The 248,419-nt window shown below is 39.9% G+C and overlaps 1 protein-coding gene across 2 annotated transcripts; it reads right to left on the minus strand.

The window, feature by feature from the left end:
• Window positions 1–8,842: 8,842 nt before the first annotated feature.
• On the minus strand, window positions 8,843–221,445 carry STXBP5L (syntaxin binding protein 5L; the record flags this gene model as incomplete). 2 transcript variants are annotated; one of them, XM_082013862.1, is made up of 27 exons in its annotated part: window positions 220,038–221,445; window positions 202,583–202,680; window positions 145,366–145,447; window positions 142,055–142,155; window positions 121,149–121,283; window positions 108,157–108,220; window positions 99,220–99,303; window positions 90,759–90,882; window positions 89,089–89,167; window positions 88,759–88,913; window positions 87,072–87,144; window positions 85,591–85,738; window positions 83,916–83,983; window positions 82,616–82,656; window positions 79,163–79,380; window positions 75,019–75,191; window positions 71,099–71,224; window positions 65,071–65,222; window positions 63,302–63,373; window positions 56,313–56,378; window positions 34,910–35,080; window positions 15,612–15,857; window positions 14,334–14,688; window positions 13,203–13,368; window positions 10,546–10,657; window positions 9,940–10,160; window positions 8,843–8,884 (listed from the first exon to the last, which is right to left on the minus strand). In XM_082013862.1, exons 1-27 carry the CDS (start codon window positions 220,227–220,229, stop codon window positions 8,843–8,845), a joined length of 3,564 nt encoding a protein of 1,187 aa, XP_081869988.1. In that variant the 5' UTR covers window positions 220,230–221,445. The 2 variants fall into 2 exon arrangements, with proteins under 2 accessions (XP_081869988.1, XP_081869989.1); XM_082013863.1 differs by lacking the exon at window positions 63,302–63,373.
• Between the last annotated feature and the right edge of the window lie 26,974 nt (window positions 221,446–248,419).

A 248,419-nucleotide genomic window follows, 5' to 3' on the forward strand; every position in this document is an offset into this window, starting at 1 on the left:
CCTCAGCCGCTCCTTGTAAGACTTGTGCTCCAGACTCCTCATCAGCTTTGTTGCCCTTCTTTGGACAAAGTGAGGGCCCTTCTTGTAGTGAGGGGCCCAAAACTGAACACCGTATTCAAGGTGCAGCCTCGCCAGTGCCGCGTACAGGGGTACAATCACTTCCCTGGTCCTGCTGGCCACACTATTTCTGATACAGGCCAGGATGCTGTTGGCCGCCTTGGCCACCTGGGCACACTGCCGGCTCATATTCAGCCGGCTGTCAACCAGCACCCCCAGGTCCCTTTCCGCCAGGCAGCTCTCCAGCCACTCCTCCCCAAGCCTGTAGCATTGCATGGGGTTGTTGCAACTGAAGGGCAGAACCTAGCACTTGGCCTTATTAAACCTTATACAGATGATCTTGGCCCATCGATCCATCCTGTCCAGATCCCTCTGCAGAGCCCTCCTACCCTCCAGCAGATCAACACTCCCACCCAACTTGGTGTTGTCCGCAAACTTACTGAGGGAGCACTCGATCCCCTCATCCAGGTCATCAATAAAGACATTGAACAAGACCGGCCCCAGAACCGAGCCCTGGGGAACACCGCTTGTGACCGGCCACCAGCTGGATTTAATGCCATTCACCACGACTCTCTGGGCTCAGCTGTCCAGCCGGTGCTGTACCCAGCAAAAAGTACACCTGTCTAAGCCATTTATAGGGATATTGTTTGGAGTGTCCCATAGTTAACACAAGATTATCAAAAACATTCCTTTTTAAAGAATGAAACTCCATTTATTGTTTAAAAACGTAACAGCAATTTGTAATTTTGTGAAGGGAAAAAAAACTTACCTCAGCCTGGCCAGCCCAAGTGACAGCCTTGCTGGTGTCTGAGGTCTGGTGTGTTAGAGGGACGTCACTGCATGGTGGTGGGTGATCTTCATTCAGAGACCCGTCTCCTAGGGAAGCCTCATACCCTGCCTGTTGGTAGCCTCATGAAAAACTGCTCAGATTTCCCCTGCGCTTTGCCTCAGTGTCTTTTGACTCCATCCTTGTGGTAGATAAGAAGTTTTTTCTGGGAGTTTGGGCTTGTCAAGCTGAGCTGGTCCTGAGACTGGCTCAGGAGAGCTGCCATGATCAGATGCTTCAAAAGAGGGGGCAGGGAAGGAGCTCACAGGGAATTAATCTGCCACTGTTTGGCATTACTCTCCTCACTAATACCTTCTGATCTGGCTAAACCTCGCATCACAGGGTTTAGTTTCCTTTCCAGATGGTCATACAAGGTCAGCTGGTTTTGTTAACGTCATACAATGCCTGAACTTGAATTCTGTTATTTTCACCATGTAGCCCCTGTATGTTACAAGAAAGGGAGGACAGGTGCCTCCTGTCATCTTCTTTATGCCTCGAATTATTTTATCAGGTCTTTCTTCTGCAGTTCCTCCCTCATGTAAGCACTCTCCATCTTCCCATTTGTGCCTCCTGCACGAAGTCTTCAAGACCCTAATTATTCTTTCATTTCTGAACTTCTCCAGATCCTTTTTAAGAAGTGTGCATTTGAAGTTGCCTTTGTGGCCTGATCTGAGGGGATGCATACTTGGCTTTCAACAGCCTAACAGTGTGCTTGAGCTTGTTAACTTCAGATGCGGTGCTTTTGGCCCAGCCAGTTACCCTGACATCAGAAGTACTTGGCACTGAGGTTTCAAGACCATGGTGAGTTTTAAAAGATGTTAATGGGGCCTGTGTACAAAAGGCCACATCCTGGACTCTGACCCACCACCTGCAGCAAAATGGACAGGCGGTATGGAGTCAAAGCCCCGGGCGAGGATTCCTTGAACTGCCCTTCTCAGCACCAACTTGGCCTTCTTTCCTGTTCTGTATTCCACTTTACGTTCAGATTTTTTTTGTTTCCTTTCAGCCTACTCTATGCCATGGTTTTCTGCCACATCTGTCACCTGATGGCTGAGCTCTTTATCCACAGCATTCGGCTGATAGACAGTTATTTCTTTTCTTAGCTTATTAAAGCTTTTGTTATTAACAGATCTGAGCCTCGGCACCCTGGTGTCTGACCATTTGTGTGCTCTGCCTGTGACGATGCTGGGTTGGACTCATTACCGGTTCACATGGCCTGAGGATTTCCTGTCCCCGGGTGTCATGCGGTGACACACCTGTGCTGTATTTCAGGCCTCAGCAGAGCCACTGTAACTTGCAGCAAATGAGGAGATAAAAGGTGGCCACTGCTCTGTGAGAGAGGCGTCTGCGGTGTTTGAGTCACGATACTAGGGCTGGCTCTGAGGTATTGCCGGATTGCTGCTATTTACATCCCTTAATTCTGGTTAGACTTTAACTATTAGTGAGACTGAGGAGGGGAAGCAGAAGAGGGCTTAGATCAGGTGAGCAGACGCACTGCTTACAACTGTGCAGAAGAGGATATCTCTTGTTTGCTGAAGTTGGGAGAAGGAGGTTGGCTGCTTGCATTACTTATTATTACTTACTTATTTTACCTGTGGGCAAAAATATTTCGTCTCTATCCCCCCGCTGCGGATGGGCTGAGGCCGGTGTTTAGTTGGAAACTGGACTTTTTTCTAGTTCAGGACCCGATAACCAGAGTGCAGGTTATTCTTGTCTTGTAGACAGGACGGGATCCATCTGATTGTGTTTACTCTCTGTTCCTCAGCTGGTTTGTGCATCTCTCTCTTTGCAGCCCACTCCTGCCTCCTATTATTTGGGGCTGCACAGCAGGTGCAGTAACACATGTGGTCCAGCAGCCCAAGAAGAAGACGGATGAAGGGTTTGGAGTTACTTTTGTTTACGGCAGCCTTGTCACTCGGTGAACTTGGAATTGCTACTGCAGCCTAGTCCTGCCTCGTGTCCTGTGCTGCCCTTGCCAGACTGCAAGGTGGGTTGTCTGTCTGCCAAAAGAAATTGGGTTGGGATCCAGTCCTGACAAATAGCTGTGGTCGCCAGGAACGCCTTGTCTTCACATCACATGAGTCTTTTGTGACCCAGCTCCTCGCAGAGAGAGCCTGGCACCCTTGTTCCATTCAGTTCATATCTGCTTTCTTGTCAAAATGACTCAAATTTCAATTCAGCCTACTGCTGGTATTGGGCAGAACTTCCCTGGACTTGGTAGCAGGAACTGACATTGATGTTAGATACAGCTGCTTGGTCCTTTTCCTCCCATGCAAACCACAAGCTTGTTTTGCCTTGGTCTTTCTGCTGCAGCTTTCCTTCTATCCCTGCCTACCAAAAGTGCTCTGTGCGCTCTCCTGTAGCTGGGCAGTGGTGGGAGAGAGGCAGGTGACAAAAGACAACACACACACGATCTGGTTTGGTCCTTTTGCCTTTCTCTCATGCTATTTGCATTTCATCAAGAAGAGAGTTGTAGAGTTTTTCCTGCTGTTTTTTCCTATGAAGCCATAGCTTAAAAGCAGAGATGGAGGCTCAGTAGCTTTGGCTGACGTTTTTGAGCCTCTCCTGGCAGAGCAACTCAATGGTGCTGTTGGTAAGTGCCCTTAAATGAGCTCGCTTCTGCCCTGCTGAGATTTCAGCTTATATGTGACTGCTTTTAACCTGATGTGGGAGTGATATGAAGGGTGTGCTCACTCAGCTGAGAAGTCCAGGTAACAAGGCTAAGTCCAGGTAACAAGTTCTTGGGGACTGGTATTGCGATGATGAGCACCATGTGAGCTCCCTGCAGTAAAGTGTAAGGAATGGTAGCTGGGGTCCAGTTTTTGTACCTGTGTGAGCTGCTGGAGGAGGGGAGGTGGCCATCCCCACCTCATCAACAGCCCTGTTGAATTTTCCCTATTCCTGAGTGAGCAAGGAGTGTGAACTCCATCCAAAGGTTTTACATAAACTGCGTACCTTTGAAATACTACAGAGAATGTAGGAGTAGAGAAAAAAAAAAAGGAGAGATCTACAGCAAATAATATCAATTCTTTCCTTTATTTTTTTTCCCCTCTTTTTTTTTTTGGTTGTTACTGGGGGCTCAAAACAGCCTCAGTTAAAGATGCCTTAGTTTTCCTTTTGTGACACTGATTTAGGCTACCTGTGGAAACAGGACACGGTTAGCACAGGAGTGTGGTTCACCCCAGATTAGCCTTCATTCTGAGATATAGGTAACGACTCGTTAACAAACCCCGTGTATTCTTGTCCACATTTCCTTGACACTGAATCTGAATATTGGTTGCTATTTAAAAAAGTACAATGTTTGATTTGTTGATTTAATCACAAAACAAAACACATGAATGGAAACACTCATTTACGTGACTGTTGCTTATACACCTAAGATGAAGAGTTGACTACAAATGGCCACATATGGTTCCTTAATGAGAGGGAGTGTGTTCTTACTAAGACCATACCAAGGCAAAAAAACCCATCCAGGACTGAAATAGACTGTGCTTGAATTCACCTTTAGGTTATGGGAAAGGATGTATGGGGGGCAGGGTATTGAAGGGGCATAATTAACTGAAATCTGGCTTTTTGCCAGATACACACACAGTTTATAAATAGAGGAGTCCTGAGGTTGAATGCAGCTCTTATTTAAGCTGCAGTGCTTTTTTCACTTCTTAAATTGTATACTGAAAAAAATATTTTCAGTATTTTTCAGAACATATTCAATATTAATGCATCTCTTCATTACAATGTGCCCATTGTGGTGTGAAAGGAATATGTAAACTGTTTTAGAGAATTTCTATCTGCGATAATTTTATACAATATGTGTAGTAAATAGAGTATTTCTGTTAAGTATTTGTGTAAGAAGCTATATTCTGGTAGTATAGGGAATGTCTAATTGATGTACATAGTTGAGCTATAGAACTGTAAAAAAAATAATTAGAAAATGGGTCATTATACAAAACAAAACCTGATTCTCAAATTTTCCTTTATCTTGTCTTTTAATTCAAGATTTGAAGCTTAAGTTAAAACTCTAGGAATGGATTTTTTTTTTAATAAAATAGCTTGTACTTCATTGAAGACTCACCAACTCTGAAAACATATAAATAATCTAATTTAATGTATTTTATTTTTTCTGTATACTGTGTCTATCTACAGCTCTATGGGTAAGATTAAACACATCTGGTCAAACCCAGAGTGGGGGCGTGTGTGTGTGGGGGTGTGCTGTTGGAAGGTCTATGTGTCTGGTTTTGGATGCGGCTGTGATGATAGAGAGCTCCTGTAAAGAAGAATGTGAGGGAACAGGCTATCCAAATAAACAAAAAGCATTTTAAATAATTGAACAAATATTTCAAGCCAATCTGGTCTATTGTAACTGAGGACTGCAATGTTGAAGGTAGATCTAAGTTTAGGATTTTGCTTGAGGTGGTGCTGTCTTAGTGGGAAAGGTGAAAGCACATGATTTCAACATCCAGTGACAGCTAGTGTCCTCAACTTTCTTGCAGCAAGTCAGGTCAGAAGGCTGTGCTCATTGCTCGGAGTGCTGCATCTTTATGCCTTTCACTAACAGCCTTTAGTAGCGTTCAGGTCAGGCCTTTCACAAATCCCACACTCCCCCTCATTTCACAATAAATCAACCAGACAAGAGTTCTTCCTCCCTCACTGAAGGTTTTAAGTGAAGTTTTTTTTTCCACATACATGGTAAATCTTGATAGAAAGCATTTAACAGTGTGCACTAACAAACTTATACAACATATACATTACATATATATATTTTTATATATAGAATGTTCTATATACAAACATATACAACGTTTTAGATCTCTACAGACTACAAGAAAATTGATAATTATAGTCACAAGTGGTGAACTTAACAGAAATAGTAGTTTGTAACTGTCTGGAAAGATGTAAAATATGTAAGAGTGGAAAGCAAGATACAGCTGTGACCTGATGGGGAGTGCTAGAGAAAAGTTGCTTAAAAGTTGAGTATTAAAAATCGTAAGTTTGAGGGATGCTAGATTCTCATTTCTCTGTTGCATAAAAATGCAAATGGGAATCTACTGGCAGGTTTTTTCCCCCGTGTTGTTAAGCTAGAGACTGTCAGTCGGGCATTGTGTAAATGACTGGCTGAAGACACTTTTCTCTCTGGGCGCGGTGTAGTGATTAGCAATTAAAAGCTGCTCTTAAATTTTCACATGTGGCTCTCAAAACGAGCGAGCGGGTTCTAGCTCCAGCCTGAAGACATTTCCACTGAAGTCAGGGTGATCTTTGCAACATTAGCCACCCACGTGAGGCACAGCCGAAAACCCAGGTGGAACTGGTAAACGTCCTTTGTCATCAAACTGAATCAATGGCCGCCTGAGCACCACGCGCCGCCGCTCACCCGGGCTGCGTTCTTAACGGCTGGCTGCGTTACACCAGGCCATAGTGGAAACTGGCCCTGTAGCCTGTGGGTCTACACGTGCCACACTGGAACTGGTAATGGCCTCTGCGTCTGCACCGGCTCAGTGCCACGGCAAGCGTAGAGCTGGGCACAGAGCAAGCGCTGGTGGGGCAGCCTTGGCTTGCTATTAATGAAGACTGCTTAGCTCCTCTGTAAAAGCAGAGAAGGCAGGAAGAATAAGGTCCATAAAGTTGGCTGGAGGGTCTGAATGCTGCCCCACGTGATTTTGTCGCCCAGAGAGTGGTGGTTCTGGCGTATAGGCCAGAGCACAGGCAGAGTGAACGCACATTTAAAAGGGAGATAGGGTTGCGATAATGTTGCGCTGGTTTATTCTCATTCTAGGTGCCTGCTTACAGTGGTGCTTCCTCACACGTGCGAGCGGCCAGTTCTGTGACCTGGCTGCTGGAAGGAGTGCCCCAGCCCAGTTCCTGTTGGCATCAGAGAGGTGAGTTTGCCATTTCCTCACACACACACACAGAGACATCCTCTCGGCTCACGGACAACTCCAATTCCTTAACTCTCAGCAGAAACCTAGGCATTGCTTGGGCTTTGACCTTTTCCCCAAAAAGTTTCTACAGTTCTTGCAAATGTAGAGCAGTTTCTCCTGTGATGGAGGGGAACTTGTTGAGTCTCATTCCCAGTTGAGCTAGACCTGTCAGGGCCATCATTTTGATTTTGCCCACAGAGAAATGTAAAAATCCTATAAAGCATGACATTCCTGCTGTGCCACAAATTTAAGACTTAAAACACCTCAGATCTTTTCCAGCCCTCTAACTTGTGCAGCTGGGCTGATAGTGAAGCCAGACTTCTGGACTGTACACTTTCCTGGGCTCCATGTTGTTGTAAGAAAAGGAAGGATATGGGGAAGGCATCTTTGAGAGAGAGCATCTGAACACCAGGAAGATAGAAACACCAGTGAAATGAAGACTCTGTATCAGTGTCCATCAGGACTCCTGGAAGGGACAGAGGATGTCACCCTTCTCATATAGACAATTTTTAAATGCTGCTTTTCCACCTTTTCCTCACTTGCCTTTTCTAATTTGAAACTATGTCCAGGCACATGAAAACAAGCCTTTGGTGCCTTGTTTCCAAGATACTCTTGGAAAAATTTCTAACTTAACAGTTGACCTGTGTGGCAGTGAGGCTCTTGTAGGCTACCATGGCCGCAGCACACTCATGGACTAGGAGTCTATTCACGTTAGACAGGTAATAGATTCTACTTACTGTTCTCTTCTGCAGTGTTCATTGCAGAAACCAAAGAAGTCACTTACTTTGAAGCAGAAACAAATGACTTTTAGCAGTGTGAGCCAAAAATCAATTGCCACTCATCCATGGTGTCATTTTATATACGTGCCAGTTCAGGGTTGTATATTGACAATTGTTTTTCATGCTCCTCTCCTCCCATCATTTAGTCTTGCTGCTCTGATCTCTCTCCCCCAGCTTTAGGGGAGTTATTGCACAGTTTCCTCAGCATAATTTCAACTGTCCAGTTAAGAAAAATTGCAGCTCTGCAAGCTGCTAGGCAGCTTCTGTGAGCAGAACTTGACAGGACTCTCTGACTTGTAGCCCTGTGATTTCCCATCCTGCCTTTTCTAACTTGAAGCAGCGATTTCCTAAGCTGGTTTTCTCTTCCTGCTACTGAGAAATAAGGCAACCAAGTGATGCAAGACACCACGGGGATGAAAAGTGCCACAGCCCCCTTCAAGGACAACAGGGATGAGTCTAGAGCACATTTGAAAAAGTACAGATAGGGATGACAGGTCATGTGCTCTGAATTGCAAATAAACCATCTATGCTCATGCTTTAATGACATTTCAGATAGTGCCTGTCTAGCTACTTGAAAAATCTATAAATTCTGGGCATAGGATTTTTTAAGTTATTTATTCTTCTGGTGGGAGTTAAACAGCACTGATTTCAAGCCAGGTTTTTCAAAGGAAATGAATAGCAGATAAGAAAACGCAGCTCAACCCATTTTTATGTTGAGAACAGTAGCAAACATGCTTGAAATGTGCTGGCTTTTTGTAATGTCACTTTTAAAAAATAAAGATTTTTGCCACTTAAGTGTTTTTTTTTGCTCAGAATAGAAATAAATCCCATTTTTCTTCGGTCACAACATGCTTTCTTTTTCTCTTTTTTTAAAGATGTCAATTATTCATGCAAAGTTTTATAAGTGCATTAACATTCGAGTTTGTACAGAATATTTTTAACCAGACGCACTCCCCACAGTTCATACCTACAGCTTCTGAAAAACTACATGCCACAGTGATGGTTGAGTTCCTTTTGGAAAAAAATTGGCTACCGCACGAGCCAGCTGTTGGAGTTAAGACCCACATGATCCTATCTTCTATCTTCCGTCTCATAGTCTGTAAAATTTCTCCTTGACTCCCGCTGTGATGAATCCAATAATAGTAACAGGAAAGCATCTTCTAGGAGAAGAAACTGTCTCTGGCCAGTGACTGATAGATTTGGGAATGAATGCTGCTTCCCTGAACAGCGTTCTTAATAAAGCCACAAGCAGCTTCTTTGAAAGTCTAAAACTGGTACCACTTTTTGTCCTTGTATTTCAGCATCACCTACAGAAATGGGAAACAAATGAATGGATATAAAACACTGCTCTGCATACAGGGTATCACCCATTAACTGTCACAAACTTCATAAGCAGAAAAGGAAGAACAATGCAGTACTTCGCTAGCAGCGTCATCAGGTCTTGATTCCATTGAGTCCTCGTATTTAATTTCATAATCGCTACATTAAAAAAAAAAGTTACCTGCTATTGCTGTTCATTACAAGATTTTCCTGAGGACCTTAACTACTTTTCTTCTGCAAAAAGTACAGAGCTATGGGAATAACCAGGAACTTGCTTTTTACTCCTATAGAAAGAAGCTTATCTATGGAGCATAGCAGATATGTCCTGAATATATAAACTTTTTGCATTTCGGGGTATGTTCTTTCTGCGTATTTTTGCCTCACACTTACAAAAGCCAATAAAAACGTAAAGGCCTTGTCCACAGATGTGATGCATTTTAAATGGAAAACATGCATTTTGGGAAGTATTCTTTAATGTTGCTTTATCTTCAAAGAAAATCACTTCAGTTGATTCCCAGCCTTAGCAGGATGGGATGGAAGAGCTTTCCATTTCCAGCTCCAAGCACAGAAGCCGTCTGTTCCAGGCAAGCCCTATTCTATATGACGGTACCACAGTGTTGTGCTAGGAATGTTCTCCTCTTCTTCCCAATACAATCTGTAAAGGTTCCTGTATACACATCCACCTGCCTGTTTTCTGCCCTACTGCATAGATGTGCTGCACTAAGCGGCTTAAAAAAAAAATCATAATGAATTTGTGAGAAGGGCAAGAGGTCAGAAATGCCATGCTCTAAATTCAGAGGCTAACAACGGATGCTCGTTTATGAAAACATGAAAGGAAGGGGTGTGCAATGGAAGCTTATTTTTGGTGTTCTCATTGTTTGGGAGCAGGAAAAAAATGGCATGTCAGTTAAGATAAGTGCACCTAAACCAACATGACTGGGTGAATGGGGAGAACCGTACTTGACTTTCCCAAAGGGAAGCAAAGGCTGTATTGCAGGGTTGGCGGTTCCTAGTTGTGTGTGTGTGGTGCCGGGGACCCTACCTCGTGTGCATGTTTGGAAAATGCCTCTGCGCTGGCCATCATGCTCGCAGTCCTTTCGTCCAGCTCTCCCAGTTTCTGTCCTCTCTCATCAAGTGCAATGCGTGCACGAGTCAAGTCCCCAATGACTCCTCCTGCGGCTCCTCTCACGCCTTCAATTCCACCTGATCCAGGGATGTGCTGGGCAAGACTGCGAGAGGCTTTTCCTGCCGTGGCCTCACCAACTGCAAAGGAGAAATGGACAAATGGACAGGAATGAGTTCCTGGCCGTGGCTCTGTCAGTGCTTCTCGTCCTCAAGCTGCAGCCTCGCAGCTGTGATGCCGCTTGATGTGCAGATGGCACGTGCGGAAGACTTTGCCCTGTGCACTGGCACATCTACAGAGCAGTTGTGGGCTTCCCCCCACCGCCAGTTGCTCAAACGGAGCTGCCAAGGTGAAGGAATCGTGGGAAGGCAACGGAGGACCCTCCCCTTTCTTCATGATGTCATCTTTATTTTTTCATCAATGATCTAAGTCTTGTGTACCACTACATTCCTAGATGACAAGGGCAGGGTATCCCATGAATTAATTTCTGGAAAAAAACCAAAACAAACCCAATAAATTACTTACAAAGCTCCTCTCTGTCAAAAGCTTGTCCACTTCCTCCAAAAAGTCCTTTGAGAAAGCCTCTGGTTTGGGCTTCTGGTGTTTCCACAGGAGTAAACAAATCCCCAAGCATGTCCTAGAAAAGTTAGACAAAACTCCATGTGAAAAATTAGTCAGGTGAAAGCACTTCTAAGTGTTTTCTTTATTTGCATTAACGAGCCACATGCATTGGATCTAATCAACTGGTTTTAAAAGTCTATTGTGTGAACGGTATTGAATACTTCACATTTGTGTTTCATGACAGGCAAATACTTGGGCCAACTAGATTCACTTGTGCTTCCAAAGGGACTTAGTTTGTCACTGCCCAATCTCATGTTCATTACCACAGAGAAAAAAATTCATAAGCAGTACAGAGTGAAAATACCAGTGATAAGATCACATTTTGCTTAGAAACAGCAGAGGCGACACTGTAATTGAATAAACAATTTCTTGTGAATTATGTGTTTTGCTTTAGTGAATATCCAGGCAAGCAGGGCAGGCGCACTGTCTGGTTTCTCTTTATAGCATACCGGAGTTCAGTGCTTGCTAGCAGGTGGTTTGTCGTTTGTCTCTTTTTCTGGTGTGTGCTTTTTTTTTTTGTTGAACAAAGTCCCACCACCTTTAATACAACCTCTCCCCCCGGCCCCTGCACTGTTGCTGTGCATTTTGGCAGTGCTGTCAGTAACACTAAATAAGCATGTCTGAAGCCACTGTCGTGGTGCCAGACCTTGGCGCAGTCGACCTGAACAAACCTCGGGTTCAGATTTATTTTCAAGCGGTACTAGGAAAAAGGGGCTCTCCAGCACAAAACTGATAAAGCGCACGTGCCGGTCCCACTAGTGTTTCAAGCCAGTGGGGCTGCGCAACGAGAACAGTCGCTGCCCTGTCGCTCAGCTCTCTGTCGGCTCGTCCAAGCCTGAGCAGGCAGAGGATGCTGCTGTTGTGCTGCACAAAGCGCTCGGCTCCGGGGAGGCCAAGCGCTCGGCAGGGCTGTGACTCTCACTTGCTGCTCCTCTGCACCGTCACCTGCCGCTCTGGGGAGAAAAATTACCGCAGCCCTTTGTGCCTAAGCGGAGGCTCTCATGCAGCCTGGCTTGTTTTCCTAGGTGGCAGGTGATACTGGGTCACCTGCTTTTTGTACATGTCATGACTCTGCAAGCCTTTTACTGTCCTCCTTGCATACAAGCCAAGATAAAAGCAGCCGCAGTCTGGCGGTACAGAGAACCAACCTTTTGGCTGGTTGTCGTATGAAGCTGTTAAGGTTAATTAAAAAAAAAAAGCTAGCTTGTAACAGCCTCTCACTATGGGTCCATAGTCTAAGATGATACACAGATCACACTTTTTCATCATTTTAAAATTGGTTCCCTGCAAAATAATCTCTTCTCTGATGCACAAAAGCGTGTGTGCAGTGCTCACTCCTCACGGTGCTTTTTCAGACTCGAGACAGAAAGTGCTGTGATGTGCAGCTCAGCACATGGTACTCCCTAGGGCATAATGAGTGCTGGCAGGACCATTTCTTTTGTATTTCTATCCTAGTTCACTGCTAATTATATAACCTAGAACTTATTCCCCCTCTTTTTTTCCCTTTTATTACTCATGTTTCTCCCTGTAACCTCTCACAATTCCTTCTCTTCAGTAAATGACATTTGAATTTGCATTTTCATTGTAAAAAAACCCACTGCAATCCAAATCTAACATTTGTAAAGGCCTTTTGCTCAAAATAAATAAATTACTTTAATTAGACCCTTTCTCTATCTACTGTATTTTAACGCACAATGGGAGATGCTTTCCTCATGTGGAGGAAGGGGAGTACCAATTATTGGAGTAAAAACAATGGTAAATAATTAAAACACATATATTAAAACAGAGCATGTTTTTTGATACTAACCACACTGGTTTGTCTCATGCTCCCTACCTATCTACTGAAAGCTGCAGGTACTAAGGTATTTTTAGAGTTAAAACAAAAAGTGATAAAAATACGGGAAGGAATTCATATTTTCACTTGAGGCAGTTGCTGTGTGGTTGGACACATGCTGGTACCAACTGCTGTAGCTGCTCTCCGTTCGTAGCCTCCCCTTCTTTCCCTTCAGTCATTTTTAAGAGTCGGTCTTGCGCACGGTCGGACGGGGAGGGAAGCAGGCTGTGAAGAGCCCCATTTGGGCACAACTCTGCCCCTGTACAGAGCCAGCAGAGATTGCGATTACGTGCGGGCAGGCTGTAGGCTCGGGCCAGCCGTCAGGGCACAGGAGCAAGGTGACGGTGTCAGGAAAAAGTCCAGTGACATTGCTGTGGACCTCTCTGCTGCTTCGGCGTCGTTCAGCCAGGGCAGGTGCAGGGAAACACGCCTCTCCTGCTCCCGCAGCATAGCCTTCACTCGAAATACTAAAAATCACTAAATACTGAAATACTCTCCCCCCGCCCCATGCTTGCTATTTGGCAACAGCTCATCATCTCTGGTAATGCCAGTGTCACTTATTTACCTGTCTAAAACTTCGTCTTTTGAATAGAAACCATAGGCTGGTGTGACACGTTCTTTCGAGCCACCCAGCAGTAAAGGCATGGCAATTTAGGTCTGACGCGTCAGGCCGCCGGCCTTTCCACCCGAGCACGAAGGCAACAAGAGCGAAGGGTTGGAGCCCCACCTGCAGATTGTCACACATCTCCTGGCTGTACGTCAGGCGCTGGATCTCTGTGGGAGAGCTGAGGTACAAAGCTTGCCCTTCGTTGGTGAAACAGAAGGTCCGCGCTATCCTCATGTCTGTTACAGGCAAATAGTTGATGTCCAGCAGCGGGCGAAGGCTGGGCAAGCTGCAGAGAAGCAGACATCTTGGTTAGTCACTGGTTGCCGCACGTGGTACACCCTGCTCTGTGGCTGCATTTTAAACCAACATTTAAGTTTACGCCTTTCATAACTGGAATAAAGTGCAGCTCTGAGCTGACAAATTCTGCCAGAAGCACGCTGCCTTCCCGTCATACTTTGTTTCCTTGCACGGAGAGGTTTCAGCTGCCTCGCCTCAGTGACCCTTGGGCTTCTGCTACTGCCTGGATTTGGGATGGGCCAGCGACACGGACTGGCTTGTGCCCCGCGGCGGGGCGGTTTGCAGGGTAAGGCCTGCGCGCAGCTATCGCCTGGGCAGCTGCGGGAAATGGCACGGCAGGGCCCTGCCCGCGCCCTGCGGACAAAGGCTCCAGCATCGCCTTTGCTGTCCTCCAGCTTCTCCTGGTTCACCATTGCGGATGGCACTTCCCAAAATTTACATGGCCTGGCTGGGGGAAGGGGGTGCGGCGAGCCGAGGGCATGACGCCAGGGCTATGGCGCAGTCAGCCCGTTGGTGGAGAGGGGAAACCCGGTGCTCCGAGCAGAAAATCTTCCCAAACGGCAGGAGTGGGACTTGCTACTTCACACTGGATAAACAGTTCCCTTTCTATGCCTGGCTTTTTCTATACTCCTCTATAGCTGACTTACCACTTATAGCTGAGCAAAATCATCGGGGTTTTCTTTTATGATAGTTAAAAATCATCAGCCATCAGTTGTCATGGGTGGGGGATTACTATGAAAAAAAGGAGTTTGCTTTGCTGGGGGGCTGCCTGAACTCCCCATGTGGAGACAGGCCACGGAGCAGGTACGGCAGCGGGCAAGGCAGGGCATTAACTGCACCCACTAGGGAGTTAATGAAGAGCATCAGACACTCTGGGGCAAACACGAGTGGAACGTGACCGGCACTGTGCCACCTCTTTGCTTAGTTTTGCCACAAGATTAGTTAGATAAGTACCTCAGTGTCATGATGTGCCCATTGGCACAAAAGCACGCCAGACAGACGCTGTTACAGAGGGTGACCACATCTGCTCGCAATAAAAAGGACGTTTCGGTGATGTTGTGGACATAAAGACATGTTTGGGAAGGCAATGAGAAGACTTTGGCTTGTTTTTCTGAACAAATGACTGCAAATTGATGATCACCCATATCCTGGGAGGAGGAAGGGGAATGCATGACAAGTTTCCTTTTCCTTGTTTTTTCACCATCATCAGCACTGTGTGGGTCCCTCCATACTTCATACGGTGGATGTGTCAACGTCCCCATGCAGTCCAAGCACGCGAAGGTCAGCACGGCTCCTTTCAGTGTCAGAACTGTGCCTGCAAAATACAATTTCCTCTCACTGGCACTGGCACCACGATTAAACTGGTTGTCAGTACTGTGAACGCATGTGGCATAGCTGACATTCAGGTTTTGTAAATAGAGGAAACAAGTTAATTTAGCTAAGGTGACAGGTCTTCCTTGCTCGGTTCTTCGGGACCACACAAGAAGGTGAACGAACAGGCTGCCAGTACTGAAGAGGTCTCAGGCAGCCTATAATCTATATAATACATGTTATTGAATGCCATAAAGATAGGCTGTTGTTTATCTCTATGTTACACTAATAGGACAATTATTCCCCAGCAGTAAAATCACTCTTCTTAGTCTGGTGACCTTCCAGCATTGTTTTTCTAAACAAACCAGGGATGGGAAATGTCTATTCCTGTGCGTTCTCTGATTGTTCTCATTATTGTACTTCAAACATACTAAGTGCATACTGCCTCTCCTCAGACCTGACCTCTCTCAGCCCTCTGTTCTCTCTGCTATACCATCTGTCACTCACTCAGCCAAGGATATCTGCTGGTACATCAACCTGCCAACATTGTTCTTTCTTATCCTGAACTCCTTTCTGCTTCTCTGCAGCTTTCTGATAGTAAGACAGCCAAACCGTTCACAGGCATCCCAGACAGGGTTGCATCAGAGCTGTACACAGGACTAATTTCACAATATGAAGGAACTCTGCTAATTTCCTTATCCTCACAAGAAATGTGTAACTTTGGCCACAACACAAGGTAATCTCAGTTCATGAAGCTGCAGGTCTGTGGCGAGCATCTTCCTTTACCCCTGTCCTCTGTGTAGCGAGTGACCATTGCTCCATACACCTATTGAGAAATCTCTGTCCAAAAGGCCATACAAAATCATGCAGTTATTCCCCTAGTTGTACCAAGACAGATAATAAACAGGAGAAGAGCTGCACTCTTACCACTTGGCGACACCATCACTGGCTCTGATTGCCGTAAGTCGTCACTAGCAGGCAGATTAAGGGAGAGGATTAAGACCATACCGAGGCCCGTTCCGACCCAGAGACAGGGCGAGACAGTGGAGTCGTTCTTTCGGGCAAAGGACTCCATGAAGTACAAAGCAGTAATTGCCTCCTTTGAGTCCCTGTCGATACTGGACACGCTGGAGCTTCGGGAACGGCTGAAGGAGTTTTCCCTATTTTCTGCATAAATGAATACGAGCAAACAGGCATAAATTGGCAATCCTAGAACAGGCACAAGCCTGCAGCAAATACAAACTCCCTGTAGAATACAGAAAATATAGAGTTTTTGTAACTTGAGCAAACATTCTGATACCAGCATGATACCAGCTTGCTGCCAGTGTATAAATACGTGTGGAAAACACTGTCAGACCTCATCAGTTAGATCTGCATTAGAAATAGCTGCTTATTATGGAGATTTACATAGACTAATTAGAATTTACAACCGCCTTAGCTCAAAGGACTTGTTCTAAATAGCATGAAATAATTTTAGACCCATATGTCACCAATGCATTTAAAATGAATCCATGTATCTCACTGCTGCAGGACATGAAGGGAGACGCCATTACCAACTTCAGAGTATGTGTCCTTTGCTCTGCTCTCGATTGCATCGCTAATACATTCTAGTTGATTGTCAAGCTATTAATAACTGCTGTCTGGGGAAAAGACACCCATTGCTAAACTGATCCCAGGATCCAAAATATCTCAGGGTACAAACCAACTCGGGCTTCCTAGGGAGTGAAGCGAGAAACCTGTCCTGCGCCCTTGGCAGCACCTGCACAGTGAGCCAGCACTGGCTGGTTCCCCTTTACACCTGAGCTTCAGCAGGCCACCGCGAGAGCCAGCTGGAGGCAGAGCCGTATTGTCCTCACCACGAATACGCAGGTACCGAGACACTCTCTGAACGTTTCAGAGAGAAATAACAACGAACGGGGTCTGAGTGCTGTAGGGTTCAAGGATCTCTTTGCTTTGCTGTAGGGCTCAAAGGATCTCTTTGGTTTGTTGTAGGGCTCAAGGATCTCTTTGCTTTGCTGTAGGGCTCAAAGGACCTCTTTGCTTTGCTGTAGGGCTAAAGGACCTCTTTGCTTTGCCTCGTGCCAGGCAGGAAGCACAAAGCTGTGCAAGGGAGCTCCTGTGATTAGCAGGATCCGTCAGCGACAACATGTTGGAGGCTGTAGAGCACACGGAGGCTACAGAGCTATCGAAGAGTAAAGGAGCCAGAGGGAAGAAGAGAATAGGGCTGGCTGCTAGCACAGTCTTTGCAAAAGACTTTGCAAAAATTTGTGCCAGCACTGCTGTCTACCAACCTGTAGTCAAAAGTAGGGCTAGATCATTGGAAACCTCACGTTCCCTCCTGCAACAATAACAACTAGAGGACCAGGAGGTTCTGAAGATGGAGAAATAGTTGAAGCTATTGGACCTGAGAACCTATCATTATGAAATAGGTCTGTGTCTGGTATGAAATCACCCTTCTTATAGTTCAGAAGAGAGAGCTGTCTCTTCAGAGACAATAGAAGTGTCTAAAAAGAGGAATACTTTCTGCCATGGTTGAAGAATAAAATTAGAAAAGGACTTTCTCACGTACTCCAACCGAAATCTGGGCCAAGCCTCATATTGTGTGTGTGGTTCCTGCTCTCCACCAGAAGCAGCAGATTAGCTGGTGAATCTCTTCCTCAGGCAATGCATTGCAGCATTATATTCCCCTACCCAGATGACTCAGTGTAAAATGCTGAAATTATCCTTTTCAAAGCAACTACCTAGCAAAGACTGGAGAGAACCACGGCAAAGCACTACTGGAACCGCAGCAAGCGTTACTACATATGCTACCCCCTTACCCTCACAGGGTGGGGGCAGATTCTTACACTGCTCTTTCACACTTGGCCCAGCTTCTGTCTTTGAGAGTATCTGCAACTTTTCAAACTTTGTGTTCGGTTTTGGGCCCCTCACTACAAGAAGGATGCTGAGGTGCTGGAGTGTGCCCAAAGAAGGGCAACGAAGCTGGTGAGGGGTCTGGAGCACAAGTCTTATGAGGAGCAGCTGAGGGAACTGGGGTTGTTTAGTCTGGAGAAGAGGAGGCTGAGGAGAGACCTTATCGCTCTCTACAACTACCTGAAAGGGGGTTGTAGCGACAAGGGTGTTGGTCTCTTCTCCCAAGTAACCAGCGATAGGGTGAGAGGAAATGGCCTCAAGTTGCACCAGGGGAGGTTTAGATTGGATATTAGAAAAAACTTCTTCACTGAGAGAGTGGTCAAACATTGGAACAGGCTGCCCAGGGAGGTGGTGGAGTCACCATCTCTGGAAGCATTCAAAAAACGTGTGGATGTGGCGCTTCGGGACATGGTTTAGGGGGCCTGGTGGTGTTGGGTGAATGGTTGGACTTGGTGATCTTGAAGGTCCTTTCCAACTTAGTGATTCTGTGATTCTGTGAAACTGGAGATTTACAGGATAGCCATCCCCGGTACATCAGTCCCACTCTCGTGGAAGAGAAACTGATGTCTACCTGAACTTCTAAGCACTGCCTGCACCCTATTTCACCTTCTGTTGTAGTTCTCTAGTTCTGGCTCAGTACTGCTGAATGTATCTGTGTAAAACTGGGATTATTCATTCATGTGCAAACAGAGCTGCTAATGCCTTGAGAATTAATGTCTCCCATAACCCCAAGCACCTTGTACTTCTCTTGCAGTGGACTGCTTGGCCCAGCTCCTTCCTAAGTACAGTGACAGCTGCCAGGTAAAGAAGGGGAAGACAGCAATTTCAAGGCAGAAATGATCAGGGTTCCACATATATATATATATTCCCCCCCAAGGTTACCTAATTTTAAAAATATGTTATTATATAATTAATTTTCTTGTTAACAGGTGTATTAATACTACAGTCACATAAAATTCAAATATGGTGGTGCTCAAACTGAAAAAGATGTTGAAAGGACAAACGCAGTTAGGGTAGGCAACATACACGGAACTTAAAATATATGATGTGCCATTTGCATGTGTCATCAAGCTTTCTCCTTCCCTGAATTAACAAGAAATGTTCCTCACTCCTTTGCAGTACAGTTAACTAATACATCTTCGCAGAACTGACACTAACAGATATAATCTTTGGGACACTTTTGGGAACATACTGTGCCATTTTCTATTAAATACACTACTCAGACTGAAATTCTAAAGACCAGCACGACACATGTCAAAATTTGATGTCATTAAACATCATTAAACCAAAACCTATGAAAGGCTGCAATCAGTTTATTGGCTAGCTCTAAAGCAAGGTAGAAATCTCTCCTCTTCCTGGATTTGGGGAAAAAAATTAGCTCAGGCCTATTCCCTGGGACTCCTTTCTTAAAGAGATTATACCCCAAATTTTCTATTTAGAAATCACTCCATTGCATCTTAGAGAAACATAAAAGCACTTTCTTCAGGGAATTTAAAAAACTTTCCATATCTTTTCCTAGCATGATTGCTCTGTTTTAAAATGATATCCCATCTTCTAAAAGTTGTCCTGTATGAACACTGCCAATCTGTAGTAGTCCTTAACCCAACCACCATATTCTGGGTTTTCTCTTACATTTTCCTTTTCTCTCACTGCATGATGGTGTAGCAAGAATGTCAGCTACAACTCCTTTCTGCATGAGTCTGAACCAGGAGCACTTCCAGGTACTCCCTTGTAACCTGGGTCAAACAAAGTTTATTTGGACTCCTGGCTTCAGTAAGGGGACAGGACAGTCATACGTGAAAGGCTTTTCTGCTCCTCGGTTCTCTTTCCCTCATCTCGTCCTCTGTAGAACATATGACACTTTCTCATAAATGTGCTCCTGCCTCGAAATTGCCTCCTGCTTTGACAGAGACCAAAGCCTTTTCTCCGAGAGGCACGTACCCAAACCTGAGGATCGCCCTGCTCCCACCCAGCCGTCTCTCTCAGATGACCGTGTCCTTTTTCCTCCTCTCCCTCTTGCAGACCTGGATTTCTTGTCTCTTCTTTTTGTTCCAGATAGGTCTCCAGGCTGTTCCTGCAGCTAGCAGCAGAAGAGCCGAGAGCACCGCCAGAGGGGTCCCGTGTCCCCCGAGAGCTAACGAGCGACTGTCATTAGGGAGATGCTGCTATTCAGGCTGTGGGACCATGAGCAGCTCTGGGCAAAAGAGTTATTACCTGCAGTCAGTGCGTTTCAGAAAGCTGCATTCCGTGGGATAAGACCACTCCACACAAATACCGCTACTCCCCTAGCACTAGTCCTGCTTTCTTCAAGCCGTCTTCATTCAGCCCCGTCCTATGCGTAGCCTGGGTTAGTCAGATGCAGATGGAAACTCAGGGACCAATTTCCTTCATAACTCTGGGACCGATGGCTAAATCCCAGCTATGAGCAGCAGCATGCAACCAGAAGGCTTCTGATCTAAAAGCAACTGCAAAACTTAACTACCCGCCTCGCTGACAGAAACACACAGGACACTTCAACTCACATGCTGGGATAAAAATGGAGCCTGTGTTCTCTGAGTCTTACCTCCGTTCACCCACGTGTGAGCAGTACAGTGACGTTCGTCGTGCGAGAATGTACTGATTCTGTGTAATTGCTGAAGCGTTGCCCGTCTGGAAATGCAGCCTACTGCCAGAAATCGCATGCATTGCAAAAGGACAAGAGCGACCAAGCCAAGCGTCATCATGACATTTACACGAAAGCAGCCCTGAGCAGTTACTGCCCTCGCTCTCTTCTTGCACGACAGAGCTGCCCCGCTGCAGCGCATTGGCGTCTAGAGGAAGGTTTAATTTAGGGTTTAGGGGTTTTCTGAGAATTTAAAAGATAATTTGAGTAGAGATTTTTTTTTTTTCCCTCCCAACTTCCTTTGGGTCAGTGGAAATAAAACTGGAATTTCCTTACTTTCCCATGGAATTAAAAAAAAAAAAAGAAGGGAGGATACTAATGAAAATATTTATGCCACTGACTTGTGCGTCTTCAGGGGAATGTTCCGAATTCTCTATTCTCAGCTGCAGCAAAGGCTTTGTAAGGGGAACACATCCTCACACCTTTTCCAAGAAATCGTCATTGTGATTATTCTGAAGTAAAGTAATGGATTTATGCAGAAGCATAAAGTCATTTTCTTCTTGAAGTTAGGAATCATGAAAGTAAAAGTATCAGCTGTTACTAGGAATGAAAGAAAACTACCAGTGACAAAGATCAACATTTTCACAGCAAATGTTTACTTTCATTACTGAACGGTTTTGCAATCGACTGTCAGTGTCTTGGATGCTATTCATAGGTCCTTTCCTGGTTTTAACATACCGAGTAATTGATCTGCTTATAAAACATACACAAAAATCGACCTTTTGTGATATGGAAATCAATATGTTCTCGAAACAAAGTTAAATGGTTTATATTCTCCTCACCTGGAGATTTCTAAAAGTTTTAATCCCAAATATTAGACCTAACTATTAAAACATTTGCCATCATCTTAAAATTTTAAGAGAAATCTGTCACTCTTAAAATTATACAGTCAGGAAAGCATGCAAAGCTCTGAATGCCAGCATAAACGTACAGTAAGGGAATTATACTTCAAACATGAATTCGCACGCAGCAACGTGACAGAGACCGAGCCACATTACCGACGGCAATGCTTCAGCAACAGAGAGCAGGAAGGGGCAGGAAGTAACGCCGCAGGGTTTTCACACATTTAAGAGCACTGCACATTTACTTGGCTAAAAACACCTTCAAATACATTTTAATAGCACCACTCTACAGCTGCATTCCACATAAAGCAATTCACTAGGGAGCCGCAGAAGTTGACTTAAGCACAAACGATGCAATAATAATTTGGAATTTTACTGCGAACAATTTCCTACTGGCTCAATTCAAATAATTTTCCTTGAAACTGTGTTGGAAAGCCTGTGAGTATATGGCTTGCAGAACAGTCGAACCAGGGTGGCTATGTCTGTGCTCACGCGGAGCTCACGCCTGTGGGATGCCTGACCCTCCCTGGAAAATGTTCTGAAATAGCTTGTCCTGACGTTGCTACAGTTACAGCAGTGTAACCTGGATGGCTTCATAGAATTGTACTGATGTAAGACTGACGGCAACTAAAGGCCTGAAAGAGGAAATAGATTCAAGTCACCAGATTTGGATCTTTATTTTAGTATTTCCAGAATACGGAAAAGTTCAGGCTTAGGTTTTAGTTCAGCATGGTTTAAAAACAGAAGGGAACTGTTAGGGCAGAACCGTTCTTCAATATTGAAAATGAAGTAGAAATAAGTATTTTTATAGAAAGATAAAAATGCGAGAGATCTTTACAGTAAGTAATCTATCAACCTTCCATATTCAATTGTATGAATCACTTCCCTTTACTTACACATGCAAACTGTCTTCATATTCAGATCGCTAAGAGCTCAATTTGGATAGAGGTTATAAGTTTGGACATATGTTTTTTAATCAAAGACATCACAATTCTCTAGAACTTAAATCCCAACCTAAAATACCTGCTGAAGCTCTTTCATAACACTGATGGTTTGGGAAAGAACAATAGGTTGTGTAACTTTCATAAGTGGAAGTACCCAAGAATAAGGAGGAGAAAAAAGGCATTATTGACAAAAAACCTTGGGTTCATTCAATAACAGTCAAAATAGTTAATGTTATTACAAAGCCAGTGAAAGCATTTTAAAGCACTCCTTCCCTACCCCCCGACAGATACCCTGCTTGTGTAACTGAAGTGTAGTTAGAAAAGCTTTGCTTTAAAACACCCTTCTGGAACAGCTATTATCACATAAATTGAACAATCTCAGAATATTCCTACACTCTTCCCTAGTACTCTATACACAACAGCCCACCACCTGTTCCATTCTGCCACAGAACTACCAGGAACCACCCAATGGTGTGTTCCACTTCCAAAAATGTTTCAAAAATTATTTCATATGTAGAAAAACAGTTTATGTTGATCTGAAGTAATTGCTAGCAAGCAGAAAAATGCTGAAGTTGAGTATGCAGCGCAAAACACACCCTCCCAACTCGGCACGCCTAGAGTAAAGCGTGAAATTAGCTTAACTTGGAACGAAATCATCATTTAAATTAAAACTGACTAGGCATTCAGTGAATGTGAGAAGAACAAAACTTTCATTTAGTTGGTTGTTTTAAAAACAAGAAAAATTTCCAGATTCCTGTAAGAAAACAAGTGGATCCTAATATCCTACTAGAACCTGACAGAAGATGTACTCCAAGAAAAAAACAAGCATGAAGTCTACCTAGCCCAACAGAGTTGGCATTTAGGCACCGGCAGCTCACATGCATCCATGCAGGGCTCTTCTCTATTTCTTCCCAGGCCCTTCCTGGCAATAAGACATGCTCTTCTACAAGGCACCTCTGTCTTTAGACAACTTCCCCCCATTGCAAGCTCTGTTGTGATCGGATTTAGGCAGACACACACTTAAACTCCACTTAAACCTCTGAGGGAAACCAGTGCTTAGAGCCGATAAAGATTACGATTCAGTCTAAACGACGACAGCTCCGCTGGATTTTTTGCAGTCTAGTGATTGTAGCACTCGGCAGAGAGCTGTCTAGCTAGTCTAAGAGGACCGACTCCATCCATCCATGCCATCTGTGGTCACAAGGTATAATGGAGGAACAGCATTCTTCATGTCTCCCCTGGAAGCTGAGCCCCTCATGGCTATGATGTTCAGCTGAGAGGCTGGGTCTAAGGTTTCTGCCCCTTCTGGTCCTATTTTTTATTTACTGAGGAACTAATATAAAATATGAACATGTTCTGGGGAACTTGAACACCACTGCTAGGGCCTTAGAAACTGGGGTCCCTCTTGCCTTAACAACCTACTATTTATGCACGTCCTCTACTGGACTTCGTGGGCAAGCGGCATACCCCGTCTTTTGGCTAGGACACCCACCCTCAGCCGCACTCTCTCTCGGGCTGCGTCCTGGCGGGACGGATTGTAGTAGGTAGGCTGAATTGTCCCCTTACTCCCAGGACCAGTTGCCATTCTTTTTGATGTGTCCGTTTCACAGGCAGACGGGGCTTTGCCCCTTGCTCACCTTTAAAATCTCTCACACCTCCTTTCTAAGAGGAAGCAGGAAAAGAGCGGGGTTTTATTTTATTTTATCTACTGTAGAAAACAAGCACATTCATTCTTATCTCCACCATAACTGAAAAAGACCTTAACACTATGGACAACACACTTCTGGAAACAATTATATTCCCCCAAGAATAGTCTATGGATCTCCTAGTTCAGTGTTGAAACTGAATAGTTTGAAACAGATATGAAAACCTTATAAAAGATGCTGGCATATCCTTCCTTGGAACACTTGTTTTATTACAGCCACACAGAATTTGCCATTCAGAAGTCTTTGCGTTTGCAGTGAGCATTAGACCAGAAGTGCTGTGATTTTTCTAAATACAGGAAAAAGTAATTCAAACTTCCTCATAACTTCTTTTTTATTTGAATTAAGCTTTCTGCAGTAAGAAACAGACTTTCTAGATATAGAACAGGTCCTTTAAGCAACAGTTTTATCTGCTTCTTTGCACAGGCAAGAAATGTGGTGACAAACTGAGCAGTTAGTGGAGGCTGCAGCTTACCGTAGTGTCTCTAAATTATTTCTTATTATACTATTCTTACTGTTACCGGTTACAACGATGTAAAGTAACTGCAAATGCTAACAAAATTGAAATGATTTACAAGCAGAACCAACACCATAATCCTCTCACTGAGAAATAAAAAAAAAAAAAAAAAAAAAAAAAAAATCAAGCCAAGGGCTTTTCCTCGCTGTGAAAAGCCATGGCACTTCGGGGCCCTGTGAAGTGCGGCCACACGACTGCTGTAACAAGCCCAGTGGATCAGGTAGGTGTCAGTTTGGCTGGCTGCTTGGGCGAGGAATTTTGCCGGAAATCATCCGTTCTGCAATACATAGAGGCATGGCAAAGGGAACGCAGTGGCGAGCATGAGCTTTCTGAAAACCTGCCAGAGGTGCAATAACCTCCTCAAGAGAATCCATTTCTGCGGTTAACCACCCTTGTGATCAAAACGAATCCCCTACTGTCTCCCTGAAGTCGTGTCCCTGCCTTAGTAATTTACGTCCATGACATCCTGTCCTTTTCTCAGCAGACGCGGACAGCAGATTATTTCCTTCCTCTCTGCAGTACCCTGCCATGCATTTGAATAATTTTGTGCTTTTTCTTCAGTATTTTTCTAGACCAAGCAACCAGATTGTTCCTCCCTTTCCTTGGAGGCTTAGGAGCCACCACCTTTGAAAACTGCAGTGATCGTCTTCTAGGGCATCACCACTTAGTCCACATCCACATGTGGACTTCAGATCCAATAGACCCAAGAAAAAAGGAGCCAGTGATAAAACCAGAAATCTCCCTCTTCTCCCCCACACCTCACCATATGGGAAGGAAACCTGATGGTCACATTCACTCATCCAGTCCAAAAAATTCCAATGTGCCATAGCTGCTGCAGACAGCGTAACTGTATAGCCATAACTGCCAGGAGAAAAAAATGATATAAATTGTATAGAAGTTACATAGGAAATACTGCAATACACAGGACGACATCAGCTGAGCCTGGTTGCTCAGGCTGCGGGCTTTTTTTATAAGATAACGACGTGGTATCGTATTTCCAGGACCCTGACTAGACCATGCTGGACTTACGAAAGCAAATGTCGGCCCTTCTCTACGGCTTCACACACATGTTTACAGGCAAACACTGACTAAGGTACAGACAGATCCTAAGACTTTGGAAGGCTTGTTATAGAAACAACAGGCCAAAGTGACAAGTTGACACACAGACATAGAAGATCGTTGTAAAATTTCCTGAAACTAAAAACCAAACCAAAAGCCTTAAAAAACTCAGTAGCCTATAACCCCCAAACCTAAACCAAAATCCAGGAGGAAAAAAATCCAGAAGCCTCTGCCAGGCTGTCTACAAAGCTTCTTATGGTGATCCTCACAAATACTTTTGAATAATAAAAGAAGTTTAAAGTGTATAGTACATGCCAAATACTGCCCATTTCCAAAACAAATCAAACAAAATCATGCAAGAGATAAGACAACTCATCCCCCAAACAGTCATTACATATGCAGATGCAAAAGAAAATCTTCAAGTATAAAAGTACACTGGATCTATTAAAAAGGAAATTGTATTGTACTCACCATAGAATTTTTGGTAAGGTTATTAAAGATAATGACTAAATATTCTTGAGTGGTTCATTTTACCAGTTCACAGTGACATTTCAACTCAAGTGCTCTATATCAAATTTTAACTGCATATAATCAAAAGAGTTAATCCAAAAGCTGAGATAATTGCTGAAACTGAATTATTTTAAAGAAAAGCTAAAGCAAATTCAAAGACTCTGCTCTTAGCATCCCTAGAAAACTACAATGCACAGCAAATCCTTGTTAGGATTTCTTGTTCAGAGGCAAGTTGGTAGCACTAGGATCTAAATGGCCCTTCTAGTCAAGGGTGATTAAACTGGACTAGTTAAAAACTACATAATAGGAAATAAAAATAATTTTAAAAAATGGCAGACAGTTTTCTATCACTGCTGGCAGGAGAAAATAGATTTCCAAACACAACATTTCAAAGGAAAAACTCCACTCTGCCTTTACTTTCTTCCTAAGATGTATGATATAACCACATATGGACATACATATACAGAATGCTCTAATTTCTTTGTGAATGCAGGCAAGGAGGACAAAACTGGCAGAGTCTGCCAGCACAAGTTCTTGATGGCAACTAGCAAGTCATGGCAGAGAGAAACTTTTGGAGAACATGAAGTGGCTGAAAAAAGCAGAATGCTTGAAAAAAGCAATAATCAAGAAGTATCAAATCTGAGAGACTTCTCAGAGTTGGTTATAATTTATGAAAGCAAAGAGGACTGTGTGTCAGCATATGTATCTGAGCATACGTTCATATACCCACCAGCTATACATGCATAACCAGACTGACTTCCCTCCCACAGCAATTTTATTTTTATTCTTTAACGTCACTGTTTTCTGTAGCTCAGCTTTTTCTTTAACCTAAAATTACAATTAAAAATTGGATTGAAATACAGATTTTTGTTTTCCTATGTAGAGCCAATGTTTTGGGACTATTCATCTACAGTGAAATTCTTGATCAGACTGCGATCTCCACTGTTCTAGATGGAAAGGGGGCTTTAACAACTATGCAGTACTAGCTCTTAGACTGAGAGGGACTGTTTTGGATTGGTGCGACAGGACTGAAGACAAGACAGGCAGAGGTACACATTTACACCAAGGAAGCTAAACACAAGGTTAATGTAATCCCTATTTCAATATTTCGATGAGGACACCGGCAGACAAAATAGGGTGCTAGTCAGGGCCCAGAGCTGGAACAGATGGAGACATGATCAGTGCAAAAGGCTACAGCCTGCAAGGAAATCCACTAAGCTCGGAGACAAAACACATTCCCTTTCTACAGGGTGTTATCATGGGACAGAACCTCTGTAAGGATTTTCTTGATTAAGAATAATTTGCATTGATCTATATTTTTTATTGCTGTTGATATTTAAAAGCACAATATTAACTTGATAATAAAAAATGTAGTTGTATACCCTGTGCAAGAAAGCCTTATCAAAAAATGTGATCAGTAACTCCTAAAATCTCAAAAAACTCTGGTCAAAAAGGACTAGAAAAAGTTCTCTCATCCTGCTGGGGGGACTTCAGCCACCCCAACAGCTGCTGGGAAAGTAGCACAGCGAGCTGTAGGCAATCCAGGAGACTCCTGGAGTGCACTGAGGATAGCATCTTAAGCCAGGTAATAGACAGCCCTACCAGAGGGGATGCGATACTGAACCTGTTGGTCACCTATGCAAGTGAGCTAATTGGTGACATCGAGTTTGGAGGCAGCCTGGGCTGCAGTGATCATGCGCTGGTGGAGTTTGCAGTCCTGAGGGATATGGGGCAGGCGAAGAGTAAAGTCAGGACCCCGAATTCTAGGAAAGCAAACTTCCAGAGCGTTAGGCAATAGGACCCCCTGGGAAAGTGCCCTCAGGAACAAGGGAGCAGAACAGAGCTGGCAGATCTTTAAGGATGCTTTCCATAAAGTGCAAGAGCTCTCGATCCCCAGGTGTAAGAAGTCAGGAAAGGAAGGCAAGAGACCAGCGTGGCTGAGTGGAGACCTGCTGGGCAAACTAAAGGGCAAGAAGGAAATACACAGGCAGTGGAAGCAGGGGCAGGTATCCTGGGATGAGTATAGGAACGCTGCCTGATTGTGTAGGGATGGGGTCAGGAAGGCCAAGGCGCAGCTGGAGCTGAACTTGGCAAGGGATGCAAAGAATAATAAGAAGGGCTTCTACAGGTATGTCAGCCAGAAAAGGAAAGTCAAAGCAAGCGTACCCCCTGTGATGAACAAGACTGGCAGACTGGTAACAATGCATGAGGAGAAGGCTGAGGTACTCAATGACTTCTTTGCTTCAGTCTTCACTGGCAATCTCTTTTCCCATACATCTCAAGGGGATGGACTGGAAGACAAGGACTGGAGGAGAAAAGACCCTCCCACGGTAAGAGAAGATCAGGTTTGAGACCACCTGAGGAACCTGAAATGCACAGGTCTATGGGACCTGATGAGATGTATTCCAGGGTCCTGAGGGAATTGGCTGATGTAGTTGCCAAGCCACTCTCCATGGTATTTGAAAAGTCACAGCAGTCAGGTGAAGTCCCTGGTGACTGGAAAAAGGGAAACATTGCACCCACTTTTAAAAAGGGTAGCAAGGAGGACCCTGGGAACTACCGACATAGTGGGATCGAGTGCACCCTCAGAAAGTTTGTGGATGACACCAAGCTGAGTGGTGTGGTTGACACACTTGAGGGATGGGATGCCATCCAGAGGGACCTGGACAAGCTCGAGGGACCTGGACAAGCTCGATGGACCTGGACAAGCTCGAGGTATAGGCCATGTGAACCTCATAAGGTTCAACAAGGCCAAGTGCAGGGTCCTACACCTGGGTTGGCGAAACCCCCGGTATCAATACATCCTGGGGGATGAAGGGATTGAGAGCAGCCCTGCCGAGAAGCACTTGGGGGTACTGGTGGAGGAAAAGCTGGACATGAGCTGGCAATGTGCACTTGCAGCCCAGAAGGCCAACTGTATCCTGGGCCGCATCCAAAGAAGCATGGCCAGCAGGTCAAGGGAGGGGATTCTGCCCCTCTACTCCATGCTGAGACCCCACCTCTGGAGTACCACATCGAGCTCTGGAGCCCTCAGCACAGGAAAGACATGGACCTGTTGGAGCAGGTCCAGAGGAGGCCACAAAAATAAGAGGGCTGGAACACCTCTCCTGTGAGGACAGGTTGAGAGAGTTGGGGTTGTTGAGCCTGGAGAAGAGAAGGCTCCAGGGAGACCTTATTGCAGCCTTTCAGTACTTAAAGGGGGCTTATAAGAAAGATGGGGACAGACTTTTTAGCAGGGCCTGTAGTGATAGGACAAGGGGTAATGGTTTTAAACTAAAAGAGGGCAGATTTAGTCTAGATCTAAGGAAGAAATGTTTCACTCTGAGGGTGGTGAAGCCCTGGCACAGGTTGCCCAGAGAGGTGGTAGATGCCCCGTCCCTGGAAACATTCCAGGTCAGGTTGGATGGGGCTCTGAGCAACCTGATGTAGTTGAAGATGTCCCTGGTCATTGGGAGGGGCTTGGACTAGATGGCCATTAAAGGTCCTTCTGACCTAAACTGTTCTATGATTCTATAAGTTTAGAATTTAGATGTTCAACAATGGAATTTGCTATATTTGTAGATTTTTTTTTTTTACAATGCAAATAAATTCTTATATTATTTCAAGGAAGAAACAGCTTATTGTATAGAATTAATAATATTTTACTAAGAACTTGTAAAATTCTAATTTCTTGCTAAAATTAGTAGTGTGTGTGTATATATATCAGTATATCTGTGAGAATTCTGCATTTATGAAACCAGAAGATACTACAGAACAATATGTAACATTTTAAATAGCATAAATGTTATTTGAGAAGTGCTGTATTAAATGTATGGCTAATTATTGACAAAACTATAACCATAACAAGCTATTTGATCTAGATACAAGTGTTTTGGGGAGAAAAAAAATACAGGCTTTGAGGCTGAAATAGCAGTAATCTTTAGCTTGGAATAAAATCCATTTGAGATTAAAAAGCTTTAGAGCTTTTCAAGTTTTTCCATGTCAGATGAGGATACTGGGAAAGACATAAGTTTAAGCAGTAACAGTAACCATGCAAACATAGTCACCACTTCTCTGCTCTTTTTCCTTGGCTTTTGAATTATGCTTCTATGAGCGTGGAAGAAATATCAGCACTGTATGAAACTGAACAGTTTGCAATATTTTGACCAGCAGAAACCAAGACACACCCCTTCCCCCCCCTTCTTCCTATGATTCATCATTGCAAAGACATTCTTCAGAGATACTTTTCTCTATCAGGAATCCTTCTGCACATATAAAGACGTAAGAGTCAGCAAAATCTTGACAATCAGCTAACAGGAATGAGGTCAGAAGAATTTATTGTGTGAAAGTTGCTTGAAAAGGCACTTGATGAAAACGCTGGAAATACAGTTTGTATTGTACCAAAAGATCAGATTTAAATAAGTAGATTGTGAGGGGGGAAGACTGATTTGTTATTCTAATAACTATCTTATGATTAGTCACGACAATGTATTATCTTTTTAACCAAATCAATTAGAAGAGGTTGTAAAGAGCGGGAACTGGAAGCAATATTAAAAAAAATCTCCAAGCGTTATCAGTGCCTCAGAAACAGGCTTAAGAAAAGGTAAGAACCATCTATCCACACACAAAGGCTTTTTTTTTTTAAATATATCTAAAAAGTGCTTAACACTACCGAGATAGCAATCTCTAATCAAAATTCTACTCAGGTAGAATAATAAAACCCTACCAAATACTATCCTGAAATAATGACCTCCCTGAGAGGATATAAAATATATATCTTAATTCACCACATGAGAATATATAAAAAAAAATTCTTGCGAATACATCTATTGTTTATTACAGCATATAGTCCTAAGTAGAGGATTTTTTAATTTTATTTTGGAACAGCCCACCCAGAAGATTTTTGATCAAAGCCAGCTCCACATTTTGGCAAGAACGCTTATTCTCAGTGTATTCTCTCTCAAGCCTTTTAACTTCTCATCTTCCTACTCCCTCACCCTCCTCTTTAACCCCAGCCTAAGAATCTTTCAAGGATCATACCACCTTCCACCATATTATTTAGTACAAAAACCTTCAGAAATAAATCAAACCACTTGCTAAAACAGTATGTCTAGAAATTCAAGATGCGTGAGTGATGGTGGAATGTCACTCATTCCAGACAGATCAGTTAGTAGAGACAGAAGTCAAAAGACTAATACCACAGGCATCTAAAAAAAGGTTTAGACAAATTGGACAGATGTCTTTGTTTTACTGAGAGAATATAAATAATCAGAAAATTATTTTTGTTTATATACTCGCTTAGTCTGTAGAAAAGGTGACAAACCCACACACTAAAGGACGAACCAAAAGCATGCTCCATTATATTATATGTTCATATTATATGTTCATATAAATTACTCTAAAGACTGCCTGTCTCCTTCTTGTAGCACTCATTTCACTGACCCTACTGAGAGTTGTAATACCAACCCAGTGACACCACTGATTCTTTTAAATAGGGATTTTTTTATGTCACTTACTTGAATTTACTCCATGACCCTGAAAGGAAGCTAGATGACTATCTCTAGAAAGAGATATATTTCAATATTAGACTTGATAGGTATTATAATTACTGATGAACTACAGAAGCTGAATCTTTCATGATACAGATACACAGAAAGCAACATCATTCCATCAGAAGTATCACTGCATAACTAAATACTTGTACACAAGGGTCAGTGGCACCTTGGGGCACTGTAGGTTGTGCTTGTCAGTGACCCTGCTTGCTCTGGAAGGATGTGAGGGGAAAAAAAAGAAGCAGCATAAAAGAATTAGGTGGCCTGGTTATGTGTAAGTAGTGCTGATACTGCAGCAGTGTCTGCATACAAGAATTCTGGAAGAGTTTGGTACTACATAGGATGAAGAAAAACACCCGGCAATAGAAACCACCGTGGCAGTGATATATTTTCTACCATGACCTATTACATGGCAATGGCACTTATCATATTTCTGTGGTGCATAAGGAGAGGTAGATGAAAGGGTTATGTTAGGATCATCATCAATAACTAATGTGGAGGAAAAAATGGTGATTATGCAGATGAAAACTGCCTGCATGCAGAGGAATTTATACACACCTCAGAGCTCTGTAAAACTGCCTTACTACAATGTTCACACAGGAGCCATAAATTAATTCAGGTTAAAATTGAAATTTATAGTAGGTTTAGTGTTTAAACAGGATTACTTCTTATAACTGATTGCTGAGGATTACACTTTGTCATACGTTACGTGAAGCCCACAATGCGATTTAACATTTTTGCTGTTCAGCCTATGACTGAATCTTTGAAGAGTCCATGATATTGTAACGTTCTCTTCAAGGACAGATGGTTGGGTGGCCACTGAAGAAACAGCAGTGTCAGTTGACATGTCACTACTCCCAACTTTTTGACTCTGTTCCTCTTGCAGAAGGTTAATACTTGTCTAGTAAAGCGAGAAAAACAGATCATGTGGGCACTTCTCATTTGCTTTACTGCAAAAGGAGGTGGGTAATATAACCCAATACAGAGAGCTGTTTAAGCTAAATGTTTACAACTCTTCCACCAGTATCTGTTCTGGTGTGATAGCCTCTGGCGATGGGAGGTGACTTCTACCAGGCATCTTAAATGACATAGCTGGAAGATAGCTACACCTTCAATGAGTGCAGCCCTTTTGCTCAGAGCCTCTGGCCATGCTTTGCTCTGCCTCCAATGGATGAACATAGGTAAACGCCCTTTTTAAATCAAATGGAAGGAGCTGCTTAGAGAGCACTGCAACAGGCTTCGGGATATCAGCTCCATTCCGGTCAAGAACATAATCTCAGAACCCTCTGTGCCAAATTAGGATGTTTTCTTATAGGGTCTCACACTTGTAGACACTATTTTTCTGTTGTGTGATCCCCACAGTAAGAAGAAAAGCTGAGAAAGAATTTGCTATTTTATGTTATTGTAACCAAAGTGATGGGGGAATCAAACGATAATTAGAAAATAGGTTAGTAATAAAAGACGTAACTATAGGAATAGGTTACGCACCAGTGTTATGCACCAGCAATGCTGCTCAAGAACCCGCCTAACCCTTCCCATCTTGATTTAATTATCAAGGAATTAAGTGTAACATTGTGATCATGGTACTATGTTTTGTTTTAATAGTGAGCAGTCAGAAAGAAGGAACACCTTGGTCAGTTCTACGGTCCGGTGGGTAGGTAATTATTCATTCTATAGTCTTGTCTTAAAACAAAGGACTGTGGGGTGAATGATTGCATATTGGACCGACAGCCCGTGAAGGTGTTGCCAAGCTTACGTGAACTTTGTAGGAAAGGTAATTCCGGCAGGGGGAGATCGTGACCACCGACTCAGAGACCACCCACTCAAGAAACCCTCCGACTCAAAAGATTAAGGAAGGAAAATCTCAAGAAATTATAGTGAGCATGCGTGGTCATTTACATGGTAGGCGAGGAATATTTAACCAATCATTGTACGGAAACTTGATGAATATGTATTAATCTTGTAATCATATGCCTATGAATGTTTGATTTTTGAACTGATCGACGAACATGATTTTGGAGGAACTATCCCCCGTGTTCCCAGCACTGAAAATAAAGAATGCCTGTCTTTTAACACTACATTGGTGTTACGAGGTTTATTCCAGATTTCGGTGACATTATCATAAAGAAAAAAAATAAAATAAAATATTCTAGAGATTTGCCATTAGTGACAAAGGTATTTGCATTAATTTGCATTCAAAAATACAAAATGAGACAATCTGAGTGATATAATTCCCCTTGCTCTGTCTCCATTTAACGATCAGCAAAATTAGGGAGTACTGGTTCCAGCTGTAAAGAACTTCTGTGGTGCAGACACCTTTGCAGGTGGGCAGGTTAGGATACAAATGCTCCTTGCAAGACAGAGGGCTAGGGACATGGTGTTGTCCATCGCCTATCACTTATAGCATCAGAGGGGGTTCAGGCCATGCTACAGCGCAGACAATAGTCATAGGAGATCGTTATCTCTTAGGCACTTAGGAAACAGTGCTGCAACTTGATTAAAATTAAAACCTGGGTTTTTAAAAATAGTTAATTGTTCAAATTAATTATTATTAAAATATCAAACCCTACAATTTCTGTTGTTTAAATATTATTAAATTTTTCCTTATTACTAAAATTGAATACAATCAACACTACAGTCCTACACCATTTATTCTGATGCTGTGCTTTTTCGGTGTTTGATAGACTGAAGCTTTTCTGCACAGACAATGCATTGTGCTATTGCAGGAATGCGGTGGGGCTGGAAGCTTGGGAGACAAGGGCCAAGGACACCAAGAGCAGAGTGGGAACACTGTTAAGATTGAAGGAAAACACATCAGCTGAATGCTTCTGCTTAAACGATCTGCAGTGAAACAGCTGGCACTGCTGAAATTAAAATGGGCTTATTCTAAGTTTGAAGCACAACCAATTGCCATGAGTGGTCCACTTTGTGTATCTCAGTCTCATCAAAACTCTGCACTCGGGTAGATCAAGATTTGAAGACTTTTTTCAAGCATTAAAGCAAGAAACTTATTATAAATAGAAAAAAAAAAAAAAGAAGATTGGATTAAGGAATTTAATTTTACCGTAAATGGTGGCCAGGGATTGTGGAGTTTTATTGGTCTTCGGTACCAATAAATAAATAAATATACATGTGCAAAGCCTGAACTCACATTCTTAAAATCTCTTACTTGTTTTCAGGCTTGGAAAGTAGAGACAAGGAGAGTTTAAAGCAGCAGTGCTACGAGCTGTCACAAGAGCCGTACGTAAGCTGCCACGAACAACTGCTTTCCCGGAACCGAGCACCCGACCCGTACAGGCGAGGGGACGGCTGTAAGAGTTCGGCGAGGCTCAGCGTACACCTCCCCGGGCGGCAGAGAGCTCAGGAGCAGGCTTGTTAGTAAGGACACTAACACACAGGCGCTTGTTCTAATTCCGAGCAGTCAGATGAAGACAGCAGGTCAGGGCGATGATGGGGACACGCATCACGCTAAACTTACTTGCTTTCCCGCCCGGTGAGAAATTCACGAATACCTAGCAAAATATTCATTGCCACCCACCTTCTGTGGTGACTGGGAGAGAAATCTCCATGCAGGCTGCAGACTGTGCTTTCCTGAAGGGGGGCCTCCCAGGCCCTCGCCGGTTTGCTTTCGAGACGTCCGCGCTGGAAAGTCGTTTTCCGGAACTGCAGCTCTGGGACGTCGGACTCGTACAGTGACCGTTCACGTGATCTGGAAAGTCAATGCAAAAAGTGCTAGGTGAAGCGCCAGCTCCCCAAATTCAGGATGGAGGACAGATGTACCTTCTGATATTTAAGAATGGGTTTAAAAAAAAAAAGAAATCTACTGCGCATAATTACTTATTTGTTTTAGCAGCCCAGCATGTATGCGTAAGAATAACTCACCATATCTTAAGGTATACTTTGAAAAAACAAGGGACATAGAACTGGTGCATGTTCTTACAGCTCCAGATCCCACAGCATTTGTTGACCTATGCGAACAGGCGATTTATCAAGATACTGCTGGTAACACTGTCAGCCCTGAGGTTGTGTCTCCTAATAGATACCAAATAAATTCGAAAACTATTTTTCCTTTTTGCTCTCATATAGAACCACAAGTGTAATTTACTACAAGTTAAAGCTAGACATCTTCCCTATCTGACTTAAAGCTGCATGAAACAGGCATCTAACTGCCACTACTTGGGATAATTATAAAACTAGCCATAATATTGCTAAGTATTTTATTCTTTATATACCACATATTTTATTGCTAAGGAAATGGACTGCTGAACAACCGCTCTGTCTGCTGCAGATCTAAAGATATGAGGCTAAGTCCCTGGACCCCTGCTAGAGGCCACGGTCAATCAGCACATGCTGCCGTCTGATGGGGTGAGAAATAAAACGTGGCTGCTTTAAACTCTGCCTACATTCATCTGTTCTTCGTTATGGGCAACAGGTCTTTAAACCATAGCTATCCACTGATCAAGGCTTAGATCAGAGTGGACTAGACTGGACTACAAAACATTCATCTGATATTTTTCTTCCTCTCATATTGGGTAAGGCAACATGAGAAGAATCGCTGAACACAATTTTCCCCTCAACATATGAAAGGATACGCACCCAGGTATAATTGAACTATTTTTGGTGAGCAGGTAATTCATGCTTACTAATTTAAGTAAACAGCAGGTAATAAGCATAACACCATACTGAATATTTCTATTCAAAATGATGGAAGCTCAATACTATAGGTGAGGACAAGATTGACGTTTCTGCCTTCATTTTAAATGTCAGGTTATTTATATCTGGAGAATTAGATTAGTCTTTAAGATTCTGTATATAAGAGAGAGATATATATATATAATCATATTCGGTTAACTCCCTCTGATTTGCATTGTATCCAAGGGAAAGATGAATGTTAATACAGGAAGATAAATTTTTTTCTTGGTTACCATGCCATGATAGCGCCACTGTACGTATGAAAAGCTATTTCTGTATGCAGACGATAAAACAGATTCTATACTGAATACAGCATATAGTGTGCTATTAGATGTAGTCTTCCAACGTGTAAGTCATGCCCTTTCCAAGTGAAAGCAGTTCAGTCTTAATGAACAAAATTGGAAAGAATTGTTCAGAATTATAGTTTAGAAAGCAATTTAGTATCTGTACTGCATAATGAGACGGGTCTGTAGGAGACACAACTTTCATGATTCTTACCATGTTTCTTAATACATGGCTATTAACTGAGCTAACAGCAGATATAAAACTGATATGGATGATTCATTCAACTTATAGTTAGGGAACTTTCCCAAATATGCTGGAACTATTCATATATTTCAGTAGAAAGTCCTTTGAGATTGGGGGCTTTGTTCTAGGGTACAGGCTGACTGTTCAACCTCAGCAACAAACACATCCTCATCCAGCTGCTTCCTTTCTTCAAAATTCAGTTTGTGTGAAGGAGTTTCGGCATGGTATCTAATTATCTCCAGGGGGTCCTAGGAAGTGGTGAGGAACATGACAGAGTAAAAGAGAATCATACTCTATAGAAACATCAACAACGTTTGTGAGTCCCTTTCCCCGAATGTTGTACGGAATGGGCACAATCCATCTAAACCCCTATTTGCTATGCCAAATTTTAAGACAAATGCTGCTATGTTTCTCTTAGTATGCTTGTTTGTCTCAGTTACCTTCGAAGGCCCAAATTAAACAAAGAGAATCAGTAGGACCTGGGCATCTAAATCCCTTTAGTTGTTTTGACAATGCCTTTCTGAATAAACAAAGCCAGTTCCTGTGCAGAAAAAAAATCAGACCTCATCCTAGAAGCTGCAGAAAACTGTTCTCTTCTTCTGATTAGATTTGATTATTTTTTTAAATATATGCAACAAGGAGCAGTGTGGCTCTTCAAACCTCAGTAAAAAAACAAAAAGACATTGTACAAAGAGTAATATAATTATGGGAAGTATGGCTGCAACATTTTTGCTGAGAAGCTGATAAGAATGAAGCGGATAAAGACCACCCAAATCTATGAGACAATCCTATGTGTGTATTTAAAAATTAGTTTCTCACTTTTTTAATGGTATAAGCTCAGTGAAACAAAACTTTTCTAAAGAAAGGTTATGTACTATTTAAGACAGGGTTCCTTACAGCATTGTCTGAAAAAGAGTAATGAAGCCTGCAAGAAAAGTGTTAAGAAAAAAAATTATGTTTCCTACAGTGTACTTTCTAAGGGAGACTGCGAGTATGCTCAATGCGATCACCCTTTGCCAAAATGGCTGCAATGATTTATCGGCCTTCTGAGAACCCAGTCACCTGATCCTCCTTTGCCATGACAGATATCTTCCAACCACCTTAAAGAACAGAGAGAGGAGGCTTGTACAAACCCGCCTTTTTTTTTTCCAGCTTTGTTTGGTTTGTAAGGAAGGACAACAATTTAACTTTTTCCTGCTGGCTTACTGCTTTTGTCATATGGTCGCTGGGGCTTTTCTCACCGCAGAAACACCCGCGGAGACCGAGCACCCGTTGATGCGGGAGACATCACGCTCGGTACCGAAGCCGCGGTGCAGGGACCGCTCTGCGCTGCGGGCGCGATCGTGGCACAGCCCTCAGCGCCCTCTTCTTCTGGGGAGGGCAGAGAAAAGTCGCCCGGGGAGAAAGCGCTGCGCAGGAAGCCCCCTTCCCTTCCCCACCCTTCTCCACCGCTGCGTGTGCCGTCGCCTCCTGTCCCTTCCCGTGGGTGCTGCTGCCCACGAGGTGGAGGGAACTTGCACCGCCCTCCCCGGTGCTCCCGGAGTCCGGCAGCGAGTACCGGCGTCCCCGATGCCCGGCGTGTGGGCGCCCCGGCCCCGCGGAGCTTATCCCAGAAGCAGTCTGCGGACTGTGCAGCAGCCGACCCACGCCGCCGGGCCAGCAGCCTGTTCTCCTGCTTGCGGACGATGAACCAAAGAGCCGGGGCTCAGTTTGTAGCGATTCTGCTCGTTAATTTAAAAATGTATAAGGCACATGCGAGCCCTTGGAAGCAACCACAGCAGATTAACCCATGCATTTAGTCCACTTTATACTGATTTTACTCCACTGATTTAACAAAGCCGCTAATAACACCTTGTATCTAAGATGTACTAAAATATATAAAAGTGAAATTCACGCATAAAATTCTCTAATGTTCTCCACGTGCTGCTTCCACAGTACAGGTCCTGGTTGTTTGCCTTCGTCTGGGCTATGGCGTTACCCAAACGAATTAAAAATGCTTTAGCTACCCCTGTTACCAAACAGTAGCACCATTCAGTGCAGTGTGCACCCCGAAAACTGCTTAAAAAACCCAGAAACAGAGCTGTGCGGGATGGCAGGCCAGTGTGTCACACAAAATACCAGTGAGATGATGAGATTAAGAGGAACCGAAGAAGTCACATTGGTTGCTATGAACTCAGTGGAGCTACTGAGCGGTGCCTTATGAGAGATGCAATGTGCAACAGGTCAGCAGCAAGCCCGCTGGAGAGCCTCAAATTAATCTAATTTTTTTGAGGAGTATTACACAGACAGGAAGCATATTCTGTAGACATGCTGATTTTAGTTTACACACAGTAAGGTGTGTATGTTACACAACCTGCCTTGTCATACAACTGTTTTAAATTTACCAGTGAAAAGCAGAAGCCTTATTAAAACCAAATGTATTAAAAATGTCAGTAAGAAAGGAGAAACATACAGTTGCTGCCTAGAAAGTTGTGTTACCCTAGACATAACAAATAAAAAAAAAATAAGAACCAAACATTTCTTTCAGTTCTAGCAAAGGGATAAATTCAGACAGAAAAACTAGCGGAAAACCAATTCTCACTAATGATCTGAGAGAGGCTGAGAACAAAGGAATTTAAATACGACTATTATAATATCATCCTAAGTTGTAAGGAAGTAATCAATAAAAGAGCAGGCAAGAGGATCGGAGAAAGACACTTTCATATGGAGCAGAAAGAACATGAAGAATGAGTCCCAGAGAATCTCCTTAACAAATATTAAGGAACACAACCTCTGCTGTTAAAGGGAGGAAAAGTCTCTCTCTTTCCACTGGGGGATTTTTGTGTATTATCAATAAATCAGATTTTGGATAATAATTATGGGCATGACTAACCTTTTTTCTTTACACAGCAGAGATACACATTTACATCAAGAAAAAAAGAGATCTCATAACTGTACAAATGGCCCAAAGGTCAGTCTCAAGTTTTCGTTTAAAACAACCAAAATTTGTGTAAAAATAGTGAGATCATTCATTGGTGAGAATACAGCCTGACACCTTAAACTTTTAACAAATTATTCTTAAAATAAAATCCCTTACAAAGTCAGGATCACAATTTTCTCTTGGTGCAGTTCTGTCAACCAGGCACGACAGGAGGTGCGAGCCTTACCAGAAGAGGTTAGTAGAGATGCCAGCAAATGTGCATATTTACCTTCACGCCTTCTTCAGTTTGAGGAGGAAGAATGAATTGCCCTATTTGACATACTGCTAGTATGTTTAAGTCCATGCTAAGAGTGTAACATCCTGTCATTACAATATACTGCCTGTGTAGTAGAGCGGTATTCCTTTCATGATAACGAACTCCTAAGATGCGCTTGATCCTAGACATAATTTTCCTGAAAGCAGGGCAAACATTTATTTTTCAGAGAAAGAAAATACTGTGAAGTGGTTGAAAATGTTAAGGGTTTTGTCACTGACAGAGCCCCTTGTAAAACTAGTATTTTTGCCTGCAATTATGAACAATGAAACCAAAATACAAAATAAACACTATCCAAATGAAGAACACTAATAATATATTAATATATGTCATAACATCACCTTTACATGATCATATCTGAAAAAGCAAACCTGGCAGTGCAAATCTAAAAATACATCTAGCTTTATTCCCTGAGAACAGTGGGAAAATTTTGGACTATTTGTATCTAACTCTGCTCCTCAGATTCCTCTGATGAATTTCTGAGCCGTCATATAAGACCATAATACTGAGCTGCCTCAAAGAGCACACAGCACTCAGTGTGCCTCAACAGAATAACGTAACATAAATTGTTACTATGCTTTGTGCAATAAACAGGAAAACACAGAGAGAAAACTTGATTTAATTCTGAAACATAAGCATGAAACATGATAAATCCTGAGCTGCACAGAAGACAACACTGAAACATGCAAGTAGCGTGGATGAACCACATGACCACCTAGGATATTCATAACTAGTCCCAAGCTCCCTTATCAGTAGCATTGCACCTGCATTTTCCAGATGGGGAAAAAAAAATCTATATTTTATTTTATATATATATATATTTTTTTTTTTTAATGAAAAATTCTTCAAAGATGTTGGACTGGAAATATTTTTTCAATTTGAGCATGACAAAAATAAAGCAAGACACATGAGCTGGAGACTTCCTAAACCTTTCCATCCAAAATGAATGAAAAAAATGTAAGATAATGACAACAAAAGTGTTTGTAGTCTATTCTAACCAGATTCTTCCAGAGATTCTTTCCCCTGATCTTTCAAAAAAATCTTGTTTTTGACTAGAGGTAAGAACATCCGAAATAATTGAGCTAGCACCACTCCATAGATGTTAACATATAAATAATTTTCTTGCAAATACTCAACAGAAAAAGACACAGACGTGGTCAAATAAGGTATTCCAATTATAATTAAACTTACACGTAATTTTTATGCAGCAATCAAACAATTCTAAAAAACCACGAGTTTTTCCAAACTTGTTAACATTATGCATTGTAGATTTTTGACAGATTTCATACCAGGTTATTGTAATAACTAAACTAGTACAAATGTGCATTCTTATTTTAATGCTGCAAAACCAGATTTTATAGTTGATAACTTCTGATTTAGAGTTCTTATTTACCCTTCTTTTGTTATCGCTTTGTCGTCAAAATAATGATACATGGAAAATAATAGTTTTCTAAATACTAATCCGCTTGTGCACACAGGTCAGTTACTAGGACTTTGGATGTTGCTTTAAGTCCCAACAAGGTGATAGGACCATCCGTCTGACACCTGAATCGCTCCCTACAGGTGAGTGCTCAATCCCAATCCACGTTAGTTACTATAGAGGACCTCTGGGTCCAGGCAGGTCTGGTAAGTCTACGTGTAGCCCCAGGTTTTGACTGCTGGAGAGCATTACAACCCGAGACGTGTACCGAGACCACAGAACGGGAGAATGTGTTTGCATTGCTTGAAAGGAGTTGGAAAACGACTTACCTTTCAGAGTCCTCAGTGAGGAACTCTTCTTTAAGTAAAAATAGAGAACTTAGAAACAGTGAATATCTGTTACACTGTGAGCCTGACCGTTGCGTATCATTTTGTTATTATCAGCTCTCAAGTGTATGACGATCTTTACTGCTTGCTTTGTTGTTTCAGCCAACAAATCTTATTGCCTTTCCTTCATGGCTACATTTAACTGCACCAGTTACAGACGTTGTAGTTACAGCATAATTTGGATAATTTTAAGCACTTACCTTTCTTTTAAGCTACTTGCTTGTTGGATCTCCCATAGAGATAATTTTTTTTGTTTGTTTTCTTTTGATTTTTTTTTAAATCTGGAAGTATTAGAAGTCAGAACATAGCCCCTTCCTGCATTTGAAATATAACCACACACCACAGGCCTGTTCTGCTGTAGTAGTCAACAGAGTTAACCTGCTGATCAGCTCTTGTGCTTTTTTTTAATGTCAGTAATTTGGGCAGGCAGAGTGCGACTATATGTGTTAATATAGGTTCTCTTTTAAAAGTGTTTGATCACAAACCTTATTTCATTTAATTAAGAAAGAAACTGGTGCCATCATACACCTGACCTTCAGCAGAGGAAGGAGACTTTGTCTAGCAGGGTCCTAGCTACAGAATATCAAAATCCAAACTTGAAAATGTGAAATTGCAGTGAGGCCTGAAGTTTAAAACCATTTCTGTAAAAGTGAAAGCCTTTGGTCCAACCCACAATGTTTTTCATCTTAATAACGATCAAACGTGCAGCAAAAAAGGCAAAGCCGCACCCTCCACTCAATCAGCAAGAGCACAGCCAGCAGCTTGAGGGATGTCACCCTTCCCCTCCATTTGGCACTTGTCAGACTTCGTCTTAAGTCCTGTGCCCAGTGTTGGGCTCCCTGTTACAAGTAAGATATTGACATACAGGCATGAGTTCAGGAGGGGTCCACCAAGCTGGTAAGGGAGCTGGCACACAGCCAGAACGGGGCGGGGGGTTTCAGCCTTCAGAAGAGAAGACTGAGGGGCGACCTTACTGCTGTTTGCAACTACCTCATAGAAGTATATGGAGAAGGTAGAGACAGACACTTGTCCGAGGTGCACAGTGATCAGATGAGGCAAAGGACACAACTTGGAACCTGGGAAATTCTGGTTAGATGTTAGGAAAAACTTTTTTCTTGTGTGGATGATCAAATACTGGAAGAGGACACCCAGAGAGGTTGTGGACCCCCTGTCCTTGGAGGCATTCGAGACTCAACTGGACATTGCCCTGATCTACCTTGTCTAACTAGACTTGCTTTGAGCAGGGTGATGGCCTAGCCAACCTCTAGAGGTCCCTTCCAACCTTAATTATGTTATGATTCTAACTATAAGCAGAGTTCGGATGATTCCTCAATTCAGCTGGTATTTTTAGACTGAAAAGTGAACAGAAGTTACCTTTCTGGAAGGAGACACACACTAGACAGTCCATAAAGTTCCTTGCACGTAAAAACGCATATAATTTTCAATGTATATTGCCAAGTAATTCAAGAAAAGCATTGTTACAGCTGGATGTCTGAATTGCCTTTTCTAAAAATGACAGACCAGGGAGGAAAGCATCTAATACAATTTCAAAATGTCTGAAATATTATTTGGCATGGTAAACAGAATTACAGCTCCAGAGCCAGAAAAATTAGTACAGAACGCTCCACTTAAAATCTACTGGTTTGTTCAATGCAGCAGGAAGAAAAAAACAGATTAAAAGCTTCAAAATTTTGCCAGTGCCTAATGTCTGCTGTAAAATACTTTGAAAGTGTAAAGGAAGAATTGCTGTAACTCCACTGCTCATCCTTGAAATAAAAATGAGGTCTTCTTTACGATATCCGGGTACTGTTTCATAGGCTTGGGAGCACCTAGGAAGTGACACTTCCTTGCAATGGAATGCAAAGGCATCAAATTGTAGATGTTTTAACATTATAATTCTATTATAATATGCATAAATCTTTATGGAAAGAAAAATAATAATCTCATACAAAATGGACAACATGGAATACAGTTATAACCAAAGTGCCTTTTTCTGACTCCTGCAATTCTGTTTTATGAAGCCAACTTTCAGAATTAAAGTTTTTGGTCCTCTGCATCAGAAGACATTTCTCAAATCCTTGAAAAAAATTGAGCTTATTTGGTACTTTGTCTAGTTTTTCACTGCTGTATAAAATGGGAGACATTAACTCTGACCTGGTGAAGAATTCATTCACTGCTTATAAATCTCTGCTGAAAGCACAGGAAATTATATTAAACTTTTGAAAATCACAGCTTAGCAAGAGGAAACAAAAGATGTCTGTCTGCATTTACTTTTGTTCTTTGGCTAATAAAGTCTAGGTGATAGCATAAATTCTTACAGTGAAACCATCTGTTCATAGGAATTAAATAAAAATTAGCAGTTACTGAGTATCTCCATTGTTAGTTAGGACTTCTGTCTAGCTCCCTGTGACCACCTGGAAATTTTGAAAGTTTTTAATGAGATGAGCAGAAATACTTCCTAAAAGAAAAATAGGAGCTGATGCTCAAAATGTCTGGTGAAGCAAAGTTAGAAAACTCTCATATAAAAGCAGCTGTGTATATGCTATATCCCAGATTCTCCACTTGATTAAATTAGACTAGGATTATCCCCATAATTCATTTCACTGCAACAGTGCGTGGAAATGTAGATGATCTTTTCAGAAAACTTTGGGAAACAGTATTAGGTTCAAAAATAAAGATACTATCATTCAGAGCTGGCTCTGAAGGATAATAGGGAAACTGTACAGTATATGTAACAGCAATGTCACATATTCCTTCTGGCCAACTCAAATAAACATTGGGTTACTGTGATCTGCAGTAGTTAAAACGATCAAGAAGTTTCAACGTATCCCTACATATGGCATATTCTCACATTTCTGTGTGGAGATATGGCATCTACAGGTGACAAGTCCTTCTGCAAGGGTAGATAATAATGACTACATCAAAATAAAAAGATGCTGAAGTCAACTTTATCAGTCATGTAAAGGTCAAAATGGAGTCCCAAAGTGCCTTTAAGTCATGAAAATCCTGAGAAGGTTTAACTAGACCATCCTCAGTCATCAGATCACACATTATTCCCTTAAATGCTAGCAACCTACTCCCCAGGCACTTCTCAGTACCAGCAGCACCTCCACCTGAAACAGATTTAACTTACACTTAACCTCTACTATTACAATTCAAAGCAAAGTGAGAGCAAGGACATTACATGAGCCAGATGCTAAGAAGGGAGCAAAACTGTAAGCTGCCAAATGCTAATGTATTTCCCAATTAGCTGCAGTCGGCGCTGAGAATAGGCAATGTATCAGCACTCTGTAAAAAGCTATGAGCCAGAGCCGATGGGATGGATGGACAATATCTCTTCATCTGGGAGTGGTGACCTGAATATCTTTACAAGACGTGTGGGCCAGAGAGTATTGTTATCCCCTGAATATTCAGACTATGGGTACAATCTCAGGCAACAGCCAAACAGTGGATAAATAATCTCTACGAGCTCTGCCAGCGGAGCCAGGACATTTTGGAGCAGAAGTAAATGAAATGCAGTCATTATTCATCACCTTTTCCAGGAACTGCCATTTAAATTTAGCTCCTTACATTGAGAAAAAGATGCTTTTTCCAGCCTGTTGTAAACTAAGCTATCTATAATTCAGCATAGTTTTAATGGCTAGAATAACTAACAGGAATCTTCTGCCCTTTTAAGATAGTCACGAAGGAGAACTGAAACAAGTTTTTTTGGTTTGTTTCAGGTTGTTTTTTTTTTTTTTTAAAACCTTCCTCTGCAGTTGATTAGCTATGAGTAACTGCCAGCTTATACATTGAATGCTGCTTCCACATGTTTTATCCTTAGCCATTCACCAAGCTTCCTGGTAATATGAGTGCAGAGTATCCAATAGCTGTGGCAGTAACAACAAACAGAATGCTTAGGTGGCAATTTGATAATACCTTTTGGTCTGCATGAAGCTTTTGAAATTAATGAAGTTCTACTAGTTTCAGCAGGATGTTGAAATAGACCTTCTTGGAACAGGCTGCCCAGGGAGGTGGTGGAGTCACCATCACTAGAAGTGTTCAAAAAACATGTAGACGTGGCACTTCAGGACATGGTTTAATGGGCATGGTGGTGTTGGGTTGATGGTTGGACTTGATGATTTTAAAGGTCTTTTCCAACCTTAATGATTCTGTGATTCTTAGACTTATTTTTAGTTCATACCTAACTTGTTCTACATTATTAAAAAATAATGAGTACAGGTAAATAGAGGAATGGTAGAAACATGACTCTTTTGAAATCAAAATCAGACAGGATTATGCATTCCATTAATCTTCAAACTTCCCTACATATGTCATATGATTAAGATCGATCATCATGCCTCCTATGCTCTTAGGTCGAATTTGTTTAACTTCTACAGCTTTCCTTTTGTACATAATTGTCCTGCTCCCTGATCCTTGGGGTTTTGTGGGTGGTTTTTTATTGGTTTTGTTTTGTTTTATTTTAAAAGCATAAATCTGCCTTCAATTTGTCAATGTATTCTAGGCAACACTTACAATATTGTCCAGCTCCCAGCATGATTACAGGAAAGCTGATGGTAGGGCAGGTTTTTCACTGATAGGTGACTTTAAAAGTGGTCTGTCTCAAGATGCTGAACAGAATCAAATCTTAATACTGATTCCTATATTATACAGTAAAGCCCTCACCACTTCTAGTTACCTTGATTTGTTTCTTGCTTTTCTAAAAAAGCTATAAATCCAGACTTTTACACATCAGATGTACATTTTTCTTGTGTTATGATTCGGGTTTTAAATCTATTTCATGCTATGTGTCTGTCAAGTTATAGATTTCTAATAATACTACCAAAAAGTTCTGTAGACTATGGTTTAGCCTTAGGTTCTACCCTATGGCTATTTTGATGCTCTAAGTATTCACCTTCCCTCTTATTAGCTAGCCTGTTCGTTTAGTGGTAAACATTAATTTTACAGGTCTATAGCTGCCTACATCATTCCTGTTATCTTTTTGGAGTATTATCAGTATTACTATTTTCCACTCCAAGTTTTTTTGGGGTATATGCCTACATTCCTAGTTTCTCAAACATCACTGTTAACATGGAGTAAATTATTTAAACTAAATCACTCTGTACACTGAAACCTGCACAATCTGGATTGGATTTACCAATGATTTTTCAACATTTATTTACTTAATCTTTATCAGGAGCTATTAAGAGTTTTCTAAGTAAGTTCTTCAGTCATTTATAATGTGGAAGACATATTTATTCCCCTGACTTTTGCCTTGGGGAACAGTGCTATATTGGTTAATACATGCACATGATTCCCATTGACAGAAACTAAATTCAGCTGCATTATGCAAGGATGTGATCCAACTTTAATTTATATCTTGAAAAAGACACTCAAAGTAATGAGGTATGGCTACACAGCTTTTTCAGTGATCTTATATGAGAAATTTCCCATGAGAGCAAAACTAGAAAGGATTCCTTGAGACTGAGAACATTTAAAGACAATTATAAAAATCTTTGTGTGAACCACACATTCCAACCCAAATGCCAGGAGCAATCCCCTTTACGTGGATATTTAAGAGGGCATGATCTGCCCCAAACATTTTTAGGTTATGCAAGATGTTGAATTTTAATTTTAGGCTTTTTTGAGGTGAAATTTCTGCTCTCACTTACCATGCATTTCCACTGAAATATTAACGAAGAATTGAGAAAAAAGTTACAGCAAACAGTGTAATTAACAGTTGGCTTAGGTAAGTCTCAAGGAGAGGACTGAGACACAAATGACTGGTTTCTGATCTGACTTCTCAGAAGTTCAAAGACACCATAAAATATACATGTTCAACCATCGTATCACTGTTGTGGCACAGAACCTGTGCCTCAAATAAAGAAAATAGACTAATGCATGCATTGGGTGTTATAGGCAGAGATAAACATCACTGACAACCGGTTATAGTGGCTCAAGTGTGTGAAAAGTTCTGGAGCCTTTTCATAATAAAATATTACACACACAGTGTGTAATGACTGGCAAAATGTGTCTACATGAAGTAAATGAATATTAAACAGGCAAAATGCTGAGAGCTGCCAACAGAACTGTATGGGTTAATAGGTGGTTTTTAGAAAGCCTTTTCAGACGAAGCCTCCAAGGTTATTGTGTTATCTCATGAATCTGTTGGAAAAACGTTTTGCCAATGAATGTAAGGAAGTTTAAAGCTGTTGGCTTTCGCCTACCGTACCAAGATCAGTCTTAAGATCTGTTGGCAGACTTAACTTTCTTGATCCTTTAACTGAAACAACAGAAAAAGGAGAAAGGCAGTTGTTAATAAGTAAGAAAGAAAAAGGAAAGAGGGAAAACAACATGCCATCTTCTGGTTATACCATGTTGCAAATTTGTAGCGCTTTTTTTTTTTTTTAAATGAGCATATAAAGGCAGAATTATGATTTAAATATCTTCATCTACACCATTCAGCAAAAATAAATGTAACTGAACAAAGAAGCACTGGAAGAAACATTACTCCAGCTCTCAAGAAGTGAATGGTGCTCTACACAGATTTGGCTGTATGCTGCAATATCTTACCTTGTGATGACAGGAATGATTAAAAAAACAACACAAATGAGATTAAGGCAAATATTGCAAATGCTGGTTATGCAGCATATCACAAATATTTAAAAACCTGGAAACCAATTTAATAAGAGGTTGCCATGAAATTATGAATTCTGATGACATCATACCTCAAGATACCATTTGAAAAAGAGAGGGCATATTGTACAGGTAATGGAGACAGAACACACTATTGTAACATGACGGAAAGGAAGACAGATTGCACAGAAACGAAATACAGCAGCTTCAGGATATAATGTGGTGTTATCTAGACATCAAAATATTGCACTAAATTTAATGAAGATTTAATTATCTGTTGTGTTCCAATTATGCAACAAAACTATGATTTTGCTTCTGTTCAAAAATGTTTTCATTTCCTTACACATGAGCACAGTTTTAAACAATGAACACCAGAGAACCGAAATGAAGCATGTCTTGTAGCAGTCAGAACGGCATTAAATTTATTAAAAGAATGCCTTAAGAAATCTTTTATTAATCATTCAGAAGACTTAATTTCCAAAATGATTCTTTCATTTTGAATTCACTCAGTATTTTTTCACATTGTTTTCTACCTTTTACCCTTTACCCATACTGTTTGTTAGTAGAAATGAACAATTAATTATTTGTCAGCTAACTACTATACTTCTAAAGAAAGTCTCACATGGTAAGTATCACAGTGACAGGAACACTGGGACATATGAATATAAGAAACAAGTCCTTTGTCATTCCTGTTGAATAAGCTTTTAGGTCAGAAGGATGCCCCGAAGAGCCACTTACCATTTCAAGTCACAGAACCCCTAAAAAGAAATTCTGCTGCATTCCTTTGCAAAGTGTCATAAACTACAAAGTCTGCAATGAGGCAAAAGAAAATATCAGCTGGCACCTATGCTAGATGTCTGTCTGTCTGTCTGTCTGTCTGTCTTTCGGGAAGTGTAGGGGAGCCCTTCAGGCTCTTCAGCAACATTTTGCTATCAGTAGAACCAGCATAGCCCTCCCAGTAACCCATTTCTAGCTGTCACTTTAACTGGATACTTTGGGACAAGGCAAAGAGATCTTTTCAGATCAACCCAACATCAAAATACACATCGCTAACGCTACTCCATGAAAATTCTTTAATTTGGATACCAAGTGTTAGGCTCCTACATCCATTTTGAGCATTCACACAAAGGGCAGCTTGATTTTCAGAACAGCCTTTTAAAAACATTCCATTTATCTGAGCAGTTGTCATACACTCTTTCAGACTGCAAATGGAGGGTACCATTCCAGAAAATCAATGCTTTGCTATAGAGGAAGGAGAATCACTTGTGGTATCATCTCCTTTAAAGGAAAGGACAACATCTGGCCCAACCAGCCCTCTGAAGAAGGATTACCGATTGCTAAGGAAGGCTGTGGGACACTTTACTAACAGGCCAGGATCTCGAGCAGGCTATTTCAGAGCTCTAAAACCTAACTGCGTCCAACACTAAGGAGCCGCTTTCGTGCCGTCATGGTGGAGGCTTTGAGCTTTGCAAAGTGGTTGTTTAACCGCGTCTGTTTCTGTGTGACTGGTGTTTCAGTATAACAGGGATTACATGTCTCGCGTTATACGCCACCACTGCTCCCGAATCGCGGTACGCATGCCTGAACTGCGAGGATGCAGAAGTAGCTCCCAAGCGCTCGTGCGCGGGCTCACACGTGACATGCGAAGCGCTCACGTCCCGATTCCCCTGAAGGGCTCTACACCGAGTTCAGAGCTTAGCTGCCACAGCTGCCCGCGAATAGAACAGGCATGCTGTACTGAAGGCTGCGATCTAACACGGGCAGTTGCAGGATGCTGAAGAGAAAGAGGACCAGGAAGAGGAGGAGTGTGCAGCTGATGAGCTGGTCCGTGTGTACCGGGCTAGAGAGCAGGGGACATGGCGAGTTGGGGGCCAAAAGGCAAAGGAGACGCGGAGCGTGAGGAAATGAAGGAAGTGCAGTTGAGGAAGCCGGAGGGTTACTCCTACCACCATCTACACCACCAAATTTGGAAATTTTTGGCATAGGACATGATAGTGCTAGGACTCAGCGTGAACCACTGTGAACAGACCACGTCTTTGAGGGTAAAAGCAAAAGAAGGAGCTGGTTGCTTTCATGCTTTACTGTGATTAAAGCTGTACATATTACTTTGTTCTGGGTAAAACCAAGATTTTATGGTTAAACAGACCAGAATGTGGATATTGTTATGTAACCTATTTTTAGTACCTAAATCATGTATATTTTATTATCTCTACATTTATTATAAAGGAGGATCATTCAGGTAAGCCTATCTTGCTGAAAAAGAGCTTTTGAAAACCAGTCGAATTTAAGAATGGAGTGTAAAGGTTCAAGAGACCAGAGGAGTTGTTTGTTACCATTACTTGTTTATCAATCAGAAATTGTGATGTCGGCAGCGCAAAGCAAGATGGCCCCTGCCCAAAAGAGCTTAACGTGTAAACATCACGTTATCCAAGCGTGGGACGAGAAAGAGGTGCAGACAGAGTTCATAGGTACGGTCGGCAGCTCAGCTCAGCTCGCTAAGCTGAGCACCCAGGTCTCCCGAACCAGATAACATCTTATCCTGTAGCCATATGGTTCCCATCAGGCTTCCAAGGAAAACACCAAGGCACAACCTATGAGACGCAGCGGCGCACTTCCCTTGGCTGCTACAGCAGGACTGCAGTCAGAGAAGTCAGGCTTATTCAAAATGAAGCTGCCTTCATATGTCTCTCTTCCTAGCGGGCAGCTTCTGCCCCCGCAACGCTTTGGAATATCAGTCACGGTCTCCTTCTGCTAAAGCACAGATTTAAGAGCTTAGTATCTCGATACCCACTCGGACAAGGTACTCGGCAAGGTCCTGGAGGGCTGGCTGCTGGGGCTCAGGGCCAATGTAGAGACAGCCCTCTCCCTTTGGCGGCCTCAGACAGGGCACCCCGGGCAGGCCTCTCCCCACGGGAGCCGCTGTGAGGCTGAACCTAACCCTCACCCCTCCGGCGAGCTGCCGCTCCTGCTGCGCTGCTGCCGCGGCCCTGCTTGAGCCGGACCTGGGCTCGCGGGCAGAGAGGTTCCCCCGCCCCGGACCCGCCTGGCGACCCCCAGGCTGCGTTTGGCCCCGCTCCCACCTTCCTGCTCCGTAGGAGCCTCTGGCCCTCGTTGGCAAGCTCAGGCCCCCTCGAGCCCCGAGCCACGCACCATGGGCTGCACGGGGGTACCCCCATCGCTCCCCCCGAGCCAAACACCATGGCCCAAACCCAGGTCCCCACTTCCCCTCCTCTGCCAGCTCATGCTGCTCCCTGTTCCTTGCTAGTCCCTACGTACACCTCCTTTCTCAAGACCTTGAGCAAGCATGAACCCGCCTGATCAGAACCTCCCCCACATATCGGAAGAAGTGGTAAAATGTACCTTCTATTCACAGTGCAGGAGCTAACCTCTCTTTAATGATTAATTTTTAAAAATTAATTAAAATTAATTTAACATTAATTTTTAAAAACATTCTTTTTATCTTGATATAAATAAGCAGAAATAGTTATGCTGGCAGGACTATCAGTAATCAAGTTTCAAAATAAATTACGTTCTGTGTTTTCCACACACACAAAATGTTTTGAAGCATTTACTTTCTGGCTTGTTTTCTGTAAGAATGTAATTTTCAAGATGAGTCAAATCTCTTGAACTACTTTGCAGTTACCCACAAGTTAAAAAAAGAGCAATTGTTAGAAACTTAATAATTTTCTTCTTGAAACAAAGCTATTAAGAAATACTTCATGTAGGAAAGTAGGAGCTTGGCATGGCATAGCCCTAATCCCAGCAGATTTAGCTGATGGAATGAATCAGGACAGCAGCACTTGGAAATCACAATACATACAAAAACTCATAATCTTGCCATCAGGGACCTGTTCCAAAGCTCCTGGGAATCAATTGTGGAAATTTTTATGTAGCCTTCTCTAAGCTCTATAGTCTTAAAAGCGTTTTAGATGCAAACTCCCAACATGAAGGTGATTTCTTAAGAAAAAAAACACAAATGCACTTTCATTTTAGAACACACATTTGAGAAGTCACTCTCCTATACACGGACTGATGAAATTCTTTCCTTCTGGTCTTTGAAAGAAGTCTAAACTGGCCACTGCATCTCACACAACAAAGTTAAATGACCTCTCCAAGATGCATTTTCTTGTGCTCACAGTGTATTCTCAACTACGTGCTTCAATATGAAGCTGCATATAAATGGCTGAAGCAGCAAGGGACATATATATTATATTCCTAAGAGCCCTGAATAAATTTTTCTAATGAGATGATAAAAACAAAGGTAAACTTTACTGTAATGAGTACTGTTCTGTAATACATTATCTAGTAATTAACTCCAGCACTGGATGTAGCACCATTTACATGATGAGTGCATACAAGGCCTCAGAGTTTTTTATTTTGTTTTAGAGCTACTGAGCTCTGACATGCCATTGCAAAGTGAATGTAGTACAAAATCCTAACATTTACCTCCAAATCACAAAAAACAATCAAAATGCAGTTTGTCTTTCTCCATGAAAAGAGCATGGCATGCATGAGTAAGAATAAGATGTTCTGACAGTATGGAAAAATCCTTATCTCAACTGTTCTTTATATGATCTGAGGGTTTGGTGGTTTTGGTTTTTTTTTTTTTTTAAGCCAATCACCATTATATGGCATGCCATGCTGCATCACTGTTCTCATGAAACATGCTTTATATAGATAAATGTTTCGGGGGTTTTTTTATTTTTAAAATTTTTTGTTCCACAATTTTTACCAGTGTTATTCCATATATATATTTCTATATCTTGAATGTATTTTATTTACAGTGGAAACTGCCACAGGTCAGATATTCACAAATAAGCAGAATCTTTCCAATGGCTTTATTAACTTTTTGTCTTCATGTAAAGCACTGGAAATGCATCACTATGGTATTTAAATACTAATTTAATTAAAACAAGATACCAGTGGTTAAGGAAGAGTCTTCCTCTCCTCTGCCTGCTACTCTTAAAATGCAAGGTTGGTATTTCTTCACTTGCTGCTACCCTCTGTGTGGCAGTGTGAATTTCAGAGAAATTTTCATCGAAGGGTTTCCTTTCATCTTCTGGTCTGAAAGATGTTCAGAATGGGAATCTGATTTTTCAGTTACACTGTCTGCAAAGCCATGCTTTAGTACATAGTACAGGAGGAGCATCTGAAAAGTCAGTCTTGTGAAACAAGCTTAAAATTTTGCTTAATGAAGAAGTTGGATTTGTACTGAATTAGAAACGAGCCATGCATGTAAAATAAGGAGTATTCTTCAGCATCAAGTCTCTTGCTCAGTGCTCCAACACTCATATCAGTGATAGAACACAAATGCCTAATTTTGATTTGAGGCAGAGAAGAGAAACAACAAAGCTGAATTACTGAGTTGACCTAGTCTGGTTCCACAGAAGCTTAGCCAGAAGTTATAACATTGACAAGCAGTAGGACATCACAGGCAAAATACATTTTTTGGGGAAACTGAGATGCTTCAGGCAGGCTAAGCAATGTTCAGGATCAGACCAAGAGGTGAGGAGGCAGAAGATTTTTCAAATTCTCCAAGAAGCCTTTATCAACACTGTTCTTACAGGCCTGGTTGGAACTGAAATCTGACTAAGTTACTAATGGCTCTCTTAGAGGTAAAACTGTTTGTGTCTACATTGGCAATCAGTGTAGTGGAGGTGTCCTTCCTAGGCATTGTCTTGGAGACTCAAAGTATGTGCGTGAGCATAAGTGTTGTTCCTCAAGTCATTCCCCTTCTGATGGAAGGAACCGAGGATGAACTTGCTCACCACCATGCCATAATGTGTGTAGCGTTTGTCACGTAGACTAGTGTTGTCCAGCAGTTTGCAATTTGTGTATGCATTGTGCATACCCAGGGCCAGTAACTGGCATGAACTTCACTGCCAGGGTGAAGAACTGATGGTGATGTGGTCTGGCAACCATCATGAATCTGCAACAAATCAAACTCTGTTCCTTCCATCTTTGCAACCTCATCAGTTGGTGATGTAGTCATACCAGTAGGATCTTTGCTGGGCAGCAACTCGAATCACTTGACTCAGCAGTCAAGTGTTCTGTCTGCTAAATTTCTGAAGGATTAAGTCTTGGCCTATCTTCAGCAGAGGTATGTGGTCACTGGTTTTACAAACACAGCTACCCTGGGACTCCACAGAGGAGAGCACACTTCCATTATGGAGCTTGTTTGCCATGAAGTTTAAATAGACCAAAGGCAAGACTGGAAGTAGAAGGATCCTTCCTGATGAATCCGTAACTACGCAGATCAATCAGCAGTGTTTTATGAGGAAGAAATGTTACCCAGTGCAAAGGCCGTGATGGGAGGCCGTGCTGATAAGCACGAGGTAGTTCTGCTCCCAAGTTCTTGGAGGTCACAATTTTGAGGTCAGTTACTCCAGATGATTAGACCGGATTTTGCCCAGTTTTAGAGTGGGTATACCAAAGCAAAATTATTTTAATTTTGCATTAATTAAAAATTAATTAATACAAGTCAAAGTAATTTCTATTTTAAACAGCAGTTACTTCTAATAATATTTTCTGCCTACAAAATTGCACCTGGTTCCACATTTTAAAGATTCAACTATAGCTTGGAAAATAACATGGAAGGGCTAAAATAGGAAACATAAATAAATGTGCCATGTTTTCCCTGATGAATGATCTCCAAAACAGAAAAGCAGAATAAATTTTGGAGCAAATTATCTTAAATTTATCTAAAATAGATATTTTTGATCAATAGCAGAATGAAAAATTGAAGTTAACTGCAGAAAAAAGTAAGGTGCTATAGGAGTTGCTCATCATTATAAAACTAAGAACATATGTTTACCAAGTCAGTGATCTCTTAGTTTTCACTAAAAAGAGAAAGAGCGTTTGCAGCTCGTTTCTGGAGAGAAGATTGAAAAGATGAATCCCAGTGAGCCACACAATAAATTATACTGTGTTATCAAATGTTTTATTTTAAAGCTCATATCATGCATTTCTGAGGCACAGCTCAAGAGTTTGAGCTCCTAGTGTTATACCAATATTATTAGAGCCTATTTCACTTTCATATTCCCATGTCTACAGAACTTGGGTTGCAAATAGTACAAGGACATACATACTTCAAAACAGCTATTTTGTTTTAGTTCTTGATGCATCAGGGAAACAGTTTTTAGTTTCAAATTTTTGTAAATTACTAATTAGTGGCTTCCATTCAAGATTAATGTGTCCTGTTATAATAAAGTAAAATATATGAAATAAGAAGAGAGGAATTGAATAACATATTTGTGGGAATTTTTTACCACAACTAAGGCAAAAAGAAAGAAAAGTATCTATCAATACTTACCAAACTACAAGGAAAAGAAGTGTGATATGCATTCCACAAGTAAAATGAGTGTATCACAGCTACACCTGCTTGTTTTCCATCACATTTAAAGTCAGCTACTAGAAAACAGCTCTAAGCAATGATCTTTAAGACAGTGAGCTCACATTAAAGAGCTCAATGCAGACTAGGCACTTTCAGGAAAAGTCTCTAGGAAGGAGATGAACTCCACCTTCTGACGGACTATGGGTAGAATGGGAAACATTTATAAATTTTTAAGTGGCCAAGATTTCACTGCTGGATCAAAGTGGTTGATAAGTGAATATTTTTATTTGAGGTTATGCTTCCATTGCAAGTGACATAACTCAGGCACTGGTGGGTTCTAGTCGTTAAAATTTACCATCTGCATACATTATCAAATATTTTCTCTCTATATATAAAATTATAAGGACTCCCTACAGAAAAAAAAAAGTCAGAAAGCCTCTTAAGAAAATGGAAAAACAAGCCTCTAATAGGAGGATATAGGAATATACCTGCACAGTGTCGTTAATTCAAACGTTTTCAGACTCTTCACCTCAAGATGCGCCATGTACATTTATTTTTTATTTAAGTAAACAGACTTAGGATTTTATTGTGCTTTGTAATAAGCACTTCTCCAGTAACAACTTCTCCTTGGAACTGTAACTATGCACTTCGTTTCTTAGGGGTTAATGACACACAGCGATGCACGACAGGAATGGCTTACACAGACTGCAGGAAGAGAAGCCAATCACCTTTACCTGAAGTGGGAGACTTGCAACGCTCTAGCTCCAGGGAAACTGGACTGTCACTGAGTTCAGTCAGGCCTGAAAAAACGGAGTTAAAAAGTTAAGTTACAATCTAACAGGGCATGCTTCAACTTTCTTGGCTGATGATGTTCTGCACTTTAAAGTCAGTTTGGAGAAAGGGGTGGTGTGAAATGCGAGGGAAATCTCTATTTCAGATAACTGCAGTTATCAGGCTGTCACTGCAGAAATTTAGGTCCGCTTTAAAAATCACACCGCTTGTTAACTCAGATTTGTTTTCCGAGTGCCTCAGGGTAGACAAAGAGTGACTGTACCTAACAAGAGAAAACACGTAAACATACTTTAAAATTTAAATGTCTGTGATATGAATCGAACTCGTTCATCCCTGTCAAGCTGATGTGGAAACAACTCTATGCTTTCAACTGCTGCAGAATGCAGGGAAGAAACCTTAAAACAGGGGGAGAAGAGAAAAAACAACCAACAAAACAGTACTGGTGAAAGAAGAAAGTGAATACAAAGATATCACTACTACTATGCAATATTAGGAACTTTATATGAATTCACACAAGACAGCTCATTTTAAAGAGCACAGAGGCAACGATAATGCTCTGAATATAAGAGCATTATATCTACATATGCTGAATATAGGACAGAATTTTTGCACAAGACACCTTATATATTGTTTACAAATATTTGTGAGGAACTCATTTGTAGCAGTCCACCATGGAAGACAGCAACAAGTAAGGAAATCTTAGTTTATACTGCTTAAGCTCGGGCTTGTTTCTGTGATCAAACTAAGATCCATCTTTGGCACAGGTTGCATATATATGTTTATATATATATACACACAAGTTTAAACATGCCTTTTGGCATGCTTGTGAGAGAAAGCCCGAGCTCATGCTATCCTTTACCGTGGGCTAACTGCTGAGAAGGTGGACTGGGCATGGCCGTACCCATTCACACCTAGCCGGTGCGTGCACCCCGTGCCGCCCCATGGCCTACACCGAGCAGGTCACGCTTGTCAGAAGGAGCTCTGACACTTCATGCCGTAGGCTGCCTGGGACCGGCAGACAGCCCAGCACCCGACATCCGTCTGCTAGCAACGGGGACTCACCAGCGCTCAGGTTGCAGAGCCTAGTGAACATCAGCCCACATCCAGACGTGCGTTACTACCGTACTGACACGGTGTTTACACGCACCCTGCCTATGTTGTATCCTGGAAGTCAAACACCCGATCACAACCTTTCAATACGCTTTAATCTGGCACCATGCCTCCTGCAACACGACGTGTTTTAATTTTTACGGCTTCTGGACCCTCAGGCTCAGAGACCCTCATCTCCAAAATTCAAATAGATTCTTATTTTAAAAAAATTCCGCTACCACTCGGTCACCAGTGCTGTTCTCTTTGTATTAAAAAGTGGGATCTTAATGTAGCTACTGATATTTTTATTACAATGTAGTTTTGAATGGCTCTGAGAAATGAGGAGAATCCAGAGCCCCAACAAGAAGAATAAAAAGCTCCTACCGCTAACAAAGCGGCGTGAGTGCTAGCACAACTTTGAGAGCGCTTTGGAAAAACAGCAGTATTGATTTGGCCTGTTAAGTAGTAATGACATATTTGCTCCTGACTTTTAAAACAAAAGATCACAATCCAGACACTAACGTTGAAAACCAAAGATTATTTTGAGAAATGTACCTGAATCTTTCTTTGATTCAACTTAGAATGTGTGAGAGAATTTTATATTCCAATCAACTGAGTCCAGTCACTTCTTGAAGTTATGATAGAATGGAGGAACTGCAACCATTTAGGGACCCTCTCTATGTATAGCTTTCTTACAGCAAATCGTACTTCTGCCTGACTCTGGTGTTTCAGTATGTACCTACAGATTGGGGACATAACTGATTTTTGCTGCAGAAATGTCTGCAAGGTACCGTGGGAGCGAGTTTGCCACATTCACATAACATCAGAGGCCTTAGATAAATAATATTAAATGTTAAACTGTTTCTTTTGCAAATGCAGTATTGGAGATATCAAAATTTTAATGCTAAGGTTATGATGTTGTGATTGAAGAAATTCTTTTAAACCTTGCACTAGTGATAGTTAACAATGTCAAATTCCAAGCGAGATTTTGCTTCTAAATAGAGGGGTTTTTTTGTGGGTTTTTTTTGCTTTTTTTTTTGTGAGTTCACAGAAACAATATTACAGCTCAATATGAATTATGGTGCCACTGACCTAAGTAGAAAATGTACCAAATTGCAGCACTGTTCTGAAAACCCAAGAGCAACCACCGTGAGAGTACCACAAGCTCTTTTTGTCTGGCAACAGTTTTACAACTTACAACAGTAAAGATACAGTTCACTATATGGTATTTAAAAATGGTAAACATGTGAACTGCTCTAGAAATCTAGACTTGTTGTCAAGCCACTGTCACCTCTAACAATGACCATCAACAGAAGCTTTTTACAAAGAGGGCAAATGCCCACGTCAAGCATAGGTGGTACCATGTGCCCTGCACAAGGGCACTGTCTCAATGTCAGACTCTTAGATTTGCTTAAGCACTGCCACTTTCTCCTGCCATAAATCTTTCTTGCTTAGAAATATTATAATGAGTTCTTCTCATTATAATATTATTATAATTATCCATTATATATCCAAAGTATCTCTTAGTCTTATTAAATTCTGAATCCCAAAGATGTTATAGGACAATGAATTGTACAATCAACAAAAGAAATGAATTGTCAATTTTTTATGTTACTTTTGATTCCATTAAATGTTCTCTTTTGTTTCCCTTTGAGATAAGAAAGAGCTCTCAAGCTTTTCTTTGTACTACTGCTTATTTTCTATTGTCATTTCCTTTTTAAGGAAACCAAGCTAAATCTTTTAAATAATTTATCATGTATAAGTATTTCCATGTAACTCTGCTTCCCTTGAATCTCTGAGAGATTACAATAGCTACTGAAGTTAGATTACAAAAATATTTTAACTTTTCATCCTGGAATATTTTAGCTATTTTTAACAACAACAACAAAAAAACCCCAAAAAACCTCACACCAGCAAATTAAGTCCAGGTAGAGCAGAAGAATATAGTGGCAAAATTAAAAGCAAATAACTGAGATTGGCAATGTAAACAACCACCTGCGAGAAGATGTACCCGATGACATAAGGAAATTGGCTTTGATTTGAACACATTATAAACATGTGAAAATAGTGCAAGATGCAAATATATCACGTAAGGCATTAGAGCACTTTTAAAGATACGTGACATGGATATTTTTCAAAGTTTACTGTGGTTCCCATTTCTTCTTTATTAAAGGACCCAGAAATGTACTGTCTAGTATGGAGTAACAAATTTTATGAACTCCTAATTTAAAATTGTTTTTTAAATATTAAATTTCTACCTCCATGATTAAATGATTCAGACTGATCACTTACTTAAAAGAACCCAAAGCCATCACATCTTTGCTTAAAAATAAATGAATTATCAGAAATATTCACAAGACCATAAGTAAGCACAGCGTTATCTTAATCCATCATCTTCACACTGAATTACCGTATTATGTTTCCTTCATGTTTAAATATGATGCATTCTTTGGAAGTGACAGTTGAGAATGTAGCTATCAACCTAAAACTCAACCTATATTAGCTTCTACTGTGTTGTCAGGTGTGATTTAAAGTGTCAATTACTGTTATGTAATGACTCATAACACACAGTTTTCTGTGTCCTCCTGTCAGAGCAAGGTTACTTTTGCTCACATTCCCTCAAGGGACCGGCCTGAAGGATAGTAAGGCGTTCCCACTGATGAGTCTGCAGTCTGAAAACTATTCTCCAATGGATCAACATCTTTTGAACTTGCCAACTTTTTGGATGCTTGATAAAGGCTATTTATTTTCTTGTTTTACCAGCAGATGGTATGAGTTTCTATTAGGAGATGCAAACTGCTTTTGGAAGTTGGTATTTCTATATTCTGCTGCAAACACTCTCTCTCTAGATGCAGTAAATGTACTTGTTTTAGTGTTTGAATATATGTTATCTACCACTAGGTAATAACATATACAACTTGATTTCAGTTGAAGAAACTAAACAAAACAAAAAACGAAACACCACAGTTCTGCACTAGAGAGTTCACTTTACTTGGCTTGGCACTTATTCTTGCTACAAAGGCAGGCGGCTGCCAGCAGCTGTTACAGCAAATGGGACAGGTCATCAACACCAGAAAGCTACCTCCAGCTCTGTACTTACCCTCACCTTAGCCTCTTATTTTCCTCAAATTACTTCTCCTGATAGGACAATCATGTTTCAGTCTCTCCCATTATGTATGCCTACAACTGATTACATTTCTCCTTTTAATTTCTTCCCTTCTTGCCTCTCCCTTCTCACTCTCACCTGTCAAACCAGAGACTGTGCTGTCTTAATGCCCTAAGTCCGCTCTAGACACTTTTGAGCCTAGCCTACACATGTACACATCACTCTTATCAAACTCTTAATAGATTTATTGGCTAAAATTCAAAACAATTATTCCACCACTGTGCTTTGCATATCGGATGCCCTTGACATTGCTGGTTATGTCTTTCCTTTGGAAAACCTCTCTTCTCCAACATATTGCTTCTTTTCCCTGCTTGATGTTTGTTCCCCCCTCCCTTTCCCTCTTCAGTTGCAAGGCACCCCAGACTGAAACATCAATATTTCCTTTATCTCTCTGTCCCAGTATTTGAGGAGAGTCTCTCCTCTAAACAGGGCAATAAATATATTTTTTTACTCTAGTGATTCATAAATACACATCTTTAATTTGGATTCCTTCCATCCAAGTTAGAATAGTAATCCTGCCTTTCTAAATTTTACTTAAAAGTGTTCAGACATGAACTTAACATTGCCAAGATGAACTCAATTTTTTTTTTTTTGTGCTGAAGTCTTTTCTTTGCTACTTCAACACAGCTAACAGCACCACTGTCTTCCCTAATAATCTAATCCATAATATTGGTTTCATCCCTGGAATGTCACACTAACACTCAGATTCAGGCTGGATACTAAACTAGACTGCTGCTTCCTGCAAACCACCTCCAAAATGACCGACAAAAGTCTAAGTATCTTGCTGATTGATAACCTCTTCTTTGGCTTTAATGCCTGCAAGTCTTATTCTCTCAAGCTGATCCTCATTAAATTATCTTTCTGGTTCATTACTAAATTGAATCAACTCCTGATATTTCTTCCCATTAACTTCCATTCTCATTTATATAAGCCTCAGAACTTTAGACCTAATGCTTATGTTATCACATGGCTGCTACTGCTTTTGCATTAATAGTATCAGCTTCAACTGCACAATTTCCAAAAATAAGTTATTTTTCTTTTCCCATCATCCCTTATGAGAAGAGATAAACTTGTAAGCAAAGTCCTAAATCCATTCTCAATACTCCTCCTAAAAACTCGTACCTCACATAAGACATGTAACAAAGCATAATTTGAGAATGACTCGGCAAGATATTTTTCAGTCTATGACACATTCTTGCCCCATTCTTTATATTATTGCCCAGTGCGTCTTTCAGATCGTGCAGTACATACTCCTGTGTAAGTATTGAATGGCAAAAGCAATAACCAAATAATTTTTCAGGAAAGAAATGAAGCTGTTAATGATCTTGCACAACAGTCAGACTCATACTCTTCAGTTATGACATATACAGAAAGATTTTGCAGACTTTTCTGATTTCAGGAGGACGGAAACAAGATAATACATTTTCAGCTCTGTGGTCTGTTTGTCATTTGGAATGAAAACATTGGCCATTTTTGATCTTAGAATTTATTAATTTTTTTAGTGGGGGGAAACCCCCAAACTTTGACTGCTGTCTGTCCCTCAGGTTCTCCGTTACAGACTTGAAATTAGCAAGACCAGACCAATAAACTTCAAGATACTGTACGCCAAATGCTTTTATGGACTGCTGGATTTGTAATTGGACTAGTCTTTTAAGTAGAGGCGCCACGATTTGTGACGTATTCTGAAATAAAATCATAGAAATCAGTTGTTGAGTAATCAATCTAGAGAGATGGAATAGAATTTTTTGTGCAAATGTTCAAATTATTTCAATAGCTACACATCTCTGTATTTATGTAAGATGATAAAACAACTAACACTCCTTTATCTTGCCTATACCGAGGCATATATGTAAAATTGCCTATCCAGTTGTTCTGTGAAAACTACTTTAAAAAGAGATGAATAAGAGGCATCCTGGAGACCTAATTACGTATAACCACTGCAGTTAATTAAGGTACATACAACTCATCTGTTGAACAGTCATTTTTGCAAAATTAATTATAGCTTTGTTCATTGCATTCTGCAGTGATGAATACTAATATTTAAATTGCATATCACTGTAATTCAAAAATTAAGGATATAAAACCCACTAATTTTCATAGCTCTCTTTGATGTATGTATTTTTATACCCACTTTACATTCTCCATTAAAGATCAGAGGCATGAGATGGTTCCCCAAAGCCAAATATTCAAGTACCAAACCAAGATTAAAATTTTAAATTTCACAGCACCCAATCCAATTGTTACTCTTTTAAGCCACATTGCTCTTCTGAAAACAGGGAAAAATTAATTAAGAGCTACAACCAGGCAGTGCCATTGCAAAACAAGAAATGCTTCATATAAGTAGGTGTACACTGAAATGAACATAAAACCAAAGAAAGATACTGTCATCAAGAACGTAACATTGTCGAAAAAACATTTCTAAGGCCCAATCTGCCCCATATAAGTCACTGAGGTTTTCTCATTGACTCTTTTAGAAGAGGAAAAACAGATCTGAAATATCTGTATAATAAAGATATCATCAAAAATTAAGCATGGTTGACATCACAAAATGGAGTAAGTTTGCATGCATGCTGAATGTGTTTAAAAAAAACACATTACAAAGCACAAACACATGGGTTTAAGTCAGGCATAGTCCAATCATGATAAAGCTATTTGCCTAACCTTTATAGAACTTACTCTGATAGGAAGTACGGATCCGTTTCGTTAAATCTGGATAAAAGTTAGACAGGCCACGCATGCAAAAGTTGTCTTTGGAACATGCCAGTACACCAGCATCAGCAGCAGGCAGAGGAAAGAGAGAAAAAACAGTCTAAAGTGAAAGGAAGTGATATCATAACCAGCATCTAGAACAGCCAAGGTGAAGAAATTTCAGCAGATGCTTACCTTCCAATTGGGAGATACAACAGGAAAAAATAAATTAAAAAGTAAAGGCCGCGGGATGGATGGTGAGGAAGCAGCTGAGGCTTTTCCCAGGCGCATAGTTTCGACGAGCGACCTAGAGGCGCGTACTCCTTCCTAGCAGTCACCTAACCTCAGCGGGCGCCATTCCAGCCGCACCGCGTGGCGGGAGCATCGCCTGACGGGGCTGGCCGAGGCTGTCGCTGGCACGGAGAAGCCCTACGTGGTAGAGTGTTGACAAGAGCTGTTTCTACACCAGCTGCCCTCACACTGCTCGTGCCGGGCTCTGCAGCGCGCGGCCCGTGGCTAGCTGCCCGTGGCTAGCTGCTCGCGTGGCGTTGGGAGCTGCCCTGGGGCTGGCTGAACCAGGCTGAGAAGATGAAGGTGGCCTAAAGCTGCCTATCTCTTCTCTCCTCAGCCGTGCCAAATTTACATCTTTGACGCTTGGCACAGATGAGAACTAAGCTTGCCATGGTTAAATGCCTAGAAAGTGAGATCAATGGTCTTCCAGGAACAGAAGTAGGCCCGAAGGCTTACGTTTTATTCTCTAAATTTTACTTTCTGTTTGGAGTACAAGCGTATTCCCAATTAAAAAAAGTTTCCATTGACTCTATGGGGGAGTAGGATTTGATGATTTAGTGCAGGGTCTGCTGATGAAAATGCTGATGTCGTAAACCCACTATAACCTGTTGCTTTTATAGTTTTATGGTTAGATTTAAAATTAATCATTTCAAACAGGTTTTTAAATCTAATTCTGAAACTTCACAGCTGTGTAAAACACATTTCATAATTTTGTCTGACTCTAGTATGTTACTATGGAATACGTAGAGTTAAAAGACTTGAAACAGAAGATCTTCTGACTTTTTTCTCATCCAAGTAAATTTTTTAGACAACCAAAAATTTATGTTAAAATTTAGCTGCATTGATGGACTAGTATTTCTAACACACGATGCATAGTAATAGCTATGACTTACAAATGTAATCCTCTTGGCATCAAATTTTAAAATGGGGTGCAGCTGGCTTTAGCAAGTTTATATCAAGAGCTTCAATTCACTTACAAAGTGGCTAATTTGAGCTACCTGCGCTACCTACATACTGTGTCTCTCAGGTGTTACACTGCTCCCAACACAACTGCCTATTCAAATACCAATGAATAGCACTTGGCCGAAGATACAATTAAATTTGAATTGAAGTCTTACCTATTGGTATGAACTTACTGAAACCAGAAAGAAAATAGCACTACAAAAAGCCTACACTTCAAGTGACTGCCAGAGAAACAGTTTACTGCTCTGCTCATTACAGTTTTTTTTAGAGACTCAGCTAAGGGAATTACTTGCTGACCTCCATCCCAAAAGAATAAACTTCTTAAAATATTTTGTTTCTGAGAAAGTGTCAGTACCTCAAACATGTCAGGTTTCTTTTGTCAAGTTACAGAAACTTCATTGGCCGGCAAATAGTCATGCATTTCAAAAGCACTATAAAAAAAGCCACAGGCAAAAAACCCAAAGAACATATCAGGCTCGTAACCATGACGATTTATTTCCTACCTGCAGCAAACTGCTTGCTTTTGCGAGGCGAACGAGGCTGACGCTGGTACGGATCACTTGATCCATATAGGTCAAGGGTGCCCATGCTCAGCAGTACTGTCTTCTGCATAAAGTCCACAACGGCCAAACCATTGCAGTTTCCAAATGCCACTCTGAGAAAATAAATGTTCCTCAAAGATATTAGTAATAATTAAGTGGTGCAAACACTGATTATTATTTATTATTAGGAATTCTGCATAAACATTTTCTTCAGAAACTTCTCAAAGCTTACTTTTTATAGTTCTTTTAGATTTGTAATCTTGAATTTATAAAATTATGTCCTGAAACACAGTAATTGGCATTCCAGAAAGCAGACTGCCCACTTGATTTGATTTTCTGTGCCAAATGCATTGCAGTAATGTCTAGATGTAATTCTAGTAATATTGATGTAAATTAAGACTACAAATCTGGACATAGACCATAAAAAGTGGTTATACACATATATAAAATACAAATATAAATACAAATAAATTTACAATTTAAAAAAATGTGAATATAAGTGATGAATTGAAAATATTAAGCTGTATTGTGGAGATACCCAAATCTAAAAGATATTTATAAAAATTCTTTCCAAGTATGTCAGCTTTGCTACATTATAGATTCCTACTAAATCAGCCTCTACCTCTCTGAAGTGCTCCCATAACTGACATTTTGATGGTGCTTTGAAACATGGGCAAGAACGCTCAACTGGTATGAGACTGCCTAAGATCTGGACTGCAGTCTTGTTATAAGGAAAAAGAGGTGGAACAATTTATTTCTTTTGCTGCCTAGAAACTCCCTTTAGAAGCATTCTGCCTTGATTCTGCTCTGTTACTACTACTGATTCCCTCTGACACCAGTTTCAGAAAGAGAGAAGAAGTTGTACTGGACCAGCAGCACTCTCTCTTCTCCCAGAAAAATGCTTTCTGCTCATGGCTTTTCCCCAACTTGTAAGGGGTGGATGTTAACGGGGGTGGGGGAATTAGGCAATACGTCAATCTAAGAAAAAGGAAGAAAACAAAAAGACACTAAACATATCTATATGTAAGACCTGGGAGAAAGTCTGAAGTTAACCATAGCATGTGGAAACCCATATACCTCAGCAGATAAAATCTCACTAAAAAGTTAAACCTATTTAAGATTTAATAGCAAAATAAATTCACAGAGCATATGTCTCCCACAGCATTCTCCTGGAGAAACTGGCAGCTCGTGGCTTAGACGGATTTACTCTTCGCTGGGTAAAGAACTGGCTGGATGGCCGAGCCCAGAGAGTTGTGGTGAACGGCGTTAAATCCGGCTGGCGGCTGGTCACAAGCGGTGTTCCCCAGGGCTCGGTTCTGGGGCTGGTCTTGTTCAATATCTTTATCCATGATCTGGATGAGGGGATCGAGTGCTCCCTCAGTAAGTTTGCAGATGACACCAAGTTGGGTGGGAGTGTTGATCTGCTGGAGGGCAGGAGGTCTCTGCAGAGGGATCTAGACAGGCTGGATCAATGGGCCAAGATCATCTGTACGAGGTTTAATAAGGCCAAGTGCTGGGTTCTGCCCTTCAGTTGCAACAACCCCATGCAATGCTACAGGCTTGGGGAGGAGCGGCCGGAGAGCTGCCCGGCGGAAAGGGACCTGGGGGTGCTGGTTGACAGCTGGCTGAACATGAGCTGGCAGTGTGCCCAGGTAGCCAAGAAGGCCAACAGCATCCTGGCCTGTATCAGAAATAGTGTGGCCAGCAGGAGCAGGGAAGTCACTATACCCCTGTACCCGGCACTGGTGAGGCTGCACCTTGAATACTGTGTTCAGTTTTGGGCCCCTCACTACAAGAAGGATGCTGAGGTGCTGGAGCGTGTCCAGAGAAGGGCAACAGAGCTGGTGAGGGGTCTGGAGCACAAGTCTTATGGGGAGCAGCTGAGGGAACTGGGGTTGTTTAGTCTGGAGAAGAGGAGGTGGAGGGGAGACCTTATTGCTCTCTACAGCTACCTGAAAGGGGGTTGTAGCGACGAGGGTGTTGGTCCCTTCTCCCAAGTAACTAGCGATAGGATGAGAGGAAATGGCCTCAAGTTGCAGCAGGGGAGGTTTAGACTAGATATTAGGAAAAATTTATTTATGGAGAGAGTGGTCAAGCATTGGAACAGGCTGCCCAGGGAGGTGGTGGAGTCACCATCACTGGAAGTGTTCAAAAAACGTGTGGATGTGGCGCTTCGGGACATGGTTTAGGGGGCCTGGTGGTGTTGGGTGAATGGTTGGACTTGATGATCTTGAAGGTCCTTTCCAACTTAGTGATTCTGAGATTCTGTGATTCTGTGTGACCATCCACAGGATACATATGCCAAACTCTTGCACTGCATTGTTGGAGACTTCATTGAGACAGGAATATTATATACTGACAATTATTCTGCAGAAGTCTCTCCTTTTCTGTCAGACTGCAGTTTTAACTTCCAGAGTGAAAGGATTACAGGTACAGCCACAAGGAAACTCAAAACCCCAAACCATGCTCAATCAGATTAGGAATCATTTGTGATCAAGTTTTGTCATTTTATGCCAAAAGTGACTAAGATGGTCTGTTCAAAGCCCTGCAAGATATTTAAGCGCTCAGTTCACATTAAAAGTGAGCTGTGCACTCACCTCCACCTGACTCTTGTTAATAGAGTTCTAAAATATCTTAAACGAGATATATGAATTTGTGTGTGGAAAAACAATAGGGAAAGAGAGAAGTAACGAGATGGAGGAAGGGGAAGCAGGGTAGATAGAACATTTTCCTCTGTTGTATCTTTTCTTCCTCTGCTTCCATTATAAAAAAGAGGATTCCATATAGCAAACGGAAAAGGTAAAGGGTGAAAATGAGGTGAATTTTTCTTATCTGTCAAACTGGCAAATTAAGGCACCATCTACAACAGTGGCTCAAATTCTGCTGGTTGTTACTACACCATGTTTTCTACCCTTGACTTAACACTGACTTTAGTACGGCATCTATGGAAATACTATGAACATAGTCTTTTTTTCCCCATTGACTTTTCACTGATCTGTAGCTTAAGCAGCTACCAATATATACCAGCTTAAAGGGTGTACAAATACACTTTTATTTGGCAATATTTTATGCTTATGTGTAAAGATCATAAGGTGTACTGAGGAATAAATTCCATGTTTTATGAATGGAGAATAATATCTGTTTCAGAAATTACTAAACCTGTTTTGATTAATAGAAGAACAAAAGTGTTCCTGGGACACTACCTGTCACACTTGCCAGAAGACCACTCTATGCAAAGTTTTGTATGTCTTCATGTTCCTTGACACAAATTGACTGATAAAGAATAGTAAAAAGTTATTTTGCTACTTGGTTTTGGCATGCTTGTATTTTGCTTTAAAGTATATGCTAATAGGCATTGTCAGAGAAAGGATATTGAAGTAAAAAAGATTACTAGTGTAAAGTGTGACAGCAATTCCTCTGTTCATAAGTGCCTGTGTTCTAGGTGGAGAATAAAGGAATAAAAATGATGAGTGTCCATCTCATCTGTTAATAATTTAGGCAACAAAAATTATAGTCATTAACTTTTTGAAAATTATTAACCTGAGATTTATTAATTTTGGAAAACGAGTCACAAAAAGAGCTCTTGAAGAGATAATTCACTCTGTGGACAGCAAATCAACAAAATGAATCATCACTTCATGGTCTGCATTTTTCTAAACTTCTCTAAGTTCACACACAAGAATATATACATTATGTCTTATACCTAAAAAAATTACTTTACCAAGAAAAATCAGAAATTGGTCATTAATGTTATAACACTTCTGAGGAATTATAAGAAAATTTAGACAGACATTACTATTAACAAGGTTTAAGATAAATTGCTAACATTGCAAGTCTTCACAAAATCAAATACAAAATAGGTACGATGAATTTTTCAATTTTGAGTGATTAGTAGAATTAGTTGCTAGGAGATTCTATTCTGTGGGTATCTTTCACGGAAATTTTGTAAAATCCTCATCAGACATTTCTTGACAATTATAATATGTAGATTGGCTGAAAATTTTTATCACAGGAGCTGGTATAAATTTTCAGCGACTGTTTTCAGGCCAACAGAACATACTTTAAAACAAAGTTATTATTTGTATTTAACTCTGTAGATCTTCAGTTGTACTTGAAACATTTTGTAAATATTTCTTTTCTGCTTTCATAACATAAAGAAGTTTTTTGATGATTCATTTCAACAGAAATAAAGCAGGTATTAAGATTTTAAATTTGTAGCTTGGTAATGTTAAAAGCAAAAAAATTACATTAAATAAAATTTCACAATGTCTGAATTGTTTTATCTTTTCTAGGGATAACGGTTTTTTATATCCTGCTTTAGACCTGTTTCATGGCTCCAGTAACATCAGGGACACTAAGTTCCTATTATTTGAAGTATACAGTTACAGAAATCAAAGTAATTAAAAGAATAATGGAAGCAGACACTCCAGAACACACTTACTATCCTATGCCTTCCTCCTAGTTAAACTGATTATTATAGGAAAAAAATCCAGGCAAAAGTCGACCTAAATAACCCCACAAATAGCATGGCAAAAATGACATAGCCTCAAGCTTTAGGCTGAAGTGGCACAGTTTTTCCACATTGTGAGGCTAGATATCAGGAGAAAACTGAAGCATTAAGCAAAAATTCTGATGAAAGATAGAATTGTACCTCGTCCATATAGGCCCAAGGAAAAAGTTGACAGAGGCAAGAGAGAGGGGGAGAGAAGAGACTGCAGAAGAAATTTAAAGAAATAGGCCTTTCTTGGGTTGCTTTTGTAGGAAAGTTAAATTTATGTTATCGGGCTTTTTTATTAATACATGCATTTATTTCTGAAGCACTCATGTACTTAGTATACGGTGTTATAAAGGAGGCTGTCCTGTAAACTAGTAAATTTTACTATAGTAAAATATTACTATATTGCTCCCAGCAAAGGAACCCATAATTTAAAGCATTTGATTGAATCAGGTGTGTTTCGGAAACCACTGTGAGTGCTGGGAGAACTGCAGTCTGTCAGAGCCGTTTACAAGTAAGAGAACAGTGTGATTATTCCTGGAGTCAGATGCTGCCTTCAGGCCTGAGACCTGCAAGGGAACCAATTAGGCAACACCCAACAATTTGCACAAGTGACAAATGCATCTTGGTATGGTCAAACAAAAGAAATTTCTAGAGTCCATGAATAGGAAACTCTGGAAATTCAGGCCAAAGACCTGACAAAACAGCCCCCGAACAACAATATTTTTGCAGAACTGTAAAGGCTCTGCACAAAAGTGCCAAGGTCTCTGAAGGGAGTCGAGGGACTTGCTGAAAATCAGTAGGAGTCAGACACCTAACACCCACTACAGCCGAGAGTTTTTATTGGAGTAACACATTCTCCAAGGAAAACTATTTCAATATATCTGGGCAACTCTCATTTATTTGCCAAAAATTGGCAAATAAATTGAACCTGAGGAAAAAAATTACACACAGATACACTCATTTGCATTTCTACACAGAATTTAGCATTTGAATGTTCCTTATTCGATTTTCAGTTTCAGGTTTCTAGTTCTCTTGCAAACAGAGAGTAGCACAGACATAAAAATGCTGTTTTCAGAAGACAACTTCAAGTAAGATAGGATGTCATGATAAATGACATTTAACACTTAATCACATCCCCATTTGCTACAAAATGTATTTCACCTTTGTGATCCTTTCAGAATAAGTTTTAAAATTACAGATTTGAAAGGTAATTAGATTTCATTTGAAAGGATGGACAGAATAATTTGAAGAGATTCAGCCTTTTAAATAGGAACAGTAAAAATATTGGCAAGAATGGCAGTTTATCATCTCATATTACAATCTTTATGTGAGTTCAAATAATTTTTCCTCAAGAATCTGAGTTATAACACCTTTTGATTATTTTTACTCTGACTTTAACCATCTGCAGGAAACTTCAAAGTATAATTGGAAAATACACGATTTAGTGCAATAAACAATAAATCAATGCAATCTTAATTTTGAGTTACTTACAGTCCATAGGCAGAGTTCACAGCAAGACTGGTAATCTGTTGTGGAGGCTCACCATCCACCCACACCAACTGAATTACAAGATCTGCTTGGTATCCAGGAGGCATTCGCACAGGTCGAGTCTTAACACTAGGAAGAAGAGGCACAAAATGACAACAAACAAACAAACAGACTGGGCCATAAATAACAACTGCTTCTCTTGAGAAAACACTAGTCAAGCACAATCCCTTAGTAAGTCCAGAGCAGCACCAGCACTCCCAGTACAGGGAGACGAGGCATTCCGATCAGAACAACGGTGTTTTGGAGGAATTCCAGGTTTTGACTTTCATTTGTGTTGCAGAAACGAATCTGAAAACTTCAACACTCCCTACAAGAGCAACTGTAGAGAAGATGTAGGTGGGGGTCAATAAAAATAATTTTTGCTTAATCGTTTTGGTTTGATTTTCCTTTTGCAGAGTATTTTCTTACGCTATATGATGCACACTTAAAAATTAATAATGAATAATCAATTTGAATGGAAAAGCTAAAATACTTTCTTCTGAAACTTTGAAACAGGATATTTCTGTACTTTTGGAACTTTTTTGCTGTGAAGTGAAGCATGACAGAAAAAAGCAAAGAGGCAAGAGAAGATGAGAAGATGTACCCTTCTGCAGCGGACCCCACCATTGCATATTCAAGACTTACGGACCTGACAATTCTATTTGTCCATTTAGTGCAAACAAGTCCTGTTTCCTTCTTAGGAGAATAATCACCTAATATGTTATCTGGTCTTAATGAATGAATGCTTCCTACATAAAATCTGATATAATTGTTAACACCTCTTCATATTCTATTATGGCAAGTTCAGTGACTTGCAAAGTAGGTGGTGAAGGTGTATGTATTAAGGGGGAGAGTAAGAACTGAACACTTCCATATGACTGCTTTATGTGTGTTCGTGACTGGTAGAACCTAGCATGATGATACACTGAAAGAAGATATTATGCAATAATGGCAATACTTTGAGGTATTCGTGTTATTCATTGGCGTTATTGGAGTTCCAACAAATATCTGTCGAAACAATGCATTTATCCTTTTCTTCTAAACAAACTACCGTAAGACTGACAATGGCTGCACAATTAATTCTGATCTTCTAAACCATGTTTTTATTATACTATTTTTCCAATGTGCTTTTAAAAACATGCTGAAAAAATTAAGAGAACTTGAAGTGCCTTCTAAGTTTTCTTTCAGCTTGTTGCTATCTGAGCAAAAAAAGCAAACACCTTTCTTTCTATTTTTCACTGCAAATTTGAGGATCTTCTTTGGTAAAATGGATGTTATTTCACAGGGATTTTCTCTAAGCATAAATAAGTTGTAGTTGGCAAAAGACCGTAAGACTGGAATAAAATCGTTTCAGATGTCATGATTTGGTTTGTCATTCCCATGTTCCTGTGACACCTTCCATTTTAAGAAAAACATCTTTAAGGATGTTGAAGCCATTTCCCTGGTTTCACTACCATCTTGCTTGAACAGTAACGTTGATAATGTTCTTCACCTTGTTTTGGATTGCTTTTTTTGAAGTATTTGTATTATAAGGCTAAACAGACTGAAGGAGTATGCGCAGAAGGATGTAGATACTTCAGTGATTTCCTTTACAAGTTCGTGTTATACTACACTGAATTTGATTGTTGCCAAGTTTTGTTTTTTAGTTTTCCTCATGACATAATCACAGGCAGTTCATTATCATTTTGGAGCTACTTGGAGCTACTGTCAAAACCCTGGATTGACCTAATTCTGGGATGATACTAAAAGTCTCGAACAAAGACTTACATTCTGGGTACAGCTTTTTGACAACAGCATTTACGTCAAAAATGTTTAACTGGCTAGTGACAAATACATCAGTTTCTTATATTATTATAGCTGCATATTTGATTATAAAGTCTTCTGAAATAAGCAAGAACAATATTTATTCCACACTGCTGCTTGACTCTCTTGGTAGCGTTTACTTTTGATTTCAGAAAAATGCCACGTTTTAATTACTTCAGCCCCTTCAGTTACTTGCTTTCTAGTAACTATTTGCAGGCACAAACACATTCAGTCATTCTGACTTCTCACTAGCAAAAATTATGTCGTGTGGAGTGCCACCCATTTGCTGTAACAAGATTGAGAAGCAGATATGAAAGTAAACACAATGGAGCCAGGATTAAAAGATAGTTTGTATATACAATTTTATGTATATACAACTATCAATATACTTCAAGTTGTGCACTCGCCCTCCATTTGTAGGTGGCTGCAGCTTTATGTTATCACTGTATCTTACATTCTGTACTGCTGCCTACCTGAATGACTTGCATATAAAGTCAACAGCATCACCCAGGTCTCCACTGGGTTTTCTGTTTCCAGCACTACTTTCATCTCATCATCATAATTCTTAGAACAGAAGTTTTTTGACAGAAAAGGAATGTGGACCTGGTTAGGGATTCGGGGAAAAGCGTGGCTGTTTATATGACTTCCCTTATTGAAAAGGATGAGAGTGTACACACTATACTTTTATATAAAGGTAAGAGGGAGTATGCCAGCAGTTCTAGTGATATAATTACTTTGACTTTGAAAAATCACTTCTCTGCCAAAATAAGTTTATATTTACTTTGTGTAAAATGGGACAAAAATCAGTTGGCCAGCTTAATGTGAGATTATATGGAGTTAAGCAAACTTCTAAAAACTAACCAGCAGAATCTCTACTGCTTCATTACAGCTTTTTTGCATCCAAGATGATTAACAACTCCTCTCCTCCCCAGACCAAATCAAATAAGAATCCCTTAAGGGAAAATCTTAGCTACTGAAATAATTGATCGCATTCTTGCTGATTTCAATGTCATAAATAGATTTCACATTGGGATTTTTTAATAACTTCTCTCTACCTCTTCTATAGATTTTCATGGTTTACATTAATGATTAAACTGAGGTCTGAGGTTCAACTGCCTGACTGCATGAGGTGGGCAAATGAACAGGATGCCAAAAAAATACTGTTAATTTTGCATGAACAATGTCACAATATGGCTTTTAAATGCTAACACTGTTTTCAGGAGCTCAACAGACAAAGTATCTGCAAAGTCAGGCAACGTTCATTTAAACCGCTTTTGAAATAATTGAGGCATTTAAAATATTTAGTAATAATTAGACTGAAATAATAATGAATTCACTGAAATGAGAGCAATTGTTATCAGCAGTGCACTATAATTGCTGGAAAATTACAGTTTATGGAGTTTGGTACAGAATTCTGTTTTGAAACTATTCAAACCCATAATTTATCTGCCTTATTAGTAAGAACATATTAATCTACTCCAAACAGTGGCAATGTGTACCCTAGCAGACAACAATTTGCTTCTTTCTAAAGATTAAACATATATACACTTCCACACAGTGGAACTGTTTCATAATTGTGTATTTTAAAGATTGTTTCTTGAGTATGAACGCCATTTCCATCCCTTACACACCATAAAATGCGTATAATTCTTTCACAAAGAAAGATTTTAGTGTTATACTAATTAATCAAGGAGGAAAAGCTTTGCACATGTCTGCTTTATAGAAATCTCTTTCCGAACTGAAAAAAAAGTTCCTCAGAAATTCCTTGATTTATTCTGTGGTTCTTGTTTTCCATTCAAAATAGTGGGTATGAGATGAAGATTTGCTTCTAGATCATATTGGAAAATTACAGTCGAACCTTTACTGTAATTGTTTATCTTCTCCATAATTACTTCTAGCCCTTTAAAATACCTTGTTAATTATTTTGCCTTAATTCTTTTGTTTGTTTCATATTCTGGTTTCTCTTTTTGTGTCACATACGTACAATCAACCTCTTTTTTGTGTTAGTTGACTGATTGTTAATAGAACAGAAAGGAATGCTTTTTAGGAAGATAAATCTTTGAACAATGGCATAGACTTACCTAAGACATGGGATACTATCCTTCATCGTACCTTCGCATGCTACAGTGTTGGTACTGCCTGAAAGGCTCTTTAAAGAAGGAAGCTGGGAGGAGGCATCTGGAAATGGAGGAATTATTTCCGGTTCAGGAGTAATGATATCTTCTACTTCATACTGAAGTCGTACCTCTAAAGACTTAAATAAATAAAAAGCTAAGTTACAATTTAATAAAGCAAGCTGCTGAAAGTTCTGTTACTTTCAAATAGCTATCAGTAAGTCTTTTTTTGAAAACATCCCCCCCCATTTATCATTATCATTTGCAGGCAAAGAATACTGTCATCTGTTATTTATACAGCCTAATAGCAACACCAGATAGCAACTAGTCATCTACCCTGCGCTGACGGAGAAATACATAGCTATATTCTTCCAGCGATGACTTTGATTCAAGCCTTTTATTGTAAGTGAAAGGGAAGAATACCAGTTTCCACAAAAGAGAAGTTAACCACTCACCCCAAATAAATAATATTTCAGCATAAGAAGGCACTATTCAGGATAAATGTAATGAAAATTTTCTGCCTATTGTGCTATCTTTTTCCTAAGCAAATTCATTACAAAAATGATCGTCAGCTGTGCTTCCTTATTGCTAGTACAACAGCATCTCTACATGAGAGGTTTTAGCCAGTATGCAGAAGCCTGAGAGTGTGGGTAGTACTGATGAACAAACTTCATTTGCCCATAGGTGGGGGTGAGGAAATCAGAGATAACAGCACAGAGTTCCGTATTCCTTAGACTGAACATGAGTTTGGCAGATCCTAGAAAACAAAGTTCAAACCAGTTACCTTTTCCTTTCCTTCTGGGCTCTCCAGAGAAGGGAAAGGAGACCACACAGGCCGAACCACCCTTCAGTTCTTTTCACTCATTCAGGAAACCTTACCTGAAGGACTCCAAAACACAGGGGAAACTGGACAGGGAGCTCAAATCTATATAAGTAATCATCTCAAAGAATCACTGTAAATATTGGGCAATTCTTTCTACCTCATGAATGGTCCAAGGAGATCCCTTGAAAAGGGATTCTTGAAAAGAATAAGAAACAAGGTACAGCCCTCAAAGAGATGAGGTGTTGGGATACTAGCTGAATAGTAATTACAGTGCCGGTACCTTGAAGTGATCAGAAGCAATTGCAGATGTAGACACTGCAAACTCCATCTTAGTTAGTGATCTCTCACTGAGACACCATGTGTACCAGAATGGATATGACAGTATTATGAAAATAGCTAAGTTTTATGAGAATCGTGAGATAAAGATCAGTACTGAAGGCCCTCCTGTTTCTCAACCAATGCGTTAAAACACAGAAGGTTTCAGAACAAAGTGATTCTGATCAATCAGAAAAGAAAGGGTCCTTTTTCAAAATTTCACTTTTGTTTTCTCTTGCAAAATCCATGGATTTTTTTTTACCTGAATCAGCTAAGAAACCTATGGACAACATTTGCCTTCAAAGACTAATGAGGGGAATATTGAGTTCAGGAAAATCTAATCCCCTGGAAGTAATTGCTGCTGACCTAAACAATTTATAATGCTGTTTCATCTTCATACAGGACCGGAATAACTGTTGAGGAGTATGTTATTCTGCTTTCCATGTTAGAAGTGTATTCATCATTCTTTGGATGTCTTTCTCTGTGTCTTCCTTTTTCCATTAAAATTAATTTTGTTAAGTTCTAGCTATTGTCCATTTGCAGAGAGAGGAAAAATTTAGGCTAATAACATGACTGTGAATTTGTTTTACATTGTGGTCCCTTCTTTGACTGGACCTTAAAACAGACAGGGTATAGACCTGTTGTGCAAATTTATTTTGACACATGGTAAAGATCTTTTTGGAGGATCCTATCACTAGGTGCGTTAATTTTCCTTTCTAGATTCAAAGTAGTGTAAATTTCTTCTCTATGGTTCTTCTGAAGAGCTTTGAAGACGAGCTTCACTGACGGAAGACTGATCCCTGAGAAAGTGATCATGTTTAATAGATACCTAGATACCCCTTTGAGACAGGATGGAGTGGATTCAGATAAGAAAAGAACAACAGCAGCAGCAAATGCTTTTTACATAATTGCATGGCAATGACTCCAAGGTTAGGTATGAAGCAGAATTTGTCTCATGCGTACTACTTGCCTCCAGAATCTGATATTGAATGATGCAAATAACTCTTCTATTGAGGAAATCCCAGTCACAACCTCTAAGGCATATTCATCAGCACACTTCCCTGCTACATGGAGAAACCTTTGAGTAGCCTCCATGGTTCCCATTTACCACAGCGATAACATTACAAGACTGATGTCAGGCAGTCAAACCAACGTAGGGTCCTTAAAATGCTGGGGTGGGTAGGTTGAACTCAAGGTGAGTTCAGCCTGGCTGCTAGAGAAGGGAGGACACTGAAGTGCTAGAAGTTGGGCTCACCTCAGGCAGCAAAGAAATCCTGAGACTGACCAGCTCAGTCTCAGTATAGACAAAGCCAGGCAGCCTGAAGTAAGGTACATATCGCAAACAAAAGTCCCATACTTTTTATTAAAAAATCCCCTACCATTTAAGAGTGAAGACTTGAATGCTTGCAGCAAAAATGCAGAAACCAAGAGATGAGGCCCATCTCAGGGCTGCACAAAACCCAGGGGAACTCAGTGACTATGCCACCAAGATTAGGTAATACTAAAGCAACTCTTCAGAGAACGATTCCTCATATAAATGGTTCTTAATTACAGATGAAATCTGAGAAACCGTTAAATTGCACACATTATAACACTTTAGAAAATACCAGTTCTGATGCAATTCATCCACAAAAGTACAAGACAGAACAATAAAGAAATTAAATGATAGGTAATAAAAGATAAGGTGCATTTGCTATGGAACAATGTAAGAATACTGAAATGTAGTAATTTTGGTAGCATTATACGTGAGCTGGTCAGTAAGGTGAAATTAGTGCTTATTAGTTTTATAACTTTCCTGAAAGAATATGCTCAGCTAGCTTAATAATTGCCTCTGGGGGGAAAAAAATGAGAGGAAAACAACAGAACAGCTATACATAACGAACTTCCTTACCAGATGGCACATGGCTACAGGCCAAAAGTGACACAAGTTTTTGCCAGGTTAGAACTATAGACTTTCTAAAGTACATTAAAATAGCGTCAAAAGGAAAAGAACTGTAATCGGGGAAAGTGGAAAATGGAAGGGAAATTTTTTGTCAGCCCCTGGGGTTTGCTGAGAGCTGGCAGATGCAATGAAATCCTTTCTGGCAAGAGAGCGTCCGGAGCTGCAAACTGTTCTCCCGCGCCAGAGAACGGCAAGCCGGAGGGGGAGGCAGTCATGTTTAGTTTGGCGTTGCCTTCAGAGTAGCCTCCTGTTAAACTTCTTAGACTTAAGAATTATAAATGCTGTTCAGCCACATTGTTCGCAGTGGTTGTGGCTCCTGTGCAAAAATGCAGGGTTTAAACCAAAGTCAGACTTGCTGTACAATAGCGGTAAGTACCAGGTTCTGCCTGAACCAAGGTGACTGCTTAAGATACGGAAACAGAAAAACGAGTATATGAACAGGATCAAGCAACAGAAAGCTTAGGAAAATACCAAGTGCTTAGCCATAAATAATCTGGTATGTCATATAGCATCCATTTTTAGGGAAACAAAGTTTGCATAAGCAAGCAAAAAAATCAACTCTGCTTATTTTCTTGAAGCCAGTGATAATTTTCAGTCCCCTTGTGGTATAAACACTATAAAGGCAAATTAAAGAGATTAAATACTTGAGTTAAAAACAGCATTACTATGTATGCACTCCGTGTACATTATCTGATAAAAACATACAGCAGCCAGTATTTTTAGAGCAGGTAAGTACACAGAGATTTAATGTATCATAAAGTCCTAAAAGCAGATTATGTCTGAAATCTGTACTGTATATTACCATTAAAGCAAAAAAAAAAGTGGAGAGTTGGCTCCCAAAACTCAGTTATATTTTTGTCACTAACAAAAGTAGGAAAAAGATTTCACTCAAAAGGTTTAAAATGTCCCTAAACCTATACTTATACACACTGATATTAATTTTATTCAACTATATAAGCACAGACACAGCAAGACAATTTGATTTAGAAGTTATGTTCCTTTTTAAGAGAGTAAAATTCTGAAGGACTTACTGCAATTTCAGTATTTACTTCATGTTTGCTGAACCTGTAAACGACCACATATGCAGAAACTCCTGCCACACAGAAAATTCGGCTTTCAGGACACCAGCACATCATCTGAACAGCAAAAGGATCTTCTTCCACAATCTCAGCTGTTGCTTTTCCTTCTCCCAGTTTCTGTTTTTCAAAGACCTTTGATGTTTTTAATTTGTACAACATCTGTAGAGTAACTGGAATATATTAAAACATATAAAAAATACTGACTAACATTAAGCAAACCAGTTACAAAATTCCTCAGTTCCCATTTTCTTTTCAGTTGTGGCATAACAAGGAACCTTATGCAGGCCTAGAGAAGACGATGGGTATTATACAACGCAGATATTATTCTGGTACATAGTACCAGTAGGATATGTATTTAATATTTCCAAAAAGGATATTTCCCTGTTGAATACTTCTTAGGACTTTCTGGGACAAGATGTCAGAGGTGAATGTTAACCATCGTGTCCATCATGAGGCTTATACTCAGCATTATAGAGAAGCTCTGATAATGTTGCTATTTTCCTAATGAGATGTGAAACTAAGATTTCATTTGTCTGATGTTATTGTTTTGCTAGAACGCAAAGACTGCATAGCACTTTAAGGGAAAACATTAGGAAAGTGTTCTGGGGGTCTGGGCAACACAAAGACTTTCTGAACAAGCAGGAGTTCTAAAGTGTGTTAAATTTCTTGGCCAATAGTATATCTGTATTTATACTTTTATATTTATAAAACCTTAATATCCAGAAGCCTTTGTCAAGACTAGAACTCCACTGCAATGAATTCTGGAGGTAACGGAGGTATTATAACTAACTCCATTTTGTTTTATTGACATTCCTCCCTGTTTATTACTACTTCACATTAATTTATCTGTGGCATTAATTAATAACTGCATAAGGTCAGAAGAGGTCAGTCAGGACCAGGACCTATAAAGGTGTGTGTATATACATGAAGGCAAAGCTGTTCCATACATTAGTGTAATTGTGGTAGGTCAGTCTAGCTAGTTTGTGTAACAAGAGCAACAAAAAGATGGAAGAACGGTGTTTTAGTTATGTAACCAGATGACAAACACACTGAAATTACATTTTTTGTATATTTTGCAGTGCAGATATATTGCAGGAGTTTTAGGATATAACGTTTTTTATATTTTTAAAAGATTTAGCATATAAAACGCTCCCAAATTTTCGCAAACTACAGCAAGTGCTTCTGTAATGAGTACGTAATTCTTCCTGCCTTCTGTGGTGGTGGAAAAGGCCTCAGGATGCCCTTAGTCCCAGTGGCAAATCTAGAGTGGCACTTTAAATAAGACATCATGGGTCCATGCATGCCAGGACTGGAAAAATTACAGAATCATAAGGCACAAGTACAAGGCGAGACTTTCTCTGCTTCTGAGAATTACTAGGTACCATCTGCAACAAGGACAAACAAGAACCAGCAATGGCTTTTGAGCAAAGATATATTTGGAAAACTGCTTCAGTGGTTTAGCAATTCCCTGTCTCCCACAAATCTGTGTTTTCAGATACAAAATTACACAATTAAAATATGTCTAAAAGCGAAGTATTTTGTGCCTTCAAATACCAGTAGGATATTATGTTTGCTATAAAATCTCAAATGAAATTTGAACCCCATTAAAAATGTTAAGACTTTGTAAAAAATAAAACTTTGTAAATAAAAAGTACCAAGTACAGTACCAGTAATGCAGTATATGCCCTACAAAGCAGGATTAAGACCAGGACATCAGAAGTGCACTGAAAGTACCACTACTGTTGAAGGGATTGTGAATATTCATGATCATTTATGCTTTTACCTCTAAGAAAAATTCCTGCTGCAGCATTTACATACTGATTAGTGAGTTATGTTTATATTCCCTATGAGAAGTTTTTTTCCTTTCCCCACCCCTGCCAGAATTATAGAAGAAATAACTAGCGCACTGGGTCCTGTGCAGTATGTACACTGAATGCTTTGGGATCCTGCAAGAGTCTGTATTGTTTTACCCTAACTTTAATGCCTGTATTTGTACATTCTTGTCAAGAGCGTAAGTATGTAATGAAATATGCACACGACAAGGTCTAATGCCTCACACTATTTCTCTAAATAAAAGTCATCATCCTATTTTTAGTCATATTAAACCCTCTCAAACTTCTGTTTTTGCAGATAAACTCCTGTTGACCTCATTAGAATTTTTTTCTTTTTGGTATTCACCATAGCCTGAAAATGCCGAAAGATGGAAATTCTAAGCAGCATATTTAGCATCTGTTTTTCCTCCGTTTCCAAACAGACAAATAGACAAATTATATAATTAAAAAAACAACTGCTGGTCATGTTTAGTTGACATGCCTATGTAAAATTCCTTTGTGAAATAAGGCTTTGGACATCCTCATTTTCTCCTTGTCCATCCAGATGAGTGAAAATATTTGGTACTACCCAACAAAGTCATCAGGTTTAGCTGATACTAAAACGTGAACGTTCCCCATATTTGGCTGGAAATGGTAGCTGTATTAATCATTACAGTTCTGCGGCACAATGTGGAAGTCTCAGGTCGTTTAAGTAGCTCATACTCCGTGTTCTTAGCGACCATTACAGGCTGGTTTTTAGGGTCAGACTAAATCTCCCTATGCCTAACATTTCAGACAGAAGTTTCTTTCACACGCTCTTTTCTTCAAGAGAGTGAAACCTCATAAAAGACATATTCTACCCAGAGATTTCCAGTATCACAGAGGAGAGAGAATACAAGGCAACTCTACTACAACTTTTGTGAAGAACACACATTTTAGCTTTCAACAAAAATACACGTATATTTTTAATAAATATATTTTACTAATAAGTACTGCAAGTACTGTAGGGGGAAATGCTGTTTTCTGATATGTGTAGTTATAGCTAGAACGTATGGAACAATTATTTTTTGAAGGTTTTTCCTGCTAGGATGAATGGAAATGCTTTGCAATTATTTCTTGGAACTTGAGATGAGATGTCAAGATTTAGGTCTTCTCCAACCTTGCCAGATTAGACATGTATTAAGATGTATTATTGTATTTTAATATTTTAGTTTTACTTAGCTGTAAAAAAGACTATATTGTACTCAGAATAGAAGAGACATGACAGCTGGAACTGAATATTATATCCAATTGAGGCCATTCTTACACACACAACAAGATTATGCCCTAGGGATTTTTTACCAAGACTTCATCCTTCATAGGTTTTGGTATGTTGGATCTTGGGTTTTTACTCCTCTTACAGACTTACACTCTTTGCTCTCACTAGCAGTGTGTTTTTTTCCAAATTTAATAAAAATTTGCTTAATTTCACCTCAATATTCCTAATGATATCATTCTAGATGTTACTACTCATACTGCTAAATATCACATTATATATATACACGCATGTGTGTAACTTGTCAGCATTATATGAAAGTGAACTTCAGAAACTTACTGGCAGAAGCATCCCAAAACTTTACTGATCCATCTGCATGGCTTAAAAAAAAAAAAAAAATTTAAATGTGTTAAACCAAGATGCAATTCTAAAACACTTTCCACTTTCAGGGAGTGATAAATATAAGCAGAAAAACTGTACTTTGCTTGTGTGGTAACGCTTCGTACCTTACTGAAAATATATGATGATACATATACTAATTACAAGGAAATATTTTATTATTAGTTTGATTAGGTTAATAAAATACTTTTTCATGCATTTCCTACAAAGAACTAAGTCCCCGGTGAATTTTAAAATCACAACAGCAAGAAATTAATTCCCATTCTAATGACAAGTTTAAGTTACAGCACTTTTGGCTTTGCGGTAGGCTAACATCAGCCTATGCACTCTAAAGATGCCATGTATAATGAACTTTGAAAAGACAGAGAGTAACTTCATTTTACTTAACACATTTACAGCTGTGTTCTTTTTACTAACATAAAATCACCCCTGAAGTGAAGCTGGAGAAAGGAAACTTTGCTGTTTAAAATTAGAATAATCCCTTCATTGGTACTATTGCACACATCATCATCTTATTTTTAAAAACAGGTGTTAAGTATCATTGATAACAATAATTTAACAAATATATTGCTATCATCAGCATGGCTGAGACCAGAGGGAAACACAGAGTGCATCGTTGCTGAATAGCTTTGGTTTTACAGCATGGCCCCTTGAAAATCCATCAGGCATTGGCATTGCTCATGGGGCTTCTACTGCAATCTGAGCCTTTCTATGCCTTTTTGCTATGGGGCTCTCTCTCCTCTCACAAGGTGAAATTCACCCCCGTGCACCACACCCCCACTAATGCTGGGGTATTAAAACGAATTCCCAAACTCCCTAGATACAAACTCCCCAGAAAAGCCAAAGGACAACAGCTATAGAAGAACAGCTGCTTCCCTTTTTAATGCTGTTCTCTGTGCCCTTCAAGGCCAAAACGTGCTGTTGCAATGGATTCTCCTTTCCAAAGATCCCATCTTCACAAGGATATAGACTTGCTGTCTAACACTGGGGCCTCAGATGGTGATTCTTAACGGTAGTTCATCCCCGAGAACAAAGCTTTATTTTCTACAGCAAATGGGAATTGCTGTGGTGACTCTGCTCGAGGAAAAAAACTACGTACCTCAAATGAGGAGGCCAGGATATGCACACTCTGTGAAGGGTCAACTCTTACCCATAGCTAACCCTCAATCCAAGGCTGTGGACACTAGTGGACTGTAGACACTAACATTTGAAAAGTACCAGTCCTCAGTTTCATTCTCACCCTGTAATAATGATTTCAGGATATGTCTGAGCTCCAAGGTTCCATGCTCCACCACTGATAGGCCACTCCTAAACAAACAACAAGAATACGGAGATCACAACTTATTCTGATGAATCTTGCTTGGTTAATTTTTAAATGCAAGAGTAGACAACAACTTCTTCCAAAAAGCAATACAGCTCATAAAAGGAACAAAAATGTGTAGCATTCAAAGCTTTTAAAGCTTATTAATGTTTTTATATTATCAGTTATGGGTTTTGAAACTTAATAACATTTTTATGTTACCAGTTAAAGTTCTATGTTTTAAAAATATTTCTGCACAGCTAACACTCAACAGTCAAAAATAGGAAGTAGAGGAAGGAGTAACAAACTCTTTTCAGATTGCTTGACTCTTGGAGTTTTTGTAGGACACTGAATAGAGTGAGAATCTATTTTGAGGATGAAAACTACTGAAGAAGCTGGCCCAGAAACAAATATCTGAGCATGATGCCATGAGATATGAGATAAGGGAATGCAACTTTTACAGAACATATTAAATCATCATCTCTTCTCTGCCGTTTGTTTACTAGTGGCAAGATTCCCATCCTCTTCCTTGGTCTCGGCTGGTAGAGTGAAACGCTGGTCTTGCCTAAAGCTTGACACGTATGGATACAGGATACAGCACATGAAGGATGACATATGTGCAGAGTGGGTGAGGATGTACGCAGAATATAACATTGGGTGGAAAAAAGCTGGAAGCACAAACTGGTTATGTGGATACATGGAGTGAATGCTGTGGGTACAGAAATGGGTGGGTGGCAAATGAGTGGCTACCTACATTCAGAATGTATATTTGTATGTGCACAAGTAAAGTAAGTGAATAAGAGAGTGTGCAATGAATACAGGTAGGAAGTGAAAAGTTTGGGAAACTATGTATATGAAGTAGGGATAGATAAGTAGACAAATTCAAATAAAAGAAAAAAAAAATTTCTGAAGTACTTTGCTGAAGCAAGATCACAAAGAAGTAGATAGGGCCTAGTTTGTCAGTTCATAGAAAAATAGAATACTTCTGTTAATACGAATAGAAAACTGATTATGTCTGATTTGTTGACCCAATGTTTTCTCTAATTTATTTATTATGGCAGATTAGTTCTAGTCAAAACATAAACCAGATTAATGCTTGAAATTTATAAAGTAATTGCATTTCCTCTTTTTATTTCTGCAGCTTGTCCTATTTCTAAAATCATTACATTAAGACTTTAGTAGCTCAGTAAAATAATTATTAATATCCCTATTTAATAAAAATTGCACAGACATGCTGTCAACCGTCAACTTTCACAGAAGCTCTTCTGCTAGCTTCTCTCCGTTCTAATGTTTTCACTTTTTTCTTTGATGGAGATAACATATCCATGCAAATTTGAATTGTACACTGACAGCCTTCCTTTGACCTAATGTGATCCAGCATAACTCCAGCAGCCTAATGATTAAGTCCTATATAATGATCATTAATGGCTGTGCTTAAGTGATGGTGTTACTGAGGGACAAATACCAGGACATAAGCATGCTGCTGAGCAGCTCTTTGGACCAACTTGAAAGTGATTATTAAAGAAGTAAAATGAAAATAATTTAGTAAGGTGTTACAAAAACATAGGTTGTACATCTACTTATTTTGTTTAAAAAAAATATTGGTTTTGTTTACCTTATTGCTGTATCCTTGCTTTTTATGTTTTGCTCCTACAGAATAGAGTACAGGAATCAGATCTGGAGGACAGTCCGCAAAATATTCTGTGCAGGTAACAGGTGACTCATGAATGTCAATAGGATATGGATTTTCAAAGATTGGAAAACTAGTTAGGGAAGACAATTTATTAGAAGCACTGTGACACACTGAGCCATAAAAGAAAACATAGTCTTATATTAAGTGCATAACAGAATCTAAGTCAAGTCATTACTAATAAAGTACATTTTCCCTTATTTATTCAAACATATGTATTGTTTTTAACATCAATAATAATGTGTAGTTACTCAAATAAAGATATAAAAATTCCACTGCTGTGACAAGAATCCTCTTGTAACATAAATACCCATCATGTGACTAGTTCCTACGGCTAACAGAAAGACTTGTGCCAAGGAGGATTAGGATCTAATTTTCCCCAACATCTCAAAGTCTTATATATACAGAAGTGACACATTTTCTAAAATCTTCAGGTTCATGGGTATGGTACATACTATCATCTAAGAACTACTTGTGCAACTGTGGATTTTATATTGAGCAGCTTAGCTTATTGGGTTGGTAGACTACTGATTCTACAATGAACAATTGCAATAACAGATGAAGTAGATCTCAGTTTATTTCTCACTTCCGTCACTTTGGACGGTCTGATAAGAAGGAAGGGCTCACTTCTGGCAGATTGCATGATGTTATTCACAATTCAGAAATGGAGGAACTTTGGTTCTGATTTCAATTACATTCATTTTATATTGCTGAGATGGTTTGAATTGTTCTTGAAAGTAAGTGAGATCAGAATATGACTCACTTAAAATGTTTCAAGACATTAGGGACAAAATCTGTTCCTAGTTATACCAGGGTGAATGTGGTTATATACTACTGGTAGTGCTGAAGGCAGAACAAAATAAGTAAGAATTGGATTCTGCATTACATGATGTATAGTTCCTCTTTGATACGAACATGCATTCTGATGTGAAAGAACTATCTGTCATTTAAACCAGCAACTGGATCTTGAAATAATCCTGTAGACACACTATAAATCAATGACATTATTTATTGAGATACTTAAGTAAATAATTAAGTGGTAGTCTCTGTGAAGTCTAGTGATGTTAGGCATGTATATAAGTAGTAGTTGGATCTAGTTTCCAAAACACACATTCAGGTCATAATTTGGCTTGTGACTAAGTATTACTTAGCTTCAATGTTGACTGAATGTTTGAGGGCTATGCTGAAGGGACCACAGATTTAGATTTATTCTCAAACTTTAGAACAAATATTATCATAAGCGCCTGTTGATTAGCTGATCTTCGCTCTTAAGGTGTAGGTAAACATAGAGTGAATTATTACGAAGAGTGAATAATTTTGGATAGTAGAATGACATTTAGATTTTTATCATCATTTGCTGGACAGTTAAGATATACAAATAACTTCATATAAGACTTCATACTTACTTGCTTTGTGTCAGGTCAACAACAATAAGATCTTTTTCCAAAAGCACAACCACAGCATAAGGTTCTTGAAATTCTGTAAAGCAACAAATCAAGTATAAAAGACATGGAGTTCTCCTACTAGTCATTTTAAACAAGAAAGTCACATTTATGTCCTCTAAACATTCGCAGTGTATTAAATAAAAGTTTTGAGGTACAAATCTTAGACATGTCCACAAATTAGACACATCTGCAAACTAGGGCCAGACAGGAACTGAGAAATTACTTTTGGCCAGTATTGCTGATCAACTTACATAGCAGAAATAGAATTGGCATATTATAGCATGCCAGCATGACGGTATATTGAAAGTAAAGAAATAGAGTATGAACAAGTTGTGTGTATTAGTGCATTGTTGAATCCAATTATTATACAGAAAATGTATTTTTGCCGCCCAATAGTAACACTTCCACTGTGTACAACTTCTTCAAAACCAGATTTTGAACAGCTGGTGCAGTCTGCTTGATGATACACAATGCCCTCATCTCCAACGTGATTCCAACAGAATATTCCAAAGAAATCCTATAAGTCTGCTGTGTTCAATTCAGATACTGACATGCTCCTTCCTCCTGTACACTCTTTAGGAAATTGTATAATTCATTTTTTTATTTAATGCCTTTTTCTGTTATAAAAAATAAACAATTAAAAAGACAAATAAATGCTTCCCTTAATGCATAGGGTGCATTAGTTTACATAGCATAAAAGTTATTTTAAAAAGTATAAATGTTAAATTTCCACTCTCTTTTCAACAGCAGAAAACCATTCCAGGATGTACAAGCTCAGTGTACACTCTTCAGATGGCTGATGCCAAAAGGCTGAGTAAATTGACAGCAACTGATTTACCTTCCTTTCAGGCCAGCTACAAATGCAAATTATTTGTGGCCTGTTTTTATACAAGGCTATGAATAACAGGGGTTCAACCAAAATTTTTAAATATTAGTGTGTGAGCAGGGAAGGGCCTACAAAATCTTAGTACTGGGAAGTGTCGCTGTATTTGCCACAGTTAAATGAAGGGCCAAACTAACTTTGATTACTGAAAATTAAATTTTTGCATGACATTGAAACAAATATACACCTTATCTTTACAGAGTGCTTTTAATATATATTTGATTTAGCTACATATATGATTTATTTTACTTCTCTGTTTGAGGGCTTAAAATGCTAAAATTAGTTTCTTTTTGAATTAGAGCTTTTCTTCATTTACTTTCTGGCTTTTCTGTGAATGTACTTCAGAATTTGGCAGACACACAATATGCAGCAAAACACTTTTAACAGTTCAATTTAGGCTGAAGTGTAAGAACTTCTTTGCAGAAAAGTGATAGTTTAATCTTCAATAATTTAGCAATTTGTAGATTTTCAGCCTTATGAAAAATGTTAGAAATATAGGCACATCTTTTTGATTAATAGCAATATTTCGTCATGCTAACCAATGTGTTTCAAGCTTATATCTGGAGATTTATGCATGCTCTATTGTCCAGTCATTACTTGCTTCCTGTATCGAGAATGCAAACAAGTTCCAGTTACTGTCAGTGACGTGGTTTTCTTGAGATGGAGGTAACTGTGAGAATGGAAGTCCCTGAAATGGAATTAAGGTATGAGAGAAGATCACCTAATCTTCGTTTTCCATAACTGTGTTTTGCTTAATAAACTCACCATTTGGATATGGGGTTTCACAAAGAGTTAAAAAATCAACTATAGGGTGATCCATTTCAAGAACTGTAATTGCTTTCCCATGCATGATTGTTAAACTTGGTCTTCGACAAGCCTTATCATATGACAATCCACCAGAAAATATCACAAATGGTTCACTGTATTAAAAAAAACAACATAGTAATTATAAGTTTACATAGCACATACAAGTTTACATTATAGGATTAGTACCTTTAAATAATAATAAATAGGTTTGCAAAAAGAAAGAGGGATTCTAAAAGGACTTTAACTCAGGAATGTAATATTGAGTTAATTACAGAATTAAAAACATACCTGTTTTTACAGGTCTTGTACTCTACTTTAAGAATGGGTTTACAAGATTCAGGTTTTTTTCCATCTCTCTGAATTTTTCCTAAGGACAGAAAAAAGATGAAAACTTTATTAAAACATTATGATAATAGAACTATCAAACCGAAACATACACATAGAAGCAACTTACATATAAGCAGTAAGAGAATGGAACTTTACAGCTACAGAAGATGATGAGTGTTAGCTCCTATTTCCACAAAATATGCATTTGTCTAACTTAATTATATTTATTATGGCTTTATGTTTTTACTGCCATGTACATCTAAAGGACCATAGACCACATTTCAAAGACATCTAAAAACCATGCAGATTACTAAGAAGGATGACACTTAACTAATAATTAATGAATTTGACCAAATCTATACCTTTTTTCTGAACATATTATGACCATAAACAGCTTTATTTTTTCCTAGGCAATTCTTAGATTCAATTCCTTGTTGACAAAATGTTACATGCTCTGGAGTGTAACTATTTGAGTGCTAAAATTGAATGAATTGTACAACTGAAATTCATGAGTTCTTGGTTAATTACGGCTCAGTACTTCCTTCAAGTCAGAGAAAAGTCACTTGTAAACCAAAAAACCCCAACAATTTTGGTTTTGTTAGTTTAGAAAGCCTATGCTTGCTTTTGACAAAAAACCTGATGGGATGATACAGTGCAGATGGAGCCAGGCTGTTCTCAGAGGTGCACAGAGACATGACGGGATGCAAAGGACTCAAATTGTGGCATAGGAAATTCTGGTTAGATATCAGTAAAAAAATTTTTTTTTTATGAGTGTTATTAAATACTGGAAGACATCACCCAGCGAGGTTGTGCAATTTGTCGTTGGAAGTGTTCAAGTGTCCGGTTGACATGGACACAGTCCTGAGCTAACTCTGATCTAACCAGGCCTGTTTTGAGCTGGGGGTTAGACTAGATGACCTCTGAGATGTCCCTTCTGACATAAAGTACAATTCTATGACTAAAAATGATACGATAAAAGGAATTAGGAAATTTAAGAAAATGCTAAATCTTTTCTGGGCTACACAGATCTTGCCTTCCCCTTCTTCCTCCTTCTCCATCCAGTCAGGCTTCTTGGTAATGTATTGATTTGCAATTGAATTAATACCTTCTTACCTCATTTATAGGAAGCAATGGCATATAAAGTTCTAGCCATAAAAAGTACAGCCATTTCTTAATATGGCTCATTTAAATTCTTCATTGCAGTGACTTGGGAAGCCTTGTACCATCTCCATAACAAGCAACACAGTGCCTTCTGCAAAATGTATTACTTCTTGTGAAAATTGCACATATGGTCACGTAAGTACAAAATATAAAATAAAGAAATGTGAAAATCCCATAGCCTGAGGCCATCAAAGACCAGCAGCAGACTATTAAGATGAATTGGATAAAAGAAGACATTAGAGCAATATTACTGAGTAAGACATATTTATGACACCAGTTTAAAAAAAAAATGATCAGAATTGCTCTCTGATTTTTATAGCTGATTTTGCAGCTACTTTGCAGATTAAAACATTTATAAAAGACGCAACTCTGGCCCTGGGCTACGATAAAAAATGAAATAAATGTATATATTTGCTAACAGCATGGAGAATATTGTATTGCTTCTTAGGTATTTTAACTATCAAAATTACCATGTGGAATTGTGGTCTGGAATGGTCTGTTAGGACTTTTCAGATTCCATAGGGTCAAGCTGCCATCAGAGTGACTGCACATGAACTGTTTCCCTTCGTGATGCCAAGCAACAGAATGAATAGCCTACAGAAATGAAAGAAGAACTTGAGACTGAAACAGAACACAGTGTTTACACTAATGATATTTTAATGTATGACTTTGGTTTATAATAATCAAATGGTATATCAACAGTTGGATGGTTCTTGTTCATCTAAAGTCCATTACCAGCACTTTTTGGTAACCAGTGGCTGTAATCTGCTGCTAGTCAAGCAAAACAATTCATTATAAATGTTAATGTAACACAAAAATGTAAGAAAGCCGGTACTGAATCAAACCAAAATTGAAGTAACAGGGTAATAAGGTAAAAGTAGAAGAACAAGGGACATACAGTGCAATCGCAGTATGTCTGATAGCTCTCCTTAGAAGTATCTCATCTGGCAAATACAACACAGGGAACTCTGTGTGACAAGTTTTACAGGTAACATACAACACATGCAGTCTTCCCCAGAGGACTACTTAGGAAAAGTAGAAATAGTACTCTGTTCTTGAATAATTTTTCCTCCCACATACTTAAGTTTCAGACCAAATACACAGAAATCTGAGATGCTTAATACAAAAACAAAACCACTAAGGAGACCAGGGTTGTTTCATTGATATAGGGAATTAACCAAACAATGATGTAAGATATTCTTGGAACAGATAATGCTTCAGATAAGAGGAATATCACACTCCTATGTACACAATCCAAATACCACATAACAAATGTTCCGTATGCCAAAAAGCAACACTTCAAAAATTAATAGACCGTTCTTAGTATTTTGTACATAATTAGTGGAACTGACTGAAAATATCCATAATTACATCAAACGAGCTGAAAGGATTATGGTGTAAGTCAGTCTTTCATTTTCACTGGTATGTGCTGGATAACTAACAAAAGTCGTTTTCTGACAAAACAAAGTATTTCTTCATTGTATACCACAGTTTCTCACACACTCCCCTCATAAGAACAAACTCACAGAATCTTCCCTTGAATCCATTTCCCTTCCAGAAATATTAGCTGTCAAATAGCAAAAAACACAACATGTTTTTATGTAGATGTAAATAAAGAGGGACCTATTTTTTGAATGCATTTTAATAAATTTCAATTTTTGCAACCCAGGAAATGCTAAGGCATTTATGTATGTACTTACAGTTGCATATGGCCATTTACCTGATTTATCCAAATAACTTTAAAATCATGCCTGGGTATTCATAAGTCAGCATTGGAGTTGTTCATATCAATTTTGCTTAAGCTGACAAGAAATAAGCCTAAGTGCTACAGGTCACTACTCAAAACTCCCTGTTGGTCTTCCTCTTTTAATAAGTATATTGACTGTTACGGTTTTTAGAAAAATGTTTTACAAAAAATGTTTTTACAAATGTATTAACAACAAAAAGAGAGGCAAGGAGAATCTCCATCCCTTACTGGATATGGCGGGGAACATTGTCTCCAAGGACGACGACAAGGCTGAGGTACTTAATGCCTTCTTTGCCTCAGTCTTTAATAGCCAGTCCAGGTATCCACAGGGTATTCAGCCTCCTGAGCTGAAAGATGGGGATGGAGAGCACAATATACTCCTCATAATCCAGGAGGAAGCAGTTAAGGACATGTTAAACCACCTGGACACCCACAAGTCTATGGGGCCTGATGGGATCCACCCGAGAGTACTGAGAGAGCTGGCGAAGGAGCTTGCCAAGCCACTCTCCATCATTTATCAGCAGTCCTGGTTAACAGGGGAGGTCCCAGAAGACTGGAGGCTTGCCAATGTGACGCCCGTCTACAAGAAAGACTGGAAGCAGGATCCTGGGAACTACAGGCCTGTCAGCCTGACCTCTGTACCGGGGAAGATTATGGAGCGGTTGGTCTTGAGAGTGCTCACAGGGCACCTGCAGGACAACCAAGGGATCAGGCCCAGCCAGCATGGGTTCATGAAAGGCAGGTCCTGCTTGACCAACCTGATCTCCTTCTATGACCAGGTGACCCGCCTAGTGGATGAGGGAAAGGCTGTGGATGTTGTCTACCTGGACTTTAGTAAAGCCTTTGACAGCGTCTCCCACAGCATTCCCCTGGAGAAACTGGCGGCTCGTAGCTTAGACAGGTTTACTCTTTGCTGGGTAAAGAACTGGCTGGATGGCCGAGCTCAGAGAGTCATGGTGAACGGCGTTAAATCGGGCTGGCGGCCGGTCACAAGCGGTGTTCCCCAGGGCTCAGTTCTGGGGCTGGTCTTGTTCAATATCTTTATTGATGATCTGGATGAGGGAATCGAGTGCTCCCTCAGTAAGTTTGCAGATGACACCAAGTGGGGTGGAAGTGTTGATCTGCTGGAGGGTAGGAGGGCTCTGCAGAGGGATCTGGACAGGCTGGATCAATGAGCAGAGGTCAACCATATGAGGTTTAATAAGGCCAAGTGCAGGGTCCTGCACTTCAGTCGCAACAACCCCATGCAATGCTACAGGCTTGGGGAGGAGTGGCTGGAGAGCTGCCCGGTGGAAAGGGACCTGGGGGTGCTGGTTGACAGCCGGCTGAACATGAGCCGGCAGTGTGCCCAGGTGGCCAAGACCAAGAAGGCCAACAGCGTCCTTGCCTGTATCAGAAATAGTGTGGCCAGCAGGACCAGGGAAGTGATCGTGCCCCTGTACTCGGCACTGGTGAGGCCGCACCTTGAATACTGTGTCCAGTTTTGAGCCCCTCACTACAAGAAGGATGTTGAGGTGCTGGAGCGTGTCCAGAGAAGGGCAGAGAAGCTGTTGAGGGGTCTGGAGCACAAGTTTTATGAGGAGCGGCTGAGGGAACTGGGGTTGTTCAGTCTGGAGAAGAGGAGGCTGAGGGGAGACCTTATCGGTCTCTACAACTACCTGAAAGGGGGTTGTGGCGACGAGGGTGTTGGCCTCTTCTCCCAAGTAACTAGTGATAGGACAAGAGGAAATGGCCTCAAGTTGTGCCAGGGGAGGTTTAGATCGGATATTAGGAAAAATTTCTTCACCGAGAGGGTGGTCAGGCATTGGAATAGGCTGCTCAGGGAGGTGGTGGAGTCGCCATCTCTGGAAGTGTTCAAAAAACGTATGGATGTGGCACTTCAGGATATGGTTTAGGGAACATGGTGGCGCTGGATTAATGGTTGGACTTGATGATCTCGAAGGTCCTTTCGAACCTAGTGATTCTGTGATTCTGTGGTTGGTAACAGCTCATGGTTTGGAGGGAATATCAGAAGATACCAATGAAAAGGTTGTGACCTTTTCCCAAAACTTTACTCATCTCTTGAGGCTGGACAGCATAGCCGCAAAGGAGCCTTTGCATTAAGATGACCCAGATGTTTCAGCAGGAATCTGATACGCCTTGTATGTGAATGCTCTGCTAGCACACTAGTAAGATGGTCATGTTAGTCAAAGTGAACTCCAGATTCTTATCTTCAAGTGACATGATGGGTGTCACTCAAACTTCTATCCACCAGATGGGGGTTGCCACACAATTCCTCTTAAAGACCCAGAAGATGCCAAACTATAACTGAAGCAACAAAAGATAACACAGAAAGATATACAGAGTCCAACGCCATTGCCCTCAGGTAGCAAGAGCTCTAGATCTGTGGGGAGCGCTGCTTCACTTACACTGAAGGCATGTCTGTCCTTCTGCAAATTAATCCTGACATGAGCTCATTCATGCCTGTTATCATGCCAAATTTGAATCTGCGCTTGATGTGTTATCACACACAGAAACATTTCACGTGGTTACAGTCACTAACTCTGTCTGGGCAGGAGCTGGTAACTGGCGGCTGAAAATTGTACCACGCTGCTTGTTAAACTGCTGCTCAGCTGCCAGGTGCCACCTGCCAGCATGAGCCTCCTGTGGAGCGAAGCTGAGGAGGAATGCTCTGGTCACAAACAGCTGGCATAGGCACAACTTGAACTCACCTGTTAGACGTTGCCCCCAAATGGGCAAGAAATACTTAGAATTGCTCTTGGAGGTCTCAGCTGGGAGTCACAACTAATACTGACAGGTGGTACGGAACAAGTCCCTAATTTTCTCCCTGATAGACTATTTCTAGCGTTCTGATCCACTTCTTCAGCATCCGCACAAAAAAGGAGCAGTTATTTGCGTAGAAGAGGAGTTCATCACGCTGGGTGACTCATGTGAATGTTCACATAGTGAATGCCCATAAAGCATATCACTCCAGATTGGGTATGTTTATCCTTCTGTAATACCCACAGTGGTTGCATATATATTCCATCTCCTCTCATACTCAGCACGTACCAAAATTAAACATGCTCAAACACCATTTCAGTTCCTTCCCAATCACAAACCTCCTCCACTAGAGAAAATCTTATGGAGCCTCTAGGACCACTTTTAACCATATTTTCAACAAGCATCATAGTCATCTCATCTGATTGTTTGAATCTTAAGAATCCTTTGTGCTAGTAGTACTGCAGGACCCTTACAGCAAGGGCCACATCCAATCTGAAACTTCCATAATGGCATAGTGCTTGATAAAGGTAGGGAGATGTCATTTGGCAAATGTTTCTGTGAACTCTGCAGCTTCATTTTGGGAATGCATTCTAACGAAAGATGATGACTACGCTTCAGGAAGCTCCGAATCACATGTGCATTGACACAACCTGTCAAACTTTTAAACAGTCTGCATATGAAGATGGCTGTCTTTTTGGGTCTGCCAGCTATCAACAATAGCTTGAGAATCCTTTGAGGGATCTGTTTTATTTATGTCCTCTCTTTTTATACCAATTGATGGAAATAAACTTTCGAAGGGATTTATAAAAGGGCTTGCAAGGAAAGCCTTTTATAGAGGGCATCGTGTAGGAGCATTGTTTGAAAGGGCCTGAATATCTCATACATATCGCCTCTGAGAAGATGACGATCATCATCACACACAGAAACAAATGTGCAGCTGACATCTCTGAAGAGCAGACACAAGATTCTTTAGCAGGAGGTTCGAGCTCCACTCTGGCACCAGGTGTTTCACAAGCGAGAACGTTTTAGTCTCTTGGGAACCTTTGACACAGTAGAGAAGAAAACATAGAAACTCCTTGTACCAGGAGCTATGAACGGAGGCAGCCTCTAACTGGTCATCAGCAGGGCTAAAAGAGAGACAGGACTACTTTTAGCTTCAGTGAGTAAACTGTAAGTATCTGGGAGAAGCTTTGAAAGGAAGATGCAGGCTTACAAGAACACCAAGCAGAGATATTCCAGATAATGCAACTTGCACAGCCTTCTCTATCCTTGGTGGGAACATCTCTCATTTGAATAGAGCCCACATGTTTTATCTGTGAAAGGTTCCCAAGCTTCAAGACATGAAGTATAGCATGACGAAGGTGGAGTAAGGAATGCAGCTGTAAATGCTGCAGTTGCAGGTCTGTGAACAGGGGGCAGAGTCTTCAGCTCCACCACTTCTAAGCTATTGGGTTGTCTCAGTGAGCTGTTTATTCTAGGAGCAATGTGTCCATGGCATTAATCTGGATGGCAAGGGAAATGAAAGGGCATACTTCTGCAAGTATTGGACAGATCCTGACAGTCCTGTTGGGAACAACTCACCTCCCTGTCATAAGGTTACCCATATTCTGAGAAGTCTGCAGCAAATGTCTCGTATCCATGTCTGCAAGTCTCATGTGACGTGAAGTATCACACTGGTATGACAATGCCGTGCAGCCTAGAAAGGATAGGCAAGATTTCACTTCATCAAATGGTGATTGTCCAAGTGGACTGAGAATCCTTCTCTCTTGATGATCCTTTTGTTAGCCAACTGTTCAAGTGTGCAAATACAGAGGATTTGTTCCGCCTGAGCTGTGTGTTCACTACTTCTAAGACCTCAATTAAAAAAACGTCACTCAACATAGTGAAAAAATTGAATGGAAAGGACCTTTCAATAACGTTTCTCACTGACAATGAAATGAAAGCATTTCTTGTGGCTGTATGAACAGAAATATCTTTAAATTCATGATAATGAATTCTATAACAATTGAATGTCAGCAGGTATAGCTCCCATCTTGAACTTAAAAAAGAAGTATATTTAGATTTGTAGACAGACACTCAGTTACCAGCCTCCTTTCCTCTTCTGTGTCAAAAACTATCTGCTGTTAACTACTTGCTTCTGTGCTGTACAGTGACAGTTTCTACAGATCTGAATAAAAACAGAGAACCTCCTTCTCAGCAGCCACTCTGGGGAGACTGAAATCCAATGCTGTCAAGGGTAACAGAGGAGAAATCCAGTTGAGGCTTGATCCTGTTAAAGGAGAAGTGTTCGGACAGAGTCTTGAGGGTGCTGACATTTATTTTTGAGTGACAGTACCAAACTGGACAGGTATCTGAAGAAGATTACATTCAACACATGGTGATGAACACTCACAGTCCACCAAAGACAAGAAAATAAGCTGTTTCTCACAGCACACACAAAGTATCCTTTAATGGAGAATCCTGGTGCCAGGGCAATTTTTGATACTGAACAGAAGTATCTGCTCCACTGATAAACCCGAAAAGATCATGCCATCCAAGAATCCTTAAAGATGCCAGAAAAGGAAGTGGTAAGTTAGATGAGATTTCCAGTCCTTTCACCATCAAATAGGGTGACTACATTAGTTTCAAAACTGATGCTAAAGAACGCATGATAGTAAGAAAAATGAGGTTTGATTAATTTCTTTCAGATCCCTTTCAAAGAGGCACTTTGGTATTCAGTGAAGATACAGAACGTTTACAGCAATTTATCTGAGACCTCACAGATAATCCGCAATTGCACCTGGCTGGCTCAGCGCCAGAACGACGATACCAAAAGATTGATCAGATGTCACAGGGCACAGAGCCCTTGCATCAGTCCAGGTAGAATGGTGAAGGGGAGCAGGAACAATGTTTTCTGGACTGTGGTCTTAGGTGACCAATCTGTAAGAAGAGGCTTAGGTTTGAAAACTTGGGTTGGTGTCAAATACCAAGTGGCACATGCTGAACTAATCATTTGTGATGCACAAAAGCTATATAACCCAGGATTTAAAAAGCAACCCTTTTTAGGGGCTTCCTAGGGGAATCCTAGCAGATCCGGAACATTATCAATCTAGAGCCTGAAAGTCTGGAATGAAGTACAATGGCTAGTCACACAACAAAAGAAGAATCTTGCAACTATTTCAGGAGACAATAGTAAGCCATCACAAGTTGCACGAAGTGGAGCAATGACATAGCAAGTAACCACTGAGGAGGAAAGCACATGACTGAGAAAAAGACCAAAAAAAGTTCCTGAGGACAAGACTGAAAAATGTGGGACAACTAAATTGTATGAGAAATTTTCAACACCCAAACACTCTGTCTCAACAAGCAAATAAAAATAATGGAAATGGTACTATGAAGATCTTGGTTTATGCAGTCTCATTCTGAGCACAAGAGTGAGTGAACAAGACCATCCTCCCAGGAGACCTGTAAGAGGAAAAAGTTGTCCAGCCTTAAGTAATAGAACAGGGTTTTAAAATTTATTTAATTATTTATATAATTAGAATTACTCTGTCCTTTAGAACATTTGCTATGTGGATGCTCAGAATCTCAACCTTGAAGCTCAGTTTAATGTTAATGTGTCTGTGAAAACAGGCCTGAAAGAGTGCGGGATTCAGACCTATTCAGATTACTTTTTAGAATGAAAATATATGTGTATACTCCTTACATGAAGAAGGTGGAAAGACAAAGAAGGAAAGAGAACTACAGGAAACCAATTACTGTCTGGGTCACTTTAAAGAAAAAGTCCTTTTTTACCTGCAGTTGTCGTTGCTTTCACTTTCATCCATGGTGAACTTTACAGAAGGGCTGGCAGAACAAAGCATGTTTTTTCCTAGGGTAGTGCTAAAATCATAATAACTAGGAATAGATCTATTTTTGAAACAACTTGTTTATTGATACAAGAACTGCATTTGTGTTTGATACAATCTGCTTACAAATGGCAAGAGACAATTGTCTGATAAAACTGAGAATACAATTTTGAAAACCTTTTAATCAGATCTTGAGTGCTAGGTAATATTAATAGCCCTACAAAATAATTCGTCTTTCATTCTAATTAATGTTCTAGTAATAGTCAGTAAAGATAATTACATAATTCCTAATATAGCTATATCTCAGGTCAGTTCATTACTAAACTCGGTTCAACTGAGGATGCCCACACAGAAGCCGATGAACTTGTCAGATTCAAGGGGAAGAGACTCTGTTGTAGTACACTCAGAAGAGCCTAATGCATTAGAACGAGAGATTTCAGGTGTCGATTTCTACCGTCAGTAACTTGTTCAAAAGTATAGCACAAATAGTACTTCCAGGACAAGCAATGCCTTAACATAAATATCCATGTGCTTGATAAGGCATACGACAAACCGCTGAATAACTTTTTTTCTGAATTAATGGAAATTGCTTACCTCATCATAATAAGCCCTCAAATCAGCTCTTTTAGATCGTAAGTCCCAGAGTACTACAGTCCCATTTTCATATCCTATCAATAGCTGGAGGAGGGAAACAAACACAATTATGCTTTCAGATTCAAAAGGTATATACAAATATTGAAGAACTTCATGGTTTTAAGATATTTAAAAAAAATAAATAAGCACTGGAAAAAGAAATGCCAAATTAATGTGCAAGATTGCAGTAGGTACCACATGTAATGCCTTGCTTTCAAGTTATCTTTCAGTACAAACTACTTCTCATTACTGACAATTTAAGTTCTGGTATGGAAGAAAAAATGTACTTTATACCCTCTTTTTTTTTGTTGTTGTTTGTTTGTTTCTGCAAGATTACGTGCCTGGACAGTCTTCACAATTGTCTATTTGCTGAGAAAATAAGACTGTAGCGTGTTCCTCTCAGCTCTTACCTTCTTTGCCCCTGGTTGGATGGAAAACTGTTTGACATGTAAGAGATCACTTAAATAACTTCAAGCCAAAGAGTCATCAGATTAAACTCTCATTCAGCTACATATATTCCTTTAATTTCTGATTTCTACTGCTTTTAAACATTCTGAAGAACTTGCCTTGCAGAAAATAAATTGCTTCCTTTCCTAGAAATTGAAAGTAAATTAACTGGTATGCCAATTTTTAGTTCTTCTAGAACTAGTATGTCATATCGTCATGCACAGCTGAGAAATACCAGCAAAGAAAATTTGGTAAAAGATGAAAGAGAAGAAAAATGATGCTCAAACAGTAAAATAAAAATGAACACAATCCTTTCTCCTTGTCTCTGTTGAAAAGAACTGAATTATTGATATGGCACTGTATTGAATACTCTTCATTTGAACACAATTCATTTCAGATCTTACGGCAGGTGTGAAGTCTGGCTTACATAGGTGTCCTGGAAGTTGCTTCCTGTAGAGCCCATCTTCCTAAGAATCTGTCCTGGGCATGAAGACTGGGAATGACCAAACTGATAGAATCACATGTTTCTGATATGGAATATTTTATACAACTGATAGTGATAATTGCAGTTGTTCTTTGTCCATAAACACATTGATGACAGAACACAGGCAAGGATTTACAGTTTCAATATTAAGAATTTGAGCTGAAGAATGATGAGACTATCTCTTAGTCTGTGAGACCTTACCAGCATCTTTGCCTTCGCTTACTTCAGCTTGCAGAAGTCATAAAAATGAAACTTGGCTGGACTGCTAAACAAAACATCACTTTTTTTTTTCCAAATTAAATATAATTGATACGTCAATACTGCTAGAGAAGAGTCTGGGAAAACTCTCAGGGCTACTAGATATGATTCTTTATATTTCCAGGAGAATATTCATTATGTGGAGAAGTATTCCCTAATCTAGGAATGATTTATAGATAGTACATTTAATACCTGAATATGAACTATACCTGATTGCTTAAGAATTCTGCTCTTGAAAAAAATTCAAACTGTCCTGGAGAAATTCCAGAATATTTATCATTTTTGCTCTGGACAGGTCCATATGGGATTCTGTGGCAGAGTAAATATGAAAAGACATCCTGCTCAGAAAGCATACAGCTAGCTGGATAGCACTTGTGTCAGGATGCCATATGGTATTCTGGGATAATAGACTGCCATTGAGAGAGTGAACAAAGTGTCTTACTGTGACTGCTTTTGCTGTTAGTGAGGTGATCCTAAATGGAAGACAACTGTATATCCAGGAGTTAGTGACCCACGTAGCAGCTGACCTGAGTAGGTGCAGGCCTGTGCTGTGCTGTGCTGCACATATTCCTTGGTGAACTTCACTGGCTAATTGTAAAGAAGAAGCCTGTAGGCAGCTCCCACTTGGTAAGGGCCATTACTGCACCTTTATGTCCTTGTCTTTATCTTAATGTAAGGCAGTATGTTCTCATGTGAATATCCTTTTGCTTGGCAGTAGAAATGAATAGATTTAAAAAAAAAAAAAAAATCTTTTGAGATCTCTAAAGACCAAAATGCTGGCAAACATCTTCACAGAGGGGACCAGCACAGTGTGCTGTGTCCTTATTGGAGGTCCGTCCAATGCTGCACAACTTGGGGTTCCCACCATCTGAAGGAATGTAAGATTATCTTCTTTTTCTTTTCCATATTAACTCAAATAAATGGTATTTTAATCAAGATGTTATGGAGTCTGAGTGCCTTCCTTACTGTTGTCATAACAAGTACTTGCACCAGTGCATGACAGCTGGGTAGCAAACCAGGTGAGTTCAGTTTGTATCTATCTTTTCACCTCAGCTTTTGTACAAATATATTCAGGAAACTGAAGGAACAGAAAAGCATTTAGTATGTGACCCTGTTTCATAATAAGCCTTTCTCCCTGGTGAAGGAGGCTTGTCTTTTGATTTTTATCACTTTCTTTTGCAAAGATATCATGATCCAGGTAATTACTAAAAGGTTAAATACCTCCTATCAGAGACAACATTTCACCTGATCTATTGCTGAAATGCTTAATGCACAACGGCACTACAGAATTGCAAGATACACAGTGCTGTGGTTTCAGGGAAGAAGTTGAAAGAAACAGATTTGCTGCATAGCTGGGAATCGCAGTCTTTGCTCAGAATGTAGCCATGCTGCTTAACTACTAGTACTGCGGTATGACACTAAGGTCAGAATTCCAACTGGGTGAATACGATTAGTCTCATGCCAATATATTTATGATGCTCTGAACTCTGACCTGTCTGAACCATAGGACACTCAAACATTCACGCTCCTCTTGGCCATGGTGAGCACTTGAGACATCTATAAGACAAGCTCTCTGTCTGTAATGGAGGTAAAAAATAAAACATCCATAGATGCAATTGGAGGAGAAAACAGACAAAGAAGAATATGTGTAAAAAGAGTCCAGGAAGGAAAAAACCCAAAGATTTCTCTTCAGCTTGTGTTTCCTGGCACCTTGTTTAATTACTCATGCTTAATTAGATTAAGAAACATGCAGAAGGCTGGGCAGAATTTGAAGGATGGAGGAGTCCTAGCAAGATCTTCCTTGTCTAGTGGAGTTGCTCCACATTTTGACTTAAACCCTTCTTCATGAAATGCTTTTGATGATGGTGTTTTAGGGAGGATTATCCTTTACAATCAAGTAATTGCATCCTGGTACATGCCAGCCAGCCCCTTCCGTGTCCTGGTAGCACGAAACATCTGGGAGAAAAAACCCAAGTTTGCCAAATGCACACTGTGTTTAGGTGTTGTTAGATCTCAGAACAGAGACTCAGAGATAGGAAGTTTAGTCCACCAGCTAATCGTTAATAACGTTAAACCTTTTCCTATTAAGCTTTCTCCAGTTGCTGGAAAACTGCAGATCATTGCAGTCTACGCCTTCTCCTGCATCAGGAAGAAAAATCATGTTTGTTACAGATCTGCCATCTACAAATGTCTCTGCACATCAGTCTGTTCCTAATGTACACTTATTCATTGATTTGGCAGACACAGTTATATTTCATGAACTTTAATCCCTAGGTCCCCAATTTTTTCTCCAGTGACACATTAAATGCCTAAATTCTTTGTCATCTGTTTCCAGCCACAGCTTGCTAGATTCATAAAAGAGACTGTCTCCAAAGTCTGCCTTGATAGTTTGCCTGGAGGGCACTTTGGAAAAATTTTGAATGGCAGAAGTCTTCTGGAATTACATTCACTCTTTTGGCACAGAAAAACTGGTCATCAGTCACTGATACAAACTGGAGCTTTTAGGAATTAAAGAATTTTAAAAAGATGAATATACAGTTAGCGAACAAATTTCTCTGGTTTTCAAAAAGAGATCTTATGATTGTCCTGATTTCAAAAGTGTCGTCTGTGTTTTAGGACTCTCAACCACTCAGTGCCCATAGAAGAATGCTACTGATTTACTTCAGTGAAACATGCCCAGATCTGTAAATAACTTTGTGATACCCCAGAGAAGGATATTCCACTGGACCCTTGCAGAGTACAATACCTTGTACTTGTAGAGTACAAAAATATCTGTATTTTGAGCAATGATTATGACTGATTTCCACCCAGTATTTAATTCCTGAAGCATATGCAGACAATACTTTTATGTGCTGCCCCCCATGAAACGATGCGGAGAGTCTGATTTCTCCCACCACCTCTTGGTGGTCTTTGGTTAACTTGAAGCTGAGGAGCTAAGGAGAGTATGTAGAACTGTCTTGTTCTATTACCCAAGAACAGCTCTACTAAATTAAACAAAAGGTCTACATATCACAGTATCTCGTACTTAAATGGCCAAGAGCAAATACTAAAGAACAATATGCGAGGAGGACAAGTACTTATATTCTTACATGTGCTTTCAGCCTAAGTAATTGTCTCACTCACAGATAGCCAACTTCTCAACTGGACATGACTCCATTTAACTTCATCTTTAAGAACATTTTAGGAAAATTCAGCAAACATCTTCAGTAACCCTCAAATTGGTTTCTCTTGTGTTAACTTTTCTAGTCTCCCTTGTGACCAATATATATTTTCAGCACCCACAGCACCATTTGGAAAAAAAATTATAGCTTCTACCCATTGTACATTTGAAGATGTACTTAACTGGCTTGTTTGGAATCTGACTTTTGTCAGCTTCACTTGATATCCTTTCAGGTTTTGTACTGAAAAAGACTATTAACTGTTTCCAATCTCTTCATAACAATTGTGATTTTCAAACTCAGAATCACAATCAGCTCTTCTCCACAATGAATTGTCCTGTCTGACTTGTGTCTCATATAGCAAACCTTGCCCCTTTTCTGAATTTGTTTTAGCACAATTATATTCTTCTGAGACAGAAGGACAAAAATTATACCCAGTATTCAGCAGGCAAGTCAACCATGCATTTATGTAATAGCCTTGTTTTGTCCTCTATTCTTCTCCAGATAATGCCTAATTTTTATTTTCTTTATTGGTCACTACTGAGCATTGAGCTGACATTTTTGCTGAACTATCAATCATCACTCTAAGCTCTTGGTACCAAACAGTAATAATCAGCTCAGACCCATTGTTTTATATGTAAAGCCAGAAATACCCCCCCGCAATCACTCCCCATCATTTACACTGAATACTTACAAATCACAGTATTTAACCTACCATTTTACTGCTGAGTTTCTCAGCCTCCTAAAATCCAGCAAAAGCGATCACATCACTGTTTACTCTCTTTTCTATGTTGTTTATGACTATGCTGAACAGAAAAAGTCCCAAAAGTCTTTTTTCTTTTCATTTTGGCCCCATTCTGAAAAAAGATTGTTTTCTCCTTCATTCTTTCAACCAAAGTTTAATGAGACTTAGTTGAAAAACTTAGTTTAATTTTTTTCTCTACTTTTGGATTTTTTAATCTGGAGCTATGTCTTTTGATTTAGTGCTTGAATCTTCTCTTACATCTGCATGTACCTTTACTTGTATCTTCCTGCAAACATCAAACACTATCAATTCCACATTTTGCAAATCTGCAAGTATTTTGTTAGCACCAATTTGTTCTTTCCATCACTCTCAATCTATCAATGATATAAACAGCTGCACTTGGAAGGTTTTAGTATGGCTTGCATGTTCTACTCTTTCTCTCCATAAATTTCCAATGTTTGTTTTTCATAGGGATCCATCTGATTTGCTGCTGCTGTTGTTGTCAGTATGCTAGTAACTGTGAACAACAAGCAATTTTATTTCCAAGCAAGCTCTCCTTTAAGTCTCTTTCCTGAGACCTTTTCACCTTCCCTCTTTCTGCTGAAGTAAAAATATTTTAGGTTTCTGACTGGACACGGTCCATGACATTCCTGTAAGAGGTGTTCACTCACAAGACCATTTTTTCTTTTAGTATCAAATCCTTTTTCCCTACACTATGTGCTTTAGGCAGGTCATCAACAGCTTCTGTTGTGGCCAGTGAACAAGAGTTATGCCTCATCAATAAACCTTTATTTTTATCAGGTATTTTGCCATAGGTAGTTAAAGAGATATCCTGGGAAGAGTACAGGGATGTTGCCTGGTTGTGTAGGGATGGGGTCGGGAAGGCCAAGGCACAGCTGGAGCTGAACTTGGCAAGGGATGCAAGAATAATAAGAAGGGCTTCTACAGGTATGTCAGCCAGAAAAGGAAAGTCAAAGAAAGCGTACCCCCTGTGATGAGCAAGACTGGCAGACTGGTAACAATGGATGAGGAGAAGGCTGAGGTACTCAACGACTTCTTTGCTTCAGTCTTCACTGGCAATCTCTCTTCCCGTACATCTCAAGGGGATGGACTGCAAGACGGGGACAGAAGAAAAGTCCCTCCCATGGTAAGAGAAGATCAGGTTTGAGACCACCTGAGGAACCTGAACATGCACAAGTCTATGGGACCTGACAAGATGTATTCCAGAGTCCTGAGGGAATTGGCTGATGTAGCCAAGGCACTTTCCATGATGTTTGAAAAGTCACAGCAGTCAGGTGAAGTCCCTGGCGACTGGAAAAAGGGAAACATTGCACCCACTTTTAAAAAGGGTAGCAAGGAGGACCCTGGGAACTACCAACCTGTCAGCCTCACTCCTGTGCCTGGGGAGATCATGGAATGGATCCTCCTAGAAGCTATGCTGAGCCACATGGAGGGCAGGGAGGTCACTGGAGGCAGCCAGCATGGCTTCACCAAGGGCAAGTCCTGCCTGATCAAGCTGGTAGCCTTCTATGATGGAGTGACCACACCAGTGGACAAGGGAAGAGCTACTGATGTCATCTATCTGGACTTCTGTAAGGCCTGTGACATGGTCCCCCACAACATCCTCCTCTCTACATTGGAGAGATATGGATTTGATGAGTGGATGAGGAATTGGTTGCATGGTTGCATCCAGAGGGTAGTGGTCAATGGCTCAATGTCCCAGTGGAGATTGGTAACTAGTGGTGTCCCTCAGGGGTCCGTACTGGGACCAGTACTGTTTAATATCTTCATCAATGACACAGACAGTGGGATCAAGTGCACCCTCAGCATGTTTGCAGATGACACCAAGCTGAGTGGTGTGGTTGACACACCTGAGGGACAGGATGCCATCCAGAGGTACCTGGACAAGCTCAAGGAATGGGCTCATGTGAACCTCATGAGGTTCAACAAGACCAAGTGCAGGGTCCTGCACCTGAGTTGGGGCAACTTCTGGTATCAATACAGGCTGGGGGATGAAGGGATTGAGAGCAGCCAAGAAGTACTTGGGCATCCTGGTGGATGAAAAGCTGGACGTGAGCTGGCAACATGCGCTCACAGCCCAGAAGGCCAGCTGTAGCCTGAGCTGCATCCAAAGCAGCGTGGCCAGCAGGTCAAGGGAGGTGATTCTGCCCCTCTGCTCTGGTGAAACCCCACCTGGAGTCCTGTATCCAGCTTTGGAGCCCTCAGCACAGGAAAGACATGGACCTGTTAGAGCGGGCCCAGAGGAGGGCCCCAAAAATGGTCAGAGGGATGGAACACCTCTCCTGTGAGGACAGGCTGAAAGATTTGGACTTGTTCAGCCTGGAGAAGAGAAGGCTCTGGGGAGACCTCATTGTAGCCTTTCAGTACTTAAAGGGGGCTTACAGGAAAGGTGGGGACAGACTTTTTAACAGGGCCTGTTGCGATAGGACAAGGGGTAACAGTTTTAAACTAAAAGAGGGTAGATTTAGACTAGATATAAGCAAGAAATTCTTCACATGAGGATGGTGAAAGACTGGCACAGGTTGCCCAGACAGGTGGTAGATGCCCCATCCCGGGAAACATTCCAGGCCAGGTTGGACGGGGCTCTGAGCAACCTGATCTAGTTGAAGATGTCCCTGGTCATTGCAGGGGGTTGGACTAGATGACCTTTAAGGGCCCCTTCCAAACCCAAATGTTCTATGATTCTATGAAATAGCATTTCCTGATGGCTTCTGGTTTGAGGCTAAAACACTACATTTCACAGCATTTAATTATTTTATTTGCTGTATTCTGAATTGCTTGATCTATTGTGATTCTTCCAAAAAGACTTAGAGATGCAATCTAATGTCTTGGGAGGGCTACCTGGCAAATGCATCATTTGCACATAGTTCATCTTGCACAATGGATAAGTCCAAGGATGGATAATGCAAATGAAATTCAGATGTAGTCATCAGTGTTTTTCCAGGTACCCATATGAATTTTAGCATAATATCCCCCATATCAGTATCAGAAATTCAAACTGCTGCTAGTTTCCAATAACCATCAGCTGTTACATGAGGCACACTGTCAAATAAATACAACATTTGTAAGATACAGTCCTTTAGAAATAAACACTGAAATGTAACTAGCAAAAGTGATCAAAAATTATGAGATAGTTAAATGCCCCTTCTCCACAGGCAAAATGCTCAGAAATTCAGTAGCAACACATAAAAAAAAAAAAGCTCAAACAAAACTGGTATTTTGGCAACCAAATTTCATTTTGGAAAAGCTACCATACAAATAGAGCCAGCTCAGATTTTGGCTCCTGATGTTACCAATCATGACCCTAATGCTCTGACTATGTGTTTTGCTTCCACCTGTTGACAGCTCTTTGCTATACTCAACTCTGTTCACAAACAGCAGCAAGTTCCAAACATGGGTTAGTATCATTAGTGTTCTTGCATAAGAAAAGACTTATTATCTTACTATAATGCCATCATAATAACATGTTTATCCAAGTGCTGAAGTCATGATACAGTTTTTAGTCAATTCTTACTTGAGCAAAATTCAAGTTTATTTAATCAAGAGCAATTTTGATTTGCTATAGGTTTCAAGGTACAGTATGTTGTCTGTATCATAGATTTTTACTCACTAAAATTGTACAAAGATAATTTTTTTCATAAAAACTGTAAAATAGTAAGTGTGACCTTGCAAATATATAAAGAAAGCAGATGATAAAACTAGTGAGTAAGCAAGAAGAGCGAGCTACCAAGGCAAATAAAGGCTATGAAATATTGCAATGTTTTATTCCATCTAGTTGTACTCACTTTTCCTTCATCTCTTGGGCTGTCACTTAAATGTACAACTGGCCCAGGGTGAGTCTTTGTGGATCTGCAAGACAAAAATCAATTCAAATCTGTGAATGTTTTTTGTATGAAGAGCTAGATGCTTACCTTAATTTCTAGGTGTGTTTACATGTACTTCTAACGGTTTGAAAGTAATTCTTAAAAGCCCAACAGGGGAAGATAACTATCTGAAAATTATCCGTATATTTTCATGTTCTCCTCTATTTCCTTTTTGCTCTTATATGCAAATATTCCCCTTTGTTGATGAATCCTTTCTTTTATTTTTTAAAATATCCCTATTCCTCCTATTGCATGTTTTTTTCCCTCTCTCTGTTTTCTCCCTTCTAAGGCTTTTTTGCTTTTTCTGTTGTCAGCTCCCTCTCTTTCTGCATCTCTGAGGGAGGCCTCCTCACTTGCTGGATTTCAAGGCTAATCTGCCAAGGATTTGCAAAGTCTTCGCTGGATTCATTTCACTTACTGATAACACGACTCACCAAGTTCCAATCTCATTAATGACAGGGCTTCAGTAATCTCACCTGCACCGCTCTATCAGGTAGCCTCTTAGCACTGCTGCAGCGGGGTTTCAGAAATGGAGCATCTTGCCTTTGTCTATTCTGTAAAGCCTTATTGACATCTTCAGACCAATTGATGCAGTTACACCCACAGTGCATGTTCAGTGAGGCTTCTAACCCATAAGACTCATCCCATGAGTCTTCATAAGCCTCTATGAAGATTTCTTATTGTTCTTGCTGTCACCTCGCTTTTTGTAACACGTACCAACAATGTAGTATATAACCTAGTACAGGGACGGCTGCATTGGTGTCCAGCACCTGACAGCAAATGGAAATCATAGGAAACTGAATGGACAGATGATTATTTTTCAACTGCCATCTTTTCTGACCAGATCTTTAGGCCCCAGCAGTCATACAGACCAAGGCGACAAGCACCAGTCCACAAGGCTTCAGGCTGTTTGAATGCTTCACAGAACAGGACCTTTCTTCCATCTAGGTTCTGGGAGCACATTTCCCTTGGAGTACAGCTTCGGATCTAGACTTGCATGGCCGGTCTTGTCTCACCAAAGGTCACCAGGAAAAAAAATATTGCAGAGATTGGCAGGGCCCATAAAGCTAAGAATTTATCTGGAAGCCACACCTGGAACTACCTAGGGTCCAAGTTTTAAAACAACCTGCAAGACAATTAAAGAAACAAACCAAAACAAGGTTCTCCAGCCAAACTGCTCAAAGGATTTTCCTAAATTAACAGTGTTCCTCTTCCTTTGGCTCAGACACTGTACTATAGCAAAACTGGCCTCTGTTCTACCAGGTCAGACTCCAAATCAAGATTGAGTGTGGTATGCAAAAATTCCCAGGCAACTCAAACAATAAAATACTGTGGAGTAATCCATATCCTCACAGATGCCTCCTTCACAAAACAGTATGCTCCAACACTCTTGAAAGCATACACACTTTCCTCTGGCCTCTATTTTTTGCCTGTAGAATGTTTTAAATTTTTCAGCTATTTGGTCATTGCACCAAAGCTGGTCCAAAGCAGGGTGGCAAAGATCTTGTCTGATACTTACCTCTGAGTTAAGACAATGAAAAATTACTCCAGACATCCTTAGTTCTTCCAAACTAAGTTTATTCCAGGCCAAAGAGATACTTGAAGTCACCTAAAGGCCAGACAACCTTCCAAGACTATACCCCACCCCTTTACATATATTTTAACATTACTACTAGCTGCATACACAAATCTAGTGGCAATGTGGCAAGCCCCTTCCTTGGTGAACCTTCTCTACCATATGATCCCATGCCACCATCTTCAGCTTTGGCAGATCATAACCTGCAGCATGTTACTTTTCTACATGAGGTCTTGATGAGCAAGGCTTCTGCAAGAGCATTTTGCAGCATACCCCAGCACAGAAGTGAGATCAGCAGGAAAGCAGTGGACAGCCGGTTTATACAGTAATATTCTCTACAAACTGTCTTTAATGGTGCCAGAAGCAAGTACCCACTTGGCTTGAGACACGCACACAACAATTGTTGCAGAGATGCAGTCAGCAGGAGATCTGTCTGTTATTCCTATCCAAGCCAACTCCCCAGAGCGGACCCCTCTGGTGGAGCTTCTGTTTCTGAGTAACCTGAATTGGAATAAAAAAATCATTTCCACACCACCAGACCTTGGAACAGACAAGGTAGGTAGGGGAACTGAGGGGTGAGATTAGGGTATTTGCAAGCAGTGCTTAGACCCACACATGTCTCTCGTATCTGTCCTCAGGGAGTGGATATGACATCTTGGGAGATTCTAGGCTGAATGAACTTTGTTTCTGACATAGGTTCACCTATCTGAACTGGTCAGAGTATGTTGACGGAAAGAACTAGGTCTGTTTGGGTTACTTTCTGCCTGTGCCATGATGGGCAAAGGAGGAAAGATAAGAATAAGAGGAAAAACCGTGAAGAGACAGCATAAGAAATTGCACTTTTTAGCCAGATGAGAACCACTGACAGATGACAGAAGAGGGAGCAGAGCCAAGCAAACATCAGGCATGACTAAGCTGGCAACAGACAAAATGGTGGAAGGAGCATACGCAGGTTGACAAGGCATGTTGGTTTTGGCGATTATCCCAGCCCATTGAACCAAGCAGTATGCAGGCTGGGTTGCTTGGCCATACCAGTATTCATACTTGACCAGAAATATCGGCAAAATCGGGGCAAATGGAGGGAGAAAGGGAAAGAGCATACTGTCTTTCTAAGCTAAAGGTTGATCCCATCTAGGCTGCTCTTTGTACCTACCCATTTTAAAAGTCAAGAACAATTTAGATAAATCTGTGCAACCACTGTTTTCTTTTTAAGATACATGTGTCATTGCTTACCAAAGCATGTATCCATTTGTCTTTGTGTAGAAGCAAACTCTTACTTGAGCCGTAGTCACTCTACATTACATCTAACTTTGGGCTAATTATACTTCCATTGTCACTCAAACTGGTTGTTCCTCTGCAAAAGATATAAAACTGTCTTTTATCTTCTCTTATATGCTTGCAGGGGTGTAGCCTTGGATTTCCATGCTAAGACCTCAGCTAAAAGGGGTAACCTTCACTAATACAGTAAATTTTCCTATGTCCTCCATTTCTTTCTTGAATCTATTGTAAACAATAGTTGGACCATCCTGAGGTTTATTACGCTGTAATAAAATTTCTTTTTGCTTTTCAGGATATTAGGTACTTTTAGTTTCTTTTAGGAGTACTATCCTTTTTATTAGGTTCCTAGTTTTTTCTTTAGTTTTGTTCAGTAAGTGCTTCATACACATCATCAGTAAAATTGACAGCAAACACAGCAGTCTGTGCAGTAAATGTATGAGATTTTATTTTTCCTTACTCTCCTTCCTCTATGTTTGATGTAAGTATTCTCTTTATATTATCTTACTCCTCAGTATTTTAATAGTTTAATTGTTTTGTATTATAACTGACTGGGTCAGGCTTCTTCCATTTTCTTACAATTTTGTTATTTTAGTCTGTCAGGTATGTCACTCTATCAAAAGAGTCAATGAACACATTGACCACCAGTCTTTGGTCTTGTTAGCTCTTTTATGTCAAATATTGGATGTAGGTGTCAAGGTGTTGGTAATGGGGAGTTACAATGGAGGTGTCTGTGAGGAGAGGTTCAGGCTTCCCTATTCTGGACACAACCAGGTCCAGCCATCTCCAACAGACCTACTGCAGGGCACAGCTGAGCCCCTTAGCCAAGATGGTGGTGCCACAGGGAAAACAAATTTAAGAACGGGCAAAAAACACTACTGTCCTGGTTTCAGCTGGGATAGAATTAATTTTCTTCACAAAAGCTAGTATGAGACTATGTTTTGGATCTGGGATGAAAAAATTTTGATAACGTACTGATGTTTTCAGCTGTTGCTAAGCAGTCAAGTATTGTTCAGCTCTTCATGCTGCCCTGCCAGCGAGCAGGCTGGGGGTCCACGGGAAGCTGGGAGGGGACACAGCCAGGACAGCTGACACAAACTGGCCACAGGGATATTCCATACCATATGACATCATGCTCAGTATATAAAGCTGGGGGAAGAAGAAGGAAGGGGTGGGGGGACATTCGGAGTGATGGCATTTGTCTTCCCAAATAACCATTACACGTGATCGAGCCCTGCTTTCCTGGAGATGGCCGAGCCCACCAGCAGGCAGGTGATGTACTGAATGAATTCCTGGTTTTGTTTTGCTTGTGTGCACAACTTTTGCTTTCCCTATTAAACTGTCTTTATATCAACCCATGAGTTTTCTCACTTTTACCCTCCCAATTCTCTCCCCCATCGCACCGTGGGAAGTGAGCAAGTGGCTGCGTGGCACTTCGTTGCCGGTTGGGGTTAAACCACAACAACTACACAGGCAGTGAGGAAAGAAGAGTGAGAAACAGCCCTGCGAGAGCCGAGGTCAGCGAAGGAGAAGGGGAGGAGGTGCTCCAAGTGCGGTAGCAGAGATTCCGCTGCTGCTTGTGGAGAGGGCCACACCAGAGCAGGTATTTCGCCTGCAGCCTGTGGAAGACCCCATGCTGGAGCAGATGGATATTTCCTGAAGGAACTGCAGCCTGCGGAAGGACCTGTGCTGAAGCAGGGGAAATGTGTGAGGAGGAAGGAGCAGCAGAGAAGAACTGTAATGGGTTGACCACAACCCCCACTCCCCATCCCTTGCACTGCTTGTGGGGGGAAGGGGGAGAGGAGGCAGAGGAGTTGGGAATGAAGGAGAGAAGTTGAGCCTAGGAAAAACAGTGGCTGGGGGGAAGGTGTTTTAGTTTTTGTCTTTGTTTCTCACCATTCTACTCTATTTTAACTGGCAATAAATTAATTTTCTCCAAGTCAAGTCTGTTTTGCCCATTGACAGTAATTGGTAAGTGATCTCCCTGTCTTCATCTTGACCCATGAGCTTTCCCCTCTGATTTTCTTTCCCTGTCCTGTTGAAGAAGGGGAGAGAGTGAGCAGTTGGGTCAGGATCTCACAACCAGCCAGGGTCCACCCACCACAAATACCTTGATAACTTAACATCTGCCAGCTTTACATTGATAAGAGGAAACAGAGAGTCTATTAGTTTGGAAGTCACAACACTAACTCTAGCAGGAAATGAGAAAGGATCTTTTTCAAATAATTGTATATCCTAAAACTCATTTCAGATGTGCCATCGCAGATAAGATCACACACAGCATTTCTGGGGTCATGACAACAGATGATCCTGAAGCATGTTGGAATTGTAGAGCCTACCCCCTGGCAGTCCTGCTGCACTGTCTTTCTGGGTCTCCAAGAAACATTGTGGGTTTTTATACATATCAAGTACAGTATTTGCATAAAAATTGACTCCTCTTTGGACTAAACAACAAGGAATATTCACACAGTGCAGCACAAAGCTTTTGGTTTGGTTTGGGATGGGACATGCACAGTCCCATCTTGGGGGGGAGATGTTTGGGGGAGGTTGTACTGATACAAAACACCAGTTCAGATGGAGCAGGGAAGAAAACTGCATGAAAGGGTCATAACTTTCTCCATTCTTCATGGTCTTTCATGTGTTGCTCTGAACCTGCCCTATGGCTGGATACAGAAGGAGAGACATGGTAAATCTTCCCTGACAATAGATCTTGCTTGCTTCTCCTGAAGTGATGTTATCCCCTTCCTGGTACAGCACTGTGGCCAGAAACCCAAAGATAGCCCTTTGCACCACACTAAGACCAGGATTAGTCTGCCAAAGGCAGATCAGTGCCTTTCTTCTTGCATCTTCCTGTTTCCTCAAGGAAAGTATGTATAAACAGAGGTAATAGCAATGTTGTTTTGAGTCCTAAAGAAGCTTTGCTTGTAAAAGCAGTGCCAGGCATTAGGCTCTAGTCAATTTTTTCTAAGGGTAGACATCATGACTGCACTACGAGTAGGATTAAATAAAGCAATTATTTAATTAACTATATTATATCAATAATATTAGTTTACAGAACTCATGAAACACTATCAGAATGACAGGTACCGTAATTACTACTTTCATACAGTGAATTATACTGCATGTGGAAATGTCTACACAGAAAAACATTTTGCGGCATGTAGCTTTAGTATCTATAAAATGTTTTGTTTCCCCTCATTGCTATTACAGTAGAGTTGTCAAGGAGATTGGAAAGTTGTATGCTGTCATTGTGGAACAGCGTACAAAGAAAGAAAAATACTGTTGAATTACATTAGAAGCAAAAGCAGAGATCCAACAGTTCCTGGAAAGGATGAAGCGGTGCTGGGAAACCAACCACATTTGAAGCTATCATTAATAAAACACACTACTGTTGATGCCAGAAAATTGTGCACAGGCATTCTTTCAAGCCGGCTTTAGGAGACTGTGTATAAACCAGCTAGATCCTATCCCTTGAGAAAGGGAAAAATAGGGAAGAATCAGTAGGTGAAAGTAAGGCATAAGTGAAATGTATGAGCAGAGAATTCTTCATTCCCAAATACTAGCTGGGGTACAGCTAAGAATGACTGAGGAAATAAAAGCTCTGAAAAGACATGAAGAAGATAAAACAGAAAGCCAAGTCCATACACAGCAGAAAGAAAAAACATGAAGGTCAAGTCAAAAAAATACCAGCAATGATTTGCAGTGAAAAAATTCCTGGTGCAAAAGCTACCTTCAACTGAGCAAGAAGAAAGTATGAGCTAATGATACAAAAGATTGCAACATTTCATAGCCTTCACTAACTTTAAAGCCCACAAAAACAGACTGCAGAAGAACTGAAAAATGGAACAAAGGGTTCCCATGACAGCTGTACAGAACTACAAGTTCGTTAAGAAACTAGTGATACCTCGAGCTGTTTTGCACTTCATCAGAAGTTATTCCTGGCAGCATCAGGTATTAATTTATTTTAGGCCTGTTCATTTAGTAAGATGAGAGAGCTGGTACGCTGTAAGACTTGACTCTTACTCAGAACAGGACTGAAATGAAGAAACCATTCACTGTAAAACAGGAGTCTCCAAAAAACTTGTAAGGATGGAAGCTTTTATTTAATTATTTTATTCTAAAATGAGAAAGCTCAAAAAGAAGTCTTCAGCAATGTAATAATTCGGACCCAGGATACATAGATGATGTATTCCTCCATCATTCTGTGAAGTTTTATGCAGTCTAAGAAATGGAGTGATTTACTGTTGTAAAAACTTCAAATACCAGGACAATCTTTAAAGCAGGTAAAAGTAATATCTGACAAGACAGAATCAAATCAAGAGAAAACAATTTTCTTTTTGAAAAAATTAGCCAGCACAATTACAGAAGCATTGTAATGATTTCCCTGAAGAATGAAAATCTGGTGGCAGAAAGTTCTAAAGGAGAGGGGAAAAGGAAAATATCTATATTAGTCATGGTTACAGAGTTGGAGATGATTGATACAGCGGTGGTACCGCTGAGAAAAGCATGTGCATAAGCAGATGCTTCTGTAGTGACAGTAGTCAGACATCTTCTGCAGTTCTGCTTTCTACAAAGGTGCATTGCACCAGAGAATTTCAAGACTTTCTTTTCATTGGTAGAGTCATGGAGAAATCGAAAAGAATGACTAAGTTAGATATGTCATTCACATACTGTAGATGAAAGCTGGAAATTGAAGTATGAATCTGTTCAACCTCAGGATGAGTTTTAGACACAGTTTCTTAAATGTCTAGAAGGACGCCTTGCAACTTGCACTTTCTTTGTACCAGGAACTATTTCCATTTGGGCTCAAGCACAGAGCAGGGAGCAGTTGCTCCTACACTGCTACTTCTCCTCCTGTGTGCTGCTTTCCTTCACCACTGTGGAACTGCTGCTTCTGTCACATCTAGGAAATGAGGCTGGGCAAGGAAAGGGCTAAGTAAGGAAATACCACGTTACGGTTCTGTCATAACTGCGTTCCAATTTGCCAAATCCTTTGATACTCCAAATCCCATAAATTTTGACAAGTTTCAGCTATTTATTCATTAGTTACCGAGATGTTCAAACACTGGAATCTGCCTGCTTGGGAAGGGGGCTTACAATGCAGATTTCTCCCTTTTGGAGTTTAATGGACTCATATCAACACCTTCCTTCCCTTCTCAACACCCAGATGACCTTCCAAAATGTATGATCCTGTAGGCTAAGGAACTCTTACTTTATTTCAGTGTAGTTGGAGTAAATGAAGACATGCTGGGCTCATTGACTGTTTTTGTTTTACACATCTGTTTCCAAACATTTTGAAGGAAAAGAGAGAAACTGTTTGCTTATTAGAGAATAGAAAACCGAACAGTATCATAAGCCACAAACATCTCTGGCAAAGGACTAGCTCTGCTACATAACAGAGAAATGACAAGTGAAAATGTTTTGAATTATTCTTCATTCTTAGCTGAAAAGATGCTTCAGTGTGGTCTGAGGTAGTGGCAATGCATGAGATGGTAGAAATGGTTGAGACAAGAATTGCTAGAGAAAATGTTTCTAAAACTCCCCATATTCTAATGGCCTTTCTCAGCTCTAGACAAGGACAGGTCCACTGTGCACTGACAGTGCACACAATTCAGAAAGCAATTTTTCCTGTGACTTCTAGAATCAGATATGCCTCAGTACTGAAAATCATCTCAAACAAAAAATTTCACGTGTCATTTGCGTTATTTGTCTATTCAGGCCTTAATTTCTCACAATACTGTTTAAGCAAGCTGGATGATCTCTCCTGGATGAGAAGACAACAGTCCCTATTGGTCCCTATAGGTATTGCAACCATCTTTTTGTCAGATGCTTCTGAACAGATCATAATGAGAAAACCACTATCACTCCAAAATATAGTGCTCTACAGATCTTTCAGTACATTTTCATACAGAAGTAGGCAACAAAATGGCAAATGGTAGCAAGCTTTCAAGAAAAAAACCCCAAAACACCAAAAAACAAACCAAAAGACAAATCTCTAAGCCAAAGCAGCCATGCAGGACAAGATGATAGGACTTCTTGCATCTTCTGCAAAGTCTAAAAATGTTACGTCCAAACCCATTTCTCCTTTAATTCTTTAAACTACTAAGCCTCTTCACCTCAGTCATTCTCTGCAACAGAATCACTGTTAGTACAAAACCTCTTGCAATCATTTGACAGGCCTCACTGATTGACAACGCGTTTTTTTTGCTGAGGACGAGAGCTATGTTCTCTAGAATGAATTAATCTCAAGAAGTGTCATGAAACTATTTGTGGGGTTGAAACCTTGATAAGTCCATGAACAGACTAAAATGAATTGTTGGAATATGTTTTCTATGCTCTGTATCTTTTTTTCACCTATGCAATACCATTTACTATATTATTTACTGAGCAACGTCATCATGACCAAGGACAAACTCAGTTCATGATGAAAGTCTGGAATACAACTTGCAAGTATTTTCCAAAGGGAGAAATGACAACACAGATATTCTGACCTCTTCAGAGGTCACAATATGGCCACAGTGGCTACTTTGGCCACAGTGTTAGCAATGCATATGGAAGCCCTCTTCAACCATATTCTGAAAGACTAACAGAACTGGAATTTCAGCTGGGGTTTTTTGTACTCTCACAAAATGAGAGGTAATTTGGCCCTACACTGACTTAGGTATGGTAATACATAATTTAACATTCCAAAGGTGAAGCATGTCAGGTCTTAAAAAAATTAACCCATTTAATCTCCTATCGGTTTTCACTGCAAAGCCTTGAAATCTTAATGACAACAGAATTAAATACACATTATGAAAATTCACAGAGATTTCATTAGAAGTAGGTACAAGTCAATGAAAAAAATGAGGAGGGAGTTTGAAAGAAAGTCATGTTATATTAGTAGATTCAGGCTGCAATTTTAGAAACTGTATCAGAGTTGCTTGAAGAGGGAAGAACTCTCCTTCAGGCTTGTTTGTGCAGATGACATACAAATCCGACACACTCAAAATTCTATTTATAGACCCTCCATCTAAACTGAGGACTCGAATATAGCAGCAGAGCAATCACTTTTACCAGGCTTTCCTTTCCAATAAGTTTGACACAAATATGCTTGCACAGAAGGTAAACCCTCTCCTTCCAAGCTTTATAGATAATTGTAACATCTTCAAACTAATCCCACACTCTGAAATGGTATAATCTACCTCAGAATGAAAAACAATGTTATGACCGCTATCACCTCTTACATCATTTGTGGTAAGGCTAAAGCTGTTCCTGAAGCTTTACATACATACATTTTATTATTTTCTTTAACCTTTGAAAGTACTTAACATCAACAGGCCCTATCAGCCCTGAAAAACCTGGTCTCATAGGTGATCTTACTGTGAGGAGGAAGTTGGTCTAGAAAATTCCAGAGTGGCCTGCCAACATGAACTATGGTATTATTCTATAACACTAAGATGTGAAAATTAAGTGAAGATTGTGTGAAAATAATGTGAAGATTAAAAAATATAATCAAATAAGAACATATCCATGGCCCAAAATAAAACTTGCTCTCAAAAATGTGTCTCAGTACAATTCTAAAGGAAAGTCTACTCCCAGAAGCCCATCCTCATGAATTACTCCTTGAGTTAATAACATTCCCTTTAAAAGCTAATCTAAGTTACATTTTTCCTCCAAGAAAGCAATAGCACTGGAAGAAACATCACAGTTTGTTATTATCTTATGTCATATTCCAGGGAGAGTTCAAATTACCTCACTGAGAAAGTCACCTAGTTTCAGCTTCAAGAGTGCTTGTAGCATCCATTAAAGGTGGCTGCTGGGGCAAATATCACCATTATCCACATCAGCCTCTTACTCTAGTACAGAGAAAATAATCTTGAGACACACAGGATCCCCTGTCCAGCTGTGTAATACAGGACAGCTTCATCCATTCCATATCAAGAAGTACATGATGAGATTGAATGAAGAGGGTACAGCCGCCTTAGCCTAGCACACGGCTTACAGGGATCAAGTTATACTTGTAAGATTGACAGAGCTAGAAGGAGTAATGAATGAACACCTGTGCTCAATTGTTGCCAAAACAGTACATGGCAAACTAGCTTTTTAGAAGAGGAAACCATTACGGTAACCACACAGCATCTCCAAGTACTTGAGGTGACACAAGGCCTATGTGTGTTATGTTGTCATTACCTTTCACAACTTATGGAAGAAAAATTGCAGAAAATCTAGGTATAGTCCTGCACAGGCAATACAAAGAAGATAGTTAGGAGAGGCTGCCTATCTACTAAAAGGTTCTAGAGGGGTAGTTTCTTGCACAGCATCTAGCCTATCTCAACAACCCAGGACCGAAGCTTGCTAGTAAGCAGCCCTTATTTCCCATATACTTTTCATTGAAGACAGGCATCATTCTGTTCTCATAAAAAAGAGGTCTGTTGTGCCATTAAAGAAAAAAAAAATTATCTAAAACAATTTTGAAAGAATTAGGAGTAAAACTTGGTGGAAGGCTTCCATTTAATAAAAAACTTTCAGATTTATTTCCATATAGAATGGAAACTTCCTAATGTCTGAAGGAAAGCAAATTCCAAATGCACACAAAGCAAAAATGTGCTGTTCTCAAAACCTCAGAGGCATTATATACTCAATATATACATACACATTTTAAAATATGGGAATCAAAAACCTCTCTAATATGTCAACATCATCAAAACAAAGCAAGAAAGAGAAATAATTACGATACTTCCCACCTGAAGAGCTCATCGAAATGAACATATTAATTCTGGTATTGATTAAACCATATCCTCCAGCAGTAATTTTTCAGCCAAAACTCCTGAGCAGAGCTGAGCAAAGTCTTACAAAGGCAGGACAAAAAAACATTCCAAAATGGAGAACTGGAATGAAAGATTTACCAGCAGACTGTCTGAATCTTGATTACCATTTGAATCCTGGTTTTCATCTCCTTTGAAGATAAGATTAGATTTTTATAATTGTTCGGTGGGGGCAGAGGAGAGGAAAGAAAATGAGGTGTCAGTTTTGTCAGTCTGGGGGACATTAGTGAAAATCAGTAATAATGTAATTAGTGAAAATGTAATTAGTGAAAAGTAATGTAATTAGTGAAAATCAGTGCTAAAATCAGAGAAAAAAAGGGAAAGGGGAGAATTTTGGAGAAAAGTGTTTGCTATCAATGTGATCTCTACTTGGGACAGAGAATTAGATCCACCACTGTAGGCCTGTAGCCTTACTCTTAGATACCGTCCTCTTGGCTCACTGAGCCGGGCGAGTTTCAGTTTGCTACCAGAGGTTACAGGTACCCCACAACATGAAGCAGATCTCTCAGAAACTGCATGAAATACTGTGAGTTTGCCCACAGCCGTTCCTCTCGCTGGAACTTCACAGAGGAAACAGCAGAGAAAATAACTTTCCATTTCTGTTGAGGCTTTTGCTTGCAGGAAGCATAGCTTTACCCCAGTCATTTTTGTGTAAGTCAGTCTCCCTCCATTTCATAGCCACAACACAGGCACCTCTGTCTGCTTGTCAGAGAACTGTCATTTAACAGACACTCATTACCTTTCCTACCACTTCATTAGGTTTTGATGAGCCTGATTTAACTTTGAAATTAGCCCTGTGTTGCACAGAAGGCTCGGTCTAGAGACCTCCAGTCCCTTCTCACCTAAATGATTCTACAGTTCAACGAAGAAAAGTTCTCCATAGGGTTTTAGGGCCAATATACTCCATTATTCTCTTCACAGGATGTTTGGATGAGATGGTGAACAAGCTATCCGCTGAAACAGCAAACACTGAATTTGTGAGATTAATGACTATCTGTATGTCATGGAACTTTACCGTTAAAACAGATTCTCAAATAACTTTTTCTCTTATATAAAACAGAATTATGTGGTCTCTATCATAAATCTAAATTCCTAACATCCTGTAACAAACAGTTAATACTGCACAGGCAGTCATTAAGATAAAAGGTTTTCAAAAGACTTGTTAGTTTTTGTAAAAACAAATTATTCTTAAAAATTGATCTTAAGACAGCTACAGGAATGACCATAGACACAAATGCAAAAAAGTCTGCACTTACAGTTCTATTGCCTTGTTCCACATGATAACATATCCAGAAAGAATGAAGGACTCAATATTTACAATGTGTGTATTTCCCCTCTCTGTTCCAACATAAAGCCATTTACTCTGGAAAGGTAGATGGCAATAAGTAATCCTGGAAAGGAAAAACAAAAAAAGTGGCTGAGTATTGTATCAACAATATTTTTTAACACTTTTCCAGATGAAATAATTGTTCTTTCTGTTTTATAACTTGAGAGAAGCCTGCCCAGCAGGTGCTGAATTCTGAAGAATGTGCAAGTTTTGGAGGCCACCTCAGAAAAACCATAAAAGAGACCGTGAAACAAAACAGGGCCATCCTGCCGGCTTATACCAAGAGCCATATTACTTGAGCACTGAACTAAGTCATGTTATCTCCAGAAGCATGTAACTTGCACGATGACAGTATCCAGGACTCTCAAGTTAGGCTTTCCTATTCCTTTTCTTAGAACATGCAGTTTTTCCACTTCAACAAACAGAAGTTAATGGACATCAGCAGGATTAATGTTTTGTACGACAGAAGTGTTACACCATCATTCGCACGAGAAAACATTCACTTGATTGGCTTCCTGGGAGCGCAAGGCACTAGATAAGAGCATTACCGGGTGCAGTTAAGTATTATATCATAGGCACACTGAATCCTACACTCATATCGTTCTTACAGGGAGATGAATCAGTGCTGTATTAGCTTGGAAAGATGTCATGACAGTTTCTCATGTTGATATATAAAAGTTTTCACAGGTGATCGACGAGTAGATTCAGGTTTATTTGGTATTATAGTTATTATATAGATATTACATACATGCAAGCAAAACCAAATCTGTAAGAAATAAAAACCCATTTGCTGCTAAAATATAATGGAATGCATGCTACCTACAGAGACTGAAACTTAATCTGACCTTATGGTATAGCCTCAGAAATTTTGACAAAAAAATAGGTATTTTGCTTAGTATGCCATATGTTATTATATTTATCACTCAGCTCCACAAGCAGGCTATTTCTGGCTTTTATACACAAATTTGATTTAACAGCTATGACATAATTGTTATCCTTAACACCTTTCTCCCCCAGAAATGTATAAACAGTATTTAAGAACATACGTATTTCAATTTTTTATTCTCAGGGTACAGCAATCTTTTTGAATTTATTATAAAGGAGTGAGAGGGGTGCTGGCTATCATCCAGTAATTTGGCCCTCTCAGTCATGTAAAGTCCTTGGAGTAGAACATTTGCCACCCGTTGAATTAAAGGAATTGTTTAATACTTATGCAAATTTCACATACTTTTTGTAATTGTTCCCTGTAAGATACTCTCAATAAACAAAAATATTCCAAAAAGTTTCTACATAATATTTGGATAGTTCTGCAGTTTTCCAAGTATATAATGATGTGTCAGAACATATAACGTTGAAATGCATTCAAGTGAGAAAATTTTTTTTTGGGCTTTATTTATCACACTGGATTGAACACAGTTGAAATATGCAGTCTTCACATTCTAATTTATGGAGAAAATCATCACTGAATCATGAGTCCAGAATAAAGGCTTACCCTTCACAGAAATCTCGTTTTGTTGATTCAAGTGAGACTTAAGTATGATATAGGCTTTGTGCTATCTACCTGTACAAGGTTAAATTTTACCATTAGTTGCCTAATTTTGGCAATAATTCCACTGCCTTTAGCAGAAAGAGAACCAAGTTTTTCAAGAGGACTGCTTTGAGAATGGGAATTACAGTTTTGTATGCATAACTGAAAATGCCTTCCAGCAGCAACTTAGTACTTATAATTGTGGGTGCAGTCAGATCGACAAATGTCGGACAGAAAAAACTGCAGAATGTGTATGCCACCTACATATTCCTTGCTGGAGTTAAAGCTGTTGTTAGTTTTATTGTTCTGTTCATAGCAGATGCAAAGAACAATTTACCCTCTTCATTTTGTAGTTTTACAATTGTGAAGCTGATTTTCACATTTTTCCTGATCCTTCTCCATAAACTAAACAACGCCATTTCTTTTGCTTTCTCTTCAGATGCACCATTTGCTACACGTCTGGTTAGATTCATATTTAGTAATTTTTTTTAAATTTTTTTATTTTTTTGCATTTCTGTACTAGCTGTACTTTTCTTTCTTGCACTCCAAAACATATACATTCTCTGCTAGGTCCCACCCCATGCAAAAACCTCCCTGGTCCCTGGTTGGTAAAACCTCTTAACCACTTCACTCTCATGTTCATTCAGCACTTTTCTGTAGTAAACTGTTGAATTACAGGAAGAGAAAATACTTGTGACTTTGAAAGTGTTGAAAATGCATGTCTAGTGACTGACAAATAACTCACGGGTTACAAAGTGAACCCTAGTTGACTTGCATGCTGCGACTCCAAATTCCTGCAGTTGTGTCATCATACTAAGCAGGTCCAAGTCCACCCAGGACCATACTAATTTTCAGTACTGTGATAAATCCATTCACAAGCCAGTATGGTGTACGGAGGAAAACTTGATCTCCAAAGCACAAGACTGAATCTGAACAAATAAAGTCTTAAAACCTCCTCAGACTCCATATGAGGCTGCTTTGGTCTGCTCTTTCTCCTTTATGAAATTTGCTTCTAGGTTGTGATCTCTAGTACGCACTGCCACAACAATCATCAGACTAAATGAGTGTCTAATTTCCCGGCTCCTGCATGTCCTCCATTTTCCCACCATGGGTTTAAATTCTCAAGAACATAATGTTTCAAGAGCAAGGTCCTACAGCAAGAGAAAAATCAGACTAAAGTACTAACCACTGGCCATCAGTTACCAGATTTATTTTCCTGCTGGCCCATCTGAAATCCCAGGTACCAGTAGTTACTAAGTCTCAGTACACAGTATGAAGGACCAGAACAGAATTAGATGTTGCTAGAGTGAAGAAAATCACCACAAATTTTACTTTTTTCTTAAGCTTAGCTATTTCCTCTTAAATACTTTCATTTTGTTCTGATAGATTTATGTGTCAGCCAGATGAGAAAGTGTTCTGCATGTTCTTTTTTCCACAATGAAAACTACTCCACGAGTCTTCATTGTTTACCCAAACTGCTACTACACATTATCGAATACGACCTTTTACAATACGCGACTCTATAAGAAAATACTATTCCCTTAAAGACAATTCAGATATGTAACAATCGTATTAGAGCATAGGGATCACCAGGTATTTTAATATGATACATTGTTATGCTTCACCAAACAAAGCTCTATGATTTTCATATTCTCAGAAAAGTATGCACTGCTCTGGAGTAGTTTTTCTTTTACATTAATGTAAATTAAATGCAAACTGCTTTACGTATTATTGACTTTTCACTTCTACAGAAAACACTAACTTGACTTTGAGGCTTGAAAGCCTTGAAGCGAGCCTCAGACTTTTAATGAACAGCTTCCAGTTCAGTAAGTACTGAAATTACATAATGATTTCTTCAAGAGAAAACAATGAAGTCTCATACTGTAGGTTTCATTGTGGATGAAAGGTATCCCTTTATTAGTCATGCATCCCATAAGCAAATTAAGATGTCCTTTGATGCCTTTACAAAAAAGAGTCAATTAGCCAGAAAGAAAGAAAGGCTATTTTTTCTTCTTAAGAAGGTAGGGGTTGTGGTGATTTATGCCAGTATGAAGTGCTTCTGCCAAAAATTAATCAGATGATTGTCAATGTGATTGAGATAACATGGAACCCAATTAAACAGAAACCTGAGAATTTGCTCAACGTTGATCACTGACAGAGTCAGTTAGAAATGTGGACATCATACATTCTTAGCAGCAAACCACAATATCAATCTCATTGATCATTATAAGAAATAGTAACAACATGGACTGATACCAAAAAAGGTGTTCCTGTGCTGCCAGGATGATCTGGAACATTGTATCAGTTTTCCAGTGTATTCAAAGCTCAAGACAGGATACAAAATGTAATAAAAAAAAAAAAAAATCAATAGGTGCGAAATAAAACAACTAAATCAGAATTTATTAAGCAAAAAATCTTTAGCAGAAGTCCTGAAAACATTTCTAAAATTATGCAAGCAATATAAGAGAAATAATGGAATAACTTTAACAGGCATTGTCAAAAATTTGAACCTCACTTAGAAAGGAATATATTCTGACTCACAAATCTTGAAAATGTATATTTTTCAGAAAATTGCAGCACTCCACAGTCTAACAACTCTGACTGAAAAAACTCATTGCATATTAGTAGTCTACTACAATGGTAAAATAATTTAGATTGCTACATTCTCTGAAGTAATAGTAAAAGCTCTCAGAGTGCTTAAAATCATCTTTATTACAGTAACCATATTGTTCTAAGAAAAATGAAAGGTAATTTTGAGAACATTTCCTTCTGCCTCTGCTTTGTTATTTTTGTTTTTCTATTTTTAGTATGAAATTTTTTCCTGGAACACTAATCCTGGTAGAGGGTGGGGAGAGCTGTGGAAGGGGAGAGAATAAATTGCGTTTTTGTCAAAATGATGAACAGGTTTTCCAATTTTATTATTTAATTGCTCATTCCTTGACATCAAAACTGCAACTAAATTTATATTTTCTCCTCCCCCGTCCCTTAACCTTTTGGTATTTTTGAACAAAAGTAATATGAAAAGTCCTCAGTGACACACAAAGACGACCAGGCTCATCCAGTGCCTTCGCCGCTGGTTGACAGCAGACTGGCCTTTCTGAGGGAGCTTCTGGCTAGCCAGTACTCTCAGGAAGTGGCAGGTTGCCTTTCTGTGAGTTCACAAGGGAATTTCATATCTGAGCTTATCGCTTTAAGTAAGTCATGAAACGCACACAAGAACATCTAGACAGATATTCAAGCACAGCAGTTTGTAGCTGAGTGCCAAAAGGGAAGCACAGGCTAAAGCTATAGACGACGAGGAAAAGGAGTTGTCTCCAGGAGATCAAGCGAAGTACGTAAATCATGAGCTATTTGGCCTCTGGAGGTATTTACTCTTCCCCCTGGACTATATATAAATTTGGAGCTCATCAGCTATGTAAGGCATGTGAAAGACATGTACAACAGCAGCAATCCATGCAGTTGACCATCTGGTTCATGTGGTGTGTTTGCAGCAGACGGTTGTGCCGTTCCCCAGATAGATGTGAGACGGGTCTGGGCACACGATAACAGTGTTTCCCCTGCAACATGGACTGTTTGAGTGATTATATACTGGGAAGTCCAAGATTAAGTCCATTATTAGGATTTCCAATGTTTAACTTAAACTTTTAGTTTAATTTACTTGAAGTGTAAGCACAGTCTCCAGGGCTGACGTAAGAGTACAAGAAATACTTGAAATCACTAACTGGCATGACTAAGAGTCAAATGAAATATATAGCAGTTCAATACATCTGGATAGTTTTTCCTTTCAGGATCTTGGTGATAATACATCACAACGAGAAACTTTCTCCTATTCAAACTAGATTCTCCAGATACCACACAAGATAATTTTAAAAATTTACAGTAGCTCCACACACACAGTCCCTAGCAGACAGTGAATGAAGCAAACATTCCTTTGAGACTGATTCTTGTGGTCCACCTGTTTTTTAAGTGTGTGTTAGTTTTAATTTAAATTAAGAAAAATCTTCTGTTTCACAAATATTTTCTGCTAGCATCATCAATCAACATTCATTTTGAATGAAAATCAATTGATCCTTCTTATTTAGTGTTTTAATTACTTACATAGAAGTAAGTGACGTAGAGCTGAAAACACATTGTACATAAATTGCATTGGATCCCGGTGATGGCATAACAAAGGCATTGCAGTATTAAACCCCATTGTTATGGGATATCTAAACACAAGAAGAATATTAAGGTAAATTATATTCTCAAAATACTGCATGAACTTTTTAATCTCTCGATTTTTTCCAGTTGAGTGTTACACACACTGCTCAAATATTCTGTGTTAAAACCACAGTGTGTACACTGCAATTGAAGTTTATGACAGGACTGGGTAGGTGAAGAATATCTAACGAAGAGTGTAAAAATTAGAACTTAGTTCTATTTTTCCATCAAAGTAGTCATGAGCTGAATGTGACTATTCTGTTTATAGCTCCTCAGTGAATCATCTCTAGCAATAAATTCTAGGTTATTAATGAAAGTCACAAATTATTTACAATTAGACGCTGTGAAATAAGTCATCATTTAGCTCACATGCTACTGTGCCTATTTCCTGACCGAACTATCAATACTTGCAAACAGTAGGACCACTTGAAGACATTACTTAAGCTTAGTCCTCTAAAAGTAGTCTGTGGAGATCAATGTTTTAAAGAAAGAGACAGTAAAATGAATTACTTTACATGAGGCAATTCAATACATGTTCCTTACGAAGGAACATGAATGAAATATGGATTCAAAGCAGCAGTTACAGTTACTTTCTAGTGCTATACATCTTTTTGCCAATGTCCCTTTCAAGTTCGGTATCTCAGATTATTCATCTTACACCATCAGTTCACAACACAGTTGTATTTGTCTTTATTTTATATGACTTTAGCTACAAGTATTCACTACAGTCATTATTTGTACAACAGTGATAATTTAATCTGTGGATTTTAGTGTAAGAAATAAACATTTGGGGCTCCTCTCCTCTACTTAACAAAGGCCATAGGATTTCTTCAAACTAATTACTGCTTGAACTAGAACAATTTACTAAAAGATAGCTGTCTTGATTTAAAGAATTTCAATGATGGAATATTCCCTACAAATGCTGAGGTACAACAAATCAGGATTCCATCTCTAAAGTATAATTTCAATATAAATATATCCTAAGCAATAGGATATATGTGGCCAGCAGGTCGAGGGAGGTGATTCTGCCCCTCTCCTCTGCTCTGGTGAGACCCCACCTGGAGCTCTATGTCCAGCTCTGGAGCCCTCAGCACATGGAAAGACATGGTCCTGTTGGAGCGGGGTCAGAGGAGGGCCCCAAAAATGGTCAGAGGGATGGAGCACCTCTCCTGTGAGGACAGGCTGAGAGAGTTGGGGTTGTTCAGCCTGGAGAAGAGAAGGCTCCAGGGAGACCTTATGGCAGCCTTTCAGTACTTAAAGGGAGTCTATAGGAAAGACGGGGAGAGACTTTTTAACAGGGCCTGTTCCGATAGAACAAGGGGTAATGGTTTTAAACTAAAAGAGGGTGGATTGCTATTAGACATAAGGAAGAAATGTTTCACAGTGAGGGTGGTGAAACCCTGGCACAGGTTGCCCAGAGAGGTGGTAGATGCCCCATCCCGGGAAACATTCAAGGTCAGGTTGGACGGGGCTTTGAGCAACCTGCTGTAGTTGAGGATGTCCCTGCTCATTGCAGGGGGGGTTGGGCTAGATGGCCTTTAAGGGACTCTTCCAACCCAAATATTCTATGATTCTGTTCTTCTAGATATTTGTGAAAGCACTGTATATAATTAACAGACACCCTCCCTCTCCATTTCTATAAATTCTGCTTGGAAAAAGATGTTAAGAAAACATTTTGACTTTACAGTTTCATTTTAGGCAAATAGGCTTAAATAATGCTGATAGATACCTTATATAGTTATTTGTTTTGACAAAGCAAAAAAGCTTAGGCAGCTATTCTCCTGCAAATTATTTAGATGTGTCAGCTGGCTGGTGGTCCACTGCTGCTTTCAAAGTGTTTAAGATGCATGCGTTTTCATGGTGTCCCTTACCTGAAATATTATATACAAACAAGCTACAAGAATAAGAAAGGAATATGAGAAGCAGAAAAATTTTAAGAAATGCGGCTGAAGAACTATTCCTTTCTCAAGATATTTTGGTTTTGTCCCTAGCTGGGTTTCTTTTTCCTTTGGGTCTATTGACACATTCTGAAGCATCCTGATTTTTAGAAATTGGGACTGATTATTAATCCTTTAAAATGTTAAAAACTAAAATACAACACGCAAAGCAAAACACTATCAATAGTATATTTGGTTCCTCATTTTCCTTCTTTCCTATTAAAACAATTGAGAGTAAAAGTAGGCTGTTCCTCTGTTTCTTCGAAAGCTAGACGTTCCTGTGCAGAACTGCTGGACGGATGAAATAACCCTATAAGCCTAAAGTTAGGCCCATTCTTGAACAGTGAGCTTACTATTTCAAATGAATTTGCAATCACAGCTGTAATTAATAGTTAACAGAATTCCATAAATACTTGCTTTAAGATACAAACGCTTATGTTAACTACATGAAATGTCAGTGTAGCAACTATGTGAGCATTTATAATGGGTGTTAACATAAATTATTTACAAGCAGTTAACTCAAACTTAAAAGAACCTAGAACAAATCAGAAAAAATATGTTCAAAAACATATTAGATGCATTACATTTTATTAGCTTAGTAAACCTGGAGATCTCCCTTGAATAAAGACCAAATTTATGTATTTAAATAAAACCTGATGAGGTTATCATGAGCATTTTACAAGGACCGTCAAGGTATGCAGCATGCAACAGGTCCTTTGGTTTTTACCAGTTTTATTTCTTATAAACAACCTTCTTACAACTCCATAGAAGGTCATCCTGGCCTGTTCAACATGCCATAACACATAGGAAAAGACATCTGCACTATAACTTCCTATAAGACAAGAGAGAGGCATTTAAGTTCGCACCCTTGGTAACTCAGTGGCCATGTGCCTTAGCAGCAGCACTGCACCATGTTAACTGGCATCACTGAGCTCCGGAACAACTTGAAAGTCACTCTTGAAATCCCAGTGCGCAAGGGGATGACAACTTTTGTAGCCTGTGCTACTAATAATTTGTTTATGACAAATATGATGATGAAAATTACTTTCCTTCCTCTTGGACAAATGCACAGCAAAGAGACACTCTCTTTTGTCAACTCCCTATTACGGTTTTGACTGTAAATTCACTGGGATGTCTTAGATGTGGGAACAGGATTGCTGACAATGACAGGGGCATACTCTCCCTGGCTAGATCTTTAGTATTACACAACAGTAATGCAGTAGATTGAACAGGTGTAACATGCAGGCTTGGACCCAAGAAAAAAAGACAAGGAAATTACACGGAAACTTGCTTCCTTAAATAGAAAAAGATCCTGGAAGAAACCAGCACACATTTCATTGGCTTCCAATTTGTTTCTGATGCCAACTCAAGGACATTAGACAACAAAAATGAGAATAAAAGTTCCACAAAATCAGTGAGGTGAGCTAATTATTGAAACAGGGTTGGCAAACAGACTCTTACTTTCATCTTTAGGGGAAAGACAATGTAAATTATTTTTCTCTTGTCTACTGGCTTGTGAAATCACTATTTCTTATTTGTAGTACTTCATTTGTTCTCCATTAATTTCTTTGAAGGTTAAGTAAAAATGGAGTTGTAATATCAGGCATAGTGACAGTGATGGGCAATACAGACCACAATAATAGCCACCAAATTTTCTTAGCAATGAAAGAAAGACAAAAAACAAAGGATATAAGAGGGAGATTATGCTCCCAAAGGAAAAAAGTTTTTTATTTATTTCTTTCATTGATTTTATAGCAGCTGCATTAAAAAAAAAGACACCTAAGGGTAGAGTTTCTTCCATCCTTTCACTCAACAGTGAAGCTATAAATCAAAAACGCAGTTTTTGCTTCCAATCTCATAGTTTCAAAGAAGTAAATGAAGATTTAGCTCAAAGATCAAGGTTGAATCTTGCCTTTTGTTAAACAGCTTGACTTTACATGGCTGTTAGAAAAGTAAACTAAAGATATGGTAGTATTTCATCCCCTGCTTGCCGCAACATACACAAATCTGTGTTTATCATATATTTTTACTATAATGAGTTTAAAACCTATTTTATATCGATACCAATCAAATTATTTTGAATGACTCTCTACAATCAGGATAAGATTGAAATACTGAAATTGACTTCAAAGTAAAAAAGAAATTGCATTTTTACATGTGTATACTTTTCTATGTATACACACTTTCTTTTCTTAACAGCTTCCATCAATTAAAATCATGTAGACTTATTGGAGACCAGCTGTTCTCATTTGTTATGCTTCAGTAGACAGGGACTCTATGATTAACGGTCCTTGTTTTTCTGCAATCTGTAGTCTCTCTTCTCTTCCTGCTCATGTACTGTTTAATGAGATAATCTCGACACTGACATTACTAGCTCTATTTCTGATTTACTGGAAAAATGCCCAGAGTTCATTGTGACAGAAGGATCCTAAATCATTGCATGGGATTCTGCTTGAAGCTGCCATGTGCCTGGGCAGGAAGGGGGTGGTGTGTTTTCCAAGGACCAAATGACTTCTTGCAACAGAAGGGGTGCATGTTATTCACTGCTTTAATATAGGACTGGAAATCTAATGTGACAAAGGCTAGATCTGAACAGGACTATGAAAGATTCTTAAAACTCAACTTTAAAAACTTCAAAAAATAAAACCACAGAATTCCCGTAACTACACTACCACTGTAGCAAGCTGAAAATTCCCACTGATAACATCGGCTGTTTATGCTGTCTGAACTTGTTTAAATTTTGAAAGACATCTTTTTTAGCTCTAGTCTAATATAAGTATGTATAATATGAAGTAGATGATGCATTTTTTTATTACGGTATTGGACCTCTCGTTTGTTATGACTGAGGCCACAAAACATGGCTGTTCAATGTACAGCTGTGTGTATAGATTTTAAATTTTGTTATCCAAACCTGGCCTTAGAGCAATTTGGCAACACAGCTGCTATGTGAAAACAACATAACGTGTTATCTGCTGCTTTGAGAAAACACAGGGTATCTCCTGACAAACATGCTTTATTTTCTACAAAGCATGAGGAACAACAAGCACACTGCTTAGCATTTTGCAGCATATAGCAACATTATGTCTACCGCTAAGAGCTAAACCATTTTTTTTCTGAGGAAAGCAAGCAACACACAAGTTACTCAGGCAGACAATCAGAGGCAGCCAGGTGACATAAAAATATAAACAATTCAGAATGTGTTATTCTTCCCTATTGAAGTAAACCCAAAACTTCACAAAGATGTTTTCCAAAATGGAATTTCGAAGAGACACCTGTTTCTCACAGGAATAATAGACGGAAGTACAGCCAGAGTGATACAGAGGAAGAGGTAAATTGGAAAAGAGGGTTTGTCAGGTCGGAGGGCCCTGTAGTCCCTTAGTGTTGTCAAGTTGTCAGGTAATTGTGCTAGCTACGCATTTTTCTCCAGCGGTTCTATGGGACATGACGATTTCATATATTTGTGTGTATGCATATTACACACATGCATATGCATGCACATTCACACACATGCATATAGCAAATTAATAAAGGTATTTCATTAACTGTTACAATTTCACTTTTCAAATATTTTAACTATGCTGCATTTTTAAGCCACAACATTTGTCCTACTAACAGTTAGAACCAGTGATTTTGGTGTTTCAGAGTTGAGAAAATTCTTATTTAGAAACCTTCACTTGATATGCTTTCCACAGTATCAGTTCAAATCCCAAGACTCTTTTATGTATTTGCCAAAATATTTTATGTAAAAAGTAATAAGTCAAATGAAGAGCTCAGAGGTGGCTTGGGGAAAGTAGAGGCTATCTGGTACGTTTTTAGCAACAGAGGGAAAGTAGGAGTGATTAGTTGTAATCATCTTTCATAATTCAGATACAGCATATGAGCCATTTTCTGTTAACCTGCTTTTAATGCACCAATGTGAGGAAAACGTGAATTGATTTGCAATTGATTGATAAACATGAAATAGAAAAACACTTGCCAAATTTTTCATCATACTTTGTCACGTGCTTTCTTAAGTCCTGGATACATCTTTTAAAATTACGATATGTATGTAACCAATGTAACGTGGTAACTGTACTTGCTTTTTTGAGACTTTTCTGAGTAGTTATCAAAAATCAAATTACTATATACTGTGTAAATGTTATTATTGAATATTTTAAAGTCTCATTATGGATATAGAACCTTTATTAACAGAGCTGTGTAAAAAGAGACCTTAAATATCTTAAATAGCTATATTTGCCTTCAGATAAGTTGTTTAGCAAACAGGTATAAAAGCAGATACTGTGGCATAATGCACTTGAGGGCATTTGTAATTGAAACGAAACTGAAAATAATAATATTGGCAGAACCCTGGTGGACTAAAAATTACTTTTGGGAAAGACTGTGAAAGTCACCATTAAGAAAAGAATGGAGATTCTTGAATTCAAGGTTGGATCTGGATATAAACAGAGATCTTTTTAATATTCTAGAATGAAAAATATGACAAGGACTTCTGTAATTGTAAGATAATTTATTGCATCATGTACAGATTAGAAAATAAGTATTGCTAATAATTGTAGTGTCTAGATACTCCTGGAAACGGCAACCAACAGATTTCTCTAGTAAGCAGTCAATAAACCAATGAAAGTTGATGTTATTTTAGAGTAACATCTATCCTGCTGTAATTTAAGCACAGAGAAACCAAACTAGTTTTAAACTAGCCATCTTAAATTCTTGCAGAATTTCCTGTGCAGTGGCACCAACTCAGATTGCATTATAAATCCCACCCAAGAAGGTAAGCACAAAGAAATGAAATATTAAGCCAAGTTGTCCTCTATTGCTGTTGTGACTGTAATGTTACTACTAATCGTTCAACTATACTTAAAAATATAAACTAACTAAGGTTTTGAGTTTCAAAAGGACAAAATCTGAAAAGTTATGGTAAAATAGGGAAGGTAGGTTTACCAAAGGTAGGCTATTCCAGAATATTTCAACTGTAGGAAACCTAACATATGTCAAAATTAAAATCAGCACTTATAAAAACCATCACTATAAAATTCTGGTTTTAATGTCTATTTTCCACTGGATATTACTGAAAAGGAAATATTTTACTGGATATTTGGGGGATTCTGAAGTATTATTTTTACAGCTGATCTTGTAATTATATAAGTGATCCTGGTACTAATACTAATGAAACCTCTTAGGGGCATAATATTACAGAGGAAGGACAATGCACAAATAGAGTACGAGAAATCGAATGAAATTTAAAATGCAAAGGGCAAGGCCTCAAACTTCAAAGAATACGAACTTCCACTTTAGGCTCAGAATTCATGATACAGAAGTGATGGAATAAGTTAATTTCAATTTTGCTTGTCTTGCTTTGGTTCCACGCTTAAAGGTTTGCACTGAAAAGCAGCGCGTTCCCTGATAGCTAGGTAGATGTACATCGGTGAAGAAGTGTATTAGTCAATCACAGCAAGACCACAAGTACTGATAAGATGAGGCCACGTAAAAGGAAGATGTTATTATGGTATGCATGAGTAAACATATTCCTGCAGAGAGTACAAAAGAAAATGGTAATGTCAATGTCCACAGCACAGATGGGACCCTACCTAGAGCAGGTTTCCTTGTCTAATCATCAGCTCAGCAAGAACTGATATGAGAAGAAAGGCCAAAGAAAAGAAAAGGGAATGAAGACACAAATTTATAGAGGAAAACACAGAATCTTGATTTTTGTAGTGAAAAGAAAAGAAAAAAGCAGGTTGTGAATGGATATGAATGAGCTGTTTAACTGCAAAGAAGGGAGACAAAATATTTAAAATGCATAACAACGTGAATGCCAGAATATCAGAAGAAATGGGTATAAAAGAGCAGCCATAAAAATAAATTCATTCTTGAAGCCAGAAGGTTTTTTGTCATCAGAAGGATGTAATTAGCATGGAGGAATTTTCCCTAATAAGGGGAGTAGCGGACCTGAGCTGGAATGGTTGTATGATAGCGTCACTCTCCCTGCCTGGGAGGCCACTGCGTGTGGAGGAGTTAGTGACCCACACAGAATCACAGAATCACTAAGGTTGGAAAGGACCTTCAAGATCATCAAGTCCAACCATTAACCCAGCGCCACCATGTTCCATAAACCATGCCTTGAAGCACCACATCCACACGTTTTTTGAACACTTCCAGAGACGGTGACTCCACCACCTGCCTGGGCAGCCTGTTCCAATGCTTGACCAAAGCAGTTAGCCCGAGCCGGTGCAAGCCTGTGCTGCGCTGGGCTGCGCGTGCAGCGTGGCCTTCGGGCTGCCTTGGGCCGCCCGTAGACTTTGGCCGCAGGATGAACGCAGCCAGCCCCTCGGAGCAGCGGAGTCTGCCCTCGCCGAGCGTGCCCTCTGCGTGGCCTTGCCCCGATCCAACGGTGCAGCAAGGAAGTTTTAGTGCGAACGTCCTTTCTGTTTGCTAGTAGAAATAATGAATACAGTTGTTTTCTTATAAGAAAATCCTATAATAACTGGAATGACCAAAATGGGGCATCCCTGTCTATGGATGGGGTCTGCACAGCCTGCTGGCTGGAGGCCTGACTGATGATGCACAACTCTTACATCCCAGCATCTACAGGGATGTAAGATTACCTATACTATTCTCTCATTCTTTATAGTGCTAGCTCTAATAAACAGCATTTTGAATGATACCTTAGAGGGTCTGAGGGCCTTTCTTACTGGGATCATAAGGGACCAGCGCCTCTTAATGCAAAACATAGCTGGCTCATTATACAAAAGGAGGTATATCCGTTGTCTGGTCTGCAAGGGCAGGGAACTAGACTGAGGAGGTCCCTTTAGCTCCAATCCACTAGAAGGTCCACATATTTAAGATCTAGTAAAAAGAAAATCTTGGGGATTGTGTGAATTTTCATTCTATTTCAGTGGAATTGCATAATCTCACAAATCCATCAAATCGAAACCACTGATCCTTGATATCAACAAGCTAATCCATATTTTCTGTTTTTGCTTTTTGTTGATTGTTTAGCTAATGCGTGTTGAAGGAAAAAACCAAAATGCTTGTGCTATGCTTCTTTTTACGACCAGGACATTCATCATTTCAACTAGGTTGTACATCACCTTTCCAGGATGAGCTTATGGCTCTCACTGATTCTACAGGTGAAGTGTACTATGACATTTTCCATAAAATGACACGAGACCTGAAAAAATAACGTAATGTTGTGGGTTTGGTTTTTGGTTTTTTTTTTTTTTTAAACAGAGAAGGCAGAGGTGCATGGTAACTACATGAGCATGATTTGGGTCAGTCTTGCTGGACAAACTTTGTATCCAGTCTTTTCTCTTTCTGAAGTGACATTTGACAAAGTTCACTTTCCTGCCCTGCAGTACTAAAAGCACAGCCCTGTAAACAAAAGGTGTTGTTTATAAGCTTCAGGCATCTTTCCAAGCTCAATAATTGCATGCAAACAGCATTAATTGGTTATTAAAATCCCTGAGCATCATTCTTTCAAAAGTGACAAATGCTGATACAAAACCACGCCACACACATTTACTACTTATCTTCCACGTTTGAGGTGTGTGCTGTCTTCACGCTTGGCAAAACAGACTTCATAAGACAATAAAAAAAAGACTCTGCACAAGGAAGTTTTGTAAAAACATCTTCAAGATGTGGAAGCGAATGCCAGTCACTAACATGGCTTCTTTTACTTTCCCCAGTTTTTTCCATCATCAACCTGAGAAAGTTTAAATCTTTTCCACAAACTGCCTCTCAGTGTGAAAGTGTAGACAAGATTGTATGGTGAAATACGGCTTTGTATTCGAATCCTGTCGTTCTTTTGAACAGAACCTGTTTTGTGGTATAGCATGGCGGCGCAACCGCACTGAGCCTGCTAGCTACTTTCATCCTTGATGACAGACCTCTGTCTAATTTGGAAGTACAAACAATATAGAACTTTTAGTCGTACAATATTGGCCAGGAGGCTGGTTCATGAGCAGGCAAGCCATCACAGGAATTCAGTTCCTTGAACAGACAATGAGACTTGATCTAAGCTTAGTAGCTCACACGCCCCTAAGGCAGAAGGAAACAGATTCAGGCACTGCTGAGACTGCACAGCCCAGTCACCGCTATTAACTCAACAGCTGTCATTCTGAGGAGGTAAACTCTTAACAACACAGGATACAAAATCCTGCAAAGATGCAGCAAAACAGGTGGACAAAGATACAGCAGCTCTCGGGAAAGAATAGAGACCAACACACAAAAGAAAAGTCACCCAATCCAAAAATACCTGTTTTTTCTCTTTGCTTCCAAGCACTGCAGTAACACTCCCCGTCACCGTGTTCAAGCACTGCACAATCCCAGATGTAAGAGCCAAGTTTCTAATTAACAGTAGGTTACAGCTAGCAGGTTATTGCTGTAAAGGTCACCCACCCAAAAGGCTCCTTCTTCCTCTGTGGCAGCTGAAGGGAGTGTTACAGACCAGGGGCCCAGCGCCGGTTATACAGACCTGGCCCTGGGGAAGGGCGCGCGCGGCACCGCGGCGGCATCGCGGCGGCATCGCGGCGGCGGGAGCGGAACTGCGCTCCTGCGTGAAACCGGCACAGGCGGGCCTGAAGGACCCAGATTTTACTCTGTAATCCTTGACGGTTTTTCCTACGCTGGTTGCAGTAACCTTAAACAGGAAAACTGTGTGGACTGTTGCGGATTTAGAGCTATACTTGCTGAAGTCTTCTCTGGCTGTATTTAAAAAAATGAAGGCCTGCGATAGTTTTCAGTGGTTTAGCTTATGTTCCTCGCAGCAGATAAAAACAGTGTCTAGTTCCAGTAGCCGAGTTATTTGTTTTGCCTAAAATTGTCTACTGAAGATGAATCTGGCATCGCCCATGACACAAAGCAGGAAAAGGAGGGACTAACATAAGGAACATCGAACCTCCAAAAGTACTGAAGAGATTCTCCTGGAGTGTTTCCAGAAGTTAAAAAGTTTTACCTGTGCTTCCGATTTGTAAATAGAACAGCAAATCATATATTATCAACCATATGCACTGTCAAGCACGTCTTTAAGTAAACATGGCATCATTAGAGCTCTTGGTATGGGGCTCAGCACTGAAATGTGTTGCTTACAGTTATATTTTCTTGAAGTTTCTTAACGCATCATATCACATTCCAATTATGAAAATAGAAATTTAATATGACACAAGGCAAAACCATAAAATTTGCGACAAAGTCCTGGGCATCACACTGTAAAACAAAAATACTAGTTTCCCATTATGTCTTGTTCTCCAGTGTTCCTTCTAGTGTTGCTCCAAAGAAACACTTAGTAAAGAGCAGTGAATTATCAGAGACAAGTTAATATTGTTAATGTTGCATTAGCATATCCCAGAATTATTTGAACGGTGCTACAATATTCTAGGAGATAGCTTTGACACCAAGAACATACTACGTAAAATCCCTCACAAAAGGCAAATTAGCTTAAGAATAGGTCAGAAGAAGGAAAAAATAAATCTGTGGAGATTGCAAACTACGACTTAGTGGCTACAAAAGTACATTTTGTTAGTGCAGAATTATTCATAAACTATTCAGTACCTTCATACTGAGTGCTACATGATAAATGAAAGGTAACCAGAGTGCTGAAAATCTGTTTACAAACAAGATTTGTGTCTGTATTTGAGAGTTCCTTGCTCTTTACATCTATGTTGCTACCAACATCTGAAGAAAAGGAAAAACATGTGTTTGACTTCTGTGGGAGGGAATATATGTATATGCTTGGGGAAATTCGACTTAAGTAGTTGCATAAACATATACATAAACACTTATAAGAGCAGATTTTAGTCCATTACCCTGCAATCTTAAACGTCAAGAAATAGAAACTAATTGCAAATTAAACAGTTCAACAATATGAAGACTGGTGCACTAATAGCCAAAGACTTAAGTAGCATTCATCCATCTAACAGAATCTAACAGCTGTATGGTTCACACATCAGGTACTTTAAAAAGTCAGATTAAACTGATTCTACATGAAAGCAAATTAATTGAAGTCAAATTAATCAAGAATCTGACTAATACAATGATCTTCCTCATCACAAGCACATAAAATACTAGAATTTTAAGTGCATTATATTGCACCATTTCATGAAGTAAATCTGCCAATTGTCCAGAAAAAGAAAATCAAACAAACAGCATATCAAGGAGGCAAATATATTGTATGTATAAAATTACATTTTTTATAAATCCTCAAGGGACGCATGCAAATAGGAAAATTTGAAGCAGCAACATGCTCTGTTTTCATATGTAAATGGCATCAATGTGTTTGGGTCTGCAAAAGCTGTCTAAATCGAAAATGAAATTAAATTATAAATGGTGTTCTTGTAAGAACTAGCCATTGACTGTCTAAACACTTCCCTGTATGGACTTTTTCTATACCTTACTGTTTTCTGAAACCATGCATCAGTATTTTAAAACCTATTCTCTATCAACAAGCATTTCTACCTGTTCAAGAAACATCAAACATTAATTGGATCACAAACTTAAGAAAAAAGAATGAATCTTTCCCTCTTCAGTATGAATATTGGCTCCCCTTAACCTACCCCTGCAAGAAGAGAGGATGAAAATAACTTTTTTTTTTTTAACTGTTCCAACAGTGAAGACGACATTAATTTTTTGGAAGACAGACCTTTGAATTTCCTGAAGAAAAACAATTTTGATCTTATTGCTTTATCAGCCTCCCAAATTCCCCTTACATCCATTTTGCCATAAATTTCTTACAGCTAAGACAACCACTATTTGCTGTTTCTCTGAGCATCACATGATTCATAACTTCTGTGCTCTAACATAAAAAATGTATTCAGAAAAAAAATGGAAGCTCTCTTTTAGACGTAACTCTGTTAGACATATATATGGAGAAATGTTCCAAATTAATGAGAGGCATAATTAGGGTCTTAAGCCTTACTTTTTTGCTACTTGCCCAGAGGCTTATGTTGAATTTTACATACTAAATGTGTAACCAAACTTAGAAAATTGAAAGTTAGATGATTTGAAATGAATGGATATATATGTTAAAAAAAAAATAATAAAAATGAAGAGAGTTCATTCTGGAGCCAAGTGCTTGAATAAAAAAACCCAAAATCTTAGGGCAGTGCTAGAGAACCCTGAGAAGAAAAGAACTGCCTAAAAAGTTGTTTCCTCATACTTATTGAAAACTTCTTTTTTTTTAATTTAAAACTGAACTTAATTCTTTGATAATAGTATATAGCAGTGTATCAGGATATTTGCCTTATACCCTTTGATGTGCTAATAAAAATTATTTAAATGGCAGTGATCGTACCAGTTACTTAAAATATGCATAAAAGAACTAACAGTATTTTTTTTTTACTCTCAACTTCCTAGACTTTGATAAAAGGCTGTATAGCTAGCTATGTATTTGTTACAAATAACTACATCCTCAGATCCTTTTTAAACTTCAGTTCAAAAATGTCATTACACAAAATTTGGTTTTATGCAAAGGTTTCCAGTATTCCAAATAACTTGCTTCCAAGTATTTTGCCCAATATTTTAGGCTGTCGGAAACAAAAGAAAATTTAAGTAAATATGATGACGAATGCTTGCTCTTAGCAAAGCCAGAATCTGTGTGAGTTTATTTTATCAAGAAAACCTGATAAAATTCTGATCAAGATACCACGTTGGCCTCTCTGAAGAGAAATGACAGGCAAACAGGTGAACAGACACTGCATTCTTAGAAGTATTGATTCCTTAGGATGTATGGAAAGTTGCTGGCTTCCTTCCTATGGAAGGAACCTGGAATGGTTCCAGGATGTACTGGAATAACTTCTACAATATTTAGATTTATCACTGACAAATTGTAGATAATGTACCTACCTGACGAGAATATCAAGATTCAAATATTTCAACATATATAAAATGATGACTTACTGTCCAGAAGCAGCTCGCAAATGTACATATAATTTTTCCTTTTCATCTTCCCTCATGCAGTCCCAAACCACTTGATATACTTTTGCTACAGGTTATAAACTCTTTGGAATTAGGACGTATATTTTCTAAATTATTACGCAGTACTTCCCACAACAAAACTTGCAACTTGGTGACATTTAAGTGCAAACGTGATACGTATCTGTATAATAAACAACAAAGAAAAAGTCTTTTTCCATAATAATTTTCAGATTTGTGGCAGCTAAAGCTTTGATGAGCGTGTTTACTTAATAGCTCTGGGAAAGTACTGATACCTTTCACCACTGCGCCAGCCAATATATAAATGACTAAAAGAAGTTGCTGCACTGAAAGAAACACTGAATGTATACGCTATGAGAATTACAATATCACTTAAATTTACAGTCAAAACCATAGTACTTATTATACCTATGTTTTCAAATTTCAAAAAAATCCATCCCAAAAAGGAAGTATAGAATAACCATATTGCTCAAGGACTCACAAAAAACTAACTGCTGCATTTATGCACTGAACCCTGTTCTTCTGACTACTGACCTAATTCCTTAAACAGAAACACGAAACTTTGTCTTAATGTTAATAAAAGTGCAGCATTCAAGCACCATAATATTGTAGCAGGTTTTACTTGGGTGACTAAATGCAGATTAAAGTGCTCAGCCTCTGTTTGAGTTTGAAAATTATAACCACTCATTTAATCTATTTTCGGTAGGAATTTCTACAATTTGGTAGTGATAAAGTAAAATTTAGTAAAATAGCCTCTGATTCATTTGACATTTACCATAGTTTCCCAAATTCACAATTTATTTCTGCTAAACTCCCAATATTTTACAAAAATAAAACCCTTTCAAGGTAGAGAAAAGAATTATTTCCCTGATACAGCCAGCTGAGGTACTCTGGCTAGTGCTGAACAACAGATCAGCCTAAAGGATTACAGTGCTTGTGTCCAGTCTAAAGAAAAACAAACATGCTACTGTTCACACTGGTTCATGCAAATAGACGATAAAATGAAAAACATTTTGACAAAAGGCAGACAAAATTTTTCTAGTTCAGAGAAGGCTGCAGAAAGAGAAAGTGAAGTTTTTCTGCTATGGCAACAAGACTCAAACAATGGAAGAAAAAATTTCAAAGCAAAACTATATCCTCCTTTAGAAAGGCAAACTAATAAGCATGTATAATTAGAAATACAGAAAATAAGTTTGGGGTTTTTTTAAATGAGCTTTTTATTTTTGTGTCATATAGTCTTACCTTTCTCTGTTAAATTTCAGAGAATGTAGGATAGCTGGTCGTTTCTGTCGGAGATTCCACAAATGAAGTGCATCATCTGCACTTGCACTGACCAAAGCACCCTAAAGCAGACACAAAATACAGCACAACATATTAATTTTCTGCAGATTCTGTCTTATTCTTAAGTGATCCTCACTGTTAATGATCTACCAGTAGAAAACAACACAGTTAATTAAAAATGGTTCCTTCTTCCATAAAAAATATATTCAATAGTAAATTTGAATTGATCTGGTAAATGAGAACATTTTGATTTAGTACAGGATCAGCCAAAGTTAAATTAAAACTCCATCAATTTAAACTGCAAATTAAAGCTTTGAACCAAGGTTATACACGTGAATCCTCATGTATTTGCACATAAGCATAGAGATTAACAGAGGACAGACAACACTTACTTAAAAAGGCGAGCATGAAAGATTTAACTAAAGGAAAAAGGGATTAATGCACACACACACACACAGAAGTGACAGTGCCAAGCACAGTTTAGTAGTCATATCAACAACACAAAATTCAAAACCAGAACTGTGAAAAGAAGATGCAGATGAGAAAGTAGGGACAAGTAAAGGACCTAGGAAGAACTAAGAGATGTAGATGAAAGGACAGAGTCTTTATCACAGATCGGAAATACTCTGAAGACTGGTTCTGCTTCTGGTCCCCCAAAAATGGACATCTTCCAAGGTCCAGACCTCTATCTGCCTGGACAGCTTGAAGTGAACTCATTCTAATTCCTTCCTACTATCTTTCTCCTCACCATGGCACAGTGGTGCCATGAGGATATGGACTGCAGAGGAAGCTCACTACTGCGGCTGCAGTAGTTTAGTACGTTTACACCTTGGATAAGGTCTAGTACAAAGGATCTTTCTCTGTGTACTACTATACAGGGAGGAACTAGATACTGCCAAAACAGAAGGCAATGCTTTATTCTGAAGAAGGGTGAGAGTGTAACTGAAAGATCAGTTCATACCAACTATGACTGACCGACAAACTTCTCTTTTTGCATCTTGGATTTCCTTCCTAATCCTAGCAATGGATCTTTGCAATGTTGACATATGCAAATGAAATTTATGAAGTTCAGACTTCTTTAATTGTGGTGGGTTGACCTTCGCTGGATGCCAGGTACCCACCAAGCTGCTCTATCACCCCCTGTCCTCAGCAGGACACAGAAAGTAAAGTATAACAAAAGGCTCGTGTGTCAAGATAAGGACAGGGAGATCACTCAGCAATCACCGTCACAGGCAAAACAGACTTGACTTGGGGAAAAAAATTAATTTATTACCAATCAAATCAGAGTAGGATAATAAGAAATAAAACCAAATCTTAAAAACACCTTCCTCCCAACCCTCCCTTCTTCCCAGGCTTAACTTTACCCTTGAATTCTCTACCTCCTCTCCACCAGACGCACAGGGTGACAGGAAATGGGGGTTGTGGTCACTTCTTCACAAATTGTCTCTGCCCCTCCCTCCTCCTCAGGGGGAGGACTCCTCACACTCTTCTTCTGCTCCAGTGTGGGGTCCCTCCCACGGGAGACAGTCCTCCACGGACTTCTCCAACATGAGTCCTTCCCACAGGCTGCAGTTCTTCTTGAACTGCTCCAGCCTGGGTTCTTTCCACTGGCTGCAGTCCTTTCAGGAACAGACTGCTCAGCCTGGGTCCCTCACAGGGTCACAAGTGCTGCCAGCAAACCTGCTCCAGGCTGGGCTCCTCTCTCCACGGGTCCACAGGTCCTGCCAGGAGCCTGCTCCAGAATGGGCTTCCCATGGTGGGGGTCACAGGCTCCTCTGGGTGCATCATGCTCTGGCGTGGGGTTCTGCACGGGCTGCAGGTGGAGATCTGCTCCACCATGGAGGTCCATGGGCTGTAGGGGCACAGCCTACCTCACCCTGGGCTTCCCCACGGACTGCTGGGCAATCTCTGCTCCAGTGCCTGGAGCACCTCCAGCCCCTCCTTCCTCACTGACCTGGGTGTCTGCAGAGCTGTTGCTCTCACATATTCTCACTCCTCTCTCCGGCTGCCATTGCACAGTTTTGTTTCCCTTCCCGCCCCCCCCTTCTTAAGTATGTTATCCCAGAGGCGCTACCACTGTCGCTGATGCGCTCAGCCTTGGCCAGTGGCAGGTGCAGTCGTGGAGCTGGCTGGCATTGGCTCTATCAGACATAGGGGAAGCTTCTAGCAGCTTCTCACAGAAGCCACCCCTATAACTCCCCCGCTACCAAAACCTTGCCACACAACCCCAATACACTAATACAGTGTAATCCATGCTTTAATTCTCATCTCCCAAAGAGTTTGGACCAACATCAAAGAGAATCACCACCACAGAAATCAAATTAATCCTATGTATTAGGGGTTCTGCTGGTCACCTAATGCAAAGAAAGAACACTGATTCAAACCTTGGCCTATCTGTTTTCATCCCTGCCTTCCACTAAAGAATTCCATTGGACTGGATGTTTCTAAAATTTCAGTCCTCCCTCCTCAGTTTCTGTGGTTCAGGTACTTTCTCCAAACAGATGTAGAAAGAAAAAGTATTTCCCAGGTTTAAAAAACCCACAAACCTAAAACTCTTTCCTTGAGAGGTTCTAAGATCTCCATGCTTAGAAAGAGGACTTGAAACTGTCAAAAGTGTTTCCTTATATCATGGAAGAAAATTAATTAAAACTGAACTATGACTAGCTTATAATTTGGTCACGTTATGAGGTTCTAGAAAAAAAACACACAGATTTATAAGATACATGAAGTCTACTTGCTTATTACCACCTCCAGAGATGATCTGCACAGAGCAAGCTATTTCTTCATGTCATATAAACTTGATTTTGACAAACCATTTACAAAGACTAAACATAATGGTTTGATTGATGACCCCTGCAATAGCTTTTACTTGCTTCAAGTAGTAGCATATCCCCAACCACTGAGCTTTCAGCCAACAACCATCAATATCTTTCCATTAAAAGATTTAGCTCATTTATTAATTTCTATTTGAAACAGGACTGTGTAGCATACTTAGTAATTTAATGTATTTTACGTCTACCCCCACACATTCCTATATTGACTGCCTTTTGTTCAGTACTTTATACTGCTGTATATGAAGGTAATATTTTTCCCTGCATGCAGTCTCACAAATAGTCTTCTAAAAGGCTTTATGGTGCATGTCCTCTGGATGTACGCCACCAACTTGTTGGCACAATTTGTCAGTGTGAGAATTTATATCACTCAATTACAGTACACAAATTGACTTATTCAACTAAATTTATACAGAAGAATCTGAGTAAATAGGTCCTTACCTCATTGATTAAGAACTGGAGCTGTAGGACTGCAGCACCACTTTCATGTTGGCAGTAGCAATCAACACCAGGCCTGCCCAATCTGTTGCCATCAAAGTCAAGGATTCTAACATTCCTGTTATCACCAGAAGTAAAGAGGAAAAAAAAAGAACTACCAATTAAACTCTAATTAACCTTTAATTAACCTCAATTCTTCTTGCTTTTTGTAAAACAGAAGAATTCATCCTGACTTTCCACTGTTCTAATTAAAGCACCAACATCATCAGGCTGAAACACGTGCGGTTGGGAGTGATCTATTCTTGCCTGGGTTTTTTGCCTGTGAAATAAAGTAGATGAATTAACACAAAAATTCAGCAGGATGCATCTTAAATTTCTTTTTACACGTTATTGGTTCATATGACATGAATGTATCAGGTTTTTATACTTACCAAGACATTATAAAATTAATAATTTAGGACTAAGGTCAGTAAGACAGTTCTGTAGCCGGCTTTCTTTTTTCAACCTGAGAAACCGTTTTTTAGAGTGAGTCATTTCACGCTTACATAAAAGCTCACATGTAGCTATTGCTCGCTCTCTCATCAACACAAGTCCGACGCAGTGCCATGTAGAGTTACCCAAGCCTAGCTATGAACTACATTCCCTGGTCTAACACTCAGCCCGAGTGAAACCACAGTTACTGCTTCTGGCAACCCAGCTTGTTCACTTGGAATCAACACCGACACGCTGCTTTGCGGCAGTATCTCGTTGTCCAGATCTATCATGAATGTAGTTTTCTATCTGTTCTCTTGGGGTCTTTTTCTCTGCACGCTAAATTGCCATCTCCCTAACTTAGATGATGGCCTTTCCCATCCGAGTCAGAGACTTTAATAAGAAATTGCTGTTCCAGAAAACTACCACAGATAAAAAGTAAAATAAGAGAGGAATATGAAATATATTATTAAGAACATGTTGTATGAAACGGGTAAAATGCCTCCGTATGTATCCAAAACACCATGATTATGACCAGAAACAAGATTTTACAACATAAAGCTCTATCTGTTATATATTATTATATTAGCATATTTGAAAATCCTGAACAAAAATGCCAAGTGTCCACCTAAACTGCAGGCACATATCAGAGAATCTTTACTTCACAGGCGAAGAGACTTGCAATAAACTATTTTAAAATTGGCCTCAGGGAAGTAAAGAAAACAGATTAGCAAGTTTGAGGGTTAAAACTTTAAAATATTAAGTAATTACTTTTCAGTTGTTAAATAAGCAGCTTAATGGAGACCACTGACCTTTGAGATACCTGAGCTCTACTCCTGATTTTGCCAACTGGTCTACTGGGAAAAAAAAAAGTATCTTTTCTTCCCTGTGCCTTCCTTTCCCTATTTGTATAAGCTGGAGGTGGTGTTTTACAAAAGAATACAGTATATCCTTTGACAGTGACCTCAGTGTACTGGTATCTACAGATGAAAAGCTGTATATAATCATATATATAATGTATATAATCATAGCTACATTATAGGGCAGCAAGGTATGGAAAAAAAAATTAATAGCTCTATCTGCAACCTGTTCCCAAACTGTAGTCCTGAATATGATCATAACTGATAAAATAATAAAAAACCTGTGCATCATTTAAACAACCTACTTAAAACAGACAATAAAGATACACTAGTAATCTAGGATAATAGTTAGGGGTTGATGGTAATCCTTTGGTCTATTTTGAAACGACTGCTCTGTGGCATTTTTTTTTTTTTTTTTTAATATATATTGTTCCCCACTACTTGTTATAAGGTGAGAGGAAGCAAGACTAGTGCCAAAACCAACCAATGAACAAACCAACCAGACAACCAACCCACCGGGGATTTCAAAATGAGTAGAAGTTTTAACAGAGAAGTGTTTTTCCTTTAATTTGAGCTTTATATTCAGTATAAATACATTACACTACCTAATGACTGTGCTTAATGGAAATAGTCTTGCCCTGATTAAATGGCTGTCACCCTTCAGCATCAGTATCATGCTAAGTCAGTTTTCTAGGAAACATCCTAACAAAGTAGATGATTTCATTCAGTATATCCCAAACAAATAAAGCACTCTCCAATAATTCACATTTATTTGCATAACTGTTCACCCTGAAATACTTCACAAATTACTAAAATAAGAGATAAATTGTGCCTTCTGCTTCAGTCTGGCCAATTGCCCTGAAGTAAGGACTCATGATTAAATAGCAGCATTATCACCGATTGACGGTGGTTTTCAAACATTCTGGGAGCTGCGGTGAGGTCCTTCCAGCAGAAGGAGGTGCAGAGATATGACGACTTGGCACATGTTTTTGGCACTTTAGCCCATCTTCTGCAAATTCTGTGCTTTGCTGCCAAGGATGGAGGAGTACAACCTTACCTCATCAAATCTCTTCATACCAGTGTACTCTACCAGGACATGCAGCAGAAGTAGCTATAGTACAGGCTTCGGGCTGAATTTATTATTCTACTTTTGTTTGGGTTTGGTTGGGGTTTTTTTAATTAAATAATGACTCTGCTATCAGGGAGAGTGGAATATCTCTGAAGATATTAAAAGGGAGGACTAATACAGATACATCTGAATACCTCAAAGTAGACATCATGGGTTTCAAGGATAAAAGCCAGTCACTATCTCCTCTGTCAGAACATTGGATCTCCCAGGGGCCTTCACAGACATGCCAGATTATCCTAATTTATACATAAAAGGGAGAAAGATGAAAACTAAGTCTGAGTGTCTGCTGGGATCCAGAATGAAACAAGTAGAATCAGAATTATGTGCATCAGGCAGTGAAAGTGTGACAGTAATAACATCCTAACAGAGAAATGTTCTTTCTGAAAAAAAAAACATTTAATCCTGGTTTTAAGATCCATATGTGTGAAATAAATAGGATATTTTGCTCTATTCACTTGTATGCAACGGTTTTTCAGAGTATTTAAACATCCTGTTATTTCAAAGCTTATCATTATTTTGGAAAAAAAAATTTTAAAACCCCTCTGTCGTTAGGATGCCTAAGTTGCAGTACTTGAATTCGACTTCCAAAATGTAGTCTTCCATGACAGCATAATTCAGTACTAACAAAGAATTTACACCCTCATGTCTCGGGCCCTTCCATCACAAGTCGAAAAAAATGTCCATTTTCCAATATTGCAATCAGCTTCAGATTTTCTCTCCAAATCCTTTGGGTCACTTGTATAAAGATCAGTTAGTATATATATGGTATTCTCATGTCATATCCATAGTCACTGTATCTTGGATGCCTGATGTCAGAGCACATGCATACGTGGGTATGTTTTACTGGAAACCAAAGTTGCCAGTGAATGATTACATACAAAGGAGAGGTAGCAAGGGGCAAAATTTCTCATAAGCATGATCTATGACCTAACTTCCCACAGCATCCCACAAGTTTCTTATTCCATGACTCATTTTTAACATATGATACATGGAGAACTGATATCTCTCGTTCTTCTCAGAGGTTAGTAGTAATGGAATCCAAAGTCTTGAAAGTCTTGTGTGTTTGCTGAGAACCAAAACTGCAGATACTTTAGAACTGATTCCTGGAGCTGAGACCAGCGTTACCTGCAGCAGTTATTTAACTTCTTAGGACCAGAAGGTCCAGAGGTAAGACATGTTTTTCTTCATTAAGCTGGGTGATTCTTTAGTAGTGTCAGATTAAATCTTTTTGCAATAACAAGGACTGCAATCTGATTTGTTTCTCCTTGCAAGGCAGAGGAATTGAAGACATGGTATCATAAAGAACCTCCTGCAAGGCATGCCGAGCAGCTAACAGATATCTCCTGTCAAGTAAAAACTGTTAAATTACATATGGCACCTTTTTCAAAACCCAAATTCTTCCGTAGAAGAAAATGACACCAAGGTATGTAAATAAAAAACTCTAAATTCTTTTGACTGCTTAACTAACTTCTTCCATGACTAAAAGCAATCTATGTGCAGAAATGAACACCAAAGTAAAGTAAGAGGTTATCATTATTAAGCAGAAACCATGGTTTCACATGCACTGTTTTAATAAAAGATGCACATAGAAATGGACAACCCCTATTTACAGCCTCTCCTTTAAAACACGTGGGAACTGTGGGGTGCTGCAGAAGGAGCATTGCTGCTTGAAGGAGTCCTGTCATCTGATCTGCACTGACTGGTACATGTTGGAGCAGGAATATGTAGCATCCTAAGAGCAGATGCTTGTGGGCTGGTGTTACTCCATTATATAAACCAACTGTAAAATCGATTTAGTGTGTAACTTGAACACAGGACAGTTTTTTCTTGCAGAAGACCTATGCCACTGAGTTGAGTGATTTATCAGTTAAAAAAGCACCAATGCATTTAATTGAATAATTAAGAAATAGAATGGTCAAAGGATTCAACCACAACACTAAAACTAAAACAAACAGGTTAGTCAGTTGTACCTGTGTTACAGGATGGTTTTTGTCAAAAGGTAACAATAATGAAATCATCTTTATCACCTAGATTTGCAGTTCTGAACACAGCTGTTTTCAGTTCCTGGAATACACAGTTTTACAGTTCCTTCGTAGAATTTCTGTAGGTCTCACATACATTAATTTTCTATCCACTAAGGAGAGTGCATATTCTGGTACAAATATATGCCACAATCCTAGGTTTTGTACTTCAAATGGGCTTCAAGCTGAGATTTTTTTCTCTTTCCATGAGGTATTTTATCTTCATGTAAACTTCAAACAGTAGAGAATCCATGATTTCTGAAGCATATTGCTGCAGTGTTTAGATATCCTCACTATTAAGACTGTCATGTTATATGTAGAATCAATACATTTAGCTTCAGTTTCAAGCCTTTGGATCTCATTATACCTTTCTATGCTAAATTAACTAACTTTCTATCAGCAGAAATTTCCGGCTTTGAAACTGTGATCAAGCTCTATCTTATCCATCTTCTGCATAAATAACAACAAAAAACCCTGAGCTCCTTTATTCTGATGTCACACAGCAGTTTTGTTAGCTCTTGAATACTCCTTAAGTTTTTTTTTCTACATGTTTTAGAATTTGTTCTCAACTTCTTTCAAGTTTCAAAACCAGACCCATACATCATCTTGGTAATGGTTTACTTTATACAATGTAAAAACATATATGGCATTTTATTATTCCTTAAATTCAGTATAGTTTTATAATACTTTTGTGTGTGACACCTCTTATTAATTACCTTAGCAAATAGCGAAATCGTATTGTTTACGGTTTTTGAGACTTCTCCATCACTTTGCAAAAAAAATCACCCCCCTAACAAGTTTCATTCTGTAAACTACATGTAGTTGAGCTCACCAAATTCCTTAAAAAGGACAAGCAACCTAATCCTAGCTTTATGACCTTTTATTTGTTGTGGATTCACTGGACACTGCTTCATTAATCAATAACTCTCAGTGGTTTTTGATTTAAACATAGAAGGATTCAGTTTTACAATGAGCTTCATTATGTCTTGAGTTCATTCCACTGTTTAAATAAACAGCTCTTCTTTTTTTCCCTCCACTATGAGAAGGTGAAATACCGCTGCACTTGGCTACTCTCTTAGGATGCTAAATGTGATGTGTTTTATAAATACAAACTTTTGGCACCAATAAGCATGAGCTTCTGGTCTACAATGACCTTTGTCTTGTTTCTTTTTCTTGACATAGTTTTCTCTGTTCATGCATACAAATTACATAAAGAGTCAGTCTCGGGAACAGTTAAATATCCATTATGATATATACAGGCTGAAAAATTCGCTTTCGGCAACTTCGATTTCTTCCAGATTAAAGGACTTATAGATAGCTTGTATTTAATGGCAAGTCTATATATAGACTACAGTTGGATAGCTGAATGTATGCTATGAAAAATACAACCATTTATTCACGTAAAATGCAAATTCACATCAACACTCTTCACAGTTTTTTTATTTCTATTAATTTAGAAGCTATTTTATTTCCCAAAATATCTACAGATACCACAAGCATTATCAACACTCATAAGGCTATATATTTTCATCTCTTTGTCAGACTGCCTTCCAAGATATTTGTCATTTTGGGAATCATCTGTTCCAGAAACAGAATACAGATACAATCACCATGTGATTGAACTCAATCAACCCTAAACGTGAAATAGCAAATTGTGACAACCAGATAGTCAGAGGTAATCACTCCAGCAATGTTTCACAAATAACATGTAGGTGAGTAATTTCATATTCCATTCGTGGATTATCAATAATTTTCAATTTCCATTTGTGTACGCATATAAACACACAAACACGCATATAAAACAATTAACAGAAACCACCTAGCTCTACATTCACCTCCAAAAAAGAAGCCATTTGGTTACTAGTCCGTAAAAGCTCCGCATTGCCAGGCAGCCACCCTGAAAGCTCTATATTTTGATGTTGCCCTTCTTGCAGTAGTAGCAAACAACATTAAGAGTGTGCATTTACAGTGGGCTTCCTCTTTTTTTTTCAGGCCGTCATAAACCTCAGCAAGCTCACTGACACATACAGACAAAACCAAGAAAGGCAACGACGAGTGAAAACTGCAATCTGTAGAAGTGAGTGAAGAGTGTATTCATTGTATTCACAGGGGCTGTTTCAGAGGAATTTACAAATGCGAACACGAGTTTAGCCAAAGGCACGACAAATACGGGAACGGAAGGAGGAGCATATCTGTAAAGCTTCTTTACAAACACATCTGGTACTAAGCTACAGGGAGAATAATCTGGGACGTAACAATACTCTTGTCCTAACATACACTGGAGGTTACGGAAAACTAAACTGAACCACAAATGGGAGGGCTGTGTATTTTGGAACATCCTAAAGCCAGAAAGCCACTTTAACATAACCAAGATCCTGCACAACCACCTATAAGAGATAGAGATTAAAAAAAAATTATAAACACACTGCATTTTATTCAATTTACTGCCTTTTAAGAGGACTATGCAAATTATACCATTTGCTGGCCATCTGTATGCACCGGGCACAGATGGTAGTCTCACACACTCTCTCTTACAAAAGAAACCAAGCAGGTAGCTCTAACTCAGCTATTTTTAATTTCTTCCTTCTCAGCCTTCAGATATTAATATTTAACACGGTATTTGCTCCATGTATATTTGTACACCCAGAACACACATAGCACACGCAGGTTACCACATGTGCAGTTAGTGATAACAAATGATTATCTACAATGATTTAATACTAAACCCCACTGCATCTAAAAGTTAGTCATGAATGTCATGTTAGTATTTGTGTTATCCCTGCTTATACACTTTACCACCAAATTTGTTGATAACAGGGTTAGAGAAGGTTTTAGGAAGTTTTGGTTGCGCTCATCAAGCAAAAAAAATACGGAAGACTATCTATATAAACCCTACACAAGATCAAAATTTAAGACTTCTCTTATTTTCCTACAGCAGAGATTTCTTTAAGAGGTCGTTGGATTTTTAGCAATTTATAAGAGTGATCACAAGGTACTGATTTTCTTCATAGCTGTCAGTTATGAAGAACAACTGGTGACAACGGAAGAGTGATCACATAATAAGTCTTTTAAAAAAAGGTCAAAAAACCTGTCAAACTAAATGTATCTAAAAATAAAAGAAATTTTTCCAAATAGCAATTCTTCCTGTAGTTGCTAAGGAAAAGTTATATAACTAAAATAATCTATTAAACCTTCATCCATGTCATGACAGAGCTTGAGAATACATATTGCACTTTCTGTTTTAAACACAGCACCAATTAGCCATTACTGGAGATCTTTAAAACAAAACTGCACGTTTTCCCAAATGCTACTTCCAGCCCCATCTAGGACTAGGAGTAAGGTGATGAAGGTCCTACGGCCAATTCTGTAGTCTGTAGGAGATGAGAACAGATGATTAAATAACATCCCGTTCTTGTCTGAAAGTGTTTCGCTATCTATTTTAGCTAATACAGATATGGGGAAGAAAAACCTCTTGGTTCAGTGGTGTTAGAATAATTAACAGTTGCCCCAATTAATTCTGGCTAATTCTTCATGCCAGGTACTTCACAGCAATGAGTCCCACAGGACGACGGTTCTGTGTTTCATGAGCAATTATGGAGTTTTAAGATGAGCTCTGCTGTGCACATGGTTGTCTTACTCCCAATTTGGTCAAAGCAGAAGCAACAGGGAGCAGCTATACGACCACTTAACATGGGCTATTTTGTGCACGGTCCTGCAATGAGAATGTCCTGAATTTTACTCTTATCAGGTGATAAGATCCCCCCAAACCTACTTTGCTTAGGCTTATCAACAAATCGACATAGAACTGAAACAAAGAATAAAAAAATTCTACTGAAAGGATAAAATAATTCCATACTTCTCGGGAAAATTTTGAGCATCTTAACAAGAGGACATTCAATAGGAAATAATTTAAGCACAAAATAAATGCTTTCTATAATCAACCTGATTTCTTTCAAAGTTAAAAACCACAATTACATGCAGAGCCTAATAAATCAACCTGCTAAAGCAAAAAAATCCCAGAATTAATTAATAAATTTATTCCCTGAAAATCTCCAGACCACTAGCTATCAAGACAGTTAATTGGTTACGAAAGTGAGGTGATTGTCCAATAACAGATTGTTAGTAGAGCTTGTATTCTGATTCACGTATTTACTGTAAGAAGTCAACTTTGTAAATCAAATTAAATCATCGTTCACTTAGGTTTTTCTGATTATACTGGAAAAAGTAGCAAGGTGAATATATATAACCAAGGCACTGCAGTAAAAGCGGACTGTTTGACGATCTGCAATGATGATACATTTTCAGTCTTATTCAGTAAGATGTCAGAAAATTTCCACGTGTAACATCACAGAACACTTTTGTTTAACTGAGAGATCTAAGTATAATTATGTATATCCTTAGACAGGTATATTATGTAAGGGCACTTCAGTCAGAAAAAATTGCACTTATACACAGGTACTAATGCACTGAGAAAGACAGTAGCTGATCGTGAGTCAGGCTTTGTAAGTGGTGAGCGGCTTAGGGGTTCATCCGCTTGATTGTTTGAAAATTTCAATTGTTCCAAGGATTGCGCTCTATTAATAACATCAATATGCCAAAAGAAATACTTACTTTAAAAGACTTTCATTCAGACATTTCACTGTTTATCCAACTACAAGATAATGTAGATGCTGAGGTCATACATCACAGTTCTTTTAGGCAGTGCAGTGCTGCCTAAAATATTGAGTAGTTTTGTTACTTAACAGGAAACTGCTCATAGCTTGTTAGTCAGTTTATGAGCAATTCCTCAAATTTATCAAGTGCATCAGTCCTATTATCATCTGTTTAGTATTGGATGATTCCAGGAGGTCTCTGTTATAACACAAAAAATACTTCACATTCAAACACTTATTAAAAGGAGGTTCAATTTGTTAAGTTAGGCAGTAATTTCATTCCTGCCCCAGAAAAAAAGGACAATTGACATTTCTATAAATTTCAGTTAAGCTATATTGATACTCAGCACTTTTGTGCATCAATATATTTATTTTTGACACTTAATAAAGATGTTAATCTAGAATTTAATTTGTTAAGCAAAAATAGACGTGAAACACAGAAACTCACATGTTGTCGATAGAGGTCAAAATTTGCAATGAAGCTACTCAAGTTTGAATAAATACAATTTGAAAAAAATTAAGAATTTAATTTAAGAAAATTTAGAGCTTGACAAAAATTCATTGAACTGTCGGGTGGGGTTTTTTTCTTAGGCTTAGTTCAAGATAAATGATACTGTAAATGTACCTATGTTAAAAGGCATTCCAAATATCAGTCAACCTTAAAGAGTTTTGCATTCTATTATTGTAAAACTAAGTTGTTGGGTTTTTTTAAAGTTTTCAGCAACAAATTACATGGTAGAGGCATTACTCTTTCTCTAGTGCAAGATATAGGTTAAATGTTATCCACATTTCATCACTCATAACCCTTCTGAGTCATATTATTTCAAAATCTGATAGAATAAGTACACTATGGAGCACAGTTAATCAGCCCTTCCATACCAATTACATGAAATAGGTAACCAGCAGCTGGTTAAACTGTATTTCAGGAAGCACTTTTGGTGTGAATGAGTATGAACTGTGATTTTGCCACTTTAAACAGACACTTTTAGAATGTGTTATAAAAACTACATTCATGTTTGATGCCAGCTGTGTTAAGCATTTATGTTTTATTTGCATTAAAGTTTATAATCGTATTAGTTAACATGGGTTAAAACACGAGTAAAGGTTTGAAAGCAGAGCTGGTGAACACTGAATAACTTCCAAAGAGCACTAGGATTTTAAGAAAAGAACGAGTACTGCTGGGAATGAAACAGGATGTAGCAGAAATCTCTCAGGATCCCAGTCTCTCCATGCCAGTTACCGAACGCCTGCATGTTTCAGTGAAGCGGGTCACCGTTTCGGAACCTACCCTACGGAGACAGTATTAGTTTCAGAATAACCCGATTCTAGATCTTGTTGGACAAAAATCAAACAGGATCAAAACTACTTTCTTCTAATTTGGATTGCCGAAGAAGTGTAAAAGACTGGGAGCTCTGCCTCCCTCCGAGGGATTACTCTTTGCAGAAGACGGGAGGACTGGGACACTGCCATAGCCGACGCGCAGCCCTCACGCGGCGGCTCTGCCGGGTGACCGACGGCGAGATGGTGCTAGCGGGGGGGGCGGCTTCCAATAATCCAAATCCCTCCCTACGGGACAGAGAGAGCCAGCAGGTCCTGTTGAGGCTGGACGGCTATCATCAGTCCAGCCCTGTTTTACCGTTGCTATAATCTTTGGCAAGATCTACGGGTTTTGTGATCTACTTCAGGAACCAGATCTGCGGTAATAGCTGCGGATCCAGGATAGCAAACCATAATCACAAAAATCACGTTTCTTTAATCCTGTATTGTCTGCAAGACTTGAAAAATATAAAGTGCACCTCTGCATTCCCAATTTGCCTTTTTACTAATGCAAATATATTAATCTAAATGGAAAAAAATATGTTTTACTTTTCCTAGTACTGTTGTTTTAAATTCAGCATAAAAATTAGCATCTAGATTAATTTTAAGGTAGATAAAAGAATATAAATAAAAAAGGTTGATATGACGCAAAGTCTAGGGGAAGAGAGATATTTATCTCCATTTCACTTCAATGCACATAAGCACGGCATTGCTTAGGATGCCTGTTTAGGAAAACATTGGGGTGATTCTGAATTTGGAAATTGGACGTCCTACTTTCAGTTGTTGCCCCCCCGCCCCACGGCTTACCAAAATGAGTAGGAGATTTCCAATACTTGAAGCTCAATAGTCTATCAACTTTCCAAAGGAATATATATTTATTAGAGAAGCCTTTGTGGGACAGGACCACAATGTATTTGCTAAATCATCTCAAAAAACTTAAGCAGACCAGAAGAGGCAGGTGCACACACACACATAGAAACACACTGGGATAGAGAGAAATGTTGAAAAGATGGGTGTTTAAATATGAAGATAGCAAGGAAAGAAGGATATAACTGTTCAGTGCTTGCAAGAGGCAGAAAGATGAGATCATTCCTACCAGAAGGTCAGTGACCTTATAGGACAATCAGAACTTTGTAATGCAAAGAGTATTTATAAACTAAGGAATGGCAGTGGAACAAAAAGTTTACTTTCTGACATACTCCAGCCAAAAAAGGAAAAAAGGAGAAAAACCCTAAACAAATCTAAAACCACCAGTCATCTTCAACATAGACTTCTCATGTTGTGAGGACTCAGAATCTTCAAAGAGTAGGTAGACAGATTCAGAGTTTAGGTTTGCACAAGGAAATGCCAGTACCAGTATAGATAAAGCAGTACAAGGACTCCTGAGAATACCGGCGTATTAGAACAAGCATTGACAAGATGTACTCAAAGCTACTGACAATGCTTGGAGGCTTTCTTGTTCAAATTTGCTAATGGATCTCTCTTAAAGATGAGATATACTCACATCCTAATATGTGATAAAAATGTAAGTCCATAGCTTGGATAAAGTTACCCCATTTACATATTTTACATCGTAAGGCTGAATTTGTAGCATGAAAAACTTAATAGATTTATAAGTCAATGGAAAGAGAAGATATGCCTCTCAAAGAGATCATGTCAAACTGACCATGTTTAAAGGCAAATGTTTATTCTTACTGGGTCTCCCCCATCCCCTCTGCCAAAGACAGGCATCATAACTTGAAACTGATAGGCGTCTACAACAGCTACTTTCCTGCAAGTTAAACTATGATTATGTAGAATATGTACATTCAATATCTATACTCATTTTTCCACAAGAATATGAAAACGTCACAAAAAATCCTCTGCTCTTGTACCCCACAGTGAAACATTCTTTTCTAGGTTTAGAAAAGAATTCAGCTCTATATGCATAAAAGAGGTTAATTCCTAAACCGGGCCTTTGCTGTCCAACTCAATGTCCCATTTTTCTTATGGCTTGATTTCAATGTTGTTTGTTTTAAAACAATCAGCTGTTGAGAAGGAGCCCTAACTCTCGCCTATAAACAAACATTTCCCATGCTGATCTTGTCAAGAATAAGAGAACTGTAAATTCACCACACCAAAGTTTTCCTGGGACTAAGGTCTGTATTTCTCAAACTACAAAGAGTTAGACGGCGTTGGTTGCTCAACATGATTTCTATGATCCCATAACAAAGTTATGACTTTTTCTTTAAATTAAGGCATACACACCAAAGCAGACGTTGAATCCAATTCACAAAGACATGTATATTTCTGAGTCTATTCAAATCTTCAACATTAATATTCACTGCACACTAATCATCTAATAGACTTATTATTAATGGTACTATAAAATGATAGTGATAGTATCAGAATTAAGTGGTTCCTCTGACATAAAAAAGAATATATCCAACAATATTTATCAAATAGCAATTAAATTCTCTGAATAGTTTACCTGCCTAATAACTCAAATATATAGTATAGATTTCATATATTTTTATTTTGCAAATCAGTAAAATGTTAAACTCTCAGAATGTAAAGTTGAGCTTACTGTAGACAATAGAAAAGGATGTCTACCAGCTTCAGGAGGATTAATTTTTGCACTGGCAATCCACAGCACGTTAGAATCAAGGGTTACAAGTCAAGCTATTCTTTTCCTTTACTATTTTATGACAGTAAATACTTGTAATTGCCTTTCATTTCTTCCGAATTACAATTGTGCAATGAGGGTACTTACAATCTACCTGCTAACTCCAACTACTAGAGTGATTTTATTGTATCTGCAAAGTACAAGCACTTCTTCTGTTCATTGAATATACACATTGCACATTATTTCTCTGCTATATTTATTTGTTAACAAACAGGATACAGAAATTAAAATGTGGTAAGAACTTAATTTGGAATGCTAAATTTCACATTTCCTCTGGCTATTCTGCCCCACTACTACTATAGCCTACAGTGGCTGAAAAAGGAAAATAGCTTTTGATACGTAGAGATTCATAGGGAAAGGGTTTTTTCTTGTCGTTTTTCCTTGTGGTTTTGGGAAGAGATTGTTTTTAAGTAATACAGGTAACACCCTAAATTTCTGTCAGCTTCAAGATATTCATGGTTGTGGATGACCAAGGTATTATGCATCCTACTTTACCTAACAGAGTCCAGGACAATGACACCAGCTTTAATGCATTCTACTGCAATGTTTTTAAAAACCTGTTTCCTGTTATGGACATTATCTTTGGATAAAAAATACTCAGATGTTGGCCATGTTTGTCCCACCGTGACATCCCCAGCGATACTGTTCCTCTAGCATAAAGCAGTTGCCACAGTTGGACCCTGGTTTCACTGCTCCACAGCCTGCTGAAAAGAAGAAATTCATCAAATGAAGGAAATGGTGAAGAGCAAAGCTACTGTAATTGTTTAATTGCAAAGGCCTGGTAGAACTACAGGTGGCAAAGCATAAATTAGGGCAGCTCCTCCTTTGTTTTAAGCCTTGTTTGAGTCAGATACCACAAATTCCAAGCTCTGCACCAAGACACTTTGTATGTCAACGTGTCCTGCATTAATTTAGGTATGTTTTGACATTTTTTTTGCAAGATAGATTATGAAACTTGAACCAGATTTGTACTTAATTTGCCAAGATTCTCTCACTTTTTCTAGTGCTGAATTTATTTCAGATCACTGTGTAATATATCATGTTATAATAAAAGGTACAAGTAGTCAATTGTTGTCAAACCAAAGCTCTTACTATAACATCCTTTCATCACTAGCTCTCTTCAGTTTCCAGCTCCAATTTTACAAATTATGCTAGAATTGCTGTATTAGCATGAAAACAAACTATAAGATGAAAAAAAAACACTAGACAAAGTATGAAAAAAAAAAAAGATTACTCTGGTTGATACTAAATTTTCAGAACCAAAATTCTCTGACAGCTAATGGAGAAAAAGCAAATTTTCTTAGTTATTGGAGCGTGAGAAGACCTAGTCCGACTTCTTGTATTACCTCAACAAGAGCAATACTGTTTGTTTAACAGAAGTCTGTCTTCCAGAAAAGCAATTTCCTTGGTAATTCATTTCAAAGACTAACTACACATATTGCTAAATGTATTAAGGCAATTTGTCAGACTTTAATTTCAAGCCACTAATACATTTCTCTGTTGTCTTAGAAAACCCACCTTTTAAGTGGTCATTTTTTTCCTGTGAAAGGACATGTACAAAGGAGTAAAACCATCGTTCAGTCTTTTTTTTTTTTTAATAAACTAAATCAGACTGAGATCCTCAAATCTCTGATTATAACATTCTTCCACCACCCAAACCATTTTTGCATCTCTCCTGTAAATCTGTCAAGATTTCTACAGGTGTCTTCACATTCACAAAAACAAAAAGACAAGGCAAGCAAAAGAGAGAGAAAACAGGGAAAGTTTCCCTAATAAGCACTGCCTTCTTGTTACCTAGATTTCACAGATTGGTAATTCACATCACTACAAGAAACACCTCAACCACCAATGCAGAATTAAACTAGTAATGCAACAGTCAATTGTTAAACTTCAGTACCAATAACACACACTCCTGTGTGGCAATTAGGTAAGGCAATTAACCAATTCTCTAAATAACACCCCCTAACATGAAGGTACAGAATCATAAACAGAGAGGTATATCATGTATTCACTTCTCAAGAAAGTGAGGCATGCATTCTGCTTCTTCACGGGAAATAAGTTTATTAATTTTATCTTTACCTAAATTGCCAACTGCTTCACGAGAAGGCAGCCTGGTTTCTGAAGATGATGTAATGTACTAGCTTTTTCTGCAGCCACTTAGGAGAATCGCCCAATATTATCATCCTGAAGTCCAGGAGCAGTGAGTGTGCCCCATATCAGAAGAAGTGAAGACAAACTCTTTCTCTTTGCACCTTCTTCTCAGGTAAAGGTTAGCCTGAGCTGTGACATGGTATGCCAGGTACGAAGTCTCCAGTGTGTAAACCACAGCTGCTGCTGCTACTTACAAAAGTACTGAAGCTTCTGGGATGGTTTGGGCTGCCACCTGTAATCAGACTTGTGTGCTTCCTAGCCAGGAAGGCTGCCAGAAAAGTAATGGTCTGTAGCTGGCTGGTATAGTCAAAGTCTTTGCTATTAATGTAGCAGGGAGAGAGAGACTGCCAGACAAATTTTTAGAGCACTTTGGGAACATTTCTCTCCAAGTAACAGATTTCTCAATGTTAATTATCTTGCCGTCTCGTCTTCCTCTCCCCTGCCCTGGCTTCTAAAACAACACGTGATTTAAAAGACAGGTAGACCTTTCTAAATTACAGACTACTCTTGTGCGCTCTGTGGCTTAAAATAGCAGTTATCTCAGCTGTCGGACTTCTATCATATTTAGAACTGGACTTCTAACTAGAGAAGAATCCCAGTATTATCTCCAGACTGAAAGTAATGAAAAACATTTAGCCAGTCCTAAAGTAGGTTCATAAGCTATAGAGTTACTCTATTAGCTACAGATTTCTACTAAATTGTTTGACGGCATCGTTGAAGGCTAATTCCCTGTCTTTCACTAGCAAATTAAAGTAACATATAAAATAACAGAGAAATAATTTCTTGGACTTCAGGCAAAATGTTTTTGAGTCTCTAACTATATAAGCTGTGTTATTAAAAAAAAATCTGAGGAAAATTTCAGGTGGACAAAAAATAACACAGATCATGTCAGGTAAGAAACAGCATACAAGATCTGCCTGATGTTTTGAAATGGAGTATTTTCTGTATTCCTTCTAATTATCATCACCTCTCATGAAAGCATGTATGTATTCTGCAAGTTAATATCGTTTAATTGTTGACCAGCAGGAACACAGCATTCAGAAAAGACTGAAAAACATTTTTCATAGTATACATTTCAATTGGCTGCTTTTAAAAAAAAAAAAAAGAAAAGAAAATGAGTGTGGTGATCAAGAAAGATCACTTTTCAGAGTAAAACACACTTAAGCCAATAACTCATCCTTGTAATAACTTATGAAAAAGTACATTTGAAATGTCATGGGTGGGAAAGCTTGTCACCTCACACTTAAATTAGTTCTCCAAGCTCCGATGTCTGATATAGAGTCTGTTCCAGGGGTGCACAGTAAAAAGGCCACTGAAGCAGAAATCAACACAATCTGTGAAGACTCTGCATTGGTGACAAAGACTGCTAGACTAAGAGAATGATTTGTTTAAAAGTATGAAACTAGGGAACTCAGGACAAGCCTGAAGACAATTCTGTGATCATAAAAGATAAGGAAGAGCAGGAGTTCTTCCAATCCTTCAGGTCCCATTTGCCTTTAGCAAGAAGATAAGGGAAGAGAAGGAGGTAGCCACTGAGTAGGAAGAGGTTTGTGAAAAATCATGCAAAGCTACCCTAAGACTGCAAAAAGGAAAGGCTCACATTTATGGAAAGCACAAAGCATTGCTTCAGACGTTCTTTCCCTCCACTCTGGAGAAACACAACATAGTCTTGCCTCTGTTCTTCCTGCAAATTTCCCGAACGCAGGAGCAGCACTGCCCCTTGGCCCTGCCATGATCACACATTGCAGGAGAACTGCCTACTCCTTTCCTCACAAGCAGTCAACCCTCAGAGCTCCCCAAGGGCTCAGAATTGCTGAGATAGCTCTTCTCAGGGAACAAACCAAAACAAGGGAAAATAAAACAAACTCAGACCCATTGGGAGTGAGGTAGCTCCAAATACAAGTTAATGAAACTGCCACTCTGTACACCTGCAAAGTAGACACATGAACCTTATCCCTCTTTGGCACCTACAGATCTAGAAGATCTCTTTTTTGTCATCCACCAGAGTCACCTGTGCACCAAGCTCCTCAGAGTGCTGTCTCCCACTCCCAGCTCCCCTGGAGCTGGAAACTTTCCCTGGCTGAGAGGACTCAGCAGCAGCAACACAACGTTGCCCCCAGCCAGCGAGGAAGGTAGATGGAAACACAACAAGATAAATGGAAGACCCCTCTTTCAGCTGTCCAACACAACCATTTACCAAAACAAAACCAAGCAAGCAAAAGTACTGCCATCTGTTATAATCCCATCTGTTGGCTTGGGAACAAAAGAGAGGTCTTAGACATTGCTGGTGCAACAGCATCAAAAGTGCATTCTGCTGGGAAAGATAAGCTGACCACCTAAGGGCTGTGGCATCATTGCTTTACTCCAAGAGGCCTCCGTTGAACTGTGCTCCCACAACACTCTAAAATCTGAGCTGAATAGTTTGGGGGTAGTACAGTTACAAGTATTGCAAGTCTACACACACTTTACCTCCGAGTGCAGCTAGATGACCTGCCTATTGCTGCAACGCGTCGCTGTGCTGCTGCTGGTCAATACTTTCCCCATGAGGCTATAAAAGAGAAGCAAAACACACTTTTGTGACAAAAAACCTGCTCCAAATTCTGACCTGCTGATACAGACTAAGTCTTCATGAGGCTATTTATCTTGAACCTGTACGAGGTCTCAGCACATTTTGCACACTGAATAGAAGTTGCCGTTAATATAGGTGATATGGGGAACAGAACTCACCTACGCTGTTCTTGGCAAACTTGTCAGGGATTAATGTGCTGCCACAAAGAGGAAGACCATGCTATGCCCATGCTACGCCTGTTGGCTGGATATACTTATCTCATGCATTACACGCGTCTATACCTGTGAGGGCCTCCACATTTACTATTATTCAAAACCACATGGGACTTCTTAGAAGTGAATAATTTTTGTGATTTGGGATCTGGAAAAAACTTGGGGAAGCATATGGGATATGTTTTATATTTTCAGTTATGTCATACAGTAAGCCTTTCCAACAGTTATTTTTGTCGTCACATGATATTTGTATGGTATCAAACTATTCCCCTGATTAATAAACTATTTTTAAAAAACGTATCAGCTATACAGCAATTTATTATTTCTGGTTGGCTTTAATAAAAAGTGATGCAGTAAAGCTCTGCAGACAGCTGTACATAGTTCCATCACTATAATATCTGGGGTATAAAAATATGTGTAAAAGCATGCTATACATTGTTAACATACTATTTTGGTATCTTTATTTTATTTCACAGACTCAGAAAGAATCAGATTGCCTAAATATACTTACCCTTGAAGAACACCTCAGATAGTTATTTTATATTACTAAAACCTAGGATTTTTTTTCTGACCTCCATATTTTGAGGTTTTGTTTTTAAGTGGGTGAGTTTTTCCCAGAAAGTCATCTTCTACCCTTCACAAATTATATATCTGGAGGTAAAACAAGAGATTTCATCAAATTCTACAGATAAATACTTATTTTGAATTGTCCTTATATACATATAGATTTCAGTCTATCAAACCATCCATCTTACTCTATTTGCAGAACACTATTGGTCGTTAGAGCTTATATATATATACACATGTAAATAAAATACATACATACACATATGTGTGTATAATGTGTATGTATGTTAGAATCTCAGATTTTCAGTGACAAATTATTTGTGGCCATATTCCTATAAAAGCCTAAACTCTCATTTCTTTCGAGGTATCTGTGAGGCACCCAAAATCAATAGAACAAGGGCTGACACATGAAAGCTATACACAGTGTGTCACACAAACAAGGTAGTAAAACCATCAATATTTTGAAGATTCAAGACTATTTTATTAAAAGGTATGTAAGTCTATAAAAGGAAAATACAGTGGTTGTTTATTACTACGTATCAGTTGTGATCTTTTATGTTTTGTTCTACAGTAATAATTCATAAGTTAATCAGTTATAAATTTTACATGGTTGTTACTACCGCTATTTGTACTTTAACATGTGGGTTATCTTGAAATATATATAATCATGGAAAATAGTCATGTGGATCTGTAACTGGGTAAATACTACTTCTTAAAATAGCAAAGGCTGTAATTTATCTTTCACTATCAACTTGTAACTCCTTTTTATTTCAGTGTTTCAGTAAAATAGTTCACTATGCTTATTTGTGATGAAATAAGTGATAATTAAACAGAAGTTACTCTTTCACTGTGTGAAAACTGCCATGGATCCCTAAATGGGAAATGGAAAGATTACAGTACGGAGAAGAGGAAAACAAGAGTATTCAGACATGTGCAGCCCACAGAACAAAGTAAGGTAACATAATGAGATAAGCAACAGAAAATAGTCTAGTTTCACCTTAGGCCTATGCTCCCTAAAGACAGTAGCCCTGCTAACTATGAAATAGTCAATCTGCAGTATCTTGCCACAGCCCTAGGCTAAAGTCTGAGAGAATTCTGCTGATCATGATCTTTTCTTAACCCAGCTCCAAAAATCATGTACTAATGTGTATGGGTATCTAATGTGTATCTTTTCAGAAGAGTTAAAACAGTATTATATATCAACATAGATTTAAAATATTTTCAAAAATAATTTTAAGAACTACACAGATATCATTGAATTGTTAATGAAAAAAATCTTTCACTTCTTCCTATTTAAGGACGTTAGTGTCCAGTCTGGACATCAGTCTCCAATCTGAGGAATGCAGCATTGATAAATAAATATACAATACTTCCTTTCCTTATAAGGCACATACAAAAAAACCCCGAAACTCCATTTAACTGTGAAAGGTACCACACCCAGGCCATCCTTCATTTCTTCTGGCCACTGGCTGTACCACAGCACCTGCCATAAGCCCATATACTTCTGCCAAAATTGGAGCCCTCACTGCACACTCCCCACTTTCTAGTCTTATTCTGTCTACGTCAGAGGCACATCCTGCTTTGTCAGACACGCTGTCATGCACCGTGAGTCCCTATAGGAGTCACCTGTAAACAGAGCCGACAAGCTGAGACCTCATATGCTAATTTGCTCCTCCAAAACAGGTAGTGAACCATAGACCCCACACCTCACCATTTCATTTTCTCAGGGATTGTTGATCAGAAGATGTTTCTTCCATAGTTCCAGGAAAAAACCCTAAAAGCCATCCAGCCTGGAAAAAAGTCTCCAGGTAAGCAAACCAAACTCAACTTGTTCACTGAGGCATTTGGCACATAGTCGATGTCTGCTCAACAACTAAAGACACTGCCTCGGTCACCGTGAAATTTATTCTTTTGTAGAGGACAAATGAAGACCGTGAAAGATTTAAAGCCTTCAAAGAGCTTAAGTGAGACTACATGATGCATAATGCTTGTATAGGCAAGTTCCAGAGACCCAAAGTTTACCTTGAAAAATGTCAATGTCACTCCCAATGACTGCAGAAACTGTAGAAATCCCTAAAACGCTGTTTCATCTGACTCACCCTGCAGTAAGTTTTCAGTGCTGCTTCTCCAATTGTCAGATGCAGTAGTCTCTGGATTTTTCAGAGACTAGTTTCAAAGCTCTGCAGACTCAGTATTTAACTAGCAGAATCCGTATTATGAAAGCGGCTCTACAATGCTGATATAGTCACCTCCCATTATGAACTACAAACCCAGTAATGGGTGGGGAAACCAATAATGTACATTCTGGTAAAAGCTGGACTGCACAAAAGGAGAAAATGAAAGAAACTTCCTTAAAAAGGCAAGCCAGAAATCAGAAAGATTGGGGGTAACATGAAAGCAGAGTGCAGCAATCTATGTAGTCACTATGCATTTGCCTGAACCGGTTAAAAGCACAGTGACCAGAATGCTGACCAAAGAACCTAGAAAAGAAGAAAGTAAGATACTCCAACCTGGAGAACAATCAGCGACAACAATACCCAGCTTCTGAAATTCTATTTCTGAACTACTGAACCTCCATGTCAGACTGATATGTACATACATGTTGCCAGCATATAGGACTTTTACAGCGAAAATCCTTCCTTTTACATCCTTGAGACCTTGGAAACAAGATAGAAGTACAAAAAGAAGACTCTAGAAAATCCTAAAGGAGGACCAAGGAAGTCAAAAGCCTTCTAAGGAATCCATGGATACACAACAGTTCACTTATCAGAATCTAGCAAACATTGTCTCTATCTTTTTTTTTCCCCTGTTGCAACATGCGGAGATAGAAACTAACCTGAGGCAATAACCATGAAAAACTAAGCTGTGTAGATAGCCTGGAGAAACCAAACAAAATAAATATTGTCCTGGTTCCGGTTTTCAGATCCCACACCATAAACTAACACAAGCTTTGAAGGAAGGTGATCTACACTTTATCTCTTTAATCCCTTTTCAATTGCTGCCAAATCCTTTCAATAAAACAAAAAACTTGGGAATTACACACATATACCTATATCTATACACACACAAATATACATACACACATATATAAGAACATACATATAAATTCAACTGACGGAATATGACTGCTATACTGGAAATCTGTACTTTTCCTAAGCCTTACGTTACTTGTATTATTTGGTTCAGCACTCAGAATTGGCCTCTTGAACTCAGTGAAATAAAACAGATGCAACAATTTCAGCAGAAACCCCGTCTCAGCTTACAGCTGAAAGGACAATATTTACTAAGCCACCTCTAACAACAACCTCCCTTTAAGTCAGTGGCCTTTTGCTCAACCACTTTCTCTTTTTAGCAGTCAGCATGACCTTTGGTCACAAGCGGAATCCGATCAATAGTATCAACATGAACTAATCCTTGCTAGAGCATTTATTTCTTTTCTGTCCTTTGCTAAGCCAAGAAAGCAAGAATTGCCCCAACTTTCAAATTATGAGCCTAAGATGATACACGTCAAGTTATGTGCCTAGACAATTTAAAAAGTAATCTGATTTTTTAGAGCTAAGCAAGCTCAGTTTCCTTTGTCTACTGATCTAAGTATTTCTGTACTCAGAAACTGTGTGTACTCAGTTTTTGCAGCAATAATCATTTATAGACCAAATAATCTCCAAATGACACACTGTTATAACTTTCATAGTTTGTAAAATTAAAAAACTGGATGTATGTAAGTTAACAGGAATCAAAGTTCCCTGAACGTAACCCTAACCCACATTTATTATTTGGTCATCATTTGACGCACACAGAAAAAGATGTGTCAAATTCTTGTGTAAGTAAAATGTCCAAAAGCTTGCAAAATAGAATGATTTTTTTTTCTTTTTTAACTTGGAAAGCACTGATATTATGAACAATGTTGACTATATTGATGCTAGACATAAGTTTCTCATGTCTAATTGCATATACCATGCATGTAGGAGAGAAAAAGGCATTAAAGTATTTATCAATTAATTAATGTATTAAAAGTACTAAACCCCCACACATAGATAAAATAAGAGTTTTGTTATAAATGGCTACACAGAACAGAAAAGTAGTACATATTTATAAGCAAGGTCGTAGGAGAATACATTTTATGTAATTTTTCAAATTGTAGGCATCCATGATACTCTTTGTAACATTAAAAAAACCCCATAGAACTCAGAGAAAACAGATCAAGAGACTTTTAAAGTCATCTAGTTCATCCTCTCATCCTGCAGTGCTCTGATGTCCAAAAGTCATTAATTGGAATTCTTTGGCTTTCTTACCTTACTTAGTTAAAAAACCTTTAAGTGATAAAAAATACAAGTTTCCTGCCACTTATTTTCTTTGGAGATCTGTCCACTTTCCATTTTTTCTTCATTTGAAGCAGTAAAGAAATAAAGAAACTATTCAAAAGCAGCAGCTTAATATTGTAGACTGCCAAGGTTCTGGAAACTTACAAAGGATCTTCCTTTTCCCCGTTACCACGCCTTTTTCTCAAAGAGTAACGGTTACCTGTTTTGTCCTGCTAATACTGCAGCACCCCACTTGTGTAGTGTGTAACGTTAGGACTGGTGAGAGTATCTGCTGTGTACTCGCAATGATGATGTGAGTATCTGAATATAAGTGGAAACACTGTCTATAGACCCATTTCTGTTGATGGTGTGCTGAAGGATTCAACATTATGACACTATTGCGGGCAGACATTTTACTCCCCAACAATCCTACCTTTGAGACAGGGTAATTAAATTCGGTCAACAAAAATTAAGACTGTGAAGCATAAGGAAATTATAAGAACAAATCAAAGGAAGAAAGAAGATGAGAATTCAGGCCTTCTTGATTTCTGGTTTATTAAGGAAAGCAGCAGAGGGCAAACTGTTCTACAGATTTTGGGATTCCTGAAATGTTGTGTTTTGAGAACTCATTCTAATAATATCAATGAGTTAACCCAAACAGATGAAACAAACAAAATAAAATCTACACATTTTTCCCCTAGAAGGAGCAGCAATTAAGGAAAAGGCAAACTTTGCATGAGCTTTTTAAGAAGCCTGCCAAAATTCTGCTCACTTTCATTCCTCAGCTATTTAATAATTCAGGCAGTACATTGCAGTCGAAATGCCCATTTGCCATTTCTGCATTTGTATAAAGCATTAGTCAGCGTTTTTTAATCATGTTGCCTATCTTTGGAACGGTCATTGCCCTTTCTCGTTTTGCTACTTCGAGGAGAAAGACCAGTGACAACAACTTCATGCCTTGAAAAGAAACATGCAATGCTACCTCTACGTTTTGTAAAACTGAGAATACCCATTTTAAATTTAATCCACGTACCTTTCCAAAATGATGATTTATGCTCACAGTCCAGTGAGGTGAAGCTACTTCTAAATAGCTCTGCTAGTTCTATTCTACTATTGTTACCATTTGAAAGTGGTTCCCCCTCCCATTCTTTTAGAATATCACTTTCAATAAATGGGTATCTAAATGATAATGTCATCATTATAGGATATTATAACAGGTTGCCTTTTGCATATGTAACTGTACATTTTGAAATGAAAAAGTAAGAATTTTGAATTTATGGTGGTTTTGCATGGAATAGATGCAGAGGCACATGATGCCATATGTCATATCCTTACAAACATTAATATTCAAGGATGCTTGAGTCAAGAATGCTCATTTATATCCAAGCCTTGATAGTGCCTTCCCCTTAGCTCCTGGACAAGGTGGTCCATGCAGGAGCTGTGCTACCAGGGCTTCTTGAAATATGCCTCAAAGTATACAAAAACTCAGCGGATCAGCCATTTTTTCTTCTGTTTTCTCCCAGGAGTTAAAAAAGGAAGAGATCCAGTGACTAGATTATACAAAGCCAGCATACTTATTTAACTGGAGTCTGAAGATCTCATAAGAGTTCTTAGTAAAACTGAAATTACACTAGTGCAACATCCTGGATATAAATTTCATAAACCGTTTGTGAGGGGCAGCAATACTTCACTGGGGGTAGTGGGGTGGGGAAGTGGGAATCAAAGAGATTTAAGTGAACGAATGCCTATTGAATTAAAAAGACAAATAGAAGAGGATAAGAACTCAGGGATAATTGAGTAACTAAGATTACCACTCTACTAAAATAATGCTTTCAAAAGTCTGGGTCAAATTTTCTTTTAGAGCTGCAAGCGGCTAACTGGTATAAGTTACTGCCGTCCCGCTTCTTTGCATAAATGCTCACCTCATTCCCTCTGCCGGCTTCACGGAGTACAACTGCTGGGGAGCTCAGGCTGGGTCATGACCACCCGCCAGCAGCTTCCCTTGCTCCCTAACAGGTGGGAGGCTCCTGTCCAGATGCTGGCCTGAACATGAGCCGACCGCTTCGCTCCTTTTTCTCTAACAGATGTCACCAATGCCTTTCTTGTTTCCTGTTTTAAGGTGTCCGTACATCACAGAATCACAGAATCACTAAGGTTAGAAAGGACCTTCAAGATCATCAAGTCCAACCATCAATCCAGCGCCACCATGTTCCCTAAACCATGTCCTGAAGTGCCACATCCACACGTTTTTTGAACACTTCCAGAGATGGTGACTCCACCGCCTCCCTGGGCAGCCTGTTCCAATGCTTGACCACTCTCTCAGTGAAGAAATTTTTCCTAATATCCAATCTAAACCTCCCCTGGCGCAACTTGAGGCCATTTCCTCTCGTCCTATTGCTGGTTACTTGGGAGAAGAGACCAGCGCCCTCGTCGCCACAACCCCCTTTCAGGTAGCTGTAGAGAGCGATAAGGTCTCCCCTCAGCCTCCTCTTCTCCAGACTGAACAATCCCAGTTCCCTCAGCTGCTCCTTGTAAGACTTGTGCTCCAGTCCCCTCACCAGCTTCGTTGCCCTTCTCTGGACACGCTCCAGCACCTCAGCGTCCTTCTTGTAGTGAGGGGCCCAAAACTGAACAGGATTCAAGGTGCGGCCTCACCAGTGCCGAGTACAGGGGCACGATCACTTCCCTGGTCCTGCTGGCCACACTGTTTCTGATACAGGCCAGGACGCTGTTGGCCTTCTTGGCTGCCTGGACACACTGCCAGCTCATGTTCAGCCGGCTGTCAACCAGCACCCCCAGGTCCCTTTCCGCCAGGCTGCTCTCCAGCCACTCCTCCCCAAGCCTGTAGCGTTGCATGGGGTTGTTGTGGCCAAAGTGCAGGACCCTGCACTTGGCCTTATTAAACCTCATACAGCTGACCTCTGCCCATTGATCCAGCCTGTCCAGATCCCTCTGCAGAGCCCTCCTACCCTCCAGCAGATCAACACTCCCACCCAACTTGGTGTCATCTGCAAACTCACTGAGGGAGCACTCAATTCCCTCATCCAGATCATGGATAAAGATATTGAACAAGACCAGCCCCAGAACCGAGCCCTGGGGAACACCGCTTGTGACCGGCCGCCAGCTGGATTTAACGCCGTTCACCACAACTCTCTGGGCTCGGCCATCCAGCCAGTTCCTCACCCAGCAAAGAGTAAACCTGTCCAAGCCACGAGCCGCCAGTTTCTCCAGGAGAATGCTGTGGGAGACGCTGTCAAAGGCTTTACTAAAGTCCAGGTAGACAACATCCACAGCCTTTCCCTCATCCACTAGGTGGGTCACCTGGTCATAGAAGGAGATCAGGTTGGTCAAGCAGGACCTGCCTTTCATGAACCCATGCTGGCTGGGCCTGATCCCTTGGTTGTCCTGCAGGTGCCCTGTGAGCACTCTCAAGACGAACCACTCCATGATCTTCCATCAGCCAGAAGGTACTGCTAGTTAAGTCTACCCTGACAGAAAACTGCAGTAACTCATCCAAGTTTTTTTGGGCTGCAGGTAGACCAAATGCATGCCACATCCGTGTCTTGGAAGCCACGTAGCAGCATTACAATAGTAGCAGCAAGCTTGTGCTAACAGCAAGGAGTACTCTAAAAAGAAATGCCAAAAAAAAATCCCGCCAGTGTATTCTTTGCAACATTTGAACACAGCAGAATAACTGTAATTGAGGCAAGCAACCAAATAATGTTCATAAAACTACTGAATGTATAGCTTATCCCAAACATAAACTATCATCTAACTTTAATGGTGTTAAGGATCCTATGGAAAAAATACTAAGTATTCAGGTAATGAAAGGTCACCTTTAGAGTATTTCCAAGAGCAAGAATTAAAATTATAATGGCAGATACATGCATGACAATCTTTTATTTTAAACACATGGCTTCCTGAGTTACATTCTGTTCTTATTATTATAATAAAAATTATTTTTCCAGTCTAACTTAAAATAAATACTGGATATAATATGGCCATTAGGCAGCAGGTATATGAACAATGGTCAATTCGTTGTACATAAACTCATTCAGAGAACCTTTAAATGTTCCCTTGAGTCAGTATAATTCTGAATGATGCACTGATGTATTGCAGCTTGCCTCCAAGTTTGCATTCAGCAATAGTGTGATAGGTTTCACTCTTAAAATCTAGGAACCTCAAGGAATTATACTAGTTTTAAACTCTGAACTTTCTGGGCTACAGAAAAAGAAAAGGTCTAAACAGAATCTCAAAAAGCCATTCTGGAACTAGGACTAAAAAATAACCCAGCTTCGTTTTGGACTGTGGCAATTTATGAATGTCAAGTTATGGAGTATATTTTTGGTGCTATTAAATTTTATAATATTTTGCTCGGAAACAGGAAAGGAAATAGTTTCACCTAATCAAATTATTTGCTAGCAAGATCTTTAGAATATCTTCAAAGGGCATACGAACAAATTATTGGAAAACGGAATAGCTTTCCTGATTTTTTGTGTGATGATTTGTTAATGATTACATTAAAAAGAAAGTGATTCATAATGAGTTTTTAAGGAAAAAAGGGATTTTTAAAATGAGATAATTTTATCTTCCACATAATACAGGTCAAAGGTTTTTCTTATGTGATTCTTGCATTGTTGTGATTCTCTTTGAACAGGCCTATGTAAGTTAGAAAGAGACTGAATATTGCTTTAAAGATGTCAACACGAAGCACTGTTCAACAGTGCAGACTGTACATTCTCCCTTCTTGAACTGAACTGCAGAACTGTCTTATAAAGCCACATTCAGACAGGAGCCTTGCATGAAGGTGATATCATTCTTTTACTTGATACAGAGAAATACAGGCTTCCTACTGGCTCTTTCCTCTTCCCAAACCACAGATCCTGCTGTCATGCAAAACTTTGACACGGAAGGTGGATAGCTATGTAAATGTGAAGTCACTTCCTCAAACAGAAAACACCTACAATCAAATTATTTGTTTCCTTCTAGAGATTTCTCTGCATTTATGCTTATAGAAAACTATCCAACAGTATTTCATGAGATAAACAGTTGGGGGGGGGGGGGGAAGATTATAGTTAAAAATTAATGAGATGACTACCAGATGAACCTTCCAAACCAAGAAGTGGAATACACTGCAGAATTTACACAGTCCTTTAGAGTGGATGTATTGCATGTCACCAGCATGTACCGAGAAACCAACCTAAATCATAATACAGATCACTAACACAACAAATCTTTTAACCAGTGAGGATGACCTTCCTAAACAGACACAAGGCAAGGCTGACAAAGTCCATTCCTCAGAGAATATTGGGTGGTCCCAAAATGCCTTTATTAATATCCATTGCTAACATGCCAGAAACAAAGGTATCAGATAATTTCATTAGGTCCTTTCTGTCGTCAGAGAGATGATGCTTCTAGTAAGGCTCCAGAGAGGTGCTGAGTAGGTCACAGTTATTCATCCCTTTCATTAGTGACTTGAAATTTAAACCAGTGCTGGTAAAAGCTGTAAATAACACAAAGGGTATTCTTTGAGGAAAAATATAAAGGAGGAAAGTCAGCCCTGCTGGGTTCCAGAGCCTGTGGCCATGGCAAACAAAATGGAGGACTGAATCCTGAAAAGTAGTGACTAAGTAGGATTCAAGAATCGAAACAAACAAGCAACTCATTATGAACTACTTCTAAAACCAAACAGTACACATAGTCACATAGCCTTTGGATATGTGACAATGCAATTAGAGACCATGTTAAAAGAGCTAATGGAATATTGTGATATTCACAGACAAAAGGGGAAAATGGACAGAAAAAATCAAGGACAAAGAGTATATAAGCTATCAGTTCAGTTTATCAAAAAGACAACTGAGATTACTTGCTTTTTGTCTATAAATCTGCTTCAAGAAGAAAACAATTTACTACTAAAGAGCTCTTTAATATGAGAAAGCTGTATTAAGAAGCAATTCCTGAAAGCTGAATTTGAAAAAGCAGCAAACTGGAAATACGGAACAAAGTTATTATTTTTTAAATAATGAGGGTAATAAAGGAAACCGGTGAAAAAGGGTGAATTGTGCATTTCATGTCTTCACATCAAGTCTTATGCCTTACTGATAAGGTAACAATAAATGAAGTATCATATGTTCATTTATAAATAAGACACTTCACTGACAACATGGGAACATAGGGAGGGTACCAAAGATCATTAAATGTGTGCATAACAGATATCTTGTGTAATATTTAAAATTAGTGTATTTGTGGCTTTAGTAATTCAATGACTGTAAAATAAAAAATTCATGCTGAACAACAGCAGCTGGCTGACAAGCCAGAGGAACACAGTCCTTAACTAAGGTTCCTCGTCCCAGGAAAAGACCTCAGTGACTTTGCCAGAGCTGACATAACTCCTGGTTAATTAGGTAGGTACCTTTAAGTGGTCAGACTGCCTGATTCTGACAACTGTCATCAAATGCATTTGCGTTTACTGTTTAAATCCAAGGGAATATAAATGTAATAGATGAATGTGGAAGTAGTCCAAAATTTAAGGAGCACTTGGAAGGCAGATTAGTGCATCTACTCTGCTAAGTAAAATACTACCCAGGAGCAAAGCTAGGAGCAGATTCCCTGACTGTCCATGTGATGTGATTGTTACTTAGCTCCCAGGCTCTGTTTTGAAGAGATGCATTTAGCTCACTCAGAGACCTAACCAGGGAGTGGTTCAGAGGGAGGAATATTCCAAGGAGCACGCAGCCTGGTTTGGCTGCTTCTGCCCTATACAGTCTTTCAGCTCCATCCCCAAAGGTTTTTCATCCTCACATACCACTGCATGCATTCCTACCATACTCTGGAGCTTCTAAGACACATCCTTTGCCTCGTGTTATAAAAACACTGTGCTGCAGGGCTGAAACACGGCCCTCACATTATTTCAGAGGCTTTGAAGTGAAAAGAGAAAACAAAAGAAAAAAATCTTAGGCCCACAGTGGCTAAGAGTCAAGTGTTAATGCTGGGTGACACCTCAAGAAACAGTAAGACCTGAGTAGTTTTGAGGCAAGACACTCCATTCCTTGGAGTTCAACAAGCATTCCCTCAGATGGACACATTTTTGCGTTGTCCATACATCCCCTGAGTCGCCAGTGTTCACAACTCAGAAAAAAAGTGAAAACAATTTAGGTGGGGAAAATTTGAAACAGGTGAAGAGATTCTGTCAATAACTAGCGATTGGGAAAAAAGACAACAAATAATCAGGTGTAAAATACAATCTTGTTCATACAATCCTGAAATTAAGTCCAGCTAACTAAAAATCTTTGCTTTACTGTTAAAGACTGTAGAGCAATGAAAAGCAAGATGAGCTATGGTAAAAGAAAGGCAAGCTAAGAATGCTCTGCCTCTAGAGGTTTTAAAAAAAATAATCCTAAAGGATTTGCTTCTATGAATGTTTAAAAAATTGATTAAGAACCTAAGGGCTGGGGAATCCTTTTCCAGGACTGCAAAAGGTCAGTGGGGGAACAAATGTAGCGTGCTCAAGCTTTTTGAAAGTTAAGTATGGGTGGCAAAAACTTTCCCTGGCTCCAGGAAAATCCTGAAGTATGACATACGTCTATACTGAAGGTGTTCTCATTCACCCCCATAGATCTCTTCTATCTTTACAGCCTAGAGGGAAACGTCCAGCATACAAATTGGCTGAGGTCTTTTCTGCTTGTGCAACAGGAAACTGCTGCCTTAGCTACACACATCCTACATTCTGCGGATGCAAGGGCATGTGCTCAGCAAGCTCCTTGGCACAGTCATTTGAAGCATAAAATACAAGCATAACATAGGTAATTTAATACCTTTCAACTATTTGAGTTCAGCAACCTTTTAGTGCTTAAGAAACAAGAATTGAATATTGCTTCAACATACAGAATTTTTGAATTGAAGCCAATTTGCAAGTTAAGGTCTCATAGTATTTGCTCTGTTCCATGTGTATTTTTTCCATGTATATTGTTTTGTCTAATGTACATGTATATTGTATAACTGTTACGCACATATTGTTTGACTTCTAATATTTGTTAAACTGTAAAACTATGCCTGACTGAGGAAACACACCTGATTTTATATCAATTAAAAATATTTTGACTAGGAGAAGTCTCTATATAAAAGATTACCATCAGCAATAACAAAACTGCAACATGGAAATAAAAGGTACAGAAGCTCAAAGCGTGAAATCTGGATGTTATAAAACATTTTAAAACTCAGCCATTCAATGAAGAACAGATTCTTGTGCATAAAATCGTGCTCACAAGAGGTAAGTGTTCACCTAGAGATAGAGAGCAGTGAAAGAAAAGGAAAAGGGACAGAGCAAAGACAAGGTCATAACACTCTTCACTATTCCATGACAAGCTATCAGTTAGCAATACAGTAAGATCTGACAAAATTAGCTAAATGGAATAAGATAAGGAATAGGTTGACATGTGAAAAAAACATTTTGACTACTTGAATGACACATATCATTAAATTTCATTCTAAAGAGCATCTGTCAACCACTGATGGTGATTTTTTTCAAAAAGAACTGCACTTGATATTTCTAGCCTTCATGCAGATCATGCAGCAGCCCATATACTGTCAAAATTAAAGAGCAAATTTCTGTGTGGCTTACTTCCCAGGACCTTTTTTCTACTTTTATTATCAATACCGACCACACAGGAGCTGTAAACAATTTGTACAGATGCAGTATCTGCCCTAGTTAAAACCTAGCTTTAACTGATTCAGTAATGATGTCAACAGTAGCTCACTTCTGGCAGTAGACTGCAAAATGTTGATGATTCAACGTCCATGACAATTCTTCAAAGTACTAGGAAATGAAAGGGTAAAGGGAAAGGAGGATGGCAAATAGAGACTCGGGCAAATATTAGAAGTATGGATTAAGAGTTACATTGGAGTTTTTGGATCACCTATATTGTCTGATGGGATTAAAAAAATATAAAGCAAAAATGTGATTAAAAATATTTATATAAATAACTGTCAAAGTTAGGAAGGGCACAGTCACATTCTCCCATAACATCTGAACGGGAAAGTTAAAGCTTACAAATATGGTATCACTTAAAGCTAGTTAATTAGGTAACTCATGTAGACATATTCTTTTGAAGATGATGGCACAAAGCTCTTTGGAATTTTGTACTACTTGTACAGATACCCTTCTGAAATTAAAAGAAAAAAGTTGTTGAGGCAATGCCTTTTATGTGGAAATTCTGATTAAAGAACAGCAATTCTACATCCCAAGAGAAGCTGCTGAAAACAGAGATGTTCCTTATTGAATGTTGCAGTTTTCAGTGACCAACAGACAGGTTAGTAAAATCTAGACTGTTAGTTATATAATTGCACTCATTCTTTTCAAAAATCTTGTTATATTTGGAACCCTGTGCCCTCACTCCCTCCTGTTTGTTTGTCTTCTCTTTCTGGTTTACCTTGTCTTTTTGATGGTAAACCATGTTTGCAAGATGCCTGACAAATTGAAAATCAATCTAGTTAATACCTTCAGTTCATCCGTATCCTCCAATATTAAATAGCAAAGTGGGAAATCCTACTGTGTGGCTTCAGGATTGGTCTAAACAGATTTAAGTCCACACTATCAACAAAAGTGATGCTCCTGACTCTGACGGCTGCCCTTGTCTGAACAGTCCCATCTTCCTTGTGCTGACGCTACGGCTCATTCCGCTGCTACACAAGCATAACAGGGAACCATTTCCGCTGGAAAGCAGCTCCACAACAAAAGACAAAACAGCTCCTTCCCCCCAGACTGTATTTCCCTGTTCCCAGATCTGGCTCACGAGGCAGCAAGAGGGAGGGATGGGAATGCTGGTGTGTGGTGAGTGCACCCAGTCTGCAGAGTAGGAACACACGCAGATTAGTTTAAATCAGTTGTGCAGCAGCACCCCTTAAAACAATGTTAAATATTATATCCCAACTTTTTTGATTATATACCAACTCTTCATCTTTTAGTCCTGAACTCCTCAAATCCAAAAATAGATTAAAAAAAAAAAGAGAGAGAGAGAAAATATTTATTTTTCTGTGTGTTCAGTATAAAAAAAAACCCAAAGCCTTATTAAACTACACTGGATTTGTTGGCTTGTTACTTCAAAAAAAAAACCAAAACCCCAACCTGTTCTTATCTGCCTAAATGGACTAGAAATATAACGCAAGGCATCCAGGTTCAACAATGTTGTTACAGCCTACAATACTTTGGAGGGTTTTTCCACTACTTTAATATATTTAACTTCTCTTTGGTAATTTCGTTTCTAATTTAAATTTGATTCTGTAGATTTTGAAACCACAGTTGTATTAAATTACTACATGACAATCAGAAGTGAAACTGTATACTTAATATCGGTGTATATTAAAAAGCAAAAAGTCAGCAACAAAAAGCAACCAGTGAGTGATCCTATATTAATCTCATTTCCTATTTCTAATGGTATTTTACAAAGGAAAAGACTGTAAATTAATACCTTGTCTAAAGAGAGGGTATGCACACAGAAAAGCAACCTTTTGTTTTTTCTTATTTCTTGCACTACTTGCATCAGCACAGAAAAAAGTTTTTTTGGTGAACAGTTTCAACAAAGAGAGGTTTCCAGTCATTCCCCCTACCAATAGAATAAAACTAACAATGTGATTAGAACTTCAAGCAAAACTTTCACTGAGCTCATGGATGATGGAGAGAGAGATGAAGCTTTAGGGAAATATATAACCAGTCATACAAATTTTAGTGGCTGAAGACTCTTAAAAAAGAAAAAACATCTTGAAGTGTTTAAATCAAAAGCAACTTTATTTAATGTGTGAGTTGGTTCTGAACACATTAAAGCTGCAAAAACAGGAGAACACATTTTTTGCTGCAAGGTTTTGTTTTCTTCTGCAACTTCCAGTTTAAGTTAGTCCAAACAATTGGAATTCCAAATTTGTATCGGGTGTATCAAGTAGATATCCAGGAGAACATTTTTAGTTTTTAATATTCACTTTGGCATAGTATGCTCTGGATTATATTTCAAAGTTGCTTATTTTGAGTTACCATATTCCTGAATTCTGAAATAGGTGTTATAAGGAAAATCCAGTCATAGGACAAAAGAACTGGATCTGCATATTCTTTTAACTACAGTGAAACAATTTCATGATTTCAGTGATTTTCATCTGACCTTCTCTGTGGAGGTGCTAGAAAGGGACCCCTCTCAAACTTCCTCCCAACACATGGTGGGGAAAAAAAAAGATAAAAAGAGGCAAATGGAGAACTAATGAGAGAAAGCAGTACTGGAAAGGACAGTCCCGTAAATTGCAGCACCACTCTTCCTTAGTCCTTCCTTATCCAGTGCATCCGTACAGCACAGCTCACCATTTCCAGTTACTCGGGTGGCTCCTAGCCTCAGCAGATGACCTTCTCTAGGAAGGTCAAATAATCAACCTCAGCTGCAACCCAAGAACTCACCAAGGCACAAATCATCAAGATTTCCAAGAAGTATATCGAGTACGTTCGATCACATTCTGAGAGCAGAATGATTACAGATAAACAAGTAGATGTGTTTTCCAACTTGTTCTGAAAAAATGTTTGCTCGTGATCACAAGTCAAGAATTCATTCCATTAAATGGCTTTTTGATGTGGATTTTTAAAAATAAATCTGCATCAGATTTCTTCTAGTGCTGCTCATAGTATTTTGTCTTGGGGCTGCTTTTCCCCTCCACAAGTCACTTCAGCCTGATAGGCCATGCACAAGGCATTAATAAGAAATACATGATGACTACATCTTTGAAGGAAAAGAAACAAACAAAACCCCACACTTGTAGTAAAAGAGATTTTTAGCCCATCATACTTTTTTTTCACATTTTAAGAGCTGTGAAGGGTTATTTGTCTTTGAACATTACAAAACAAAATGCATTCAACTGTAAAGTCACTTCATAAATAGGAAGGACAAGCGTGGGGACCCAGTGAGCCGCTAACCAAGGTAACTCACGTGTAAAGCACTACTTACAACGCATTGGCTGTGTCAGCATATTTCCAGGCTGAGAATAGAGTGGAATAAGCCATTTGTTATTTTTTTCAGGCAAGTAGATTAGAATTCATATTGCATTAATGCAACTAGAAAACTGCAGTCTTACATGTTTTCAGTTTTACTGCTTTTCTTTGCCAAACTGACTGAAATCAATTAAGGTGACACATTATGAAAATCATTGCACATAACAAATTCATAACTTCTAGAGCAGAAGCAGCACTAATTGCTCAAAAGCTGTCTTAAACATTTATGAGTTACTGTAAAGTATGAAAAGACTACAGCCTCTAGTTATAAAAAGACAATCATACAGTCAGCAAAGGTGTGACTACAACTCAGGCAGGTAATTCACAATGAGCTCACAGAGCTCAAGTATTGTAATAATGTTATCTGCAGCAGCACAACGATCAGTACGGACTGACCTCCCAACATATACTCACACTCCCAGGAAGAACATAAGTTCATTCACTGAGTCCTTTGCTACCACAACTGTACACCAAGCACGTAGCTTAGGTAGAGGCTCCTTAGCTGGTGGAGCCTGCAGTGGCACTATACCCCAAGAAGTACCCAAGTTTTTCTAATGACTGGAAAAAAAACATACTTGAAAGTGCAAGAGTATTCAAACAATCTCTGGAGACTCACTGAGAGGGACAGGAAAAGAGATTGCCAGTGAAGACTGAGGCAAAAAAGTTGTTGAGTACCTCAGCCTTCTCCTCATCCATCATTACCAGTCTGCCAGTCTTGCTCATGGGAAAGGGGGAGGGAGGGAGGAAGGTACGCTTTCTTTGATATCCTTTTCTGGCTGACATACCTGTAGAAGCCCTTCTTATTATTCTTTGTATCCCTTGCCAAGTTCAGCTCCAGCTGCGCCTTGGCCTTCCTGACTCCATCCCTACACAACTGGGCAGCATCCCTGTATTCTTCCCAGGAGTCTTCTTACTTTAGGGCTGCCAAGTCTTCAAGTTCTATATTTAACACAAATTATTTATTGAGTTATTTTGTATGCTTACAAATACTTCGTGTTCACCTGCAGGTATCAGTGTATGTGGTCCATACACAAACAGTAGCAAAGGAAGGTCACAGCTGTGGGCGAGACCTGGCAGCTGTTGCAGATGAACAAAACAGGGTTTCACTGGGTATATCGAGAACTTCCGCAACACTGTAGAATGAAAGGCAATTACCAGAGCTGAGGAACTTGCAGAGGCATAGTAACATGCAGGGGAGTGCTTGACAAGTAGCAGTAAAGGACTCCTAGAATTGCTAAGAAAGCTTTAATGTGGGTATCTGCGGATACTGAGAGGAGGCAGGAAAGTGGCTGCACATTTGTGAAATAGCAGAAATACCACATTATATGGAGAATAGCTAGTCTGAAGATGCTGGAAATTAATATTAGATTTTCCTGTAATAGCAGAACAGTATTCTACAGCAGAAGAGGCTGTGTCCTCACTCTGAGACGATGTTGTCTCAGCTTCCCTCTCTCCTGGTTATCTTCCCTTGTTAGATCTCAGCAGAATAGCCAGACAGACGATACCAGGCTTCCAGTCCAGGACAAGCCATTAAATGTGCAGAGCTACAGAAAAACCCCTACTGATTTCCTAAGGTTTTGCAGAAACATGAGAGTGCAGCAGAATAGAGGCAGCGCTTCTAAGATGTGGAGCACCTGGCAGCTTTATGTGATTTAGTAGCAGGAAAGGTTGCCCAAGTGATTGAAATTAGTAACAAAACACAGCTCGAGACAAGAAAGAGGAAGAGGATTTGCCTGTGAAAGCTTTTCCCTTAACATGTGATTCACACCGAGTAACTTAAGGACTCTAGACTGGCTATGGTAGCAGCAGCAATGTGCTACTGGAGGCTGAGGTCTCCATGTATGCATTCATAATTTCAGCAAATGTTCAATGGTTAACCCTGCCTCATCCTTCAGCGAGAAAAGGCAGGGAAGAAGTGCCAAAGGAGAACCTGGAAGCTTCCCATTCCCTGTTTGGGGAAAGGTGGTAAGAGAAACAATGGGATTCTACAGCATAGATGATAAGGTTGGTGGTTCCTTGAACCCGTAAGTAACAGTGATTAAAATTTGCCACTGTGACTGAAGTGAAAGGAGTGTTAGTGAGATAAAAGGGAAATTTGAACAGAGGTTTTTAATATGCAGGCTTACAGAACCTAAAAACTAACATACAGATAGATCTCAAGAGCCAGTTCTGTCTGCCTGAGACTTTGATAGTCTGATACACAGTAGAAACAACTGATTCTGTCTTTTATTACCTGGGTAATAAATAGTTTATAACCCTATTAGAAAAGATCAACCCATTAACTGTTTTCACTTACAGGGATAGCACTATTTTTCTGTTCCGTTAATGTTCCAAACAACTAAGATCCAGACTGGAGGCAGGAGGTAATTTTCCTGACAGGTGGCCACGTGACACAGTGTTTTCCCAGATACCCTCCCAAAATGCAAATGCAATCTGGAAGTATACAACTGCCAAGACTATCTTCTTTTCTCTTTGTATATATACTGCTTCCTTTTTCCTCACTTCAGATAGGAACTAAAATAACACACAGTGATGCACATTTGGGCAATGAATTTTTTACAACCTCTTCTTACATTTGAGGACTGTGCGCACTGAATCTCTTTATCCCAGGATTTTATAGCGCATTTCTGTATGTAGGGGAACATTAAACAAACGTCTGTGTACGCCATCAGAGTGCTCAAAACCTGACCCTAAGAACAGTTTCCATGTATGCATATGTAATATGCTATCTAACGATTGTAATATGTAATCTAAAACCTATGGATCAAGCCTCAGCAATAGTAAAGTATAAGGGGAAAATAAGGCATACGATGTGCTTAACACTGTTAGGCTGCTGTTACAGCAGCACAATGCAAAAGAGTAAGGGAATCAATCCTGAATTCCTTATGATCTGGAAGACAACACATAAGAGTATCATCAGAAACATGCACACAAGTTTTCAGGTTAAATGCCACTGAATTAAACAGCTTGTGGCTAACGTGCCAGCCTAGAAACCAAAGAATCTATGCTCTTTGCCCGTCTCTCATTAAAGACTGGGTCAAATCACTTTACCACTCTATGCCTCAGTTTCATCATCATCAGAACTGGGATAGCTCTACCAATATCCATTTTAATAATTTTGATACTCGGTGATTAAAGGTCTCCCTAAGAGATACTGCTTTTTCCTCATTCTGTAGTGTTGCTTTTTGCAGTTTTAATTCATATTGGCACGGATTATAAAATACTGATTTAGAACTGATCTATTTGATCAGTGCAAACCTGCAAATGCAGAATAGAAGCATTAAAAACTAATTAATTCTGTCCTCCTTTACATGCAATGCTTTTCAAGAGTGTTTACACATCCTTATTTAAAAAAACTGACTGACATCCAGCAGGACTATATGATTCCTTGCACTTTGCTTGGTGTTACACCCATAGGCAATGGTTAATAAGAAAGATCTTCCTAATTTTAAAAGTCCCTGGAAGCCCAAATTCACTTCACGTAAAGGCTATGTTACCTATTAAACATGATGGAACCAATATGGATGCTATTCTCCCTGCAGAAGGTAGAAGAAAGTATTTACAATGGAGATTTCATGATTATAAGAACAGTAGCTGGGCTAATGGTCCAAACTTCTTCCTGCAAAGCCAATTTTTAATACAACTCTTTGCTCATTATCATAAAAAGCAAATACATGTTCTTGTTCAAAGATTTTATTTTCTTTTAATGAGGAGAATAAAACCTGGGGGGAAATGTCGTCAAGCTATGTGGCAGTGGAAAGTACAACATCGATCTGGAACAACCACATTCAACTCAGAAGAGTTGCTCTAGATTTGTACTAGTGTACAGAGTATTAAGAGCAGTAAAGGAAAAAAAACAAATGTGAAATGTTTCGATCACATTGTAAATGGCAAGCTTACAAAACAATAACACCTACAACAAGACCTGAAGAATCTCCTGGGTTACCCAGGGTTAAAGGAATCAATCAAACAAGAATATTAAAAAATAATTATTATTTCATTGATTCAGCTTTTAAGTGTATTGTTAAAGGATCCAGATGGAGACCAGTGATGAGTGGTGTCCCTCAGGGGTCCGTACGGGGACCAGCTTTATTTAACTTCTTTGCTGGGGACAGTGGGACTGAGTGCACTCTCAGCAAGTTTGCAGATGACACCAAGCTGAGTGGTGTGGTTGATGATACTCTAGAGAGAAGGGAGGCCATCCAGAGGGACCTTGACAGGCTAGGGAGGTGGGCCTGTGCTAACCTCATGAAGTTCAACACGGCCAGGTGTAAGGTCCCGCACAATCCCAGACATGGATACAGGCTGAGTGACGAGTGGATTGAGAGCAGCCCTGTGGAGAAGGACTCGGGGGTACTACTGGATAAAATGTGCACTTGCAGCCCAGCAGGCCAAATGTATCATGGGCTGCATCCAAAGCAGCGTGGCCAGCAGGTCAAGGGAGGTGATTCTGCCCCTCTGCTCTGCTCTGGTGAGACCCCACCTGGAGTCCTGCATCCACCTCTGAAGCCCTCAGCACGGGAAAGACATGGATCTGTTGGAGCGGGACCAGAGGAGGGCCCCAAAAATGATCAGGGGGGTGGAGCATCTCCCCTGTGAGGACAGGCTGAGAGAGCTGGGGTTGTTCAACCTGGAGAAGAGCAGGCTCCAGTGAGATGTTATAGTGACCTTCCAGTACTTACCAGTGGCTTCTAAGAAAGATGGGGAGGGACACTTTGTCAGGGAGTGTAGTTTTCAGAATCATGTCTGAATAATAATTGCAATGAGCAATGACAACAAAGCTGCAGGGCATACGTTCTATGATTATATAACCATAGATTGCCTAGAACTAAATAAAAAAAGACAGCAGCATTTCCATGGACAGTATAAAAATACTCACTTAAATAGCACTTGATAATTTCGCCATTGGTCCTGTAGTTGGTTGATGAAATTTTCTAAATATGCATTTAAGAAAGTTTGTAAGTGAGAACTCAATGGTTTTCCTACTATTTTTTAAGTGAAAGACACTTGCACAAGTCTGCTCCTCCCCAAAGGTTCTGCTGATTCTTCATGCAGCTTGAAAATACTTAGTATCAAATTCCCGAACTAATTAGTTTAGGTAAGCTTTTTTTGGTATCATCCAAGATACTTAATTATTTCACAAGCAGCAGCATGGGCAGATTAAACTCGACCTTCTGTGTCTTTGAAACCATGCTTAACCTCATTCATAATAGCCATTCATAGCTTCATGGCATACTGACAGACTTTCCCTTATAATCATTACTGGAATTATAGACAATATTAGTTCTTTCTACTCCCTGCTAAGGAAAAATAAGAGAAAGCAAAAATGAGAAATATTGAATTGAAACTTGGACTCTAAAGGTATCTCTAGCAAGCAGGATGATAACCAATTATAGTTTTAATTAGGAATGTGAAGCGGCTAATGAGAAGGCAAATAAAGTGATGGTTTTAATAGGTTTGGCTATTTCTAATTCAGATTTTATGTGAGTGCTACTTTATATAATTTTTTTTTCTGAAATTCAGCTAATTTCACATAACTATTAATTCAATATTTGCACTTACGTTTTAAAAGCATTTAAATGAAGAAAATAAGTTATGATTCCTACACTAGTGCAGAACTAACTCTAGTCCGTAGAGAATTATAATATGATCCCACTGAAGTGTTAAAGGAATATTAAAGACTGTATATAGAAGCCAAGAATTCAAAAAGATTATCAACTGCAAGAGTTAAATTTGCATGTAAAACCTTGATTTGCTATCCCATTTTGTATTAATTATGACCGTGATGACAACATCATATTAAAGAGTCCAAAGTGCAATATATTTACCCTGGGTTGGCGCTCTAAACCACAAGGTAAGAGTCTTTCATTGCTTGTCCTCTGTCCAAGCACAGACCTTGTAAAACTAAGAGCTGATGATCACACAGGTGATGTTTTAAATATGGGAAATATCAGAACTGAAGACAGATAACATATCCTTACTTAACTACTGATTCCTTATCCTTGCAAACTCAGAGATCTGTTTACACAGGTCTACAGCACGAACCTCATATAGCTGCGCTTAAAGACAAACCAGTAGCCAGACAACTATTAGGCACCAGTGGAAGTATTGTTTCAGGATACCAAAGATGACACCAAGCTCACAGACTGTGAACCTTCTTTCTGACAGTCTCCATTATTCACAAGTTTCACCTGTGCTGTTAGAAACTGCATCACATTATCAGAACTGCTGGAAGAGGGCTTTTATGGTTTCTCAGTTGCCAACTTTCAGGGTCCTATTCTCAACTAGTGAAGTAGAAGAGATCTTTAAACCATTCATCAGTATTAATGGAATCAGCAGCAGCAGTTTTGGTAGCTTTTCCCCTCACAAATAAATTTAACTGTACCTGATACCCCTCTAGGAACAACAGAAAAACTTTCAGTCTCTCTCATAAGTTTCAGACATGCCAGGGGAATGAAGCAGATGCTTTGATTCCTCTACTTTGGGAGCAGGCAACCACCTAGACTGTTTCAGGAAAACACCAAAATTTTCTCTTTTTCTTCTCATGATATATGGGAAAACAAATACAAAGAATGCAGGTGTTCAAAGAGGCTGCATTTCATTTTGCTGTCCTCATTTCCTCCAAGTAGAATGTCTGCTTCTTCCTTTCTCTATAGCGCACAGCATGTCAAAGTAGAGACATGGACCCTGATACAGCTCTTCCTCATCAGGCCCAGAAGCATAAGGTTGGTGAAGAATCCTGACAGCAGCAGAAGCAAAGCTGGAGAGGTGTGGGGACAGAACTGATGCAGGACTAATGGAAAATGAATTAATTGAATGTGCAGACCTTGTTGTACTGTACTTCTATTAATTCCTGACACTGGTGGAAGCTTTTCCATTTTACAGATATGAACAGCAGGAACCAAGTTAAAGGCTCTATTTATTAAAAGCCAAAGGACTTGAAAAGGCAAGTCTCAGGCCTTGTTAAAGATCAAAAATTAATCTCCAAAAATTCTGTTTAGACAATTCAAAGTCTGCAGGTGACTCTATCCATCAGACATCTTCTTGTATGAATGAAAAGGTGTAGTTACAAAGCATGCAAAACCTGCCCCATTAACAGTTCAGCATTTCTTGCATCTAAAAACAATGCGGAAATAAAAATGAACAGGTACTCTGCTTAAAAGAAAAGTGCTATGAGCACAATGTCCTGACCAGACCCTTCTTGGAACTACAGTAACTCTTGATTCTTTCAGTTCAGAAGGGCAAGACGTAGAGGTTTGGCGGAAAAGGAAAGACTCATTAATTAAGAGAGATGGGACAAGAAATCATGGCTAGTAGGTTTTCACCTGCAACGGAGAGCTCTTGGGTTCCAGTCCTACTATAACCTGTTCATGCTATCCAATGATTTGTTAATACAAAATAAAGACATTCGCTAAAGAGAAGAGTATGGGCCCAGAAAGGCAGCTCTGAATCTAAGAGGTACTTTGGCACTACCAAATCTAATGGGTACCATTTCATCTTCCAGTGTAAAGTATTCTTTTATGAAAATCTTGTACGAAACAAACACATGAAGCTATTATGAATTAGATATTCAATCTGTCTTGCTAAGACAACATGATCTACAAAAATGAGAATAACTTTAGATGTTATAATTATTGCATCTAATCACCGTTCAAAATAAAATTTATAAACAGTCCTTGAGCAGAGACTGGAGTGCAAGATTCCTACTTTAAGTTACGTGACTAAATCATTAACCTATAAAGACACGGTTGTGCTTGCTTTTCCTGCAAAGTGGAACACTTTAAGGTGAAAAATGCCTCACAGGTATATATGGTCTGGTAGTAAAAATGTTGTTGTGTGTAATGGGATGTGTAAGTTTAAACTTTTTGCTGAGAAAATTGAACTGACACTCCTGTATCTCAAGTCAGTACATCCACAGTACAAGTCAGTGGGTATAGGATGAGCACAAACTCTTAGAAGTAGCATCCACCACTGCATTTTACATTCAGTCTGATCTTGTACACTTGCTTTGAGAAGGTCTGCCAGACCTTAATCCTTTAACAGAGGCCGGTGGAGAAGCGTCTAGTTGATTAATCTTATTAATGCTGTAGATAAGACAGATGCTGAGCCACTTGGCCCTCTTAAAACTAAGGCACTTGTGGGTGTCTACACAAACAACACTTAAGGCATCTGAAGAGGCTGGGCATTTCCCAGGTTAGAAAACTGAGATGTTCAGAAGTTCAGCTTCAGATGCCTGAATTCCACTTAAATCTTGCTCAGGCACTCCAGTGCGGTTTTGATATTACAGATTTCAGTGGGGTTGTTGTTATAAGTAAAGCAATGTACTTGGTTCAGGTCTTCAGGCTTCATGTGCTGTTATCTCCACATAGTGTTTTTTTAAAATTCCCTCCCTTAACTTCTTAAGTTCTCCACGTAAGCAGATGTATCACTAAGAGTGTATACGCAAATCTCTCAAGTGCTCACATTATTTCATAACAAAACTATCTCACACGTAAATTGGATGACTTGGTTCCTTCAGGGAGTAAATAAACAAAATCTCTCACACCTTGAATGAGAAGATAAACAACCCTCACTAAACAGAAATCAGAGAACAAACAAGTAGTCCATAACATTAGCATAATGCAAAGAAAATATTCTGCAGTCTTAATGAATAAGTAACATGAGAAATTGCTCAAACGTTGCAGAGGACGAGGAAGAACAGGATAAAATGAAAATGTGAAAGAAAGGTGAATTTGTCAAACTGTTTTGGCTGGAAAATATTGGGGAAAAATGTTGACATGTACAACTGTCCTGGTTTCATCTGGGATGTTTTTTTCTTCCCGATAGCTGGTATAGTGCTGTGCTTTGGAGTTGGTATGAGAATAACATTGATAACACACTGAAGCTTTTAGTTGTGGCTAAGTAGCTGCAGTGCGTGTACTAAGTCAAGGACTTTTCAGCTTCCCATGCTCTGCCAGTGAGGAGGTTCACAAGAAGCTGGGAGGGGGCACGGCCAGGACAGCTGACCCAGGCTGGCCAAAGGGATATTCCCTACCATATAATGTCATGCCCAGTACTTAAACTGGAGTTAGCTGGGGGGAGGGAATCGCTGCTCGGGGACGGGCTATCAATCGCCGGGTGGTGAGCAATTGCTGCCTTGGGCATCACTCGTTCTTGTACATTCCTTTGTCAGTGTTGTTATTATTATTATTATTACCATCATCATCATCGTTGTTGTTGTTTCCTCCTCTCTTGCTGTCCTATTAAACTGTTTTTATCTCAACTCACGAGATTTTTCTGATTCTCTTCCCCCTCCCACGGGGAGGGGGGGGGGGGAGTGAGCGAGTGGCTGTGTGGTGCTTAATTGCTGTCTGGGGCTAAACCACAACATCTTATAATTTATTAGAAGTTTAGTGGCTCAATTCATACCTGTTGGTTACCTCTCAAAAACGAGGACAGATAGACAGTGCTACTTACGCCCTATTTATGGACTGGCAGTTAGGTTACTTTCCACAGTAGAATAAGGCATAGGTAAAGAATCTCTTCTCTGCATCATCCTGAAGTTACTCTTACCTTCCAGGAACCTCTTATCAATACACTACAGAGAAATAAACATTACCTTCCTTGCTTGGTTTCATGAATAGCACCTAAACACTTTTCACGCTAGCACTTACTTAATTTTCTGTTTAAAAATGGCCAAATTCAACATTAAGTTTTAATTTAATTTTTATCTAAGAGACTGCATTCTTGGGTTTCAAAATTATATTCCTCTCATGAATTTGGCTAATAAGATAAAATGATTTGTCATCAAAGCTATGCCAATAATCTACTGATTAGCACGTATGACATCTGTAGAAGGAATATAAGACTCTTCCCCTAACCAAATCACATATTTTAAATCAAGTTCCTCAATAGATAAAGTATTGATGTATTGTGTTAGCCACTTGTTAGCTCTAAGCATTTAACGTAAAGTGAAATCTCTCAAACTCCACAAATTAAGGTTAATAAAAGTGTTGTGTAACAGAAAGCACTACTGTTATGATCTAATGGGAACTGGGGCAAATAACTAGCCACATCTGAAATAAAGAAATAATTTGAACCTATGAACTTACATGATACAAATAATAAGGAAAAAAACAATTAAAGATACTTATTTAAGACTATAATTATATAAGACTAGATTGTAAATTCTAATTATAGGCTTCCAAAGGACTATATAGTTGAGTAAAGTTATTAATGTACATGCCTACCACATGAATTCACTCAAATATTAGTATAATTCTACCACACATCACACTGATTTATCTCATAATAAAAGCAAAGTGTATTTGAAATTTGTGAGTCTCAGATCAGACCTTGTAATTCAGCCAATCCTTACTTATTTACTGAAGCAGTTGAAATATGTAAATAGAATGCCATAGAGCTATCAATTTTTGCATTGTAGAAAATACAGCTAAATAACAAAACAGAAACTCAAATTCCTCTAAAGGTCTTAAAATTTACAATGCACCTGCTGTAACTGCTTAAAATCTATCAGTGTAATGGGTGATTAGGGCTTTAGCTTTCTTGGAGCAATCACACCAAAAAACCCAGAAATCAACCACGGTACAATAAAATCAAATGCCAATATTTCCTTCCTGTGTTACCTATGAGCTTTTTTAGAGCTAATTTTGAATAGCAACACCTAAATATACTCAGAGGCTGGCTAATATCTATTTAGTAAAATGAAAAAATCCCAGATACCGTTTACTAGAAAGCACAGTTACTATCAATAATTAGAGAGAAGATTGTGAAATCCTGCTTCTGCTCAAGTCAGCAGTTTTGCAATGAAAGCACGTTAAGATCACTAGATTTCCCGTCATCGTTGTTTTAAAACCACAACTCTTCAAACAGAGAGTACTGCAGAATTTTCAAAAAGTGTGCTGAGTCTGGCTGGAATGGAGCTCATTTTCTTCATGGCAGCCTGTATGGCGTAGCCTTTGGGGTACGTGACCAAAACGGTGTTGATTTGCTCGCACAGCACGGCGTGTTTCTGTTTCACCCACTCTGCCCCTGCAGTCAGTAGGTTGGGGGTACACAAGAATTTGGGAGGGGACACAGCCAGGACAGCTGATAAAAGTGACCAAAGGGGTATTCCATACCATACAACATCATGCTCAGCACGATGCTCAGGGAAAGAAGGAAGCGGCAACATTTGTGGATACAGCGTTTGTCTTCCCAAGTAACTAAGTGCTCCGTGTCCCGAGGCCCCGCTTTCCAGGAAGTGGCTTGACACTTATGGGGTGTTAGCGTGCTTATGGGAAGGAGTCAACGAATACCTTATTTTGCTTTGCTTGCAGGCACACCTTTGCTTCACGTACTAAACTATCTCCATCTGAACTCATGAGTTTTCTCGCTTTTGCTTTTCCAGTTCTCTCCCCACCCTGCTGGGGGGAGTGAGTGGGTAGCTGTGTGCTGCTCAGCTGCTGGCCAGGTCAACCCACCACAAGAAGCAATCAAGGAAAGACTGTAACTGCAAAATCTGGGATGTAACACCTAATGCAGCATGCCTGTAAAGGAAACATTCATAGAGTAAGAGAACAGAATATAGAGGACTCCTCTCTTATCGAAACCCAGCACCACTGAGAGCTGGCTTGCTAAGTGTTGGCTTTGGCTTACAAGTACTTCAGGATGACGTTAGCACAATGCAAGATAGACAATTCCTTAAATAACGTGTACTTTGCTTATTATAGTTCATCTTTAAACTAGTTGTTATAGATGGTTTTATTGTACTGATCTTTTCGTATGAACACAAAATCAGAAGAGGTGCCCGGGCATTGCTGTAACAACACGGGGCATAATTCAGAAGCCTGGCACAGACATAATTTGCATTCCCTTACGCTGTGGGTCTAGAGCAAAAATTTGAAAGGTACATTCTTCAGCAGAATAACGTGTGTCTTTTGCCATGTTTCCAGCTGCTGTGGCTATACACTTCCATTATCTTCTGCTGGTTAAGTTTTAGTCAGCACTGACTAACCATAAAGGATTCACCTTGCCAAGAGAAAACTAGTAGCTTTCTGCACATCGTTGTTGGTTATCTTCCTATTTTTAGTTATCTCTCCCACCGTATTATCACCTCCGAGGCACTTAACCCATTAAAAAAGACACACTGATGTTCCCAAAAATATCAAATGAAAAGATAAATCTACCCATGTGCTTCATAAATAACGTTGCTTTCCTGATATTTCACACTGAAGACATGCTTCCTGTCTGACTTTGTTTCAGTTTCTTCCACCACTTTAAGAGGCGACTGATAAATCTGGCACCTGTATATGACATTACAGAATGTGATACCAATATTGGTTGTTTACTATGTGGCGAGAGGATCAGCACTGATCAGCAACTGAAAATTTACGTATCTCCTTAGGAAAGATATTCATGCTGATAAAGTGGATCTTAATTGAAAATAGGTAGATAAGACTCACCTCCTTGCATCATTCATGGCTCCTTCCACAAAAAATCTTCAGGAACGTTGGTCATATCTACATTATAATAGGAGCAGAAGTTTGTGTTGAGACTTCTCACATTTTCAGTTTGTTTCAGGGGTTTTCATTCAAACTTGACATCTGGTTTGAACATTAGTCTGAGAGGGACTTATCCCACGAACCTTTGCTTACTTAGTTCCAGGCTATCTAGGGATACCACACTTGCCTCCAGTGTCTCTCTCACAGATAACATTAGCCCTTCATTGTCCATGTGATTGCACATGCAACCACCACCCAGATAAGGTCTTTCTGATTTCTAATTTTCTTGCTCCTGCTTGTAACATTTCAGAGCAGCACACTTGGTACCTGCTTCCTGGCTTACCTCCCCAGTACAAGTTTGGATGATATACTCTGTGAGGTGCTTCGGCAGAGCAATGCAATTTAATTCTGCATCTGCAGAAGCTATGTTGGAAGCATATTTCAGTAAGCCCATCCTCCTAGACCTCCTTTTCTGTGGAAGAAGATAGGCAGAATGACATTTTGGGAGTCTCTGCCACCATGATTGCTTTGTGTACAATTGACTGGAGGTTCTGGTCCCAGAAAACAAGCTTGGATTTGTGGGATAGCGTTGTCCCCTGGATGTGAAATGATCAGCAGCTGATGCAAAACTTTCAGATGTGGAGCAGAATTGTAGAGCCCCTCTGCCGTAAGCTAGTACCATGACTTCATCATCCTTTCATATAGTTTCAGAAGTCCATGACTGTTTTCAAGAGTGTCAATCACCCTGTGGAGCCTTGCAAACTCCAAGTCTTATTTTTTAGTTAGTAACCAATTTGCAAAGAGTAGGTATCACCAGCGGTAATATTGATTGCCTCAGATATCATCCTGCAAACTATCTTCCTTCAAGTAGCAATAGCAGGAGATACCAACAAAATCATCCAACTCTTTGATCTCTTTCAGTTCCTTAACTCTGAAGGGAAGAGCCAGCTCATGGAAGCCACGTTTCCATTTAATGCACAACTCAGGATTGCTATAACTACCTAAACCTCATGAACTACCACCTCATGCTAGGCAAGTCTTCAAGGCCCACTATTGTAGACTTTTAAGCATCTTAACAGGCTTCACCAGAAGTCATGATGTCTGTGCCTTACCTAATTCTGGCCTAGGAGCTGATGAAGACTAATGCCTTAGAGGACAGGATCTTTAACACTGTTTGGATGCTTGTCTACACCAGGACAGATGCTGCATAATCTCCACACTGGGGGGTCACAAGAATATGCCTTGAGAATGATGGAGTCCATTTCTGGTTTGACTGGCCCTTAAGAAATGTAGGCATGAAGTCAAAAGTCTGCTTGTCTGAGTGCAAGGGGTTATGTAAGCGATTGGAGGTTAATGTTCCCAGTTCTCTCCAAATCACAGGTGCCTGCCATCCCTTGTAAAACCTCTGCAAGGACTTAGGGCAGCCTTTCCAATCAGACAGGAATAGTAAGGAACAGTTCTTTTTGAAGCACTACCTCCCACATTCTGCAAATGATCCAGGCACTGAGGATGGTAGTCCTGTGCATGCTACTTTGCAAGCTTATTGAGGAGCGCTGTGAACTTACTGAATCCAGTAAGGTGATTGAGTGGGTTGGTGGAAATGGGCTTAGGTGGTGATGACTTCTACATCCAAATTTCTAAACTACCTTTTGACCTCCTTCACCCAAACACTAAAAAGGAATAAGCTTCCAAAATGTCTAGGTCATTTCACCTCCCTGCATTCCTTCTGGATGAGGAAATTCATGCTATATTTACATTCTTTGATGCTCCCTAAGACTTGGCTGCTTCAGCTATTCACTTTCTGGTAGCTCTTGATCCACAATCTCTTTTGGACAAGCTTGTTTCTCCAGTGATGCTCTTTTTTGATTCTTCCTTCTGTACTCATGTATAGCTTTCAGTGCTACATCTGAAGCACTCAGGAAACACCTTGGTTCTTGACTTGAACAGTTTCCTTAGAAAAATATGTCATTCAGAGGCTGCTTTGCACAGGTCAGGAGGAGGATGGAGATTGAAAGAATATTGCTTGTTTGCTGCCACTAAGAAAAGGCAGGTCAGGGCTGAGGAATAGAAGTGTAAGGACTATGAGTATTGGAGCAAAACTAGGTCACAGTTCGGGAAAGAGGGACTGAGCTGGCCATGGATGAGGGAAAAGCAGCTCTTCAGGGAAACCTTTCCCTCTCCCTCTCCTGAATAAGATCATAGTTTCTGTTTTGTCCATCTCCCCATTTTTCAGACCTCAGGAAAAACTACACATTTGTCCTACACCTATACCTAAGCTTTTGGATGAAATAGTGTGTAACTATTTCTGTCCCACCTCATATGGAATGACCAACATATGGTTCATGCTCCTTGCTGCAGAAAATCCTCAAAACTGGATCTCTTTGGTTCAGGAAACTTCCAAACATCTACATTGGTATTGTTCATGTGAAGACAATTATTCAGTCATTGTAGCCTTTCTACCTCATAACAAGCATTTGATATGACCCTTCACAGCTCCCCTTTGTCCATGGCCTCCCTCCATATAGAGCATCTTCTGTGAAAGAAAGGCACCTAACTTTAAGAATTTAAATTGAGTAAGTGTCTGTAGCTAGACAGAAATAGGTCTCTCCTCACAACACAAAAAGAATCCCAACATATGTATGTACCTATGTACTTTGGATCTGCTTTTTTGCTAGATAGTAGTTTTCCTAAGATATTTGGTGCAAATTTCTCTCTCCCATGAGGAGTATTCACCAGATAAAAGCAAAAGAAGAAAAGAGTCAGAATAACTAAGTGCACAGCATGGCTACAAATTTCTGTGTTTTGAGGATGTATGCCAAACTCAGGTCATGTATATTTGTGTAAAAAAGATAATTAGCAGACTGGAAAGGAGGGTAAATTGATGTGCATTACTTCCTATGCATGACAACACTTCTGTTGATGGCAGAAAGTTTTGAACAAAACAGTAGGGAAAGCTGTAAAGCTCACACGAGGTCTAATTAAGACATATCACTTTGAAATGGTTGACTATCACAACTAGTCATCATTTCAATATCACAGTAAGTTTGGGTTTTTTTAATCAATAAGACTCTTGAAATAAACATCCAGAACGCATTTTTTCCCAGATAGTGATTATAAATGGAGTCATCAGCTCCAATTAAAATGCTGCCAGTTCCATCTACCTGTATGCCATTTTTATGTGCATCTGCAAATATATGAAAATCTATTTTTTCTTAGTAAATTTGTTTGCAGTTGTCAGACTCCATTTTTATCTCCTGGATAAACACCAATTGAAAGTGAAGGAAGCTCAGTACATTTAACTGTAACATATTTAGCTTGTTTACTTAAAAAGCATGAAAAAGGCTTGGGAGGCCAACAGACCCAAATTTATGCATATATGCAGAGACCTAATACGTATATATATATGAGTGCACACGTAACCAGATGCATAGTAATCTCAGTATAGATTTAAAATTCCCCAAACTCTTGTTCTGTCAGATTTAATCATACAGGTAAATTTTACTATTTTAACATCTTTCATAATATTTTTTTCTTGTAGATTTACAACAAATTTATTTCTGTAATAACCTATTTAGGTATCTATGCATATAAAAATACATATATGCATGTGTTGATTCCCAAGGGGATTTTTAAAAGAATTTATGTTAGGACTACTGACTCTCAGTGAGGTTTGTGTTCCTGAATCACTCAAGTGCTCTCGAAAAATCTCAAATATATTCCACAATGAGATAAAGATGAAATACATCAATGATTCTTCCAAGTCAAATAACAGAACTCTGGTTTAATGATCTTGTCTGTGCTTCCCCCATTCCATCTGCCCAATAAATCACATAGAGTAAACAGCATAGAACACAGTTGGCTTATTTTAAGGATACAGATCTACCGAAACCTTGTTTAGATTAAGAGACAGCAGATCCAAGGAGAGTAAATCTGTCACACTTTATATTTAGATGTTATGCCGCCCTTCTCACAGACCAAAACCTCAGGTTATATTCTCTTCTCTTCTTTTAAAGTACATCCAACCTGATGTCAAACATTCTTTACCACGCTCTCTTTAACTACTGTAAAATTCCATCCCTTCTCAGAACTCTGCAGGCGATGATTTAATTAGTGCTATTTGTTTTCTTTGCCTGATTTTTTTCTAGAGCACAAAAACAGCCTCAGTTTTACCTCCTGGTAACACGGTCTCTTTGTGCACATCAGCTGCTGAGGATCCATGCTGTTCAATAGGGCGATCTTAGCTTTAGATTTTACCTTCCCCTTGGGGTAGTAACTCTGGAATCAAATATATGATTATTGGCTGTTTCATAGAAAGAACTGAGATAATATTATAGAATCATAGAATCATTTAGGTTGGAAAAGACCCTTAAGATCATTGAGTCTAACTGTCAACTTATCACTATCACATCCACCACTAAACCGTGTCCCTAAGCGCCACATCTACACGTCTTTTAAATACTTCTCCAGACTGAACAACCCCAGTTCCCTCAGCGGCTCCTCCTAAGACTTGTGCTCCAGACCCCTCACCAGCTTCGTTGCCCTTCTCTGGACACGCTCCAGCACCTCAATGTCCTTCTTGTAGTGAGGGGCCCAAAAACCGAACACAGTACTTGAGGTGTGGGCTCACTAGTGCCAAGTACAGGGGGACAATCACTTCCCTACTCCTGTTGGCCACAATATTTCTGATACAAGCCAGGATGCTATTTGCCTTCTTGAAGCCATGTCTTGTTTTTCACAAAATGTACCTATTAAAATAAGCATTGCTGTACTGTATTTGACATTCAAAAATCATCCTTGCTATTAAAGCATGGGAAGAAACACATGAAACAGGCCAGAAAAATTATTCCAAATATGATACAAAAGCAGAATCTGTCTTGAGCAGAGCCTGTAGAATTTTTGTGATTTGAAAATGGCTTTACATGAAGAAGATTTTTTAAATGTAAGTAAATGATAGGCTACCTTCCATACCACTCAGACCTGAAAGGCTACTTCTGCATTTTGTAGCAAATTTTATAGACAACTGCATTCTGCCATAGCTGAATTTCTGTGATGCAGTTTCACATAGTAAGAAAAGTCAAGCTAATAAGCTGCTCCTTAACTGCCAAAATTTCTATTTCTCCTCTATTTCCCTCTCTGTCCAGTCCCAACTAGTCGCTCCTTCCAGCTTCCTCATGCATCATTCTGACTAGCACCAGATGTAAGCACCAGATAATTCAGTTCACTAATCTAGCAAAAAAAGCAACACAACAACAACAAAAAAAATAGTATTTTGCCAGGTTAGTGAATTAGATTGCTTACAGAAATATCTGATGAGTACCAGAGTCAGAGCAAGGCAAGTGTCAGGACCATGCAGCTAAGAAAAGGTGGGTGCAGTGCATCACTTCCACTTTCATGTGCTAATGAGTCAGAATAATTTTGTTTGCTTAGGTGTAAAATGGCTATTATATTGTCTGATAACATTGGGATAAAGCAAGTTGCTATGTCTATTAGAAAGGCCTTGCATGGGTTGCGAGTGGCTTACTTTTTTGCTCAAGCAACAAACAGTGAAAATGAAGATTTGCATACCCCATAACCTGCATCCATGACAAGATGAAGCCTGTAAGTTTAAAGAATATGTATTAATGACAACACTAAAACATGTCCAATGACATATTACTAATTTAAGTCTGTTTAATGATGGATAAGCTTTCAGTGGTGTGGAGGCCATTCTGGACCGAGTAAGTTGTTTTCTTTGCACTGGCTTTAAGACAAACTTTCTCTCGCTTCTTAACAAGTAAAGATGATAATAGCTATAGAAGAGTCTCTTTCAGAATTTCTTGTGCAGCTGATCACCAAATAATCAGCAGCTCAATATAAAAATATGTAGATGCTCTGTTTTATATATTTGAAGTAGGTATCTGTACTGGCTAGGCATATTTTTGATGTGGTGAAAAAAAGTCCAAAGGAAAGGACTCAGTGACTCCAGAAAGTACCTATAACGAATTTTTAAAAGCATTGTGAGCTGAATAAATGACAATATAGAAATATGCATCCTAAAACCTGAGAGCAACATGCCACTTCTTCAGATCTGACAATGGAGTAATCATTGCTAACAACACTGATTTTAATCTATTTATTCAGATCAAGAATGTGACAAACACCCAGACTTCTCTTTTTCCTCTGAAATGAGGAAGAGACTTAAGTCTGACCAAGCCTCTTAACTTCTCCCCCCCTTGAATGTTGATACGGAACCTTCTCTGATAGTAATCAGAGACTGCACACTTTGTTTTATTGTGTGTAATGTCAGAAGGTTCTCCAGACTGGGACTAGAGAAGAAGAATATGGAGACGATAAGAAAAGAAATTCAATTTCATAGCCCCTCTTCATCTGAACGTGTTTGCCTGAAGCAAGGATAGCCCAGGAAGAGTGGTAATCAAGCAATGACTGAGCAATGATCAAAGGTATGGCAGCTGAGAACGGGCTTTAAATAGGAATAGAGTCCTCACAAGGGAAAGAAAATTTGCTGTGTTTAGGACAAAGGAAAAGAATGACCAGATGGCATAGCAATTGTTTCAGGAGTTGGGTTTTTGCCCTTTATTTGCAGATTTTGTTAGCTTGTACTGGTAATAGGAAGATACTCCTTCATCGATGATTTGCAGCGCACTCTCATTTGTTGCTGGAGCATAGCTGTCCCTATGAGGACCTAGTACCCAGCAGTCATCAGTGTAGGTAAAACCTACATTGTTGTTTGACGTTCCTTGAGAATCCCACAGAGACTGCTAGGATCAGTAGAGCATAGCAACAGCAACTCCCATTGCTATAGAAGCTATAGCAGTTGCATCTAAAGCAACCTGAAAAGAAATCTGGGAGGAGACAAATTGACTCTCCTATCAAAATGGACTTTCATTTATCTCTGTACTCTAACGGCAACTTATGAATAATCTACGCTGTTTCAGGCCAGTTGAGCACAGTCAATTTCAGTACTTGCTGCTGGATCATTCGAAATGATCACTTGAAGGCGTGATGTTAAACATTAATTCCCAACACAGAGGTACACAGTTCATTTTCTTTGGAAACAGCTTGTCTTTTGAGACTGGTTAACTTGTGACCAGTAGAAATACCAATACTTTGTGAATCTTCTAGAAAGAAAGTCAGGGAGGCAACAATACTGTTATGTGACTTACACTGGTCACAGGAAAACTTGTGCTATACATGAATACTAATCATAAATTCTGTCTTGCTATGCCTTTGTGCTGCCCAGCACAAGAGAGTCTGATCCAAACTAGGCACTTTTAGTGCTACCAATAAATAAGCAAATAAGTAATTGAGTGTATTTGACGGTAGCCAAATAGTCTGTCCTTTCACTCCATCCACAGTACTGTTCACAAGCACCAGCCAAAGACAATATATGTGTCTAACAAATTCTCCCTTTCTGTTACCTAACATTTTCACGGCAGAATGAAATTGTGTGGCTCTGTTAACAACTATTTTTACAGGATACTGTGGAAGACTCCAAGCCATTAAAATCTATACTTTTTTCAGTTTGCTTAAAAAATTCCATTATGAATTGTATTTTCAGATGTAACACTAAATCTGTTACATCTTGGCTTGAATTTTATTGCCTGATTTCAACAACTACAAATGGCTGCAGCAAGGCTGGCTTAAATGAGTGGTGTTCCGTGTGTGGTCACAGGCCCTGTTTGACTGATGACTGTTCAGCCTTGCGTACAAATACAAAGTTATTAGTCCACAACTAGGCTTTTTATGTAACATGTTCTGTGAACCTTTGAGAGCCAAGTGCAGAAGCCTTAGTTAAAATGAATAAATAAGTAATTCGTTTTATGGCACCCTCCGTCTTCAAAGCACAGCTTCCATCAACTTAGTGCTCAATTAAGCAAACCAGGCTCTGTGCACCGAAGCTGAGAAGCATTTATGGTATGAGATGAGATCTCTTAAAAAAAAAAAAAAAAAAAAATTCCCTGCTAATCTTGATGCTCATGTTTGATTCACATACTAGAACTGGTAGAAAATTTTCTGTGAATGAGATAGGGGTTTGCTAGCAAAACTGGAGAAGAGATATTAAAGGGAAGGGTGCTTTGAAAAATACTCTTCTCCCTTCTTCCTCTCACCTTTTATAATCCATTTCCATATATATGAGTTTTATATGAGGTTAGGGATATAGCTAATTTTCCACTGCATGTCCCATTCCTGTGGCAGGGGACATGCAGATTTACCTTAATTCCACATGAGCCTGTATTAATTCAGGCACTGTACCTTCAGTTTTCTTAAAGGAGGGATCGATAAAGGTACAGGATGCCTAGCGAGGAACAGCACTGCTCCTACAAAAGCCAGGTTGCTGAGATGGAAAGAGGAGGTGAGCTTGGGAGTCAGTCTTCTGCAAGGTCTTCTTCCTACATCTACATTACCCATGAAATTCCCAATATCCCCACTCACAGAAGGTATCAATGAAGTTTCCAGAGACAAAACTCCAGCTTTCTAACCTTGCATACCTCCCAAAAGAAGAAAGTATGACTACTAGACTTTCACTTTCCCAGAAGTGCAAATTGGGGGATTTTCCTCCTTGTAATTGAACAGAATGTATTCAATCTACTTCATATAGGTAAATATTAAGAGTAGAACTATCAAAGCAAAGCATGTTGCATAACTGGAGGTTTAGCTGAGTCTTGTGAAAAGTTCTGGATCAGATAGAAAACAAGGTTTATGAAAAATGCAACTGTTCAGAACAAGAGCACTCAAAAATGAAGGAAACAAAGTTTTAGTCACGTTACATGAAGAACAGACTGGTTCTCCAGGAGCAGATTTTTCTTTACTTTGTATCCTGCCTTTGGGTCCATTAGGTTCATAGTTACCTTGGGAACAATGTTAGCAAAAGAACCAGAAACATTAGACTGGTATTTTATACAGCATTGTCCCCTACTTTTAACACAGAATTTACTTAGCTACCAAAAGGTTGTAAAAAATATTATTACTTCCATACCCTGTAACTTTTAAACCTTCCTGTAATATTCTTTCTTCTTTTTTTCCTCCCTTTATAGTATTTTTACCAAACTGGAATACATTTGAACCATGACAAATTAAGAAAATTATGCAGAGAAACATTTTGAAATACATCACATTTGAATATTCTCCTCAGATTTTTTTATTGTATCAAAGTTTTCAAATTTTCATTACATTTATATTAAATTTATTCTGTGTAGACTTCTAACTTAAAAACCCTTCTGTATAAGAATATACATAAACTGCTGGCACTGGCGTACCTTTATAATTAATCAAGAGAAACAGGCACTTTTAGAGTGTCTCATATTGTCCTCCAGGAAGAGATCAAATCTGCCCTAAAATCACGTATTTCCCACCAATCACTTGGAAAGGTCTAAACAGTATCTCATACATAGATATCTACAGTGAAGATGTCTACAGTTGGCTAGCTGCATTGCAGCAATGAATTTATTTATTGCTAGCACAACATTCACAACTTGCTCATTACCACCTTGTAGTCTACCTTTACATACTGAAGAGCCTCTACTTTTCATGCTGACAAACAAAAATTATTTCTGCTTTATATTAACCAATATATGCAAAACCATATGCCAAAAACTTGATTAAAAAAATTCTTTGGACAAGTTAAAGACCTAACGGTAATATTCCTCAACAGCACATCCTTTTCCAGTCCATATAAGTAAAGCAAAATGAAGCAGAACATAACAACATAAACTGTAACCTTACCTGAGTGCTTGTAGGAGGTGATTCACATCACTGTTTTGCAAATACATAGAAATGGTGTAAATTCTGAATGAGAAAGGATACATTCGTATGGCTCCTGTTCTTGTTCCAATTGCCAGAACTTTCTGAACTGGGTCAAAAGCTAAGGCAGTGGGTAAATAAGGAAAACCATGGCGAACCGTCTGAAACAGAACAAATGAGCAAAGTGACTGAATTGTAACCACAGATAACAGCATGTATGTTTTATGTTATGCATACAGGAAAAGAATCTATATTTTGCTGTATGTTGTAGTATTTGCAATGCATTTCAAGAAAAGTATTTTAAAAGATACACTATTTTGAATACAGAGGTGAATTTCACTCATGCCAATTTCTAGATATGCTTTTTACTCAGTAATATTTTAAATGGTTTTGTTGTAACAAAGTAGCTTGCAAAGCATATGCCAATATAAAACATATTGCTTATATGGTATACTTAAAGAAAGCCTCAATATGCAAGGCAGCTGAACTGTAAATTGAAAAAAGAGACACATAATATGCTTTTAAAACACTGTCACAAATAACCTCAGCCTCAACAGAACAGCTTCAGCAGAAAGAAATGGAACGTGTCCAGGGGAAGACATCCAATAAACCAATAAACTGAATTGAATCTACGAGGTAAAAATCCTTAATACCAATTTCAAAAATAAGGATGCCAGAGAAGATGTTCTGCAAATGAGCAACTGAACCACTCATCCTTTCTTAACCTTTATCTATAATACTATGCTTTTAATTCTAATTTTTGCAGAGATACCTTGGGGAATAAATGAACTGAGCATGACACAACACATACTTGCATTTGAAGGCTGCCTCAAATAATATTTTAAGTCATCTTAAACTGAAGGTTATGACCAATATGACCTGCCTGATACTTATGAGGAAGAATCTGATAAGGGAGAACTGTAACATAAGAAAAAGGTTGAAAAGAACTAGACTAGACTGTACAAATACACAAATGAGCTGTAATTAATTTTGTGCGTGTGACTGCTTACCAAAAATTGGGTAACAAATAATATCTTATAGAATTTAATATAATATAATATTGGAACACTGGGATTGACTCTTTTTAGTATATGGTTGGGACTGGAGAGGAAGTGCTTTGAACTGAATGAAATCTAACTTTTTAAGACTTTTTTTTTTTCCTCTTCCTTGACGTTATCTTGTTCATGAACTGTGTCTGCCGAAGCATTCGGCAGTCGCTATGGAACAACTTCAACAAAAGGGATTCCTTAACTGCCGACCTGTTGAGCAAAAGGCAGCTGATAATTTCTACAGCTGTACCACTCCAAGTCTTCCATTACAGCTGGAAACACTTGAACTGACATTCACAAGCAGTTTGGGAACAACCAAATGCATGTTTTTCAGCAGATAACCACTTCCTTAAAAAAAACCTTACTCATCTCACATTTTAATTATTGCTGATAAGGCATGTCTTTTAAAAGAATGTCTAAGTACTAGTTTCTAGACTGCAGATATCCAGAACCATATGGTACTTCAGTAAGTTGTAGAAAAGTAACTCATTTCCCATGTTAATGTTGACATTTATCCAAGATCTCCACGACTCTGTTTCTGGTTTGGTTTGCTTTGTGATTTTGGTTTTTTTCCATTAACCTTCTAATTTTCTCAAGTGGTAGGGTTACTCAAATATAAAATTTTTTTATTCCAACATCTAAGCTGGAACTAGACTTATATAATATAAAAATGGTTTTACCTCTCATGTCACAAAAACATCAGGAATTACGGATTGTAGTATTTACTATTGTGTTGAATGTTTGCCCTAACTGCATTACTAACTTTCTGTTATATTTGAGCTCTTTCTAGTCTTGTGAATAAATGTTCTTTCCTATATGAAAAAAACATATATTTCACAAATGATCTTTTTTATTATTACATTTTGTAAATCCTCTCTATAACAAAGTTTTAATTTCTAGCAATCCCAGTCACAGTTTTTCTGATGTTTAGCTACAACTGGAGCTTTCAGTACTACTTTTTAGATCTAAGTATGTAACAATCAATATTTTTAAAGACTTATTTTCATTCTTGTCTATATATTTAGCATCTGTTTTGTATTTTCAGTATTTTGTAAACTACAGTCAAGTCAGATTTTTCATTTGCAAATTTTAATTGGGTCCTGTTATTGAGACAGAACAGTTTTAGAAGCACAGTGATGTACATCTTTTCAGAGTCATAGTCAATAAAAGTTCTTGAACTCTAGAATTGACTCAAAAGTGTTATTTCTGTTTTGCAGCCATTTTCCAAATTTTAGATGTATTTACACTACTTCTAGTCGGAAAGTTCTTGTGATTACAAAATTCTGCCATTTGTAGAATTAAAAAAAAATGGCTGAAGTCTATTGAACCTCCAAGTAAGTGACAGTTTTCAAGTAAAATATTTATATTTATTAGGACTTTAAATAAAGGACAAGAATAGTTTGAAGAAGGAGAGCCAAGTTATACTGTACACAGTTAAGGCAGAAAAAGATGTCTTTACGATTGAGATTTTGGCACAAATTAGAGCAGCTTCAGAAGTGATTCTGAAGATCAAGCCTATTCAACAGAAGAACAGGGACAAGCTGTAACGCTTCAGACCCCAGACTCTTCTCCTCAGCCTTGGTCCAACAACCCTTCTATTTTCAAGGAGCGCGAGCAAAATCAACATGAAAAGCTAGCACTTGAAGTAGATTTTTCAATTGCGCGTTGACAAAGCTAGTGTGAGCATATGTGTAAGAATGAGTAATGATTCTAGAACTGTGCCTGGGCTTCCTTACAGCATTTATTAGTACGGGTGAAGAACTGGGGAAGGCCACAAAATTAACTTGATCCTCAGGTGACAAAAAAATGTGTGTTTCTACTTAATCTGAGCTGTGTCTAGTAGGAAAAACATTGACCAAAACTATCAATGGTGAGCAGAAAATGGAAAAACAAAGTAGATTTTTTTTTCCCCAAAATTGAAGTATCTCAATAGCAGGCAAAAGCAGACAAAAAATAAGTAGCCTAAAACATCAGTCTGTGTTCAAAGAAATATAGGACCTATCTACCCCAAATGGAAAGAAGGTGCCAAAAAAAAGGGCGGGGGGGGGGGAGTGGGGGGGACAGGCAGAAAGAGCAAAAGCAGACAGCAGATGGAGCCAGGATTGCTTTTCTCCACTTATCCCGCTGTCTTTTATGTCTCCTTTTTTGGCGTGCTGTCTCTAGAGGCACTCTGTGCTCCGCAGGACATACAGTTTATGCGCAATATTTGAAATAATTTATTTGAAACAGAAAAATTAGAAATGCAGCTACAGTTTCATCATAAATCTTTGATCATAGAATCATAGAATCTTCGTGTTGGAAGGGACCTTTAAAGGTCATCTAGTCCAACTGAGCAGGGACATCTTCAGCTTTGTTATTCTCTTCTAAATAATTTTAAGCAATTATTCTTATGGTGAATTGCATGTATATATAATTTAAGTAAACTTTTCACAACCAACTTACTGTAATGAACATAGGAAATTGATAACTTGGGCTTGCCAATACACTACCAATGAACATTTTAATATGCTGTACAAAATGTAACAACAATCCCTTACTAAGACACCATGATATATTTCACTAGCTGTAAAAAGAAAAGTATAAATGTTCACATGGTGTATAATGCAATTTTTCAGTATAAGATTTTTTTGTAACTTTTGTTCTATGGTACTTTATATTAGAGTGCAAAGTCACCATTTTTTCAAAGTGATTTCTATATTCTCTAAATAACTCCAGACAATACAGGACTAAACTAATTTTTAAATTATATCAATTAGGTAACAGGGTTTATAGTCAAAACTGTTCCTGCTGATACGCACAAACGTAAAATTTGTAACTCTTCTACTAATATTTTACAGTTACGCTGTTTTGTGTAACATCTGACAGCAAAACTGATTTGCCGAAGTGAATGAAAAAATGTCTATTTGTTAAAATTGAACTATGTAGTCTAAGCCTGTGACACAGGATGTAGAACCTACTTTCAAATTGTGACCAACACGCCACATGCAAAGTCTCATTGAAGCAAGTGATTTATTGGTTTATGGAATAGAGGATGAAGTGTTGACTGAAAACTATATAGCCTCTTACTCAGCTGTGTAGAAAATTAAGAAGTGTCAATGATTACAGCTTTCACTAAGGTTGTAATGGTAAAAAGGCTGATTATGAAGATGAGCTGCCATGCATTATAATTGCTGTAAAACTATGACATCCCTCATTTATAGGCTTCTGTGCCTGGAATCTGATTGGTAAGACTGCTCCCTGCTCAGGAAAGATAGAAAGAGGACAAGATATTAGTAGGCTTCCAACCTAAGAAGAATTATACAGGAAGGATAGCCTTTTATTAGTTAACTTTTCATTTTTCAAAGGAATATTTTTTGCAAAAATCCCAGCTAGCTAAAACTTTCCAAAACGTCAAACCCAAGCCATGGATCCCATTTAGCTCTTACCTTACATTAAGAACCAGGGTGTGTTCACAGGATATTCTAAAAACTACCTTTCCTCCCTCCCCCGCTCCTTAGATAAAGATACCCATAGATAGTTCTTTTACTCTGTGTCTCTCTGCACCTAAAAACTAGAAACAGTCATATGGAAAAGCCATCTACAAAAGGAACTCTAGAGCTACAAACTGGGAAGGCTGATTTCTGTGCCCATCAAGATGGTACAGTAAAGACTAACAGAGCACGTGAATAAAGATTACCTGAAGAAGCCAGCAGAGTTTCCACAGTGGGAAATCTTGCCTGACTAGTTTTCTCTAATCCTATGAAGCTGCCAGCATGCAGGTAAATAAAGGGGATATGAATATATGTAAGTTCTCCAAAAGTGTTCTAATAACATTCCACAGCAACGTTATTATAGAAACAAAGTTGTCAGGGGACAGAAGTTTTTTGTGGACTGAAAGCTAGATAACAGGAAACAAAGGATAGGCTTTAATGGATTTTTAGCATGGAGAAAACTCGGAAGTAAGGTACTCCATGGATGGCTGCTTGGACCAATTTTATTCATCATCTTTAATGATCTATAAGAGGCAGTGAACACTGAAATCTCCAAGCTCATAGCTGATAGTAAGCTCCTTTGGATAGTGAAATTCAGCAGTGATGGTGATCAATTCCTGAAAGACCTCCATAGCCTGAGGAAGTGGGCATGAAGGTGATAAATGAGCTTCAGTGTGGATAGACATAAGATAAGGCATCTAGAGAGAGAGGGAAAAAAAAGTCTTACCTAGGCTTACACAATGCTGAATATGGAACTAGCATTTACAACTCGGGGAAGTGATTTTGTGGGCATGGTTGACATTCCTGTGAAGTCTTTGGTTTAATGCAGCAACCCAAAAAAACAAGTAATGTTGGACATCAGGAAGAATATAAAGAATAACACACAGGGCATAACCGTGCTGCTATATAAAGCTTCTGTCAGCCCATTCCTTGAGTATAGTATGCAGCCCTACTCTTCACATCTGAAGAATTAGTCAAGTCACAAGTGATACAGGGAAGGCAACTAATGCTTAAGGTGATGGACAGCGGCCTTATCAGGAAAGACTAAAAGTGCTGCAACTTCAGTTCAGAGAGGAGAAGGCTGTGGGGGGATATGACTGAGATTTACATCTCTTACCCACTCTCTTGTGGGTAAGCTAAATGTGGAACTGTTACTCGGCAAAACCACAGAGCCACTCATACCAAATAAAGATTAGTTTAAGACAGAAAGAAAAGAAAATACTTCTTTACACAACAGGTAATGAACTTCTGAAACTTGCCACCAGAGGAGGTTGGGAAGGCTGACAGCATCAGCCGGTTCAAAAGCATTAGACAAATTCATGGACATTATTGATAAATGGATTCTAAAAGGACTGGCTAAGGATACACTCTCTGACATCTCCAATCCAGTGATGGTGGATGATGGGACATTAGAAATGGAATGGACTGCAGAAAGTGATCTAACATTACTCCTCCTAAATGACATATTCTATTGCCACTGTCAGAGACTGACTGCTGGGTGATATGGACCATTGGTTTGGCTCAGCAGGGTATTTCTTATGAGCTTATTATCTTCACCAGCAGCAATGCACCTGAGCAGAGGAGAAGGAGGAGATCGGTATTGGTGGAGAAAATAGAGAAAAAACACACAACAGAGAAAAAACATGGAAAATGTGGATACACAAGGGAAAAAGAGAAGTGTTACTGAAACGGGGAATATAAGGGCAGGAAGAAAAGATATGCACAGGGAACAATCAGATTATTAAGAAAGTTTCATAATATTCACATACACAACTTTTGGCACAGGAGAATAATACTTTCATCAACAGGCAAATTTGTTTTGTCTTTCAATTTTAATTACAAACCTTACTTTGTTATAAAAGGTCACTTAATAAGCTATGGTAGAATTTTGAGAAAATATCTGTCCTGGACATAAAGTAGACTTCAAACACAACCTAAATTTTAACAGTTTAGTTTCACAAATATTATACACTGATATTTATATTTATATGAACAAATCAGAGAGATATACTAGAGTATTTGAAATGAACTGACTTCTATATTATACATTTTTGTATGATGAACATATGAAATCTTTTTTTTTTCCTTTGGAAGCAGCTTAATGTACTTTAAAAATATAGACTTGATACTAATTTTTGCAACCTTATGTTTTAGTTTTTTAACATGTATTGTTTTCACTCTACTCTTTTTAAAAAGTCTGTATGCAGACCATATGACTGTTTTTGAAACATGATAGTTCTACCACACATTACATAATTTTTCAGTTTACTCATATTGCTTGGGCCTGAAAAAGAAAGCGATTCCAAAGGCATCTTCCAGACAATTAGTTTAAAAAAAATAACTAAAATGAAGAAGTCATCTTGCAGTCCTCACTGAAATTCCTCCTTTCATGAGGAAAAATCTCTGCAGAAACTTCAGAGAGGTGTTTTTCCACTGTCATTTTAAGTTCTGCAAACTGGATGTTAAAAACTATCAAATAAGGAGGTCCTATTCCTGTATGATTCATATTGATACAAACAGCCAAGTGAACCACAGGGGAAAAATAAGGCCTTCTGAATTTCAAAAAGCATTCTCCTCATGCTTGTTCTTTGAAATATACTGTAGTGTATAAAAAATAAAAAATTAATATAATTCAGACAGAAAAGTCCACAAATAAATAAAACTGCTTTGATTCCCAAACTGCATTATTCCCAGTTCACAGCACAGGTGAGGGTGGAAGGGAACTGTGCAGACTGTCTAGTCCAACCCCCTCTGCTCAAAGCAGAGTGGTTCGATTTTAATCTTACTTGTTTGATCTATTTAAATCAGTGTTGCTCTGGCCAAGCAACCGCTTGACAACTACGCCATCTTGCCACATCTACCCCAGGACTAAGTTACAGCATAATAAGTTAATAAAATAAGTTACAGGGTAATACATGAGTATAATCACCCCAAGGTAGACATCATCCCCTTTGGAGAAATCCTAAGCTCAAGGGAAGACATGGTATGCAAAATTATTTCACGTCTTCCCTTCCCATTATTTCTAAAAGAACTCTGCCAAGTTTTAATAAAAAAACCAAAAAAAACCCCCGACAAATACACAAAAAGGGAGGAAAACTGAAAACACAAGGAAAGAATTGCATCCATTGTTCAGTAAATATGCTATAATGGACTTCCTGCTCTTGCCATTTTACTCATCCAAACTGGCAATAAGAAATAGGGCATCAACCTATAGAAAAATGTCACGGACTTCAATAAAACTATATTTGGCCTTGGCTTTAATGTAAAATAGTAAAAAAAAAAAAAAAACACAACCCTAAACCACTGATTTCAAAGCTCAATTTGGCCTACTGAAGCAAGACTTCGGTCCAAATGGGGAACCATTACAGTCAAAGTAATCCAAATAGTAGTTCATATTGATTTTGTTGTTGTTGCATCATTTAACCGTATTACTCCAGCACTTGAAATAGTTTGGTTCAGAATATCATCTGCCTGATGGAGATCTGTTTTATGGGTATTTACAAGAATTGTAAAATCATTCAACATATCTGATAGCCCTGAAACGAAAATATTTTTGTCTTCACTATGACTATGGATACAGAGAAGATCGTATTTTCATAACTTCAATGAGAAATTAAAAAAAAAAATCTGTTTTTATTAAAGTTACACCAGACCAACATAGCAATAACTCTAATTAATTTTGCATGTCTTCCCATTTGTGGATTTTCTGGAACTTTGCTACTTTAGGCTGATTATGTCCTGTTCTGTTATGGCTGATTGTGGTTATTGTTCTGAAGCAGACGTTTTATTTGCTGCTTTCAGAATATTTTAATTTTTAAAAAATCATCCATATTAGGGAATTAAGAAAATTTTGCAAGAAAATTCCATGCTACTATGACAGAAGAAAATTTTGCTACTACGATAAAGTTCTTGAGGGGTTGCTGGGTTTTTTTTGTAAAAGCTATAGAAACACAGACTTAAAACCCTACATTGATATAATCTGTATTATTGGTGTATTCCTGTGGAAATCTTTTATTTTGCAACATAATTTGGCATTCCTGTATAGAAACCAGATCTACCAGATTTCATTACTAGCATTTACAACATTGTTTACTATTTATTACTAATTCGTAATTAATCTTGTCCTACCTTCTTTCCATATGCATACTGTATGCAATTTGAGGATTTTTTTTCTGATGTTGAATTGAGAATTTAATCTGGAGATATTGGTCAGCATTTCATCTCACATATGGTGAGGATATATTCCAAAGTAAACCGAGATATTTTGCGCTCTAACAGCGGTGAAATCCAGCAGATCTTGCACATTACCATCCCCTGCTGCATTGCCCGTAATGCTACCAAGGGCGTAGCTCACAGACACAAATGGAGACGCTCTCTCCAAAGATCATAAGAATTAGATCTCCTTCTACACAACCACACGCTAGCTTTCCTGCCTTTTTGCCTCATTCAGTGAGCATTTAAAAATATATGTGGGGAGAAATGATAAATAAACTACAGTTCTTTGGACCCACTGCAATTAACTTTTATCCATGGCTACAGTGGAGTCTATCTGATCTACAACGGATGCTGGGCAGGTGTAAGGGAAAGCCCACGTCCGTCCTTAAGGGGTACAATGGGTGGAGTGTGATGAACGAAGCCGAGATGAGCATTCATCATTTATTTAGTATGACTTTTTGTGATGTCCACTGGGTAATGCAGGGAGTCTCTCACAGGAACTGTTGCAAAGAACACACACAGAATAGCACCCATCCTTCCCATATGTTGTGTACTGTTCAAACCAAATGCGACGGGGGACAGGAACAAAATATAAGCAGATACTTCAAGAAAATAAAAAAATGCGACAAAGACTACGTTGCCAGACATATAGCTGTAACTGAATACTAGTTGCATAAGGGACCAGACTTTTGAGTGTTTGACCTCACAGCATTCTTACATAGCAGATTTTTTAGTGAAATATAAGCAATTATTTTTAACTGATTGGGTTCAAATTCTGCAAAAAGACATGCTACCATATACACCTGTATCTGCACCGAATTCAGCAAGGCTACTTTTGAGTACATGCATTCATCAACTCAAAGCCTTAAATATTAAGGCTCTTCCCCTCCCCCCCCCCGCCACCACCCAGTACCATATACACCTTAACTTCAAAGGAACAATAAAAAGCGTACCTCATCAGACTTTGACCCTAGCTACACGCGACAGATTGCCTCTAGTATTTTTTACTATTCATAGTCCTTGCTGGTGATCTGCTAGGAACGGACCCAGCGCTGCACAGAGATAACATCTTATTGCATTTGAGCATATTTACCAGCCATCTGTACCTAACAATATTGCTTTTCCTCCTCTCCACAGTGGATATTACTTACACGTCTAATCGTACGGTCCTCTAACTTTCACAGACACACATTACTTACACTTCTAATCATACAGTGCTCTAACTTTCCTCTATAATGATTCTAACATACATTGTGACAAATTAATATATCCCTATAAGCTGCTTTTATAAACACTTTTTATTAGAATAGCCAATAGACCAGTACATTCATGTAGCTTAGGGTATATTAGTTCACCTCTCTACTGCTTCCTTTTCTCTGCTTATAAAGGGAATGTACTAATACTAACTCTTCACAGTATTTTCACACAGACCTCAGAAGGGGATTTGGACATACACCATACAGCAGGGGTTATCAGATGTGTCAGAATAAGAGTCAGATATGAATGGAGATTCATCTAAACTAACCAAGTGAGAATGGGATCTGTCTTAGATTTAGTCCACCTCCGCTGAGGACAGCTGCATGTTTTACATAGTATATGTATGTCTCCTTGGAAAAGAAAATCTCCCACCACTTCATATTTTTAACCACGAACCTCTAAGTAATTTCTCAGTCATACTTAATTTTTTAAAGAAATAAGTCTTTTTCTTTCAGAAGTAAGTAGAAAAAAACCAACAACATTGCTTATATAACCAATGTTTTACACGTCAGCTCTATGATCAGAATACTCCCTGAGATACAGGCCAACCAGGCTGAATTTTGCTTTTCCTACTATAATAGTGAGAAAACTTCTTATTAACTAGCTGGTGGCCCACAGGTGAGGTACAGTATATCCACTGTGTCCAGTTCCCACTAGCAAGGAATAACAGTTAAGAGAATAAAAATGACGGAATAAAAAATAAAGGAGAGACAACAAAAGAAAACTTGGGGATGGGAATTAACTTTATGAGAAAAGCCCTGTGTCCCAGGTATAAACTCTATTGAGTTCTCACAGGATGCGAGATGGCATCACCACACCCAATTGTAGGGCTCAGGCCTGTGCTATGTAAATGTGAAGACGTAGGAAGTTTGCTGAGGAAGTTCCATGTTTTTTCACCATTTCCAGGATATCCAGGGATGTCCCAGTCCCATCATCAGCTCAGGGAAGGAACAATGGAGTTCTGTTATGATGGTCTGATCTCTGAACAAGTGCCTGTGAAAAAGTGACCCCTGAACAGACCGAATATCAAGCTATCCTTAATACATACTTTCAGTGAAGAGGGACATTCTCTTTTTCTTGTGAGGAAAAAGTATATCCTGAATTTTCATTCTTTATCCAAGGACTCCATGTGATGGAATTAATGTATCCTTGGATTAAAAACCAAAACCAAATCCCCAAAAACTCACTTGAAATGGCACACAAAATTACAGTAAATAGTTTAATTTTTAGGTTGCCTTATGTAGATTTAGGAGTTGAACTCAGTGAAGTTGAACCTTGTGGGTCCTTTCCAACTCAGGATGTTCTTACATTGCTAAAAATGCAAGGTCAATCATAAAAAGCAGAAAAATTAGAACATACATAACTAAGATTATATATGCAATATGAATTTGTTCCCCTCTTGCAGGGATTAATTAAATTATCTTTTTCTGACATAAAACTTTTGCCTCACTCCATGCATAGTACGGTCTGGTCTGCCCTATGGACAAACCAAAAGTAAACAATTAAAGAGGTGTTGTCTGCCAAACTTGTCTATTTGGTACAAAACAGGAAGGTGCAAGGTACAATTCAGAAAGAAAATGGCAGAAAGGAAATTCTATCAATGCTCTTATCACTTAGTTTTATAAATGACCAAGCCAAGGGCCGTCAATTAAGCTTCCCACATGTGGCTGCTAATCATGTTTCCATTTTGTGATTAACAATTTGCTATAATGGAGGTTGATGATATTCATACATCCTAGGTACAATTCACAGGTCCAATGTGAAGCCAGAATTCCATCTGCAGTCATCTGAGACAGGAAGGAAATTCGGAGCCGTTCTGTCTACCTAAGGTTGACATATAAATTGACATTATCAATAACTAGCTTAAAGACTACTGTGCAGATGTGCAAAACCAATGGGAGGCATAATGGGAAGACATCAGTGGTTAAATATGCTAAAAAAAAATAATATCAGATTCAAAGCAGGTCAAGCTGGGAAACTCAAAACAGTGGACATTAAATGTTCTGGCATCTGGGATTTCTGTGCCTCGATTCTTCATCTATACAGCAGGAATAATAATATCTCCATGTTACAGAAATATTATGAAGGTCAATTCATTAATGTTTATAAAGCTTTCAAACCTACAGTGGTGAGCACTTCTGTTGCGGAAGTCCATGGGGAACTTAATATTCAGGTATACTCTGCGGTCTAAGTATGCAAAGAAATATTGAAGTGCTTTCCATTGAGCAAACACTATTCGTTCTACTAAATTAGACCTATAAGAGAAATATGGGATCATCTAATTAACAGTTGTATACACAAGGAAACTTAATTTCAGAAATTTGGAACTTTCAAGTGCTTTGTTTCGCAACCTTAAAAGTCTTAAGATGGTTTTAAAGCTATAAATGCATGTGTGGGCCATTAAGGGTCTGCATTACTGCATTTGAGATTAATATTTGATTAACAATCAAATATAATGATGCAAAAAGATAGTTATTTGCATAAAACAGAACAAGAGGGTCCAGTTATACTACTATAGGTAGCTTAAAATCCTCGAAGTTCTTAAAAAAAGAAGCTTTTAACCTGCTATGCTCTTTACCACTGATGAGTCCTGTTTTTAATTAATACAAACATTTAAAAAAGAAAAATATATTATGCTCATCACACATTTCATAAAATTACCATAATCTAATTACAGCAGTGTCATTTATGACTCTGTAGTTTTAAACAGAATAGGGTTTTGCACATAACATGAGATATAAACTCTGGTATACAGGAAAAATCATTCCCAAAACTATCTTATTTACTATTTAGCTGTCAAATGAACTCTGAGAACTTACAAGTAAGGGTTAATACTTATTTTAAAATGGGTTTTCTCTGAAATGTAGCACTTCACACACATTTTATTTGTGGTTTTTTTTTCCTGAATGGCCTTACAAAGAAAACAACACATTAACCAAACAGCTCAAGCTACCTAAAACCCTATGGATAGTTTATAACAAATATATTTTTTTTTTCAATTCTTCATAACCAAAAATAGGACTATGTGCTACTGCAGAATTCTTCTTCAACTGACATTCCAAAATTCATCTTCTCTGTATTATCATTGAACTGCAGCTTCATGTTGCATTTGCAGTTAAAGTAGCTACTTGACTGCTGTCAGAGGGACTAAATGTTCATCTTCATAGGTTTACAAATTAAAGCATTAACATCTATAAACTCTTGGAATTAAAATTGAAGACTACCTTATAGGAAATCCAGATGATTAAGATAATTAAATTGGCTACTGATTGCATGCATCTTGAGGGCCTGTTTTCGCAAAAGTTAAGCAGGGTTAAGAAGGCACAATTGTAATCGTCCATGGGCTTCCACACCCGTTTCAACAAAAATGGGTTTTGTATAAAGACTGGGTAATGCACATACTGAAACTATGACTATACTGTCAATATGAATAATACAGCAAGATTCAAAGGGATGTTCATTAGATAGCAAGACTATCTAATAAAGACTATCTATATAAGACTATCTAATATCCAGTAATAAGACTGAAAACCAGTTTTGGAGAGAATACAAATCTCATGCTTCAAGGTTTACAGGCAGTCGATAACCATCAGAATTTGGGGGATAATTCTGTGAGAAGAAGATTAATTTGGCAGTTCTTGAACCTTTTCTAGAGTATCCAGTTGCTGCCTACAGCTAAAGAAAACATGCTGGACTGGATTACTTGTACGTCTAGTAAAGGGCAACTGTTACTACGCTCTTAACCGAGGTCTTGATTTCAAACATTTTCTGCATGAAGTTATTAACATCATGCTTTACACATTCAATCCTATGATTGCTCTTCAGGAAAAGCTCAAGTAGTTCTCTATGGGAGATTTATTTTCATGAAGAATATGCACTCTATGTTCAAAAAATTTACGTCTTCATTCTTATTCAGTTTTTCCCAATTGCATCATCCCCTAACAAATCAACCTTCTGCAAAAGTAAAAATCACTGTTTTCTCCTTTTACGCTCTTTCTGCTCAAAGTTCTACTCAAATGATTCACAACATCCTAACTGTGATCTTGTCACTTCCTATATTAATAGAAGATCTCTTCCCAGTGCTGCATTTTAGTTTCTATATGCTATGGACAAACACAGGCAAGCCTAAGAAATCCTTGCCAGAAAAAAACCCAAACATATATAGAGAGAGAAAATATAAAGGAGCAAAACTGAGGAAACTAGTTCTATCCCCATTTGAATTAATATAGACTTTACTAACACATTCTACTGGATTGTGCCTGCTTTTGGCATGATGCTGCTATCTCACACAATCAATTCAACTGATAATTTAATCAATATTTTCATATTTCCACTTGGATACCCAAATCACAAGAGCAGCTCTAGATATAACATAAGCTATACCTCAGCTTTCTGTTGTCACAAAATACAGTTCTGAAAAAATTTCACATTACATGAACACATGAACACTTTGGAAAGGGTGCCACTGATTCATTAGCACACCTACCAACATATAAATTTATTATGCTTAAAAAAGGCTGTAGCTATTTCATATGTAATAGTTTCAAGAACATTTCATTTTTAGTCTGTCAATACAGAAGTTTACCTTGATGATTTAAATATAAATGCCAAAAGTAACTCATTGTGAACATCTACGTGTAAAAGGAAATACTCAATTTACTTCTATTAAGTTCTATCTATGTCTCAAAAAGACACTGTGGTAATAAGCATCCTAACAATGTCACAAAATGGAGAGACAGCTTTCAGGTGTGTTACTAATGAAATCAGGTGCATTACCACTAGAAACAGTGCTCTGGTAGAGGATTTGGTCTGTGGTTTTAGTCAAGCAGACCTCCCACAAACTTCAGAAAGGCAATTTATTTAAATAAAAACTGCAGGGCAAGGCCCTTTAATTCTTAAGCATGAGTCAGCTTTTATGTTTCAAATCTAAACGAAAATTTTATAATCAGCAAAGAAAGGAAAACCAGTTTGGGGTGCTACTTAGACTGTGAGCCCAACTGTCTTAATCCTGCAGATCGTAACAAATCAAAACTGCTGTTAGCTTTACTCAGTTCTGTGTGCAGCAGGATCACAGATCATGGATCCTTAAACATGCAGCCTCTTTAACTTATGTCACTTAACATGAAAATACACAATGGAAATACCAGAAGCTCTACCCAACAAAAGCTCGGGGAAGAAAAAGCTTGGTTTGTATGTGTCTTGCTGTATTTTTAATTTAATTCCAATTGATTGAGGTACAAATCATGGCTCAGGTTTGGCACCCTGAAGCACGCAGGATGAAAGCTGTTCCTGCGTCGAGTCCCACTGCCTTCGGTACACTTGCATAGTACATAACGCAGGACTGGGGCCTGTCGGGTTTTGTTGGTTCGAACATGCTCGTAACATTACTAAACCGTAATACAGATGATTAAGTAGAGCCTGTTGAATAAACATTGCAGTATTTTATGAGCACATAATCACCGAGAATTTTGGAAGTTTGCTTTTAGCATACTTTCGTATCCTGAAAAAAGGAAGCTGGTATTTTGTGTACTACAGAGTAGACTTCTGCAGCACCATGCATTCCTAAGCAAGTGCTGCTGCAAGCAAGCAACCAAAAGCCTTCCTATACAAATATTTACTTTGTTGAGAACATTTTAACCTGAGAGCTGAGACAGGCAAATATTGCCTACTGAAATCTTCTCAAAATGACATATTCCTATACACCAAGTAGATCTATTTCCAAGTAGATCTATTAGAACATAACATCAATTGTCTTCATGAAATATCAAGCCAAAGAATGGAAATAATGAAGATTAAGCAGAAAATTAATTTATTTTCATCTTACGTTGCCTATTTTTGCAAATATACCATACAAAATAAAAGTATATCATACTAAATACAGACCTTTGGCCCTATCAAATGACTTAAACATGAAGAACCGTGTTGAGTTTTAGCCTTACTTAGAAGTCTCAGAATGTCAGACCTTCCAATGATATTTTAATGTACCTTGAATATTTGCATTATCTTTTTACTGAAGTCACAAAAAATGGGAAATCGCTGTACTGAATACCTGGAGTTTCACAACATGCTAAATTACTGTGTACATAAGCAAAAGGAATCAAATTCAGCCCTGGGAAACTGGTATGATTCCAATGCACTGATCACTGACACTCAGAATACTCAGAAACTACAGAATAACTTGACTCAAAAGGCCTGAACCTGTTTTGGTTCAGGATGGCAAAGAACTATAAAACCTCCAGAAATTAGAATTATGTAGAACCTATTCCAAAGGTCTCTGACTCTTTAAGTCATGGGGGCTCATCCTTCTTCCCCTGAACTCTACAAGAGTTTTGACACTAGCTGTAGCTGAAAACCAAGCAGAATTAGAATCATGATATCTGAGATCAGGAAAGCTGTGTGTTTCACAAGGACCAGATCAGCACACAAACTGTCTTATAAGCTTGTCTTGTTTGTTTGTATTTCTTCCTTCTTCCCAAAACACAAGAAGAAGAGAATGTGCTGGAGGTGGCCATAACCTGAATTTCAAATCAATTGATCTCTGGTTAATAAAGGGAAAGTATACTTAATAGATGAAGTTAATTTATTCTTAATAATGTAAACTGCACTAATTAAAAATTCTGTTTTTGAAGCTTCTGAGCAAAACAAACAAGCAAACAAAAATTCTAGTAAAGCCAACAGAATTATTGTCAAAGTTAAAGATAACAGCAGAGGATCATAATATAATCTCTCCTTTCGTTTTTGATCTTCATTAGTACGATTTTTGTATTCGAGGGTTGGTCAGAACTACCAAATAGTTTGTACTGATTTTACTTGTGCATTTAAGAACAGCACTGAAAGCTTTGTTGCAGAAAACTGACACAAAACATAAAAAACACAGGGGTATCTTATGCTTTCTACTAAAATAAAATTCCCACCTCAGGACCTAACCAACACATAAAAACCAATGCCAAACAAATTTGGCAACTTTTGGTATTTTTGCTGCCCCACTAAGCTTATTGTCATATAACCATAATCTTCAGTACCAATGCTAAAAAACCACCCTGAATCTTCACCCAGTCCTTCACAAATAATTAAAGTGCTAGGTTCAGCAGCCAATGCACTGTCTTTTATTTCTAGCTCATGCCTTTTTCTTAAAAAAAGAGAGGGAAAGGAAGAGAGGATGGGAAGAGTGAGGAGGGGAAGTAGATATATACAATTTTGGATTGCTAATAACTTGTAATTGTTACCCATACTTGAACCAATTCATTTGCTTTCCTGCACACAATATTGTTACAAGTTTGGGGTCCAACCGTGAACTCAGGATTCGGCCCTGAATGCTGAAATGCAGATTTTTTATGAATTTACTGACTGCCCCAACTCTGCAGCAGGAAGAAAAAACACATCGACGAGATCTCTGTCTTTTCACTCCGAAGTCCTTACACAACCGCTGCAGTTCTCAAGTAAAAGGCTTACTGGTATCATATTACTGCCCCCCACAACACAACGTAGCTTTCATTATTTCCATGGTAAAAAAATGACAGCCCTTACCTTACAAATTTGAAAATAATCTGAAGTGAGTGTCTCCTGGATCTCATCTCTGGGAGTCCCTGCAGCTCCTGCAGTCCCTCCCGGGTGCACGGAGCCGCCACCAGCTCCGCTTCCACCGCCACCACCACTGCTTCCACCAGGGGATGAGGCAGTTAAACCATCCAAAACTTTGCGAAAATTAAATTTCTTCATTTTCGAGAAAATCTTTTGGGAGATTTGGGGGGGGGGGTGGGAGGGGGCAGAAAGGATGTGTTGCTAACACATTCAGCTACATGTAGCGAAAGAGAAAGTCTTTAATGGTCCTCTGAGTGAGGCAGCACTTTAAGTCTCTTGTACCAAACAGAATGTCGGTATTAGGTATAATTGATTGAAAAATACAAAGGCTTCATTCTGTCAGACGTAAAAGCTACCTCGAGAGGTCCTTTAAAAAACAAAACAAAACAAAACCGAAAAAAATCCACAAGCAGCAGAACTAAGATTTATGTTCAAACAAGGGACAATGGCACAACCACCACCGGGTTCTCTCACAAAATCCACACTTAGCAGCGGTTAAAACAGAAAAGTAAATAAAAAATTCAAGTCGGCATCCAAAACAGTAGACTCCATATCTCTCTATCTTTTCTGCCTAAGGATATGCCTTCGGTACTTCACTATTTTAACAAAACTACAAAAATTCGGCTACATTCAATATCCTCTTCCCCTCAAAACCCTTTCAGCCAGGGTACCTTTGCCTCCAGGGCTCCGGAGGCGCGGACTCCCTCTCCCCCGCCACCGCTCTCCGCCCGCAGCCGCTGCCGCGACTCCCACTCCCCCGTTACCTGCCCACCTCAGCAAGTGCCGTCAGCCGCTGCTGCCCTGCTCCTCCTCTCCCCCTCGGCCTCCCGGCGGGGTGGGAGCCCCTCACCACTCACCCGCCTCGCACGGCCCTGGCCGCCGCTCCGTGAGGACCGAGAGACGGTAACGAGCGGCCCGCTCAGCCAGCCCGGCCGTCCCGGGCTGACCACCGGTCCCGTCCCTGAGGTGACGGACCCCCTCAGCCCTCCCGTCCGTCCCTGTCACCGAGCCTGTGCCGTCGCCGGTGCCCCCGGGGCACCGCTCCAGGGGGACCGAACTCCCTCGACGCCGGGAGTAACCGGAGCGACGCGCCTGACGCGGCCGCTCGCTCTGAGGCGACGGTGCCTAACGCTGCCGGGGGCGCCTGTGCCTGCCGCGGGGCGGGGCGGGCCGGGAGAGGAGCGGGGCAGGTGAGGGGAGAGCGGCGGCGGTCCCAGCCGGCGGCGGCGGCGGCTCCCGCCCGCCCGGCGCGCTCGCAGCCGTTCTCCGAGGTACTGAAACCGCTCCTCCGCCGGCGGCCGCAGCCGGAGCTCCTCCTCCTCCTCCTCCTCCTCCTGCCCCACGCCCGCCCTCAACGCCCCGCCCATGTCCGCCGCACCAGCGCGCCACCGGGCGCCTGCACCCCGCCCCTCCCTCGGCGCGCGCGCCCAGCGCCACTGGGGTGGAGAGCGGGAGGGAGGGAGGGACAAAGGTTGGTAATTGACAGCAGAGGCACCTTCCGATTGGTTGCTGAGGGCAGGTTGGGTGGATGTGAATGGCGGAGAGGGGAGGAGGGCGGGGACTGCTCTCAACGGTTCGGCCGTCGGTCGGCTCCAGGCGGAGCCTCAGGCCGACGCTTGCTACGGTAGGGACGGCATGGCTGACCGCCGCTGTGATCCGCGGCACCTTACTGGGACGCTGCAAAGATGGGCACTCGCTCCCACCAGTGGAAAAGGCCGCACGGCGAGTTTCCCTCCCCCCACCCCGCAGCTCTGAGGAGCCTTCCCTCCGCGACGTCCCGCCCCCCGGCCGCGCCGGGTGTGTAGGGGCCAGGGCCGGGGGGCGGGGCCGTCCCCCCCGACGGCCACACCCCAATGCGGCGGGAGCGGGAGCGGGAGCGGGAGCGGGAGCGGGAGCGGGAGCGGGAGCGGGAGCGGGAGCGGGAGCGGGAGCGGGAGCGGGAGCGGGCCGGCTGCAGTTCGCCTGTCAGTGGAGAGAGCTGAAGTTGGTTTCTCAGCTTCGGTCCAAATAAACCCAAAATGTCGCGGGAGGTGACAGTCCCGACGGCGACAGAGCGAGACCCTGAGCAAGGGGAGCCTCCCTTTCGGTGCAGGTCGGTGTCCAGCCCACCTGTTGGAAACTGCCTGGCACCTCAGGTATAAATCCCCTTTTCCTTCCCGAGAGGAATAGAATAACCCACGGTTTGCCCTTCCAGGCGCTTGCGCGGAGGGTTCGGTGGTTCTCCGAGGCTCGCCCCGAAGCGGTGTCAGCACGCGCTGTGGGAGGGCATCTCCCCCCCTCCGAAGTGCGATGGCGGCATGAGAAGCGTTGTACTCTACGCCAGACTCCATAAAAAGGTTATTCAGGTCAGAAACAAATGAGGTAGCTATTAAAAGCGATTCATGACACAGCGCTGTCAACGCGGTTGGAAGCTTGGAACTGAGTGAAAGGATGTAAGGAGCAAACTTGTTCTGTACGGTACTAAACGTATAACAACTCTTCTTGTATGATAATCTCAGTCCAATTCAGGACCTGACCAAGAAAAAGGAGAATCAGGAAGGATGTGCTTAGGTCAGCTGACCAGAAAGTGACAGTAGTAGAGATTGTATATGCTTTGTATATGACTGGTCATTAATGTTCTGATCAGTTCCCTTTTGGGTATTTTTGCTTGCCTCATCTGGTTTTCTTGTTTTATTTTCTTGATAGCAAATTCTGCTTCAGACAATGGGCTATAATTTCCTGACTTTGTAAAGCTACAAAAAAAATATTAATCTCAGGCTTATATTGGTGCTAGTTTAAATAAAGACATGTAGAAGTGTGTAATAAGGCTTCTTTGCCTTTTAGAGATGATTCATAGGTTCACAGTTCACACTTTTTAAATGACTCGTACTAATCCTTTTGATAATACATGAATTAGTAGTTAATAACCCTGGAGAGAAATCACTATATGCCCATCAGCAGCTGACTAGACCACAGCTTTGCAACTACACCCTGCAAGAGAACCTCTGTGCTTGTGCAGAACTGAAGAGAAAGGACATAATCAAATACCAGAAACCCATTTATGCCAATGCAGGCAAACCTGTGACTTTCCATAGCTGCCCATTCCTCATTAGACTTCAGGACATTTGCCAATATTATGCATGTTTCTGTGTAATTCCAGAACATCAAATGCAGCGAGCATAGCGTTCCTGCCTGCAGAGCCCCACTAAAAATATCCCGTCAGTGCTGAGTATCTGGTTAGAACAGCTTGCTGAACTCTATCAATTAGCCAGTTCTTAATCTACTTAATGTGTTTTATTAAGGCTACATAATGCTAATGTTTTAATCAAAATGTCAAGCAGTACTAAATCAAATTCATTAGGAAGGTCCAAGTCCATCACATCCATGTGGTTACCTTGATCAAACAAACCTGTAATCTCATCAAAAAGTGAGGTCAGGCCTGCTTGTCAAGACTTGTTTCCATAAAGCCATGTGGACTTGCTTTCATTATATTTCTCCCCTTTAACTCCTTATTGATTGAATCACACATAGCATGACTCCTCTAATTCACATAACATCACAACATTGTCTAGGATTACTGAGGATGCCAGGTGTATTATTACCTGTGTCATTCTGCGTGATTCTTGGAATAACATGAGCTTTCCTTTGTCCCTTCAAATTTGTAGCTGTATGGAGAGCTGTTAAAAAGTAATGTTAGGAGGCTGGAATTCTCCTACTATTTTAGGATCTTTGGATACTCAGGTGCCACACATTGCTGATTGAAAAACAGCAGTGCCGTTTTCATCCTCCATAGGTGTCAATGGATAGAAAAATAATTCGTCATCCTCATGTAATGTCAATACATTATCATTTTTTTTCTTCACAAGTACAGGGTAGAAATATTTGCCATAAAAATTAGATCTTCTATGCATGCTTAGAGACCAGATTTCTTAACAAAGAAGCTGTGACAAGGTGGGATGTGCCTGTACAAAACTGAGAATGTAATTTTGTAGTAAGAATTCCATTTTGCACAGTGGGCCAAGTACAGGTGTAAATTAGCCCACCGACAGAGTTACCTGTTGCAGCTTGAGGTGATCCATTCTCATTGCTGTTGAAAGGGAAGGTCCTGCATCCACCTGAGTCCTTAGGAGTTTTGCCCTAAGCAATAAATTAATTTGCTAGGAAAGTCAATAGTTTTCTTTTGGGTTAATGAGCTGGATTAGCTCTGCACAGGGTCAGACAACCACCAGAGCCAGTGCAAAGAAAGGCAGAGCTATAAGCTTTCACAGAAAGATGTGAGGGTAGTCTCCATTCTGTTAAATTTAGTTTGGCTCAGGCATACAATATAATTTCATCATGATGGTGGCCTATTGCGTTATATTCTAAGTATGTCCCCTACCCAAGAAAGGCTGCACATCTCAGTGAAGAACTATCACAAGCCACCTGAATAGCAGTCGGAGGCATAAAAAATTCACTAGTTTTTACAGACTGTCCTGTTGCAGCAGAGCAATGTATTTCTTGCAGAGGCTTCTCCCAAGGCTGAAGTGGGACTCAGCCTAGATTTGGTTGCTCTGAAAGCAGGGATCTTTTTCTAACAGACTGTGGAGTACAGGCTGTAACAGAAGGCACAAAGAAGTTAAAGCCTCAGTGATTATTATCTGCACAGCAGTTACTTGCTTTATCTTTACTATAGCAAATATGCAAAACTCTGAGATGTCTAATCAAGATAACTTGCATTCTAGTCATGACAATGCGGGGCCTTGCCTGGGACACAAAACTGGTTTTGGAGGCTGGGTACATACCAGTGTAATTAATATACGGCATATACCATGTCGCCACAAATGATTTCTTATCAGCCTTTATTGTAGTTCTTGGGCTGACTTTTTGGTCTTCTCTCTGCAGCCAGCTTGCATTGTATTCCATGCACAGTTTTCTAGTTCTTCTTAAGCCCCTTTCTTAACACTTCATTTTATAGATCACTGGCCGTCAGATAGCTTAGCTACTCTTTCCCCTCTTACCCTTTCTGTAAGGATTAGACAACACTATCTGGCTTTCCAGAGTCCTGCTGTGAGCCAGGCTATTTGAACTTCTAGTGACCCAGGTTTGCAATCCAGCCTGTGCACATCTGATGTATCTAAAGGGGTAATGGTTCATTAAAATATTTTTAGTAACTGACACATATTGTCAGAAAGCAGAGTTGTTATTTTCTTACCTTGAAGTTTTAAATTCTACCAAGCATATGTCTGACTTCTGATCGGTATATATCTTAGCCGATTTTTTTTCCAAATATTTTCATTGATGCTTTTTCCATTCTGAACATTTTCATCTTCTCTAGTAGCTGCAAAACAGCAGGAACCGATGCCTTTCCAAAGTCAGCTGTTACTAGTTCTCAGAACAGCTTTCCAAAAACAGACAGCTATGAAAATGGGATAGCCACTAGCCTTTCAGTAGAAAGAGAGGCTAGTCATCCTTGACCGAATGTGTACCTATCCAGGTAATACAGAGCCAGATCACCAGACTGACCAATCACCCTCCCAAACATGTTAGCAAGAGATCACAGATTTCCAAGTCATCAAGGATAAGTTTTCAGGTAAGGAACTTAGAGCATCAGTTGAGCATGTTAGATAATCTACTGTATTTAAATCCCTTGAGAGAAGATCCTTTATTAAAGCAGAATCAGTAAGAGCTTTAGCAAATCAGGGAGACTGTAATTCACAGTGAATGTTCTTTTTGTTGTCAGCTTTGCTACAAATTTGACATTTTATGCCTTTTCCCATTATTGCTCTGAGTGTTTTGCAAATTATCACTGGCATTTGAAGTGACAGCTAATGTATTCCAAATTGTTAGTTCATTTTACTAGATTCTGCATTAACAAAGGTCTCAGTTAGGACTGGGCTACTTGTCTTGGTTGCTTTCAAACCCACACAGTCTTGAAAGAAAGTTTGAAATATCATCTTTGAATTCATATTCCATGTACAGGACACTATAAATTAAGAGCATAAGGAGTTAGAAAGGAAAAAAAAATACATTTAATGAGTCTACACTTGCTCTATAGAAAAGCCATCAACACAGTTTGCACTTTTGGGGGGTTTCTTCCAATACAGAAAAGAGACTTCTTTTTAGCTGGGGAAAATTTCAGCCGCCCTTCAATATCCTTCGGTTTAAATTATAGAGTAAAAAGGTCCAGTCACTCAAACTAGTTTGATGAATCACAGGAACCAAAATATAACATGTCAGTTCACAAAACATCAGATGTCACATCCTTGGTCTCTGTGCAAAAAAATCTTCATAGAAAAGTCTAGACCTGCTATAACCTTGGTCCAAAAGCAGGAGACTGGCAATTCATATAGATGGTCTTAAATTTAGCGTAGATATTTACATAAAAGAAGAGTTGGAAAGATGAAGGCAGAGAAAGAAAAGCAGAAGAGCAAAGGGAAAATGGAGCCCACATTCCAGTATTTCAATCTTTCTGTCATTAAGAGCATTCGGTTTTATGTCTGCATCTTTGATTTTTAACAATTGATATGTTCTGTAAATACATTACTATTGACTTGCAAGACCAATACGCTTGTCTCTTCTAGACTAAGCAATACTTCATAATAAAGAGCCTCATCAGAAGACTCCAGGGAACAAATGCGACCTGCAGACTGACTTTCAGCCCTTTTATGAAGCCTGTGAAGAAAAGCTGGCCAATACTCCATAGCACCACCCCCGCAAATCAACCCCCAAACCAGGGCCATATCCTGACCACATTGCAGAAGGACTGCAAACCACCTAATCAGCTGCCTAAGGATTTCATCAGACTGAGCTAGTCCACGGGTGAATTTGATCACTGCAATGACTCTTATGCCTTCCTTTCGCCCTCCCTCTATCATGCCTTTTCCCCCCTTTAATCTTAATTTAAGAACAAATTGAAGGCAGACCGGATCATTCTGTCTCCTCTGCAAATATCCTATGAAATATTCCATCCTAGTCTCGACGCTTCACTGAAAGGAAGTCTGGCAGAAATGTTAGCAGTGAAAATCCAATCAGTCCTAGAAGTTAAAAAAATGTTTCTTCATGGCAGGAATGACAGCTGTATTATTCCTCAGCCCTTGTTCTGTCTCTCAGTCAGGGATTTTCTTTATGCCAATGTGATATATCAAACAGGAATTTGGTATGTAGTACCTGTATTGGACTGAGTTGTCTCAGGGGCTTTGAATCCTTGCTGTCCCATCCACATCCATCAGATAGTGGATATTTGCAGAGTGCTTTTCCAGTTAGAAAGTTAGTGCAGTGCTGATCTGCAACACAATGCTGAACATAAAGCCTGTCCCTCTGCAATTGGTGTGCTGTGTGTAATCTTATAAATGGCCACTTCTTCGAATGCTGAAGGAAATGAGAATGCCTGCTATCCACCTCTGGCCAGACTTGAGCTTAACTCTTCAGTGTATAGTCAGAATATTTTATCTGTAGTGACAGGAATAATTTGTTTTCCAGTTCAGAAGCTTGAAACAGTGTTAAAATATTTGTAAATATATGTTAATAAATGTCTAAATGTAAATTAAAATAGGAAATGTTTGCTTTGAAAATATCAAAACTATTTTTTCAAAATGTTGCTTGCATTTTATTTGTATAGAACCATCTTCTAAACCTGACATACTCATTCAGTCTTCCCATTGACTCAAACTAGTCCAAAATACGTGTCACTGGCCTCCACTCCTGTCCTTTATAAAGTATTTGCCAGTGAATCAGGTCTGTTCAACTCCAGCTTCACTTCTTTCATTTAAAAAACTCCAGAGAACTCAAGTTTATTATATTTTGAGGGACAGTCTGCAGCTCGGTTGTGCCAGGCTCCCTGTTGCACTGTACTCCACAATAAGGCATCTCAAGCAAAGGATGACCAGAGAATATTCTCCTCTAAGGAAGAACGAAGTGAGAGCCAGGATGCCCTGATTCCTTGTCTCATCACACTGGTGGCTGTTTCCATTTCTTCTTACTGAGCAAGGCTTTTCACTTCTGCTATAGGAAAGGGTATCTGTTCTCCTCACCTGCATATGGTGATCGTGTTATTTCTGTTCCTCTAATGTCTGACTAGCCTGTCATATATACCATGTATCTCTAGACCACACAGTAGAGTGAGGGAAATGTGGTCCATTGGTTCTGCTGCAGGACTGAATCTGAACATGAGGAAGGGTCTGTCTGAACTGGCATTCAGGGATGAGCACGAGTGCCTCTCAATCTGAGTGACAGATGGAAGAAGCAGAACCCAGAAAGCAGAAGCAGGGTGCTATGGCACAGGTCCTGGGAGATGCATCTGCCCTGCAGAACTGAAGCACAGGGAATGTCCCATGCTCCTGGCAGGAGAGGGACAAGGTGGCCACCAAGCTCCACCTCTGAACCTGACATGAATCAGGTTCTTAAGCTTGGACAGGACCTATGGCCACCTGGTTGGGCTGGGGGATTACATTTAGTGGGTTAGCAAGTGTGCGCATGAGGGAGAGCTTAATATTGGCCAGACTATCAGGGAAGGTCTATCCTTAACCTTGGCCAGTTTGATGCCTTTATCAGTGGAGGATTAAACACAGCTGTCCTACAGCTCAAGTTTTGTGTGATGACCATTGAAGCAAATGAGTTTCACAAGAAGTTACATGAGGAATTTTCTGAAATACCTGGGAGAGACCATGCTCCCACATTGCAAATTCTTAGTCCCTCTCAGGCAGACCCACTGCCTTCTAGGTGGGATACACCAGACTGATGTGCTTGCTTATCCCATCTGTGTCATAAAGTCATGCTTTATTGCGCAAATGCAGGAAAATAATTCAAAAATCTTTCTCTCCATTGTTCTACTAAGTGACTAGCAAATAACTGCATAGCCCACTCATGTATGTCACATCGTGCTCATCTCTATCCACAAGGAAAACTACATTTAATCTTCGGCTCCAGTGTTAGGAAAGTGTTCAAACTGGTAAGTCATATGGAGCATTTTGATGGTTTCTTCCTAATAGAATTCAGTTTTCTGTATCTTTGAGAGCTATTTTCTCATTTCTGTAAAGTAAATCAAACTATAAATCCTGGTTTAAAGTATAACACTAAGAATCTGGCAGTTATTAAATAACATGCACCCAAACCTAGGTATGCTACCTTTCACTCATTTGTCACGTATTTTAGTCATTTGTTTCACATGTTGGCAGGTTTGAAGGTGAATAGGTATAACAGATACAAATACTAATTTTTTCAGTATTTAAGTTCGCATACTGGTGCCTGGACTGTAGGAGTTCAGGCGATTCATCAAAGGCTCCTTACTCTTGCCCCCCAGACAGTACGGATTCTGACCTTTTCCTTATGAGCCCAGCATTTCTTGAAAAATCAGGGGTACGTGTGTCTAAACCTTCCATGCTTGGTTAAGATGAACACAGCATCACAGCCCTGCTTTGCATCTGCTGTGTGCTTACAGACAAGTTGTAAACCCAACGCTCTCACTCATTTTGAAGAGTAAGATCCCCAGACATTTCACTGATCGTGTGCCTTCTGAAATGTTCAGTTTTGATCCGGTGCACGTACACCTGATCACACACGTACTCATTGCTCAGCAATGTAACCTATGGGGGATGATTGACATTCATACGAGAAAAGCATTATGCTTTCCTACCAGTATGAATTATTGCCTTCATCTCTGAATTTACATACATTGATGCTTGTGCAGATTCTAGACACATTTGGAAGGAAAGGCATTTCGAGTGACTGATAGAACAAAGGTTTCTAGTTCTCATCAGTCTATTCTTTAAAATATATCGCATAACTGACTGACTTAGTACTTTGATCACTGCATTTAGTTTAGACTCGCCAAAACTGATTCTGTTAAGGTGGGCTTGTCTTTTCTTTCCAAGGATTTGTACTAGAATTCAATCTGTGCTGCATCCTTAGGACAAAATCCTCAACATTTTAAGGTTTTTCTATTCGGATGCTACTGATGCCACTAGGTTTATTTAGAAGAAAAGAAGACTCGAGTTCCTTATGATTCCCCCTTTGCTCACATAGTTGGGATTTGATGACTCCACTCAAGAAATGGTTTTGTTTCAGTGTTAGGTTGCACGTTTTTCTGTCTCTGTAGTTTGTTCTGACTCTATTATACTAGAGGATACTGCAGATGCAGACAGTTGCTGTGATGTACACCCATGACAGGACCCAACACATCAGCATTTGCCTATTCACGAGTATGAGACTCGTGGAAGCTGAAGGAAGTATTCTACCTCTTCACCAACTCATATTCTTAATCTGCCCTGTATGATTCAAGTAGGTCTTCCCCCTCCTTTTATTTTACAGTTTCTGGTGTGAATACATAAAAGCTTGAACTCTGGATACATGTTGTATTTGACAGGGTAATTGACCCATTTTAATTAATTGTCTTTGGCTCACACATAAGAGATCACCTCTCCCATAAGTAGCTTTTAAGGAATCCAGTCATTAATCTTCTTAAGCAGCTATTCTGTTCTAGCTTGCTCTAAGCATTTGCTCACACAGCCTCCACACTAGACTCATCCAGCAAGGAAATTCCCTAAGACTCTTCGCTGTGCTTTGGAGAATCCTACCTCACAAAATTATTCCTGGAAGAGAGGGGTCATTATATGTTTTATTCAGATGCTCTTTTACATCAGGAAAGGTAGCTGAATTAAGCTGACCACAGCTTGCTTTTGAAGTTTTTCTAACTTCTAGGAACAATCATACGTAAAATACCGGGAGATAGGTAAAGCCCTATATCACAGTTTGACACTACATTAAATTATTTTTTAGTACAAAACACTGTATTTACAACCCCTTGCTATCATGCTGAGATAAAAATATTACTTCTATTAATTTTAAATAAGCTTTGACAACATAAAGTATAAAAACATACTGAGTCTCAGTTTTTGCCTGGTGTAACTCACAGGTACATAATTAATGAAACAAAATGCTCTTGTGCTTTTTTCTGGCTGCATCACAAATGTTTTTTGAAGCACCTTGTTTGGGCCTCACTTTCTTCTTTTGCCATGCAACTGCTCTGGCTGGTACGTAGAAGGATGCTAGTATGGTAATAATGTAGTAGGCAGAAGTAGTAAAATTTCTCTTCTCACTGCCTTATTAGAAGCAGAAGCTGATAAACTGATAGCATATGAGAGATGTAGTTGGGACAATGAACAGGACAGGCTGGATTTTAGAATAATATATAATGGGAGCCAGCAAGACTTAAACAGAACCTGGGTGGTAGACTTGGGAGAAAGCTGATTCAGAATAGATACTGATATTAGAGGGGGGGCATAGGTTTTCAACCTTGATTTGGGAAGCGGGAGTAATAGAGAAGAAGGGGAAAAAAACAAAATCATCTTTCTGTTTTGGCCAAACTGAATTTCAGTTGACAGCTAGCTCGCCCCAAAATTATGTCAGACAAAAGCTGAGATGTTAGTTTGGACAGGAGGCTGACACCAGTCAGTACTGTGTTTGTCAGTGTAGCGATGGTGGTTGAATCTGTGTTTGTGGATGAAATTACAGGGAGCCTGCAGAGGGAAAAAGAAGTTTTAGGGCCAAGGCTATGGAATCACTGCAAAATCTTTCAGACATAAGAGACACATTGGAGGGGTTGGAGAGTTTATGTCGTCCTAACCAAATGTGGCTGACGCAGAAGCATGGAGACCAGGGTGCCGTGCAATCCTTGGAGACAGCATATGCCATGCCATATTTGAAGACCGAGTTCAGTGGGCAGTGGGCAGGATGAACGGATCTCTGCCCTTCCCCATGGCGAGTGCAGAGGAGTCCTTAGCACACCTGTGATCCAGCAAACTTAGCACAGGGCCTAACATTTTTGTATTAATTATTGGCGCGGCACCAAGCCAACCACCTGAGTTTTCAATCAGTCTTCTCCTTACTTTATAAAGAGGAAGGAAATAAACCCAGACTACCGCTCTGAGTGTCTCCAAGTTGAGTAATGAACGACCGCTCGGTTGGGCTTTGTGTAGATGACGGTAGGGCAGTCCTACTTCTTCTCCACCTTTAGCTCAGTTTTTACAATAAATGAATCAAAAAAGCTGAGTGCTCAGAGCAAGGTACAGTTCTCAACTTTAAGACCAGTCAGTAGGTGGGAGGTGGGAAGGATCTGCCAATGTGACCTGGGGGATAATAGATGAGAGTATTTTGACACCGCATGTTTCTCTCATGTACTGTGCCTGCCTCCTCTCACCTTGATTATTAAGTTTAAAAAAATCCAATTCTTCACCACCTACACACATACTATTAAAATCATGATGTGTATTAACAAAAAAAATCTTTCTCAGCTGGATGGGAAATTGCTGATAGTATTGCTAACAACAGAAGCCAGCTCTTCATTGTGCAGCCATCCACCATGATGCCATAAAACCAAAGCCTGCCACGTTTTACAGTTTTAGAAGTTAGTTTCTCATCCACTCCTCCATCTTTCCTTATGTTTTTTTTTGTTTCGCCTCCTCTCTCCCTGGGTAAATATAAACTGCCAAGATCATGGGTAGTGGTGACAAAGCACAATGGGGAGCTGACCAAATACTCTTTCATGTGTTCTGTTATTTTGGGGGACAAGGTGGGAAGGAGCAGAAAGGACAGTGCAGGCAGACCTGCATTCTGGCTCCTAGCTCAAGAGTGGCTGTAATTACTGGTGCTCCCTCCTGACCCTCCCTCCATGGCAAACAGGTGTGGATGTGGGTGATTCTTAGGGCTAAGCTATTTTTGAGAGAGTCACAAGCCCCATTTAACAAGGAGCAGTTCTGAAGCAAGTCCCTAGGCCCACAGTATCTTTCAAATTTCATGAAACTCAGACGTAAGGTCAAACTTCACAGCTGTCTTGCTCTCACGAGGCACCAGCTGACAGCTCTGGTCATGCATTGGGGTCAGCAGGTGACATCACGGGTTAGGGCCCCTTGCCAGTCTGAAGTAGCTATGCTTTATCTGTCAAAAAGATACTGGTTTACTTTACTACTTCTTAGTAACTTAGTCCCTCACTAATTTCTATTATTTTTCTCTGAGCTTTCTTCAAGATTTGCAATAGAAAATATTGGACAAGTGAAAGAGGATGACAAAGCTGGTCTCTAGGAGGAAAGATTTTCTCTGGAATTCAGTCCAGTGACAGCTACTGCTACTTCAGTGTAGTTTTTTGGGTAGAATTCAAAATGCTGAATATCACATACCTACTTGTGCTGGCATTTAACAGCTGTATTCCTGAAGGGCTCAGTCTGTGCTGGAAGGATTGCTCTGTTCTTAAGTAGTTCTTATTTCTGCTGCCATCTTTGAGACACTAGGAAACAAGAAGGATTGACACGTGGATCGAAGTACAGGCTGTAGGTAAATTGTAGGCAATTAATTCCCATACCAAAAGGAAACACATTAAAAAACATTAAGGTATAAACAGAAAACACATATCTCGGTCAAAACAGAACCCACAGCTGCAAACAAAAGTAATTCTATTGCCGCTGTCTTCTGAGCCCAAGGGGGACTAAAGCAAGTAATTAATGAGATATCTCCTTGTGTCTGAGTGTTGTAGACCCTTTTCAGCAGCTACTGAATATTTCCTCTTCTTTCATTTATCTTCTCCCAGCACTTTTAATGACCAAATAACAATTTGTACTTAGTGATTAAGACTTGTCTTGCAAGCGTAACAGACTCTCCTCTTCTGCACAGCCATGGGACCTGTATCACACCTCCTCTCCTCAGAAGAAGCTGACCTGAAGCATGTGAGGTGAGTCGCTATCTAGGCCAACAGAGCTGGGACTGGAGAACGAAATACCTCCACCAACCTTTATGGCGTGTACCCATTTAAAAGCAGGTGGGGCTGCAGCACAGGTCATTTGTTTTAACGCACATTGAACTAAGAAAGAAAAACACCAGAAGGAGTTGTGTCTCAGGGCCACGGGAGCTCTGTGAGGAATACAGAGGATGCCCAGAGCAAGCACGAGGCAGAAAGCGCGCGACCATTCTCTAGAGGGAACTTGTCCTGACCAGGCGGACGGCTCCACTTCATGATTTGGCTTGGAAATCATGGCACGCGTCTCTCAGGGTGGATGGCCTTTAGCAGTGGAGATGTAGCTATGGTAACTGGGTATTTCTCCAGTAACTACCATCGGTGAAAGAGTTAACAAGTTCCCAAGAGCTGAAGTTAACCAGAGCTGAGTTATAATTTGTTTCCAGAGTCAACTTTTCTTTGGGCCGTTGCTATTAGGTCTGTTTCAGAAAGAGAAGCCAGTGGTTTGTGTTTAGCTTGTGTTCAGAAGGTTTTTCTGCAATGACCAATGTAACAAGCTAATTATAAAATAATTGAAGGTGAAAACTTCACCATCATGTTTGCAGTGTCTATCCTTACCAGTAAGGTATCCTGGTTATGTTTTAACTTTAAACTTACTTATTTGTCCCTTGGGATTTTTTCTTTCCTCTGCCATCCCGTTCTGTTTCTTGGCAAGGTGGTAGCCCATGCTCACCTCCACCCTAATCTAAAACTGGAGTGGATATCTCGACATCATATAGCAGCTACTGCTGTATGAATGGAAGAACAGAGACAGTTGTTGCTGTTTACTCACAATTATGGGTATCAGGGGCACATAGACTTTTCTCTGTCTTCTCCAGTTCAGACAAATCTGTGCCTTCTGGTGTGGCTTATCATTTTCGGTTTGGTCTGCCCTCCTGAGTTTGGCAACGCCTGCCTGGAAAATTGAACTGACATCATTGCTGCTGGTTCAGCCAGGTATCACACATGTCACCTGCTCGCCTTTGCAAATGGTCTGGCTTGGTCTTTGCTATGAAGTCAACTTACCATCACCAGGCCAGCCTTTGGAGGTGCAAGGATCTTCCCAGGGCCTGGTCTGAGACTGGAAAGTGTGGGCTCCCTGACAGTGACTTAAAGGTTTGTAGGCAGAGCTCTCTTCCTTTTCTTAATACTTTTGCATCCCTGTCCCCAGTCCAGAAAGTTATTGCAAAGCTGTGGTTCACCCTCTCTAAAGCCTATATGCATATTCCCTGCGCCTTTCAATGGGCACAGTCACAGCAATAACGTGTTATTAGTTAGGGGTTGTTCTGTTCATAAATAAAGCAAAAGGACACGGCATGTGAAGCTGCAAGTAAACAAAACTGTAATTCCTGCAAATATGGCCAATTAGAAATGGCTGATTCCATTTTCCCTCATGGAGGGAACCAAATTCCTATTCATCTAAGCTCCATGGTGTAGGAGACTTACTCATATCAGCGTTAAGAAAACCTTACACTGAGTGTTGTGGGATTTTTTTACAAAGAAAATGGACCCAGATTTGCTGTTTCTTGCATTCTTTTGTCTCATTTCTATCCATTTGGCTTAGGCATTTTTTGAAGTGTGCTGACCAAAACATGCATCTGTCGGATAGTCTCCAGCTATGTTACTTGCTGAAAGTCATGACACCTATTAATCCCAATATCCATTTGATATAGCATTTTGTGCATTTTTGCCAGCCACAGCTAGCAATTCGCCCTCGACTATGTTCTCATTGACCCTACAACTCTTTTCTGTAATCTCTCCATTTCTCTGTACTCATGTTTATTCATTCCCTTCCTGTATATTTATCGGGGTTGAACTTCAATTTATTGATTTCAGTTCATTCCTCTAGCTTGCACTTTGTGTATTCTCACCCTCCAGAGTTATGTACATGCTTCCATCTTTCTATCCTGCAGGTATAGTTAGGCTCTGCGCAGTCTGTTCTCAAGTTGAGAGGGGTTGCTTGGGCATGGCAGGAGACCTCCTTACTTAATCCTCCGCCACTAACACTTATCCTGGGTGTGTGTTTGGCTATTTCTCAGCAGGCTTTGTACAAGGCAGATGTATCATCAGTTTTGCACCACACTTGACATTCCTACAGTGGACACTCTGTTGTCATCTCCCAAAGGAATAGCTTTTCTTGTTTCCTTGTCATTCAACCTAAAGATAAGAGAGGACTCACAAAGTCATACAGGGTGCAACTGAGAGCAGAAACCAGCAGGAGGTAGAGAGTTCATATACTTGCTCCACACCTTCTCAGGAGAAAGGGACCAAACTGTGTTCTTGAGTGACCTTTTCTGAGAATATGGCTTTTTGTCCCCCTCCAGTAGCAAGACCACAGTGAGGTTTATGAATTTTCTAGTACCTCTCATAGCAAATCTGATCCATGTCATCTATGCCACACCTGGCTCGTGTTTTTAACTCCTAGCAGTGATACTAACAAAGTCCTTGTGCTAACTATGCAATTTTTAACCATTGGATCCCATGGTGTTTATAGACCCAGAATCAGGACACAGGGAAAAAATACCTTTTACTGTAGTCATGCCAATGTACTGACCATGGCTAGTGTTTCAAACAGAGCTCCGTAATCTCTTCAGAGAGTGTCTGGCATGGCATGGCATTACATTTACACCATTCTACACCTCTCCTAGTCCCCTTGCAAGTTGCCAGTTCCACACACTGGGAGAGCTGGAGTTTGAGAAGTACCATTATAGGAGAAGGCCAGGGAAAGATCTCCTCCCACGCTGGCTGAAACAAGTAAGGGGGCATGGACAATGCCACCGCCCAGCACGAGGGATCAAGCAGGCAAGTGGTGTCATGGGCAGCAAGGAGGAGGGAACTATGCACCTTTGGGCAATAGCCTGCTCGATTAATTTGGAAGACGGTGTCTGTTCACAGCTCCAACACCTTTTCCACCTCCAACAAACTGCCCACTACCATCTGATGGCAAAATAAACCAAGTTTATGTGTATTACCTCTACTGGCTGCTCTAATAGCGAAATGTCTGCATAGCTGTGGTTTTGAGCCTCTCTGGAATTTTGAAGTTTAAGATTCAAATCCTTCTTATGAAAAAGGATATGGTGTAATCCACTTTTCATTCAGTGGCTTTCGTAGATTTGTAGGTTGGGGAAACATCCTTAAAAGAGACATGTAGTTTAAAGTGAGTGTATGTTGGCTGCAGAATGCTGCACGGTGTGACACGTTTCCCTGCATTTGGCACACACTGGAAGAGCTGGAGTTTGAGAAGTACCATTCAGATTTCAGTAATTCATATATAAGGACATCTCAGGGAACTAATAAAAAGCTACCACGGAGTATTTTTTGTCCACGAGGCCTGTTATCCTGTCAAAGAATATAATTAAGTTGGTTTGCCAGATGCATTATAAGCCCCAGTTGCCTGCTATTTATCACCTTATTTTTCCATAGCTGCTTACACAACAACTACTTTATTAATTCCTCTACCTATTTGTTAGCTATTGATGTACTGTTCTTTGTGTTCTAGTTCCCTGTCCTCTATTACCTGTGTAGAGAGGAAGTAATCGCTTTTCTTGAAAGGAAAAGTTGTTTTATACTCCTTCCCAACAGATAACATTTAGGGTCACACTTCCTTTTCAGAAATGTTCATAAGTAACCACCAGTAGTCGTGATTATTCGGCTGGTTACCCAGCTTACGTTTTGCTGTGCTACATTGTGTAGTAGTCTATATTCAAATTTTCTGTGTCTTCATGTTCAAATGGTTGCTTCATAGATTTGTTTTGTGATTTGTCTTGTTGCGTCCTACCTGCTATAAGATAAGGCTTTCTAAAGGTATTATCCTTTTCAGTGGAAACTAGTTAAGTGTTTCAATCTTTGTACAAACACAATAGAACAAAATACTCTGTATGTCTTTCCTGTAGTAACTGAAGGGTCTCCAACTGCTTTATTAACATGAAGTAGTATGTTCTCAACAGCCACTCTGTAGTAAGAGAATATCATTATTTCTATCTCTTAGAAAAGGCAAACTGAGGCACAGAAAGGGTGTAGGATTGTTCCATGTTCATTGAGAGCTGCAAGCTCTGACTGAAACCTGTAACACCTGCCTTAGAATGGCCACAGTGGCATATATGGTACGAAAGCCCCTCGGAGTCAGCTTTGCCAGCTCTGTGAGACAGTGACAACTGGTGGGATCCTGCCGAGCTAGAAGTCTCTCCAACACAAGTCGCAGGCCAGTGTCATGCTTTTGGTGGAGCTATACAGCAGAGGAGGTGATACAACAGTGGCCTTATGTCAATTAAGGTGGGAAACTTGGGTTGTTCTGGTCTGACTCCATCAGTTGTTTCTGTATAGCTGAGAATGGTCTGCAGATCCGTTGCTCAGTGTTGGAGACACGGCCTTTTGAGATCTGTTATCTGCTGTTAGCAGATCACATCTATTAACTTGCTGTTGTTCTGCAGAGGATTCATCACAGTTACAAGCTCCTACCTGGAGTTTACCTGTGTCCCTACTAAAGACCACCTGAGTAGTGGCACTTCTGTCTGGTTGTCTATGTCTGCGTCTAATTGTCTGTTTTGCACAACAACATATGAATATGAGGATCTGCTCTCCAGCTTCAGGGACACGAAAGAGGTTCTGAAACGCCTTTCTTTTCCAATCTTCTGGCTTGTGATCCCACTCAATGGATCTCTCACTTTCCTGAGACGCTTTTTCTTTTTGCAGTAGCCAGATACACACTCTGGGTGAAATGCTCCCCAAATTTCTCCTAGTTGTTTCTGCCACTCACAAGAAAAAAGGTGGGTCTGGCAGTCTCCCCCACCTTACGGATACACCCTGTAGCCTGATCTCCTTAACATCCCTTTCCAGAGAGACTTCTGCCAGGAGATAAGATGGAGGGGGCTCTAGAGGTAGAGGAGACATTGTCACCTAGGACAACAGACTCTTAGGGGTAGAAAAATCATCATATTTTTTCAGCCCGCTTTGCCTAAGCCGTGGGAAGCCGAGTTATATGGTGCTGCTGAAAGAAGAGCTCGAGTCTTTGGCAAGGAGGGTCGGGGGGGGACAGCAAGTTTTGGAGGTAGAAGAAGCCACCATCTCTCCTCAGCAGCAACAAACCCGTCCCTCCAGGGGTTTCTCCTACTTCTTCCATACAGGCCTATCCTGTTTCCTCCCTCCTTTTCCCAAGACACTAAACCCTGGAACAGTAAAATTCAGTTTTGCCAAAGTCACTGAAGCACTGAGCCGTTCCTGAGCTATAGCCTCTCTGGGTAGGTCACGTTTTCCATGCGCCAGTGTCTGAGGCAAAAGCTTCCTTTCTTAAAGAAAAAGGAAGGTTCTATTAAATATGCTTCCAGGCCCAGAATGTGGAGGGTGAATAAACATCCAAAACGTATATTCTTAAATGTCATGAATTTTAAAGACAACCTTATGTTTCGAGACCTGATGCATGATTTTTATCACTTGGAGTTAGCAAAAGTGTAAGCGTCTGGGGAAGTCTTAAATCCTGTTTACATTGTAAAGGGAGTACATTTCTCCCATTCCCCCCGCCCCAGATCAGCTACCTCAGATCAGTGAGTTTTTTAAAAGTGCCCATCAGAAACGTGAGCTTCCCTCCTTCTGGTATAAGGGGGTAGCAGGAGCTCCTCTAAAAGGATCGCACGTGCCCTCTAGAAAATTCAGCTTCACAGGTGAAACCAGGCCCTGACAGAAGGGGATGCTGACGTGGAGGAACTGCCAGAGAGATAAACAGCTCAGAGCTGCCCTTAATCATGCAGCGGTAGAGGTGGTCAAGTGCGAGACATTTTGGCGATGTGATGGAGGAGGCAGCCGCTGAGGTATTAATCCCATGGTGCTGCGAGCGCCGAGTTCTCTCAAAATTAAAATACGGCAGTTGTAAAGGGCAGTGGAGATGCAGAGTTAACCGTGATATCCTGCAGGAGAAGATAATGTTGAAGTGTGGGCAAGCGTTTTCACACACCCCGGTCATTTCGTATTTGTGCTCAACGCAATGGCCGGCAAGGCAGCACAGCAATTAAGGCTCAGAAGGGAAAGAAAGTAGGGGCAGCGGTGGCTAAAAGGCTTGGAAGTCAGAGAAGGGAAGGAAAAACATTTCCATGTTTCTCACAGAAATTTGAGCACTAATCCTGGAACACGGACACAGCTGCAGCCAGCAAAAAAGATGCAAAACCAACAAAATCCCCTGGGTTTAGGAAACAGTGAGGAGCTAGACTAAAAACCAGATGCATTTCAGAATAAATTCAGTGTTTTGAAAGCAATGATGTGAAAGGCACATGAGCCACAGTAATAAAACGTGATACGAGCCGTTACCGTAAACAAGGAGGAATAATTGACAGGGAACTAAACAGATCCACAGAGCACGCACAGCCCAAGGCTCTGGCAAGCCTATGGCTGAGCAAGAGGAAGAGGAGTGGCATGGGGACAAGTCAGAGAAAGACTAACAAATCACAGGCGAAAAATAAATAAATCACTCAACCGCCCTTAATCCATGAGACCGAAAATTCAGCTGGAGTCACTAAATAGTCCTGTGGTGGATTGGCAGAAAGAGCAGTCAGCAGGTAGAAATGAGAGAGACACACTCCCCCCAAAATAAAGAAAAACAAATGTTTTTTGGGCTGAGGGAGAGCGTCAGGGTTTGTGAAACAGTTAGCCAGTTCGTTTCATGTTTTGGGCACGCATGCTATCACAAACCTGTAGCTTAATCTGCAGGAGAGAGTGGCCACTTTGGGTCTGGAGGGGAGAAAAGCCACGGCTGGGATCCGAGACACAGCGCTACGGGCAGAAGCTCTTTGGGAAATAGTCTGGTGTGGCGGTGGATGCACGAGCCAAGGATGCGTGGTTAAGGGCCCAGGGTGCAGAAAGCAGCAGCTGAGCAAAGGCTCTGCAGATGGTCTGGCAGGTTATCGCATCCTCCTGACACCATAGACAGATGGAAGTATACGCACAGACACCTATGTATGCATGTATGTGTGTGTTTATGGACTTCAAAAACACCTGAGAATAACTAGAGGTGGTGTTTCTAAACCTGTGAACAGTTCGGCAGTAGAAAGCTGTTCCGACAAAGAAGGTAGGCACCCTCGGTGGTGTTATCCCGCAGTCCAGCACAGTGATGCTGCACAGCCTCTTTCATGGAAACCATGTCCCAAACATGCTCAGTAAGTCAAATAATACAGGCGCTGCTTTAAATAATAAATAGTAGCGTACAAAAAAATGATGTTAAGAGACCAAAGGAAAGGGAAAGCAGTGAAGTATTCAGCTGAGATCAGAAAAAGTTGGAGGGGGAGATGGGCGCTTGTGACTGAGCCGCTGGAAGCTAAGGCCCACGAAGCTGCTAGCTTCTAGTGGGAAGAGGGATCAAATTTTTGCTTTGTACCCCCACAGCACGTGGGGAGCCAGGTACAGCAAGGGGATGTAGTCATGGTACCTGGTGTGCGCACAGGCGGTTAGCAGCAACCCATGCCCACAGGCATCAGAAAAACTAGAGGCTTTTTACAACTGCCATCTCTACAGCCACAGACAAGCTCACACCGATGCATGACGATGGTATCACTTATTCCCAGCCCATTCATATTTGTCTCTGCTACTGTTACGGCACCCATGGCTGCCATTTCTCAAGCAGTCTCTGTAGAGGGGACCTGCAACCATTTCCCTGCACCTTGCAAGCCACAGGGTTTACACCTTAACTGGGATGTAGATTTTTCAGTGATGCTTCTGAATAACTGAAATGTCTTTTCATGCATGTGAAGAGAAGCGTGTCATCCTTGGATCATCACTCCTTTGCCAGCAACCATCCCCTACCTAATATATCAATGGCTATTGCAATGTCATTTCCTTGTATCCAGTGAATATTAGAAGAGACGGGCAGATAAAGAACAAGAATTGAAATGAAATTCTGAAGATAAATACAAACTCCTGCCATTACAGCATATTCATGCTGTGTCTTAAGCCAACTGAAAATGTCAGTCATTCTCCTTCCCTGCCTGCAACACACTGGTAAGAAAACCAGAACAGAGGAAAACAAAATGAAGCCATTGATGTACAGAGGAAAAAGAGTAGAAAAATAGACTTCCTGCCTCACTAAACCTTGGGATTTGACACTTACGGTGCTTGATTCTCCAAAGAGGTCAATGAGAGGTAAGAGCTTTCATCACGTCAAAGAGTGCTTAGAGCTTTGTAGACTCAACCCTGTATGTCCTGGCAGATGTTTTGATTTGTTTTGCTGAGATATGTAGGACAAGTAGGTAGATCTCTCCTGCATGCTCTCTGTCTCTCACTCTGTATGCCTTAATTTTGTGTACGTTTTAGAAAAACCTACTATCATGGCACATCTAAGCCAGTCTGCTTCACATTGTGGGAAGCAGCTCTGTGAGTTTGTTCAGAGCCCTGTCAAAGATAAAAGAAGTCTCTACAGACTTCAACAGGCTTTGGATCAGGTTCTGCAGAATATGTCCAACACTGATTTTTGCATTAAAAGCAGACACCTTTATATGCTAAACTTCAGCGTTTTCAGAGAGGGTCAGTTATACAAGAAAGAATGTACTCTTGGCATTCATATTTCCTTCCAATGGCATACGAAGAAGCCATGTAGTATATAGGTGCATTTTGTTCAAGCTATCCGTCTAAGTAAGGAAAAAAAAGAGAGTGAGCAAGATTGTCCTTCCCATGTCATTATCAGCCATGGTGTGATTAGGAACAGGAGTTCCATCACTTTAACAGCAGACGTGAGAGTCTGGCACCCTTACAAAGTCACATGACTGTCTGTGATGGAAGAAAGAAAAAGCTTTTCCTGTTAAGCAACTTCCTCGCAAGAAAAAGATTTGCCAATGGTAGCAAATTTTATCACAGTTTGATAACCCTAAATATTCAGCTCTGTTGGTCTCCTGCATATTGCAGTGTGGGCTTCTGTAGCTGTCTCAACATCAGCATTTTAGTTTGGATTAGGTGGGCGCCTTTGATGAGACTTTCCCGGTTGCCCCCCATCTCCTGCTTTGGCTTGCAACATGGAGCAGCCCTGGAGCACACAAGCAGATTCCTTTCACGTGAAATGGAAGAAAAAACATGCTCCAGAAACACTCCTAAAACACTCCAGCTGCTAATGGTGATTCAGTCCGTGGGTCCAAACTAGAGCTAGTCTGAACCAGCTTCCCGCCCCCCACAGCTCTCTCACTCCACAGGTCTGCTCTGATGCTACTTTACCACTAGCTCATGGAAAAGAGCCTGAGATACCATTACCACAATTATACCAAGTTTGCCCTTTGTGCATTTTTTTTTGTTTTAAAAGCAGAGACCTGCTTATCCACGAAGCAGCAACCATACGGTGCAGCAAGATCCCAGATGGCATTGGCGTCTGGCAGGGCCAAGGTGATCTTCCTACCAGGAAAGCATTTGCTTTCTTTCGGGAGTCCTGTGGGTGTTGCTGGTCAGCCTGGTAGTTTGAACCCCTTGGCCCATCATTTCATGCTTTTCAGTTTGTCCCAGAAGTGGTCTTTTACTGAGATTAGATGCTTAGGGAGCTGGATATGCAGATTCCTCTCTTCCCAAGGTAACTTCACAGAAATTGCAGTGCCAGAAGTAATGCGATAGGACCTCGAGTATCTAGCCAAGTGATTCCCATGCAACAGATCAGATAATGAAATCCAAGTGTGTATCTGCAACATTTGCTTGAAAATAGCCCGAGCAGCTGTTTGAAAACCGTGCACGCAGGCAACGACCAGATGATTGCTACCGCAAGAGGTATCAGGAATATTTCTTCTTGCATCTGCCCCCGGGTTTGGCGGCTGCCCCCCACACCACCCAGCGAAAGACAGAGAGACAAAGCTTAGACACAGCGCTGGGCACTCTGAAATACCGACTGGCGGCGCGACGTGCTTGCTGGCACTCCGTGGTCCCCTGGGAGCCGAAGGGCTGACAGCTGGGGGAGCTGGCGACGACGCACCTTCTGTGGCCTGAGCTGATGCCACGGAATTAAACTGAGGTACTGAAGATGGAAGGACACCCATTGCCCTTGCCAAAATGGTAAGGCACACGAGAGTTCCCCTGAGTCCCACCGGCTGCCTGGCGCTGGCTGCCAGCTCTCACGGGGGCTGCCTGCACCGTTTGTCTGGGCAAACCGCAGTCAAAGGTTTCAAAGGGTGGTGAACCCACTCTTTGCCTAATGAGCCGGTCTAACGGTCGGCTGTTCCCTGTCCAAAATTGTTTCTTCTTCCTACCTGGAGCTGGCATAGCGACAGCCTTCGCTACGCTGTTTTACAAGTCTAGCTTAGGTAGATGATGGAGCTATCTACTGCCAGAAATTGTTGCCCCTGCGTGTATTTACAATTCACAGCCAAAGCCAGTTCTTGATCTTCTCTGGACTGAATTTGAAGCTCCCATGAAAACTACTTGCTGAGTGCTTTTTCTTTGAAAATTACTTGGACATCTATGAAACAGTATTTAGTTTCACCAGCATAGTACAGGCTACACTGATTTTTTTTAATTGCCTTTTTTTTTTTAAATCAGAAGGACACGTGAAACTGTCAAACAGACATTTCTGATTTCCAGCGATCTATAAAGATAACTTTAATCAGATAAATGTGAAATCTCATTTTTATAAGAGGTTCCATTGATTGCTTTTAAGAAAATAGGTTTTGGCATTGGCTAGCACTGACTGTGCTACCATTCATTAATGCTTTATTTGCCTCCCATACCTGCTTAGCCATAATTTTGCCTGGGACTGGTGTCAGACTAATTGGGCTTGGGAAATCCAGGTCATCGCAATACCTTTTTTAAGCACAGACTCACAGTTTGAAGGGGCTGGCATGCTGCTGGTTAAAATGTGATCAGCATGACACCAGACGTGCCGTTCCAGCTGCATAGGTGCTCAGTCTGTCTGCGGAAGAGACCAGACAGACATACAACCAAGTCTTCTGTACATGCAGAGGAGCGGTGCCCAAGACGTCATGACTTCTGAGGACAACCCTGGTTCACATTGTTTAATCAACAGCGTAACTTCAGCACTTTTCTGATCCTTTCTGGAGCTTCCCTTGTCTTTCAATATTTTTTACAAATCACTGCCAGTGATTCAGGAAGCTCCTCAGACACTTCTTTCAATATCCTTGGTCACAAATTTTCTGGTACTGCTACGGTGCATTGCTATAATGGTTGCTATTTGACATCCTCCATTGCCACTGATGAGATAGAATTTCTTCCTTCCCGTGAAATAAGCACATCCCATTTCTTTCCAAATACAGAACACAAATATTCAATGAATATTTCTTCTTTTTGTATATCACAATTGGCAACTCTGCCTTCTTTAACATTGGACCTACAGGGGCTAACAAATAGAAGAGAAGTTACTGAATTTGATGAGTGATGTTTTTCGCCAGAAAATTTGAGTATGAATTGCCAACAAACAAATTTAAGTATGAAATCACAAGGAGGTTATAACCAACAAAATTATCAGTTTCTAAAATGGTTTCCCACCCCCTGGGATCTGGGGACAAAAAGAACTACTTTAAGATTAATATCATTATTTCCATGAAGAGGATTACTTGGTGTGGCACTGCAGGTAGACTTGATGATCCAAGAGGTCACTTTGAATCCTATTCTCCTGTATGATAGCAAGGATTTCATTCATCCTTAAATAATGTCTTCTTGCCCTTAATCCTTAAACACAGGATTTTTTTCATTAACGTTTTATCTTCCTCCATCATCTGTCTCTTTCCTAGCCGCTGACTTGTTTGCACAGCTATCAGACTTTCTGTTATTCACATTTGTTACATATAATATGGTTTGTAATGATCATTATTGGTTGCCACTGTCACTTCTTTTCTTTACTAAGGTGGATTTGAGACCAAAAAGCCTCTCATAGATCGACAGATTGTGGGTTTGGGGGAAGCTAATTAGGTTTTTTCAAAAGAAATATTCTGATTTTTATGCTAACGTTTTTCCTTGTAACAATTATTTGACTGTAGCTGACCTTTGGAAAGTACCGAATAGACTGTTGCAGGCTCAGAAGTGGTCTGTCTGCACACAGCGGACTTTGTCCGCATTTCTACGGAGGGAGCCACCAGTTTCTAGCTCCTCAAGAGACTTGTTTTGACCCTTTCTGAAAGAAAATCTCTCCATCATCCCCAGCAAGTACAAGATTGTTTCACTAGTGCCGGCTCCAAACCTGAAGCATCCGGCTCCTCTGTTGGGACTTTGTCATTCACCCAAGCCCCACCACAGGGATGGGCTGCCGGGTCCGAGAGCCCCGAGTAGCCTGGGACCCAGCAGCCGCCTCCCAGCCTGGAAGTGCCGGCGGAGGGCCGGGAGGTGAGGCGAGGTACGACCAGCTCCCAGGGATCTCTTCAGCAGTTTTTCGGTAGAGCAGCACGTGGCTTCTTGCCGTACAGGGGCTTTGATACGTGGCTTGTGGGGCAGGCAAGCCTGGGTGCCCCGATGAAGAACAGAGAGGCTCTAATTGAGTCCCTTTTGGTTTATAACCCGCTGGCAGCTCAGCTTCAGGGGTGGCAGAAAAATCCCCCGTGCACTGAAGAAGCACAACAGACGGCTCTGGGCAGGCAAAGGCATTTTTCGTACGTGACCTGCGGCGAGCCGCTGCTTTACGTTCGCGCTTCCCTTCTTCACTAGCAGCGGGGTCTCCGGCTATTCCTCCCTCCGAACGCCATGCGGGCAGCACTAAGCACTCGAGTGAAACAGGAGTTAAGGGCTTTTCAGCTGGCGCCGAACTTGACGGGAAAGGTGGGACTGCGGCGGCGTTGCGAACGCGCCCAGTTCTCCCCGTGCTCTGCTGCAGCTGGCAGCGCGGCGCCCCGGGGCAGCGACCCGGCTCGGCGTCTCCGTGTTTGCTCGTCAAGCTCGCTGCTCGTCTGCGGTCACGGGTGCAACGTCTGGCTGCGACGGGGTGAGTAGCAGGTGACATTTTAACAACGCTGGCGGCGTGGTTGGCGGAAAGTCTTCTAACTTCATTGAGTTATGTGAGGCCAGTGTGAATTTTGCGAGGTTCGTTCATTCTCCGCTTTTGAGGCAATTGCCTATTGGCTTCTGAAAACAAAAGTTGAAGCGAAAACCACTCACGTGGATTGAAAACAGCTTCTCAGGAGGATTTCTGGCAAAATGGCAGCGCTCTAATTCTGAGTGGCTGAATACTGGAGGACAAGAGACGGCTGTGAAGAGAAAGATCCTACATGCACGTGTCGCGAGCAATGGGATGGGAATTGCTCCCAATAATTCAGCTTTCTGGACACGGGGACTTGGCTTTAACAACAGGCTTTGTCGTTAAAACACATTTTCTACGTTGGCGTCTGCCTCTAGGTGACCTGGGCCTCTCACATACCGGGAACAATCCATTAGAATAAAATGGAATATGTATATATACGTGTGTAATATAGCAAAACCTTCTCTCACCACTAGTCCCTTGCTTTTTTTCTAAAATGGCACAATAATTAGGGTGAGTGATTCGTCACAGAAATATACGGAAAATCTCAGCCTGATAACAGAGGGGAAAAAACCCATCAGTTGCAAACATAAATAGTAAAAGTACTGGAAGTCTGTACATTAATCCAAATCTCCTTGAGAATTTTAAGCCGTTCAGCAACATTTAACGAGCTGTTTCAAGCCACGTGCAGACGTTACCCCGCTGCCTGCCAGGAGCAGCAGCACGGCCGCAGGGCGGGTAGGGGGGGGAGCTCCACAGCCCCTCACTTTTCCTTCGGCGCTGCCTTCTGCCTCCAAGGGGTACGCTCAGCAGATGCTTCTTGACACCCACCGCGCTAGCTCCCTCCCGCCCTCCCCACCCACCCGCTCGGCGCCGGAGAAGGGATCTGCTGAACTTCCATTATCGCCGAGCGACGATCAGCCCGGAGAAAAACCGGGGCCCCGCTGTCTCCCGGCGCCCTGGGTGCATCCCCACGCCTTCCTCCTCCGCCTGCAAGAGCCGCGGAGCTTCAGGGGTTGTGCATTTATCGTCTGTAAATTTGATGCCATCCCTCCAGGTAGCTTTACCTTGACAGCCCCTTCCTGCCTTGAGTGCTGTGGCGGGGTCCTGTGCCCGCTTCTCCTCCTGCCCCGTGACCGGCTGCCGCTGTGGTCACCCCGCAGGGAGGGGACGTCCTGCCAGGCCGGCGGGGCCGCTCGCAAGCGGGACGCACCCCAGCCCCGTGCCCGACTGCTGCCTCTGCTCTGGTGTGCAGGAACACTCGCAGGATGAAGGGAATTCAGAGCCTGGACCTGTGGCAGCTTGGACACACGGCTGCCCTGACGCGTACATACACCTGGTTTTAATTATCTGCCCAAGCTCTTTTTTTTCCTTGCATCGTTCCTGCTGAAATACTGACCGCACGCTGTGCAAAATCCCCATCCCCGTCACGGGCACATCTTGCCAGCAAGGGAGATAGAGAGGTGGAAACTCCTTATCCTGTGACCGGGGCCATGTTGCTGACACTAAATTTGGGATCTCCATTTGCAGAATAATTTTTTTTTCATCCATCCTAACAACGCATCTGGAGTATCGTGTCTAGTTTGGGGGTCCCCGGTAAAGAAAGGTTTTAACACAGTTAATGTTAACACACTAAGAGAGAGTTCAGCGGTGGGTCACTGAGACAGTTGGGGAACAGCGGCATATGACACATGGGGAGAGGCT

This window comes from Phaethon aethereus, assembly GCF_964289735.1.
Source record: "Phaethon aethereus genome assembly, chromosome: 1".
In the NCBI taxonomy this organism is placed as follows: domain Eukaryota; kingdom Metazoa; phylum Chordata; class Aves; order Phaethontiformes; family Phaethontidae; genus Phaethon; species Phaethon aethereus.